The sequence below is a fragment of the Pteronotus mesoamericanus genome, unplaced genomic scaffold, assembly GCF_021234165.1.
Source record: "Pteronotus mesoamericanus isolate MK-2021 breed Mesoamerican mustached bat unplaced genomic scaffold, CSHL_Meso_final contig_90, whole genome shotgun sequence".
NCBI classification, from domain to species: Eukaryota; Metazoa; Chordata; class Mammalia; order Chiroptera; family Mormoopidae; genus Pteronotus; species Pteronotus mesoamericanus.
This window is the reverse complement of record NW_026555277.1, coordinates 29,106,483-29,391,535: the sequence shown is the minus strand read 5'-3', so window position 1 is coordinate 29,391,535 and position 285,053 is coordinate 29,106,483. Positions and strand designations below refer to the sequence as shown.

Genomic DNA, 285,053 nt, shown 5'->3' with positions numbered 1-285,053 from the left:
TTTGCTTTGTAGTGCTGCCAAATGCTGCCTCTTTTTGAAGCAGCAGGTGAGCCAAGGACAGACAAGCCTGCCCCTCAGATGTAATCAGACAGAGAAGGCTGTGCTCGAAGCAGGGAGGGGTCTGGGGACCAGACATCTGGCTCGAGTCCCATCTCATCCCCAGTGTCGTTTCCCCCATGAAAAAGCCAAACACCTCAAAATAGGGGACGAGCAGCCACTGAGCATCCCTGCCCTTACCTGCATCGCCAAGTAAACCTACCCTGAGAAGGACTACGAGACGGAGTGTGGACACTGTGAGCACAGGCACCGCAGATCGGAGGTTCGGGGGCCCTGCGATGGCTGCCATTACCGAATCCTCCGAGCGCTCTGTCCTCAGGGCTGCCTGCCACGGGCGGTGCGGCGTAGAGGCCCACCTCCGAGACGGCGCGGGCTCCGGTCCAGACCACTGCAATAGACTGAGCAGTCGTCTTTGCGCTGGTGGAGGGTCTCACCTTCAGTTTGTAGAAAAATGTAACATCTGTGGAGGGCAATAAATGTAACATCTGTGCAGGGTGTCCCTGCAGAGGCTCTGAAGAGACTGTCTGAGCTAAAGTCCCAGCTGTGCTTCTCACCAGCGCTGTGTGGTTTTCATCCAGTCACCCAACTTCTCTGTGCCTCTATTTCTCTTCCGTAAAATGATCATAATAGCACCTACTTTGTAGGGTTGTTGTGGAGGGGTAAATGCTTCCATATGGGTAAAGTGGCTGTTTCATCGTGAGTGATAGTGAAGTTGAGTCTCAAATACACTGTAATGAGTCTTTTATTTTCCTTGTTTAGTACCTGGTACTACGGAATACTTAATTCTGCTGAATCGTGTGGTTGGCAAGAAGGACTTGGAACAAGCTCCCTGTTGGTGATTTATGGAACTTGGATGGATGTCAGTTGGCCCCTTGGGCTTGGGCTCTGCATCCAAACAAATGGGCTCTGTTTTTGCCTTGTAACAATCCAGATCTTGGCGCCTCTTTGAGTTACCCTAAAAAAAAACTCCTCACACATCAGCAGACTCCACTACCAATCTCCTGGTGAGACTGAGGACGAGATGCGGGGTGTATACAGCAGTGTGTACATGTGCACGCACGGCACAGCCAACTTCGACACCTCTTTCAGGATTTCTCACCACCAAGTCCCTGCTTGGCTGTGGTTTGAGGGTTCCCTTCAGTGCCCTTTCCCCTGTCCCATCCCCCAATGTTGTTCTCTTCTCTCTGCCCCTTGGGGACTTGAAATTCCATGCTCCGACTAAGCACAGCGGCTTGGCCCCGCCCCAGCTCTGGCGTACAACCTTACCCAGTCAAAGGATCATTGCCCAATGTCTCCAGCTTGAGGCATTTGATGTTCCAAGGTGGTGCTTCCCTGAGGGGCATCTGAGTACTTACAGGGCCTGTGCCTCTACTGAGTCCTTACTGCTCCATCATTTACTCAGTCTGTGATGGTGGGCAAGTTATTCATCCTTCCTGAGTCCCAGGTTACTTGTCTGAAAAATGAAGAGAATGCTAGGAGGGGCGGGGCTGTGGGGAAGTGAGCTGGTGCCTGCAGAACCCGGAGCAGTGCCTGGTGTTCAATAGGAATGCCATCTATGCTTTTCAGATCAGTAACCGCTGGATCTCTCACAAAACAGAAATGAGATTTCTCCCAGTTGGTAACATTTTTATGAGATGTGTAGAAGGTGCCATGAGGCACAAAGGCATGAACAGTTAGGTCTGTCTAGATGGCAATGGGAACTTTTGCAAGTTAACTAAATCCTTCTTTACCTTAGTTTCCCCCATTGTAGAATGAAGATAACAATAGTACTTACTTATATGGTTGTTGGGAAAGTTAAATGAGATGACACATGTGAAAAAGGGCCTCATCCAATTAAAAAAGTTAGAAAACCATAGCTATTGTTATTAAAAACTTATGCCTTGAATTGAACTATTAGGATAGGAAAGTGTATTTGCCTCCTTTCCTAGAATCAAATTCAAATTTTCAAAGTTCAGATGAATTTAGGAAACCTCAATGCTATTTTATTGAAGGCTTTAGTCAAGACAGAAATTATTTAATTTAAGCTGATAGCTTTAGCTTTAGAAATTTTAAATCACAGGACAATTCATAAGCGTACTAACAATTCTCTCTGGATGTTCGCTTTAGGGAATCTTACCTTTTTGGGGGCTGTTAGCTTTGTAGAAATTTCCTTTCATCAGCTATACAGTGAGAATTAATTTGGGCTATGAGCTAATAGGCCAGCACTCCTGACCAGTGTTCCCTTTGATGTTGTGTAGATTGTGAGCAATTGACCATATTCCATGAGCAACTAGTTATGAAAATGGAATACGCATGAGCAGAGTTTAGTGTTGGGATCAAATAAGGCTTGTGACCAACTTAATATGATGTTATAAAGGACATGCAAAATCAATGCAGTGCTGTGGAGTGATTTGACATAAATGCAATTCACACAGATGACTGTAGTTACCTCGCCCCAAACAAGCCCTTCCAGGATTAGCTGCTACAGGAAGGGGTGGGTTCACTAGCAACAGAAAGCCTCCAGATGTCTCTCTTTGGGGATGGAGCCTAAGTGACCTGGAAACTTGTTTTAGGACCGGGACATGATGAAGCCCACCTCTTCCTGGTCCTTATAGGGGCCTGACCACAGGGCAGGTTAATTAGTCTAGACCAGGGGTTCAAAGAGCCAAATAGTAAATATTTTAGGCACTGAGGGCCATACGGTCTGTTTTGCAGCATCTCAGCTCTGCCATTGTAGGGCCAAAGCAGCCATAGACTATATGTAGACTAATTAGACTACATGTTCTAATAAAACTTTATTTCAAAAACAGGTGATGGGGCGGATTTGGCCCATGGGCTGTAACTTACAGAACCCTGGTCTAGGCTGAGGCGCTGAATGGGAAACTGGAGAAGAGGAGAACTCAAAACAACATTTTCCTGAGTCAGGCGAGCATCTGGGTTGGTGGGTGAAACAGGGGTGAGGGAAGTTGGCACAGGGGAGCTTCAAATCCCCTTTTCTCTTCCCCTCCTTTACGGGGTAGCCTAGCTTCACAAAGGCAACCAGCTGGGAAGGCGGTACAAAATGGGTAAGAGTGAAGGGACTGACTGGGATCAAGTTTAAATCCTAGTGCTTTCTGGATTTAGTTGTGTGAACTTGGGCAAGTTTTTCTACCCCTCTGAGCCCATCTGTTCCTTTGGGATGGTAGAACCTGTCTCAGAGTTGTGAGGACTAAATGAACTTTGTTATTGAAACTGTTTAGCACACGTTAAATGGTAGACGTGGTATGTTATAGACAATTTAAGGAATGTTCCAGAGTAACTTTGCCTCTGGGGGATTTTTTTTTTTTTTTTTTAACCTCTTCTACTTTAGAATGCAACTCCCAATCAGCTGGGTCTATGTTATTTGACTCGTTCCACGATGTACCCAGGAGTGGAATGGTTGAGTCACAGGTTTTACACATTCAGCTTTAGTAGATACTAAACTGCTTAGTAGACAGTAACTGGTTTTCCACAATGGTTATACCTGTATGCATTCCCATGAGTTGTGTTATGGGCGTTCAGTGATGATTCTGGTTTCTGGTGGTTTTCACTTGCATCTTGCCAAGGAGTGATGACCTTGGGCACGTCTTATATGCTTATTAGCCACTAGAATACCCTCTTCTGGGAACTCCCTGTTTAAGTACCGAAGTTTCTTATTAATTTGTAGCAGTTACAGGCATTTTCTGATAAACAGAAGTCCCTGGTTTTAATCTGGTTCTATTTATCAATCCTTGTTCTACTTTTTTAAGTTCAATGATTTAGTAAATTATGGGATGCTGTTTATGCCACACTGCACACAGCGGGTCAGTGCACACCAGTTAGATCATTGGCTAAGCTAGCTAACTTCCTTTCAATCCTGAGATTTGGTGAGTGCACAAAACCTGGCCAGTTGGTGTTCGTTTGGGTTTTCAACACATCTCAAAAGAGTGGATATGGATGTGTGGAGCTACTAGACAACTACGAATCTTTATGCGGCACTGCAGGTGAACATTTTGGAGTGCATAGCCTGCATTTAGGACAGGATTTCAGGGGCGAAATTAAGTGGTATAGTGACACAGAGGGATGAGAAACCATGCAGTATAGCCACTGAAGGGTTCTGCATGGTTGGAGTTGTGAACATGAATGAAGAGGGGGTGGGTCACAGGATAGGTTGGGAGGAAGGGAGAGAAGGGGGAAGGCAGAAAATGTTTAAATTTGCTAGCAAATATCAGAGACTCAAATGTAACAAAAGAAGGTGTTCATGGGACTTTGGCCCGATGACAACTAGTTTCCTTAACTTTCCCCCATTTTTTACTGGAAAGCCTCTTATGGGCCAAATCACGTACCAACATTTTTCTTTATAATAGAAGCACATAATACCCACCACATGTTTTTCTCCTGATGGGATATAAAATGGATTATTAACTTTTGAATAAGTACTATATGAAATAAAGGGAATAAAGAAAATTTAGAACTGGAAGCAAGCATTGTGAAGAGTATATATCCCATGTCAAGGTTATGGAATTTGTCCAGCTTATGTTCCTCCTTTTCCTTGAGGGTTCTGTGAAGGTCATATTGGAAGGCTTTTTTTATCAGATAGAAATCTTGTTTGTAAATGACTGAAAGCCCAACGTGGGAGCCTCAATGATAAAAGGAAATTTTTGACTCATAATTGAAAAATCTAGAGAGAATGTTGGCTGCAGGCTTGGCTTTTCCCAGTAGCTCGGATGATGTCACCAAGGACTGGGATTTCCTCCATCTCTTCACTCTGCCTTCATTACTGTTTACTCCATCCTTTGTCTATATGCATGGCACACCTCTGTCTCACGGCAGCTTCTCACTACCCCCTGCATGGGAACTAAATAGCTAAAGCAGTTGGGGTCCTTCCCCTCCCTGGACACAAGAATATAGGGAATTCCTTCTACTATCTCCTGCTGAAAACCCTGTATTCACAACCTCTCCCTGGCCCATATTGGGTCATATGCCTGTGCCTCACCCGGTCATGTGGCCAAGAGTCTACGGCAGGCTAACTGCATTAGAGAGTCAGGATCCAAAAGGGAACTGGGTGTGAAATTGGTCTTGCTCAAGATGTATGACTGAGAATGGGGGAGGAGTGAATTTTCCAATTAAAGGAAAGGTGCTGATGCTGGAGCGGCATCAAACGCCTGGACACCTTGGAAGTTGGAGCATCAGGGAAGCTTCCATGAACAAAGAACAGCCTTGCGGTTTAGGAGCCAAAAGGCTAACACAGTGCAGCTTCTGGAGGTAACTGCTGGAGTCAGAAAACCTGGCTGGATTGTGGCTCCAATGCTTATCAAGTTAGCCAAACTTTCTGAGTCTCAGATTCCTTCTCTCCAGTGTGGAAATAACTCCAGTCCTCTTGTTGGAGAAGCAAATGAAAGAATATTTTTAGAAAGGCTTTGGACAATATAAAAAATATGGGCATGAATGTGTATTGTTTTTACTACTAAAGACCATAGCAGGAATAAACAAATCCCAAATGCAACATCTACATTTAAAGTTTGATTTCTGAAGCTAATATTCATGCAAAGTAAAATTTTGGTTGGGCCATCAATAATAATGATCAAGATCATAGTATTAAGTATAATAAAAGTACTAACCACTAACATCTATCTAGGGCTTATTACATGCCAGGCACTGTTCTAAGCATTTTTCACATATAATTTCATTTAATCTTCAAACAACTTTATGAATTAAGCTCCATAATTATATCAATTTTATAGATGAGGAAACCAAGCTACAGAGAGGTTAAGCAACTTGCCCAACATCCCTCAGGTAGCAACAGGATATCTGAGGTTCAAATCCAGGCAGCCTGTTTCTAGAACCTGAACTCTAAACTACTACGTGATCCATAGCTAAGGGTGTCAAAATCTGCCACTTTGCAAGTCAAATGATGGAGCCAAATTTACCTCCACCCTTTTGTGCACTAATGTATCAATTAATACAAAATACATTAATGGGCTCATTGCCTGTGAAAATAAATATGTAAATAGAAGCATTTATTTATGTTGGCATTTTTTCTTGTGGTGACTTGGTTCTTCAGCTTTGATTGGTGGGTGTGTTGACAAATCCCAAGGCAAAAGCATATTTGTGGGATTACAGTTTGTAGAACAGAAAGAGTTTGGAATCAAAAGATGAGAATTAAAGACACAACCTAATTACCAGCTATAACTGTTCCATGTTTCTATTTTGTAATTTGTAAAGTAGAGATGGTGTCTACTCCAAAGTGAGTGTATGGCCAAAACCAGAGGGTACATAGGACTGCCCTTTGGGAGCTGTTGAGCACTATATAGACCTAAGACACTTATTTTCTTATTAATAATGCTCCCCAAGACCATTTATGTTATCAATTACCTGTATTTCCAAGGGATTGTGCTTTTAAATTCTCTTGGCGTCTAGCCCCCTCAGCGGCCTGATGTCTGTGTTTGGAGAGGTCTGGCCCAGCTGTCAGCGTGAAGTAATGGGGCCCCTTCCCTGCTTGGGGGTCCACCTGAAATCAGCACAAACCGATGCTGTGTGGAGGGCCTTGAGGGGTGATGGTGGCCTGTCTGAGTCCCCACATCTCCAGGTTCTCAGGCCTGACTCCTGCTCAGCACCACTGTTGGATTCACCCACAGGTATAAATATTTCACTCCTTTAAAACCACATGCTGTTCCCTGTCTTACCTGGTTTATCAGTTAGTGTTTCATAGTGGATATTTATCTGGGGGGGTTGTCTGTTTCTTTTGCTTTACTACCACCTAATGTCTATGTATTTTGTCATAGTACAAGAAGGCTTTGTCATGGTTTGGGTGAGTTTAACCCAATTCTCTGCCAGAGGTGATGAATAAGATTTGACTGTTAAGTGTAAGCCTATTGTCAAAGACAGCCATTATTAAAAATTATATAAATGTGCAATTCAGTAACAGGCTAAGAGAAACATAAATGCTCAAAGTTCATCACTTCTTAATTATTTTGCTACATCTATGCTCTTGAGAATATTTATGTCTATTTTCTCTGGTGGAAATGCTATATAAGGTGTGCTACTGTGTAACTTCATGTTCAGCGACATATGGATGGCTTGAGTATTTACACTGGAGAATTGAGAAAATACAGCCAGTCGGGGCTTTGCCTCCCAGAATCCTGGTTTAGACTTCTCTCAGCTCCAGGGGTGAGTTTTGATTTACTGAAACCAATCAGTAAGTTCCACCTAAGTCAGGAATCGGCAAACTTTTCCTGGAAAGGGCCAGGTAATAAAGGTTTTAGGCTTTGTACGTCATATTGTTTGTCACAGCTACTCATCTCTACGATGGCAGCACAAAGCCAGAGACAATGTGTAAACCAATGGGCTGTGCACCAATAAAACTTTATGAAGGCACACAGTGGGCGGGATTTGGCCCAAGAGTAATAGTTTACAAATCCCCCATCTAAGGCACTAAATTCCATTTTGTCTTTTTTTGTTTAAGCATGTTTAGCTTGGGTTTTCTAACACTTGTAACTGAAACAGCCTTAAATGATCCAAGTTCTCAGGTTGTGAACAATTGACTCTGAATTCCTTAAAGAAGAACAGATCTATTATCAAAATAAAGGGTAACCCAAATTTAGAATTCTCAGATCACACACCCAGGGGAGGGTCATTTACCAGCCCTTCCAAGACCGTTCACTGGGGGAAGGGGTCATCACTATAGGGAAAATTAACGGGACCCTGGAATCTGGATCTAGTCCATTAAGACAGGGAAGAGCTCCCAAATAAAGCATATTCAGCAGGCACACTATACAGGAAGCTCATCAAAGGCAGTTTTGTGTGTTAGATAAAAGCTCTCTTTGACAGAAGACCTGCATCCTAGTTGTATCCCTGCCACTAACATGCTGTGTTGCCCTGGGCAAGATAAGAAACTTCTCTGGGTCCTAGTTCTTCAAGTTCAAAAAGAAGGTGGTGAATGAGGGACCTTTAAGGCCCCTTAGAGTGCCCAGTTTTGAAGGTTCTTTCCGTACATAATTACCTGGCCTATTAATCTCTAAGATGTAATGCTCTATGCCCTGTGTGAGCTTCACCTTTTTGTGTAATCACTAGCTGTAGGAGCTCCCTGCTGTTCCCTAATTTCTGTGGGTTTGAATTTCCACAACTGCTATTGGCCTTACCTTGGAAAGTGGTGTGGGAATTAGAATTACGTACCCTGCAGACTGAGAAAGGCAGTTGCGTCCTGGTTCAGAGAGAGGGTTTCCAAGTTAAAATAGCAGGAGTCGATCCTTGTTTAGCCCATTTCTTACTGTACCATTGAGCATATTATTTACATTCTCGGAATCTCTGTTTCCTCATCTGTAAAATGGGGATATTTAGAGAACCCTCTCCATGGGATTGTTGTGTAGATTAATTGAGATACTGCACATGATAAGCTTAGTACAGGGCTCACACATGGTAGATAATCTGTAAAGGGTAATTGTCTATTATATTTGCTTGTAATGGTTTTATTTGACTTTTAGAAATAGTTTCCTGATAGAAAGATGCTCCTGTTTTTTACTGTCTTCATTATGGAATTTTTCAAAAGAAATTCTTTGGGTTTTGATGCTATTGGTATATTTTAGTTATTTCTCTAAAACTATTAAAGTAATACATGCCTATATTTAAAATATTTGATTTTCTAACCATTATGATAAGCCTTCAGTTAAAGTAGCAGATTTATACCAGAAAAGGCATTTATTGGCTCATTAATTGCAAAGTCATCTAAAATTTAACACAGCACTCAAAAGTGTCACCAAAGATTGTTTTCCTACTCTCTCTACACTATGCCTTCTATGGGGAACATTTCATGGTAAAACTATCCCAAGTCATGCCATAGATGGTTGCTGACAGATTCAGGGCTAATGGTTTCGCTTCCACATTCTACAGAAAGAGGAAAGGCCTTTCCCAGAGGCTCTCTCAGAGCGGCAAGAAAGTTTCTTTCTCATAAGCCTCTAACAAATGTCTTTCCAACACCAATTTAGCCAGATTAGGCCATGAACTTGTTCCTGAAAGAAACTGTGCCCACAGAGGTTGGGCATCACCGATGTGATGAACTTTCTGAGTGGCCCACAAGGTCTCAGAGAGCCATGGAAAGGCCCATGACAGGCACTCTGGGTGCAGGCTTCTGATGACATTGCCTGCATAAGTTTAAGATCATACCACTGAACTGAATAAGGGTTTCCAGAACTAATGGAAAAGCTGACAGAGGGGCCGCTACTGGAGCTGGAGCAATTGCCAGCTCTCTTTAACGTGACTTGGACATCTAGGGGCAAAGAGAAAAATGGTTGGAAATACCCTCCAGCATTTAAAGAGCCAGGATCTGAGACCCAGCTCCTCAGCTGTGTAAATTGAATGATTTCCTTACCCATCCATACCTAAGCCATTACTGACTCGAAATCCATTATGTCCTGCACATCTTGCCAATCCATCCATTTCTCGCCACCTGCCCGGCCCTCCCTTACTTCTATTCACCATCTCTTATCTAAACTGCAGGAGTCTTTCGTTGGTCTTCCTCCTTCCATCCTTGCTCTCTGTATTCAAGAGGATTAGCTTTGGCTGAGAGTTACAGAAAATCCAAAATAACGTGGCTTACATACAACTAAAAATGCAATTTCATTCCTCATAGTAAAAATCTAAATTGCCCACTGCATACATATTATAAGACTTAAAATCTTAAAGACTAAGTACTGGCAAGGGTGTAGAGCAGCTGGCACTCTCATTCACTGCTCGTGGGAGTGTAAAACACCACACTCACTTTGAGAAACTGGCTGTTTCTTCTATTGTTAAACAGACACCTACCATGTGACTCAGCCATTCCACTCTTAGGCATCTACCCAGAGAAATGAATCATGTCTACAAAAAGAGTTGTACATAAATTTCCATAGCATCTTTGGTCACAATAGCCCAAATAATGAACAACCCAAATATCCATCAACGGGTGAAAGGATTAGACAACTTGCGGTGTATCCATAAGATAGAATACTACTCATCAATAGAAAGGAAAGAAGTCTTGGTACAACAACATGGAGGAATTCCTAAATAATTATGCTGAATGAAAGAAGCCAGACAAAAAGTGTATATACTGTATGATTCCATTGATATAAAGTCCTAGAAGATTAAAACTAGTCTACAGGGACAGAAAGCAGGTCAGTGGTTGTCTCATGCTGGGAGTACATGGAGGGGTGAATTGCAAATGGGCAGGGGCATCTTTGGGGAGGACAGAAACATTCTGAATCTTCATTATGTTGGTAGTTACATGGATGTATACAACTGTCCTGACACACCAACTTGTGTACTTTAAATGAATGTTTTTTTGGGGGGGAGTGTATAGAAAACTTGTTTATAAACTATACTCCAATTAATTAAAAAGTTGAAGGATTAGTCCAGGGGTGGATCCTTTTTTTTTCATTACTCACTCATACATGGCTTCTTTCTTCTGGTCTAAGGTGGCAGCATCTGGTTTCTAGGCTGAAAGATAGAGGAAAGGACAAAGAAAAGGGTGAAGAATACAAGCAGTTTGCCTCTTAAAAGAGGATCTTAAAAGCCCCTCCCACCTGCCAATTCTGCTTGTATGCCATTGGCCATAATTAGTTACATGGACAGACCTAGATGCAAAGAAGTCTGGAAAATGCAGTCTTTGTCGCAGATGGTCAGTGTCCATAGACCAAGGGGAAAACAGATATGGAGGGACAATTAACTGACTTGAAGCTCCTCAATGGCTTTTCATTGCTCTGAGAATAAAGTCCAAACTAACTCCCTGCCATGGCCTCCCAAATCCGGCCTAATTTGGCCCCAGTTTGTGTTTATGCCTTACTCTCTTCTATTTCAGAACTGCAGCCTTTAGCGCCCCTGGCCCATCAGCAGGGGTTCGTTCGTTCTGTTTCCCTCTGCTTAGAACTCTTGCCCCCCCCTCTTTGCTTAGGTAATCACTCTTTATCCTTCAGCTGTCCGTTCATCCTGACTCTTCAGCTTAGGTCAGATCCCTTGTTTGTTTTCCGTTTTCCTTCCCCATGTAACACGTCTTACGGTTTGGAATTTTGTTTTTGTGTGATATTGTGATCACTATCTTTCTCACACAATAGACTGTGAGGTCCTCTGTGTTCCCCTTTGTATTCCAGTGTCTAACCCATTACTCAACAAGCAGAAGGAGCTAAATACACCTTAACCAGGTGAGTGAGTGAATGAATGCACATATTGTATCTAGTACTATTGATTGAAGAGAGGTGCTAAGCAGCAGTTTTGTAGTTCTACTGAGCCCCAACTGCAAAACAAGTCACTCACTACGTGTGTTAGGTGTCGGTTTTGAAAGACTCGATAGTATTTCATTTGATCATTTGCTCTGTACCTCCACCTAAATTTTTATTTCAGTTACCACTTGTACCTTGAGATAGTTTTATAAATATTATGTGCTCGGATGGCAGGGTGCAAGGGGCAGTGGTATAAAACGAGTAAAGTTTGCAGAAATAAAATTTAGTGTACAGTTCATTAACTCCTGTTTCCCTCGGGGGGAAATTTGAATTCTTTAGGACGGGAACAGGAGTGGCATGCACAAGGCTCAGAGGAGGGCGGCAGCATGCTGCCATGTGTTCATGTGGCTCCTTTCCCTTGGAGGTGAGGCTCTGTTGATCTACCTGAGGGACAGATTAATCTCAAGTTCACGGCATTTCTTTAGGAGCAGATATAGCATGGTCTGCGTAAGTGGGAGCTTTCTCAGGATAATTATGGAATATTAATAGGTTCAGAAAAACAGGCTCTCCTTAGTGCAACTCATGGTTTGCCAAAAATATACTAAGCAAAAGGGAAAATCACTTCTCATTATAAAAATTTTCTCATTCAAGGTTTCCTTGATTTATAAAGTTTTGCCACAGTTAATCCAATTGGTGGGGGTTTTCTTTGTTTGTTTTGTTTTGTTTTGTTTTGTTTTGTAATTTCAGAGTGCAAATACTCTGCCTTTAGCTTACGTACATCTCAAAACATAGCCCAAGAAATGAACAGAAGGCATGAGATAGAAGCAGAGGAGGAGGCTGGGGTTGGGGATGCGCTGAAGCGGTTTCTGGTGAGAGCGCCGGTCGGGAAACGCCTTGCTGTGGGCTCCAGAGGACCTGCCTCTGGCCCAGGGCATCCCAGATGTGGCTCATTTTGGACCACTTTGGCTGTTCTGGCGATGTTGGCCAACCAACAAACCAGGCATCATCTACTTAATAAGATGGATTCTTAAATTTACTTAGAAAGGCAAACTAACTTAGCTGTGAATGCAAATGTATAATGTCAGCTCCAGCGGGTTAGGGGTTTTTCTGTTCTGCTCTCTGTTGTATTTCCTTAGTGCCTAACATAGTGCCTCGTAAGGACTCAAAGAATGCTTGTTGTGTCAAGAAGTGTCATTGTCATCATTAGAGAAGCAAGTATTTCTCTAATATACGTTGTCAATATACAGCTGTTGAAAATGTTTTAAAATGGTCATCTGCTTCCCACATAAAAGTCCCCTTGCATGCCAACAGCCTCAGGTACCGTGCACCACACGCTTCTAGGCCACAGAGCAATTGTCTCTGCAGAAATGATCTCACTGCATCACTTACTTAGGGTCCTTCTCACTTGCTAAACAGGCATCATTTAAAATAGCCAGCCACAATTTGGATGTTGCCTGTGCCCTATCCCAACTTTGCTAACTATCCCAACTATCCCTGGGAGCTTTCCTAGGTTGGGATGCCCTTTTCCTGCAAAGTACCCCGAGACTGGGCACTGCCAACCTGCAGCTCCCCACCTGAGTCTCAGCTGTCCCCCTATAACCCCCCTTCCCTTTTGACGATCAAATCCTACTTTCAGACTTTACAAAAGAATTCGTCCCCTCCGCATTTCGCGGCTGCCTCTCTCCAAGCTCATCCCTGCTTCAGGGACAGGAGGGAGTAATCGAGCAGACGCTTCCACCTGGAGACACCGGGCTGGATCAATACCACCCACTCATGTTGTTTTTCCCAGTGTTTAATCATGTTTTTTAAAATTTGTTGCCAGCATTTACAAATTAACAGATGCCATGCAAAACCCTGGATTTTTGGCTTCTTATCGGAAACTGGAAGATTTTGGAAACATTGGGTGTGTATGTCCACAGGCTCAGGCTGCCAAGCTCAGATGGAACACGTTCTGGCTGACTTGACACAGTGCCCTCCACCCTGTTACCCAGACACCCACAGCCATATTCAGCAAAATAATAATAACAATAACAATAATAATAATAATGCAAGATGCGTATGAATATAGCTCTATATGTCAGATACCATCCTAAGTGCTTCCATTGTTTTCACTGCCACAGTTGCCTTTGGAAGAGGTACCGTTACTATCCCACATTACAGGTGAGAAAATTAAGGCCAGCAGTAATAATAGTGGAAGGGCTAGGACTCAACTCCCAGGTGTTGCGGCTTCTCAATCTCTGCTTTTAAGTCCCATCCTGCGACCTCCCAATGCAGCACTGGAATTTGTGTCCCTGCTCTAAAGGGAGAAGGCAGCAGGGAGGGAACCCAGCCCTGTCCCTTGTGCTGCCTAAAGTTGACTCATTGGAAACACAAACACACGGAGCTGATTTCCTTTACAAATGGCATGCAAGCAGGGAGAGGCTGCTTTTTCTCATTGCTCTGATCAAAGTTGAACCTGCACCAGAGGAAATCAAGGCAGTGAAAGGAACCTGGGCGAATACCTGGTGGTGATTTCAGAGCCATCTCAGAGCTGGCTGTGGTGGAGCGCAGTCTCCCTTATCTCTCTCCACTCTTTGAACAGAGAGAATGAATTCTACTGTGTCTCCTTCCAACTCTTGCTTGAAACATTAGCCCATAAACAAGGGTAACCCATCTCAATCCTGATTCTCTCCCAGGGCAGTGGGTGGGGGTGAAACATGATGCCAGGCTGAACAAGCATCTCAGCCTTCACCCTGGTGTCCAAGGTGGTCTCTCAGCCTGCCTGACCCCCTCCCGGGTGGCAGCTGGGTCCACGGGGCGGGGGATAAATGGGGTCTGCAGCACAGAGAGAGCTTTACTGGGGGGAGCTACCTGCCTGTGCCCCAGGAAGCTGAGCCCTCTTCACATGTCCCAAGGAAGAGGCAGGTGGGGGGGTGCATAGCCAGTTCAGGTGGGTGAGAGCTGTCCCAAGACCCAATGGGGAGTGATGTCTCTGGAGCTATTCACTGAGCATTTCTGTGTGCCAGGTGCTGTGGGCTGTGTCATAGGTGGTCTTAAGATTTCAGACCAGGGTGCCTAGAAGAGTGAGGAACACATGCTTACACGGGGACTCTCTGGGCCTAACTGGGACATTTGGTCACAATAAGACCACTCACAGCTCTGGAACTCCTGATTCTGAATCTGGCAATGTGACCATAAGCAAGTTCACCTGTGAGCCTGTTTTTTGCTTGTAAAAGGGGGATGCTAACAGTCCAGAGCTCTTACCTCTCAAGAATGTTGTGAGAATTGAATCAGATAACGTACTAGCTGGAAGGAGCTGAGGACCCGCTGCCCACAGGGACTAACTAAACTGGCTTTATAAGCTGAGATGCCTGGTGGGCTTTGCAAGGTGAGCGGTGGTGCTCAGCAGCTCTGGGAAATCAAGGGAATTATACAGGCTTAGGGTGGGGAAGAGAAGGAGGAGAAATGAAAAGACCGCTGGAAGAGGAAAGGAATGTTGGGGTCGTGATGGAAGGAGACAACTAATGGAAAAATTTTAAATACCTGCTGAGTGGTATGTACTGCAACTTAAGTCTACATGCCCATCTCTGCATCAGGCCTTAAGTGGAAGAGCCATTGCTCATGGAAGCCTTCTAGAGGCCTTGGAGGGCGCAACAGTCTCCAGGTGGGTGGGTGGTGAGAGCTGAGACCCCCTGGCAAAGGCTCCATAAATGTTAGTTCCTGCTCTTACACTCCAATCGTTCTAATGTAGGCCAGGCTCCCTCTATCAACACTGACCTAGAAATACAAAGCGGAAAATCAGTGGGGCACACAGGACGGAAAAAATACCCCATGAGGACTAGGGAGAATGTTACAACGCACCGTTCCTAGAGCAGCCTAGTGTTCAGCAGAACTGACTTCAGGAAATCCCAGGCCAGCCTCAGGCAGCCCTGGAACTGGCCAGGCCAACCTCAGTAGGGCAAGGATGGCCCTCCCCCCAGATGGGCTGTGCAGAATGAGAGGAATGTTAATTAATCCTGTTATCTGAGCTGAACACTTTCTGGTTTAATTTCTCTGATAAAACCAACCTGAATGGAGAGTTCTCAGAATACCAAAGGAGGCTTTCTTTGGGATTCCTGAGGTGCAATGAGACTTAGAAAGGGTGGGGAGGGGAGGGTAAACTTTCTGACCCTGGAAACTTTGGCATCAACACTGATTCTTTCTTCTCAGTATTCGGACTGCAGATCCTTTACCATCCAGTTCTCCTTGCCCCATTTAACGTGGCTACACTTCAGAAAGAAATGGGAAGTTACAAATTCATAGAAAGAAAGGAAGGTGGAAGGAAGGAAGGAAGGAAGGAAGGAAGGGAGGGAGGGAGGGAGGAAGGGAGGGAGACAAGAGAGGAAGGAAGGAGGGAAGGAAAGAAAAAAGGAAGGAAGGAAGGAAGGAGAAAGAAAGAAAAAGAAAGAAAGAAAAGGAAAGAGAAAAGAAAAGAAAAGAAAAGGAAAGAAAAGAAAAGAAAAAAGAAAGACAGACAAGAGAGAAAGGAAGAAACCCTAGTTTAAATCTGTAAGGGAGTACTTTCAGGAAGTTCAAAATTCTGAATATGGAGTTACCTAGAATTTTTGCACCAGATTTAATAATCACTTAATTGTTGTGTGCTTACATGCACCAAGTACTATCTTTATTGCTTTACAGGTACTACGTTTGTAATTTACTCTGGAACACTTCCATGTAGACTGTGATACTTAGGTACATTATTTGAAGTGACAGCATAGGGCAGCCAATCAAGTATCTGTCTGTTCTTGGGGGTGGTCAGCTGGAATCATAGCAGAGAAGTCTCACTCCAGAAGAGGCTGTTTTAAGTGTTTTGGCTACCTTAACCTCTGAGAAGCGCCACATGTTTTGCCAGTAAGCAAACTCAGTGGCAGAAATGGGTTTTCATTGGTGACATTAATAGCATGTTGATAGATGTACTGGATATTAGAAAAGGGCTCTCAGTTACTATTGGTGAGTGGTATTCAAGGTCTCTAGATTGGATGAAATGTTTTAGTATTGCTATCTCCACCCTTGTGTGAAAAATATGTAAGAATTCAAGTCTCAACTATACGTGGCCCTTCACCTAACTATTTGAAGAATTTCTTGGTTGTCTGAGCCTGGCTATAAGCATTGCACAGTCTTTCCTCTGGTCTGTTGGGGACACTTTCATGTGTTATAAACAAGACAACAGGCTCCAAACTGAACTGTCCCCAAACCATGTCACCAAACCAAAACTTCATTACAGCTTCAGCTCTCTCAGAAATAGAATCTTACATCAGTGGATCAGGAATCGCTTGATCAGCAAGAGTTAGGAAACATGCCTGATAGACCCCTGCCAGCCCCTGAAGGAAAGTGACTTGAAATAACCAACCAGCTTGTTTGCCCTGTAGAACTTCCTTGTTCCTGCACCCACCCTTCTGTCTGTAAAAGTTTTTCATTTTGTACAACTCCTCACAGCTTCTTTCTAGCTGCTAGATTGGATTCTGTTTGATCTGAGTTCATTTTTGCCCCAACAAACTCTTAAAATTTTTAATATGCCTCAGTTTGTCGTTTAACACATGCAAGGCGGTTGATCTGAGCAGTTAAACAGACAATGAGAAGGGACTTCAACTGAGCATATAGCACAGTTGTAGAAGTTATATTATTCCTGTTCATTCATAAGAATTTAGCAAATGTTGACAGTGTAGGGGAGGAAAAAAACCCTTCCATTATGTTAGGTTCAGTGTCTGGGGTATCTGAATTAAACTGATCAAAGACAAATGAATAGGAAAAAAAGGTTTATTTTGTCTGTACATAGGAGGTTTCACAAAAAAGAAACGAAAACTCCTCCAAAGTGGTTGGGCCTGAGAGCTTACATACCATTTTAACAATGGGTGACAAACTGTGGACAAGTGACAAGACAAAGGGAAATGAGATTGGGCTTCTAGTGGTGGTATATTGTGAAAAGGTAAATATATGGGGGGAACTAATGGAAGAGAAGAGTTGTTGTGCAGGCAAAAGTCTTAGCAAATTCTGTGATGCAGGCATTATTTTTACCTCCACTTGCTGCCGAGGAAATGGGTCTGGAGAGATTGTCCTCTTGTCCAGGGACAGAGTCCAAATATAAATCTAGGCCATTTGATTATAAAGCTTGTGCTTTTTTCACTACATGGAAAGAAGATTTGTGATTTTTTTTTCCTTATTTTTAAAAATATCATATGGTCATAGGAAAATTGGAAAACATGAATATATAAAATAACCTAATTCTATTACTTAGAGAAAACCATATTAAACTTTGGTGTATTGCTTCCAGACTTTTTTAAATGCATATTTTATAGTTGAGATTGTACAGTGCTTATGGTTTTGTCTTGCTTATTTAACATTATAAATATTTCTTTATATCCTTAACAGTTCTTCATTAATATCTTTTTTTTCGTTTTAAGAATTTTTTATTTTAAATTTATTGCTTTTTAGGGGGGGGGGAGAGAGAGAGAGAGAGAGAGAGACATTGATTTGTTGTCCCACTTATTGATACATTCATTTGTTGTATGTGTATGTGCCCTGATCAGGGTTTGAACCTGTAAATGTAGTGTTTTGGGACAATGCCCTATCAACTGAGCCACCTGGCCAGGGAATTCATTAACATCATTTTAAGGTGAACATAATATTCCATCCAATGGCTATGTCATACCACTTGTTGTCAGACATTTAACTTTGTCTGGATTTTTTATTACCATCAATAACAAGATGGCCAGCCCTGAAGGTAATCTCTTGTTTACATTTCTTACTCTTTCTTCAGGACAGATTCCTAGAAAGGAATTTCTGGGTTAAAAGGCAAGAACACTTAGTGGACATAATGAAACATTAAACTAGACCACAGTGTACTCTGCCTTCATAAATAACAAAGACCAACATTATTTTCTAAGACAGATTTAAAATCAAGATAAATTAAAACTGAGCATTTTGACTAAGAATGGGCTGACCAGCAGTTTATTTAGTGGTTTATTTAGTGCTACTTTTCTAACCAGTAGGGGGCAGCACAAAACAAATACCATCAGAGATCCTCCTTGGCCATGGAACTTGACATTTTTGTAGCTTTTTTTTTTTTTTTTTTTTTGGTCAAACTTCCTTTGTTAAAATTTAGTAACAACAAAGTCATCAAATTTACAGGCAAGGGCCCAAGAGGAAAATCTAGTTGATCTGAAAGATTTATGCTTTTCAGGAATGTTCTGGAAAACTGATCCAGAGGACAAAGGGCTAAAGACAAAAGGGTCTTTCCAATGTGGGCCTGCACCAGAGGCTAGGAAAGCAGGTCAGGGTGAGAGCAGCAGCAGAAAGAATGGGGCTGGTCAAGGCACTCAAAGGTGGCGTTCTGTGCCCAGCGCGGGGTATCTGAGGGCTGGGAAGTGAGTTTATCATCTCAAACAGGACAGCCAGAGGAAGGGGCCACATGACAGCCAGGCTGAGGAGGACCTTTGGAATGGCAGGCACAAGGTCACTGATGCAAGGAAGGGAAGCGTGAATGAGTCACAGAGAAACATGCTGTGTCTAAATAAACTAATGGCAAAGGGCTGGTAAGCCTCAATAAGAAACATGATTACAAAGTACCTGGAGCCAGGTCACGGACCTAGGATCTGTGTGACATGGACGGCATCTTCAGAAAGTCTGTGCATGCCCTGACTTTATGCAGAATTCACAGAAATACAGACCGTTTTCTGTGGGAAAGATCTATCGCTTTCAGGAGACTATGACCCCCACAAGATTAGGAACAAGTGATCTGTGCACATTCCTCCATCTCCAGGATCAAAAGCACTCTCTGGCCTGCCCTAAGTGGTGTGGCTCAGTGGGCTGGGCGTCACCCTGCAAACCCAAAGGTTGCTGGTTCGATCCCTGGTCAGGGCCCATGCCTGGGTTACTGGCCAGGCCCTCAGTCAAGGGCTTGTGAGAGGCAACCAAGTGATGTTTCTCTGGCACATCGGTGTGTATCTCCCTCTCTTTCTCCTCCCCTTCTCTCTCTCTAAAAATAAATTAATAAAATCTTTTTTAAAAAGCCCAACCCCTTCTGCCCTCTTTCTCTACAAGTGGGAGAGAACCCTGCCTTGCTGGAGTGGTGAACGTACCAGCCTAATGCCTGGGTGACGAGGGGCTTAGTGAGAGGAGTGGGTAGGTCAGGGGATGGAGACCGGCTGCTCCGGGACACGCTGTGTGGCACCGCAGAAGCTGGGAAGCATCCAGGTGCATCTATCAGGACAAGATTTCCACTTGGAGACATGCTCTCTTCTCTGAAAGTTTAATGCCTCCCTCAGGGGCCTGGCAGCAGCCGGGCTGGCTACAACTGCGGCTTGCGGAGGCTTCACATTTGAGCCCTGAGGATCTCTTCATTATTTCCAGTTTCACCTGAAGGAATTTTTTAAAAGGACATTTATTACAGCATTGAGAATAGCGGCAGAAACCTGAAAACAATCTGAGGATTGTTTTTTACCCACACTCCACTTCAGACAGCAACGGTGTGGTGTTTCCACACCAAGCAAGCTATTCTCCTGTTCTCTGCAGACAACAGCCGGGAGTCCTACAAATCAATGCAATTCTGACGCTAATTACCCAGAGTCAATTACCCCAAGTTAATCAGACCTTACAGGCTTCCAGGATTCAGTCCCACAAGACTACCCTGCTTCAGATACCAGTCACAAGTACCTCCTGGGTTTCTCGGTTTCCCACACTTCTGTCTGAGCTGGTTACAAATTGGAGGTTTTCACAACTGCCTCCTTAGTTTCAGTCATTTGCTATAAAGGATCACAGAACCCAAGGAAACACATCTTTACTTGCTATTGCCAGCTTATGACTAAGAAACAGCCAAATGAAGAAGTATACAGGGTCTGGAAGGATCTTGAACATAGAAAGACCCTGTCCCTGTGGAGTTTGGGGGGGGGTTGCCACCCTTCCAGAATGTGGGTATACTTACCAACCCGATGCTCTCCAAACCTCTTCACTTTGGGTTTTTGTGGAGGTTCCATGGCACAGGCATGATTGATTAAAGCATTGGCCATCGGTGACTAATTCAATTTCCAGCCCCCTCCCCCTCCCAGGAGGTCGGGGATGGGGCCGAATGTTCCAACTCCCTAATCACAGGGTTGGCCCCTTGGGCAGTCAGTCCCTGTCCTGAAGCTGCCTAGGGGCTCACCTGTGCTAGTCCGGGGCCTGAGCTGCGGGGTGGACAGATTTGGGTTTGCAGCTGGCCCGGCCAACCTTGGGGAAAGTTTCTGAACCAGTCCAAGCTCCCGTTTTTCTTCTGTAAAGGAAGACATAACAATAATAACACCTATCTCATAAGGTAATTGTGAGCACCAAGTACGTCAATACCCATTTAACACTTCCCATGATGCCTGGCACAGTAAATAGGTGCTTAGTAAATGTTAATAGTCTGACATCACGGTTATTGTTACAATGGCTGTTACTGCAATAGCTGCCAGACCACTCCTTTGGATATTCCTGAAGTTGTGTTTGATAGGCTTGCCCCCGTAACCATACAGCTTTGTGCCCTGTGGTCTTTTTTTTTTTTTTTTTTTTTTTTTTTTGACAGAATCAAGCTGATACTGGCTTGGCTGCATGGCTTTCTCTGGATTTTAGTTTTTACATCTATAAAACAGACTTCATCGCCCCTGATGACCCTGTCTAATCAGGCAGATGATACATGAAAGGCCCCAGGCTGGCACGGGGAGAGTTCCACGCGGACTCCAGCGGAAGGCGGCATGATTCGTGGAGCATGGAGCTTGGAGCTCCGCGCCTCCCCTTCCTTTGTACCCACATCCTGCTCCTCCTTCAAGCCGCTGGAGTCCTGCCTCTTTTGGCCTCTCAGATCTCTCCCCTCTCAGGACTTCTGGGCGTTTCTGTCTCTGTTGCCCACCTGGGCTGGCAATGCTATGCCCAACTGCTTTGCATCATAACTGAACCATTTCATATATACGTGTTGCAGCCATATATACGAGTTGAAATCTCAGAGAATTGGGACTATTTTCTGTATTTTCAAGTAAATAATTATGAATAAGAAATTCACTGAAAGCTAATAATAAGTGCTAAATTCAAAGAGATTGTTGTGTGTCAGGTATGGTGCTAGTGTCCTTCACATATGATTAAAATTTAATAATGTCACAACATCCTTATAAAGTTCCCAGGCATCAATGTTCCCAGTTCACTGGTGAAAAATGGGGTTCTGGAAGGTAATTAAGTAGCTCTAGTAATTAAATAATTCAGTGCCACCCAAATATATTAAAAGGCTGATTCCTTTTTAGTCTCTATGTCAAGGACAGAGCGAGTTCAGAGTAAATATGAAGTAAAATACCTTTGGCGTCCCTCTCTGAAGAATTTGAGGTTCAAAAATTTCTTATATCTGAAATCAACTAAGTTAAAATTAAAAACAAAACAAAACAAAACAAAAAACCCCAACAAACCAAATGAACTTGTACTTGGCCCTTTCTGGCATCTGTTTACCAAACAGGCAGAAAACCCACCTGGAACTGAACCAGGCCAGGGAGGGAGGGGGAAGCAGGAGACCTTGGTCGGCTTGGGTTTCCTGCCGGGAAATCCAGGGGCTGGGTGTCCCGCTTCCTTCTGTCCATTGTTCATAGGAAGGAAGGAAAGGGGCCTTCTGTTCTTTCTCCTGAACCCCGCGATGCCCACTGAAGCAAGCAAGAATATTGGTTCCTGCCCCACCCCCGAGACGCTCTCCACACCTTCTGCCTCCGTGGGGACTCCTGAAGGGCCGTGTGGGGCAGTGGCCGGGTACAGCTTCCTTTATTTCCTCTTTGATGATGAGTGGGTGCAGTTTTAGCTTATCACTGAAAAAGTCATCATTTTTGAACCTTACTCTACACAAGACATCTTGGGGAAGTCCAGATGTTATAGGCTCATTCTTTCATTTAATAACAAGGGGAAAATACAGTGAGACCTGCCCATCCCCACAGAGGGTTCAGCAAGAGAGAGACAAAACCACTTCTGGCTCTGACCTCCTGCCACCTGCTTTCTCGCCCTCGGCACCAGCCCGTCCACATTGATACTGGGAGCTACTTTCAGCTCTCTGCACCATTTAGCCCCCAGGCTAATGAGGTTATATGTAGCGCTCTCAATGTTATTTCCCATATTTTGGGAGGTAACAGAATTAATTATATCACAGAGCAAGAACACTCACTTGTAGTAAAGTAAAGTGGTTAAAAGCGCAAATTTTCTCGTCAGACTGCCCAGTTTGAAATCCCAGTGTGCCTCCTACCAGCTGTGTAGTGTTATGTAAATCACTTAACTTCTCTGTGCCTCAGTGTCCTCGTCTGTGAAATGGAAATAGTAAATAACACCAACAGATTGTTGCAGGGATTAAGTGTCCTAGGTAGAAAGTGCTTGGAACCACGCCTGGCACATGGTAAGCACTAGATAATCAGTTATTAAATAACTACCCTAGACTCTAGGATATCTCTGCCTTGGGTCTGGTCAGCTTTTATGGTGCTGGAGCCTGTGCCCGGCTTTACCTTGAAGAACAACTGCTTTTGTTTTCTTCCCGTATATGATTCCTGGCCTCTCCAAAGTATACATGGCTCAGGATGCAAAGGAAAAATGGAGAATTCTTGTTACCTAATCATGGAAAATACTTTAAGCTTCCTTTATTTCTGCTTCCTCATTCCAGTGTGAAGCAGGCAACATTTTTTACCTAAAGGCTTATCACCATGTTTTTCTAAACAAAAGATCTGTCTACTCCTCTCCACTCCCCCATCGTTGGAACAATAGACAATGCCCCTAACTGTGCTCGGAATGCAGAAGGAGCTGTGGTCAGTCCTGCTTTAATAATGCCTTTGCTTCTGTAGGGGAGGTAAAACTTTTTCTCTACCCTCTTAGGTCCCGAGACTCAGGACTGTAAACGCAGCTGACAAATGACAGGAGAATTAACAGGAGAAAAGACGAATGCATTTTATTTGATATTGATATTTTTACACATCAAGGGCTTTATAGAAAAGAAGTGCTAATCTTAAAGAAGCAGATTCGGGGGTTGACATATCATTTTTACAAAGGCAAGACATTGTGGCAAAGGGAAGGGGTGTAGGCCTCTGGGTGGTAAACTGTGAGAAAGTGGGGAATGAAGGTAAGGTAAGGGTGATTTTATTAAGGGCTTTTTATGCAGGCTCATCTCATTGTCAGCTCCCTGTCTTGGGTAATGAGAATGTTCATTTCTTCCTGGTACCAGGAGGGCATCTTGCTCATGGGAAATGTATGCCCTGCTTTTACACAGAAAGGGGAGTAGAGTGTGAGAAAAGAAGAAGCAATTCTGACTTTGGGGGAACCACCATGAAGGAGGATTCTGAAGCACCAGCTGCTCTCCTGGGAAGGTGGAGAGAGCGGGAAGGGGAGAGAAAACGTGCCTCAGGTCGCCTCTTAGAGGCTGCTGGGAATCCAGGTCAAACTCCTGGGTCTCTCAAAGGTTTAGTCCTGGAGAAAAGGAGGTGGAATTTCGTCCAATAATTCAGGTGGCGATAAAGAGGGCCTGGGTGGAGAAAGTGTGTGTGCGTGGGTGTGTGTATGGTGTGAGGTAAGAGATTGCAGAGGGGTAAAAAGAGAAAATTGCAAGAGATTTTTGTAAGTAGTCATAAAGCTTTACTTGGGATTGCATGTGAATCAGAAGGGTAAGAAGGGGAGGGAAGGAGGGAGAGGGAGAGAGAGAGAGAGAAAGAGAGAGTTCAACTTTCAAACTTTGTTAAAACCAGAGAATTGTAGACCTACAAGAGCTGCTCACCCTGCATTCCACCCAAACACACTTCTTCAACAGATGAAAAGTTGAGCCCAATCCCTTGCCTACAACAGTAACTCATGTTAGTTCCAGGTTTCAGGGTCAGAATTTAGATCTCTGGATCCCCAAAGCTGTATCCCCAATTTTTCCCTGTTCCTTCCATTCAAATAACAGAGTAGTGCTAACAGTAGAGCTTAACATCCCTGGCCTAGTTCAGCCACTAAGATATCAGTTTTAGGAAGAACATACCCTATCAGATTTCTCAATCTCAGTGCTATGACCATTTTGGCCAGATAGTTCTTTGTTGTGGGCCAGTGTCCTGTGTGTTGTAGGATGTTTAGTGGCATCCTTGCTATGAGATGTACGGTGCCATTGGCATTTCCCCCACCCCCAGTTATGAGAATTAAAGATGTTTCTAGACATTGCTAAGTGTCCCCAGTGGGGTGGAGGTGGGCGTACGAAATTACCCCTGGTTGAGAACCAATGCCTTATATCAATGTGCTTACTATGAGTTCCACCATTGCGTGGGCCAAAGGCCCATGCAGTCTTAAAGGTTGAAGGCCTTAGACCATTCATCAGCAATTAAATAATCAACATTTTATGAATAATCTTTAGAAAGGGGGGTTGTACATTCATTCGACAAACATGTATTGTTTAAGAACTATGTGCCAGGAGCTATGAAAGTCTTCAGAGAGACGGGTGGATGAGACAGCTTTCAAGGGTTTATAAAGCAAGTGATGTGACAATGAATGATCATCTGTAAGACTTAAAGAGTCTCACAGGGAATGGGAGAAGCCAGAGGAGGACTCGAGAGTTAGAAGGTGTAGATAGAAAACCAGAGAACACATTGCTGCAAAAGTCCACCTAGGATTGAGCTGCTCAGAGCACAGGCTTCAAAGTCAGATGCACCTGGGTCTGAATCTTGGCTTAGTATGATTTGGGCAAATGGTTTGCTAACCCTCCGTTTCCTTATCTGTAGAATGAAGATAATAATAATACTCAGCTCATGGCTGTTTTTGAAGATTGAGTAAGATAATGCACGTAAAGCTCTTAGCACAGAGCCTGAGACCTGGTAAACACCCAGCAGTCCTACAGAAGTTTCTCTAATCATCTCTCAGCTTATTCTGCTGTTTTATAGTTAGGAACAAAGTCATGCTCTAGGCAAAAGCACACCCACTACCACCAAAGAGAGGAGTAAGTCATGGGGTAGTTATTTTAGTTTCAGCCGACTGATTGTCATTTATCTGTGGCTTGTTGGTTATGTGTGTGCTTGGTTTTGAGGTGTCTTAGGAGTATTACTAAACCCTCTCCTATGTGCACAAAAGGAATGAGAGTTTGAACATGTTACTTATGAGAGATGTTTGCTCATAATGGAAATGAAAGTAGAGGTCATTTTTTAAAATCAGAAGTCAGTGCAGAACTTTGTGTGTGTATTTGAGGCAAAACATTAGACACTGGGGGACAATGATACATATGAAGTGATTAGAAACAAGCCTGGCACATAGTAGGCACTCAAGAAGTATCTTCCACCACTATGTTGATCACCATCATGATCATCATGCAGAACAAAGAGAGAATTCTAGGGTATGTGAAAAACATTGAGCTTATGCACTCTACAGTTACCAGCCAGAGGCAAGGAAAAGTGACGAGCAAATTGGAAAAAATCTCAAATATGTGGCTGGAGCTGAGCATCAGCCTCAGAAGCCTCTTGCAAATTTAGGAGCTGGCTGGGGATTGGAGATGCAAAGACTTAGTTTGCAGAAAGTGAAAATTGCCTTTGGAGATGCTTGTTGCAAGCTATGGGTGTTCCATGAATTTAAGGTTTGTTTTAATCTGTTCCTCATTAAAATGAATCTCTGAGACCCTTATGGAAACCATCTGGGAAGGGAGTGTCATTTGCCTCAACAGATTTCCAAATCGATCTATTTTAAGGAAATATGCCCAAGAGTGTATGACTCCATTGACTTCAGAACATAAACTAACACCTTCTATTCTGTGGATATGCAAAGGGGTTCTGCAAACTTAACTCTTCCTCGTGACCTTAGATTTACAACAATCCACGTTTGTTGACCATGTAATACGTGCCAGACAGCGTTCTTAACATATTTCATGGACTTTCTTTCAAACCCTATGAGCTGAGTACTGTTATGTTCCTATTTAATACATATGGAAGCTGAGGTACAGCTTGCTTAAGGGATCCATTTAGTCAATTGTGCAAGTAAGAGGGGAACCAAGTTGTCTGGCTCCAAAGCCCATGCTATTACAACTGAACTTACAGATGGCCTTTTAACACCTGACCTAATTTTAAGTATAAAATCTTCTGGATAATATCATCATATTGCTATCAGGGAAGTATGGTCATTGACATCAAGAAGAATTACTACCAAATCAAAGCCCTTTGATTTAGAAACAAGCGCATCATTTACCCTTAAATGGGTGGTTTCTGTAAAGCTTTGGGGTGGCTTATGGAAGTCAGGGGAGATGAAAAAAGGGGGCCTCCGTGCATACGTTACTTCCAGGAGTTTGGCAGTAACAGCGAGAAAGAAATAGAATTATAACTATTGGGTTGGCCAAAAAGTTTGTTTGTTTTTTTTCCCGTAAGATGGCTCTAGTAGCTCTTAGCTGTCTTTAACTTCACTTGAAACAATTTTGTTAGATTGTATTGTGACAGCTGTCATAGCAGCATGCATCAGCACGCATTTAAAAAAAACAAAAAAACTGGTGAATTTTTGTTTAACTATTTTAATATTAAAGATGGAAGAAAATATGCTTTGTTATTTCAAGAAAGGTAAAAATGTAATGAAATACAAAAAAAAAAAAAGATTTGCACAGTGTATGGAGAAGGTGTTGTGACTGATTGAATGTGTCAAGGGTGGCTCGTGAAGTTTTGTGCCAGAGATTTCTTGCTGGATGACACTCCACGGTCAGGTAGACCAGTTGAAGTTGAGAACAATCAAATCGAGACATTAATTGAGGACAATCAACATTATACCATATGGGAGATAGCTGGCATACTCAAAATATCTAAATCAATGAAGTTATTGGTGAAAATGAAAACTGTGTCTTCTATTTTACAGAAAAAGCTGAACAGGCTTTTTGGCCAGTCCAATCAGCCAGCCATGTGAACACTATTGCTTCTTCTCCCCAAGGTGATGAGTAGACATTGGAAGGAAGGAAAGAGGGCTGGTAGAAGGGGGGAGCATGAAGATGCTGAAAAAGAAAGATATTTCACAGGGACACCTGTGAAGAGGTTGTGCGCACGGCATTAGTGTGAGGTTTGACATCAACTGCATTTGGAAATGTTTGGGGCTTTACTTGTTCATGATCCACCAATGAATCAGTGGTTACATTTTTAGTGATCTGGACCCACATTGACCTGAAAACCCATATCTTCCCAGTGTGGATGGTTCATTATCTAATTATTAGAAGAACCAGGTGTGTCTCTCAGTGTTGCTTTATTACATAGCTCTGAGATCTTGGACGAGTAAGTCACTTTTTATCTCTGAGCCTCAATTTCTCCATTTGTAAAATGGCGGATTTAAACTGAAGATCTTGGGTCTTTTGCACTTGCAAAGTAGTAACTTCTAATATGAGTAAAAGAATGTCGTGCCATTTTAGGTGAAGGATTAATACCCGTACCGTATGGTTTTTATCTTAGAGTGGGAGAGAGGTCACTATCACTTTTCTCTGTGCTAAAGACATGATTTGACCAGCATTGTAAATGGACCTGCATTATATTTATAAATACCTGTTATGTTCACTGAAATTGTCTAATTTGTTACAAGATTCTAAAGGCATCACTCTAAAGACTATAAAAACTTACGACCTGTAGTAGCTGTGCACATATGTGAGGTTCAGGAATATCGTAAAACATGGCTGGCTTGTTGTGGGAGAATGATGTATTGTCATTTGGATACACAAGTCCACCCCTTCGTAGTGGGATTACCGATCTTCCTAAGAGCCTGGTTCTCAGGAAGAAGAACCAAACGGTATATTGTGTTGCCAACTATCAGTTATTAACAGCATCTAATAAGCAGAAATCCCCCTGGCCACCAGATTCAGCAAATGCAGAGAGTGCCTACTATGTGTCAGACACCAAACAGGAAAATGGAGATTATAGAGATCAGTTTTGCTGATCAAAGCCTGTAACCACAATAAAAACACAAAACAGGAAACCATGACAAGTATCTATCTGGTGTGCGGCCATTAGGAACACAAGGGGTGCCTCCCATCAGCTAGAGGGACATGTGTGTTTGTATGCATATGTGGTGTGTGTTTGGTGTGGACTAACAAGCTGAGTAAGGTAGGTTTTGTAGTAGGTACCCACGGAGAACACCTACACAAGTTATTCTTTTATCATATTATGGATATGCTATTGCTCAAGACCATTTACACCTGGTGTTCCAGCAGCTCCAACACACACACACACACACACACACACACACACACTCCTACTTCTATAGTGCCTTGGAGTGTACTAATGGCCCTCAGCCAGGCATTTGATTCAAGATACAGGTAGTAGCTACAGTCGCACTTCTGGAAGGGTGGAGGAGAGACCTTTGCAGTTGCCCTTGGGACCTAGCTAGTCACGCACAGGGTCCTGTGCTCAGTTTGATGCTCCGCTATGGCTGCCCTGAGAGTCTTAAGAGCTCTTGAGCAACGCACACACCATTTTCAGTTTGCACTGCACATTATGTAGATGGTCTTTGTTGCTTGGTACCCTTTCATGGGGTCCCTAAGCTCAAAGCTATTTTAATAATAATAATCATCATGCACAATAATAACACATAATATGCCTTTTCTACTTTCACTCTCACACTAGTACACAGTGGGGTCTTCCAGAGGCTACATGGCATTGGTATTGCAACAGGTTGAAGCAGAAGCAGATGTGAGAATCCAGCTGTTTTCTCTTCAGCCAGGCACTAGAGAGCTTTACAAAAATAAAAAAAGACAGTGCCACTCTTCTCACTGTATACACTTTGCTTTTGGAAAATATAGTCAGTTTTCACTCATACACAAAATAGGTTCTTTATTATTATGTTAGTTATGTTCTTTGTTATTAAATTAATTAATAAATAATTTTAAATTTTTCTCAGTTTCAGTTTTTAATTTGTTAAATATGGATAGATACAGTTCACAAAAACTGAAGGTTTTGGGGGATCATCAATAAACTTTAAGAGTACAAGGGGTACTGAGTCCAAAAAGTTTGAGAGCCACAGTTCTGTAGATATTTACTATTTCTACTCAAAGAAAAGAACTTTTAAGGAATGTGATCAAAAGATACAGTGTGTTTGTTTATACTTGGCGTATTAGTCAGGGTTCACCAGAGAAACAGAACCATTGGAATATGAATATAAATGGAGATTTATTATAGGAGTCAGCTCATGTGATTTTTGGAGGCTGAGAAGCCCACGATCTGCCCTCTGCCAGCTGGAGACCCAGGAAAGCATGTCGCGTAGTTCAGTTTGAGTCCTAAGGCCTGAGTTCCTGGAACACCCATGTCCAAGGGCAGGGAATATGCCTGTCTCAGCTCAAGCAGAGAACAAATTTGCAAATTCGCCCTTCCACTGTTTGTTCGTTGGATTGTTTTGTTCTGTTCATGGCCTCAGTGAATTGGATGATGGCACCCACACTAGGAAAGGGGGTCTTGTTACTCAGTCTACCATTCAAATGTTAATCTCCTCCAGAAACATCCTCACAGACAGAGCCAAAAATAATGTTTTATCAGCCACCTGGTCATCCTTCAGCCCAGTCAAGCTGACACATAAAATTAACCATCATACTTGTTCTTTTATGCAAATAAAGATATGTCTATTAAAAAAATGAAGCAAAGATGTAATCTTCCCCTTACCCTTGAACTTCTGCACAATTTCTCAAAGTGTCATTTAACATAGTTTCATTGTTTTCACTTGTTTTTCTCCTTCGTAGACATTTCAGAGTGGCCGATTTGGGCTTATAGCCAGCCATTGGAAATTTCCAACATGGAGTGGCTGCTCTGAGAGGCAATGAACACCTTCTCCTTCCAAGGTTTCCAGCGGAAGCTAGCTGCCCACTTTGGAAGGGGGTGCTGGAGAGGGTTCCAGCACGAGGCAGAGAGTTGGACAAAGTGACCTGAGAGGTCCCTGGCACATCTGGAATGTTAGTAAATGAAAGACTCTTTTCCCTCACCCCGTCCAAACTCGCAGGGCTGAAGTAGTCATGAATGGGTAGATATCTTAAAAGGAAAACAAGAAAGGGCGGGGGGCGGGGGGAGAGAGATGTTCTGTTAGTACCGACGCAGTAGAGTGGACACTGGAGATCCCGGTCTCGCACAGGACAACAGGGTCCCAGCTGGAGCCTGCAAAGAGAACTTTCTCAGCAAGATGTGCGCCAGGGAGAGTGGGGTGGCCAGGGCAGCGCACAGTGTTGACAGTGTGTTCCCAGTGTTGACGGGAATGGCATGCTCTTCTCATGACTGTCTCACTGAGATTGACATTTTTTAAAATCACGGATCCCTCCCTTCCCTTTTAGGGCCGCCTTTCCTCTACTTTTTTAGCACGAAAACGTTGATGTGTTTTTTCCCCCACTTGCCTTTGGAAAATCCAGCTTGTACAAGAATGCTAAGGTGTTGGCTGTTGATAGTTGAACACATTACCCTTGGGAAGAAAACAAGGAGATCCCGGAGACAGTATCTTATTGCAAGGAACAAATCTCTCATGGAGGAAATTTTGGACACTGAGTAGGCAGAATAAGACATTTGGGTGGGTGGGTAGGGGTTTCCTAACATTTCTCCAACCATGCCCATGGTTTTAAAGGGGTAATTAATTATGTCTGCTCTCTCTTCCTCTCTGCATCTGTCTATCCTTCATTTCCATGTTTCTTCCCTTCTTCTGTAAACTCTTTTAAGGAGCCTCTTGTTATACCCCAGGCATTGCCCAAGAATTGGGGATTCCAAGATCAACAACATGGCATCACTGATTTTGTTAATTTGTGAGCAGAAACAGGTGAACAGATCTCTGGAACGGACAGATGCCAATGCTGCAGGGGAAGATGTGCCAAGGCTAGGGCAGCCCGCTGGTCAGGGAGGGGAAGGACACTCCTGTCCTGGCTCCTGGAGGGGAAGTGGGTATTTATATGGCCAACAAGAGAGCAAGGAGCTCCAGGCCCAGAGAGGTTAAGTTAGGTGCCCAAGTTCACAGTGGTACGTTGGGGGACGAGAGCTGATGGTTGGTTTCATAGCCTGTACCCTTGACCTAAACATAAGCAGCTCACCTGGCATAAGGTGAGGTGGAAAAAAAGAAAGAGTGACCAGGAACCAGTCAAGACTTCACATAGCATCCCTTTAGTCATAATGGTCACCAGGAAGGGAGGCAAACTTGCAGGGACCAAAGGAAAATAAAGTCCATTTCTTTGAGGTGCTGTTAACTCATATTCACACCCCAAGTTATTTGACACATGTCCATTGAGCTCCTGCCCTGGGCCAGGACAGAGCTTTGTTCTTGGAGCTCAAGTCTCTCCGGAGTAACTGGGGGCAGATACGGGGCTATGCAGGACTCACTGTTAATGGCTCAACATCACTTCTGTAGATGCTGTGGCTGCAGCCTCTTGCTGCTTACTTAGAAGACCTTCTGCCCCTCCTACTAACACCCACCCCCAACCCCCACTGTGCACATCTTTTTTTTTCCCCTCCTTTCCTTCCTCCTGCTTCCTCTGTCTGAGGTGCGGATGAGCTGTGAACTAACCCCACAGCAGATTTCCTGCAAAGAGGGAAGGAAGGGTCCACTGGAATGAGCAAGTATCTCTGCCTGCTCAGCTCACTTGACAAAGGAATCTGGTCCCCTTTACCTGCCTGACGCTGGCAGAGAGTTTACTCTTCCAGAAACAGCAGGCCCAGGGAGAACGACCCACCCCTCCCACAAGAATGCAAACTAACAATTGGCTATTAATTTCCAGTGGGAAGAACAGGAACCCATTCAGCCAGGAAATCTAAATTGAAGAGTGATTAAGTAATTCAAGCTCCCTGGCCCCTTTAACTTCCAGGGTGGCAGATGGCTCCACATTCCTCTGAGAGACCATTTAGCCCCCAGTCTTGGGAGGGGACTTCACTTTTAAAGGAAGTGCCTCCCTGTTCTCTGAGGTGGCTAAGTAACACCGCTTGGTTTGGAATCCTGCGCTGCCACTTGCTGTGTGGCTTTGGGCAGATTGCTCAGCTTTCTGTGCCTCAGCTAAAAAACGGAAATAATAATAGAACCAGTTTCACACTGGTGTTTTGTGGTATTATAAGAACTGTATTAGTTGATATTTGTGATGTGCTTAGAATGACATACATACTTTTAAGGGTTAAACTCACAAAATAAATATATTGTCCAGCTGTGGGTGGTACTTGTTTCTGTCTTTTCCTTCTCTCAGGATGCCTGTCATTGGACAGAAGGAGTGGATTTGGTAAAAAGGCTTCAGAGCAGGAGTTTTGGGGTCAAATAGCCTCAGTTCAAATCCTGACTCCACCGCTTAATTAGAGGTTGTCAGCTAATCTCTCCGGTCCTCAGTTTCCTCATTCATAAAATGGGGCTGTGATTGTAGCTATTTCTCAGAATGGTCATGGGGAGCAAGCTACATCAGGCTCTCAGTGTAGTGCATAGAACATAGGAAGTACACACTCAGTTTTAGCTCTTATATTCAAGCATTCTGAAAAAAAAATAGTGCTGTATAAAGACGGCAATTTTGATTGCGCAAGTTATAATAATGCCAAAGCTAACGTATGGAGCAAATGTGGCCCGAGTCTCAAGCCAACTTCTAGATGTTACCACAATCTTGGCAGCTTGGCGAGGTGTGGAAGAGCTCAGCTCTTTTGCCTTTGAGTTCCGGCTCTCCTGCTTGCTAGAGGCGTGATGTTGGGCAAGTTAACATCTCCAAACCTCAATGCGTTTCCTTCCTCCCACCCTTCCTTCCTCTAATAAAGATTTATTGAGTGTCTACTCAGTGGAGGCACAGCGCCAGGCTCTGGTCTTCCCCTAAGGGGCAAGTCGGTGATGCATCCCAGGCTGTAAGAGCTCAAGGAGCCCCTGTCTGCTGGGAGCCTCGCCTGGGACCTGGGACCAGTGCTCCCTGTTCATCCTACTTTACTGTCAGACGTCCTCAGATCACATCTACAGTCAGTTTCATCATCCCTTCTCGTGGCTGGTTCTTGCGCTTTTCTCCAGCCAGGATGAGGTGCTTGGGCAGGTCAGGGGACATAGCTGTTCAAGGTTCCTCGTTTTGTTTCTGCCATGGAAAGTGAGCAGGGATTTTTTTCCCCCCCAGTAAATGTAGGATACTATCAATAGATTAGTCATCCAAGAAATTAAAAATCAGAAAGCACAGTCTACCGAGTAGACTCCATTAAGATTTCCCCTTGATCTTATTCAGTCCTGGGCCCTGTTCAAAGCAAATTTGACCAACGTACAATTCTTCTGTCTAGGACAGCATTTCCCCATTTGTCATCTGTGGAACACTAGATCCTAAACTGTTAATAGTGTTCTATAGAAAGGAATGAGATTATTGAATGTTTCTTTCCTGCAGCCCACTTCAAAGTTCTTAATATAGGAATGCATGTTATGCTATTGTATGCAGTATTTCCATAAATTATTTGACTAAGGAACCTTTCTCCAGGAAGACTCACCACATCCTGTGGTATTACCCTCCCTCAGAGACCAGTTTAAGAAATGTCCATCTAGGGGATCTAAGCCAGACTCCATTGATGAAAGCCATGCTGAGACATCCAAACTCTAGTAACATGAGTATCATATTTATAAGAAGTGAAACAGGTGTTGAGTGAGGGGCTGGTCTGTGTTCTTGTCAGACCAGAACTGCCCCAGTTAATGCTGGAGAACAAACACAGAGTTCTTTGTGAAGGGCAGCCATTGACATGCTGGCTTGGCTCCTCTTGACTGGGGGAGACACTCAGGCACTGCCAGGAACAGTTGTCCTACGGGACAGGGCATCTTTGCTCTGCCCACTTTCTACCACCACAGAATTTTTCTCACCTCCTACGTTCAGTGGGAAGTTTCCCTACAGCTGGTGGTTTGGGTGAGAATATTTATCTTCCTCCAAATAGTTCTGCAACTTCCTTTTCCTAAAGTGGGAGGTCAAGATGACTAAAAGTTGAGAAGAACTTACAATGGGAAATAAAACCTTGTAATTTGCGGTTGTTTCTACCTCTGAAGAGCTGTGTGACCTTGGGAAAGGACTAAACCATTTATTTTAGCCTCAGTTTCTTCAACTGTAAAATGGGGATAATAATAGCATGCATGCTGTGGTGTTGTCTGCGGAGTGAGATACTGCTTGCAAAGCATCTGGCATGGTGTCAGCACTTTGTACATCTGCAATTAATACTAATGTCAGCTGTAATTGTTATTATAGAGTCCACATTTATATGTGTGAGAGAGAGTGAAGAGGGGAGAGGGAGAGAGAGAGAAGGGAGGGAGGAGGGAAGAATGAGGCATATGTAATGCTTAGGGTTATAATGGAAATTCCATCTTGCAAGGGAGGATTTAGATTAAAATGGAAAATGAATAAATTTCCTACTAATGCTGACTCTTTGACCTAAAAAGATAATTTATAAATGTGATTCTAGGCAGAGTCCCAGGGACCAACATTATTGATTATACACTAATATCTTAGTTTATACATCCATGTCTGGAAAATTTAGTTAGTATGAGTCAATCCCCAAAAGCTTACTTTAGACAGGATGCATCTTGTGGGGCTATCGTGGTAACCAGGAGACGTAGTCAGTGGTTAGAGGGTTGTGTGGTGGGCATAGACTCTGAGGAAAGGGGCCCGGGTTGCCGTGAGGGATTTTTCCTCCAGCCTCTCGACCATAGCCTGGATGAACTATCTGGGCCAGAACTCTTTTGCAGCTGCAAACCATCTATCTTTTTCTTTCTCCTTTTCCTTTCTGCCACCTCCCCATTTCCTCCCTCTCCTCGCCCAACAGGGATGAATAAGCATAAACACACTCCTGCTTATTCTACTTGCCTTTGTGTACATCCAATGCAGACTATTATCTTATGTCATCATATTTATAGAATTGTGCTCCTTAGTGTTATTTTATCTGTTTTTGAAGTGGGGAGAGTGTAAATGTCACATCTTTACTTTTAGAATGATCATTTTATTTCCGTATTCTTGGACCCCTTATTGAAGTCTCCTTTATTGTCAACAGTATTTTTAAATACAAAAATACTTTTGTATATTTGTATTGCAGTAATACAATAAATATTAAAGTATTAAAAAAAAAGCTAAAACATATGTGAACCCAGCTGAAAATTGAGCACAATACTAGGCTTTACCATGAAGGAATTGGGATTCATCATCTAGGAAGACAAACATTACGGACAATAAACATAAAAAAAAAAATCTCTTATTTTTAACCTGGCACACATTACTTTTCTATTGCTACTTAAAAAAACAAATACTACCATGCGCCAAGCACTATGCCAAATATTTCACAAAATTCCCATAAACCTCATTTAGACTTTACAAAGTGTCTGAACACGAGGTTGTGCCTGCTACTGAGACTCCAATGGATCAAGAAACTGCCCACTAAGTCTGAACCAAAGTTTAAGCTCCTTCCCCACAAAGAAATATTTCTTGCCTCTTATGAGGAGGGATAACAATTCTGGTCAAGATATCTGTGCTGCAAAGGACAGCCTTACATGTCCTTACCCTGTATCCCACTATCTCAAATAATAGGAGCCTCAGGGCCAGTCACAGAAACACGGCTGAGCTGGGCTTCCTGACAGCTGGGGCCAGGAAGAGGTCTCTCCCCTCCCTTTCCCTCTTCCTGTGTGTGTCTGTGTGTGCACGTGCACACGTGTGTAAATTCCCTGTTGTGAGATGCTCACTATCTGAGGATCATCCATTCCTTCCTTCCACGAGTACTTGTTGAGTTCCTGTGTGACATGTAATGCTGACAGGTAGCTTCAGCAGGATGGAGAGCGTGAAAGCCTGAAAGAACTATTAGGGACAATGAAAACCCTTTCAAGGTGTTTGCACCACGTAAACCAGAAGGGTGGGTGTGGGGGGACGTGCTACCTGCTCCGCTCGGAGATGGGGAGGGTAAGAGGACAAGACCTGGTGCCCAGTGGAAAGTGTAGCCCCAGATTTGGCACTGGCGGTTCATCCCCAGCAACAGAAGGGAGGCAGAAAATGGCTACGGATTCTAGCAGGTGGGGGGCAGGAGGGCACCACAGTGCTAGTCTTCATGTGTTAGCTCAGGCTGCTATAACAAATACCACAGATAGGAGGCCTAAACAACAGGCATCCATTTTCTCATAGTTGTGGAGGCTGGGAAGTCCAAGATCAAGGTAGAAGCAGATTTCATTCTTTGTGAGGGCTGTCTTCATGGCTTGTAGATGTTATCTTGCTCTGTCTTCACATGACTTTTCCTCGGTAGGAGGCAGGGGGGAGGGAGAGAAGGAGAGAGATTTTGTGTTTCTTTCTCTTTTCAAAGGGACACTAATCTCATCTGAAGGCCCCATCCTCATGACCTCATTTAGTCCTAAATACCTCCCAAAGTTCCCACCTCCAAATATCATCCTATTGGGAACTAAGAGTTCAACATATGAACTGGGGAGGGAACATCAACATTATGGACATTTTTATTAGCTGTTTCTATATTCTCATGCAAAGAAGGAAGGAAGGTTCTCAGGTGAGAGTGAGGATGTGGGAAAAAATTTTGGAACAGGGGAGCCAGTGGGAGAGTGAATAGACTGGAGACATTTGTTTAATGTGAGTACAGAGCAAGCGGTTGTGTGCATTTCTCTAGCCCTGTTTATACTGATGCAGGCACTGAGTAGGTGGACAGTCGGACTGAACAACTTTGACTTAGCAAAGCAAATACAGTGAAGTGAGAAAGAGGCAAGGGAGTCCAGGATGTACGTGAGGAAGTTAACATAGTAATGGAATCTACTCTGGGTGAAGAGAGAAGTGAGGACATGAAGGGAATGAGAGGCCATAAAAAGCATATCTCAGGGAGTTGAAGAATTATAGGAGTCAGAGTCCAGGAGAGAGTGAACTGGAAAGTTAGAGAGTGGGCTAGGGTGGCAATAGTAAATAACAAAGTCAATGCTGACCACGAGAGTGAAAAGCCATGGTGAGCGTGGACGACAACGTCACTGGGGCAGAGGTCAAGGGACTGAGATGCCAGGATTTTAAATAGTATTCTTTCTATGGACATTGAAAATACCAAGAATAATGACAAGAACAGTAGCCATGAGAGTGACCATGAACCAGGTGTTAAATCTTCAGGAGAAGAGGGGGATAACTCCAGAGCCTGCAATGACCACAACAAGGAGGAGAAATGAAAAGAATTGCCTAATGTTTTGACGGGGATTTTTAGGGAGTAACTGTGGTCTTGCAGTGGCACAAGGAGCAACAAAAAACAACTCTTCCTCACAGTCAGTGATACACGAATGTTGGAGAGAAACCACCACCATCTGAGAAGAATTTGGGGGTGGTAAGCCAGGGTTCACTTAGAACAGTGATTTTCAAAGTGTGGTTGGGGAACTCCAGAGAGCCTCTGAAACCTGTCAGAGACCCACTTATCCCAAACTATTTTCATGGTGTGCTAAGATGTTATTTGCTCTTTACTCTCGTTCTCTCACAAATGTACAGTGAAATTTTCCAGAGGCTGTATGATACATGATAACACAACAGATTGAGTGCAGGAGCGGATAGGAGGATCCAGCTGTCTTCTATTAAGCCAGAAGTTAAAGAGATTTGCAGAAATGTAAAACAATACCATCCTTCCTATGACTTTGAAAAATAGTTATTTTTCATAAAATGTGTTGTGATAGCTTTAGTATAGTATTTTAAAATTAATTAATTAATTTAATGGTTAATTTCAAATCCAGTAAGTATTGGCAGATATAACCTACACAAACAAAAGTTCTTTGGGGTCCCCAACAATTTTTAAGAGTATCCTGAGACCAGAACATGTGAGAACCATTGCGTTAAGGCATAAAGTCTAACGGAACATTCAGGAAAAAACAAGGGGAAGATATAGGGTATTTGCTGATGATGGACTATGAGTTGCTGAACCCATACAACAGAAGGTTTTGGAAAATGAGGAAGGGCGAGGAAACAGATAAGAAATAGGAATGAAAAAGGCCATGTGGCGATGACAGTCTGGGTGATGAAGGGTAACCTTGAGCCTCGGCTTCTTGTGTTGCCAGGAAGCCAGGAGTACAACAAGCCAGCTCCTGCTGGGGGAGGCATGAGGCCAGGAGACTGGCCACCTTCCACAGTCACTGGGTCCCTTAGTTTCAGTTTGTAAAGGGTGGTCTGACTGGCGCTCCTCACAGGCCCATTGCCAGGATCAGTCACCTGTCACAGCCACAGGATGGTCTGCTGCCCTGTCCTGCAGAATCGGAGGTATGTGATGGTTCCTAAAGGAGAGGATACAACTTGGCCAGGCATTCCCAAATCCTGCTACAATGACAAAGGAAAGTGGAAAAAGTTTTCTTGCAAGAACTTTGAGTATTTCTTTGTAATATTTCCCATTCAGTCCTGCCTTAGGTGCGGAGATGGACTGAGTATGTGCTGACCTCACACTGTGACATAAAAACTGGGAGACATGGTTTGTCACGAACGTCTTCCATCATCTGGATGCACCCCTCTGAGAGATGAATTGGGCAATACAGTGTCAGCATCTTTGGATGTGTGTAGACAAATCCCTCCACCCCTGGAGACAGTGTGGAGCTGGATCTGCACCAATGGTTGGCTGGCCAAGGAGCTAGCCCAGAGAATTTTTAGGTCAAGTCCGCCACATTGCAGAACTCCAGGAGACACCATTCACACTGCAGTTCCAGGGACTGCTGTTCCTTGCAGTAATGCAATGCAGAAGCCCTGGTATGAGAACCTTCCCTGGGCTGGCCAATATCTTACTTCCACACTGTTTCTTTTACCATCGTTTCACTATAGTCTCAATAGGACAATTCACTTTATACACTTACCTATTTATCAACAGGCCAATATATTGCATTTAAAGATGTGTTTCAAGGTGGCACATTTGGAGAATGTATTCAAGGGAGCATTTACCTGCACCCTCACCCCCAAAACTGAGTAGGGTACATAAATCATTTTCCTTCTCTATTGGATAATTCCCACCCGCCTTCAAAACATGCCTTGCTATTTATCACCCAGTTAGAAAGAATCAATCAAACAATCACATCAACAGACTTTCTCTAGACCCTGCACCCCTCTCCAGGTATAGCCCCATTCCTCTGCTTTCCTTTACAGCAAAACTCTTGCAAGAGTTCTTAGTATTCTCTGTCTCTGTTTCCTCAACTCTCTTTCTCTCCTCAGCCCACTTTGATGGGATTTCCTCCCAGGCCACTTCACTGAAAGGACCTTTATCAAAGTCACCAATAAGCCACATTTTGCCAAAGAAAAGTTAATTCTTCTTTTGCTTGAGCTCCTGACAGCACTGGACATACTTGGCCAAGCCTTCCCCCTCCAAACACCTTCTCTCAGCCTCTATATCCTACTTTCTTGGATTTCCTGGCCTCATTAGCAATTTGCTTCTTTTTATTCCTCTCTTGGTTTCTTTTCTTTTCCTGGACTCCTCTACTCTTCCTGGCATCCCTTCTCCATCCATAGTTACCTCCAGGGCATCGCATCTACTGCCTTCGTTTTCCAGCAGAAGTAATGCCATTGAGTGTGGTTGTTAGGGTACGTGAGTGTCTTGCATGAGACGGACAGCAATTTGAACATTGCACCTAAAATGTCATATGGTGTGCTTGAGTGTGATATTGTTATATGACAGAATTACATGCTTATGATTTTGTAACAAAAGATTTTTATGTAATAAACAAGGGGCCCCTCTCTATATGCTGAGAGGTCTGAAATGTATCTCTCTGGTCCTCACTGTCATCTCATATATTCAAATGTCTATCCGACATCTCTCCTTGGCTCTCAGCCAGGCATTTCACACTTACCATAGCTAAAGCAGAGCTATTGATTCTCCTCACTCTCCACCCTGTCTTTCCCATCCCAGTCAATGGCACCCCTGCACATACCATTGCTCAAACAAATAAAAGAAGCATCACGCATGATTCCTATCTTTTCCTCACACATGCAATGCATCAGAAAGTCCCATCATTTCCAGCTCCGTAATGTTCTACAAATATAATTGCTGCAAGCCTAATCCAAGCACCGTCACCTCTTCCTTCGTTTACTGTGGCCACCTCCTTAAAAGAACTACAACCCTCACTTTTGCCCTTTTTCTAGCTCATCCACCACATATTGGCCGGAGGGGTCTTTCTAATACAGAAATCCGTCATGTTACTTCCTACCTAAAACCCTCTGGTTACTTCTCTAAAGGTTACCTGTGGCCAAACTTTTACCATGACTTACTTACGAGGTCTTATATGACCTGACCCTAATCTATTTCTTGGATATTATCTTGAGTTCCCTTCTCCACCTGTTTGCTATCTTCAGTTCTCCTGGTGGTCTTTTTTCCCCCTCACTTACCAAGCTGCTTCTTGACTCAATGCTTCTGTACTGGTCATTTATTCTGTTTGGAATGTACTTCTGTTCCAAAGGAAGGACTCTTTTCTTTTATTTAAACCTCAACTCCAAAGCTATCTTTCCTGAGAGACTACCCTGATGACTTTAAATAAAGCTCTTTTCTTCCTCTCTCCAGTCACTCTCGTATTCCACTTTGTCCTGGTCATGGCACAGAACAGTACCGCAAATGATCTCCTTTATGTGTTTGTTTCTATGTTTATTGTCTGCCTTCTTCCCATTGACGGTTGAGACTTCGTGTTTCTTGTTCACTGCGACACTCCCAGTACTTGACACTAATAAGTGACCAGTCAGTATTTGTCAACCCACTAACTGACTTAGAATTGTGGACAGGAATGATTGAAATTTGGATCATCCAGGGGAAAACTTGTGTAAGATTGCTGAAATTCTTTTCACTTTTAAGATTTGCTCATTCAAGGCATTCTCAAAATATAATCAGATCAAATTAAATACCACCTCTGTTAGAGTGGATGACAGATATTTCCCAATGTCAAAGACAAAAAAGAGAGGAAAAACCAACATACCAGAAATACCCCATTGCTATCAAGAAAAGGATGATAACTATGTTTTGTTTGTATCCTCCAAAGTTCTTCCAAAAACTAAACTTCAAGGTTCTCAGTGTTTCTCCTGTGGAAGTTAAAAAGAGAGCAAAAGGAAGGGAACTTAGCTGTCATTTGTGTAGTAAGTTTTCTTGCTGTACTAAAGGTCACTGATTTTACACCCTGCTTGTTAGATCAGATGCTGAACTGATTTCTCAAATGGTTCTGTTTTTATGGATGGTGCAATATTGTTGATGTATATTGAGTGCTTATGCAAGTTCTATATTTAGATTAGTATTTCTCATGGGTAACTGCATTAACTTATTTTATGACTGGAACTCTGAAAACCTGAAAAAGCTGTGTGTTTTAACTCTGCATGGGCCTAGGGGGGACCTGCTGTCCCCCTCAAACCTCTATACCAGGCACCAGCAAAGGCTCTTTTCAGGGCCTCCCTTTTTCCGTCTATGCAGAGGAGATAACTTATGGAAGGTATGATGTTTCCTTCACTGCTATGATTCTGTAAAACTGAAGTGATTTTCACTATTATTCATAGATGGGAGTAGTAAATCAGACCAAGAGGGAGCACAGTGTAGTTCAAGAGCATTGAGTTGGGATCAGGGATCCCAGCTCCTTTTTCCTCTGTGTGTAACTTCGGCCGAGCACCTAACCCTTTCCTGAACTCAGTCTGACAAGATTTGGGGGACAGAAATGCGCAATGGGGGATGGGGTGGGCAGGCATTGTAATGGGAACAAAGAGAAGATAGAAGAAGGGGCCCCTGGGAGAGCAGGAAGTGGAGTGCGGTGTTGACCCCAAGCAGCCCCGAGGGGGCTTTTGCTGCTTCCCCCTGTCTCCGTGCCCCGCTGTCCTCTAATGCTACCCAATGGCTTCTTTTACTTTGGTACTGTTCAAGTTACATGAGTCCAAGCACACTTTGGTTAAAAAAACCTTGTTGCCATGGAGCTGGGGAGAAAAATGGTACGAACCCACGCCGTCTGGTAGTACAATGTCTGCTTACTCATACCTCTGGCCCCTCCTGATATGTGCCAGCATCCCTTCTGGAGCTGCATCAGGGTGGGAGGAAATGGGTGAGCAGACTGGGAACAAGGGAAGCAGGGAGTAGGGAGTGACCGGCCTGGGGCAAAATGGAAACTGCATGCCCTGTCTAGAGGGGAGAGATGTGCTTCATCTCTAGCCAACTGTGGCTGTGCGAGCCGGCAGCATGACCAGTTCCAGGTTTTCCAGATATTTCAAGGCAACCTGAAAATCCATACTTTTGCATGAAGTTTTCTGATTTTGACGTGTGAGCAATTATTTTTAAAAATGTGGATACAATGGCGATCAAACTATAAATATCTAATATACATCTAGCTGGTCCTCTCAGACCTGCGAGACAATTATAGTAATAATAGCTTAATATCTGTTGAATCCCAGCAGAGATTGTAAGCACTTTCTCTGTAGGAATTCATTAAATCCTCATAACAACTCTACGCAATAGCTACTATGTTGTCCCCATTTTCACGACTGCAAACTGAAACATAGCAAAATTAAGTCACTTGGTTCTCGTCCTGCAGCTAGTAAGAGAGGGTGGTACACCAATCTTGCCCTTCTGACTCTAGGCTTTGGCCCTTCAACCCTCAGCTGCCTGGAAAACCTGGCTCAACTCCCCTTCCCGATCGCTGCCTCCTCAAGCTTTTCTTTCCCGGGCACGTGTCTAGGGCCAAGTTCCTTTCATTGTACGTGATTCCTGGGATAAGATTTAAAGTCTCCCCATCATCCTGGGGTTTGTACTGAGAAAACTTGAGCTTTCACTAATGTCACTGGACAAGCGGGGCACCCAGAGCTCCATCCGTCCCACCCCCCTCTTTGGACACACCCCGACCAGCAACCCGTACATAGGTTTTGTAAGGTCACGGTGCTCAAAAGAAACATGATTTTTTCCCCTCTGTTTTGACTTAAAAAAACACATCTTTTCTTCAGCAAATGTCACTGTGGTTTCAAAGCCTAAGTGTGATATGTAAGCGGGCAGCATTTTTAAAGTATTTCCTGCTCCACCATAGGGTGAAATTATGCAAGCCAGTGAGTCCTGAAAACAGCTGCATCAAATTCTTAACACCTGCAGAAAGAGAAGTTTTGAAAATAATTTTACATTGTTTTGAATTTCGGGATTGGTTGGTTTTCTGTTGTTTCCAACGTCGAAGGACCGCCCAATTTATGAGACCTTCACTTGAGAATTTGAGAGCTTCAGAAAGAAGTTTGCAAATCTAAGGGAGAGACTTCACCAAATTTGTATTTTCACGAATGCACTTAAAACTTCTGGAATGGGCCTGGGGGCTATTTCTTAGAAAAACAAAAGCTCCGAGCTCTAGTTCACCACGGAGCCTTCGCATCACCCCTGGGATCCTTGGTAGTGTTTCCTGTCGTGTGGGGTTGGCGGGGGGAGATACCGCCGCGGGGGGTGGGGTCCCGTCTTGTGTGCGGGGGAAACGCAGCACCGAGCTCCCTTGACCTATTGCATCCTCCCTGGCTTTTCAAGTTAAATAGTTGGATTTCCTGAAATTGTTGAACTGGGTGTCAGTGCAGGCGCCCCCTTTCCCCTTCTCCTCCTCCCTAGGGTGCGAGTTGCCGCTGGTCGGGGGGAGTGGGATGGAGGGCGGTGAGAGCCCTGGGAGAGAAACTGAAGCGACGAACCCAGGACAGGAAAAGTGGGAGGAGGAGGAGGCGGGGGTGGAGGGCGGGGGAGGAGGCCGTAAGCTGAGAGGAGGGAAACGTGTCACCATCCCGAGTCTGGGAGCTCGGCGGCCGCCGGGCTTGTTGACTCGCACTGGAGAGGTCTTGAAGCTGGACGGGACCCCGCGGAGGGCAGAGCTGGGAGAGGACGGAGGAGGGTGAGCCGGACGGAGCGCGGCGGGGAGCGCCATTCAAGTCGCTCATTTCTCTCCGGTGAGAAAACTTTCTTGGGAAGACCTGGAACTTTCCTGGGCTCGCGGAGTCTGGGGAGACGTGAGCTGCGGGTGTACATGACTTGAAGTGACTCGCTCGCGGGACCCTAAGGGGGTGACTGGGGAATCTCCGGGAGGGGCAGAGTCGTTGGCTCAGCAGTGGCACAGGATTGAGACCAAAATCGCGGGGCACTCCGCGCACCATCCGGTGGAGCGTGGGGAAACGGGACTTGGGGAAAGCGTCTCATATGGGGGCAACCGGCTAGGGGCCCCCACGAGGTTGAGTATCTTTGGGTCGGACACTGCCGACAAGCGTAGAGAACTGGACTCCAGAACCCCTGGTGGGGAGAGGGAAGACACGCCCAGAGTCCCGGGACTGATGATGGTGGGCGAGGCACCATTGTGGGCTGGGATGGGGGATGCCGCCGATCGTGGGACCCAGCCTGAGTCAAAAGATCGAAAAAGAAAGTTTGCTTGTTTGTCTTTCTCATTCTCCATTGGCTTGTGGGGCAGCCCCGAAACAGCCCATCTTTCCCTGCCATCCTCTTTTTTCCGGAGGGAGGCGTGGGAGGCGAGGGCCGGGAAGGCAGCCGCTTTGTCCCGCGCTCCGCTGGACGTGCGCCGACTGGAGGCCGGGGCACAGCGCGTGGGAGACCAGCCCGGGCAGGCGGCTCTCGGCGCCGGCGGCATCCTCTTTCACTTCATCTTTCCCGCCCGCCCTCCATTTGGCAAGGCTTTCCCCTGCGCGCCTACTGTGCGCGCATGAGCTCACTGCGCCCGGGGGCGGGGGAGGGAGGGTGGGCGCCCTGGAGCCCCTGCCCCGGCAGCTGCAGATGCTCCCATCCCAGCCCTCTCCCTTGGGGTGGCCGCTGCGGGTCAGAGCTGGTTGTGTACTTGCAAATTGTGCTTCACAAGTCGGCTCTGGGTGCCTCCCTGGCTGGCAGTAAGTAGGGTTTTCCCCTGTTCCACCCGGCCCCTGCCCTCGGTCTCATGCCGCCGCCCCTGCTGTGCCAGGAGCCCGCGTTTTGTTTGTCAGCAGTGAGGCGGCGAGTATTTATAGATGCCACTGCAATCCTGCGGTACGCAAGGTTTCAATTACTGCGATGCGCCCTATAAGACCGACGGCTCACGCGCTGCAGCTCAGCGGCGCGTCTGCTCCGAAGGCCAGAGCGGAAAAAGCTCGGGACTGCAGTGAGTCTCCACAGTTCTGGACCAGACGAGACATGCAACTTCAAGTGATCCGTGCAAAGGACCAAAGCAATCACAAACGCTACGGGTCCAGATTGTACCCATCTTCTGCCCTCCACCCCCACCAAAGGGTGCTGGCTAATCAAGCCTTGGAAGCCGCCCTTTTTTGACCTCCTTTTGGCGATCCTGACCACCTTGCGTTGCAGACTTGACATTTCATTGGCCTAAATGCTGCAAAATGCTGCTAAATGCTGGTGAATTGCTCTAGGGTAGGAGGCTCTATTGATAACACGCAGCAGCTAGTCAGGAGGGGAAATGTAGCTTGCAGAAACTAATTTAGCCACGTTTTAAATTTAGTTTGTGGTGTAAGGTTCCTTGTGCGACTGTGAACAATGAGGTGCTCCTCTGCAGAACCTGGCTGGCCTGTCTTCTCTGGTGGCCGGACTGAGCCCTAGAATATGACCCTAGGGTGTGTGCAGAGCACAGAATGTAGCAGATAAGGGAAACAATGCCTGGTTAATACACAAAGTTGTTGTAGGTTTTTCCAACGTCAACCATTGTCCTTTCAGTATTTATTGATGCTTCTAACAGCCAGAACCATTAATGGTGTCAAAAAGAAAGGCATTAGAGATAAATTAGTCCCCCTATTGTCTGTCCATCCTTCCTTCCTTCCTTCCTTCCTCACACAGTGGCTCAATTATTGGGGGAAAAAAAAATTCTCGTCCTGTCTTTAGAACCCTATTGAACTGCTGGGTGAAAATTTCATGCTGGTCATCCAGAACTAAATCATAATCTTTTTTGTTCATTGATGATTATGTGCACTATTTAAACCATTTATCAGTAGAAAATTGAATTTAATAAGGACTTTGTGGATTTCTTAATTATTTCTCTAGCCCAAGGGTTTGCGGTATGCATGTGTATACTTCCGTGAGGCCATTCCTTTTGCACTGCCCTAGTACAAGGTAAAATATACCGAAATCTTTCTTGAATTGCAAACTTTTCCCTTTTAATCTTTTTTGCAGAGCTAGGTCAATGCAGAATTGATTTGAGAAACAGAGTTTGAGCCCCTCTGGAAGTTCCCTATTGTGTTTCATCTGTCATTAAAAGTTTGTTTCCGAGAGTTGCCTCTCTGTACACAGAATGCAAATGCTTGTTAAAAGCGATGCTTGTAGAAGCTATCGTTTGTTAACAAGTTAGTGTGAGTTCATACCTCAGTTTGCTGAAATTTGGGAATCCAGTATTTTGTGCGTTTTTAATGGGAGTTGGGGTTAGGAATTTGGGGACAGAGAGAGTGTTATTCTCTTTACAAGGGAAGGTCCCACGTGGACCCCAGAGGGAGGGTGGGAGCATAGATGATGTAAAGGGATATTGAGGCATTAAAGGTGAACTTGAGTTAATTCAGGCGTTTGTGAAGGGCTGGAGATCTAAGGTTTGCTTTGAAACTTCTACGGTTAAATGAGCCAACATATATATTTTGTTGCAAATACTGTGAGCCAGGTATAACCATGGTAATGCTATTTGAGCCTTCCAACGACCTGAGTGGGTAGATATTCTATTCTCTACTTTCAGGTGTGAAAAATGGAAGCTTAGAGAGGCTCCTTACTTTCCTGACATGACATAGCCATTAACTTAAGCTCCTTGTTCTTCCCAGTACATTTTGATATCTAACTTGGAAGGCCTTCCATGAAGAACCCAGGGTCAGAGAACTCTGGAAGGTCCTAGTGGTTCATGTGGAAGTTTCTGGATTGGAAGTTGATAGCAGAGCAGCGCAGGAACTCTGAAATGAAGGGACAGGACAGGAGGTGGGTAAACAATGGAGGAACTGAAGGGACAGCCTGGATAATTCTGACAGTAGTCATTCCGTGGAAGAAGGAGAGCGGCGTTGTACGTAGTGTGATCTGGCAGGGGATGGCTGTCACGTTGCGGAGCAAGACCTGGCGACTGGCGCCGCGTGCCAGATGAGGTGCCCAGAGGCGAGGAGCCAGGGAGGAAGTACCTTGACCTCCCTTGGCATGCCTTCTGCTGTGAAGATGCCTGGTTAGAATCCTCAGGTTAGAGTCGATATGAATTAGGGAGCCCATGAGACCTGCTTTCGTTTTAATTGGACTTGACACTTTGAGGTAACCTTTGTCCAATCACTCTCTTTAAATATCCTTTTCTTATGCTTTGCCAGTTTATGGCCTTTGTAGATCAATTCTTGCATTTTATTTAGAGGAAAGGGAGAAAGAGAAAAGCAAAGGTTAGTGATTATCTAAATTGGATTAAGTTCTGTCTAGCAGGGTTTAAAGACATGCTGTTTGCTCTCTAATTACCATCAACTAGGAATTTAAATGGTCTATTAAATTTGACTTCTTTTTTTTTTTTAAACCCTCAATTGTTCCAGCTCCAACATAGTCTGGGATTTTGGAGGCTTTTTTCTATTCTTCTAGTGTGTAGAGGACACTCTCAGCCTCTCTACCACCCCCCCCCACCACCCCTTTAAAAAAATATTCCATTTCTGTAGCAGGACAATAGATATTATATATTCATTAAAAAGCAGAAGCTCCAGCCAGGTTCAGCTGCCCCTGTCAGCCTCTGGAGAGCAAACCAGTCAACCAAATTCTTTGTCAGGAGTTGAAGGACACCTATGTGAAGCTTTTTGGATAGATCATGGCTTGTTCATCTTATTTCCTATCATGTAAGGATAGGCCTGAATGAAAATCAGCCACCTTTACTTTGTGTTTGAACTTAAAAAAAAAAAAAAGTGTTCCTTATCAAAGTGGGTGGTGTGTGCGTCTTGGAACTGGGACTAGGCAGGTTGAAGCATCAAGGACCTGAACCTGAGGACAGGACCCCAAGAGAGTGCCTCACTGGCCTGACCCTGTTCTTGGCCCTGGTGTGCTTAGGAGTCAGCTATGGCCAGAAGGGTTTTGGAGAGCAATAAAGCTTGCTTAAAGATCTTCTTCTCTCTCCCTCTTTTGATCGTGGGCCTATGGGAAATCCTGGTCAACATCTACCCCTGCTACTGCCCAAGTAACCTGTCATAATTACCTGTATAGTTTATTTTGCGTAGAATCATACATTACACAAAAGCATGTATTGGCCTCTCTGGGCTTTCATTCTCTTTCCCTGCCCTCAATTTTGAGGTGTGGAGATTTCTGTCACGCACCCATTGGTGTTCTGTTTCCACTTCAGCTGCTTGCCAATTGCCAGTAACATCTTCAGTTTTTTGCTTCTCCCTTCACTGGTTCCAGAACTTTCTCCAGTTTTGTTGGTTCTTTTTGACATAGGCTGGGTTCTGTGTCTCGTGGATGGTGTCTGTGTCAGCAGTTAGGTTTCTAGTGAACACTAGGATTAAGGGACCACTTTGGTCTCCTTCAGCCGCTCAGGAACTAGACTATATGTCAGCTTAAGCTGAGCCTGGGAGAATAGCTGAGAGAGTTTGTTTTTGTCTTTTTCCCAAGGACTGGGGCACAAATCCAGCAAAGGCTGTGACATGTGTCTGTGTTATTCCGAACTAAGCTGCCTCAAACCCTGCCACAACCTGTTCCTGACCTCAGCTGCGTAAATCCTCTGTGTAAACCCTTTTACACTTGCGGGTTAATTCTAACTACTGCTTTGGAACTGGCTCGGGCTCACTCCCCAGCTGTCTCTGGGGGAGACCGTGTCGACTGCTGCCATCAGACAGGAGCAGGCTGCTCCGGCTTGCTGCCTGCTGCCGTCCACCACCGTGGGAGCTGCGTGGTCACTGCCATGTAAAACACGCTGAGGAAAAAGTGAGTGGGCAAATACCCCTCTGGGGTATTCTGAGATAATTTAATACAAAATTCTTCTTTAAAAAAATGGTTGTTCTATTACAGTCGTCCCAATTTTCTTCTGTTGCCTTCCCTTGCACCCCCCACCCCTGCTCCCACAGTCTGTCCCCACCCTCCATGGGTCATTTATACTTGTTCCTGGACCCTTCCTCTTCTTTCCCCCATTACCCCCTCCCACCTCCCTAATAAAAAAATTCTTGACCACCAGGGCATTCATTTCCTTTTAGGCTTCACAGAAGCCCCCCCCCACCAGACACCTGAAAGGTTGGTATCAATTTTGCAGAGAGGAGAGCTATGGAAAGAGTTTGGGTTGTGGCCCCAAGTGGCATCTCAGAGACGTCACAGGTCAGGGGACTGAGATCTGCCATCTGACCTGGGTGCTGCCATGGGCAGGCTCTGGGACCCTCGGCCAGTTCCTCGGTTGTTCTAGGTCTCAGCTTTCCTGTCTACAAAACAATGAGATTGTCCTTCTGTGGAAGTCCCTTTCTGTTCTGAAAGTCTGGGATGGCCAAGGGAGCGTGGCCTAGAGCAGTGCTCCAACTGCACACGAACCACCTTGGGATCGCGTTAAACCAGGAATCTGATTCAGTGGCTCTGGGTTGGGGCCTGGATGTCTAACAAGCTCCGAGGTGGCGTTAATTCTACTGATTTTCAGATCACAGTTTAGGAGCCAGGCGCTAGAGTCTAAATCAGGGTTTCTCAGCCTTGGCTGTATTGACATTTCCAGCTGGATAATATGTTGTGGGGCACCATCCTGTGCATTGTAGGGTACTTAACAGCATCCCTGGTCTCTACCCCCTAGATGCCTATAGCATCATCCGTCCCCACTCCCCACAGTTATGACAACCCACAATTCTTCCAGACATTGCCTAACATCTCCTGGGAGAAGGGAGGGAGTGGCAAAATCACCCCAGTTGAGAACGTTGGTCTAGACCAGTGTTCTCAAGCCTGGTTGTACATTAGGATCACTTAGAAGATATTTAGGAAGTGCAATAGCCTGGAGAGTTTCTCTTTGAAATTCCAGAAAAGTGGAAGTTCTAGGCTTGAGTCCCAGTGTGTCCCTCCATAGCTGGGGGCCTAGAGTTCACATGCTCGGCTCCAGAAATTCTTCACTTCTAAAGTAGGGGTAATAATGATGCCTGCTTCATCGGGCTGTTGGAACATCAAATGAGATGACTTGATCATGAACTTGGAAACTATAAAGCACTGCGCAGAGGTTCGTGGTGAGTATGATGCCACAGGCCTTTGGAGTTTTATTTTATTGGTTTAATTACTTTGCTTATTTTGCCCGGGACTGGATTCATCCTTCCTCTGGCCTGCCTCGTCGACCTGTCTCTCCCCCTCGTCCCTCCAGCCCTGTGCATGTTGCCTGCAGCCACTCTAACCCAAGGGGCTCAAGCTTTGCCCTCAGACGGGTTTTGTTTGGTGTGAACGGTGTTTTTGTTTGGTGTGAATGGTGTTTTTCGTTGGTTGCAGTCCACCTTGGCCCTCTAACCCTGGCAGTGTTCCCTGCCTCATTCCCCCCAGGCATTGAGTTTGCTGTCCCTGCCTTTGGTCCTTTTCTTATTCTTCCCTTTATTATCCATATCTGGCTCATCTTGGTGCCTAGGGGAGTAGGTGCTCACCAGATATTTGTTGAAATGTGGTATGTTCATCCCATCCTTGCCTGTCAGACAAAAAAACATATTCATTGAGCTTTACTTAGGGAAGCTTGTGTTGCCTTCCCAAAATTTCTTTCCCAGTCTCTAGTGTCCATGTTCTTTAGCAGAACAGGGCAAGAAAATGGAGAACTCATTGTGTAGGCCTTTCATTAGTTTTGCCTTGTAACCGGAGAAGGTGATTTAACCTTTCTGCCTCAATCTTGTTGCAACTGCCCATCTTCCGTTGCAGCTCTTGGTGTCCAGTTGCACTTATAACGTTACTTTTGAGTATTTCCTGCAAGACCCTGAGCCCCTGGGGTGCAGATACTCCATTCTCCTTTCCTCTGGTGTTGCACGCACTTGAGTTGAACTCATGACCTCCGTGAAATGATCAGATCTGAGAGTGCATTTGGCTTTCTGACCCCCTATTCAAGGCTCTTCTACCTGACCACATGACCTGGGGAGAAGTTTCCTTTCCCTTCATCTTCTTTTGAAAAAGCATTTCGTCCTCTTCCTGCAACTGAGAGAGTACAGCTAATTTTTAATAAGTAGCACATGTTAGTTTAGAGCATGTTTCCCCACAGTGCACCTCGTGTTGGCTGCCAGACAGTAGCTCTGGACTGCTCTGTCGCCCACCAGGGTTTTAAATATGTTACATGTCAGAAATGCAATTATTCACGTAATGGTCAGTCAAGCTCCTGCTTGCTTGTGTCTAGACTTTTTGGTTTATCCTCTGGTGTAGGCACTGCAGAATCTCCCTGGATGGTGTTTATGGGCCACACCCAAATAATTTGCACTCCAAGAAACTTGACACTTAAAGTGGGGTGTATAGATGAATAAATAAGATGTGTGGTTATTCCCCACATTTTTGCTTGACTGGTACCAAAGCAGGGGATTTTTCTGGTGATTATACAGTGGTTTGCAGGCCAGGGTGGTGATGAATGATGTGATGAAATAATTACTGCTGGAGGAGTCTAAATTGTCAGTGCTCTGAGTCCTCTGGACTTAGCAAAGGCTGTTAGAGATAAACACTTGAGCTTGCATCCTGTTTGCACCCATGTTTACTACTGCACAAATTCAGACTTCCAGGCTCTTCTCTTTGCACTTCAGTACAGTGCAGGGAAAGTTGTTTTATTCTTCCTGTTGAGCCTTTTCCATAGTTTAAACTTGACCCTTAACAGTTTCTGCTTTGTAGCAGTGAGTGTCTGTCCCTTGGCCGGCTTTTGTCTCCTAAGAGTTGCGAAGTTGGTCCTCAATCAAAACAAACACGCTGTGCTATGCAGAAGGTGCCTCCTCTCTGTCATATTTGTAGGCTCCACTGACCAGCAAACAGACCTAGGGTTCACGTTCAGTAATGCTTAGGTGGACTCAAGTTCAGTCAATTGTAAACGGGATTTTTCTGGTCTCTTGGAAATAGGAAGGCCATTCTTCCTGGTGGCATGAAAATCCACATTTCTGTCCATCATTCAAGAATATTTACTGGGCACCTTTCATGGGACCAGCACTGTGCTCACAGGAGGACACTGCAGTGAAGGAGACAGGCAAGGTCTTTAACTTTGAGGAACTTACATGCTATGAGGAATAGTCAGACTGTGACCGAGTAAACAAACACGATGACTTCAGCTTGCTTGGTAAGCACCACAGTGAAACAAAGCCTCCTTCCTGTAAGGGACAAAGTGCACTTGCTGCCTGTGCTTGCTGCCTGGACAAGGTAAGAAGCTGTTGGTGATGTGCAAGACATGAAGTCATGGGTGGTATTTAGCTCTTGCTTCTGCACGTGCAGGTATGGGTGTTGCTTAACAGAGGGGTTAGGGGCTCAGGCCCTGGAATCAAATAGGCTCTGACTCTGGGTCCCTCCTACTAGTCTTCTGACTTTGGGCAAGTTTATTCCCATCTTCAGTCTCTTCATCTGCGAAATGGGAATAACAAAACCTACCTCATCGGTGTAAAGTAGAAATGAACTGAGAAGACAAGTGCCAATAGAGCCTTGGCACTATCTTGATCATCGCAGACAAGCAGCCTCTGATGGTAGATGCTATCAATAAAACAGCCACGATAGGCAGCCATGATTTGCAAAATGGTCAAACTGCTCTTGGAAACCTTCTTCTGACTTGGTTTCCATCCATTGGGCAAGGCCTAATATGGGTAGGGGTCAGATCCAGTTTCCCAGCCTGGCTCGGTAGGTTCTGTTTGCTGTGTGGTTCTTTTAGCCATACCGCTGGCTTGTACTGTGTGAGGAGTGCATCTGAGTGTGTGTACAGCACAAAGAGGAATTGAGTACTCAGTGGTGGGGTAAGAGTGAGATAAGACAGAGAACTGGCTAGTTAAGAGGTTGGCCACTAGATGATGTGGTAGATGGGAGTGGAAATAGCAGCTGAAGGTTGTGGGCCTGTGCTCTGCTGCCTGCTCCTTCAGAGGTGCCCAGGGCTCTCAGGTAGGGAGGGGCTGAATGCATTCCTGGCGATGCTGAGAGATCATCATGGCTACCGACTCGGCCAGACTCTTTAATTAACTGATAAGTCAGAAGCTCTAGGGAAAGGAGGGGACTTGCCCAAGCCCACAGTGGCTGGTTCATGCAGGCTTACATTATACCTGGCTTAGACCCTGGCTCAAAGGCGGGACCAGGCTGGTGGCCATCGCTGTGACGGGAGAAAATAAAGGCCACAAACCTCTGTGTCAGGCTCCTCAAGCGCTAGATGGCTTGGTGAATTAGGTGCCGACACTTACAGATCAGGTGATTTTCCATCTTTAAACATCTGGATTTCTGGCTTTTCTTGGAAAATTCACACCTGGTAAAACTGGGCTCATATTCGGAGATGGTGAAAGCCAGATTGGACCGAGTCCTGGCGTGGCTGCCTCCTTGCGCCTGGGCGGGCCTTGCCCGCTCTCTCTGATGTTCCAGGCCTGGACCTTTTGGCAAGGATATGTTTCATGGTGCAGAAAGGAAAGAAAGCTCTTCCTTTTAGCTTCTTACCAGGGTTTATTTTCTGGCCTATGCGTCCTTACACAAGGCAGCCCCTTTGTAGAGTAAGTGTTGAATAAATACATTTGTGGTGAAGGAATGAATGGACTGTAATTGACTGAGTGCTGAACTTGAGATTAGAAGCCAAGTTAGAATCACAACTTCCTCCGAACAGCTGAGTGATTCTGAACAAATCCTATAACCTCTATTTTTGTCTTTGTCTTTTTAGGAGGCAGCGGAGGGGGTTCACTGTTGTTCGTTCTTACTTATTTGAATAAGTAATACATTTTCATGTTTTGCAATCCACAAGTACAAGAAGGTTTACAGAGAAAAGTCTTCCCCACTTTGTTCCCACCACCGGCTCCCTTCCCTGTGGGAAACAGGGTTAGCAATTTCTGGTTTGTCTTTTCAAAGATTTTTTTTTTTTACATATAATAAAATATGTAAGTTCTCTTTTCATCTTTTTTTTTTTTTAATGTAGATGGTAGCATAAAATGTACACTCAGGATTCTGCATTTAGCTAAAAAGCACACTTTCATTTAGAGTATCCCCGGGGGAGCACCCCAATCAATGCACAAAGTTTTCACCTCGTAGGGCTGCACAGGATTCCAGCACCTGGGACACCACAGGTTACACAGCAGGTCCTCTGTTGCTGAGCGTTTAGGTTCTTTCCAACCCACTGCTGTCAGAAAGAAGCCTGCAGTAAAATCCCTTGTTATGTAAGTCACTTGGCATTCCTGGAAGTAGAAGTGCTGGGTCAGAGGCCATAGCCTTTGTCATTTTGGTAGGTCTTGTCTAATCTCCCTTCGGAACAGCTGCCGCACCCTGCTCTCCTTCCAGCAATGTGTAAGAGGGCCCATTGCCCCATACCCTGGCCCTGTGTCACCTTTTGGAGCCTGTGAGGGTTTAGTGAAAAACACAGTGTCACATAAAAATATTACTGCTAGCTACAGTTCTCTCTTTTTGTGGGGGGGAGGGGTGGCCCTACTATGGGCCAGGCCATGAACTAGGTCATCTCATTTAATCTTAACAGTGTTGAAAGAAGTATCACATTCATTGAACACAGGAGGAAACTGATGCAGAGAGTTTGAGTCATTTGCCCAGGTCACCTACGTAATACATTGTAGAGACTGATATGATTTCAATACCAGGATATTTTTATATGGTAAAGCCCTATGTAATGTCAGGTGTTAGTGTTCTCAGGAGACGCTTGCTTATAGTTCCTGTGTCCCTCCCAGCAATAGCGCCTCTCACATGGCGGGTTCATTTGCTCATTCATCAAATATCTGTGACATTTGCTCATTCATCAAATATCTGAATTCCTGCACTGTAATAAGCCCTGAGGATGCATCTGAGAACAAGATATTCCCTGCCCTTATGAACCACGGGGAAACAATAAGAAATAGTTTTGTAGTCGTTTGTTGTGGTAGATTGTAACAGGACAACAAAGGAGGTGAGGAGGGTGGCCTATGGGGTGATGTGACTGAATCAGGCGTAGGGGTGGAGGAGGGCCTCTCTGAAGAAGGGAAGGACAGGTGATAAAAGGAATGGGTTTGAACCTGGAGAAGTGGGTGGAAAGTATTTCACGCAGAGGGCACAGCCTGTGCAAAGGTCCTGGGGTAGGCAAGAGCAGGTGGTGGTGGAGGAAATGCAGGAAGATGAGGGAGCGGGCTTGCAGTGGTGGGAGGTGAGAGCATGAGGGATTGGTTCTGACACCTCTGCAGAACCTTTGGAGGCACTGAAGCTACAGGGTGAGGTGAGTGTGGCGGGGGGTCCTGGCCTGTCGGGTTCTTGTCACAAGCCGTGTGATCTTAGAGAAGTTAAACACTTGGCACTCCATTTCCGTCTCACACGGGGAGCTGGTGGCCTTCTGCAAGCCAAGGCAAGAGGCCTCAGAAGAAACCAAACCAGCCGATGCCTTGGTCTTGAGCTTCTAGCCTCTAGAACTGTGAGCGAATTAAAGTCTGTTGTTTAAGCCTTTCACTCTGTAGTATTTGGTTATGGCAGCCCTAGAAGACTAATACAGTGGTGATGGTGGTAATAAAAATAAATAATGGGTATCATTTATCAAGTACTTACTGCACATCAGGACAATTTTAAGCCTTAGTTGAATCCTTTCATCCCACTTCATGCCAATCCTAAGTCACCTGCCCAGGTCACACAGTCAAAATGGGGACGGTAGTAGCATTCTGGAGGCTGTAAAGTTCAGATGTGGGCTTTCACACATTTTGACTGCTATGTACCTTATGAAATACGTGATTCATTTTGACTCGGTACACATGAGTACACATGTAATAAATATGCTTCCCCAAGGTGCTATCAATGCACTCTGATGTTTTCTGTGCTAACCTGTTCCATCAAAGATTTTTGGTCAAGACCCCCTGCAGTCATTATAAAACCACTGAGATAATACATGGTAAGTGCCTGTTCCACAACTGGAACTCATTAAGCGGTGCTATCATTTTCATCATTGTTGTCACTACAAAGAGAGTGCTGGCTGCAGTGGGAGAGAAGATCCGTCGCGTGAAGTGACAGTGTCTACGTCCTGACGGTGCTGAAGGATGTTGGCCCTCCGTTCTGGGTTCCTGTCCCAGGAAGAGCTCCACGCCGGGCACCCGTGGCAGGAGGTCCTAAGGGGAGCGTGTACAGGCTGCCTGCCGGGCTCCCCTGGGAACTGGCGTTTCCTCATTTTTGGGTGGTCACGGCAGCCTGTGCTCAGCTTTCTTTGACTTCTTTGTTATTTCCACGCAGAATGGCTTTTTCCTGGAAGCCTGTTTATAAGCCACCCACTTCTTTATTTTCAGTTGTGCCATTCATCTACTTCCCTTTTCAGAGTCAAGGTTGGTGCCTTAGTGGAATTCATTTGCATTTTCCACTAAGAGTTCCACCTCCTTCTGCCCGCTGGCCCCGCCTGCTGGCTGTGCCCCTCCCGGTGCCCGGCCTGGGCTGCAGGGATGTGAAAGCGACGCCTCACCTTCTTTTTCTCCGGGAAACGCTTCCAGGATCCTGAGCACGGAGCTTCTCAAAGAAACCCCTGCCAGGGGAGCCTGGGAGAGCCAGGCAGGGAGGAGGCCCCGGGACCCCGTTATAGCCACAGCACTTCAGGATCCAGGACCCAGCTTTCCAGACGATGGAAGCGAACCCTTTAAGCACCAAAAACTTAGCCTTTAAGTCATTTTAGAAGCACATTTTTCTAAACGTTAACTGTATTGGTCCTTCAGAAGAGAACCCCTACCAAAACACCGTGCTTTTGTTTTTTTTAACTCAGAGACATTAGGCAGAGAACTTTCTGTGATGAGTTTGGCGGTGATGATGGTGGTGGTGGTGGTGGTGGGAATTGTGGCTGACCTGTATCCTCCCAAAGTTTGCATGTTGGAGACCTAACCTCCAAAACCTCAGAATGTGAATGGAGTCCGAGACAGGGCCTTTAAAGAGGGGAGTAAGTAAACTAAAGTGAGGTGGTTCGGGTGGGCCCTGGCCCAATCTTCTGGTGTCCTCATGAGAAGAGGAAATTTGGACAGACAGAGAGACTCACCAGGGATGCTCCTACACAGAGGAAAGACCATGTGAGGGCACAGTGCGATGGTGGCCTCCTGCAAGCCAAGGCGAGAGGCCTCAGAAGAACCCAAACCAGCTGACACCTTGGCTTCTAGCCTCTAAAACTGTGAGCAAATTAATGTTTGCTGTTTAAGCCTTTCACTCTGTGGTATTGGGTTACGGCAGCCCTAGAAGACTAACCCAGTGGTGATGGTGGTAATAAAAATAAATAATGGGTAACATTTACTTGCATTTGTCAAGTACTTAACCACATACCAGGATGGTTTTAAATCTTGGTTGAACCCTTTCATCCCACCCACGCCAATCCGAAGCCACCTGCCCAGGTCCCACGGCGAGCCTGACTAGCACCTTGGCCTACACCTCCACTGCACCTGTGTCCAGAACTCGCGTCGTTCCAGGAGTCATGTCAGGCACTTTGCAGGCAACCTTTCTTGTCACCACCACCGCGCTCCAAGGTAACTCTTGCTATTCCCGTTTTTTCAGATGTAGAGACTGCAGTTTAGAGTGATCCCAGGCCGCACAGTGAGTGTATTCATTTCTCATGGCTGCAATAACACATTTCCACAGCTTCGGTGGCTGAAAACAGTAACAATTTATTCTCTCACAGTTCTGGATGTCAAAAGTCCAGAATCAAGGTGTCACAGGGCCATATTCCCTCCAGTGGCTCTAGAGGACAATCTTTCTTTCTTTCCTCCTTCCTTCCTTCCTCCCTTCCTTCCTTCCTTCCTTCCTTCCTTCCTTTTCCCCCACAGAATACCCATTTCTAGCTCGATGTTGGGGAATCTGTTTCTTTTCTCCTCCGGCTGTGGTGGCTGCCGGCATTCCTTGGCTTGGGGCTGCATCCTTCTAGTCCCTGCCTCCCATCTTCACATCACCTTCTCCTCTTTGTAAACCTGTATGTTTTTCCTCTTCTGTCTCCAATCTCCTTCTGCATCCTTCTTACCAGGATACAGGTGATCGTATGTCTGGACCCATATGGATCATCCAGGGCAAACTGCTACTCTCCGGATCCTTCGCGTAATCAGATCCTTTGCCATCTAAGGTGATGATGTTCAGAGGTTCTGGGGACTAAGAAGTGACTCTATCTTTGGGGCACCAGTTTTCCTGCCCACCCCAGTCAGTGAGTGGCAGGATGAGCGTTGATGCCAGGGTTTGTCTAGCGACCACTCGTGCATCTGAGCTCCAGGCCTGGCGCACTTTCTGGGCGGTGGTGGGGGCGGGGGTTAGTCACAGTGTGCAGTGGGCTAAGAATCACTGGGCCCTTTGACCCAGCAGTTCCACTTCTGGGAATGCACCCCACACAGAGAGTCATGCGGTTGCTAAGAATGGCAGATAGACTCCTCCTTTGCAGGAACAAAAAACTGGAAACTACTGAAATACCCACCTGTAGGGGACTGGTATCCCCTAAACGAAATAGTTAGAAAACCATTAAAAATAATGAAGTAGATAAATACATAGTGAGATGGGAAGATGTCCAGGATGTATTGTTAAAAGACCGAATTACCCATTTTTATTAAAATAACAAGTGTGCACATGTGTATGGTTATTAAAAATTAAATGAAATTAAAATTCAGTTCCTCAGCCAGGAAGCCGTATTTGAAGGGCTCAGTAGCCTGGCCCATATGGCTTGTGGCTGTCATATCAGACAGCACAGATGGGCAATGGTTCCGTCATCTCAGAAAATCCTGGGCAGGGCTTCCCTACATGAGTAAAAGGTCAGAGGGAGGCCCTTCGTTTTGTATGTTCTAGACTTCTGTGAAGGTTTATACTTTCTACAATAAATAAGCAGGTTTGCTGTCATCAGAAAAATAGAAGCACATGGGATTTCTAAGGTAACATTCTATTTCTAAAGTTGGCAGTAGTTATTTTATCATCATTTAAGGTCTGTGTGTGTGTGTGTATAAACTCCTTCTTAAGTATGTGTCATCATGAAAATATTTAAAAATATAAAGGGAAAAAAAAAGACTTGCTTGGCAGGGCACACATGGCAGGCCAGGCTTGAGGCTGGAAGGTGTTCAGCTGGGTCTGGTTCCCGGGCTCAAAAGCTTTCCAGCCTTGGCCACGTCACATAGCCTGTTTGAACCTCAGTTTCCTAATTTGACAGAATTCCTGCTCGACCTGCCTTATAGGGTTAGACTGAGATTGAGAAGTGAGATGATGTGTGGAAAAACTCCGAAACTGAGGAACGCGCTCCACAGCCGTGAAGCGCCAGTAAACACCGCCGTGAGCTCCCGGAGGCCTGAGGAGGCTGGGCGCCAATGCACTGTGACCTCCGCTGGGACTAGAGGCCTTGCCACTCCCCAGCAGTTTCCAGGTGTTGCTGAGGTCATCTCCATAAGCCAGGGGAAGTGTTGTTGTGTTTCCACTAATGCCCTTGCTTGGAGATTTAGAAATAACAATTTATTTTATGTATTTAACAAGTGGTGGTGTCGCCTTTGCTGTTCACCATGCACTGGCCTAAGTGCTTTTATCCTCACGCAGCCCTGACAGGTCATCACTGTCAGCGTGCCCGTTTCGTGCAGGGGGACACGGAGGCAGAAGCGCAGAGAGGTCAAGTAACTTGCCCGGGGTCACACAGCTCATAAGGAGCGGGTGTCTAACAAGGCAGTCCATGCTTTCTCCTTTTGTCTTGTCCCTCTTGCCCCCATCAAACGTGATTATAGAATCCCTATGTTAGTTCATCTATCTCAGGGGCATGAGATTGAGATTTTGATAAGCCGTCTTGCCACGGAGCGTTCCCTGACTCACCTAGTTAGTTCGATTGCGATTTTGTGGCTGAGCTTGGTAGCGTGACTAAGTGACAGTGGGCTGCAGTGTTAAGCCAGTCTGGGCACCTGTCAGTGATTTGCCACTTACCAGCTGTGTGACTTCTGGCAGGTTACTTAACTTCTCTGATTTTCCAGTGGGGTTTTGTGAGGGTTGAGTAAGCTTACCTTCCGTGACGGTGCTTGTCGTCCTGTCCGGCAGGCATCCTTTCCTTCGCCCTTACCTTAAGCAGTGCTCGTAAGCGTAAGGATACAGAGGAGTGAGTCCCCAGGCCTGTCGCCAGGAGTTTTTACAGAACGGCAGAGGGCGGGGGGGGCTGGGGATCTTCCTAAGTCAGGAGTCAGGGAACTTGAGGTCTAGCCTGTGCTGGCCCCCTTCTATCTTGGTGACCTTGGACAGGTTTCTCTGCTGCTCCAGGCTTCACCTGTAAATGGGGGCCTGGGTTGGCAGCACTCCAAGGCCCCGTTTGTCTCCTCACTTTCTGATTTGTCACAGCTAAATCAGGACAAGCCTGTGCCTGCGGGGCCCATGCGCAGTAGCAGGTAGATGGAGGGCGTCAGCTTTTCCCTTTAGGCCACTTGTATCAATGCCACCAGCAGCTTCCTCTCTGTGGTGCTCTGCAGAGGCCTGTCCGGAGTCGGAATGGGGGGCTTCGGGTTGTCTCCAGCCTGTCAGGATCTGAGGGTGGCAGATTTCAGGTGAAAAAATGAGTCAGAGGAAGCTCCTGGTTGTGTGATCCTCTGCAGCCGATGGGAGGCTGTGGGAGCTGCAATTCTCACTGCTTTTGGCTGAAAATTACCCTTATTTAAAGAGGGTCGCCTGTGTGGATGAGGCTGAACATGCACGTGGCTTGGAGCGGGAGGCCTGGGGGACACCAGCTGAGAAGTGGAGGGGCCAGGAGCCAGCCCCGTGACCCCCAGTGTGACACCGCCCCCTGGAGAGGGGGTTGTCTTGACAGGCAGCCAGAAGGTAAACACCTGGAGTGATTCATTCAGCTCGCCTTCCTCCTTCCTGTACAACAGCCACCGAGTGGGAGGCAGCTCCATCGCCTCAAGTTTAAGATTCTCGTAAAAGGAGTAATATCCTGTAATTACACAGATGAGTTGCACTTTGCAGGCCCATTTAAAGAAGGGCAGCAGAATGGATTCTCTCTCTACAGTGCGCCCTTTGCTGGGCAAGTCAAATCCCCAAACCAGGCAGTTCAAGGATTCTGAAGGAGTGTCCATGGTGTTAAGACTTCTTTGCCTCATTCATTGATTTGTATGAAGCTTTCCAAATTCCAGTGGCACTTGTGTTACCAAGACCCTCGGAAACTTGAGCTGGCATGTTATGACTTCCCCAGCATTCACTGATATGTTTTTGTCACTATTGATTCATTCTGAGAACAGACTGGAGAGACAGAAGACTGTCATAGAAAATAGTGCACAACTCTGCTTTCCTTTAAATTTCACAGGTGTAAGACAAGCCGTTCCTTCTTTGGCTCTTGATCTTACAAGTTCACTGTCACTGTGCCCATGGCCTATAGTATAGGCAGCTGCTGACCCCTCCCACGCTCTCTGGTTGGATGGCCTTAGTGCCTCTCTCACAGCCGCGTTCTGAGCAAAGCAGCATTGAATTGGCAGGTGACACCTCGGTTTCTCCTTCAAATGCTGCAGCTGGGGCTGCAAAACCTTCTCCCCCTCTCAACCTGAAGGCAGACATTTATCCTGCAGTTTTGGTTTTGAGGAAATAGCAGTTAGCTGGTGAGACAGGTGGCAGTGAGAATATTTCTGGGCTATGCTGTTAACCCTTGAGAAAAAAGCGTCTCTAACCTCCGTAGTGTTTCCTTTTGTTCTTTGACCAGCTCCAGAACTCAGTTTGGGTCATCAACTGAGACTTTGGGTTCACTAAAGAACAAGAGACCAAAATGACAGGTCCAGAGGTGCTGAGAAAGAAAGGGATTGGTCTGATAAATTGGTAGTTACAATAGTCGTGGGGGTGTAAAGTACAGCATAGGAAATACAGTCAATAATATTGTTATAACTATATGTGGTGCCAGATGGGTACTGGAAATATTGAGGGGAACACTATGTCAAGTGTATGACTGTCTAACCACCAACCTGTATACCTGAAACCAATACGAGATAAAACTGAAAGTAAAAAAAAAAAAAAAATGAAAGTGATCAGTCTGAATGGAAATACACAACACTTGAGGGTATGTCAAATGATCTCATTTCATGTCTCATCAGCCCTGGGAAGTTGATTGTGCTGACAGCTGAGGACTCGCACACTCAGTGTGCCCAAAGTCTCCCAACTTGGGAGTAGCCTCGTTGAGCCTCAAACCAAGGTTCATTTCCAAGCCATTGCCATTAACCAGGGAGCCATAAAGTCTCCCAAGAACTGCTCAGGGGACAGTATCCTTGAACCCAGCCCTGCAAGGTGAGTTAGATTTAGATAAGCAGAGAGGAAAAGGAAGGGAATTCTGGGCAAGAAGAGCAGTAGATATAATCAGAAAGCCTGGGAAAGGGAGTAAGAATGTTGACATGGAACCGTACCTGCTGGTTGTAAGCTGCACAGGGTGGGGACCACGGTCTCCAGGGCCACCATTATATCCCCAGTGCCTGAGTGAGGGCCTGCTACATAGTAGGTGCTCACTAAATATTTATCGTGTGAATGGATATGCAAAGAGACGGTTATCTTCTCTGTAGATCATGAGCCTCTCGAGGGCAGGGACTAGATCTTAGAAATATTTGGATGCCCCAGTGGTTAATAAGCAGTAAGCACTCAATAAATCAGTTCTGATGGGGTGAATGAATGAATGGCAGGTAAGGGATGGTGGCGGATGGGCCTGAGTGAAGAGGCACGGATACTTTAGGAAATACTGAGTGATGCACATGGGCTGTCTTTTAGTGCGCAACATTGTGGGGTCCGCAGAGATCCCGCCAGCATGGGAACCACGGTCAAGCACAGCTTCGAAGTCACTCTTCTGTAGGACTGACCTCAACCTGGCCCCACTGGCACTGCCTTCCTACTTGGGGTTGACCACACTGTGTAACCCAAAAGCTTGTGACTGGGTACCTGCAGGGTACGGAGGTCACTGGGGGCTCCCAGAGTTGTTTTTAGGATCGTTTGGCTGGAAAGTCCCAGCTAACTTCCTCGAAGAGGTGGTCTGCTCAGCCTAGGAGTTTTCAATAAAAGCTGCCCTCTCTTTTCAGGTTAAAATTTGTAGTTTTAAGAGAACCTGAGAGCCTGAAGGCGGCAGCCCTGGGATAAGTGCTTTCTGTGGGCATTCGGAACCTTCTGGTCCAGAGGAGAAGCCATCCCCTCACCTGGACTTATGACCCGTGGCTTCGTCCCTGGCTTGCCCATTGAGTTCCACAAGATGGGCTCCTTCCGCCGGCCCAGACCGCGCTTCATGAGCTCCCCGGTGCTCAGCGACCTGCCCCGGTTCCAAGCCACCCGGCAGGCCCTGCAGCTGAGCTCCAACTCGGCCTGGAACAGGTAAAGGAGGCAGCCAGGTGTGGAGGGAGGGCTTCAAAGGCCAGAGCAGGGCCGGGGACGGGCTTAGCTTCTGCTGCCTCTGAGATCTCAGGAAGAGAGGGTGTTTTCCCATGGAGAATGCATCCTGGAGCTTTCTGTTCTAGTGGAGGCAGAGTGGACCCCTGGGGGCTCTGGGCTAGCAGAGTCAGTTAGCCAGCCCGGGACAGCTGGGCTGGAACTTACTGATCACGCTCATTTGTCACATCCCCAACTCAGAGAGCCCAAGGGTGGGATCATATAAGTAACCTCAAGTCACCTTCTACCTCTTTGGGAAGATAAGACAGATATCTGTGAAAAGGCGAGCTGCAAAAACCAGAGATCATCACCTAATCAATGAGTCACAGGTGGCTGGGAGAGGAGATACTGGGCTTTTTTTTGTAAGGTGTCTCCCTGACCTTTGCACACCAAGCGCTGAGCAAAGGAATCGATACTCTGTCTTGTGCTTCTGAGGGCCACTGTTTTTCCAATCTATATACACTTACTCTTTGGATAAATTAAATGCATCATTATTTGAAAGCATTACGGACTTCTTCTGGATCAGAAGTTTGGATCATTTTCTCAATGAATGCACAACTCTTATGATGGGGAGGGAGAAGGGGATCTGCAATGTTTTGATGTTAACCGGATCCTTGTTCTTTAAAAAAGGCCTGGAACCCTTGGTAAAGAGAAGATTGTAATCAGCTCCTTGCTGAAATATTGGGCTGGGGTCCCAGAGGAGGTGGAGTCCAGACTTAACTGTGGCCCTTCAAGGGGTTACTTACTGCCTGCACACCGCACAGGGCTGGGAGCGGAAGGGGCGAGTGAGGCTAGCACTGCTGAGAGTCTTCTAAGGAAAGTACTGTTAAACAAAAAAAAGAAAGGCAAGGAATTATCATTTCTTATTAGCCCTGGGCTGCCCTCTGAAGACAGGGCCTCCCCGGTGAAGGAACCTAGCATGGCCGGCTGCTGCTTGTAGTAAACACTGTTTCAGATCCTTCCAGGCCCAGCGGTGCTGGCCTCGCAGTTTCCTGGGCGCGACCCTGCTGCCTGCCCTTTATTGTTGCTACTCCCCAGCGTGGCCGCCAGGGAGGCAGGTGAGGCAGGAAGACTGCCAGCCTGTGAGAATGTGGGGGGAAGGGCTGCTTTTGGGTCCTCCTGACTTCAGTCTTCCTTGTTCTCCAGGTACACTGGAAGGAAAATGATGGGTTTCAGGGATGGAAAATGTGGCTGTGTTTATGCCATGGGTTTCTGGCCCTTTCAGTCCCCTTTGGCCCTGAGCTGTGTGTTGAGAGGGCCCTGGGGAGGCAGATGGCCTAACCAGGAGTTGTTTCTCTTCCCTGCAGCGTCCAGACTGCTGTGATCAACGTCTTCAAAGGCGGAGGCTTGCAAAGCAACGAGCTCTATGCACTGAATGAAAACATCAGGTACGTGCAGCCCAGGCCAGAGGCTGTTTCCTGTGGGCCTGAGCTCGGGGTACGGCGGTGGGGGGGGGGGGCTACCCCACCAGGAGCCTCAGCTGAAGTTTTGTTTTCAGCTTGGTTCTTGTTCCTACTTCTGTTGGCTCTTATGGCTATTAAGTTCCGAGACCCTTATCCATCTAGACTTCTACTCTAGAGTGGGCCCATCCATTTTTTCATGTATGTAGTGCATGTGCGTGTGTGCGCACGCGCGTGTGAGTGGCAGGGGTAGAGGGCTCGCAGAGGGTAGCTGTCTTCTATCCTGTAAACATTGACTTTGTCCTGCTTAACCATCGGGCACCATGTTAGGCAAGATGCCTAATGGTTGGACCCAGACTGCTCGGGATTTTATTGCTGTTCTTTTTACTAAGTGACTTACCAACTTTTTGTGCCTCAGTTTCCTTTTATGTGAAACAGGGATAGAAAATGGGTCCACTTCCATAGGATTCTTGTGTAGATTAAATTGAGTTGTTATGTAAATAATCTATTAGAACAGGGTAGGAACACACTAAATACTTGGTCCTTGTAGCTTCTAACATCATCTCAGTTACCGTAATTCCTTGTTAAGTTTTGGCGATACAATCCTCAATAAGACATGGTCCTTGAGGAGGGTTTTGTTTGTTTGTTTATTAAGATTTTATTTATTTATTTTTAGAGAGAGGGTAAGGGAGGGAGAAAGAGAGGAAGAGACTGATGTGAGAGAGAAATGGATCAGTTGCCTCTTCTGTGCACCCCAGCTGGGGTCCAAACCCATGACCCAGGCATGTGCCCTGACCAGGAATTGAACTAGACAATGCCCAACTCACAGAGCCACACCAGTCAGGGCAGGTTCTTGAGGACTTATTGTGTCCCAGAATCCTCTCAGTAGAATAGTGTCAGCTTTTCATTCATTCATTCATTCATTCATTCATCCATCCATCAAATATTTGAATGTCTCTCTATTGGCCGGGCACTGGGAAGACAACAATGAGCAAAGACAGACATGGGCCTTGCTCCTCTGGAATTTATATTCAGTCAGGGAGATAATCATTGGCCAACCAATCACATTTTACAGATGTAGAAGTGCAGCTGTGACAGCCACACAGCTGAGTGAAGAAAGCACGTGTCATGATGACCTGACCCTGCCAAGGAGGCCAGGAGTGATGATGTGATGCCTGTGGGAGGAGCTGGAACATCAGTGGAATTAACTAGGTGAACAGGGCTCCAGGTGGTGGGAATTGCAGGTGCAAAAGTCCTGTGGTGGCGATGAGCAAGGAACTGAAAGAAGACCCATCTGCATAGAGCACCAGAGGTTGGCTAGTGGTGGGAACTGAGGGCAAAGAGGCAGGCGGGTCTCCTGGGGACAGGAGGTTACATAAAAGGTCTTTTAATGCCCTGGTGTTCATTCCTCCCTAGTGTGTTAAGTACAAAACATCAAGGCAAAAGGCTCAGCCCTGGAGTGGGAAGAACAATAGACAAGGCCATTATTCAGGTCCTGTTTACATTTAGTCAAGACCTGCGTTAAGGGTCAATGGGGTGTTTTAAGAGCTCTGCTTTCATTAAAACTCTTAGAGCTCAGAAGTGAACAGAGTTGTGTTAAATTTCTACCCAGGTGCTTGAATTTCACATAATATTTATACAAATGTGGACAGGGTTGATAAATACCATCCAGCCCAAAGCCCTCTTTCACGCAGGAAGAAACTGAGGCCCCACGAAGCCGAGTGACAGAGGCAAACCTGGGTCAGCCCACCCCGAGTTGTAAGAGCTCAGTTTAACTCTAAGAACTAAGATTCTGGCCTCTCCTCTCCATGAGGGTTCTTCAGCTCACAATAGCAATATAAATAAAAAACGGTGACTCAGGAAGGTACTAATTGTTCCTCACTTCAGGAGACCAACCCTGAAATTGTATTTAAAACCCTTGTTTGTGGGCAGCTAGGAAAAATACAGGCCTCGCCCGATTTCACCAGCCCTGTTAGCTCAGGGGCTGCTAACTCAGAAGCCTTCAGGTGCCAAGCAGGCCTTTGGAACGGGTGAGGCTGGGGTGCCAGGAGGTGAGAGCTCACCCCCTGCCCGAAGGGAATTACCCCAGCTGAGAGCAGGTTCACTGACATACCATCTGATTTCTCAAGAACAGGAAATTGGGATTTTTATGTGAAATTTCCTGGCTTTTAAATGTTGATAAATAATCCACGTTTCCTCAAACATTGGTTCAGGCCAAACAAAACACTTCTGTGGGATGAATTTGGACCAAGAGGCTACCTGTTTATAAGGTCAGCTGTGGCATGCATCGGGGAGGTGTGGCTAATGGGGGTGTCGCACCCCAGAGTGGAGCACTAAGGCCACATGAGGGGGGAGAAGGGAGCCAGGAAAAGCTCTAGGCACCTTTCGCTCCCGTCATCACATTTACCTCCTCACAGCCCCGCAGGGCAACCGTTGTCATCAGTGGTGTTTCCACATAATTGTGGATAAGAAAAACAAAATAGTCCCTGTCTAGGTAGCTCATTTGGTTAGAGCATCGTCCCACTATGCCATAGTTGTGGGTTCAATCCCCAGTTTGGGCACATGCAAGAATCAACCAATGAATGCATCAATAAGTAGAACAACAAATTGATGTTTCTCGTTCCCTTTCTCCCATCCTCTCTCTCTGTAAAAATCAATAAATAAAAAAAATTAAAACAAGATAACATGTCTAACATCATGTAGCCATAAAGGGAAGAATTAGGATTTGAACTCCTGTCTGATTTAGATGCATGTATTAGTTTGCTCAGGCTGCCATAAAAAATGCCATAGCCTGGATGCTTAAACAATAGACACTTCTCACTGCCTAGAAGCTGGGAAATGTGAGGTCTAAGTGCTGGAAGATTTGGTCATGGTGAGCGCTCTCTTCCTGGCTGTCATCTTGCTGTGTCCACATGGCTTCCTTTTTACGTATACCAGTGGGGAGATCAAGCTCTCTGGTGTCCCTGTTTAGAAGGGCACCAATCCCATCATGGGGCCCCACCCTCCTGACCTCATATTAATCTAATTACTTCCCAAAGGCCCATCTCCAAATACCATCCTTTTGGCAGGGGTGAGTGCAGGGCTTCAATATGTGAATTAGCAGGAAGACACAATTCAGTTTATAGCAACATATGTGTCCTTTGCACTATATTGTACTGTCAGAACAAGAGGTTTTAGGAAGAAGGGTTAAGGTGAGAGTCTTGAACTTTCTTTCTGCCATCATCTCTTTCATGAGCCTCGAGCCTATCTCTCATCATGTGATTTGATTCTTTTTTAAAAAATTATATTTGTACCGATTATGCTATTAGTTTTCCTGATTTTTCCCCCCTTTGCTTCTGTCCACCCAGCACCCTGCCACTCCCTCAGGCAGTCCCCCACCCTTATTCATGTCCATGGGTCATGCATGTAAGCTCTTTGGCTACTCCCTTTCTTATGCTGTAGTTTACATTCCCATGGCTATTCTGGAACTACCTATTTGTGCTTCTTAATCCCTTCACCTCTCACCCATTCTACCTCCCCTGCCCCCTGGCAGTCTCCTTGTCTTTAACCTTTGGCATTTTAATTATGATGTATCTTGGGGTGGGCCTCTTTGCATCCATCTTATTTGGGACTCTCTGTGTTTCTTGGACTTGCATGTCCATTTCCTTCACCAAATTAGGGAAGTTTTCTTTCATTATTTTTTCAAATAGATTTCCAATTTCTTGCTCTTTCTCTTCTCCTTCTGGCATCCTTGTGATGCGAATGTTTGACCTCTTGAAGTTATCCTACAGGCTGCTTACATTACCCCATTTTTTTTGGATTGCCCCATTTTTTTTGGATTCTCTTTTCTTCCTGCTTTGATTGGTTGTTTTTTTTGCTCCCTTTTGTTCCACATAATTGATTTGATTCTTGGCTTCATCTCCTCTACTGTTGTTTCCCTGTAAATTGTTCCTTATTTCAAGTAGTGTATCCTTCATTTCTGACTCAATATTTTTTATGTTGTTAAGGTCCTCCCTAAGTTCTCTGAGCATTCTTATAACCAGTGTTTTGAACTCTGCATCTGATAGATTGCTTATCTCCATTTCCTTTAGCTCATTCTTTTTGGAGTTTTGGTGTATTCTTTCATTTGGGCCATGTTTCTTTGTCTCCTCGTTTTGGCAGCCTCCCTGTGTTTGTTTCTACATATTAGGTAGGGCTGCTTTGACTCCATGTCTTGGTAGTATGGCCTATTGTTGTAGGTGTCCTGTAGGGTTCAGTGGCACAGTCCTCCCTATCACCCAAGTTGGATACTCAATGTACCCCCTTCATGTGGGCTGAGTATACTTTCCTCTTTTATGTAGTTGAGCCTTGATTGCTGTTGGCAGATTAATGGGAGGAGTTTACCCAGGCCAGTTAGCTGCAAGGACTGGCTGTGACCACTTACCACCACCATCTGCCATCCATGGAGGATCAGCTGTGCATGGGCAGGGTGCTGGTGCTCCTTCATGGTCTGTAGCTGTCCACTGGGTGTGTTGGCCCTGGGGTTTTCCAGATGGTGCAGACCAAGATCAGCCCCAACCTGTGTTTTGCCTGTGGCCACCCTGCCTAAGTTATAAAGCAATCTGAGATAGCTGCTACTTGTGCTGGGCTTGGAGATTTCCAGGTGAAGCCAAGCTGTGAATCTAGGCTGCTAGTTCTGGGCCTGGGGCTCACTGTTCTAGTTATTCATATGGAAAAGAAGTTTGGGTGGGCCTATAAGTTGGGTGTGGTGAAGTCTCTGGGGATCTCCAAGGTGGGTCAAACAGTGTTAGCCAGGTTGATGGAATCTTAGATACAGCACTGGTCTGCTGGCTCTGTGGGAGGAGGGCCCAGAAAAGGGACGGTGGCCTCTGCTTACTTTGATGCCAGACACCTCAGCCTCCCCGGGCACTCCACTGGTGCCCCTCATGCTGCTACCCTGGCACCTGGAGCCCAGAGGGAGTGAGTCTGAGTAGGTGAGTCCGTGTGTGGGTTCTTTGTGGCTGCTTGAAGCTCCAGAAGTTTCTTCCACCAGTTCAATCCCCACTGGGTTTTGCAGCCAGAAGTTGTGGGGACTTATCTTCCTGGCACTGGAACCCTGAGCTGGGGGGCCTGGTGTAGGGCTGGGACTCCTAACTCCCAAGATATCCCTCCTGAATTTTATCCACCACATGTGGATATGGAACCAGCCTGTTTCGTATCTCTTCCCCTCCCACCAATATGGATAGATGTTGTTTCTTTAATTCTGTAGTTGTCAGACTTCACTCAACTTGATTTCTGATGGTTCTGAGTAATAGTTCTATTTTTCAGTTGTAATTTTGAAGTGAGGTTTAGCAAAGAGATGAGCCATGTCTGCCTACATCGCCATCTTGACTGGAAGTCCCATGTGCTATGATTCTTAACACGAATCTCTGCTGCTGGGTTTTGGGGGTTGCTGAATGTTTTGAGCAATTTTCAGGCTGATGGGAAATACATATGGTTGGAGTTTGAAACTGATTGCTCAAATGTGAACTGAACCCAGAATAAGTCCAAGCTGTCAAAAACCAGATCTTCTATTACCTGTGCTCTGTACCGCCCATCCCCTGGCCCTAGGATGGTGGTTAGACTGGAACGTGAAATGTGTTCCAGGCCTATTCATGACCTGGTTGTCCAACCAAGTTGAATCAAGTGAGCTGACCTGCACATGTGTACACATCTGTAAGTGCCTACATGGAAATAAACACAGCTGCCCTTATTGCAGTAATTAAAATGCCAAGGGAGACATGTTATTCTCTAGTTACATTCAAATAGGCAGTTGGGTTTTGATTTTCCTTTTCTCTTCTTTTTCCTTTTGAAAAACCTGTTTGCAGAATAGATCCAGAAACCCCACAGGTGTTGAGGCATGGCCAGTGGGGAGGGTGTGTGCATGAGGGTGGGGGACAGAGGACGATAGGAATGTAGGGATAAAGATGTGAAAGGAGAAAAGGTAAATTATTCTCAAGCCTGTTTTTCAGTCAGTTGTGATGGTTCTCTGTGCAAGAAGATCTGTGCCAGGTTTGGTAAAATTTTTTAACATGTTAGGAGAGTAGCTTTTGGGTTCAGAGACGCTGGGAATCATTATTAGACTAGCTGTGGGACCTCGGGCAAAGCCCTTCATTTTTCTAAGTCTCTCTTTTTTTTCTTTCATATAATGGGGTAATAACAGCATTACCTCATGGTGGCTGGGTGGACTGAGATAATGCTAAAAATGTCATTAGTATAGCACTCAGTGCATAATATTATCCTGTTGTTGTGAAAATTTAGCAATAGTAAAGTGATGAATGATGTGCCACCCATGGACGCACGGGGCAATGTGATGAACTTGCCCATGTACAGTGTAAAGGTTTCTCTAGCAGTCTGGATGAGGTGAGCTTACTTTGAACTAGGCAGGTCCTAGATGGACTCCTCCAAAAATGTGCTGGACGTAACGTCTGGGTGAGGCTCAGTTCTTCCAGGGAGAGCCAGCTGTGTCTGTCTCCTTTCCGCAGAGAAAAGAACAGAGGAAATGACTCTCTCAGTTCTCCATTTTACTCAAGCCAAACAGTAATAAATTTTATTGGAGTGTTCAAGTCCAGTGTCAAAGCCTCAATCAGTCAGCTTCCCCAGGTCGCCCCAGCCAGCCCTGACCACCTCTCTAACTGTGGCGTTAGTAATATTCCCTGGAAAAGTGAATTCCTTTAAATACAAGACTGGGCAAAAGTAGATTTACAGTTGTTTGTATGGAAAATAATACAATAATTAATAAATAATAATACAAGATCAAACTCTGTGTTTCACACACTTACATTGTAAACCTGCTTTGCCCCACCTTGTATTTAGCTAATGCAAAGGATGACCAGGAAGGTAGAAGTTTTATGTAACTGGGTCCTTAAATGCAGTCATTACAAGCAGTTGGACCTTTCTTTTAAGACATGTCATCGAAAATGAACTTGAATATAAATTTTGCAGGTAGACTTTGGGGTAGCTATGAGGAGGAACTTTGGACTTAGGATGGTCAAATTCTAAAACATAGTATGAGATAAAGGATGGCCAAATTCTAAAATGTTAGGAGGTCAAGAGAAGGGTGTGGAGACCTTTGAAAAACACATTCATCAGGAATGCCACACCTCGATAGAGTGGCAAATTTTTCCCCAGAGAAAAGTCAGGGTACATGCTCTGTCAATAGGAAGACCATAAATCCAAATAGTTTCTATTGAAACTGCCTTAGAAAGCAGGGTGTACACATTGTTATATCCCTAAAGGCAAGAAAAGAATGACCTTTCAAAATAGTCTAGTGAAACAGAACAAGTGTAGACTGGTTGTCACAACCTACCATCTGCCTGCCCTGAGCTGCGATCCGCCCTGGCCTGGGCTGGTCCTGCGTGTCTTCTTGGTTTAAATTCTCCACAAGACAATTGATGTGGTTTTTAGTGTTGTTCTCCCACCCCTATCCTCATGTGGCTGCATTTTAGCCGTGGGGACAAGTCTGGGTTAGAGGTTTGGGTTTCACAAGCTCTTCCAGGAACAGGAGAGGCCAAATGCTGCGACACAGGACCACGTTCTTCCTACACATTCTTTTCAGCCAGCTATTCTACTGATTTCATGTGGTCAAGAAGAATTAAAAATGTGAGAAACCTACGATTTATGTGTATTATTTCCTATCAGAACTGGTCCAAGGAGGTTCTTCAAAGTGCTTTCACTTTTTGATTGCCTGGAGAGTGTGTGTAGGGGGTCATCCATTTTCTTATTCATGTCTTTAAAAAAATTTTTTTTATCCTTACTTGAAAACATTTTTTCATTGCCTTGAGAGGGAGAGAGAGAGAGAGAGAGAGGAATATTGACGTGAGAGAGAAACATTGGTTGCCTTCTTGTATGTGCCCTGACCAGGGATCGAACCCACAACCTGGGTATGTGACAACTGGGAATTGAACCCATGATCTTTTGGTCTACAGGATGATGCTCCAACCTACTGAACCACACTGGCCAGGGCATCTTATTCATGTGTTCAGTGAATATTTGTGGCGTGCTCTGCCAGGTACTAGGCCAGGTTCCAGGGTAGCCTTTGAGGTAGGTGGTTTTTGTCCTTGGAGGGCTTACCACAGAGCAAGAGAGGGAAACTGAGCAGGCAGTTATTGTGTGATATTTTAAGTGGGGTGATGGCTGAATCCAGAGTGCTGGGGACGGGTGGAGGACGGGCATATGATTCGATTTGGGAGAAAGGGGTGCCTCAGTTGAAATCTGAAGGATGGGCAGGTGGGAGTCTGGTGGAAGCTGTCTTGACACCACTCTCATCATGCCCTCCCACCCCCTCTTTCTCCCTGGAAGGATTTTGTTTCTCTACAGAAATAAAAATACTCAGAGATGAGGTTTTCCGGAAACCAGAGATGAGTTATCTGCAGCTGGCCTGAGGCAGGAAACTGACATTTTCCTTCTTTGTCCAACCACCCTGCTTCTGTTCTTGCTGGGAGGGAGGTGTCTCAAAGGAAACCCCAGAGGTTTTCAAGGAAAGAGGAGGTTCCAAGAATTGTGTTTGATCGTTGACAGGTCTGCGTTGAAACGTCCTCCTTCAGAGTCAGCTGGCTGCCTGAGTTCTCGAAGGGAAATCCACCTCCAATTTTTCCTTCTTAGTAAGGGAGTCTCTGGGACCCACAGGTGGGGGAAGGGCTGGGAGGAGTTGAGAAGGCGGAATAGACAGTCTGAGTGGGATTCCATGAGGTAATTAATGATAATAGCAGACATTTGTGTGGTGTTTAATAGGAGCCATGCTTTAGCTGTGATCCCTCTTTTAAAACTCTCCACATCCTTATGAGACAGGTACTACATCCCTGTCTTACAGATGGGGAAATCGAGGCACAGAGCAGTGGGCTAACTTGCCCACAACTGCACAGCTAGTTAGTAGTGAAGCTGGGATTTGAACCCGAGCCTCCTGTGTTCTTAAAAACAGTATGTAGGCTGCAAGAGGTACACAGAGCTAGCACTGTCCATATTTAGCCCTGACAATCTGGGACATTGATAGATGCATTAATAGATCATAGTTTGGGGGGGCCCTAGTTTGGACCCTAGTTTGGAAAAGTGTAAGTAAGGTCTTCTCTTATTTTGGTCCAGGAGACTCTGCATACGTGTTGACACATTTTGTCTGCTTTGGTTAAGAAATGGACTTGACTTTGAGGGGCAGGATGAATAGTTAGAAGGAAGTAGGAAATCTGAAATTTCTGGGCCTGGGCTGGGCTGATTGTCCTGCATGGTGTTTAGAAATGTAGGCATCTCCCCTAAAAATGCAGGGCTCTCAGCAAAGTTCACATCCAGCAATGCTGGACCCCAGTCGGGCCTGTTTCTGGTCAGTGGGAGCCAGAGCCTGGCTGCTGGCTGTCGAGGAGTTTGCTGCAGCCCCTACTGCCTGTGCCTGCCTGTCCCCACGGGCATGGGAAGTACCACTGGCTACACTCTGGGTGCCTTAGTTTGGGTTGGGATCTTCCAGTGTATGGTCCAGACAAGACTCTGAGCATCACTCTTCTCATCTGCAAAGCAAGGATAAATGCCTATGTAAGAGGCTGTTAGAGAACTCAAGGTGCTGTGTGCCAACAGCCTAGCATCTCATGTGCATCATAATTAGGAGCTCAGTAAGTGCTCTTTGTTAGTTTCCTCCATCTTTTCAGTGTCCCCACTGCCATCCACTGGTGTGCAGACAGCAGAGAGGTGTGGGATACTAGCATATTACCTGAGTCATGGACACCACCTTTGATGGGCCCCCTTAGAATGGACCCAAGGAAGAGAGTGGTGTTTCCATATGTTGCTGCTTGAAATATGTCCCATTACAGAAGTGAGGGGAGTCCTCTTTGGAGGGTTTAACAGTCAGGTTGGACCAGCTATGGCGTGGGGCATAGGATCACATAGGCCCCCTGCTGTTCGTGGATCAGGAGGCCCAGCAGGATCCCGCCAAGGGGTCTGGTTACTTGGGGGCAGCCCCCAATTGTCAAGTGGCACAGAAATAGTTAACAACCAATAGGCTGTCCCCACTGGTGTTGACTAAACAAGCCATGTGGCACCTGTCTCCAAGCAGCTTCATCATCCTTTGTGATTTCGCTGCCTTGGGTCCTGCCCGTGTGCAGGGAGACTGTGGCTCATACCGGGGTGATTTCTCTCCGCCATCCCTGCCGCTCCCCACTCTCCTGTGATCCTGCCATCCCGGTGCCTGCCGCCCAGCCGGACTCCAGCTCCAGCAGTGCCGCCTGGACCTTCAAGCCCACAGAAGTGGGAACTTGGGTTGACAAGCCCACGAGGGGCAAGATGGTGGGTCTGTGTAAAAACAGGAAATCCTGTCATCTGGGGTGCTGTGTCACTCGGTCAGCCGGGGAGGGACGGGGCCGGGGGAGGGGTGAGATAATACAGACCAGTGAGTAGTTCCCCATTTTTTTCTATTGTGGTCCTTTTGGCTTCTGACTGAACTTCACACCCCGCTTCCCCTTAGGGTTGGGTCCCACATCAATGTTCCTTTCCCATTTGTCTCAGGTCCCCACTTCCTTGTCCTTCAGGCTCAGTGGCTGGTGGTGGTGGTTAGCGGCAGAATTCTGTTTCCAGATGAAACCCGGCATGGAAGTCCGAGGTGTGAGACAGGTGAACTGGGAGCTGCCTACGCTGGGAGCTTGCCTCCCCGACAGTCTCCAAGTCTCCGCAGTCTTTCCCCCAAGCTCTGCCATGATCGTCTTAATTCCACCTTTTATCGGGGTCTGGCTCCTACCCTGTGCCCCGTTCATGAGTTGCACCTGAGTCCTTAGTGCCAGGTAAATTGCTAGTCTGGCAATACTTTTAAGAAGATGCTGACAAGCAGTAGACTGGAACTCTGAGAGGAACGTGGGCTTCGGGGTCAGAAGACCCGGGCAGGTCTCCGTGGCAGCCAACACTTGCCAGCCTGGCTGTGTGCCAGGCACTTCTGTCCTAGGAACTAACTGGCCTAGGATTACCGTATTTTGCTGTGTACAATGCGCACCCGTGTTTTTGGTGCCAACTTTCAGGGGAAAAGTCTTTCATTTTAATTCAGTTTATTTATATTTAGATACTTGTTTTTTGTATTATAAAGGAATCTTAGCATTTAGTTTTGAACGCATCATGGTACAAGAAATTTTATGTGACAAAGGATTACAAGACACAAGAGCAGATACAAGGTACAAGAAATTTTAAAAAGAATTAAAAACATTTATATAGATATGGAATTCATTCTACCCATGTTATAAGGCCCATCCTTATTTTTCGCTCAAAAATTTGGGCAAAAAAGTGCGCATCATACACGACAACATTCCTTTAGCCCTTGCAACAATCCTATGAAGTACGTATCTTATTGTCCCTAAATTCCAGTTGAGGGAACAGGCCCAAGGGACTCACCTGGGAAGTGAACCCGCACAGGTTATTGCTCACAGCAGCCACTAAGCGACAACAGTCAGGCTTCAGGCCCAGGCAGCTGCCTCCAGACCCTGGCACCCGATGGGGCTCCTCTCTGCTCTAGGCCTGTGGCACGCCCTCCTCAGTAACCTCCATGGGTTTGCTTCCTTGTGGACAAAAAGTGGAGATGGTGCCCTTCCCATATAGTTCTGTTTCAGGCTTAAATGAGGAAACACGTGTACCTTGTTGACAATGGTACCTGCTACTTACTGAGTGCTCAGTAAACTGTAACTGAGGAAAATTAGTCAGACCCTGTCTTAGGAGCAGTTTGGTTTTTATTTCTTATTCATTTGTCTGTCTCTCTGTCTGTCATCTATTTTTGCTCCAAGAACTCACTACTTTCCTGTTTCCCAAGAAGAACCTGAGGAAAGGGTGGAAAGAGCGGAAGGGAGGCCGCGGGATGCAAGGCCTCCGTGCCTGGAAGGAACAGGAGTCCTCGAATGGAGATTTCCATCTCTGTGCATCTAGGGAGCCACAAACCACAGGCTCTTTAATTTGTTGTTTCTCTCCTGCTTCTCTCTCCTGTCTCGTGCTCTGGAGGCTGAATGGGCTGACTAAGCGAGGAAGGCGGCAGGGCGCGTTGTCCCTTTGTGATTTTAGGTCTGTGCACCCCTAGTGCCTGGACACTTTGACTCCCAGTTTTTGGAGAAGATGGTGCCCCTGAGAGAGCGGCCCCGATGGGAAGGGATTACTGTCCGAGCTCTGTTCCATCCTCTCCCGCCAGCACCTGGCACCGTGTCTCACATGTCGTGGTTTTCAGTAGAGACTTACGATTCAGTGCATTCATGTGCAGGGTCCCTATTCTCTATATCAGTTGCTCTGTCCCTTTTTTGGAGGGAAGCTATTGCTGAGTTCCCCCTGGAGCGGGTGCATTGAGACAGCGGTGGGAAACCCCCCTTTAACTCAGTTTGGCTAAGACCAGGGTAGTTTTTCAGAAGGGCTTTTTCCTTATAAACCAAGTGCAAGCCGAATAAACACAGGGTATAGAAAGAGAAAGCGTATTTTGCTGTATGATTCAGCTGCAGTCTGTTCCTGGGTTGGCTGGGCCAGCTCTGCCCTCGCCTTACCCCTTCTCTTTCTGAGTTAAGTTCTTCCGTTACCGGCCTGAGGGGGCTTTGGGCTGGCAGGGCCCCAGGCTCTGGGGCTCACTGACGCCCTTAGGACAGCCTGCTTCCTGACATTGTGCACTTCATGGGGACTCGCTCCCATGATTGCTTAAGCCAGCCAGGTGATCTTGGTGGCAGTTATTGTTAAATTTAAAAAAAAAAATGTTTAATGATTTCGAATAGAATTGTGTTCTTAGGGTACAAAATTTTAAAGATATCATGAGCTCTATGGTGAAGAATCTCCATTTCTGGTACCCCAGAAACTCAGTTCCCATTTGCACCCCCCCACCCCAAAGATGATAACATAACAATTGTTTTTTGTCTAGTCTTCAACGCTTCTTTATGCCCATATAAGAAATATTTATGCAAAAGCAGCTGGGGATACTTGACCCTTTACACAAGGTCCATAAGAACATGGTGTGGCATCTGGAAGCTAGTGCCCCCGAACTTCAGGGAATAAAGTTGACTGTGGGGTCCTGTTGCCCTCCCTTATTTCCAGCAACAGCTCCAACCTTTTCACCCTCTTACTTGGGTAGACGGAGAGGAAGAGACAAAACCCCAGTGTATTTATACATAATTTTTAAAATGTATATGTGTTGTGTGTATGTTTAAAAATCAAGGTGCTATATACTTCCATGCCAAGGGCCTCTTGGAAAGCAAATGACATTGCTGCTACAGAACAGCAAGTGAGAGCCATTTTAACAGATGGCTGTGTTGGTAATATGTAAATAAAAATGTGTATGTGTATTTTTCTCTTCTTCTGCATCTTGCATTTTTCTTTTTACTTCATGAAACTTAGATCTTTTCATAGTATTACATAGAGCATTTCTTCATTCCCTTTTGTTTTCTCTCTGCTGCACAGAATCCCGTGGTCCGGATGAACCATCATTTTTCTGTGACCTCCTCAGTGATGCACTTTTATGTCGACTTCTGTATTTTGCCGCAGTGAAAGCTCTGTACTCATATGCAGTGACCTTGTCTAACTCGTAGCCCCCTCAGACAGAAATAAGACGGAACTTTGTAAGGGACAGAGGAGTTTGCTGATTGGCCCACCCAGCACAAGAGAGTGTTGACTTAAATGGTCAGATAAGGTCAACTCTGTTCAGATAATTCTGTATGAAGATACCTAGTGGAAAAGGTTTTGAGCTGGGGACTTGGTAAAAGGACAAATGTGTGGTCCTCTTCCCAAATCTAATTATAGTTCACTGCGTCTAAAGTATAGAAGGCAGATTCCCACACCTGTGTCTGGTCCTTTCTCAGTGAAGGATGGAGATCTCCCTTATCAGTGTGGTGGAAGCCCTCTGTGTTCTGCCACTTTATTCTTATCCATCACCATCTAGCCACCCCCCCCCCCGCCACCCCCGGCATGGCCGCTTCTAACTTCAGAGTCTTTTTTGCTCAGCCTTTGTCTGGGCAGTTGCATCAAGTTCATTCTTTAGCCTCCACGCCATCATTAGCTGATTCTTACCTCCAGCTTTTTTGTCCTGTGACATGCCGCAGAATTCCTGCCTTGGCCGTGGCCTGCCGCAGCCCTGGCTATGCCGTGAGGGGCCATGCCTTCCCCTCACGGCATCCTGTAGCCTTTTTGCCGTCCCTAAGAGGTAGGGGAGGAGCACTCTTGGATTTCTCAGTTGGGCAGCATCATGGTCCTCTTGGAACACAGCTCTGAAATGTCCCTGCACGGTCATCACGTTTGTCATCATGTCCAGCCCCAGACAACGACTGTTACACGTGGGTAGATCCCTCTTCCGCCTTGTTCCAGGAGGGTCTCCATGGTTCTTGACCTTGAAGCCTACCCTACCACTGACCTCTTTCTCTTTCCATTTTACCTGAAGTGTTCTTCATGAGCACAGTGTTTTCCCAGCGTAGGTTCCTCGGGCTTCCGTGTCATTTGGTCTCAGAATCACGTTTGTCCCTCAGCATCGTGAGTACTAAGCTCCGTCAGGGAAACTGTTCGGAATAGCCCATTAATGGGACTCTTTTTCCCTCGTTTTGATGAAGTGTCTTCACCTCGGGCTTGGAGACTTCCAAATGGCCATGAAGAGTCAGTTGGCAGGTGTTTTCCCTCAGAAACGGCCTCCTCACCTTCCTGTTTCAAAAAGCCTCCGTCAGGGGCTGCCTACTGGGTTTCTGTTTCTCATCTGAGAGACGCCTGTAGCCTAGAAAACCCTGATGACCTACCTTCTCTTGGTCCAGTGACTGATGCAGCCTTCCATCTCTGTCAGACCTGCCCTTATCTGGGGGGACCCCCTGCGTTCTATTGATGGGGAGGCCTTTCAGGGGCTTGCCATTAAATTGGATTTCAGAATGCAGTATCTGCCACAGACACATTTTCTGTTTTGGGAAGAAGAAGGTGTTTTTCTTGCTCCGCACATATTTGCAGCTGTCAAGGGATTTTTCTGGTACAGAAATTGAGATTGTGGGTGTCTTTTTCTTCTGTCTCAATCTCACTGTGTCTGTATTCTGCACAGAAAACCATCTCTCTGCAACTTCCTGTTTATCCTCCATGCGGGAATGCATTCTGAGGGGAATTAATACCCAGCAGGTGCTGTCAGAAGCGTTTTGCTCCTTAATAACCGTGGCTGGCGGGATGAGTAAATGAAATCATTTGAAGTCATGAAGGGTGTGTTCCCAGGGACCTCACTGGACCTGGGAGCCAGTTATTCTTGTTTTTAGTTCCTTCACCTGGTTTGGGTCAAACTAAAGAAAAAGCAGTAGGGAGGGTCCCATGAATTGTCACGAGGAGAAGGAGATCTGGTGCCAATATGCCTATTTTTCATTTTTGTTCTTAGCACTTAAGACTCTTTGGATTTATCTTGGGATTGTGTTTCTTAACATACTATCCACCCACACCCCTCTCCCTAGAACGGAAGCTCCTTGAGAGCCGAGACCAAATCTGTCTTGTGTGTATCTGTGCACCTGGGCTGGACCCGTCTCCAGTAGTGAAAGGGCAGCTCACTGACTGTTGCTTGGATAAATAAGCCCTGGCCCCTCTACACACACACACTGTGGTCCCTTTGTAGGACTGCCTCAGTCTCTCGGGGATGGGCAGTGAGTACCTGCAAACCATGGCACCAGGTTGAATGTCTCCAATCGATTTGGGGGGGGATGGGATAGGGATTGTGGGAAAAGATGTTGAACTTTCAGGTCTGGATTTGAATCTTAACTGTGCCACTGACTTATTGAGGGGGCTTCTCTGAGCCTGAATTTCTGTATCTGCAGAGGAGGGGTAATAATGTCCCCTGCCTCCATACACACATACTTTATACTCTTTGGTTGAAGAATGCATGAAAAGTGCATTTTTCACCATAAAGTTGGCAAATGTTGGGGCGTGCAAAATGCAAAATGGTGGTCTTTCTCTTCCTTGGTTTTCTGTTTGTTTGTGTGACACGAAGCCAGAGGCCCTGGCCTGCCGCCACCAGCTCTGCTAGTTCGGGTCTCTGGGGGCTGCCTTCGTGAGAAGGTTGTCTTTGTGAAGCAGAGAGCGGATCCCCCTGTAGGATTTTCATCACCCCAATTCTCTAAACACATGGGTAGGGCAGTATTACCAGGGCCAAGGAAAGTGCGCCTTTCTGAGGCCTGGCCTTGGTCCCTGTCATTGGACAGCACTCCATCATCGTCATCGGTCTGTGACCGGGATAGCAGGAGCTGTATCTCCAAGGGCTGGTTGACGGTGTTTCTCTTTCCCCAGGCGGCTGCTGAAGAGTGAACTTGGATCGTTCATTACAGACTATTTCCAGGTAAGCTGGCTGGGTCTGAGCACCTGTCATTATTGTGCATGTGGGAACGTGTACCTCAAGGAAAGGCCGATACTTCACACCTGGGCATTTGTTCCTCCAAACATCCAAAATTATGCATCCCGTGTTACTGTGCCCTGGGAAGCAAGTGTGGTCCCTGCTCTTACTGAGATTATAGTCTTGGGTAGTAGTTCTCAGGCTTTTTGGTCTCAGAATCCCTTTATGCTCTTAAAAATTATACTCATTTGGATTATCTCTACTCTCGTCACCATTTTAGAAATTAAACCTGAGAAGCTTTACAGTATGCCTTCATTCACTTAAACAATAGCCCTATTACATTTTAGCATGAACATTTTTATGAAAAGTCACTTTCATAATAAAAAATAGAAGAGTGGCATTGTTTTGTGTGTTTACAAATTTCTGCCCTATGCGGCTTCTTAGAAGGTAGCTGAACCCTCCTGTCTTCTTCCTGTTCAGTCTATTGTGATATTGTCTGTTGTGTTGTTTCTGGACAGCTCCACAGTACAGTCATGGAGGATGCAAGGTAAACAGGAGTCTGGCGTTATTAAGGAAATAGTTTTGACCGTGTGGGAAGGTTGGGGGATCCCCTGGGGACCCCCAGCTTTGAAAACTGCTTTTCTAGTGAAATTCCCTCCCACATCTATGTATGTATTTAATTGGGTTAATTTACATGTCCTTTAGCCAAGTTATTTCTTGTAGAGAAGCCTCTTGGTCTTTTCTGTTAAAGATAGAATTGTATCAGATGATTTAACATTTATCCTGCCTAAACACTATTGTTATGGCTCAAGTAAGTTCAAGGCTCCAGGTTCAAATAGAGGATGGTTTCTAATCCCCTGGCATAGCTGGCTTCCTACCTTGACCCAAAGGCACAAGGAGAGAGGTGTTGTGTGACACCTTCATGAAGTCAGAATGCCCACTTTTTGGCTGACAGTGATGTTGGGCAAGGTGCTTCGCCTCTCTGTGCCTCAGTTTCCTCGTCTGTAAAATGGAAATAAAAGTATGGCCTGCCTTATAGGTCATTGTATGGTTTATATGAAATAACACATGTAAAGCCCTCAGCACTTGGTTTATGAGGGGGGCAGCATATGAGAATGGTCAAGAGCATGGCTCTGAGCCAGGCTTCCTGGGTTCAACACCCACCATAGACCCTTACTAGCTGTGTGACCTGGAGCAAGTAGCTTTACCTCTCTGTGTTTTAGTTTTCTGTTCTGTAAAAACAGGGGTCATTGGACCTAACTGTATAGAGTTGTCGTGAGGACTAAATAAATTATTACTTGTAAAGCACTTAGAACGGTGAGTAGCACAAAGTAAGACAGTAATAAGTATTCACTACATTTTTGTATGTGCATCTGTTATTCTAAAGTGTTATCTACCTCTTTTAATGAGAAAGTAACAGGAAAACCCGTAACATCCTGGTTTCAGGTTGGTGGTAGTCTGTATGCAAGGAGAACGTAGTTCCAAGACAGTTTAAAGAGGTTTTAGGTTTTAAAAACAACATAGGCATACTTTTGTTTATTTTTTTCTTTTCATGATTCAGGAAACAAACTTTTATGTGTGCTTTATAAGAATAACCAATGTCAGTCATTACACACACATGCGCGCGCACACACACACACACACACACACGGTGGGAAACAGCTGCTCTAAAGGGGAACACAGCAAGACCCTCCAGAAGCCTGGAATTCAACTGGGTCAGATGTCTCAGCTGCTTGAAAGAAAGCGCCTGCCCTGGGAGAGATGGACATAAAGATTAAGGAAGAGATAATTAGTCACAAATGTGAACCATTTCAGTTGCCCTTGACTCAAAGGTCAGCGTTGTCCTCAACTCTCTTCTCTTGCTGCCTCTAATGATTGATTTTTAAATTCAGCTACAGAGAAGTGGTTTTTCAATCAGTCTTGGAGAAGCCTGCCACCCCAGCTGCCTTCCTTGTTGACATTTAAAATAGACAGGGTTTGGTGTGGTTTTGATCAGGTTTTAAATGTCAAGTCGCCTTTTGGCTCGGGGGGCAACCCTTAGGGTGGGTGGGGCTGGGCATGTGGGTGGGGCCTTGTTTATCTGAGGAGGCCCTGAGGTTCGCTGGACGGTTACTGCTGCTTTCAAACTATGCCAGACACTTAACAGCTAATAACCACAAGTCATTTTTCTATTGAGAGCTTAATCAGAGAAACTGCTTGGTGACTAGTGAGTCTCTGGGGGTGGGGGATGCGCCCTGGTTCTCAGAGTTTAGAATCTGGGGTTTTCCTTCACGTAAGGTGCTAGATGGGAGAGGAGGCTATCCTAGACACTGTTTATTCAAGTGTGGGTTTTAAGTTTCATGTGAGCACAGGGCCTTTTTTACTTTTAAATATGTTTGGTCCTCCAGCCCTTAGAAAGTACCAGGCACATAGTAGATAGTCAGTGAACCTTCTTAGGGGAAACAGAGGGGTTGTCCGCCACTGACACATGAGACATTTTAGGTGGTCCATGCAGTGGCATTAAGTAACCTTAGCCCGTGTGGTTAGAAAGTGTTTCCCTTCCTCATTTCCCTTTAGTTTTTCTGATTGTGCCAGGGAGAGCCTTGGTTTGTGCCACTGTCTCAAACGCTTCTGCAAGCCTGGTGACTTCCCTTGTTTAAGGAAGAGAGAGCAGGCCTCCCCCTTAGTGTCTTCAGCTGGGGACACTGTTTAATTAGGATTTTACAACACAATTTTGTTTGCGTTGAGCTGACCGCTGAGTTGCCCTCTACTTATGGCAAATGATGTTGCTATTGTATCCTTTTTAAACATGCACGCTCCTTAAAAGCGGGTCCATTTTTAATCCAGTATACAAAGAATAATAGTCTGGGCAACCCTGGCTATGGCCAAATTGGGAGGGTGGTTCAAGGGAAACTCAGGTTTGGAAAGCCCCATGCTCAGCTCTGCTTGAAAATGGGCGGTTTCCATAGACATGCAAAGAACTCTCCCTGTGAGCAGGAAAATCCAGGAGGGAGGGCTTACAGAGGCCAGCCTTTATGTTCAACTAGCAGATACAGTTTCAAGAAAAAAGCTAGATGGGCTCCCAGAAGTTCATTTCTCTGGCAAGGAGGTGGGAGGAAGGTCTGGGACAGGTGAGAAGCAGAGCCCAGGGGCAGGCAGGTAGCACCCCAAAGCCATGCGTGTGGTTGTTGGGGAAAGTCATGACTGGGTTGCTTGGCACGGGGCTTCTCAGTGTGGAACAGGATCAGATGGTAGCCTCCTGGCCATCTGCGTTCAGCTACGAAGTCTGCCTTCTCCTAGACCCCTAATCTGATTTCACCCACCACTTGTAAGGCCTTCTCTGCAGCTCTGCTTTTGAAGGTGAACACATTCATGTTATGGCTTTAAAGAAAGACTCACAGAAGGAATATCTTCAGTGGAGAATAATGAAAATGTTCCAAGGGGATGGGGGCGGGGGAGGGGCACATGGAAAATAGTGCTTATCTCCTGTCTGCATGCAGAGAACACAGGCCGTTCTATCTGCAACAGCAGAGATTCCTATGAGACACCGGCCGGAAGAATCTTTGCCATTTCTGGTATTGAGTTTCCTTTTTCCTCTGTCTGTTTTGAATTGTGCCCGGAAAGAAAATTGGGGGTTCTTAGAGGAACTCTATATCCTAGCGACAGCACTGAGGGATAATCATTTCCTTATAACTTTGGAAATTGGTGATGTGAAGTGCTCTGTGTAATTAGGTACCTTGGTGGTTCAGGCCATGGGGATGTGAGGGTTTGCACTTCGGTCTTTCTGCATCTGCTGACTGCATTGTGTTTGTGACAAGCTTTTCCTCAAGCCAAGAAAGTTCAGTTGCTTTTGGTTGGAGCTAGTTTTGCTTGATATAGAAACTCAATCTATAGTTAGTGGCTCTGAGCAAGGTAGCACTTAGGAAAAGGGAAAATTAGTCACCACAATTGCCAATAGGTCGTGGTAATGTTTGATATCAATATTTCCCTTTGCTACTCACATTTGCCAGAGTTCCAGAAGGCCCATTTCTCCTTAGCTCATTATTATCAGGGAAGATTCACTGGGCTCATGGCACATGGCAGAAAGCCAGAGGAGGGGACCCAGGGTTCCTGTCACCATGGCCTTTGATAGTGAAGACAGTGCAGAGATAAGGACGCGTCCACACAGGTAACACACAGTGTAGCGTTAACTGAAGATCTGAATAAATAGCAAGAGTCTAGAAACAGGCCCGGAATGAATATATTTTGTAGGGACAAAGATGGAACTTGAAGGAATCTATAGTAAGTTGGGTAGAGAGATATAGTAAGAGTGGGGAAAATTCTTTGGTGATTTTCAAGCCCACCTTAAATAGGGAGGAAGAGCTTTTTAGCTCTTCTTTGATTGATCTGGGAAGGCTCCTAAAATAAGTGGAATTTCCAAAGTGGAAAAGGAGATGATTAGGTGGATAAAGGGTAGTAAGGGACAATTCACACATACTCTGCTTTGAAGGTACAGTTGGGGCTGGTAGATAAAAGGGCTTTGAACAAGAGGAGCTGGACTCCAGGGAGAAGACAAGAAAGGTGAGAAGGTCGCTAGAGGTTGCATTTGGGATTTGGCCAGTACTTGGGAGAAAGGCATTATTGGGGGAGAATAGGGTGGTGCCAGTCAGGGTACGGCGGGGGGGGGGGCTGCCCACTGGGCAGTGGTTTCCTTTCAGCAGCTTTATTCTACTTAATCTCCTTGGCAGTTACTTTAGTTTTATGCTATTATTTCTATATTTTTATTATACCCTTCTCAAATATTATGAAGATAAATGGAAAGACGGATCTTGGAATTGATAACCATAGGGCTTCATATAAATGAGATGAAGATGAAAATCAATAGGCATGCTGAAATGGCGAATCTTTAGCCTCATTGGACTGAAGTTATTGCACATTCAATTGTTAAAGAAGGAACATGTAGGTACAAAGTGCTGAAAATACATCACCCAAAGATGAGCTTCAAATATGAGGTTAATTAGGGATTTTATAATCTCTTTAGCTTTATGGGAACAGAACGCCTTCTTATATCCTATAAGCATCTTGTTCCACATGAGTACATGTTTTCAGGAACCCATTACGTGTGAAATTGGGTGATTTTCTATGGACTAAGCAAGGATATCAGGAGCCAACGTGGGCGAGGGTGTGGGGGCGGGGCGGGAGGCAGGAATGGACCCCGGAAATAAGCTGTTCAAATAAGTGGGAACATTCAGCAATTCAGGGACCATGAGAAGTAAAGACTGAGAGTTATTGGAAGGGCTGAGAAATATTGGTTAGATGGAACAACTTTCTCCGAGACTATGTTTAAAAGCTACAAAGAGGACAAAAATAATGATATTAGTAACAATGGCTAACGCCTTTGAGATTTATGTGCCCAGCATTGTTCTCAGCTGGTGGTTCTCAAAGTGAGGCCCCTGGACCAGCATCTTCAGCATCACCTGGGAAAGCATTGGAAAAGCAAATTCTCAGGTGCCACCTTAGACTGACTGACTCAGAAACTGTGGGGGTGGGGCCCAGAAGTCTGTTTTAGCAAGTCCATGATGATTCTGATGCACACTCAAGTCTGAGAACTGCTCCAGGTTTCTCTCCTGTGCTAAGTTATTTATTTCTCCTTACAGTTGATGGGGAAGATTTTGTTACTAGTTTGCAACTGAACCTCAGAGAAGGAAGATTATCCAAGATCATACAATTAGTAAAACATAGAGCAAAGATCAAACCCAGGCCACCTGGCTTCAGATGAAAAGAATTTGGATTATACTTCATTAAAACGCCCTTAAGACATCCCCTAAAAACTCCAGAGAAGAGAAATTTCCGTGTTTTTTGGGGAGTGGGGGGGGGGGGAGCGGTCCCGCAAAACAGACATGGACTGTTTTCCTACTTCCTTGTAAAATAACTTTTTAAAAAGCTCATGTTCACCTTTTAATAACCACTGACAAGATGCTGAGTGAATTATTAGCATTAGTACTAAGTTGTTAATCTTCTTCATTCTCCATCTGGGGATTTCTCTCTGGTCTCATCACACCCACACACACAGCAGAACTGATTTACTAGGGACTCTCTGTGCCTGGGGGTGAGTTGTGTTTATAAGACTTTTTGTGTCTTACCTAGGAAGGCATGAGAGTTCACAGGAAATGTAGGCATCGTTAGAGATGATGGCTGTGCTTTCAAAGTCACCCCGGGGGAAAAAAATGGAGGCGGCCCGCGATTTCCATCACTGGTCAACAACAGGAACTTTTGTAGTCATTGATGTTCCCGGAAACAAATGCCTAGCGTGGAATCGTTGGTTAATACAAGTTCTCGGTTGGCACCGTGGCACCCTGTCAGCCCCCTCTGGGGTAGGAAAGAACATCTTATGTGGGAATCAAATCTACCCGGGAGCCAGGTATTCACCTTGTTAGACATCACCTGTGGATGGTGGCGATGAACGCCCTGGAGAGGGGGAAGCTGAGAAGCTGATAGCGGCAGAGGTGACCCAGCTAGATGGGCGCTTTGTGGTAGAACCTAGTCACATGGCTGGAGATTGTCAAGCCAACCGCCTCCAGGATCTGTGACCCTGAAATGGATCTCTGCTACTTTCCCTTGTGGGCAAGGGCCTCAGAAACTTCTCTCATGGACGGGGCAAGAGAGTGTCATGGCTAAAAGCACCAGCCCCTCTGCCAGGTACTGTATTTTGCTGTGTATAATGCACACCCATGTTTTTGTGCGCATTATACATGGGATTATTATACCCATGGTATGTAATCATTATACACTGCAAAATATGGTCTGGATTTCAATCATTCCAGTGCTTACTAGAAACCTTATTGGCTATGTGACTGCAGGCAAGTGACTTAACCTCTCTGAGCCTCGGTTTTCTTAGTAGTAATCTAGTTGTAATCCTGCTACTTACTTTAAAGGTTGCTGTAGTTACTGGATGAGATGACCTATGCAAAGTGCTTGCTACGCAGTGAGTAGTCAACCAATGATGGCTATTCGTACCTCAGTATTTTTTATATTGTCATTGCTAAAGTAAATCAGAAATACATATTGGGGGAAAAAGCATAGGCTTTGCATCCAGGCCAACCAGGGTGCAAATTCTGGTCTTGCGTGTGCTAGTTGCTTCCTTGGGCCTCAGTTTCTTCATCTGTTAAAAGGGAATAGGATTGTGGCAAAGGTAAATGAAACATGCATGAATAGGGTATACTACAGTGGCTGGCAAAGAGTAAAAACCAGTAAATAACTCTTATCATTCTACCTGTTATCATTATCATCATCACCGCTAAAGCATTAGACGTGTTGGAGGGCTGGCAGCCTTAGAATTCATAGAATTTCTACTGTATGTAAAGTTCTTTCTTCTGGGAAGATGAGGGTAGCATCAGTCTCCCTGCCCCTTAGTGTTGTTGGTTCCCTGTTTTCTTGAGTCCCTGTGGCTGATTTGCGGAGCTGTCTGTGTGACCAGAGGCGCCCTGTTGACAAGCGCCCGCACTGCAGCCACCTGCCCTCTTCGCTGCCCTCCCCTGCGTCCTCCTGTCCACCCTCTGTGATTATCCAGGGTGGGCTGGGTCATTCCCAACCACTGAAGACTGGATGGTTTTGAGCGCCTTTCCCCAGACCTCTTTGGTTTGTGCATTCTTCCTAGCGGAACTTCATTTTTTCATTGGCAGCCCATTTTTCGATGCCTTAGATATGTCAGCTGTTTTTCATTTCCGGGCCTGTCTGCCACTTCATTAAAGTCTTGTGTATCCCATGTCCAAGTTCATTTATGGGGCGGAGGGATGCATCAAGTAACAACGGGCCCAGTTCCAGGTCCCAAATCATTTCCTAGGTGGCTGCTACTTAATGTGCCCATGCTTTGGCTTGAAGCCTTCAGGCTGGAGAAGTGTGGGTTTGGTGCCGTCAGGCAGGGAACAGGACAAGAGGAAAGAGCTGGTTCTTCCTGAGCCCCATCACTGCTGCCCCACAGCAAACACTGCCCGGCGCCTTCCAGAGTCAGGGGCTGGGAATACTGTGAAGTGAGATCTGGGGAGAACCGATGCGTAAAAAGACAAACAATGCAAGATAGAGGTCTGAGTCAGGGCTGCTTTTCTTTTCTTTTTTTTTTTTTTTTTTTTTTAGGTCTCAGCCTCCTTAAGCCCTCCAGATGTCCCTTGGCCTGTCATTAGGTGAAGTGGCCAGCAGACAGGCTTCGTAACTTGTAGGGCCCAGTGCGAAATGAAAATGTGGCTGCTTCCCATAGGCCTGTGAAGAGGTGACCCCCCCCCCCAAGAGACTGTCTCCTCTGCACCCTGGGTCCATAGATCAGGGGGGGGTCAAGAGCCCCCTGCTGAGTCACCAGCACATGCGCCAGGGAGCTCCCTGTCTTGGTCAGGGAGGACAGCACCAACCCCGACTCTACACCCACCAGTATCTGGGCCCCCGCCACATGACCCTGTCACTACCTCATGGGTAGGATGACTCCTGCTGGGCCAGACTCTAGGAGGTGGGGAGCAGGCACCTAAAAATCCCTACTGGGGAGGTCTTAGGAGGGATGTCCACGAGTGAGCTGAGGCCCTAGGCCCCCTGTGCATGCTCCATTGCCCCATCAGACTTCACTTTCAAAACATAAAGTCAAAGGTAAAAATATTAAGAAGTGCAGATGGCAACTGCAGAACATTAAACCCCAAGCGTGGGGCCCTTAGGAATTTGGGACCCATGGGGGCATGGGCCTGGTGACTGCAGATTCCCAGGAGAGATTATCGGCTCAGTTTGAGACCAGGCGGGGTAGAGGGCAGGAACCAGGCCAATCTGCTAAGAGGGAGCATGCACAATGGGGCAGGGCTCCACTGGGTAGGCGGCAGGGCTGTGGGCTAATCTGACCCAAAAGATCTTCTCTAATAGCACGTGCTCCATCTATAAAAGATGGAGGGCCTACTTCTAGTCTACTTCTAGTCTCAGTTTATTCAACTGTGAAATAAACAAACTCTACACAATTCCAGGAGTCTAAGCATGTTCAAGGTGCTTTTGAAAGGTGCTTTAGCTCCCTGGGAAATGGGCCCACTCAAATATCATCAAAATCATGTGTGGCCCTTGGATTTGACCACAGCACTGCAGAGAGAGAAGAAAGACTTAGATGATCTTTAAGGTTCTTTGAACCCCAAGTTTTTGTTACTCTTATTTTGGTCTAAGCTATAGAATTTCCATGCTGTGTATCATGAGAATTTTTAAAGGGATCTTTTCTTTTCTGCTCTCTATGGTACACAAATACTTTCTTTTCCTTAGAAAAACCTTTTTTCCCCAAATGTCTTCCTGAAGGGGGAAAAACTGGAAAAAAAGGAGGGAGAACATAGGCCGTTATAAAAAATTTATTCCTCAAGGTACAATGTGGTTTTTATCAAATGAAGTACATGTCAACAGATTTAAGGACCCTCTGTCACTAAGTCTTGATTTTGATAGTCTAAATGTGGTGCTGTGGTGTTTTCTTGCTTTCTGACCCAGAAGCTGCTGGAATTCATTTGCTTGGCTGCAAGGTAGAGACACGGTTACAGTTTTATCTTAATTACCTTTCCTTTCCGTAATTCTTTTTGTAAATCACTTTGATTTAGGGTTTCATCTGCAATCTCAAAACTAACTGGTGACCAGTTTTTTAAATTAGGCTGTATATTGTGAACTTTAGTAGAACCTGTGAAATTTTATTTATGTATCTTAGTCACAAAGGTGATAGTGCCTTTGATAAAACATTTTGATATTTTTTTATGTAGGTCTATTTATTATACTCTCTTTACTTTCCTTTTGTGGAGATAGTTGGGCTGAGAGAGTGACTATTATCATCACTACCCACCACTGATTACTAAGGACATAAAACCCCGTGTGTGTGTGTGTGTGTGTGTGTGTGTGTGTGTCTGTCTGTCTGTAATGATTAATTCTCGCCTGGTATGATACCATTTTATAAATGAGGACTTAAGACTTAGGGAAATTAAAGCCAAGATCACACAGTTAGAATGTGGCAGAGCTGGGACTCGAACTCCTGTGTGATACACAGCTCTTTCCACTCTGCCATTCATGCCCTCACTGAAACGGGGCTTCAGGATTTTATAAAGCAGAATATTAAGAAATGCATTAAGTTTTGCTGTAGGATACACATCATCTTGGGCACCTCTTCCCACCCCAAAAGGAGAGGCACCAGCCCACTGTTGCTGTCTGAGCTTCCGTGACTTGCAGAGAGGATGTTCTCTCTCTTACAAGACCAAATGGAGCCTTTTGAGGGAAGGAAGGGGTCTGGGTGGGAAGCCATGCTGGAAGGCAGCAAAGGGGAGTGGAAAGAACACAGCTTCTGAAGCCAGGAAGACCAGCTCTGTCTCCTGTGGGTAAGTCTTTACTGCAAGCACCAGGAAAGTGAGGGTAATGGCACCAACCTGACAGGATTATTGGCAGGGATGGAAATAAATGAGACGAAGGATATGAACCCTCTGATATACACAGAATGTTAAGTATTGTTAGTTGCAATTGCAAAAGGATTAACTCTTACTGCCTTTCCACAACTTTCCCATGTACATACCCATTGACAGATACATACTCTGCTGCTTAAGATTTGCATGCAGCCTCTTTCATGCCTGCATGAGGGACCCTGAATTTATCTTTTGAAAAATCTATTGTTTCTGCATAATTTCCCATTGCCTCAATGTTCTTTTTTTCTGAGTTTAGATTAAGGAGTTGAAGGACATTGGGTGTCCATGTCCATCCATAGAATTCAGCCAAGCTTGCGGCCTGCCGTTGTTGGGGGGACGGGGATGGAGGTGGGGTTTGGCTCTCATCTCACTCTTTTGCTATGGGATGTCTCACTGTCTTCTCCTGAAGCCTTGGCCTTCCACGTGGGGACAAAAAGCTTCTGAAACTTGGAGGTGCAATGAGCTCACAAGCACCCAGAACGCTGTGCCCTCGCCCCCTGGAAGTGGAATAAGTTTGTCACGCTGCAAAGTAGCTCAACTCTTGTGTTCTTTGTTCTCTTTTGGCAGAACCAGCTTCTTGCAAAAGGACTGTTGTTTGTGGAGGAGAAGATTAAGCTGTGCGAAGGCAAGTACAAGGCTGCCCTCATAGAGCGGGGTCCCCGTGACTCAGCCTTTGATGTTTGGACAGCTGGAGCGCTTCTGTTCAAAAGCGGCAGGCTCCGAGTGAGTGATGCGCCCCGGCCGTTGCGTCTCCAGCTAGGCGGCAGCATTTCCATTTGAGTCAGCCACTCAGGGCAACGCAAAGCTAGAGCAGTGTTTTGAAAAACAAAGTGGCCTTGGGGTGATCTCTTTGGAGACCTCGTTTAAGGGGGGTTTTCTCAGGATCTGTACCTGTCATGCTGTTTTCTCTCTTCTGATCCAGGCTATTTCCTATCAGCCTCTGTCATATTTCTTGTCATCATATGTGACCGGAGGCCTATCCATTTGGGAAACATCAGGTTAAGCAGACACCCACTTAAGGGGTATGATTTGATAGGCAAAGGAAAACTTTCTGGCTTTAAAAGGTTTTTAGAGCCCATCTGAAAGGACAGGATGGAATTGGAAGAGGAGTCCAGAGGCAAGAATCAGTCAACCCCCTGACATCACCAGGGACCACTGTCAGCTCCCACGTGTTTGGGTCCTGATCTTGCTGCCACCTATGTCTTGGGTGACTTCTGGCAAGTTTACAATTTCTCTGAGCCTTGGTTTTTATTATCTTTAAAATGATAAAATAGGGGTAGAGATTATAGGGAGGATAAAGCTCATGACTAGTGTAGCACCTTACCCAGCACATAGTGGATACACAAGCTGGTTCCTCCTTCTTCTTTTTTTTTTTATTTCCTACTCCAGTCTAGAGACCTCTCTCTGTAGGACAAACTTCTAGATCCAGACATATCAGGCATTAGACCATCTCCCATTTTCCCTTATTCTCTGACAAAGAGAGTGGCGTCTAGTGAAGTGTCTGCTAGAAAGACAAAGTGAGAAGAAGAATGAGGAGCTGACACTGGACAATACAGTGTCTGGCACATAGTAAGTGCTCACCAAACCTTTGGAAGAAGAGAGGTTAGGAATTCGCCTCTATGTGAGAGTTGACTGAACCTGTAGCCTGGTTTCCTTTGGATCTCTCTACGCTGAGACTCTTCACCCTTGTAAATGCCTGCTAACCTAAGGCGTTATTCATAAGCAACTTGCTTTGACGAGAATTTAGTGGGCCTTTTGCATTTCAGTGGCAGTCTAGTTCACATGTGTAGAAGGTGACCGCCCAGGAAAGAGGGAAAAGAAGCATGGGCTCTGGCCACATTCTTTGTCTGTAAGTCATTTGGGGAGTTATTACATGCTCTGTAAATATGGAAAAATACCAGCTCTATGAAAAAGATACTGAGCAAAACCAGAGATCTGAGGGCCCTGCAAAAGTTACCTGTCTCTCATCCCAGGGACACTCAGCAGATACATTCAGAGCGAAACCTCAGAAATGGCACTAGATGGGCGAACAGAGGTCTGTGCCTCTGCGCCAGAGTGGCCAAGAGCACTGGGCCTGGGTGTGCTCTCTGGGGCCCCCGGTCCTAGGGTCCGGTGTCAGGGTCCTTTCTGCACAGCAAAGGGGCATGAGGGGAACCTTGAAGGGCTTTTCATACTCTCAGCCAAAAGAGGTCTACTTTATTTTATGTGTTCCAACTCCTGGGAAGGTTTCGTTTGGATAACAAGATTCCCTTGGTATAAAATATCGTTGGGAAATGACGGATAGGATCCATCCTATCGCTGAGTCAACTTCACTGGTTGCTTGCACCTGGCCTTACAGCCGCAGAAAGGGCAGAGGCAGCTCCTACCCATGTGTTGCTCGTTTGTGGGATATGTCACATGACTCTCAGTCCTCGGTTTCAGAGCTTTGTTGATCTTGACTTTAAAGAAGTTTCTTGTACCTCTTCTCCATACCTCTGGCGATCTAAACCCCCATGGTCCATTAGAGGAGAGGTTTCCAAAGAGAAAACCTTCTGTCCAAACTCTTCCCCTATGCAGAGAGCTAAGCTCTTGACTTGTGGGCTGTTTGTGCAGGTGACCCCACTTCCTTTCTTTAACTCTTTCTTCCCCGGGGCTACCCTGTTTTGTTAGTCTGTGTCTGTCTGATGTTCTTTTCTGAACATGTTCCAAAACCTCCATTACTCTCTGAAGTTTGCAGCCAGCAATTTGACCCAGGTTCCAGGACAGGTGCCTGCCTGCTGCTGGGTCGAAGGATGACCTTCTGTGCCAGGGAGCTTTCCATCTTAGGCTGAAAGGGAGTAAATAGGCACCAGCACTGGCCTGCAGGGTTCTTCTTTTCTTCCCTCAGGTCAGGTTGGCCTGTGCTTTTTGTCTTTGTGATGGAAGGCTTAGGATAAGAGCTGTCAATAAAGGAGCCGGAATAGCCTTTTCTCCTTTGAGGTCCAATGATCCAGGAGTTGGGGTCCACCTGGATTTAAGGATGAGCTAACATTTCAGATGGTCCTTTTGACTTCCCTGACTCCTCCCTGCAGAGAACTAGCACAGCCTACATTTGAAAAAAGGATGCTGACTGATCGATTCAAACATTTATTGATTATCTACTCTATACCAGGTACTTTCCTAGGTGCTGGGGGGACACAGTGGTGAACAAAACCACCATAGGCGGACAGGCCCTTCTGGAGCTCACAACCTGGTAATAGAGACAGATGTTAATGAAATCATCACCAAATACAAAACTGAAACCAGGACAAGTGCTAAGAGCACCATCCCATCCATGCTAAAGAGATTTGACCACTTTCGTGTGGAAGGGATGTTGGAGCTGAAACTACAAAGATAAATAAATATAAGCTAGGCAAGGAGGTGGGAAAGAACATTCTGGGCCAAGGGACGAGCACATGCAGAAGGAACATGGTGAGTGGGAGGAGCTGAAATAAAATCTACTTGTGAGGGCCCAAAGGCTGAGGGGATATAGGAGAGGATGAAGACACAGAAGGAAACAGACCCTCCTGGCCATGTTGCTCACATTATGGAAGTTTTCTTTAAGCAAAGGAGAGTGTTGGAGCTAACTATTACGTCCTGTTCTGTCCTGTCCCATATTCAGGTTAAATGCTAACCTCCTTCCACTCACCAGCTCCGGCCGGCATCTGCCAAAAAACCCGTATACAGTTAATACTTGCCATTCATTCAGTCATTCATTTGTTTGTTTGTTTGTTTGTTCATTCTTTCAAAGATTTCTAGAAATTGGTTTATTGGTGTGTCTGGCACCATGCTAAGCACTAGAAACATAATGGTGAACAGGACAAAGCCCAGGCACTCACTCCCGTTCTAGTAGAGACAGAAAAGTAAAATATGCAATTCCAACAAAGTGTAATTAGCGCTTTGCGAGGCAAAGTAGAGGGTGTTAGGAGTCTGCTTTTCTCCGGAATACATTTCACTCTGACCTTTCCAAATCTGCGTGTCTCTGGCCCTGCTGGCTACTAGTCATGCCCTTGCTCTTCTCTCCCGGCCACTGCTTTTATTGTCCATTAAATTAATAGACGGAAGATACTAAAATGAATCTTTCTGTATCACTTCAGCGGAACTGGCAGTGTTTTGCCAAGCGCGGCTCTCAGCGTCTAATCGTGGCTGACCCAGTTTCTCTGCCTCAGATGAGCAAGGACAGCGCCCAATCAGCTCTGTTATCTAGGTCATTAAATAGCAGCCAGTGTGCAGCCCCCTCTCTGCCAGCACCTGCCTCTCCTGCAGTTGCAGAGTTCCCTACACAGCCTTCCGGTGGCAGTGGCTGACCCATGTACATCAAGCCTGGGCATGGCTGCCGGCCACGGCGCAGGCTTCCTGATCCTAGGGGTGGGGGAAGGCACCGCATCAGGGTGTGGGCCCCGTCTCTTACAGGTGACCACTTCAGAAATGCCACCCTTCCGGCTACTGCAAAGCAGTGGGTGGAGGTGACAGTTTCCAGGCCCTCTTTTCACCTCCCTCAATTGACAACTCAAATGCAGAATAAAAAGTCTATGTCTTAGTGATTACAACAACAACAACAAAAGCAATATAAAACTGTGTGCATGGTCTGCCCAGATCACATTGGTCAAGAGCATGGGTTCTGGAATCCCAGCTCTGCCTTCTTGCTGTGTGACTTAGAGCCAGACACTTGGCCTCTCTGAGCCTGTACATGGGGTAATAGAGTCTTTTCGTGAGATGTCATAAATAGTTTAGCACAGTGACTGATGATGTTGTAGCCGTTTGCATGATAATAATTATTATATGATTTTCAAAATTCAGCTCCCTTTTCTGGTTTGGGGATAGAAGGCATATTTGCATATTTTCAATCGAGTTCTTCCATCCGACCCCAGGTTTGCTGTAGTCACACCTTAAGATCAAATGTAGGTAATGAGCCTTTTCCCCTCTCCCCCTGCTCCATTTGACATGGAACTGTCTTCTTGCCTCTCCTACAAGTAATGACAAGTTCTTTTCTTTCTTTTTCCCCTCCCATCTTCTCGTCCTTGTGTAGGTGAAAATCGCATTGAGGTTCTGGCTGAAGTCTGGGACCACTTCTTCACTGAGACTCTCCCCACCCTGCAGGCAATATTTTATCCAGTTCAGGTCAGTCTCTCTGGAATGGCCTCGGCTTGGTCTTTGCCACCTGGAGCCTCCTGGTGGATGGGGGAGAGCCAGGAGGTCGGGGCCTGAGTTGGCTAAGGACTTGGGAAGTCTTTGCAGGGCACCCTGGTTCTATACTTAGCATCTAACCTCAAGTAAAGAGGTGGCCCTGCAGAAGTAGCAATTTGTAAGCTCTTGACACCCTCTTGGTTTGGAGCATGTCTGTGTATTCTTACAGTGATTTGCTTCTTCTGAGTTTTCAGAAGTAGAAAAGGTGGGGAACAGAGGCTTCTCCTTTTCTGTCCCTTTTTCCCCCCTTTCTCTGAAGCACGATGTTAAGCAAGTTTCCTGTTGCTCCGAGATTGTGGGAAAGGAATGATGTCCCTTGCCCTCCCCAAGGGGTTCCTGAAGACGTAGCAGAAAGAACACTACAGTCGGAATCTGGCTGGGTATGGGCAGACGCTTTTCCCTTCTCTGAACGTAGCTCCACTTCATGTCCTGCAAAGTGAGGAATTTAGACTAAGAGATGAGAGGTGTCTCTTTCATGTTCTTAGTCTATGACCTCCGCTCATCCTACCATTTGTCCCTCCTACCCTCCTACAGGACGGGTCGGTGCCAGGTCAGAGTGGCCATCCCCTAAGGCAGGCCGCGTAAGAGACCCTCCTCTCCAAAACATCAGTCTGCGTCATACACCTGTGCTGCCAGGGGCTCACTGTCCACTCCTGCCCGGGGGATTAGGGCTTCTTGTCTAACCTGGTTTTGCGGAAGTGCGGGCATGGGTGCAGCAAAAACACAGCCGGTAGCAGTGGCAGGAACTACCTCATGCCCGAGGTAATGACCCACGTGCTTTGTTTGCACCGAATGCTGTTTTAAAGGAATTTGAGATTCTTTGAACTATTTCTCAAATATTTAAACATCGGGGGGTTATGCCTGTGGAGTCCATTTCCCATTCTGGGCCTGCCCCTCACAATTGTGGTCGAAACCTCCAGCCTGCAGCCACTGCTGCCTTCCCCTCATCCTCAGCCTGTCCTGTGCCCCCGTGAGAGGGTGGATGGCATTTAAGTGGACAGGGCAGCCCCCCGGGCCCACCAGCTTCTCCCTTCCCTGCAGTAGGCACTCCTCGGCCAGCAGCAGGTCTAAGAAGACAGTCCTAGGAGGGAGGGTTGACAGATTTAGCAAATGAAAATACAGGATGCTGAGTTAAATTTGGATTTCAGATAAACATGAATAATGCAATGTTTGAGACATATACTAAAAAAACTATTCAAATTTAACCAGTCATCTTGTGTTTTATTTAGCAACCCCGCAGAAGGGAGTTTGTAGTCCTGGGTCTCTGTTAGGACCATTTGGGCGTGGAATTTCTAGATGTGGGTGCCCAGGTGGGTTTAGGATGAGGGGTATGGGCTCTGGGTGGGCATGATCCCGGGACAGTCATGGGAGGGCCAGTGGCCCTCTAAGGCTCTTCTCCGGGCAGAAGCCCAGTTCTGCAGGTCAGAGCCTGGTACTGCCCTGCTTCTCTGGAAAAATGGTAAGATCTGGCAACAGTTGATTTAGCCCCTGACCGTCTCCCCCCCAGTCTCCCTAGTGATGCTGCTGCTGGTTCAGACACCCAGCTTTCAGAACCTCAGGCTTAGGGCTTCTCACTACTAAGACATCTACAAGTCCAGCCAGATTCTTTTCACAACTCCCTCATCGGACAAGTATAGTTTTGAGTGCCTACTGTGTGCAAGGCTGTGGAACTTGGCCTGTGTTTTCCTACTCTGTAAAGTGAAAGGGCTCCCGGAGGTAAAGTGAGGACATAGATACCTATGAGACAAGTAGTCGGTGCCAAGTGCTGGGACACAGTGCACAAAATAGAAACTGTAGGATCTTGGAAAAGATAAGGAGGGCGTGGACTGCTGCCAACGGCAGCAGTCAGGGAAGGCGGTCTGGAAGCAGAGGCTGAACAGAGCCTGTAATGCGTGGGTGGTGCTGTGTGTGTCTCTTGGGACTGCAGGGCAGGGGGATGCAGAGATGGCCCCACCACTGTTGCCCATGTTTCTGTAAAACCTAAGGTGTTACAGCAAATGCAGAACTTTCTTAAGCCTTGGGAGTCTTGATGGATGGGAACCTATGTCCTATTTGGTAGAGTATGTTCGAATGATATTTTTGTCTCTACCAAAAGCAATCGATTTTGGGTGTGCTCTGTGTATATGTGTGCAAAGGAGAGCCTTGGAAATAGGTCCTTTCTCCCCTTTCTGTTTGGGCAGACTTCGGGAGCTCTAAAATCAAACAGTTTAACTTTGCGATCTAGCTCTTCAAGGGGTAAATTACTGGCACTCTGGGCTTTGGAATTTTTCACCTGTGAAGTAGGTTTTATAATAATACTTCTCTCAAAGGGTGATCGTGGGCATTAAATGTACTATTTACATTAAGACTATTTAGAATCGTGCCAAGCCCATGGTCAGAGCTCAGTAAGTGTGAGTCCTTAGGATTATTAGCTATTATTTTCTTTCTCCGCGCCCACCCCACCTGGTTGAACAAGTCCCTTTCTCCTACTTTCTCAGTTACTTTTCTTCTTGAGTTACTTGCATGTATGGAAGTGTCTGATAGGTCCCCATTTGCCTCCTTTGCTAGGCATATGATTTGGTGCTCAAACATTTAACAGATGAAGCAGAGGAAGCCGCCTTGGATGTGCAGAGGAGGTGGTGGTCTTTTCTCTTGTTTTTTCCCATCATCTTCTCTTCTCCTTTCTGACCACTCATGGTACCCGTGACAGGCATGGCTCCCCTTCTGTGTGTTGTCTTTGGGTTACTGAGGCAGGTTGAGCCAGCGCTTTCATTCTGAAGCATGGGGGCCAGTCTCCGACTCTTTGGCAGCCCCCTTGGGCCTTGCAGACACCTTGTCCTCTCCCACCCTGGATGCTCTGTACCCCATGTGGTTGGTAGCAGGTCCCGTGAGCTCTCACCTCCTGACACTGTCTCTTCTCACCTCCAGGGCCAGGAGCTAACCATCCGCCAGATCTCCCTGCTGGGCTTCCGTGACCTGGTCCTGCTCAAGGTGAAGCTGGGTGACCTGCTGCTGCTGGCTCAGGCCCAGCTGCCCTCGTCCATCGTCCAGATGTTGCTCATCCTGCAGGTGAGGTCCCTGTGAAGATGTGACCCCTAGGCTGAAAGAAGAAAAGAAGGGATAAGGGGGGTGGGACCAAGTGACCAGAGCACTGTAGCTTAGGGCAGTGACCTTTAGTCGCTTATGTTCCTTCGTCACTGAGCATCTTTGTCACTGAGCATCTTTAAGGTCCCTGGCACTGTGCTGGGATCCCAGTGGGGAATGAGAAGCACATTCCTGTCACTCAGACAGTGGACACCGTCTTTCCTCTCCTCTTTCAGGGAATCACAAGTTACAAATAACAACAAAAACGCACTGCAGCCTAGCTCAAGCCAGACCAGGACTCCCTGGAAGGTTCCTGGGGCAGATGGGCTTCCTAAAGGGCTGCGGCCAGAGGGAGACCACGTCAGGCCACAAAGCCACCATCTTCCACTTACTGGTTTCTACTTCTGTCTGGCCCACCTTGTTCTCTCCGACACTGCCCCCTGGCCTTGCCTGGTCTCTCTTGGACTCGGCCTTTTTCTCTGCGCATTGCATTCCGTGCTTCGGTTCACACCTGATCCAACGTGACATCTCATAGCTCATGTGTTCCCACCAAGAGACAACCCCACGTGGTTGTCTAGCATCTCTTCATCCCAATTCTAAATCAACCATAGGAAGCTGAGCTAACACCTATTGCTTCCTGCCAGGTATGGGCCAAAGACTTTAGTAAGTGTGTTGCTCTCTGAATCAAATAATCCAAATGACCACATGGTGAGGTGGGCACTATTGTTGTTCCCATTTTATAGGTGAGGAAAGTGAAACTCAGGGAGTTTATGTGCTTGCCTGAGGTCCCTCGGCAAGGTGGTAGGACTCAGAACTATGTACACTCAGGGGAGATACTTTGATTGCTCCACCTTGAGCTACAGGACTTCCCTCTGCCCAGCCAACTGTGACCTTGAGTGGGACCAAGGAGTACGCACATGGCTTCAGCGATCTCAGTCCTACGGATGGGGGTGCATACTTCTCAAGAAACAGGGCTTGTGGGTTAGGGACACCCCCAAAAGGAGGCTACTAACCATCCTTCGCCTCTGCGCCCATTTCAGACCCTGCAGTATCAGCTCTGAGCCCGTCCATAGGGAAGAAGGTTCCATCCTTGGTCAGGCAGCCAGTGACCCCAGGCTGTCCTTTCAGCAGGGGTGGGACATCAGGCTTGGGGCGCTGATATCTCCCTTCCGCTTTGGCCATTCTCTTCCTGTTCCCTAGTTGGACCATCCTTCTGGGCATTCTCCCGCTTTCCTGAAGTCAGGGCGGAGGAAGAGTTGCCTCATAGGATGAGAGTGGGCGTAATTGGCCGGAGTGCCAGGGCCAGGATTGTTACGGCAGGGAAGGAGAAGGAACGGGGTGGGAAAGCGTGTGTGCGGCTCGTGTCCAAGAAGCAGAAAGCAGAGCTTGGGTCCCAAATAAGGACCCTAGAAAATGAGCTCTTTGCGATTTGGCTAGTAAGATTAGGAAAGTTGGGTTTCCACCCTCTCATTTCCATGTATAATATTCTAGGGATGAGAAGTGATTCCTTTTTTGTTGTTTGTTTTTTTGGGGGGGCGGGGTGGGGAGGAGAATTGAAGGACGGGCTCTCACCTGTGAACAGTAGGCCAGGAGGGCCTTAATGCATTCCAACATTCCAGGCCCAACAGCCCCCGACCATACAAGAAAGCTGTCCTCATCCCCCCATGGAGTCCCTAAAAATGGTCAGGCTGTCTTCCCCGGAGAATCTCCCTTCATCCACCCTGGCCTCCACCCCACTTTGTTCCCCACGGAGCAGCTTCAACTCAGCAGCAGTCCACAGTGATTTTAAGAAAATAGCCCAAGTCTGTACCCTGGCCTCTGGCCCCTCCCCAGCCTCCCTTGGAACCTGACTTGGAACCTGACCAGTGTGACCTGGCTGTTCAGCTCTCTGGCCACACTGGCCTTCGTGGCCTGTCCCTGTTGTGCAGGGGCCTTTGTGCTCCTGTTCCCTCCCCATGGAACGCTGTGGGTCACAACAGCGGCCCACCAGACCCCTCTGGCCAAGGCGGGTCTGTATGTCTTCTCCTTCCTCTTCTGCCTTCAGCACATAGTAGGTGTTGATTAAACATTTGTTCAGTGAATGAGGGCACCAGGTAGTAAGAGCTGGTGTAGGGCTGAACCCAGGTCTCGTGGTGGTGACTGTCATGCAGGAACTCCAACCTTGGCAGGGGAGGTATATTTGGAGAAGCTCCGGTTGTTACAAATTTCTGGGAAGTCAGGCATGAAAACAGCCCCTGTTTTCCCATTTCACGGGTGAGGTAGGGGTTCAGAGAAGTGGCTAAGTAGCCCAAGGTCACATCTTAATTTATAAGAGATGAATTTGTCACTCATTCCTCAGCTCTTGCTTTTCCTACCTCTCCACCCAGGCTGTCTGGGTTACCGCTGCCTCCCCCGCCCCCTGCAGTCTCCCAGGTCTTTGGAAATGCCCACCAGTGTGTTAGGTGGTCCCTTTTTTGATAGGGAGCGTTTGGCACCGTTTTGCTGAGGCCCTCCTGGCACTAGTTCTCCTGGCCCATGCCCTTCCTCACTCTGGGACCTACAGAACCTGGGGCTGGGAGTGTGACGAGGACACACGCAGGTCTTTCTCCAGTCAAGGTCCATCTTCTTGAGCAGAAAGGACAGCAGCATCTGGATCTGAACGGAACTTGCAGGCTGCGCTGCCCTGGGACCACTCCTGCTGCAGGAAATTTGGGCCCCAGCAGTTAGAACGGCTCCCTTCTCTCCGCAGCCCACCACCCTCCACAGCACCTTGAGGTCTGGGCCGATTTTCCCTGCTTGACTCTTACAGGGCAAAGCGCCATTTCTCAGGCCTTGCTCTCTCCCTTTTCCAGGGCGCTTCCAAAATGTCCCTGATCAAGCCCCACCCCCCCCTTTCCAGCATACAAAAGGGGCTCAAACTTTTCTGCTGTGTACAGTGTGTTCCCATCCTCAGGCTGTCCCAGGAAGAGGCTGAGCTGGAGGCTTTGGCCAGTGTGGAGGTCTGGTGCCCCCTGGCAGGGGCAGACAGGTCCTGAGGTCGCCCTAGGACAGTGCCTTCAGAGGGGTCCCAGCCAGCCAGGCAGGGTGAGCAACATGCACAGTCGCCCAGGTCCCCACGCGCAGCAGGGCCCCGTGCTTGGTGTAATGCTCTCCCACTGCCATCTTGAAATTCTTAATTTTTGAACAAGGGACCCTGCATTTTCATTTTGCACTGGGCATTGCAAGTACGTAGCCAGTCCAGCAGCCAGGCTGAGGGTCAAGGGCCACGTGCAGGCCCCATGTCAGCAGCTACCCTGGGAGATAACCATCCACCTCCAAGTCTCGTGTTTGTGACCCATTTTATGCCCATCTCTTGCCGCTTCTCCTTTCTCTGTCATCGCTCCCTATTTAGTGCTGATGAATTGTAGGAGGCGAGGGCTGGGGGAGGGTGGGGGAGAAGTCAGATGAGAATTAGCATGGAGGAAAAACTGGGAAAAAAGTTTAATTGGCTCTGAAACCCCCTCCAGGTGGTTTCAGGGCCGAAACGGCTCAGCTTTGGAAGCCTGCGGTGCGTCCCGAGGCGCACAAATCTCTCCCTTCTCCAGCCTGGAGGAGTCTCTTCCGTTTGGGCAGAAGTATGTGTTCCTTCCTCAGAGAAGCACCTCCTTTGCTTTTGCCCTTTGTTTTCTGCTGCCAGCGTTTCAATGCTTCAGCTCAGGCTGAGCGGAACTGGAGCCGGGGTGCAGGGAAAGCCCTCGTGCCTTCTCCCCCTCGCCACCTTCAAGCACCAGGCAGCCTTCGTTGAAGCACCGTGGGTCTGAGGGCCACTCACATTTTGTCTGCATTTCCTCCCTTCCAACCCCTTCCCAGACCTGCCCTCCAGGCCTCGAAGTCTTGTGCACCACAGCCCCCTGCTCAGCCTCCTTAGTGTCTCTTGAAGCCGCCCCCTCCCACCCACCACCACAGCCATCCTGGAGCCAATACGGGGCCAAATCAGCTTGTTTCTTTGGGAACATCCACCTCACCTGGTGATCCCCAACCTGCAGGATTGGCCCCTCCGGCTTTAGTGCCTGGCCGTCTTACCCTGCAATCCCCGAAAAGCTCAGTGCAAGGGAGGATTCTTACTTTAAAGGCAGGGTGATTTAAAATCCATTCCACTTTGAGAATTTGACAGGACAGCTCATTGGGCTGGGGACAGCCCCCCCCGGGTCTTTGTCCCTGCCCCCCTGCAGGCCCTCCACACAAGAGCATGGCCTGGAGTCCTTTCCAGTGATCAATTGAGTCCCCTGGAGTCCGCTGGTTTTTTAAGAAAACCATGGTTACTTCCTGGCTCCTTGCCGGATTTCACTGTTGCGGTCATTGTTTTCGTTGGTGTTCGCTCTGGCTTTGGCTCTGAGGGCTCTGGTCATGCTGGGCTTTTGAACTGACTTCATCTTGGTGCTAAACATTCATCTTGTTCCACAATGACTCTCCCTTTCTTCTACTGTTCTGGACTTTTCCATATTCTGTCCCCCTTTCTTTTCTAGCCTGTTAACAAGTGTCAGTAAGATGTGCCTGGAGCGAGACAGCCTGGGTTCCGGTCCCGGGTTTTTGCCAGTTACCAGCTGTGTTTTCCTGGGCAACTTGCTTAAACCCTCGGTCTGAATTTCCTCGTCTGTAGAACAGAGATGAGGAGAGTGTCATGTCACCGCCCTCGGGTTGTTGGGAGGCCTCTGTGCTGAGTGTGAAGCAGCCATTGTGACAGCAAGGCTGGGATACGACGGTTGGGACCATGCCCCAACCCTAGAGCTGGGGTGGGGACAGTCCCAACCCTACTGCATTGGGGAGACCTGTGGGAGAGGCACCATGGCACCCCCCAGACACAGTTCTGATCACGGTGACCCATGACTAGTGACTTGGGCACAGCGCCTCGGATTCCTGCGCTCTAGCCATGAGGATGCTGCCTGCTGGTATCGCTGCCTTGAACGTAGTAGGAGGGCCAGCTGGCTGTGGCGACTTTGACTGACCTCTGCCTCTCTTGGATGTTTGTTTCCAGAGTGTTCATGAGCCCACAGGTCCAAGCGAGGGTTATTTGCAGCTGGAGGAGCTGGTGAAGCAAGTGGTTTCTCCTTTCCTGGGCATCAGTGAGGACCGCGGCGCCTCAGGCCCCATGTACACGTTGGGTAAGGAGTGCGGCTCTCGAGCTGCCAGAAGGCTTGATGATAACACTACCAGCCCATTTTACTGGGCCCCAATTATGTGCCAAGACTTTTGCTTTTGATGCAGGCCCGTGCAAATGTGTGCATGTTGATCCCTCATGTTTTTCGGCTGCTCTGTGCCTCGCACCCTTCTCCCCGCTCTGTGATTCTTCCCCAGGGACTCATACTGTGCTTCTGTGGTGGCGCTTGTCTGATCCGCATCTTTGATGAGTGGCTTTGATCTTGTGCTTGTGCCTGCCACGTTAATTTTTCCTGTATCTGATACCAGAAACTGCATTATTGCACCACTCCCCATTTGAGTGAAAAAACCGCCCGTGGTGGTTTGCCTTTGAAAACAGCTGGAAATGGGAAGCCAAGTCTTGCACACATGGCCAGATGAGATGGAGCTGCTGCTCCCCACTCCGTTTCCGGAGGCACAGCCGGGGTCTTCACACCAAGGAAAGGGGCTCCTGGATTTGGAAACCAGTCCTGCTGGGCACTGTCTTGGGGTCTGGAAAGGTAGCGTTATTGAGTATCAGTCTTGGTACTAGGCACCCTGGAGAAGCTAGAGATGAGTCAGATTGTTTTTTATCTCAGCGAAACCTCAGTCTAGATGGGGTAATAGCTCTATAATAAGGCTTATCATAAAAGTCGTTTCTCAGTCACCCTCTGAAACAAAAGCTCCCCAATGTTGGAACCTTTTGTTGGCTGTTCTATCTCCAGTAACTGGTATGATGCCTGGTATACAGTAGGCACTCAAAAATGTATGCAAGAGGGATGGCATCTGTACCCTGAGGCCAGGGTGACCAGCACCCTCAGAGGGGTACAGAGATAGAAAGAGATGCCCCAAATTTAGAACCTTTGGCCCCCTCTTCCTTGCTTGAATGGAAGTGGAGCTGAGCCTCAAAGCAGTAAAGAAAGGAGCAGCCTTGGCGAGGTGCCGCCCCTTCCCGGGCCTCTCTGCTGCGGAGAAAGGCAGGGCCGGCTGCTGTCTTCACGGCCCCTTTGTGTTTCTCTGGAGACAACAGCTTAACCACAGCCACCGCAAATCGGAGGGTGCTGGCCCCAGCCTGCTGCCTGCCAGTTCCCCCCGCCAGCTCCCTCCCGCCCTTCCTTCTTCCCTCCCTCATTCCACGCAGGAGCTAGAACCAGCCTGCGTCGAAATGACAGCCTGAATAGAAACCTGCCCTCCTCGCCATGGCTGGGCGCCATGCCCTCCCCAGAGCCCAGCTTCCTGCTTGGGCTCCGCCCGCTGGTCACCTTGCTGAGGCTCCCTGAATGGGGCAGGAGGACGCAGGAAGATGTCAGGACGCCAGCAGGGGGGGCCATGGCAGGGACTCTGTCCGTCCGTCGTCGCTAGGCCTAGAGCCAGGAACAGGGGTAGATGCAGAAGTTTGTTCAGGGAGGGCTCATGCTAACAGGGGTACCTTCAGTTTTCCAGCTAAACTAATAATACATACTTTTGTCCAATTATGAAGCAAAGGCTTGAGGTTGCATTCTTATACCAAGGCCAATCCTTGCCTTCTAGGGTGTTCTCAGTAGGAGTGGAGAGGGAAGGAAATGTCTCTCTTTGGATTACTTTTCTTTTTTTATTAATTCAGCAAATGTGTACTAAGAGCCTGTTCCAGGCACCTTGTGAGGTGCTGCAGGTATGTCCGTGAACAAAACTGACCGACCCCTGCCCTCTGCGAGCGAGCGCGGTCCAGTGGGGAAAGTCACAAACAATAGATGATGGCTCATCAGGGTACAAGTGCTCTGAGTGGGGAAGTGCAGCGACCGGGGGCCCCATGGCAGGGGAACTTTACCTGGACGGGCAATCAGGGAAGGCTCCCCAAGGGAAGTGATATCTCTGATGGGACCTATAGGATGAATATGAGTTAGCAGAGTAAACGGGAAAGGCAGACTGTCCCCGAAGCAAAGGGAAGGATCTTCAGGAGGGCTCTGGGGTGGGGGTAGCGGTTGCAGCGTTTGAGGAACTGAAAGAGCTTCAGAGCTGCAAAGTGGCGGTGGCAAGGGAAGTCCTGGGCACTGTGCCAGGTGGGCTGGACACCGTGCCACTGAGCAGGCACCGTTGCTCCTATTTCACAGGTGAGGGTTGGGATCGCTTGGCTATTGGAGCCAGGCTTCCAAACCCCCCAAGCTGTCTGCATTCTCCCACGAGCTCCTACCCCCACGTCCTCACCCCTGTCAACTCCTGGGAGGTGATTGTGACTTTACTGAGGGGCTTTCTGGGGACAAGGTTGGCCTTCCCTCTCCTCCCCAGCCCAAGAGGTACCTGAGACCAGACATCTCCCCTCAAACCTGTGGGTATTAAAACCCTGAAACGGCCACGATGGTGCCCTCCCTTACTGACGACGCCCCTTTCCCCTGAGAGACCTCTCCGGCCTCAGTCTTTCCCTCTGTAAAATGAAGACGGTGACGTTGATCCTGCCCAGGAGAGAGCCATGTTGCGATGACCTGCTGATGTCCAGGCTGAGGAGATGCGCTGGACATGAGAAAGCCCAGGAGGGCTTTGCCATGGTCTGCTGGGGCCTGACTGGGGCTGGGAGCGGTCAAGGGCAGCTGGATGGTCATCTGAAAAGCCACCACTTACAAACGCCTGTCCTGTTCCAGGCGCTTGAGCCAGGGCTTGGCGTGTGTTCCTTTCATCCCGGCACCACCTGCAGGGGGCGGGTGCTGTGGGTACCTCCATCGCGGGGTCGTGAAGGCACATCCCCAGGGTCACACAGCGGGGTAGGTGACCAGAGCTGGAGAAGCGGTTTTTCTAAGATGCTCCTTACATGTTTGATCCCGGGATTCGTGGGAAGACTCACTCTCTGCCAGCCAGGCCTGTAGGCTTGAGGAATAAGCCTCATTCCCTGAATCTGCAAGGCCTGCTTCAGAGAGACAAGAGGGATCTCAGGCCTTGTGGAGTGAGTGAGCATTTGTGCGCGCGAGTCTCCCCTCCAAAGCTGTCATTTTTCTAGGGCAGCGGGGGGAGGGGGGCAATAATGAAATCTTAAATAGGCCGATTTGTCAGAACCCAGGCCCCCATCCTACCTTTCTACAGAAGTTCCCATATTTTCCAAGCCGCTGCCCCAGCTGCTGAGAGGGCCCTCCGATCAAACGCCGCGTGCTCCATTTCTCCCGCACAAAAGCCCGGGCCTCCCACACACCTCCCTGCATTGTCTCCGCGGGGGCGGGCCCTGTGTCTGCGGATACTGTAACTTCTCTTCCTGACAAGCAGGCATTCACGGGCTTTCAGGTGCAGGGGCCTGGAGAGGGACACCCACAAAGGACTTGGTGTTCGGGGTCACAATGCCCGCATTATGGCTGCCACTCCGGTGGGGCCTGGCCGGTGAGCCATGGACATCAAAGGCCTGGGAACTGAGTCCCCAACAAAGGGCCGGAGGACCGCCTCACCCAGGCTTTCTTCTCTCAGAGGGTGTGAAGGGGGCTGCCATCGCTGGCTCCGTGCAGGGGGGTGAATGCCAGAGCTGTGCGGCAGTGGGGAGCCCCGTACATGAGGAGGGAAAAAAGGCTCCCCTCACCCTGCTCCATGTGAAAGGCAGGGGGAGGCCTCGGGGGCAGTTGGCAGCCCCTTTCCCTGCTCCAAGGGCACCCTGGCAAGGGAGGGACCCCTTTTTTAGGCCCCAGGGGATACTGACAGTTTCTTCTGTCCCTTAATGGCAGGTTTCCTTCTCTGAGTGGCAAGACCCGGCCTCCCCTGGGGTGAAGAAGTGGGGAGAAAGCAAACAGCAGCAGCGGGGGGAGCTGTCCGTCAGCTCCAGGCATCCGTTTTAGGGCCTCCCGCAGGCGCCCAGCAGGGGGCCGACCCCACTGGGGACGCAGCTGACGCACTTGTCTGAGGGTTGCGTGTAGGGTCTGGTGGGAGTTCAGCGAGGAAACCCTGTCTTCCCCAGGGACTCACACAGCTCAGCGACCCCTGTGGTCTGGGTTCTGCCCACACCGGGTGTTGGGAACCCAAACATTTCGCCCAGAAAGCAGAAGGAAGGGCTGCAGGCCTCTCCGGTGAGTCATCGCGGGAAGGGAAGGCGGGAGCAGCAGTAAGGAGAGAGGTGGGGCCGGCTGCAGCGGGACCCGGGCCTCGGACACTGCAAGGGCTGCACTTCAGCTGTGTGTCTGGAGTAAGTTCCTTAACGTCTCTGAGCTGCCAGGGGCTGAGTGCAGAGGAGAGAGGAGCTGCCCTGTCTCAGGGCAGGACCCAGGCAGAGCGGCTGCCTTCCATATCATGGGCCCCAGCTAGAGGTGCCCCGCCCCTGGGGAACCATTCCAGATGAGTCGTTGTGTGTGCCTCCCCCGCCCTCTCCTGGCCACGGCCATGCTGTGTAGCCATGGCCTGCTTGTCTGTCGGTCTCCCCTTTAGACTGTGAGCTCATTGAAGGCAGGGCGCACATGGTTCTGCTTGTCACGCAGGCCTCAGCATAGACCTCTCCTCTCAGTGAGGGAGTGGACAGCCCGTCTGGGTTCAGCCTGTCAGTCACCCTCCAAAGGAGCAGGCCCATCTGAAATGACCCCTCTGCCTGACTTCTCTGAACCCCCAGAGTGCTCTTGTTGGTACCTCTGCCTGGACATTTGCCGTGTTGACCTGTTTGAATAGTTTTTTGTACGTGGGCCTCCTAAGCGTCACAGGCAGGGGTTCTGTGATGGGATGAACAGTCCTGTCTTCATCACTGACTGTGACTGTAAAGTTATGTAGCTTCTCAACGTCAGGTTCCTTTTCTGCAAAACGGCCTCAAGGAGATTATGTGGGTGAAGCACATCCTTTTTGGATACAGTACCTGGCACAGAATAGATGCTCCGTTAATGAATGCTTCTAAGACAGCTCCCTACAACACACACACACACACACACACACACACACGCACCCAACACCCGAGCACTGGGCTCAAGCCCCTTTGGCAGGCCTCGTATCACATTCATGTGTCTCTTTCTCCTGCAGTGAGCACGGCATTTTGCACGTTGTAGCTCAAGAAGTGTTTGTTGCCGGGATGGGGGGAGGGCAGGAGTCACGGGGACCCCCTCCTCTAGGTTGTCCACCCTCACTCTGGCTCCAGCTCTCAGCAGCAGCCCCGATGGCCTCTCGTCAGTTTGCTGCCATTCAAACCCTCCAAGGACTTTGGGCTGCTGGACTAAAATGCCAGAGAGGTGGGCAACGTCCAGGCACCCATCTGAGACACCTTTCCTGGCTCACTCCGCCAGGCTGAGGTCCGTGGATACCTTCAGATGAATTCCCGTTTCTCCCGAGATGCTGCATGTGTCTGCCAGGCGCCTCTGTCCCGCATGCCCTCACCTTACCTGTGCCTGGGGCCCCGCCTCTGCTCCAGCTCTTTCCCCTTCCTGGATGTGCATGTAGGACATGCCCAGCGAGCAGTCTCACCCTGTCTCCAGCCAGGCTGGCTGTAGAGTTGGGGCCACAACACCGGTTTGGCAATTGCCAATCTTAAGTGCTTGCATTGAACAGCAGCAGAGACAAATGAATTGTTTTCAAGGGCATTTTTAAAGGATGGTTCTTTAATGGGGTCTCTGCTTCTTTGAACTCTTCCAGTGCTTCTGTTTTATAGGTATCGATTTTGCGATCATAAAAGTAATACATGGTTATTGTAAAAATGTGGGAACGCTATAGAAATGTGTGGCTTCGGAGACAAGCTCTGCCACAGTCTGGCATAGATTCTTCTGCCTTGGTTGCTCCCTGGCGTTTTGTCGCCTCTTCTTTCTTTCCCATTGATTAAGAGGTTTTGACCCCCTTGCTATTTCCTCCTCAATTACAGCCTTCTCTGGCTTTTCTCTTGCAGCCAGGCGCCACTCCCGGGTCCGGCCCAAGGTCACCGTCCTGAACTACGCCTCCCCGATGACCGCCATCAGCCGGCCACTGAATGAGATGGTTCTGACCCCTCTGACGGAGCAGGAAGGGGAGGCCTACCTGGAGAAGTGCGGCAGCGTCCGGCGGCACACGGTGGCCAATGCCCACTCGGACATCCAGCTGCTGGCCATGGCCTCCATGATGCACCCTGGCTTAGGCGAGGAGCCTGGCGCTGAGGACAAGTGCCTGCTTCTGCCGCCCAGCTTCTCCCCGCCCCACCGCCAGTGCTCCAGCGAGCCCAGCATCACCGACGGCCCCGACCAGCGGGAGGAGGTGGCCGGGGGCAGCCCGGAGGACTCGGAGGTGAACAGTGCTTCCCTCAGCTGAGTGCCCGCCTCCGGGGCTTCCCGACTCCTGCCCGGCAACCGGGATGAGGACGGCTCCATGCTGTGAATCGCCGAGGGGCTCCTCCTTTGGACAATTGCTGCCGTCTGTCTTTTTGGGGACAGGCCCGGTCTAAGTGTCCGAGGGGGAGCCCCTGTTGTAAACCTCTCCGTTTTGGTGACTGTGACCACTTCTTCGCAGCCACATAGACCCAACTGTCTAATGTTCACTTGCTGGCTTCCAACCTTGCCTACCTGACTCGGATCCTCATCTCTGGGCTTCCCTCCCTCAGACATTGGACTGTCCGATGGTCCCAACGACATATCCCGGTGACCTTGGCGTTGCCGTGGCAGGAGGTTATCTGAGCTGCACACCAAGCCAGTGAGGATGTGTTGGCTTTCAGAGTTCCCCTGTAGGTCTGGTGAGGCAGAGGCTTGTGGGTAAAAAGATACCTTTTCTCCCCTGTGTTTGTTTGTGGGGAGTGAAAGTAGACAGCAGCCCTTACCAACCAGGGTTCTGGGAAAGTGCCTTCCTTGTTTTTGTTTCAGAATTATGGGGAAAGAGCTGCCCCTCTGCTGGTGAGGGTCCATCCTCACCTGCATCCAGGCACAGGAGGGCCAGATGGCCGGGGAAACCGGCTTTGATTAAGCCTCTACGTTTCCCCTTCAGGCTTCCCCCAACTCAATGAACTAACCTCCCAGGTGGAGTAGCTGATGCCTTCCTCCCTCTCTTCCTTTAGGAACTGACTGTTTCCTGTTGTAGATGAAGGGCCGGCTGATAACCGACCAACTAGTGTGTTCCTGGATTTGACTTGAATTTTTAAAATGTACATCATTTCAAAAACAATTGTTTGCAAATATTTGCACGTAGGATCTTTCACTGCTCCTTTCTGACGGGGTGTGTCTTCAAGCTAAGAAATAAGCAAGCCCTCCAGGAAAGGAGACTAGGCGTGGTTCAGGGGTGAAAGTGATCCATGATGGGTAGGGTTCAGAGGCCACAGAGATCTGGAAGTGGCTGGATTTGAATCCAGAATGACCTGTGTTTGTGAGTGTCGTGGCTTATGGGAGAAGCTGCACTGAGGTAGGGAGACAGCCTCCCTTGTGAACACAGGGTTGTAGCCAGTGGAATGTCTCAATGCTTTACAGTGGGGGGAGAGGGGGGTGGATGTCCATGGGGCCTTTTGGAGAGATGTTCATTCCCTGTGATTAAAGAAGTACCCAGGTGTGCCTGGAATTTCTAACGTGAGGTCTCAAAATGCTACTGAGGCAGCAGACTTTGGCACTGTGCTGTCTCCTTACTCCGTTCCCTCTAGGTTTGGGCTTTTTCTCCATCTCAGATCTCTGTTCTTTGTATTCACCTGTTGGCCCCACTCACAACAGGTCCAGAAGAAAGGAGAAGACTCCCCTGGACCCTTCAGGCACCTCCTAGGTATCCTGTTAGGCTTGGAAGCTTTGTGGATAAGATCCCAGAGACAGGAGTCAGCTTGGCTTCCACCGTGGTGGGAGGTGGCTGCAAGGGGACAAGGACAGTTTCAGTGGCTCATCAAAGACTCGACAGCATTTCCCTTCTGGGTGAAGATCTGAAATGCGGCCAGAGTTGTGCTTTTTGATGGCTTGTAATTTGGAAATTGTGTTTAACAAGTTGTTTCATGTTCATCCTTCTACAAGAATGATGGAAGGGAAATGTCCAAAGGAGAGCTGAGAATTTCAAACAAAAAAATAATCTTGGGGTATGTGTTGGGTAAAGTCCACAGATTGACTAACATGCATTAGTAGGCGGAACATCAGTAAGCAACAACCTGACAATTTATTTAACTGATGGCTTCTGTCCTTTGGTACACTAAACTCTTGGGACTGGTATTTATCGATCCAGGCAAAGTCATTAATCATGCTTGGGTTTGTGTTTTTTAGTTTACAATGTTAGCAATACACATGTTTTTAAACGCCTTTTCTGTATAGTAAATGACCCGGATGGGGATAGCAGTCATTCAGTGGAATATGTGAGCTCATAGCCTGAGAAGGCACATGTCAGTCCAGACCCAGCGAACTTAATTTTGCCAATGACTGTTAGGCAGTTTACAACTTCACCTTGATGTACACACCTGAGGTTTGTACAGTAAATATTTCAGACTGTGCATATGCGAATTTTGTTCGTGTTTATGGGCATTTCAGCTCTCAGAGCTGGAGCAAGAGTGACAGCTGCTGTGTTTTTAACCACTGCTTCTCCCCTTTATGAGATGAAGATTCATTTTCGTTAAGCTAGGATGTTCCTGTGGCTGAGGTTTAATGACAGGAAGCGATCACAACTCTAAACTCTGAGTGAGCTCACAAACCAAAACCCTTTCATGTTGTCTGTTTCCAAAACGGATTCAATAAACATTGTTTTGTACACGTTACCTACCCTGTTCCCATGGGCTGTGCCCTGAAGGAATTTGCAAGCGCAGCAGTCCGCCATGCGTCCTGTCCTCACACTCCCTGTCCCCACTTCTCCTGAGCCCCTGTCCCTTCTTCTGTTGCCTCCCCTCCCCTCCAGGGTTAGCCAGCAGCCTCGCCCCAGCTAGCTTCCCTGGGTTTTGTTTGCCATCCTTGTTTGGATTGGCAAGTCATTTCCTGGAGAAACGGCCTGTCTGCGGAGCTTGGAAAACACCGAGCAAAGTCTGAGAAGGCAAAACCTCTTCTCAAACCAGCTCGGCCTCTTCCCGGAGTGTCTGAGCAAGAGGGGCTTACCGTGTTTGCTCACGGACTGTCTCGTGTTCCCCTCAAGTTCTGTTTGGCAGAAAGAATGTATAATGTTTCACACTTGGTGTAAGTTTTCCCAGGGTGGCTGGAGCAGCTAAGCCTGAAACCTCTGGAGGTTTAGTACAAGCATCTAAAGAGCTGTGACGTGAGCTTATTGGAGGTCCTGGAGGATGTGAACGGGAGTGTGTACGTTTCTCTTGAGTCTTCAGAGGCTGTAACTGCAGCAAGTAGCCGCTGAGCATTCTGCTTCGGTAGATTTCACGTCACTGGAGCACCCCGTCTTCCCTCCTCCTTCCGCTCGTCTACCCATCAGGGATTTGCGGGGCTGCCCCTATGTGTAGGCATTTTTCTTGGGCTGGGGATGAAGGGATGGACATAACCAAGGGGCCTGGTTTTTTGAAGCTCACCATCTAACGAGGAGAGGCTCATCATCAACTCAACCCAGGAATTTCAAGTAATGGACGGTACCGGATAAAATAAAACCACAAAACTCAGTGACTCACGGGTGACCTCAGGTGAGGTGACCAGGGAAGGTCTTTCTGACATTGATAAGGAGCCAGCCTTAGAGTCTGCTTTCATTTTCTATTACTCCCATAACAACTTCGTAGCTTACAACAACACATTTATTATCTCACGGTGCTGTAGGCTGCAAGTCTGCCCTGGGTCTCACTGGGCTGCGATCAGGATGCAGGCAGGGCTGTGTTCCTTTCTGGAGGCTCTAAGGGAGACTGCACTCCGTCCTTTACCGCCGTGCTCCTTGGCTGCTGGTCCTCTTCCTCCATCTCCAAAGCTGGCAACGGCGGGTTGAGTCCCTCTTGTACCCAGCATGCCAACCTACATCCTGCCTCCCTCTTCCACTTTTAAGGAACCATGTGGTTCCGTTGGGACTATCTGGATAACTCAGGATGACCTCCCTCTCAAGATTTCTGAGGGCCCTGCCTCTGCTGCCCCCTCTGCTGACGTTGCTCCTAGTAGGAGAAAGACCAGCCATGCGGTGTGCTGGGGACCCAGGGAGGATGAGGCTGCATCAGGTAGGGGAGTGGGGAGGCTGGTCTCGGTGTCCAGGACAGACTGGCTGGCCTGGCTCAGAGGCCTTGGAGCCTGGTCTCCACCCACCAGGGCCTGAACGCCCGCAATGACCATGATTCTGGAGTCCCTTGCTCACGTCTCTCACTCCGCATGTCACATGCCTGTCAGGCCCTCGTCACCCCATTTGGAGCTCTGTGACTTCGTACCAATTTGTCTGCAGACTTCATCTCTCCCTATGGACATCCCCAACTGGTTTTTTTCTAAAATGCAACCCCTACTTGAAACCTCTCCTTGGCTTCTGATAAAATCTTCACACCTGAACTTGACTTCAAGATTCTTCCCAAGCTGACGCCCACCGGCCTTACTAGCCTCCTTTGCTACTCTGATTGTTCACTGTCCTGGAAAGCTGCCTTCCACCTTCACACCCTCCCTCCTTGCGTCTGCTGCTCCCTCCCTTCTCTGGGTCCAAAGAGCCACTTCTATCTTTATGCAGTCTCAAGCCCTGTCCCAGGGAGGCAAGCATGCCCGGGGCCTAGCAAAACAACGTTTAAAGTCGTGTGTTGAATCAGTTCGTGGGAAAGTGATCATTCTGATCTTCATCCCTTCCCTCCCAAGTATTTACAGAGAGGACCTTCACCCTCTTCCCTTTCTCTTCAGGCAGGGACCTTCCCGATGCTGCTCTCTGAGCACATTCCCGCTGAGGCTGTGTGGCCAGGTGACCTGTGAGCACGGGCTGGGGCCAGGTCTGAGCCCTTCCTGCTCCAGCCAGTGGCTGCCGTGTCCCTGCAGAGAGCCATCCTGGGATCCACTGAGCTGCTGCTTTGCTCAGGAGCCTGTCCCCTTTGTATCTAAGGCAAGAAATTCCTTTGGGGCCTGGAACATGTTCCTGAGGGAGAGAGCCAGAGCCCCTGTTGTTTGCAGCAAGGCCATCTCTTTGAAGAAAGCCTCCTGCCAATGAGTAAGAGGAAGCCCTGGCCAGCTTTTAGCTCAGTTGGTTAGAGTGTTGCCCAGATATGCCAAGTTTGCGGGTTTGATCCTTGCCAGAGGGGTCAGGGCATGTACCAGGAACAACCAATGAGTGCCTAAATAAGAGGAACAACAAGGTGATACCCCTGCTCTTTCTCTCTGTCAATACATTTTAAAAGATTTTTTTAAAAAACCATCTTTAGATGCTTGCAGCAGGCCAGTGCGACCCTAGCCCCCCCTTCACTCAGGGTCCAGCACAAAGGAGACTCACACACCACTGCTACCGTGTGCCGAGCACTATGGGGACGGTCCTCACAGCAGTCATGCAAGGCAGGTATCACCCCCATGAGGCATGGGTCCTTGAGGCGATGGAGCTGGGACTCAACCCCAGGTTCTTCCACCCGCGTCCGGCGGTCATCCTCTCTATTCCGTGAGGTATCCTGGCTTGATGTAGAGTGAGGACACAGAGCAGATTAGACCAGGGCTCTAAGGTGCGCTGGTGTAGGAGAGGAGCCAAGCTGCCTCTCTTGTTTTTCTCCAGACACTTCTAGAAAACCACATGGGCAGGGAGTGGGGTGGGAGGACTCCGTGTCTTAGACGGCAGACGTCTTATGTGGAAAAGGTGTCAGTGTTTTTTTCCCTTTAAAATCAGTAACTTGAAATTTGGCTCTAAAACAGAATATTTTAATATGTTAAATAATCACTTAACAAATAATACAATTAATAATCCTATCTTTAGAATTACTATTTAAGATACAAATTAAAAAAAAACTTTTTTAAGTTCAGCTTACAAATTTATTATTTCAGAAGTCTAGCTGATTTTAGCAATAATATTGGTGGAGGCTTCGACTAGTGCCTGGTCCTATTTACAAGCTTAGCTTAGCACTTCAAAACACTTTTAAATGCATTGACAAAGTGAATATACTGATTTATTTTTTAAGTATTTCAGTTTTTCTGACAGCATGCAAAATCTTTCCAAATCCTAAATTCTTACAGGAAGTAATGCATTAAACTTACATACAAATAAGGAAAACTTTAAACATTCTAATACTCTACTTAAACTTAGATGTCACCATAAACAAAACCACAAGTCTAAATTAATTACTTAGCTATACATTTGAAGGTGGAGTTCTACAACTTTCACTCTAACAGGACTTATTGTCTTAAATATCACGTGTATCTAAAACATCAACTATGCACAGATTCCTAGCTCATTTAAAAATATCAGTTCTATAGTTTTGTTTCTCTTAAGTCTTTCTACACTTAAGCCTCATCTCTGGTGTGCTGGTGGTTAAGCTTTTTCCATATTTTCGGATGCTAGGCTCAGATGCTGCACACCACATTTCCGCTTTGTTAGCTGGTCCCTGTTAGCTCTGCCAGTGGGGGGCGTGCTAGAGGGAAGCTGGTGGAGTGAGAAGAGACCCATCTCTCAGCATCGCCTGGCTGGGAAAATTGGGTCCAGCAGCAACAGGTAGTTCTGTTTGCAGTTTTTCACAGTCCCAGAAGCAGCCTCAACATCTCCCCTCGGAGAGAGAGCAGCGGCTGGCCTGGCCCCTCAGAAGCCTGAATGCCAGCTCTCGGCCAGTCCTCCAGCCCTTCGAACGTCAGTCACCCCCTCAACTCTCCCTTTTGTTTCCCCACCTCTAAGGTTGGCAGTTGCTCCCTGCGGTTACCACTTCCAGGACTCCACTGTGTCCACTCTTTGCCATCTCATTTGTCCAAAATCTGACCTGTAATTGTTGGTATTAAATGCTCTCTGTTAAAATGATGGATGAGGCTTTTGATCCCTGAATTGACCCTGACTGATAAACAGGGGTTGACAATGAGAGTGAAAAGGGCACACTCCTAAACACGGCAATAACCATCCCTGTTAACTGAGGTTACTCATGACCAAGTAATTTCCTTTGGATGTGAGACCCAGAGCTGCTGATAATTCAGAGTGGTTATTCTTACCCCCACTCATCTAAGGAAACTAATATTTCAAGTAATTTTGGTAATTCATGAGATTACTGGTGAAGTGAACTCGGTTTTTGTCCCCAACAGCACCTGGATGATATTTATGATGGCCTAGTCAATGATTTCATAACCTAAAAAAGTGCTCTTGCTGGTAGTTGTCTGACATGGGTGTCTACTTCTTCACTCCACCCTCAGAAGCATGCCTTTCTCACCAAGTCACTCATTACATTGGTTCTTAATTGCCTTGGCCTTTTGTCCTACGTTTAACGAACTTTGAGAAGAATCCCAAGTAATGTAAATACCTTGAATCTTAATAGCCTCCTGAATTCTTTCATAGTCTCAGGACCATGTAATTTTAAAGAAATACCTAAACTTCTGTTTTATATCAGTGAAACATCTCAGAGAGTTTTGTCTGGGATCCATCTTATGAGATCATTCCATTCTCTGTAGACTGATCTAGGATCAAGTCTATTGCCTGTCAACAGAAACTTTTGCTGCCCATTCTAAGGTAGTTTGAAGACAGGCTCAATAAATGGAAATAGCATAAGGCTTCTGGTTCTGGCCGTAGAGGAATGGTTTGTCTCAGATTAATCTTCCTGCCAAAATACTTATAAAAGCTGGACAAAATACGTAAAGCAACTGTTTGAAGGAATTGGAGAGCGCCCAGTGCAGGCGGGATCTGAGAGGCTATGATCCCTAAGAGAAGGGAAATGTATTTGGCAATCATCACATTCATCCTGGCTTTTCCTGAGGGCATTTTGCCAAGTTACTGGTGGGGGTGGTTGGTGGGAAGAATGGTGATCGCAGAAGCAGCAGTCTTGTTGGGCTCAGATCAGAATTTAAGCCTGCCAGGGTAGCTGGGACCTGAAGGCAGAGTGATGGAGAGGACTTAATGAGAAAGCTACTCTTCAAGTTGTTGGCTGACTCCTAAACTGAGCATGCAGTGAGAACGTGAGGAAACCCAGCAGGAAACAGCAGCTGGGAAGCTAAAGAGGTGAACAGATTTCAGCAGTTGAGGAGGCAGAGTTCAAGTCCTACTGAGCCAGAGGGGTTTTGGTCTACATCCTGGGCTTTTGGTTAAGACCCCAGAAAGGCCACACTGTAGGAGTCAAAGTCACGCTCAAGAGAAAGATGGTAGACTAAAACACAACTATATCTGTGATTACATTCAATGTAAATGGACTGAACATTACAATGAAAAGACAAAGATGGTAGATTAAAAAATAATAATATGTTTGTAAAAGACACTTTAAATGTTGGGACACAGACATTGAAAATAAAAAAGATGGGAAAAGATATATACCATGTGAATGCTAGCAAAATAAATTTGGCATTGTTAATTTAGAGTCATGCAAATTTCATAATGATAAAGCTTGTTTCACATGAAAGATTTATACGACAATACATACATGATCATCTATTGGTCATCAATTATATGCCAAACACCACCCTAAGTGTCACATTCATTGTGCTGTGTGACCCTCTGATCAACTTTATGAAGTAAATGTTATTATCCCCCAGTAGATGAGGGAATTGAAGCTCTGAGAGACTGAGCCATTCACCTAAGGTCACCCCACAAGAAAATAATAGACGAGATGCAAACCTGGTTCTGTCTGACCTCTGCGCTGCTTTCTCAGCACCACAGCCCGGGTTGGAGAGGACCCCTGAGGGCACAGGGGAGCACACGCTGTGGGGACTCCAAGAACTCCAGCTGGGAAACCCTTCAAGAACTAGACGGTCTGTCTGACTCCCTTACGCGGGCACGTGCGTCACACGCACGCACGCACACCCCTGTAAATGCTCTGCTCTTCCATACCAGCGATCCCCAGAGGCAGAGAGATCTTCCAGTTCATGGACTATTGAAGCTTGATTTCTTTGAATTTCTTAGTCCAGGTTCTCGAGAATCTGATCTGATTCCAGAATTATGCGTCTGTCCCTGATTCAGTCAATCGGCCAAACTCCCCAGAGAAACCAGGGGATGCGATTTCTAATTTAATTTTTCTCCTCTGTCCTTCTGTTGGCACTGTGGTCACTCAGACCCTTTTCCACGTCCAATGACTGGGTGGCCTTTGAAAAGTTATTGGACCTCTTTTTCCTTCTTCTGCAAAATATAGTTAAGTATACCTATTTTGCAGAGAAAAAAAGATATACATACATACACACACTTACATACATGTGTATGCATTTGCATACATACAGGTTAATTTAGGATGTTTCTGGGTAGCACAATCACGAGTGTTGATAGCAACATTATGTGTAATAGCCCCCAAATGGAAACAACCTGAACACCTGTCAATGGATGAATGGGGAGACAAAACGAGGTATGTTCACACAACGAAGTTCTATTTGGCAATAAAAAAGGAACAGCTTATGGTATGTACTCCATCATGCACAGGCTTCAGAACGTTATGCTGAGTGAAGGAAGCCAGACACAGGAGACTGCGTGTAGAATCCCATTCATATGAAGTGTCCAGCAAAGGCAAATTTATCAAGACAGAAGACAGATGAGTGGTTGCTTGGTGGGGCGGGGAGTGGGGTGTAAGAATAGAGAATATCTGTAAAGGGGCATCAGGATTCTTATTGCTGGGATGGGAATGTTGTAAAACTGATGTATGATTTAGTAACTTGTAAAGTTACTAAAAGTCTTTGAACCATATGCCTAAATTCACATTTTTTTTTTTTACTGTGGTACAAAACACATAAAATTAGTCATTTTAATCACTTTCAGGTGTATAGTTCAGCAGCATTAAGCACATCGCATTCACACACCTGCGCACCCGTCGCCAACACCCATCCCAGCTGAAGCTCTGTCCCCGCTGGACAACCCCCATGTCCCCTCGCCCAGCCCCTGGCAATTGCCATTCTATTGTCTATTTCTGTAGTTTTGACTATTCTACATACCTCATGTAACTGAAATCATACAATATTTGTCCTTTTGTGCCTGGCTTATTTTGCTTAGAATTAGATCTTCAAAGTTCATCTATGTTATAGCATGTGTCAAAATTTTCTTTTTTTCTTCCTTTTTCTAAAATTTTATTTTTAAATCATATTTATTCTATTACAGTTGTCTCAGTTTTCCCCGCTTTACCCTCCTCCACCCATCCCACCCCCACCCCCTGCTCCCACAGTCAATTCCCACTCTGCTGTCCATGTCCATGGGTCATTCATACATGTTCTTTGTTTAGTCCCTTCTCCTTCTTTCCACCATTGTCCTCCTTCCTCATCCCCTCTGGTCACTTTCAGTCTGCTCCAAGTTTCCTTGCCTGTGGTGTATTTTGTTCATTAGTTTATTTTGTTGAATAGATTCCGTTTATAGATGAGATCATATGGTATTTGTCTTTCACTGACTAGCTTATTTCACTTAGCATACTATTCTCCAGTTCCATCCATGATGTCGCAAAAGGTAGGAGTTCCTTCTTTCTCTTTTCTTAAATGCAGATTGATTTTATTTATTTATTTTTTAAATGTCAAGATCCATGATAAAGTATTAAAAAATTTAAATCCATTATAAAGTGTCAGCAATTAAGACCAGATGACACCAGCACAGAAATAACCAAGTAGATCAATGAAATAAAATGTGCATTCTAGAAACAAACATATATATCTGTCAAACAATGTAATATATGATCAAATTGGTATTTCAAATCAATGGGGGAAAATAAGGCTTATTCAACAAATAAGGTGCATGGACCACTATTACTTGAAATAAAACAAATATAGAGCCCTATTTCACACATTATATAAAAAATATTCAGGTGAGTTAAAAATCAATATGTAAAATCTAAGGAATTTTAGGAGAAAATTCAAAATAATATTTTTCTTACCCTGAAGTAACATATTCAAATCCAGAAGCTATAAAGTAAAATATTGAAAATATGCTATATTAAATGTTTAAGACTATATAGTAATATACATATAAAAAAAGTTAAAGGAAAAGTAATAGAATAGGAAAGTATTTGCAACACATCCAAAAAAGGGTTAACAGTTTTTTTTGAGGGGGGGCAAAAATTCTATAACATTTAATGAAAAAATGGATAAAGAATACCAAAAAGTCATTTAAAGCTTTTAAAAAATAATAGGAATAGGCAAGAAATACACAAAAGCAACTAATAAAGTAACAGTTAAAATAACACATCATTGTCACAATCAGATTAATAAGTAGTAAAACTATTGGTAATATCAAGTATTGGCGACTGTGAAAGGAACTGGGTATTTATAGACTCTTTTTCTTCATCTTCTTAAAGCAGTCCCTTTAGCATATCTTGCAATGCTGGTTTGGTGGAGGTGTATTCTTTTAGCCTTCTTTGGTCAGGGAAACCCCTTATTTCGCCTTCCATTTGAACTGAGAGCCTTGCTGGGTAGAGCAGTCTTGGTTGCAGGCCTTTACTTTTCATGACTTGGAATATTTCTTGCCATTCCCTTCTGGCTTGCAGTGTTTCTGTGAGAAGTCAGCTACTAGTTGTACTGGAGATCCCTAATATGTTACTTCCTCTTTCTCCCTTGCTGCCTTTAGGATTCTCTGTTTGTCTTTGATATTTGCCATTTTAATGATGATGTGTCTTGGAGTGGGCCTCACTGGGTTCCTCTTGAATGGGACCCTCTGTGCTTCCTGGACTTGGGTGACTTTTTCTCTCCTCCAATGAGGGAAGTTTTCCATCATTACTTTTTCAGACAGGTTCTCTATCCTTTGTTCCTCGTCTTCTCCTTCCGGTATCCCTATTATACAGATATTATTATGTTTCAGGTTGTCCTGCATTTCCCTAAATGCCTCTTCATTCTTTTTGAGTCTTTTCATTTTCTTGCTCTTTCTGAGAGCTTTTTTCTACCTTATCCTCCAGCTCACTGATTCGATCCTCTGCTTCATCTAGCCTGCTTTTGATTCCTTCTACTGTGTTCTTCAATTCAGAAATGGTATTCTTCATTTCCTCTTGTCTCTTATTGATAGTTTCTATGTCCTTTTTTAAGCTGATATAGTTTGCAGTAAGTTCCTCATAGTTTCCTTGTAGTTTTTTGTAATTCTCTCTGAGCTCACTGAGCTCATCGAGCTTCCTTAGAACCATTGTTTGGAATTCAATATCTAATAGTTTATTTGCCTATATTCCATTTAGTTCTCTTTCTGGGGATTCCTCCTTTCTCTTCAGCTGGGGGGTGTTTCTTTTTCTTCCCATTATTTGCAGGACTCTTCTTTTTTGCTTCTGCTTCTTAAATTGATCTGTCTTGATTTCCTGACTTTGTGGTATGAATGTCTATGGTAGGAGACTGCTGTTTTTTCTTTGTGGATCTGCCTCTGATGATGTCAGATGTTGACCCTGTCTGACCCTAGGCAGTCTGTTCGGGACTTTCAGGAATCTACTGTCTGTGGCTGTCTCCTTTAGTTGTTAATCTAGTCACTCTGCACTCAGCAGGCTGGCTTAGAGGCACCACAGGGTGGGGCAGCATCCCTCCTAGGGGCGGGGTTATTGGGTCCTCTGACGCAGCTCCCTCTCAGGGGAGTGGTCTCTGCCTGAGCAAGATGGCTGCTGCTGCATGGGGAACAAGTCAGCACCAGGACCCCACTGGCCACTCTCTCTGTTCTCCCCCTAAAGCTTCCATCCCAGTCTCTCCTCTGGCGTCTCCAGCCCACTCTGTCCCTGCCTTTGCCGGAAACCAGGGTAAGTGGCTGCAAATAAAAATTTATACGTTGGCCCCTAAAGGGCTACTTGTGTCTCCAGCCACCTGTCTCTGGCAGAAAGCAACCCTGCCACTTTTCGCAGCTGGCTGTTTTCTGTGTACTTTTTGAGCTCTGGTGCTGCAGGCTGGAGAGCCCCACTTTTGGTTTAGACCCCACTCTTCTCAGGGGGATCCAACTGCCATTTCCATATTCATTTGGTGCTGTTGCCCGTGGGCATCCCAGCGGCCTTCCTGAGTCTCTACCGCACTCCTTACCAGTTAGGTTGTGCTAAAGCTGATTCTTCTGTCTGTCCGAGATTATAAGGCTCCTCTCCGGCTATTGTTCAGTTGTTTGTTCCAGGTGGTTTCTCCACAATTTAGTTGTAATTGCAGGTTGGTCCTTGGAGGAGGTCAGTGTGACTTTCACTCATTCCTCCACCATCTTGATTCTGTCCTAAAATTTCCTCTTTTTTAAGGCTGAATAATATTCCACTCTAGTTATCTATCACCTTTTGTTCATCCATTTATCCACTGATGGATAGTTGTGTTGTTTCCACTTTTTGGCTGTCATGAATAATATTGCTATGAATATGGGTGTACAAATATCTTGATATTGGTGGATTTTATCATGTAAAACATATCTCAAAGTTATTTAAAAATTACTTTTCAAGATGTAAAGAGCTAATAAATGATAGATGCTGTTATCAATAGCTTAAAGTTGGTAAATTTGATCAACAAAGTGAGCTTTTAAAAATTAAGTTATTTAGTAAAAAAGACATGTTCATGGTTTTAAAAAAGGAAAAACACATAAAAGCATAAAGAGGAAGGAAGTATCTGTAATCTCACCTAGAAATAACACTGAAAGATGACTGTACAAAAATTGCTGAACTTTAATTTTATTTTAAATTAGTAGAAGAAATTGAAATGAAATGAAGTTGCTGAACTTAGGTTTTTTATTCACAGCTGTGCTATTTATTCCTAAAATACCTCTCTAAAAACAAAATGAGATATGAAAAAATATTGAGGTTGGTTTTTCTATTTAAATATAAATTTCTTGATGATAAAGTTTAATTTCCCCATGTGGACAATTGTTTCATCAAAATCAGAGGATATTTCTGATGTTTAAACAATGAAAGTGCCTGAATTTTTAGATTAAAAACAAAAGAACAAAGCTGAAAATCTTAGCAAATGTTTAGATAAACTTCAAAGAGAAATTATCAGGGAATGACTAGTTTGTGAGCCAAATATCTACGGAGATGATAGATTACTTATTTAAAAAGCAGGAAGAAGTGATTGTAGCTAGTGTCAAAAATAAATCCAAGGAGGCTACACATGAATTCTGAATTTCAGTCAGTTTTCTCCTCCCTCTGAATTAATTGGTTCTTGGTTTTGAATATATCTGCTCCAGCCTGAATGTTCTAAGTCAGAGGTGTAAACACATTCCATGCTCAGCTTTCACTCACTGCAAAAAAGAATTATTTAAAACTTGGAAATAAGGCAAAAAGTTAGGCTGCATGTTGAAGGATTACTTAATTTCCCAGGAGAATGTATCTGTGTTTGATTTTGCTTTCTATTATTTGGTAATAGCTCACATACTGTGAGGTTACATGTTAATTTGTATTTTTCTGTCTGGTAGGAAAGATAACCCCAAAGGTTATAATTTTATTAGCCTGCAGGACATCAACCAGTTTCTTCTGTAACCTAGCAATCTTATTCTAATGTTCTTTCTTGTTTTGAAAATGCTTTTCCTGGTGGACTACGTAAACTCTTTTTCCTTACATGCTCTTGGAATCAGCTTTACCGTCTAATGGTTCCATTTATAAATTAATGAGCTGAATAAAACTCATGCCTGTTCTCTCTTTGAACGAGAGCCATGACTTTACCATTTTAACAATGAGCCTTAGTTGACAGACTTCAGATGGTACTTTCTCATCCCTTCTGTGACTGTGTGTTGTTACCTGCTGTTGGGTGACTTCTAACTCTTGGTGACTCTGCATAACATCCACAGTGTCCTGTCCTCCACAGCCCTGCTTGGCTCCCGTAGACTCATGCCCACGGCTTCTGTAATGGAGTCCGTTCCTTTCCTAGCTGGTCTTCCTCTTTTCCTGCTGCCTTCTCTTTTCCCAGCATTATTGTCTTTTCCAAAGAACCCTGCCGTCTCATGAAGTGCCTGAATGAAGTAGTACAGCTTCAGTCCTGTGATTACTTACACTCTTTTGCAGAAGAGTCACCTGGGATGCCCATTTAGGATTCAGATCCCCCAGCCTACCCCTCAGGGAGTCCAACTCCAGGTGTTTGGCCTGAGGCCTAATGATGCTCATTTCAATAGGCAGCCCAGGACATCCTGAGGCTGCGTCTTCAGACCAGACACCTTGGGAAAGCCTTGCAGTGAACTGCCTGGTTGTTATCGTCCTGGTGGACTTGGTTCTTACTGCTCGGCCTGGTCAGAGGTGAAGGGGGTTAAATGTTGATGCCTTGGTATGGACTACAGCCCAACAGTCCATTTTCCTAAACTTCAGTTTGGCGATGGCAGTTGATCTCATATGCTCACCCACTGACTGGCTGAGTGAGAACAGGGATAGGATAGAGGGGACGCTCAGGACTCTGTGTATCTATGGATTGAAATTGCTGATATTCAATTATTTCTGATGCTACAAAAATGACTATTGTGTATGGGTTGACCTAATAATTTCCTGGGTGTTTCCAATTTGAAGTTAATTTGGCAACCAGCTTGTGACTGACAATTGGGGCATGGAATTTCCAGTATCTGGGGAAAGTGTCTTAAGGCTTTCATCAGGCTTAAAGGAAAAAAAAAAAAAAGGAAGGAAGAAGAAGAAGAAAGAAGAAGAAGAAGAAGAAGAAGAAGAAGAAGAAGAAGAAGAAGAAGAAGAAGAAGAAGAAGAAAAGAAGGAGAAGGAAGAAGGAAGAAGAAGAAGCAGCTCTTCCTCAAAATGCACAAAGTACAACTTTTTGCATACAAGCTCAGGAAGGTTTATGGATTCAAACAACTGAGAACTCCACGTTAACCCTGGTTTACACACTTTTTTCTGAGGGCTGCATCTGTTAGGGATGGATAGAGCTTTGCTGCCCCCTGCTGCCACATGGTTCTCAAACTGGGTTGGCCCTCTTCATACCTGCCTTGCAGTTCCAAGTTTTGCCGGAGCTGGAACTGGCTGTCCTCTCACACCCACTGACAGAGTGGTCCCCTTCTAGGCAGCAATGGGCACCACAGACGCATTGTTTTATAACTCCCATGTAATATTGAACTACTGTTAGTACAGGGTGGAGGGATGTTGTGCTTTGACGGAATGCTCTGCCTAGTCTCGTCTAGAGCACACCCTGCAGGGTTATCAAATTCTGGTGCTAAGGAAGTTACTTCATATCTCTGTCCTGTAGATAACTGAGAGCAAAACAAAATAACTCTTGTTTCTACACATCTTGACTTCTCTTCCCTACTGAGAAAGAAGCTAGGTCTTGCCTCCTTTTGGACTTCATTTAAATATTCCTGGTCGGTGATATGTTCTTTGGGTTCTTTTTGAATGGGTTATAACATCTGCCTGGTTCCTTCAGGAAGAGTTAATAAAATCTTTTTTTAAATGTATTTAAGTTTGATAGAATGTTTTTTTTTAAATGCATTTATTTCAGACAGGAAGGGAGGGAGAAAGAGGGAGAAACGACAATGTGTGAGAGACACATCGGTTGCCTCTTACACGCTCTCAGCTGGGGACATGGCCCGCAACCCAGGCACGTGCCCTGACTGGGAACTGAACTGGTGAACTCAGTCCTCAGGCTGGTGCTCAGGCCACTGAGCCACATCAGCCGGGGCAGAGTTAATAAAATCTTTAACACCTGCTCATTTGATATCTGTATAAGAGCCATAATTTGACTCTTTTTTGGCAAAATTTTCCTTTAATAAAGGCCAGGACCATATTAGAGATCTCTGATTGTCATCTGAGTATGAACTAGCTAGTCCTTTCCTTGAAAGCTCACAATCCAGTCAAGGAGACACTCAAGGTTGCCAGTAACTCTGAGCTTTAAAGAGATCCACCCTTCTTCTCCCCACCCCACCCTTTATTCAAACAGGGAGCGCACCACCCTGTCATCGCCTCAGGGGAGGTGCCTTGGCAAAAAATAAAACAGAGCAAAACAAAAAGCCAAAGGAGTTAGTAAATCTTTCTAAATTTTGTGTTCCTGAGGCTGGAAGAATTGAGAGGAGCAGTGAAGGGGGTGAAGATCCACCTGCTGGAGAAACAGAGGAAAGGGGCTCTCCCCTCAGCCAAACACTGATGTTATTACCTCCGGAGAGGCAGGAGCCACAGGACCAGAAAACATCAGAATGCATCAGATGCGTGGGAAAAGCAGGTGTTTCATACACTTTTTGTTTCCCTTGAACCAGCGTACATTTCCTTTCTTTCTTTTCTTTTTCTTTCTTTTCTTTTTCTCTTTCTTTTTCTTTCTTTCTCTCTCTTTCCGTCCTTCCTTCCTTCATTCTTTCCTTCCTTCTTTCCTTCCTTCCTTCCTCTTTCTTTTCTCTTTCCTTTCTCTCTTTCCCTCCCTCCCTCCCTCCTTCCCTCCCTCCCTCTCTCTTTCTTTCTTTCTATCATCTATCTAATTTACTGTAGGTAGTGGGTAAAAAAAAAACCTTGCAAAACACTGACCCTAAAGACATTTTTAAAAAGCTGAATTCAGCTCTGTTAGCCTAGTTGTATTCAGAAAACCTGCTTTCTTTCATTCTTGTCTGTAACGGTGGCTCCAAAGGACTATCAGATTAGGTTGGAAATACATTTCACTTTCAGGCTCCTAACTATTCTAAAGGGAACAGTTACCTTCTTTAAGGACTTCTGGTGGGGCTTTGTCTACTTTATGCAGACACCTGAAATTACGTGGCCAGCTGGGGAAAGGAAAATTAAGACAAATTAAGACAGAGGCCAGACCTCCTCAGGTGGACAGCACTTCCCCACCCCCGCGGTCTCGTTGTCTTTCCGTCTTTCTCCCTCTTCCCCTCTGCCAATCAGGATACAGCAGGATGGGAAGGATCATTTTTTCAGGACTTTAGGGTCTACTTGTTAGTGTGGTTTTATTATTAAGCTTTCAGAAGCATAAATTCTGTGAAGATCAGACTCCCTGACTTACATTTATATTAACATGTGCAAATCCCTACCCAGACAGACCAAGCCAAAAATTTGTGATTATGCATCATCTCCTGACAAGGCTGCAATTGTTACTTTATAAAGTAATCCTGCCCCTGCTGGTCCCTGTACAAAGGTTAATTTAAAAAATGTGACAGGAAAAAAAAATGTGTCAGCTGTGTAACAGACATTCACAAGCATGAATCAGAAGTGTCAAGAAGCTACCCTAAATTAGAGGTGGAATGTTTTTAAAAATTTATGGCTTATGTGATTAATACTAGTATTTAACTTTGGGAACTTTCATTTTAAAGTTAAGGTGGAGTTTTGTAAAGTAACAGTTACACGTCTTAACAGCGCTTCCACCCCATTTTGGGAAGTAGACCTTATTTGAGGAGACAGGGTTGATGCGAAGAAAGCTTACACATGATTTTGACTCCCCTCAGGAGAGGCGGACATCCCTTAAAAGCTCATCCAGGGAGTTGGCTGAGGAGAGGTAGCCACGCCTGGAACCAGGGAGAACTGAGGTTTTTATTTATTAGGCAGAGGTAAGTTCATGCTGTTATTTGCCTGGTTTCACACTTTCTATTTACCTGTTTAGGTATCCTCCCTCTTTGGGTCCAATTTTGTTTTGCAAAATGCATTTTCAGTGGTCCCAGGGCAGAAACCACAGCTCAGACCACAGAGTTTACTATTTCTTGAAGGAGCTAGATATTAATTTCATTTATTTCCAAGGAAGAGTGCCTGGAATCATCCTTTTCTCCCACTACAGAGTTAGAGTCTCCAAAACAGAACAAAGGTAAAGCAAAAATCAAATGCGTCGTTATTTTATTTTAAAAAACCTGGAAAACCACTTATATTTTAATATATACATATTTCATTTTGATTCAGAGTATTTTTGGGGTAAAGATACGAGTGCAATACACAGGCTGAATTAACAATAAACAGGAGGAGTCAGGCATGTCAGTCGGGCATTTGTTTTCTTTTCATTAATATTCAATAAAGTGCCATTCAAGGAACACTGTTATGGTTATATCCTTGCAACCGCTACTCAGAGGTGATCTGAAGTAAAAATGCCACTGTGCCTCTGAGATGCATGTGATTCTGCATTCATGACCTGGGTCTAGAAAGGGCAGGGCGTGTATTAAACAGAGTGTGGAGACCCTGCTTTTATCCCTGGGTCAACCCTGCAACTTCAGGGCCCGATGGAGACCATCAGAGGCTAAGCCACGGGCAGGCGGGACCAGGGCTTGTTTTCTGTGGGGATGCTGTGGGCAGCCTGAGGAGCGGGTGCTGCAGTACATCTGCGTAATTCCTTTAAGCTCCCCTCCTCTCCTATACAATCTGCTCTGAAACCGAACACTGATTTTCAGTCTGTGTGTGTATACTGTTCCCCTCCTGCCAAATTTGCATTCACTCCCTCTCACAACACATTAATTTCAGAGTCCGGATAGATTAGGAAAACCACTCACAAATTCTGTGGCGATAATTAAGTTCTAAGCAACAGCAGGGTTTTTTTTTTGTTGTTGTTGTTTTTTTTTTTGATAAAACTCTTTCACCATATGCTTCAATTTTTTAAAAATCAGATTTCATACCATAGCTTGTCACAGTTATAAAATTGTAAGAGGCTGCCTGGATTCCTTAAGTGTCTTTCTTACTAGATCCACACATTAGTGTTACCCATTACTTGACTTGAATCTAAACTTCAAATTTTAGTCCCTACTTTACAGGTAAATGGACACAAAGACAAAAAAGAACTGATTTGCCTGTGTTCAGTCAGGAGCAAAATCTAAATCTTAGCTCCTAATTTAATGGTTTATATGCTAAATTACATTGCCTTTGCAGTCCTCTGGGAACAATCCTGGAACCTTGTATAAGCAAAATGGAGAACAAATACATTCTCACCAGAGAAATTGGATAGTTTATCAAGCATGAAAAAAACATTAGACTATTGTGCACAATTGATCATGACTTTCAGATAAATCCATTATAAAAAACATCCTTTCAGGCAAAATAAGACAAAAATTCAGCATAACAGATTTACAGGTTTAAAACTAGCTTGATGTGTGGACTACAATTGTACTTATACACATTTATCACAGGTTTCCCCAAAGAGCGTAAGGCAGCTCCATTAAAACTGTTTAATCCCTTTAGCCATGAGCTTTTTATTTAAAAGAAATACCAAGCTGCAAGTAGATGCGGTAAAAGTAACATCTGTTAGGTGATGAGACAAATGTAACAAAACGTTATTTGTAGATGCTAGGTGATGGACCTTCACTGCACAGTTCTTTCAACATTTTTGTACATTTGAAAAATTTCATAGTAAAGGGCTAGGGGAAAAAAGCAAAAATGGTAACATCTATGCCTTAGGATCTAAAACTTACATGATACACTATCAGGAACTGGTCAGCTTTAACCAGTATTTTCACCAAATGTTCGCCATTAAATATTTGAGTGTGCACTGCATGCCAGGCACTGCGCTAAGTACAGGGTTTCAGCAGTGAACAGCGTCTCTGGCCCTCGGTGTTTCATTCATCATTTATCCCCGCATTCTCCTGAGGCCTGCCGTAGAAAACCGTTCTTAGGGACTTCTAGGACCACTGGTGGCACTTACTTCGTGGAATACATGGCTCCATGTGCCCTTCTTTCCACGGGCACTTAAGCTTCTACCAAAAGTCTACCTGGAAGAATCTTGGGATAAATGCAAGTGGTCAGCACAGGCAAGAACGCTGTAAGGAGAGGTCCTTCTTTTCCGAGGTGATGGCTCGGAAGAGGCACCTCAGCTGTGCGTCGGTGATGTCCTGGGAGCCAAACTGCCCCTGCACGCAGAGCTGCAAGTCTGAGAGCAGAGAACACCTTCTGTCCTGCGCGTCCTCAAGGCCCGGCCACTGAGGGAGCCCTCTGGGAGGGGGAGAGCACCCGTCTCCTCATTCCGCGTTTTCCCCCTCTAGAGCTACTGTTCAGTATTTTATAATTTTATAACAACACCCAGATTTTCAGGGAGCAAAAAGCTTTAAAACATTAAAGGCCTAGGTGACATTTAGCAAAAACAACTAGGCATCTCCTTGCAAGCATTTGTGGTCCACTAACCACAAAAGCTGTAATTCAGTGTTACAATCTGCAGACACCCATCTCATTTAATTTCATCAGATCATCTCTCCGGATACCGGGAATTTGGAAGTGCCAAGTCCGTTCTATAGATGCAAGAACAGCAACTGTGAAAGTAACTACAACTCATGATGTGAACCCGAGGATGTTAAAAAAAAAATGTATTTCAAAAGAAATATACAAATGACTATTTTCCCTTTTTCATTTCCTGAAGGCATTGCACTGCTTAGGAAGCAGGCATCACAAAAACACCCAATGATATTTTATAGAAAACAATGAGTAGAGTTTCAGGCAAGGCAAGAAAAGAGCAGCAGTAACTGTATAAAGGAAAAGTGCTTCAAAGTCTTAAGTTAGGAAAATCTCAAATAGTCAAAAATGTTCTGGTCATCAGGGATTGGCGGGTTCTCTGGATAAAGGAACAGTGAGCAACTGCTCCCCCCTGAGAATGTACCCTAATTGAGTGCGTAATTCACAAATACGCTTAGTTTATCTAAGGCCTACTGGCATACACAGGTAACAGAGGACAATTTTATAATTTTATACCTACCACAAAACTAATTGCTAGAGATCATCCAGCATCTCCACATGAGTCCATCATTAAGGGAAAATCTCACCTTTCATTGTATTTCAGTTTTTTTTCTCTTCTATTTTACTTCTTTCTCTTCTTATTCCCCAAAATAAAAATTGCATTGTATTATAGCAGTGATTTTTCAACCTTTTCCATCTCATGGCACACATAAGCTAATTACTAAAGTTCTGCGGCACACCAAAAACTGTATTTTTTAATGCTGATCTGACCAAAAAAATAGATGTAATTTCAATTCGTTCACCCTGGACGGCTATTGTGCTGGCTCTTGTCATTTTTTATTTGACAATCTCAGGGAAAAGAGGTCAGTGCCCTTGACTAAATAGTCAGGTGTCACATGTTTTAAAAATTCTGTGGCACAACGTTGAAAATCGCTGTATTATAGGAGCCAGTAACTCATTGCTGCAACAGCCAGAGCCTAGTAGAAAGCTACAAATTGACATCCTGACTTGTTTTCTAACAGAAAAATGTGTGCCCTGAGGCACGTTTCATCACCATTGGGTCGGAAGTGTCTGGGAAATGAGGAAACAATTTATTTTCAATTTAGCCATGTCCGAGAATGATGTCAAACGATAAATATGTTAAAAGGTTGATAAAGTATAAATACATGGCCCAAATACTTGTAGGGCAACTGAGTGAAACTAGCGTATTTCAGAGGGTGGGGCAGATTTGAAAAACAGACCAGCTTTCCAGGAAAGACTTGATTCTGAGTGGAAGTCTTAACAAATGTTTCTATTTGGAATGACAGTCCAGCCATTACTTTTATCCTATATTCACAATGCATGACTGGTATGAAATAAGTGGCTGGTTTATGACAAAGTGCCAAATGTTGAGGGTTAAAAAAATTGCTTATTAAGATGAGACCCAGACGGCACACACGAAATTGAAGTAAAGTATTATGTCAGCAAAAAATAAGCTAAAGCAATTTTCTACTGGCAAAATCCTTTTGGAAGTGTCGTCCACAGGCAGCTAGTTAGAACTTAAATTTCTTGAAACGGAATTGTATGGTTGGAGTAGACCTTGGAAACGTCTAATCTAACTCCTTATTTTACAAATAGGAAACCTGGAGCTAGACAAAAAACTGTTTATTTGGATTAAGATTCCTGAGTAGGGAAAAAAACAAAACAAGACAAAAAAACCCAAGCAGGAAATGACTCCTCAGTATCTAATACACAGCCATGCTTTTAATTAGAAATTTAACCAGACCAGGAAGCTTTTAAATATCATTTCCTTTTTTGATGGGGTTGAATGTTTTGTGGCAACACTTAATTTTTTTCTCTGATAAAAGTACACTTTTTAAAAATAGGAAATGTATCACATACAAGAACAAAGAAAAGTCATCAAAAATAGTAGATGTCCTTCCGGCTTTCTTCTAGGTAACAAAAATAGCTACCGCTCACTTTGTAAATGGAGCTGGCTCAACGGCTCCTTCTTCACTGACACGCAACCATGGGAGCCGCAGCAGAGCTGGCTCGACGATTCTCAGGAGCTGGCTGGGAAGCATGGCAGCCAAGGGACAGAAACTGCCGGCTAGTCCGTCGGGTGGTAGTAGGAGACTGCACGACCTTTTCACTTCAAACAGAAACCCACCGGAGCAGGAACCTAAGCGTGGGCTGAGGAGTGAGGGGAGAGAGATAAGTAAAGGGAAAGGTCAAAGTGACCTTTCCAGGCTGGGTCTGCCTGGAACTGAAACCAGTCTTTTCCACAAAGTCTCTTGGCTTCCTCTTAAAATTAAGGCTGATTTTTCCTTTCTAAAAAAGTTTTATTAATTATATTTATCAGGGTGACATGAGTTACTAGTTACATCGTTTCCGAGCGCGTATTTCTGTGATACGCGATCTGTGGATTGCACTGTGTGCCCCCTCCCGCAGTCAAACTGGCTTCCGTCATTATGTAATTGAGCCCTTAACTCCCCGCTCAGTCCCCCGTTTCCTCTGGTATCCGCCATGCCGCTGTCTGTGTCTGTGAGTTTCAAGTTTTATGTCCCATATGTGAGTGAAATCACATGGTATTTAGCTTTTTCCAAGGCTGACCTTTGACATTGGTCAGGGGGCTATGATCTGGCTTCCCTGGAGACACAGTACCATCTCTCATGACCACACAACTTTACACAACCTTGTATTAACAGCATAGTGTATGGGTCATCTTAGGTTATTTTTTTTAAAAAAATGTTTATTACCCACTACATAATACACTGCATGCTACATACCACGGTACATAGCACACTACATAACCTTCTAGCAGGGGTAGATGAGCATTTTTCACCAATCAGAAAAATGCTTCCTTAATCATTGTTTTCTAAACCCTTTGACGTATAGTAACAATTAACTCGAGACAAGCCAATCTCTTTCCATCCCTCTTTCCATCTAAGTCCATTGCTGTGAACAGGCAACCTTTTTACCCTTGGCCCTCAGTGAACCTGCAGATGTGCCCAGTGGCAACTCGGGGGATGAGTAAGTACGTGCCCATGATGGTGATCCCTGGCAGAGCCTCGAACCACACCGCGGCAAGGTTACCGAAGCCCTTAGATTCTTGATAAGAGCCCATGCTAGTGGGGGCCACCCTGAGAACTAGATTTCGCCTAGGTAATATTTAATACCTACAGGCCTTTAACAAATATACAATGGCACAGAAATCATCTCTCCCTATTAGGAACATTTAGTCACTTCAGTAAATTCCACATGATCTCCCTCAGGCATGAGCTGTTGAACCAGAGCAACTGTTCAAGCTAAGTCCTGATATAACCGCTATGACTTGCAATCCTAGTCTGGGACTGCTCAGGTATCATCAAGGATCTCCTAGGGTATTACAAAATTTTGCTTTTAGAAAATCAATTTTGCTCCACTTAACTAAATGAAATCAGAGGGTGTTCCAAAGAGCTGACAATTTCTGGCTCAAATAGCTTTTGTTATCACCCATGAGAAGTCATATTAAGAGAACTAGTTTTGAGCCCTTTTTACTTTTTATGTTGGTAATTATATACGTGCATCTCCTTGTCCTACAAGTATTAGGCATCAGGGAACATAACCTGGGCTGTGGAATACACTCTGCACTGAATAGACAAAAAGGAATTTATACAATAGGGTAACACTGAGCAGCTGGTACCCACATGATTGCCTATAGTCCTAAAGGTTGAAGATGCTTCTTAGCCTCAAAGAAATAGTAAGCAAGGTAGAATGAAACACTGCCACAAGAATTGTTCAACAGACAGCATGTGCACACTGAATAAGGTTATATTTAAACTAGTCCCTGAGTACCCTTAGTAACACCCTGGGGTGGGGAAGTGGGGGAGGGACACAGGGTGAATGAGAACTTAAGCTTTCCGAGGATTAAGGTTCAAATCCTCTGAAATCTACTGGAGGTCAAATGAGAACTCAACTTTATAGTGGTTAACTCTTCTTGCTGGCCACCAGCACAAGGCCGTAGTGATTCTCAACTTTAATATATTACACATATATTATAAAAATAAGCTAAAGTTTTAAGGAACATTCATTATTATTAAAAGGTTTGAGCTCTATTACTCCAATCCTGGGCTTCTGGCAGTAGAACATTCTGTAGCAAAAGCCCACGAAGGCAAAACAAAGAGGTATACTAATTGACAAATAGCTGCTGCAGTATGCCACAGGCACTTCGGTTGTAACAATCTTGAAAAAGCATGGAACATGTAGATTGTCAAGGAAAAACTGCTGTAGGTATTTATGACAGAAAAAAAGGGCAAGTGACAAGTGACCTGTCTTACCACATTCCCTGCTGGGTATTCCATCTTTCTCACTGTTTTTTTGCTTACATATTATTATTAAGCACAGAGCAAGGAAAGGCACTGCTTTCTCCAGACAGGTTTTAGAAAAAAATAAAAGACAAACGAGGGGATGCTATACCCCCGCATCAGTACTCCGTGGCTGAAAGCCCTCCCTTCGAAGACTGCCCATGTCAAAACGAGTGGTGACCTCACAGCGTACTAATAAAGTGTCATCCTTAATGAATGTTCTTTGTCTTAGGGCTTCCAGATGCATAAAAGTCACATAGCCAAATCCTTTTGGGTTCCGTGGGATTGTGGGTCTCTGGAAGGCAAGCAGCTCTGGTTTGGCATCCATTATCTCCTCATGATTCTGCCTTACAGCTGCCTCAGACTGATCAAGAATTGTAAGACGTATAGTACCCTGGAAGGGCCAAGGGAGGTGGCTGTCGTACTCTCCTTGCATTGTGTGGACAAAGAGGGATATATAGTTTGCACAGCGCTGAGCAGTCGGTAACTGAAGGTGCAGGCGCATGCAGAGTTTGTACCCAGGTTTGCCGGTGTAGAATCCAGGGCTATGAATGACAACAGGTTTCTCCTCTTCTTGAGATTTCAAGTGCATCCCAAAGTTACCAATCTTCCAGATGTAAATCCCATTGCACTGCTGTGCTTCTATTTCAGCAACTTTGTCTTCAAGGGTTCGAATAGTTCGTTTGAGATCACCTACGTACATGCTCTGAGTTTCCATTTTTGCAGTCAGCTCCCGGATTTGATGGTCTTGTCTTACGAGACGACTCTCTAATTGTTGAATGGTTTCTTGGAAATTCTGCACCTCTGCATGACAACCAGAGGAGATCCGGGGCAGAGAGGAAGAATCATATGGCAGCATGTCACGTTGAGGCCTGGGAGCCACAGCAAGGTTTAAGCTTTGAACAGCCTGGGCCAACATTCTCATGTGTGACTGAGTATTCTCTTGTAGGTGGCGTGCCAAATGAATCCTCTGCATCTAAAAATCAAGCACAAGCTTTAGGCTGTGAACGGATACTGTGCGGACGAGGAAAGAGACCTAGCCCGGCCAAATAAAAGGTTTTTAAGTAGAGTCGCCATTTCCCTCAATCCCTACAACCTTCTTTGTCTCCATCAGATTCTTGACCCAAACAGATGATCTTGCCTCGTAATTTGCTGAAAAACTGAGGCTATCTGTTGAGTTAGATAAAGCTCCCTCCCACCTACAAACGTAGCAGGATCCACACCCATTCTTCTCTGCTGACTCAGAGATGACTCTCTTCTTGTTCAAGATTAATGCTTCACCTGGGCTCTTCAATGGCACCCACCCTTTTAACACCTCAGCGGTGCTGCTCAGTTATCCCTTTTCTTCTTTATCTTCAAACATTCTCTCCCCTAACACTTTCCCTCAGAATATAATTATCTTTCCTGTCTTCATACTCTTCTCAGGTCTTCAAGAACACTGTAATTATTATATGAAAAAATATTCTTGGCATAACAATTTTTATTGTAAGAAGTCATATATATTATGAAAACAGAAAATATAGATGATCAAAAAGAAAATAAGTTACCTATTATCTCACTTAACTATTGTTAACATTTTGATACATTTCCTTCAAGTCTTTTTCCTTGTGTATACAAATACAGAATTTGCCCACAAAATGAAACCATACTATATAAAACTTGCTCCTTCTATTTTTTAAAATTATTAAATGCATGTTTATTGTAAAAGAGTCAGGTAAAAAACATAATGGAAAAGCAAAAGTGTAGTTGTACTCTCCAGAAAGAACGACTTTTCATAAATAATGATCGATCTCAGACATTTGACACAACTGATCACTAGTCATGAAGCTAATTTTGGAGACTACAACAATGCCCTCTCCTTGCCTGGTTCATCAAATTCTAAGACTGTTCGCCGTAACGCATTTTCTGGTTGATGTGTCTTTTCTTGCACACACTCATTCCATATGATCTGAATCCTATACCTTCCATTCAGCATTAGCTACCTCCCCAAATCAGTATTCTGAGTTCTAAGAACACTATATACAATGCATATCAGCCCCCTCCATTCCCACTGGTATTCTTCACTGCACTATGTAACTGAATTTTCTTTCTCTATATTCAAGAATTAAAAGAAAAACAAACATCTTACCTTTTCATGGCAACCAAAAGTACTGAATGTGCATGGAATTGGGGCTGTAGGACAGTCCAGATCAAAATGATTAGGCATCTGAAAACCAAAACAAAGGTTGAAAAATGCTTTTCTCTTCATATCATGTTCTAGTTTGATGACATCACACTGGAAATAAAGCTTTAGATTTCGCTTACACAAAATCATGTATTATCTATGACAGCGTCACAATAGCAGAGTCGAATAGCTGCAACAGAGACCAGGTAGCCCAAAAAGATTAAAAAAAAATTACTTCCAAAAGTCAGAAAGGAAGGAAATATCAACATTTCATATCATCCCCCAAACCACTCAAAATTTATTTCAAGAATATAAATTTGTTCCTATTGCTGGAAACTGGAACCCTCTAGGGACATTTTAAAGAAAAAGCACCTTCTGATGTCAACCTCAACTGCAAAGTTACCCAGGACTCTCACTGTGGTCCACACCATTTAATAGGGAGTGGTCAATTAAAGCTACGGACTACACCCAGTACTGCCCTCATGATCGCCTTTCATAAATCTCCTTAGCTTTTGTTAACCTGGGCGTGTTTTGGCTATAATGGGGAGGTACAGATGTTAGAAGGCATTTCAATCACATTAATAAAAGTTCTAAAGAAATGTCTCAGCTTTTGATTGGGGGACTCTAAAACAGTCTTTAAGGTAAGATCCATTATGGAGAATCATATTCTTTGAAACTCATACCAAATTCCTTTTAGAAATTTAGATTAACTATAGTCATAGATATTTGAAGGAGAAATGACATTAGAGACCATTTAACCCAATCCTTCAGTTCTGCATAATTGAGAACAGTGGTCAGCATGATTTTTTGTAAAGGGTCAGAGAGTAAATATTTTCATGGTCTCTGTCCCAAGTGCTCAACTCTGCCACTGTGGTGGAAAGCCAGCCATATTTGACATACAGACACAAAGGCATGGCTGTGTTCCAACAGAACTTATTTATAATAACAGGCAGTGAGCCACATTTAGTTGGCAGGCTGGTTTGCTGATCCTTTATCTAGAATGTCAACTTTCTTGCCAGAGATCAAGCGGGCAAGTCATTGGCACAACCAGGATCAAAACCTAGATTTTTCTGACCCTTAACCTAGGATTTGTTCCTACCTTAAGTTTTATTTTTGTTGGGTTTTAGATGCACTGCGCAGTTTCCTTTAAATATTACAACAGAGCAAAAAGAAAAACTAGGGAGGTGAGAGTTCATAAGCAAAAAAAAGTTTAACACCTTCGAATTAAGGCTTTGTTGGAAAAAAACAAAAAACAAAACAACTAAAGGACTCTTAAGACCAATGGAAAAGTTTAGTCGAGTGCCAGGTTGCATATCTCTAGTTAGTAATCAATTATAATCTCTGGGTTTGCAGATTTCATGGGTGTATAAATAGTGACTAATATTCAGGTTTTGTGGGTAAATCCCCCAAATGTCAGAAGACAGAAATCAAATAGTCTTCCTATCTCTATTAATAACATGAGCGTACGGCTTTCTACCACACTTGCTGCTGCTGCTGCTGCTGCTGCTGCTGCTGCTGCTGCTGCTGCGGCCGCCCGCCAGGGGCCCCCGGGACGCTGGAACAAGGGCTGCGGGTCCTGGCGGCTCAGCGCCTCTCAGTGTGTCTCAGGGCCCTGGGGCAGACGAGGTGCTGCTGCTGAGCCGACTTTCCCTGTCCTTTCAGCTGGGCTCTGGGTACCTGAGATCCTTATTTCACCTTGTGTAAATATGTATTTCTTAAGGTGTTTTCTTTCCTTTAAATGGGGATTTTGATTATTTGTATCTTAAAATTACCTGGTTTGGTCCAGAAATTTTTATAGATGTACATAAACATGGTATTAAGTTAATGACTTTAAGTACTTAGGGCAAGTACTTTGATTTTTCTGAAAGTACTTATTACATTAATTTATTTGATACTGTTTCACATAGTTCTAACATTTCTTCAACCTGTATTCATTTTGCCTTACTGATTTCATTAAAAACCTCACTTCTTTACTCTATTGATGGAAATACTACTTGATGAAAGGGAATTATCATACCTGTTCTCTGATGAGTATGGTATTGCAGTATTCACAGATGACATTTGCCAAAGGACAGCTCTGGTCATGGACCTGAATTTTATTAGAGAAATAAAAGAAAAGCATGAGAAGATCTGAAAAAGTAAAAACAACCTATTTTTATAAAAGTAAGTTTTTCACTATAAACAAATTAAGGACATCAGTGTGTATTAAAAAAACAACTGAGAATAATATAGGAAAGATATTTCCTCTCCCTTTGCCAGTATAGTAATGAGATACATGTTGCATTTCAGCTCTTTAAAAGAATGGAGCAATATGTAAAAGAACTTTTTAAATCTCTTCTTTCAACCCGAGACACAGCGTTTGTGACTAGTTTGGACATCATTTACCAAAACCGTAATTCTCCAAAGGCATTCTTCCAAAAATTTCCAGCAGCATAATGATGACTTAAATAAAATTCTTATCAGGAAGGTTAAAGGACATGAGCAGTATTAGGACAGGAGGCTTTGGTGCCCAGGTTCTCACAGGCCTGGGAGGGTAAACCTTGTCTTCTAAAATACAATGAATTTAAGAAATAATTAACCCTTCAGGTTAAGTCCATTTACTTCAGTTTAGAAAGACATCAATTTGTTCTAATTATGCCTCAGACTTCTCCTCATTTATAACAACTTAGTTCACTTTTTTGAATATTTCATCAGCTTAATGAGTATCATAGGCTTGATTTCATAAGAAAGTAGGAAAAATTACCAAAATAAGCTTATAAGAAATAAAATTTAAGGAAGTATCTTCATAGCTATGAAAGAATATAAATTATATATGGGTTGTTTGTGTAAAGAGGACACAGGATAGGTATCCAGGACTAGGCTCTCGGGGCTAACTTTGCCATTACACATTAATATAGAATTACTTACATAATATGTAAAATTACTTAACTTCTTTACATCTCAGTTTCTGAATGAAAAAAACTGCTCTATCATCATGATACTGTCCAGTGCTATGAGGTTTCTTTTTAAAGGTAAACGTTTTATTTGAAGTGTAACATATTTACAGAAAAATGAATTTATTATATGTATAAAGGTCAGCGAATTATCACCAAAAAAACACATGCTGTGGGATTTATTTTCCACAAAAGTTTTAACAACCCAGTCTCTTTTTCAAAGAGTAAAGCATAAGTTTTATACACTAATCAATCTACTTGTTTGTCTCTAATCTAAGACTCGTCATTAAAATATCACACAGGAAAGTACACCAGCACACATCTTTCCTGGAAGGTTTTGTTATTTGCAGATCTACTACAGTGGTAAGTAGTATAAACAATGTTTTCTAAGAAAGATAGACAAATATAAATCCTACACTTACTTACTAAAATAGTTTAGTGAACTTTGTTTCTTAAAAATAAATCTTCCCACAACTGATAATATAAGACTCAGAGTTGGGATAATATCCTCATCTACTGCAAAGCCCCTCAAATGTATATTAAAAAATAATTTAAGGCCTTGGCTGGGTAGCTAAGTTGGTTAGAGCGTTACCCTGATACACCAAGATTGTGGATTCAATCCCCAGTCAGGGAACATACATCAACCAATGAATGCATAAGTAAGTGGAAAAACAAATCGATGTCTCTCCCTCTTTCTCCCTCTCTTCGTCCCCTCCCCTTCTTCTCTAAAATCAATAAAAACAAAATTTAAGAAGTAGTGGAATTAACAAATCCAAGTTAGTACATGCCTCTTTATCTTCAAATGCCATAGACATAGCACAGTTTATACAAGAAACCTGTCTCCTTGGACACTCCTTGAGGATGTGAATATTAAGATGGCACTTTTGGAAGGGACGCTGGCATTGGGGACAATTCACAAGAGCAAACTCACAATGTGCTTGATGATCCTATAATAAGGAAAAAGGAATCGATTAGTACCTGCCAATCCGTAAGGAATCTCTTAAATATAACTTCTTCTGAGTATACACTGTTCCCTCTCGAAATAGCCACTCTTTCACAAGGAGCCAAGTAAAGCAGGCAATTTGTAAATGTTTTAAACAATATTTAATTTCTCATAAAATCACCAGGCTAAAAACAAATTCATTTAATTTAAAAGGAAATTCTTTTACCCAATTGCTTTACTTAATATTGAATTTTAGAAGTACTCCATTTACTTCATAATAAAACGCACAATTTAGAAAAGAAGAAAAAAATACAATGAGGGTACTAAGATGATGGCTACACAATACTTGTTGCTTATTTCAAAATGAGAGAAATGAAGTTATGGAATTAAAATGTGACACCTATATTTAAAATGCTCTTCAGTTGTATAGCAAATAATGTTTCCTCCTAAAACTTGAAGAATACTGATTTCTTTACAATCATTTGGCAAAACCAGAGTAGCTGAAATAAGCAGCATACAGTTTCTACTTATTACGCAATTATTATATGTTAAGCATTGGTAATACATAGATGGACACAGCGCAGTCTCTGTTCTCTAGAAACTGCCTCATCTATACGCTAATGACTAGAAAATAACTTTAGTACCTCAAGATGTCTCAGTTCCATCTTGTGCAAACAACCTTTATTTGGGCACTTCACCATCAGAGAAAGAATCTCTCGTTTTGCAAAATTGTCAGGAAACAGTTGAGTTTCCAGGAGTATTTCATTATCAACTGGACATTTGTGACCTGCATCCCTAAGAGAAGCAAGTAAGATACACATATTTAGTAGACTTAAACAAACATTAACATTAAAACATTCAAACAACTTTAAATCACTGCATATAAATTCTCCATTTATTATTTCCTATGGAAAATAACAACAGATTATATTGCATAATATTATGAGGGGCTGTCCTTTTATGGACAGTTCATGAATTGTCCTTTTATAGAATGAATACAACTAGCACCATATTGGTTACCTATCAAGAACAATGGGATTTTAGATTGTGAGATAGATTTCAACCAAAAAATGAGAAAAATTAACTGAATAAAGTCATATTTTGATTGTCATAAAATGAAGTAAAAGTTAAGGACAGGGATTTTGCAGTCTGGCAGGCCTCTGTCCTATCAGCAGCTATACAACATGCTAGTGAGATAAACTAAATATGCTGCGTGTGATACCAACACCATGTCTGCAGTGTCCTCCTCAGTCATAAGGAAAAGTTAAAACAACGAGCAGTACCTTACAAGCCCACATTTTAAGGTTTCCTCTGAATAGTCATTATAGGAACACCCTGGCTCATGAATAACAAAACTTCTTTATTTTTATGTCTAGGGTACAATTTAGTAGAGAGTTAAAAAGACCTCAATTCCCTGCTTTCCCAGTCGTTTGGTGGTTTTTTCCATCTTATGAGTAAAACCATCCTCAGGAGTTTGGATGTCTGTTTATTTCCCCTTAACTTTTTTGAAAGTCTCAATCTTCACTCTCATACCGTGGCAGGTCAGGTAGGCTACAGAAGTATTGATCAATCACTCAAATATCGGTTGAGCACCTTCTGTGTGGAAGGCAACAGTGGTGGGTGCTGTGGTGGGTAAAAAGGTGCTGAAAATGGGGTCTGCTGTCAAATGCCTTAGAACCAATAAAAGTGCGACACAGCCAATCTCTAATGGGGCTTTTCTCAGACTGTGGTGATTAGTACTCTATCACATATTTTATGAGAGGCATAGAAAACTATGTAACAAATTTACTGAAATATATACCCAAAACCTAAGTGATATATGTCTAAGAGAAAATAAAAGAAACTTATAAAGTAAACTGGAAACCATTACCCAGAGCTAATGGAATTAGATTAATATGTATTTTGATTTCATGAATGACTATTTGGGTGAGAAATTTCTTCCTTTATGAACATTAGAGTCAAAATAGTGGTTCTTTCTAGCTGAGAGGGAGCTAGGAAAAAAAAAGCCTCATACTTCCTTTTGTGGGTTTTACTTCCTTTTCAGACCACTGTCCATTACTTTCATGAATACCTTGCTATTAAAAAATGGCTAAAGATTAGCTACATTCCTGGGCATGATGACACTTCGTAAAATACTGTACATCTCTCTACAAAAAAATCAACAATCCATAATATGGTATGTACAACCTACTAAGACTGAATCATAAAGAAAGAGAAAATCTGAACATACTGATTACTAGTAAGGAGACTAAATCAGAAATCAAAAACCTTCCAACATAAAAATGTGCAAGGGCAGATGGCTTCCCTGGTGAATTCCACCAAACATGTAAGGAAGAAATAATACCTATCCTTCATAAACTCTTTCAAAAAATGGAAGAGGGAGGAACACTTCAAAACTCATTTTATGATGCTAGCAAAACCAGATGAGGACACAAGAAGAAAAGCCAATTTCAAAGCTGAAAGAGAAAATTTACAAGATAGTGAGTAGCTAGCTTAACCTACTTACAAATGACTTCATCAATCAAGCAACTAGATGCTTAATTTTTGAAGAACATAAAATCCTCCCACTTCTCCCAACGTTTTTTGTTCTGCACAAAACTCTTTAGTCACATAAAATAGTCCCATCTAATACTTTTGAATTATAGTAAAATGTCTTTATTTTTTGGGAGATAAACTTGAATCACTCATGGAAATCCTACATACCTTCATTCAGTTAAAAGCAATCATGATCTACTGAGCACCTGCTGTGTGTCAGGCACTATTCCCTGCACATAGGAAATTCCCAGAAATAAAATCAATCTCAGCCCCTCAAGGAACTTATTTTCCAACTAGGTAAGAGAGATTGGGGGGTGGCAGCAGACAGAGGGGAGGCATGCTCTGGAATAAGGAGGGCAGCCAGAACTCCTATGAGTGGTGAGATCTGAGCTACAATGGAGGGAGGGGAAGGCATTAGCTGGGCAGCTACCTGAAGTCAGGATGTGCCAAACAGAGAAAACAACTAAAGCCAACTCCCCAAGGCAGGAGCCTGCTTGACATGTTGAAGGAACAGCAAAGAGTGAATCGGTGGAAGGAAGAAGAGCACAGCAGAGGGGAGGTCAGCAAACGGATTATGGACTATCAGGTAGGGCCTAACAGGCACTTCGGTTTTTTCCTCTAGATGACCTGCTGCAATGCTCTGAGCAGAGATGACACCACCTGACTTATTTAACCAGGTCCACTCTGGCTGTTACATGGAGAATATTTTGGAAGAGGGCAAGGGGAGAAGCAGGGAGGCCTGTGACAGGGCTGATGGCGATTCAGAACAGGGCAGTGGCAGTGAAGGTGGCGAGAAGGGACTGAATTTTGGATATATTATAAAGATAGGGCCATTGATTAATACTTTAAAAATACTGGTTATTTTACAGTTTTCCATGGATATCAGATAACAGACTTTAATGTGGTTAAAATCATAACTAATCAATTAAGTCAGCATCCTTAGTATGGTTGAGGAGATCATATTCAACTATCATTTACAGTAGATTTATATTATTTTCTTAAAGCATAGAGAACTTATTTACTTATTATATACGTATCTGAGGGCCAGAGAAGGGCAAGAGATAGAAATTGCCTTTCATACCACAGCAGAAACTAGGGTAAGAATATGGATGTCTCAAGTTTCTGTCCAGTGTTCTTTTTCCCTGAGCAGCTTTTTACATACAGAACTACCCATTTGGGTTTTCCCGTGTTCTGTATAATACTCTTCTCTGTGTTTGGTTCTGTTATAGGACACAGTTCACAGTTCTGTCTTCTGTCACGTACCTTATTGATTTGATGATGCAGGCTTTGCAGAACCTGTGGCCACATGGTGTTTGCACTGCTTCCCGTAATGCCATCAGGCAGATGGGGCATTCGTACTTGCTTTCCAGGGGTGGGTCGAACTCCACGTCGTAGCCTTGGATCTCTTCCATAAAAGAGCTGGAGAGAGTCCCTGTGCTGGTAGTTCCACTCCCGCTGTCATCTTTGGCTGCGGCACTGCAGGAGCTGGCCATGGCGGCGCAGCAGTCACTTTCAGACTGGCTGGACACACAGCTGTCTTCACAGTTTAACAGACTCATAGTAACGAGATTATCAACTGCTCTGCAGAAAGAGCAAGGAAAAAAAATGCCTTAACATATGTACACGCGCGTGCGTACGCACAGACACACACACACCATAGCTTATCCATGCAGGTCACCTTTTAGTTACTATACATAAGTGCATTAATATTATTTAGGGAAAACTGTCAAAGTTTTCTGAGCTTTACTTCATGACTACTATTTTATAATAAATAAAGGAATTCAAGATCTAGTAGGTAGGTAGAATAAAAAGTTAAAAGAAGAAATTAGCTCAATTTTAATACTTATCTGTATCACAATTATCTGTTTAAATGTGTTTCCTGTGACTGAAGTCAAGAATTTAATTTCCATAACCTCAGTACTCAGTACAAGATTTTTCACATAATAGATGTTCATTAAGCTTCTGCTGAAGAACTTAGTTATGCTGCTGAAGTTCCTTCTAATATTTTGAGCTTAAGAACAATATACAAGGGGTTGGGTGATCACATGCAACTATTAGGTGTGTGATTTGGGGCAACTTAACCTTTTGGATCTTGGTTTCTTTTTCTAGACCTAAAATCCATGAGTAGTTCCAAGTGTTCAGAGATTTCTATTATGTAGAAAGAATAAAACTGAAAAAGTCTATCTGTGTGTCCTTCTGCGTTCAGTCATGTCAAATGACCATATTTCATTATCTGACAGGAAAAACAAGAGAGATTTTGTTTGCCTGTGGAAAACTACTGCTTTCATGGGTAGGTGGGATGCCTTCAATTCTAAATCATATTACATTTTTGAGAAACTAATGTCTAAAAGCAATTCATAGCCTATATAATCAGGTCTATGTAGCAGATAATTAGAACTATGGAAAATTCCTAACACGTGCCAGATATAAATAGTTCTTGAAACAGAATGTAAGCTCCCAGTCAAAACGGTAGACCATCATCCTCCTAGTGGGTTAGGAGAGCAATCCTCTTCTCTTTTTTTTTAAAATCTCTACAGATACCTATTTTTTTTCCTTATCAAGAAGATTCTGAGTCCCATCCGATGAGCACCGAAAATGGATGAAGCCTGTTCTGGCTGCAGAGGCAATATAGCGAATGAGAGAATTACTGAAAGGTGTTACTATGTGAAAGCACTTAAAACTGTGCCTGGTAGCACGCATTACCGTTAAGTGTAACTCTATACAGTAATCTTATAATTCTATTGTTCCTTCCCCCTTATCAAAATGGAAACTACAGAACTTAAGAAAGGTGAAGTGACTTGCTGAGGACTACCCACATAATGAGTAACAGCTGGAATCCGAACCCAAGTCGACTTGACCCCATGCCTGTGCCCCTTGTACTATACCACGTTTGTCTCTTTGTGTTTTGACAAACTTGTCTATAAAGCTGCATTTAAAATTTCTTTCTCTTTATTTATACTACACTGGACCAGGGACTTTCAACCTTTTTCATCTCATGACACATGCACACTAATTACTAAAATTCTGTGGCACAACAAAAAAGGTTATAATATTTGCCAAGTTAACAAAAAAGAAAAAAAAGGTATAATTTTGATTTATTTACACCAATGGCTGTTGTTCCGTTGGCTGTTGTCATATTTCTTTTTTTTTTTTTTTTAAATTTGGCAATCTAAGGGAAAAGAGCTCAGTGCCCCTGACTACATGGTCAGCTATTGCATGTTTGTTTGTGTTTTTATATCCTCACCCAAGGATATGTTTATTGATTTTAGAGAGATGAAGAGGGAGACAGGGAAAGAAGGAGAGAGACAGACAGACACATTGATATGAGAAACATCAATATGAGAGAGAAACACAGATGGGTTGCCTTCCATATGTACCCTGACCAGGGACTGAATTCCCAACCTAGGTGTGTGCCTGACCAGGAACTGAACCTACTACAACCTTCTGGTGTATGGGATGACACTCCAGCCACTGAGTTACCTGGCCAGGGTGCATCTTTTAAAAATTCCTGTGACACGCTGGTTGAAAATCATTGCACTAGACTAATGTGCTGACCACAGCTTCTTACTAAACATGACCCATCCAGCGTTATTATACTGGTTGACAGGATTTCAAAGATTCAGTAGAAAAAAAACTCACACTTTGTTTTACTTTTAATACACAACTTTTGAAAAGTTAAAAATAGCTCCCAAAGCCATTATAGCTAATGTGAATTCCTCAGGAAGACTTGGTACAGGCTGAGAGGAAGGGAAGGATGGCAAGATAGTGGCAAACACAACTAGCATTCTACCTGTGCTCCAGGATGGCACAGGAGGCTCCCGCCATACCTTCCAAACCTAAGGACATATGACACTGTTATGCTATGCTAGGGTTTATGTCTTTTGATATTTTTCTTCCCTTATACATTTTTGTGTCCAATTACTTCCTTAGGTAAATCTCGTAGAAGCAGAATTATTAGGTGAAAGGGATGTAACTTTCCCAGGTTTTTGACAGATAATGCTCTTTATCCAATATGTATCAAAGGCTTTTTAATTCCTACTCCCAAAAGCAGAGTGAGCTTGAGAGAAACCATTTTATATATCCTTGACAATTCTAGGTATATTTATCTTTTGGATCTTTAGCCATTATTATTTTTTTTTAAATAATCACTTTGAGAAATTGGTATTTGTTATCTAGTTGTACAGAATGTATCAAAGTACTAGTCAAAAGACAAAAGCAAGTTCCTGAGCTAAGTCTACTTTTTCTGGCCAACTGTCCAGTTACAATTCAGTTTACTGGATTGTCTATATACTGCCCTCTTGCAGTCTCATTCCAAAGAGTTGAAGGTCGTTAGATTGAGAGACCTTTTATAGCAAATGTGTTACTAAGAAAACCTGTCTAATCAGTCACCATTCCTTAAAAAGAAGTCCACTGTAGGAATGCAGTGTAGAATATGAAAGCAAGTGCTCTTAAAAATCTAGAGGTCTTCAATTTTTCACATTACTTCCCTTCCTCCCTCCCTTCCTGTTTAGATACAGGGAAGGGAGGAAGAAAGAAAGGAGAGAAACATTGATGTGAGAGAGAAACATCGATCAGTTGCCTCCTGTACATGCCCCTACCAGAAACTGAACCCGCAACCCAGGCATGTGCCCTGACTGGGAATTGAACCAGTGACCTTTCACTTTGTGGGACGACATACAACCAACGAAGCCACACTGGTCAGGACTATGAGGATTCTTTTTAACTTCATATGGTGCCACAGGTATCTGCTTCATGAAAGGCTACACAAGCCACTTTTGGCTTTACGTAACCTCTGAAAGATGACACGGGTGGAGCCATATTACTATAGTCAGAGAAGTCATTGCAGAGGAACTGTCCTGTGAGGCTTATGTGTCTTATTCTTCCAAACTGGACCGACCAGCAGCATCCCAAGAAGTCCGTAAGAAGCAGCATACCCTGTTTAAGAACTGATGAAAATAGACTTTGCAGATGACCAAGTCACTAACCAATCAATGAAGTACAAGTCTAGTCTTACCTCATCTAGCACCAGCGACCTCTTCTGTAATATAACTTGCCTCACTTTCCTCCTTTTTTCCTCAATCTCCGTGCTTCTCTCCTGTAGTGGGGGGCCCTTTTGGGATTCTGCTCCCCATAGGGCAATCCTAGTGAATCCCAAATAAATGCGTACTGCCTCCCATTTTGGCTTTTATTTTTTAGGTTAAAAAAGCTAAAATAAATAAGAATTAAAATATATTCTACCTATAAAATAAAGATTTTTCATAGCCGCTTTTCTCCTCTTAATATTCAGAATTTATGTTGTTTCTACAGAAATTAATAGAAGGGACAGAATGAAGTTTAAATCATTCCTTACCTTGCAGGTTAAGAGCTTCATCCTTATTATTATTATTATTATTTTTTCTTTTGCAGTTGTGAATCTAGTAGAGTAAGCACTGCCTTAATTAAATATTGTGGGATGTAACCATTGCCAACTTAATTAGACTGCAAAAAGAATAAGTATTGAAAACAACCTTGTCATAAAGCATGGCTTAAATCCACCTATTTGTATCTGGGAATATACAGGATCCAGCAGAAGTAACGTCTGCTTCAGTGCAGTTGGTAGGGTAATAATATGGGTGTAATAATGCATAGTTTTAATTTGAACATTTCGCCTAAAATGTCACATGGTGCGCTTAAATGTGATGTTGTTACAGAATTACACACATATAATTTTGTAATAAAAGTTTTTGTAATAAAAAAGGGGCATTATTTGTGCTGAACACTATATTAAAATGCAGACAATATTCTCTTAAATGTCTTGGGTGAGGGTGAGTAAAGTGATGCACAAAAATTTGTTTCCCTAAGATCCACAGGTGCTAATGAGAGAAATGTCAAAGCTAAGGAAATGAACAAGTTATATCTTGAATTGGTCAATTTAAGCCAATGGAAAGTCATTCACAACTAAACATATAACTCATAAAGTAAAACGATATAAAACGAACAGTTTATGTATCATACAAATGTACACTTGAAACCTATATAACCTTATTAGCCAATGTCACTCCAATAAATTTAATTTATTTTTTAAAGAACAGGAAATTACCGTTATAGTGCTGCTACCTTTAGAAATGGGAACTATTTACTAACTCCATAAAATCTATTTTTAAAAGGCAGAGAGAGACCTGCAAATACAATACTGCAAAAAATAGTCAATTGTTATGCCTTAACTTTGAATACAGATTCAAGGGGCAGTCCCCTTTCTCGGTACTATTTGTCCCCCCCAGGAGGCAAAAATTTGAATAATTTTTTCAAAATCCAAGTGGACAACAATTTATCAGTGTCACAGTTGCAACTTTCCCACAAAAAAAAGACCCCAAATTACAATCCTGAAATACTGTAAAGAATACAGCATGTGCAGGATGAAACTCATTATCACGTGGGCAAGAAGTGCCTGAAACACATTCCTTCCTTGAGTTACAGAGGCCCCGCTGTCCTGGCCCAAAACCCAGGCTCAAAGTCAGAAAAGCCCCTTTTACCTTCCTTAATAATCCCCAGGGGATGGATAAAACGCCAACACTTAGAATTTAACAAGTTTTCCTGAACCTGTGTAGCTAGATATCTAATAATTTGCTCCCCCGAGAAGTAAAAGCAGCACGCAAACACTCTACATTCAAACTGCTAATACAATACTTTAGGTGCTTTCTGTTCATTCATGACAGTCCCACCTCTCAGTTCGAGTTCCTCTAAAGCCAAATACTAGGAACAGCTTTATCAACCCTGCGTCTGAACAATCGCTAGAACGACGAGAGCAGGGGCGGGGGAGGAAAGATTCGTGTGATCTGAACTTACTTTTTTTAAATTTGCTGCCTGGGACCTCTAACGATTTCAACGAGGAACCCAAAAATAGCTTTCCCATGACAGTGACAGAGGGAGCCGGTGAGAACCTAAAGGGATTTTTTTTTTTTTTTTTAAACTGGTATCAGCTCCGAAGGACGGGAAAATCCAGGAGGCAATTTCCTTTTCTGGGAAGGGGAATATGCAGATTGACAAAGTGGGCGCGGGATGCCCACCAGGGAATGGCGTGAGAGGGGAAGGAGGTCCCCGCGGGCTTGGGGCACAGAGGGGAGGGGAGAAGAGGCGGCGTTCCCAACCTCTGGGAGCCGAAGAGACAGGGGCGACATCCCCAACCCGAGGGAAACGAGAGGATAGGGGGCGGCGTCCCTAACCTCCGAGAGGCGAAGGGAAAGGGGGCGACGTCCCCAATCCTAGGGAAACAAGAAGCGGGGCGGCGTCCCCAACCTCCGGGAAGCGAAGGGCCAGGGGAAGACGTCCCCAACCCGACAAAAACGAGAGGAGAGGGGGCTGCTTCCCCAAACTCTGGGAAGCGAAGAGACAGGGGGAGAGGTCCCTAACCTGAAGGAAACGAAAGGAGAGGGGGCGGCGTCCGCAATCTGGGTAGAGAGGCCGCGGCCGCCCCGGAGGAGACGTCAGAAGCAGACTTACCGCTCTCGTCCTCTGGGCCGCCGATTCCACCCAACCACACGACTCCGCTCAGCCAAGGAATCAGGAGAGGACAGGCACCGCGCTCCGAGCCGAGGCGGCCCGGATGCCCACCTCCCGGCCCGAAGGCCGCCGCTACCGCGTCCCCGGGCCGCCCGGAGCCCGAACCCCAGCCGCGGACGCCCTACTTCCGCCTTCTCTGCTAGCCCAGGGGAGCCAGGGCGGGGAAAGGGGCAGGGTGGAGACAGGGCGACGGAGCTGGGTCTGCGCCCCCTGGCGGCGGTCCTCCACAGGTGCGCGGGCTGCGGCGCAGGCGCGGGGCAAGCTCGGCTAAAGAGAGCACTCCGGCTGGGTTTCTCTCGCAAAGAACTCTGACGTTGAGACCTGTCCTGGAGGAACTGTGAGCGACCTGGTGAGCAGCTGCAACAACAGCAGTAGTCGAAACTGTTTTTATAGCTTCCTGTATCCAATCAGGAGAAACCCCACCTGGTCTAGATCACTTGAACTGCGGGAATTCTTATATTCCTCCAGGACTCCGCCTTCCCTGCCCAGAAAGTTTCCATGGTAGGTAGAACCCACTATTATCACCTGGTCCTTCGCCTTCAGCCAGTCCAAGCGAGTCTGACCCATATATTAAACATTTTCCCCACCTCCGACTGCTGACATCTACACCACCCGTTTTTTTCTATCAGTGTCACGAGAAAACTATTTTGAATTTTCCCTGTTTAACTGGATGCAAACAGTGTTCATGTGTACATACTCTGAAACCACAGTGCTTCACTTAAATCTAGTTTTTCCCCCTTTTATAAATTGTGACTTCAGATAATTTACTTAATGTGATTTTCTTCCATTTTTTTCTATCTCATCTTACAATGGGGATAATAATAGAACCTACTTCACTGGGTTCTTGGAAAGGTGAGATTAACTGCAACTGTAAAGGTAAAGTAAATACATTATTTAAAACTATCAAGGACAGCAGTTTTCAACCGGTGTGCTGCAAGAATTTTTAAAACATGCAATACCTGACTATTTAGTCAGGGGCACTGACCTCTTTTCCCTTAGATGGTCAAATAAAAAAAATGACAACAGCCAACACAACAGTAGCCATCCAGTGTGAATGAATCAAAATTATACTTATTTTTTTTGTCAGATTGGCAAAAATAGAACATTTTTTGGTGTGCCACCGAATTTTGGTAATCAGTGTAAGTATGCCATGACAGGAAAAAGGTTGAAAATAATTGATCTAGGATACAGTGTGTTCTCATTAAGTGATAACAATACTGTATTTCCTGCTTTCTGGCTGCCAATATTCATAAGAAGTGCTTATGTTCTCAAGGTGTAACTTGTCACTGGTTCTCAGACTTCTTTTGCCCTCCCACTCTTTTTTAAAAACATATTTTGAGCCCCGGCCAACGTGGCTCAGTGGTTGGAGTGTCGTCCCATAACCGGAAGGTTGCAGGCAATTCCCAGTCAGGGCACATGCTTAGGTTGCAGGTTCATCCCTGGTGCTGGCGTGGGTGCGTGTGACCTTTGGTCCTGACGCATCCCATTCTGGCCTCGGTGCAGATCCTTGGCCTGGGTGGCTATGGAAGCAACCAGTCAATGCTTCCCTTGTTTGGATGTTTCTCTTTCTTCCTTCCTCTCTCCTGTCTTCTCTCTCTAAAAAAGCAAATAAACATGTCCCCAGGTGAGGATAAAAATAGAATAAAAATAAAAGCATACTTTGAAATATTTCAGACATAAAAAGAATTATATACACACATCTGTGTGCTCACCATCCAGCTCCAGAAATAAAACATTGCTAGAAGAATTATCAGCCCCTGTGTACTTGTATTCCTCCCCAGCCCCGCTACTTGCCTTATAAAAACAAATCACTTATGGGATGACAGAGAGATCATTATATGAAATTGAAGATAGAGAAAAGAAAGAGCATGGGAGTTAGACTTCACTCCTTTTATTAGCATAAACTCCGGAGCAAGCTTTGTAACCCTCACAAGCTTCAGCTTCCTAAACCATAAACGCGCGGATAATATTTACCTTCCAGGCTACTGTCAGGATCAACTCATAAAAATGTATGTGAGAGAACCTCACACCGGGTTTTCAAAAACATTAGGTGTTCTGTGTCCTTAAGGGGCCTCCCTCTGCTCCCTCCAATTCTAATATTCTTCTCTATTTCATATATGGTGGTTGGGGGCAGGGGTGGTTTAGTGCTCATCCAGGCCTTAGGCACAACAGGAAACTTTCACTTCCCTGCCTCCTTGCAGTCAAGTGGTGTCACATGACTAGTCACATGACCCACAGTCTAGGAGGGAAAAGGATACCTGTCTTTCAAGGCCAAAATGTTTGATATTCATTGCAAGACTTTCTTCCCCATGCGGGAACCAAGGAGACCATGGGGCAGCTATAAGAGGGTGCATCACTAAATTGCTGTGTGGAGGACAGTTGCCTTGGAAAGTCAGTTCACTTGCATTGGACTTGACATGAGCCAGAAACAAATGTCTGTTCTTTTAAGATATTGAGATGTCAGAGTTGCCTTTTCTGCGGTATAACCCAGCCTATCCTATGCACAGTTTCTCCTTGAGGTCTTTCCTAACAGTTTGTTTCCCTATGGAACTAGGAATCAGAAAACCAAAGTTTTACTCCTGGCTCTGCTTCTTTCCTAAATCGGGAGTTGGTCAGGTGTTTTCATCTATCAAGTTGGAATAAAATATACCCTATCTTGTTTCCAGAGCTGTGATAAGATCAAATGAGATCATATATGTGAGAATGATTTTCAAACTAGGAAGCCCTATAGAGATGAAGGGAACTGAATGTTTCAATTAGTGGAGTTACCGGATATGTACAGCTGCCCAGGTTCTCTGAAGTGCTGCTAGTTTGAAATATTTTGCTCAGGTCTCCTTATCTAAACAAACCAAAGTGTACAAAAATATTATTACAATGTCATTCCTGGATTGCTTTTTTTCACATTCTATGTGAAGAATGAAATAAGACACACCTTGTAGACTGTTGCAGGTGAGGATGGGCAGGTGAGAGGTTCTTTTCCCAAACACTCAACAGTAAGATAGGTAAATTATAAATAAAAGTTAAATTATAAAATTAAAACATAATTCATTAGTTCAAAACATTTCTTGAACAACCATTATGTGTATGTGGCAGACGTATTTATGCTCTGTGTGATCCCCTTCCACAGTGAATAGGGTGTAACCGATAAGAGATGAAAATGACAGAATGGGACTGCCTAGGCTGGTTTCACTCCAGGGTTTCAAAGGAACCAAGTCAAGAATTCACAGCTGCTAAGGGAGAATTTCTTGGACAATAAGAAGAGCTCTAGTAAGAAATATTCTAGGTGACTGCATCTTATTTTATTCAGAAAACAAATTCAAAACAAACCAGTTTTCTATTATTCCTTCCATCCACTTCTTTCTCTGTCCCCTCCCTCCCACTCCTCTCCCTCCCACTCCCCTCCCCTTTCCTCCCTCCCTCCCTCTCTCCCTTCCCTGCTCCCTTCCTCTTTCTTTTCTCTTTCTTTCTCTTTCTTTCTTTCTTTCTTTCTTTCTTTCTTTCTTTCTTTCTTTCTTTCTTTCTTTCTTTTTTTCTTTCTTCTTTTTCCTTCTCTTTCATCTTAACATCCATCCATTTGTCACATACTCATATATGGTCTTTATGTTACAGTTAACACAAGTGAGATGGTTTTCATGATGCATGTTATTGGATTGATTATCATTGAAAACTGATGGAAAGTGAATCTGATTGATTGGATTGGTTTGTCAATGAGGACTGGCTTTACTAATTAGGTTATATGTTAGCTCTATATGTGCAACTCCAAAGTTTTGTCAAAAAATATGTAAAGCATATGTAAAATATACAATATGGTAGAATTAGATTCTTTGCAACTATTTGAATTTAAAAACAATTTAGATGCCAACCTAAAAATATGCAATGGAATATATCATCTTATAAGGATACCTTAAAGTCAGAATCTTTCTCGCACCAGAAACTGAGAGAGCAAGACAATAAATATAATAACCTTTGATAAAATTACAGACAAGAAAGACTCAGTTAATCAGAAGAGGAATTAGAGATGATGGGGCCTAGGACAAGAGAGACCCAGTGTGGGAGTTCCCATGTGCATGCTGTTCGGGGGAGGAAGTGCCCTGCATCAAAATGTCCCCTTAGTTGCCCAGGTCCAAAGGCAGGAGTCTTGGACACGCCCTCATGTCATTAATCTTTGGGTTGTAATAGCAGTTACCTATTGAATGAGTTCATGCTCTCTGACCGTGGCTAAAGGAAGCCTAAAAAGCACACGAGTGGTCGTCACTCAATAGAGGATTCCGGCCTTGGCGTAGATTTCAAGCACAATAAGTTGTAGGGTAACCCTCACCCTCTCTCCCTCCTTCTTCTCACCCCACTCCACCAAAATAAGGGAATGACCTCAGAGAGCAGAGGAGGGAGGAGCTGATGACCACTGACGTGGCAGGGGCAAAGAGGGAAAGTGCGTGAGGGGTGTAGACATGTTGGTGTGTCCGGGAACGGTGTTGGGGAGGTGTTAGACAGTAATAACAAGCTTTGATGGTGTGCCCTTGGCCCAGTCTGCTGTCCAGGCTGAGAGCAGGCTGAGCCGCCAGGAGCCAGAAGCTGAGTTTTGGGACTTGCCTTGGAATCTACAGAAGTTCCCAGTGTTGTCCATGGCGATGAGTTTTCTTTGGTAAAGCCTGTCTACCAACAAGGGGTAAAATTACTTGCCCTTCCTTCATCTTCTTCCCAAATCCCAATCAAGAACCCATGCTTTTTGTGGCACACTCATTTTTCCTGCTCCTGGGGAAAGGAGGGTATTTTTTCCGTCTTCCTTTGGAAAAATGGGAAGGGTGGGCACACTTCCACTGCCCTGGGGCCAGTTTTGTCATAGCTTCATCACTGCTCATCAGGCAAAGTTCAGGCTATAAATTGACCCAATTGACTGCTTTCCTTGAAGGAAAGAATGTACCAGCTTGGGATGTAAGTATCCAATCTATTTGTGAGTTATATTTTTAATATAAACGAATTGCTTTTTTCTGATTTGTATCCTCGTGTCCTGTCCATTTTCAAAGGCAGTGAGTGAGTGTATAGGCGCACTGGGTGGGTAGTATCAGGTTTTAAATAATACCTTTGGACTTCTCTTGGCCTATTGTCTTCTGGACACTTTTAAAACAATTACTATTAAGAAAAATCATCCAATACTTGAAATATAGCAGGAGGAAGGCTACATATCCTTCAGGGGCATTGTTTAACATGTTCACTGAATAATTACTTAATTATCTATGTCTGAGAAATCACCTGTTTGACCTCACTATTTACTACTTGATTAGAGACCAGACACATTGACTTAGAGATTTGTGTCCAGTAAAAAATTAAACCCCACAGATGAATGCAATAGAAAATATTAACCAGTCTCATATCTTTTCAAGTATATTTTTGATTATGTTATTACAGTTGTTCCAATTTTCCCCCCTTTGCCCTCCTTGGCCCAATAATCCCCCCACTTGGTTCATGTCCATGGGTCATGCATATAAGTTCTTTGGCTTCTCCATTTCATATACTATTTTTAACATCCCCCTGTCTATTTTGTACCTACCAATTTATCTTCTTAATCCCTGCATCTTTTCCCCTATTCTCCTCCTTCCCCCTCCCTGCTAATAACTCTTCAAATGACCCCCCCATACCTATGATTCTGTTTCTGTTCTGGTTGTTTGCTTAGTATATTTATTTATTTATTTATTAGATTCAGTTCATAGTTGTGAATTTGTTGCCTTTTTAATGTTCATGGGTTTTTTTTTTTAAAAATCATGTTTATTCTATTACAGTTGTCTCAATTTTTCCCCTTTTATCCCCCTCCATCCATCCCACCCCTCCCCCCGGCTCCCACAGTCAATTCCCACTCTGTTATCCATGTCCATGGGTCATTCATGTATGTTCTTTGTTTGGGTTCTTCTCCTTCTTTCCACCATTGTTCACCTTCCCCATCCCCTCTGGTCGCTTTCAGTCTGCTCCATGTTTCCATGTCTGTGGTGTATTTTGTTCTTCAGTTTATTTTGTTGAATAGATTCCACTTATAGGTGAGATCTTATGGTATTTATCTTTCACCAACTGGGTTATTTAACTTGGCATACTATCCTCCAGTTCCATCCATGTTGTCGCAAAAGGTAGGAGTTCCTTCTTTCTTAAAAGCAGATTTTATTTATTTATTTATTTTTTAATGTCAAAATCTATGATAAAATATTAAAAAATTTAAATTCATTATAAAGTCTCAGCAATTAAAATAACATGACATCAGTACAGAAATAATCAAGTAGATCAACAAAATAAAATGGGCATTCTAGAAACCGACATATATATTTAACATGTAATATATGATTAATATGATATTTCAAATCAATGGGGGAAAATATGGCTTATACAACAAATAAGGTGCATAGACCACAATTACTTGAAATACAACAAATATAGAGCCCTATTTCACACATTATACAAAAAATATTCAGGTGAGTTAAAAATCAATATGTAAAATCTGAGGAGTTTTAGGACAAAATACAAAATATGTTTTTCTTACCCTGAAGTAACATATTCAAACCCAGGAGCTATAAAGTAAACTATTGACAATATGACTATATTAAATATTTAAGACTAGACAGTAATATACATATAAAAAAAGTTAAAGGACAAGTAACAGAAAGGAAAGTATTTTCAACACATCTAAAAATGGCTTAATTGTTTTTTTAGGGAAAAAGTTCTACAAACATTTAATCAAAAGATGGATAAAGAATACCAAAAAGTCATTTAAAGCTTTTTTAAAATAATAGAACTAGGTAAGAAATATACAAAAGCAGGTTTAGTTTCAATAACTAAAAAAGTAACAAAATATACATCATTGTCACAATCAGATTAAGAAGTATTAAAACTATTGGTGATATCAAGTATTGGTGACTGTGAAAGGAACAGGGTGTTTATAGACTTTTTTTCTTCATCTTCTTAAAGCAGTCCCTTTCGCATATCTTGCAATGCTGGTTTTGTGGAGGTGTATTCTTTTAGCCTTCTTTGGTCAGGGAAACCCCTTATTTCGCCTTCCATTTGAATTGAGAGCCTTGCTGGGTAGAGCAGTCTTGGTTGCAGGCCTTTACTTTTCATGATTTGGAATATTTCTTGCCATTTCTTTCTGGCTTGTAGTGTTTCTGTTGAGAAGTCAGTTGGTAGCCGTATCGGGGCTCCCTTATATGTTACTACCTCTTTCTCCCTTGTTGCTTTTAGGACTCTCTGTTTGTCTTTGATATTTGCCATTTTAATGATGATGTATCTTGGAGTGGGCCTCACTGGGTTCCTCCTGAATGGGACCCTCTGTGCTTCCTGGACTTGTGTGACTTTTTCTCTCCTCCAATGAGGGAAGTTTTCCATCATTATTTTTTCAAACAGGTTCTCTATTCCTTACTCATCCTCTTCTCCTGCTGGTATCCCTATTATATGGATATAGTTATGTTTCATGTTGTCCTGCATTTCCCTGAATGCCTCTTCATTCTTTTTGAGTCTTTTTTCATTTTCTTGCTCTTTCTGGGAGCTATTTTCTACTTTATCCTCCAGCTTGCTGATTTGTTCCTCTGCTTCATCTAGCCTGCTTTTGATTCCTTCTACTGTGTTCTTCAATTCAGAAATGGTATTCTTCATTTCCTCTTGTCTCTTATTGATCGTTTCTATGTCCTTTTTCATGGCGATATAGTTTGCAGTAAGTTCCTCATAGTTTCTCTGTAGTTTTTGTAATTCTCTCTGGGCTTGCTGAGCTCATTGAGCTTCCTTAGAGCCGCTGTTTTGAACTCAGTATCTGATAATTTACTTGCCTCTATTTTATATAGTTTTCTTTCTGGGGATTCCTCCTTTCCCTTCAACTGGGGGGTGTTTCTTTTTCTTCCCATTATTTGCAGGACTCTTCTTTTTGGCTTTTGCTTCTTAAATTGATCTGTCTTGATTTCCTGACTTTGTGGTGTGAATCTATGGTTGGAGACTGCTGTTTTTTCTTTGTGGATCTGCCTCTGATGTTGTCAGATGTTAGACAGGGTGAACACCTGAGGCAGTCTGTTTGAGACTTCCAGGAATCTACTGTCTGTGTCTGTCTCCTTCAGCTGTGAATCTAGTCACTCTGCACTCAGCAGGCCAGATTAGACACCATAGGGTGGGGCTGAGTTTTGGGGGAGGAGTCAGCACCAGGATTCCTCCAGCTACTCTCTCTGTTCTCTTCCCAAAGCCTCCATGTCCAGTCTCTCTTCCAGTGTCTCTAGACCACTCTGTGTCCCCTTTAGCAAGGGATCTACTATCTGTGGCTGCCACTCTGTGCTCAGCAGTCAGGCTTTAGCAATACCGGGCCAGGGCCAAGTCCCTCCTGGGCACGGGGTTATTGGGTCCTCTCACGCTGTTGCCTCTCAGGGGAGTGGTCTGCTGAGCAAAATGGCTGCTGCCACATGGGGGATGATTCAGCACCGGGATCCTGTTGGCTGCTCTCTCATTTCTCCCAAAGCTTCCTTCCCCAGTCTCTGCTCAGGTGTCTCTAGCCCACTCTGTCCCTGCCTTTGCTGGAGCCCAAGGTGAGTGGCTGCAAATAAAAATTTATGTGCTGGTCCTTTAAACAGCTCTTAGCGCCTACAACCACCTTTCTCTGGCAGAGAGCAACCCTGCCACTTTTCGCAGCTGGCTGTTTTCTGTTTATTTTCTGGGCCTTGATGCTGTAGGCTGGAAATCCCCACTTATGGGTTAGACTTCGCTCTTCTCAGGGGGATCCAACTGGCCATTTCAATATCCTTCTGGTGCTGCCGTCCATGGACGCCCCGCCTGCCTTCTTGAGTCTCTACCGCACTCCTTACCAGTTAGGTTGTGCTAAAGCTAATTCTTCTGTCCGTCCGAGGTTATAAGGCTGCTCTCTTGCTATTGTTCAGTTGTTTGTTCCAGGTGATTTCTCCACAATTTAATTGTAATTCCAGATTGGTCCTGGGGGGAGATCAATGTGACTTCTACTCATTCCTCCGCCGTCTTGATTCTCCGTTATCTCTCTCTCTTTAATCCTGTGGTGTGGATACTTCTTCGTTTTCTCAGACTGTAACGGTTGGAGTGGCCCACATCTCAGCAGTACTGGTTCCTCCTAATGTTCATAGTTTTGATCTTCTTCTCTTTCTTAAATAAGTCCCTTCAACATTTCATGTAACAATGGCTTGGTGATGACGAACTTCTTTAGCTTTACTTTGTCTAGGAAGCACTTTATCTGCCCTTCAATTCTAAATGGTAGCTTTGCTGGAGAGAGTAATTTAGGTTGTAGGACCTTGTTTATCATCACTTTGAATACTTCTTGCCAGGCCCTTCTTGCCTGCAAAGTTTCATTTGAGAAATAAGCTGATAGTCTTATGGGAGCTCCTTCACAGGTTACTCTCTGCCTTTCTCTTGCTGCTTTTAAGATTCTCTCTTTATCTTTAACCTTTGGCATTTTAATTATGATGTTTCTTGGTGTGGTCCTCTTTGGGGCCAATTTATCTGGGGCTCTCTGTGCTTCCTAGGCTTGTATGTCTATTTCCTTCACCAAATTAGGGAAGTTTTCTTTTGTTATTTTTTCAAATAAGTTTTCAATTTCTTGTTCTTCCTTTTCTTCTGGCATCTCTATGATTCGGATGGTGGCACATTTGGAGATGTCCCAGAGTCTTCCTATACTATCCTAATTTTTTTTCGAGTTCTTGTTTCTTCTTTCCGTTCTGGTTGAGCGTTTATTTCTTCCTTATGTTCAAAATCTTTGATTTGAATCCTGGCTTCCTTCCCTTCACTGTTGGTTCCTTGTAGATTTAAAAAAAAATTCACTTAGTGTGACCTTCGTTTCTTCCTTTGTGTTGTGTCATACTCAATGAATTCTGTGAGCATTCTGATCACCAGTGTTTTGAACTCTGTCTCTGATAGGTTGGCTATTTCCATTTTGTTTAGTTCTTTTTCTGGGGTTTTGTTTTATTCTTTCATTTGGGCCATATTTCTTTGTCTTCGCAATTTGGCAGCCTGCCTGTGTTTGTTTTTGTGTATTAGGTAGAGCTACTTTGACTCCCTGTAAAAGGCACTTGTAAATTACGTGGGGCAGAGCCTGAGGTAGTCACCAGGGTGGGGCAACTGGCTTCACTGCTTTGTGTCTCTGTGTTGAGGGAGGCCTTGGAGAGGGGACTGTGCCGCTACCGAACTCCTGGGTGTTTGCTGGGCACTTGCCCCTTTTCCAGTCACTTCACCTACTCCCCTTATGCAACTGGCACCTTTCCAGCTGTTGCCCTGGTGTTGAATACCAGAGTGGGTGGGTTTGTGTATGTTTTAAGACCATGCAGGCCCTTTAAGTGGAATTTCCTGAAAATCCAGCAGTTTCTTTTTCCGCCTCAACCCCCACTGGTTTTGTAGCAAGAAGTTATAGGGATTTATCTTCCAGCGCTGAAACCCTGAACTGTGCGGTCTGGCCTGGGGCTGGGATTGCTTGCTCCCAAGGTATCTCTCATGATTTTTATCCACCACACGTGACAGTGGGACAGCCCATGCCCATTCTGCCACCACCACCTCCTCTATGTGGCACATCGCATCTCCTTGCCTCTCTGCCCCGTCTCTGTGTCTCAGCCCCTCTTACCCGTCTGGGTGAATGTGGCTTCTTTAAATCATTGATTGTCAGACTTCCATACACTTCAATTTTCAGGCAGTTCTGAGTGTTATTTGTTTTGAGATTTAGTTGTAATTCCTTTTGTGGTTGCACAAGAAGGTGAAGCATGTCTACCTATTCCTCCATCTTGACTGGAAGTCTGGGGTTTCCCAGTTTTATATCTTTTCAGCAGGTAAATTAATTTCAGCATATCGTTACTAGCTATATAAAATTTCTGTTTTTCCAAGACTACTTTGATCCAGTTTGATCATCTTGCTGGTTCATTATCTAATGGATAGAATAAAATCTTAGACACGTGTTCATTCTGTATTTGCATAGCAGTCTTATGTTTAATTTTTCAAAAATTATTTTGACGCTACAACATTTCTGCTTGACTCTGCTTCTTTCCAGTGGTTGAATATTGACTATGCTGCTTAGTCAGATTTTTGCATGTTTGATGTTTGACCCCTTGAGTGGAACAATGGGACTTCTTGAATAAGACATCAAGGTCCTTGTTAACAAATACCTTACTCATTGCACTGTAGCATGAAACCAAAAATGTAATATTTTAAAATTTTCAGCTTATCCCTATTCTGGAACAATTAGAGGCTAATAGTTTAGGAAGGTTCTGCGCTCAGAAGCCTGATTTGTGTGTGTTCCTGCTTGCTGCTGAGCGTGGAGGCTCCCACAGCAGCAGCGGACAGAGGAGCATTGGAGGCAGGGGGCAGGACCCGAGGAACAGTGTCCTGAACTGTGGTTTGAGTGTGCTGGGTGAGGGGAACAGGAGCTAGTGCATATTTCCAGTGCTCCTGATTAGAATTTACAATACGATTTCTCCAAAAAGCAATTAAATAAATAATCTTAGTTTCCTTGAGTTGCCCACGATGGAGTTGGACTAACATTCTGATGCAACAGTATTATTTTCAGTAATTGTGTCTTTTCATTACAGTATGAGTCAAATAGTCTTTTGTGGGGTGGACTGGGAAACTAGTCCCAATTTATAATAGTGTTTTTATAAGAAATATGTATTTTGTTTGAAACAACTAAGTAAAAATGCTTTGGGGGAGAATACACAATCCTTTTATAGATTGGGAACAGCCAGTGATGAGACAATAAGGTTTATTATAATGACAAATTAAGTACATTAAAAACTGCTTTACTATAAAAGGGAATGGAAAGGGTGTGTGTGTGTGTGTGTGTGTGTGTGTGTGTGTGTGTGTGTGTGAATGCTATTATACCTTTGGGTTTTTTTTTTTGTTTTATTACATAAAGTAGGTCACTTTCTAAGTTCCTGCGAAGGCTTTGCCCACATTTGTATTTTCATATGGTGCTGTTAATAACTTGTGATTGTTAAAAACAAAAATAATTTTCAATTTCAGTATTTCATCCGCAAAGTATCATACTTGCATCACAATTACTGCCAGAACAGAACAATTTTCTAAGTAGAACACTGCTTTCATGAATAATGTGAGACTGACCATTTCCTTATAACAAAGTAATTTTCATATTCTGAATGATAGTTTGTATGCTACTTCTTTCCTGAAGGAGATTCTGTAGAGGATACAACATATAGTAATGTTAAATTAATATGATCTTTGAAGATTTGACATGGGCACATTGGAACATTTCCAAAATGTTTTTTTGAGGATGATGGTGGTAGTATTTGCCCTCTAAGGAATTAATTAAAGGTCATTTACATTCTCTTGTTTTCTGTACCAGTAAACTGGGTATATAGAGTCAATGCTAGAAATCTATGTACAAGAGATGATTTTAGTCATGACCAGAGGGGCATGCTTTCTGGTAGGAAATCCCTCCAAACTAAATTGGGAAGAGCCAACCATCATATTCCAGAGAGGAAAGAAAGTATTAGAAATTGGAACACAAATGGAAACTGGCATGATTCATCAGCTATAGTTCCATTGCTCTTAAAATAGGTTATAATTCATTTTTTAGTCAAGCATTTCCTATGTAATTGAAATGCCTCAAAATAATATTTAAAAATATACAATTTTCTATTTATGTGGGCATGCCTATAATAAATTAAGCATTCCTCCAAGGTTATTTCTACTCTATTTGCTTTTATCGTGTGTCAATGAACTTTCGTGCATGAAATCTTTCCCCCATTTTAAATTACTACTTTAAGATGTGTTCCTTCAATGGAAATTGGTAGGTCAAAGGCTATAGATATTTATGACTTGTGTTACAAATGACTTCCCAGAAAGACTGTCATTTTGTGTTCCGTATGGTTCTTGATGTGTCTCTAACTCATTTTCTCTAGAATTCTATGATTATTACTTTAAAAAAACAAATAAACACACACCAATAATTTAAAAAAAAATTCAAGGTCACACACAACATAATATAGTCCTGTTACAGACGGGAAAAATAAAAGATAAAAGTTTTCCCTTTATATTGTTGAATCTCACTTGGTTCCACTTTCCTGAAGTAACCACTAAGACGGAAAAAAAATACAGCCAACTTAAAATTTAAAACCAAGACCTTGCTATTTATGTGACTACACTTGAGAAGGAAGAAAGTGTTTACCTACTAGGGCTTAGGAGCCACTGCAGCACAATCCACGCATTCATCAATGTCATAGCACAATGACGTAGGTACAGTCTAAAACCACCTGGCATTCCAGTGGGGAAGATAGAGCCCAGGACATTCAGTCAGGAGGGGAAGGTGGACTTTGGAGCCATAGGTTGGCGACCTTGAAAAAGGCTGTTTAAACGTACTGGTAATACGCACCTTTGAAGAGGGTTAGAGTATCTGGTCAGTAAAACATTTAAGATTTATAAGAAGTTGATAGCATTTATCTATGAGAGTGGAAAAGGAGCTCTTGTGCTTATCTAGATAAGTCAGACATTAACCATTCTGATTAGAGGACAAGGTTTGTAACTACGGATGCTGTTTGCCTCATCACCACTCTTTGAGTGTCTTGCCTATTTGCTTGTCTTTCAGAAGTGTTCCATCTTCGCCATCCCTCCTTCCCTCTCTCTCTCTCTAAATTACCTGAAAGTTTTTTAAAAAAATTTCTAAATTACTCAAGCGTTAGGTGTAAATGTGGTTAAGCATTTCCCTTAACTTCAAAATACTAAGAAGAAATGCAGTTATGTAGTTTCCAAAATAACTACACCACTATTAGCACACTCAAAATTTAACTTACCCAATAAATTTTTAAATTACATTTATTAGGGTGACATTGGTTAATAAGATTATACGAATATCAAGTGTATAATATTATACTACATCATCTGTATACTGCACTGTGTGCTCCTCACCCAGTTTTGTCTCCTTCTGTCGCCATATATTTAACCCCCTTTGCCCTTTAATATGCCCACTCCCTTCTCTTCTGGTAACCACCATACTGTTGTCTGTGTCAATGATTATTTTTTTGTTTTTTTAAACAATTTTCTGCTTTCTGTTTACATACGGTTCTTGTCCTTTTCCATATGATTTAGTTTGCTCAGCCTGATTGTCTCAAGAAGCATCCATGTTGTTGCAAATGGCGGCATTTCATTTGTTTTTATGGTGGAATAGTTTCCCATCGTATAGATGTACAATCTAATCATGGACTGAAGGACACTTGTGTTGTTTCCATGTCTTCGCTACCATGAAAGATGCTGCAATGAACATAGGGGTTATGGAATAAATATTAGCCAAAATACAGCCACATTTAAATCCCTCCAATATTACCCCAAATACTCCTTTAGAGCTGTGACTCTGGTTTGGTTTTCCATGCAGGATTCAGTTCAGATTTGCAATTGCATTTTCTTGTCATTAATAATTTTTAAAATTAAACTTTAATTTTGAGATATTTATAGATTCACATGCAATTGTAAGGTATAGTACAGAGAAATCCCATTTATCCAGTGTCCACCAATGGTAATATCTTGAAAAACTGTAACACAATATCACGATGTCTTGACCTTGATCCATTAAAGACATCGAATATTTCCGTCACCACAAGGGCCCCTCATGTTGCCCTTTTATATCCACACCCTCCCTCTTGCCTGTACCTTCCTTGAACCCTGGAAACCATGAATCTGTTCTCCATTTCTATAATTTTATGATTTCAAGAATGTTACATGAATGGACGCATATAGCATGTTAACTTTGGGATTGGAATTGGCTATAACCATTCCTGTAGAGGTTTCATGTAAACATAGGTTTTCATTTCTCTGGGTCACATGTCCAGGGGTGTTGTCACTGAGTCTTATGGTGTTTGCATTTTAGCTTTTCAAGAAACTGCCAGAGTGGTTGTACCATTATGCATTCTCACTGGCAATATATGTGTGATTCAGGTTTATATTAGCCATTCTGATGAATGTGTAGTGATATCTCACTGTGGTTTTAATTTATGTTTCCCTAATGGTTAGTGATGTGCAACATATTTTTATGTTCTTATTTGCCATCTGTACATTCTCTTTGGCAAAAATGTCTCTTTGTGCCTTTTGCCTATTTTGTAATCGGATTGCTAGTCTTTTTACTGTGATCTGTTCTGAGACTAGGATAGCTTCCTTCCTTTTTTCTTCCTTCCCTTCCTTCTTTCCTTTCCTCCCCTTTCTCCTCCTCCCGCACCCCATCTCTCCCTCCTCCTCCTTTTTTTTTTTTTAAAACCTTTGAATGTCCAATTAATCTAGCACCACTTGTTTAGAAGGCTGTCTTTCCTTCACTGAATTGTTTTCGCATTTTTGAAAAAAATCCATCTAGTCAAAGCCCATAGGTATGGAGGGATGACTGTCTCACATTTTGTTTACTTATTCATTCATTAATGGACATTAGGGTTGTTTGTACTCTTTGACTATTGTGTTATCTCTCCGTTTCTGTGGGACAGGAACCCAGGCAAGGCTTAGCTGGTCCTCTGCTCAGAGTTTCACTGGGCTGCAATTTTATCAGAGGTTTCACTGGGAAAAAGTCTGCTTCTATCTCCTTACAGGTTTTTGGCAGAATTCATATCTTTGACATAATATGACCGAGATGTTTGGTTTTTGCTGTTCATTACTTGGGGGTCTACTCTCAGTAATGTGAGGCTGCCCGACTTTCCCAGTTAGGTGGCGCTCTCCATAGGTCCTCTGTGGAAGGTTATCACTTCAAACTAGCAAAGAAGGAAAGTCTCTTTCTTGGCTACTAAGACAGGGGCTTCTATGATGTAGAATAGCCAAAGGCATAAGTGTTATCTTGCCATATACCCTTGCTTAGAGTAAGTCACAGATTTTATCTGAATTCAAGGGAAGGAGATTTGTACATAAATATTTGTATGCACTTCTCCATATATGTAATATACTTAATAGTTTGTTTTTAAAAATAAATAAATTGAAAAAAAAAATACCCACAGTGAGATACCACCTCACACCAGTCAGAATGGCCATTATTAATAAATCAACAGGCAAGAAGTGCTGGTGAGGATGCAGAGAAGAGGGAACCCTAGTGCACTGTTGGTGGGAATGCAGACTGTTGGTGGGGGTGCAGCCCCTGTGGAAAACAGTATGGAGTTTCCTCAAAAAACTAAAAATGGAACTGCCTTTTGACCCAGCGATTCCACTGCTGGGATTATACCCTAAGAATGCTGAAACCCCAATTCAGAAGGACCTATGCACCCCTATGTTCGTAGCAACATTATTTACAATAGCCAAGTGCTGGAAACAGCCTGAGTACCCATCAGTAAATGAGGTGATCAAAAAACTGTGGTACATGTACACAACGGAATACTACACAGCAGAAAGAAAGAAGGAACGCCTCCCTTTTGTGACAGCATAAATTGAACTGGAAAATATTATGCTAAATGAAATAAGCCAGGCCATGAAAGACAAATACCATACGATCTCATTTCTAAGAGGGATCTAATGAACAAGACAAACGAGCAAAACAGAACCAGAGGCATGGAACAGACTGACAGCAACCAGAGGGGAGTGGGGAGGGGACAAAGGGTGGAAAGAAGGAGAAGGAACTAGTCGAGGAACATGCATGAATGGACAACAGGGCGGGGATTGACGGTGGGAGCGGGGGTGGGCTGGGCGGAGGAGAGCAAAGGGGGAAACATTGGGACAACTGTAATAGAACAATAATAAAATATTTAATTAAAAGATGAAAGGAAAAATAGCATAGATAGGTAAAAAGATGGAGATAATCTATTTATCTATCATTTATCTATTGCAAATTAAAAACAAACCAATGCAGGGTAGCAATGGTTATCCTAACAACAGTGAAAATCAAAGAAGCATTGAGTAGCATATCAGGTTTGTTTTTTTTTATCTTAGTCTCAAGTTTTGTTTTTCAGAGGAAGTTTTTTTTTCCAGGAATGAGTAATTTCAAGATTTTTTAAATTATTCTTTAAACTCTAAAATTTTGATAGTCTCTGCCTTGGAAGAGCTCTCTGTTCATTGTCTTTATCCAAATGTGGTGATGAGCTCTCCTAAAGCTAACACTTTGTTAAGCATTGGACAACTGACTTTGATTATGTATTGAGTAATGCTTTTATTCCATTTGACTTGACTGGATTCAATTGTTTGGGGAGATGCCACCAATCTTTGGGTTTCATTCCACCATCTCATTTATTCTATAGTATCTATCCCTATCTTTTTTCTCTCATTATTTTGATATCTTCATTCGTTGTGTATGTGATCCTAAAGTGTTTCTCCAATTTGTCTTCTGTATCACCAAGTTGCACATTTGTCTTTTTATAGCATCCAATGTATTTATTTTGTGCCTTCTCCTTGGTGTTAGTTTCATCACACCTTTTTTTTTTTTTTTTTTTGGCTTATCTTCTTACCAAGGCTCCTTCTTGTTCAGTAGATCCAATTCTTTATAGGAATAAAAGTAAATGAATATTTTACATTTTTATTCTGTTTCAGAAAAAGCTTTTTGCATCGAAATAGTTGGTAATTAAAAAAAGGTTTTTCTTGGTGCTATAGAATTTCTTCATAGCTATCATACTGATTTTGTGCTATTATTCATCCTAGAAAGAGGAGAATTTTATGTAGAGTTGGTAGAAAGGACCTTTCAATCAGAACCTTTAGACCTTTCCTTCCAGGGGCTACCTGCAGTTTCTGCTTGAGTTTTAAACTAGACCTACTATGTACAGGAAATACAATGTTATCTTTTTTTCCAACTGTAAAACTCATCAATGCAAATGCACAGAGACTCACATTGAAATTGTTCTTACTTTTTTCAATGGGTTCTTATTTGACAGAATAAGAAGACAGGTACGGATAGGCTACTGGCTTACTGTATATTTGCCAGGCTCCTTTTAGTTTTATGACATTGTTTTTTCATATGGTAAAACAAATACATGGTCATTGAACTGGGACTAAATCTTACAAGCATCTGAAGCTGCAGTTGCAAAGAGGCAAAGGGAGTTTGAACCAGAGGCATTTTGAAGGGCTCTTTAACCTTTTCTTTTGCCTTATTTTGTGGTTAGTGCAGTGCTACCTGCCTGAAATGAATTTATGTTTTTAAAAAAATTATTGATTTGAGGGATGGAAGAAGGGAGGGAAGGAGGGAGAGAGAGAAAGAGAGATTGATTGCTTTGCTTTTCCACTTACCTATGTATTTATTGATTGCTTCCTGTATGTGCCCAGACCAGAGATCAAACCTATAACCCTGGTGTATTGAGATGACACTTTGACCAACTGAGCTACTTAGCCAGGGCCTGAAATGAATTTTCATTCTTTTCTTTGTCGTTGGTTTCCCAGATACTGCCATAGCTACTTGTCTGAGGCAAATTCTCCATTCTGCTCCATGCCCCAAACCTTCCTGCTCTGGGCGACCCTGTTCAATATGGCAGCCTTGCTCCCCATCTCTAGGTTGGAAGGCATCTCTGGAGCCAACCTGTGGGTCAAAAAGAAGGCCTCAGTTCAGTCCCTTTCCTTGTCTCCCTCTCCTTCCCTTCTTTCTCTCTCTTCCCCCTTTACCCCCCTGTCCTTCCACCCTTTCCAAGGTTATTTTCTCTGCAAAAATTGAAGTGTAGATTGGGACCCTGTTATGGTCTGAATTGTGTCCCCTACAGTTCATAAGTTGAAGCACTAACCTCCAATGTGACTGTTTTTAGAGACAGGGCCTTAGAGAGGTTATTGGGTTAAATGGGATCATATAAATGGTCCCTAATCCAATAGGACTAGGGGTCCTTATAAGAAGAGGAAGAGACAGTAGGGATATGAAAGTGCAAAGGAAGGACCGTGTGAGGACACAGCAAGGAGGTAGTTATTGCAAACCAAGGAGAGAAGCTCCAGGAGAAACCAAGCCTGCCAACACCTTGATCTTAAACTTGCAATGTCCAAAACTCAAAAATAAATTTCTAATTATTTATATTCCCAGTTTGTGATATTTCTTTATGATAGCTTTAGCATACCAATATACATCCTGTCTACCCATCATTCTGCTAATCTATAAAGACTAGGGATCTTGGTATATGTCTAATTTTTATCACTAATGTCTTATACTGCTGAAATATTCTCTCATTTTGTAGGTTTTATAGGCATTTTAAAGGCCAATGGGAAAAAAGGGTCTGCTAGCTTTCCCCTAATCTCCTCTGAAACTTCACATTTCTTATGGCTTCTAGCATGCAATTTAGCAGTTATGTTCTATCTTGTTCCATTCATTAAAAGCAACAGCTTTAATGTCATCTGCCCAATTAACCTGTAGCTTGCAAGCAGTAGGTTATGTTCTGTAATCCCTGTCTAACACAATGCATATGCTTTAAAATGCCAGAGGGTTGGTTGATTGATTTAAAACCTCAAATTGGATCCATGGCACAGGGATCTTCTCCATCCTTTCTGTTTCCTAGGTTTAGATGGTGAATCAGATTCCTGAGGAGCGAGGGTAGGGAGGCTGGGCCATCTCCCAATAAGTGGGAATATTTTGGAGCCCCAGTCTGGTTTCCGCATCAAGCGATACGCTGGTCTGTTGTTTTCCTCTGGGACCCAGAGGCAGATGTAGACAAACAGCAGGTGAGGAGGAAGAGCTGTAAACAAAAGGAGCTATATTAAGAAAGTGCATCTGCGGTGTCTCAATCCTGCCACCTACTGGGCATGTTCCTGAATTGACTTTCTGCAGTCAGCTGATCAGTGACAGGTGCGGAATGATTTGTAATACACACAAATGGCAGCGCTTTAGAATTGGAAAGTTTCTTAGACATCACACCCTTTGATGTTTTACCGAGTCTCAGTGTAGCACATGAAGCATTCTAGGTAGTACACAAGAGGATTTTGGGTAGAGACATATTAACATTGAGTACACTTAACACAATTGCTTTCCTAATTTTCTTTCAATTGTTTGATTTGGGGAAGGAGAAACTATTTGTTTGGTGTTGGTAGACCGTGATGCACACTAACCTTCCCTCCTCCATAGTGTCTCTGCTACTATAATTTGATAATATGAAAACCATTTATTTGCTTTTAAAAAAATTTTAGGATTTTAAAATTGTTATTCTGTTCTTAAGTAACCAAAGTGACTTCCTTTAAGAAAAACATTAAATAAATAATAGTACAGGTGGTATTTGGATAAAGCAAAAATTGTGAGGGTGATACAGGTGAAATAATGGAATACTGGCATCTCCTCTTTCTCCCCTTTTGCTTTTACAAATAAAGAAACTGAGGTGCCTTTTGAAATGTTCCACTGAGAGTTGGAATAACTGGCATATTTGGCTACAGGCATCTGTTATGACCAGGATATCCAAGAGGAAGGAGAAGTTGATTCTTCCTTTCCATCTCTCCCCAGAATCACTATGCATAAGTTGAAAAGGAATATCGTTTTTAATTAAAATTTATTAGAAACTTAGTCATTGTTCTCATTGTATAGAAAATTAAGCATGCAGTAACTATAGATAAAATCCCCTGTTTAAAAGCATCCCTTTCTCAACCCTCCAAAAATTATTGTGACATTTTTGGAGCCCCCCCCCCCCCGAGTTTGGGAGCATGAGGCGATTGCCCCGTTTGGCTTTCGTAAAGATATTTATTGCCCTTAGTCATGTCAGGCCATTTTGTTTACTCTTGGCCTGAGAAGGCTTGTTCCTCAAACGTGAATGCTAGCCCTGAGGAATGTAGATCACCGTCACCCTCCATTGGTGGTGGAACTCATTCTTAGATTGCGTACAGCTCAATACCAGCGAGGAAAGGGATGCCTTTCTGCAATTGGGGTTTGAAAATGGAACAGAGGTCCTGAAATTCGAAAGGCTGTCTAGGAGAGTCCTGAACCCTGGACATTACTTTTCCGTTCCCCCAACTCCCTCACGAAGACGCGGTCCTCACGTCTTCACTTGTTTGAGGGAACGAGGAGAAGGCACGTAGCACGTATTTTCTGGGGCCACGTAGCAGTAACCAAATAGCGAGAGCGGAGGTCGGCGTTGGGCCCGGACGGTGGTGGAAGGCTGGAGACAATTAGGTGCGGGGCCCTGAGCAAAGGGCTTTGACGGCCCCAGCGCTCGGTGTGTGTTTCTTAGTCTATAGGGATTATGGGGGGTTTCCTAAGATGGAGGAAAGGTGGAGGGGTCGAGAGGGAAGATAGAAATTGGGATAAGGGGACGAGCGGGGAGAACCAAACTTAGGATTCCTTCCAAACTAGTTCACGAATTCAGTCAAATTTTGAGACTTCGGATAGCTCAATGATAGAGACCAGTGGTTTTCAGCGGGCGTGCCATGTCAGGCACGCCAGGGCGCCACAAGAATTTTTAAAACATGCAATACCTGACAATTTCGTCCGCGGCACTGACTTCTTTTCCTTTAGATTGTCAAATTAAAAAAAAAAAAAATGACACCAACCAACACAACGATAGCTGTCTGGTGTGAATCAAAATTATACCCTTTTTTTTTCTCCTTGGTCAGGTCGGCAAAAAAAAAAAATACATTTTTTGGTGTGCTGCAGAATTTTAGTCGTTAGTTTATGGGCGCCAGGCGATGGAAAAGGTTGAAAACGGCTGATGTAGAACTTCCTGCCCACACGATGGCACTAGCTGTTCAGGAAACAGCGCCGCTCACAGCAGAAAGCCCGCTGCGGCACTTCGGAGTTTGTAGGGAATGAGCTGCAGCTGACGTTTAGAGCAATTAATAACGCATTAGAAAATTTACTAACAGGGATAATCAACGTTGAGTTAATTAGGAAGCAATTTGAAGACTGTGGAAGTCGGGTAGAAACGACTGTGTGGGGATCCTGGTTCTCCACCACCCGTGCGGTGGCAGGTTTGCATATCACTGAAGAAGCTAATCTAGCAATGACCTGTTCAGGTTCTGCTTCGTTGCCACCTCGAGTTTTCTTTCCAGGCTAAGAGAAGCAAGACGGCTTGGGGGAGAAGGAGGCTCCCTTTCCTGTGTAGTGGAAAGAATCTTGTCCTGGGACCAGGGAGGCTGGGTTTGTTATGTTATTTCTGTCCCTAATTCCCTCCTGTGACATTGAACAGGGGACTTTGCCCTTCCGGGAGACAGTTTCTTACCTATAAAATGCATCCATCGGGTCAGATAACCCCTCAGTTCCCTTCTGGCTCTAGCATTGAATTTGATGTTAGAAGACGAGAGTTTTGCTAGCTGGGGATACAGATACATGCTTACATTTGTAATCACAATGTCAGTAAACAGCATCTGCTGGATTATGATAAGAGCACAAAATGCAGTGTTCACACACTCAGACCACAGCTGCAGGAGTAGATTTTGATTGATATCAGCAACCGGAGCTCTTGGCTGTCTGGGAAGAAATTGAATTTGAAAAGGTCTCTTTAAAATGGCCTGCAGGGAGCCAAGGGAAATAAGGGTAGGCAACCTGCTTAGGAGGGATTGGAGCTCCGATGGAGAGGGGTGCAGGGAGGGATAGCGGGGTGTACAGTCCAGTGGGAGCCGGCCTGTTGGCACTTGGAGGATTAACCACAGCTAATCGCTCCGCGGGAGGGCTGCGCTCAGGGCTGGAACCTGGCATTGGGTTGTCCAAACTCTGGTTTGCCCTTTTCATTCTTTCCCACGTGCTAAATGGGCCAAGGTCTGTCAGCAGGGTTTTATTTTTAATTTGCTTGCCACAACGTGGAATTTCAGGCAGCTCTGACTTTGCCGTTTTATGATGGAAATCTGTTTGCTCCAGGTGGAATTTGTTATATGGAAAGGATTTGAAACAAGAAGAGTGGGTGGGATTTTCGTGGCCAGCGGGGGTCCCGTCTCAAGCAGAGGACAAGTGATGGCAGCAGGGTTTCAGCGCGGATGGGGGAGAGCCCCCGGGTGTAACGGGGAAGAACAAGAAAATACTGGAAATCATGCCTTTGAAGAATCTGACGTAAACAAATCCAGACTTTTATGAAACAAAACAATGAGAAGAGTGTATCGTCACATGCATCCGATACTTTCTGTCTTGTTTTAAATACATCATGAACACTTATTTCCTTGTCAATATTGTGCTATTTAATATTTACAAAAGTACATGTCTGATAACAATTTAAAATATGAAAATCTATGGTGAGTACTGTAAAAAAGAGAAAGATCTTCCATTACCTGATCTGACCCTCACGCCCCATTCCCCATGGCCTGAATAATGTTCTGTGATGAGTCTCTTTGAACAATCTAATTTCCCCAAGAAAAATTGAAAAAGATTCCATTTGTGAATTTTTTGAGCACAGAACATTTTCCAATTCTGGTTTGGAACAAAAGGATGACTAACCTCCCTGTTTGCTTTGGACTCTCAGGACTAAATCCAGGAAAGTCCTGGACAAATTGGGACGGTTGGTCACGCTGGTTCCACTTAACTTCTACATCCGTGTATGAACTAAGCCTGATCCTTGGAAGCCGGTTCTGGCTACTTTTTTCTAGTTCTTTAAGATATCACTGTTTCCCTGCTTCCTTCAAGGTTAAGCAAGAACACCTGGCTCCTTCTTTTCCTGTGAGTTAAGTGGAGATGGGGTGTTTTGGAGCATAAGAGGATGGACAGGAAGGATATCTGTCATGATAGCCACCTTGTGATCCTCTCTACTTGACTGCACTGCACAATATAAAAGGACATCAAGGCACATCCCAAAGGCCCTGCTTCCTGCTGATTTGAACACGTGCACTGTCTTCAGCAAAGAGTCTGTTCCCACCTGCCTAGCCCCACAATGTCATGTGAACCACAGGTGAAAGTTTCACCCCCTTGGGCATAAAAACACCAAAGCCCCTAGAAGCCACAGGCCAGTTCCCTGCTCTATTATTGCAATGGCATCCGCTCTGTCTTGAGCTTGCTGAGCAGAAGCTGTGTCCCCAGGACTGTTGTGTGGTTGGACAGGCCCAAGCACAGAATAGTAGGGATATAAGAGGAGTATCTAATAAAGGCAGCAAAGCATGAAGGAATCCTTGCATCTGCCTCTTTGACTGTTTGTGCTGAGAACAAAGTGAGAGCAAAGTAATCCCTCACATATTAGCTGAACACAAGGTACTTAACGGGATAAAGCTGGTCTGAGAATTATAAGGGGTTCTTATAATACAGACTGTGCTAGGTATACTGGTGTTCATTATTGAGTCATGCTCACACTGTTGCTCAAGTGGCCTTCGTATTCTCCTTGTACAATACAGTGCAGTGGTGAAGAACACAGGCCTTGGAAGCCCACCCCAGCTTCCCTATGTAGTGGCAATGTCACCGCTGTCAAGTTCTTCATTGCTCGAAGCTGCTGCTCTTTCTCTCTGGAGAAAAGAATGTCAGATGTGCAGGATTGTTGTAATAAATGGTATGTAAAGCTCTCAGAAGCCTCACTTTTTGCTCTCAATACGTAGGAGCTAATATTATCAATACTAGGTTGTAAATGAGGGAATTGAGGCATCAAAGTCTGTTGACTGCAAAACTCTAGTATGTTTAGAGTTAGTGTTGTGGCAAGGAGCCCAGCCTCCCCTGAGAATTGACCAGGTAGGAGAATTCAGGGGTGCTTTGGCTACCACTTCAAAATAATACAAAATTATTGTATAGTTGTATTTGATGGGTATCTATTGTACTAAAGGTAGGCACTGTTCCAAGTACTTCCTTATAACTCTCATTGTATAACCTCATTGACTCTCTGAAGTATATACTATTAGTATTTCCATCTCACAGAGAAGGAAACTGAGACACAGAGCTATAGAACCTTGACAGAAGGAGAACTTATATTGGCAAGATCATTTCCAAACAAACAGGGGACTGAGCTGGCAGCTTTGGCAATGCTCCAACACACACACCCATGCTCAGTTCTAGACTCAGGTCCCCCAACAAAGCTTCCTGAAGAGCCAGGTGCCAGCTGGAGCTGGGGGCTTCTGGGCTGTGATTGGCTGCCATCATCTGTGGTTAGCCCTCCGCGGAGGGGGAGGCTGGGAAGGACTGTGGAAGCCGATAAATAATGCAGCCACCTGCTCTGAGGGACAAGAGAGCAAAGAGGGAGAGGAGAACACGCTTTGCTTTCTTGTTGGTGTCCAATAATATCAACCGAATTACAGACATCCCAACACTTTGCCCAGGCAGCCTGCTGAGCAAGGTAACCCTCGGGCTTTCCCTGCCTTGAGCTATGCATTTATTTACATTTTTATGTTTCTAAACAGAAATACTTGGGCTTTTTTCCTTGCATGGGATGAAGGGAGGGAGTGAGGGAAGCTGACATCAATTTGATTTTGTTCTCTAATTATGAAAATAGGAAAGGAGCAAGAGGCCAAGTTTACAAAGACACTGAAGGTTCATAACAAAGGTACAAAATACCTGAGTTCCTATAAGTGACTGCTGTAGGCGGAGGAAGGGTTTAAGGCGTGCTCCTTGAATGAATGAGTAAACAAATCAGCGGAAGGAAAGACGTGAGATCTCGGGGAAGGAATACTGTGCTGGTCCAGGCAAAAGAAAAATTATGAGGGGCAAACAGATTCCAGGGTGGGAGGGAATGTGTGCTTTCCCAGCTGTTGTCAGGTACTGACAGGAATTTCTCGGACTAAGTAGGAGACCAGTATTTTCCAATGTGTGACCCGTGGACCACTCATAGCCGGATCACTGGAATGTTTGTTAAAAAATGCAATTTCTGGTCTCCATCTCAGATAAACGGAATCAGAATCTCGGGGAGCTGATAATTTGCATCAATATTATTTTTTTAAAACACAAGCTCCCTAATGATTCTGATACAGCATGATTTTGAGAATTGCCACTGTAGAAATCCTGCTTTGATTTCATGGCTTTGAACCAGGGTTCCTGGCAAGGGGCTGTGACAATGAACTTTTCTTTCTGAAGTGGTTCAAGCAATAAGTTGCCTGGAGGAAAGGCAAGACCCTTGGGGATATTTTGTGGCTGCCTGGGACCTAGAAAAAGCTTTTGATGCTGCTAACTTTTGGATGACGGTGTTGGGCAAATATTAGACAGCAGTGTTTGTGGGGCGAATGAATGCATGAGTGCAACAGGTGTGCTGATGAGGGAGTCGCACCTGGGCATACAGTAGTTACTTAGAAATTGTGTATAGACCAACTTGAATGTGTTAAGAGGGGAGACTGAGGGCCAAGTGCTAGGATGTATATGTGCGCAGGGTGCGGAGCTGGACTAGGGTCGGGGATGATGCTGTTGCTGTGGTCCAACCTCCAGACGTAAATAATGATAGCACTCCCCACCAATGACAGCTTCTGCCTCATCCAAACTTCCCAGACTGGTTTGTACAGATGACTCTGTGCCTGGTGGAGGGTACCACTGTAGCTGTGGTGGCAGGTGGTGGCACTGTTGAGATGGCAGCGTCCAATGGGAACAGCGCTGAGCCAGCAACAGCCACTCTGCTTTGTAGATTCGGAGGTTGGTCTACTGTGCAGGAATTTTTTTTAAAGAGAGGAGATCAAGCATTTGCAGGATTCCTGAGTGTGGAAAAAAAAAAATGACTGTAAGATGGCTCTTTTCTAACTTCATATTGTTTACAGGTTCATGTCTTAGACCCGTCTCTACATGCTTACCAGAAAAGAAAGATAAGCTAAGGATGGTGGCCAGATTTGAGATGCAGATTTGAGGTCTTAAACTTTTCTGGAGGCAAATGCAGAAAGAAATATGGAAAAGTGACTATGGATATACATATAAATATAGTCTTTAAAACATTTTCCCCTAAACTGAATTGATGACATTTTAAAAAATAATGTTTATTGTGAAAAATTTGAAGGATACAAGAGTGAATAAGATAGAAAATAAAGAGACCTTCTTACCAGTGCTCATTTTATTTTCTGGAGAGTAAATATGGTTAAGATTTTAGTGCATATCCTTCCAGAATCTCCGTACCTTCAGATACACACAAATATGAACAAACATGCACAAAAGGAGCCCTACTATATTGCTATTGTTCTATTTCTGTTTTTTCATGTAGGTATCTTATTGTATTATTATTGATGTGTATAGAAATTGCACATACACATCAATGCATATAGAAAATTTAAGTTTTGGTATTGTTTTGCGTTCTATACTGGACCATAGTTTAATAATGCCCTATTGGTGATTATTTATGCTGTTTCCTATTTTTAAAGTAACAATTTTTAAAACAAATCTGTCTCTCTGTCTCTATATAAGTGGGGATAGCTTATGGAATGTTTTTTCCTACAAGAACAACTTGTGGGACAGTTTCTACAGAAAAGTTCCTGAAAGCAGATTTATTGCACCAAAGATAAAATATATTTCCGCTTTTTAAAGACATTGCTAAGTTGTCCACTAAAGATATTACACCAATGTGCACTGTATGAAGATATCTTCATCTCCTCATGCCATCAGCAGAGCTGAGTAATAGCAATATTTTTATCTTTTGGTATTTACATAGATAAAAAATATCTCATTAGCTATAGCTTGTAAAAGTTCTATCTTCTAAAAGTAATACATGGTAATTTTAGGAAAAGTAAAGATCATAGGTAAGGATAAAGTCTTTAAAACATCTATAACTTCCACCGATAACTACTATTAGCATTTTGGTGACTATTCCTCTAATAACAAGAATAACAGTGCCTCACCCCCCACTTCGTGCTTCTAGTTTGAATAAACTTTTAGGAGTTGAATTGGAAAACAATCTAATAAATACAGTTGATCTGTATGTCAATCATTAATAATCGCTTGGTGGTGGCACTCTCTCCATGGGAATAGTTAAATAAATGCATTTTGGTAGATTCCGATATAACATTATGGAGTGGGAGTCAGCAGAGGAGTGGGAAGGGTGGGAAGATAGTTCTAGGGGTCTTTCCCTAGCCTGGTGCTTGACTAACTCATTATTGTTAGTTCCAGACAGGATTATTATTATTATCTCAGAATCCCAGACAAGTACATCCAAAGAAGACTGGAAAGGGAAAGGCTAAAGGAATGAAAAGGCACCTGGGGATGAGTTCAAGCCAATAAGATAGGGGAGACTTAGAAGCCCTCACCCCTGACACAGGGCAGGATTTAGAAACATAACTGAACCATAAGCGACCCTGAGGTGTTTGTTGAGCTGAAACACCCTGGAGGCCAGTGAGACCTTTTAAAAAGTTTGGAATTTGTTTCATTTTCACATGGTTCTGCATATAGAACAATTTAACAGGATTTTCCCTTTAACCAAGTTTTGGAAATTGGCTTTTGACTTTTATGAAAAACAGCAATTTCTGAAGCATAATGCATGCAAGATGGAAAGGACTTCAGCAGTGTAAAGGGAGGCTCTGAAAAGAAACGTGCTGTCTCCCGCAGTTAAGATTAGCCCTTTCACACCCTGCCCCACCCATCTGTGGCCCGAGGGTGTTCGCCTGAGGATTAGTCGCCGTGACCACAGGATCATTTAAGAAAAAATCACCACTTTGGTTAGCTAATTAATTGATGGGGAAAAGTGTTGCTTGATAGAATTGGTGATTCAAGAGTGTTAATCCAGGCTAATTTGGGAGAGAAAGAGGGTAGGTTGAAAATACAATTGCTGTTTTCCCGGTTATATGTACTAAAGAATTTTGAGAGTATTGGGCTAATTGGTTCTAGAAAGGACCCAAATGGCATTTTCAGACGTTTTTCTGCAATATTTTTTGATGTCTGCACCACGCCCCAGATTTTTAGGTTTTCCTGGCATACATAATAGCATTTTTTTTTTTTTTACCAGAAGGTAAATATTACTCCCACCTCTTGTCGCAAACTCTAGAGCCAATGACCACTGCTCAGTAACGAATTTCAGGATGGCAGCCTGACACCTCAAAGTTGCTTATGCTTATATCTGAAACAACTTGAATTTTTCATCTTGTAAGTCCTTTGGAATCTTTGTATGTGCACATTATGGCTTAATGCAGGTTAAAGAGTAATGTGTTTTTTGTTTCTAATGTAGGCACAGCCTTATAATTTGTAGCAGTGCTCACTAATTAAAATTGTAAGCAAAATTACTACCCACGATTCTTATTATTAGCTTGCATTCATAAACCTCAAAATTCACTTTATCCTTCAAGTAGTGAGCAATTAGTTTCTTTGGGTTAGTAGCTTTATCATCCCTTTATGACCTGTTTGGAAGAAATAAACAGCCTGCCTCTCGGAAGACGGCTTTAAAAAGCTGGAAATATATTGTTAAGCTAGTGCAATGAGGCTAATACAATGTGAAAAATGTGACTTTTCTTTGATTTTAGTAGCTAGTTTTTCCTTGCAGGTACTCAGCGAATCACTGTTGAGCACCTGTGTACTAGGAATCTTGGGGAGATAGAGATGAATTACTCCAAGATTCTGTTCTCAAAGACGTTAAGGTTTTGGTGGAGAGGAAATACGATTTCACGCATGTGTATGAAACAAAGCAAAGTACCTGGCAATGCATGTACTTTGATACATGGTATAGAGGCCACAGGCAGTGTCAACAGAGGGAACTATTGCCCTCTCTGCTGTACGATCAGCACCTAACACAGTCTATTAAAATAGGAGGTTTAGTAAGTAACTTTCTGGATGAATTAATGAGTAAATATTTGAATGTATGAATCTGTATTCCTTCCAAGATGCATTGGTGAGATATTGTACTTTTTTCCTAATCTGACTTGTTTTCATTGTTTCCAGGCAATTCAGCCAGCATGGCTGTCTCTTTGCCACCCACCCTGGGACTCAGTTCCACTCCAGATGAAATCCAGTATCCACATATTAAATTTTCAGAATGGAAATTTAAGCTGTTCCGGGTGAGATCCTTGGAAAAGGCACCTGAAGAAGCTCAAACGGAAAAGAAAGATTCCTCTGAGGGGAAACTCTCTCTAGAGCAATCTCCCGTAGTCCCGGACAAGGCTGGGGCTGAGAAACCAGCTTTAACACAACCAGCGTTAAAGCCTCACCCTAAGTTTTTGAAGAAATCCCACGATGATGATGGGAAGGCAAGAGAAAAAGCAATCCACCAAGCCAACCTTCGGCATCTCTGCCGCATCTGCGGGAATTCTTTTAAAAATGTTGAGCGCAATAGGAGATATCCAGTCCATGGGCCCGTGGATGGTAAAACCCAAGTCCTTTTACGAAAGAAGGAAAAGAGAGTCACTTCCTGGCCAGACCTCATTGCCAAGGTTTTCCGGATCGATGTGAAGGCAGATGTTGACTCAATCCACCCCACTGAGTTCTGCCATAACTGCTGGAGCATCATGCACAGGAAGTTCAGCAGCGCCCCAAGCGAGGTCTACTTCCCACGGAATGCAACCATGGAGTGGCACCCCCACACACCGTCCTGTGACATCTGCCACACTGCCCGTCGGGGACTCAAGAGGAAGATTCATCAGCCAAATGTGCAGCTCAGCAAAAAACTCAAAATGGTGCTTGACCGAGCAAGGCAAGCACGTCAGCGCAAGAAGAGAGCTCAGGCAAGGATCAGTAGCAAGGAAATGATGAAGCAGATTGCCACCTGCAATAAGATTCATCTTAGTACCAAGCTCCTTGCAGTGGACTTCCCGGCACACTTTGTGAAATCCATCTCCTGCCAGATCTGTGAACACATCCTGGCTGACCCCGTGGAGACCACCTGTAAGCATGTGTTTTGCAGGATCTGCATTCTCAGATGCCTCAAAGTCATGGGCAGCTATTGTCCCTCTTGCCGATATCCCTGCTTCCCTACTGACCTGGAGAGTCCAGTGAAGTCCTTTCTGAGCATCTTGAACTCCCTGATGGTGAAATGTCCAGCAAAAGAGTGCAATGAGGAGGTCAGCTTGGAAAAATATAATCACCATGTCTCAAGCCACAAGAACTCAAAAGAGACTTTCGTGCACATCAACAAAGGAGGCCGGCCCCGCCAGCATCTCCTCTCACTGACCCGGAGGGCTCAGAAACACCGTCTGCGGGAGCTCAAGCTGCAAGTGAAGGCCTTTGCTGACAAAGAGGAAGGTGGAGATGTCAAGTCTGTGTGCCTGACCTTGTTCTTGCTGGCGCTCAGGGCGAGAAATGAACACAGACAAGCTGATGAGCTGGAGGCCATCATGCAGGGACGTGGCTCTGGCCTGCAGCCAGCTGTGTGCTTGGCCATCCGCGTCAACACCTTCCTCAGCTGTAGTCAGTACCACAAGATGTACAGGACTGTCAAAGCCATCACGGGGAGGCAGATTTTTCAGCCTTTGCATGCCCTTCGGAGTGCTGAGAAGATCCTTCTGCCGGGCTACCACCCGTTCGAGTGGCAGCCACCTCTGAAGAACGTGTCTTCCAGCACTGATGTGGGCATTATTGATGGGCTGTCTGGACTGACCTCCTCTGTGGACGATTACCCGGTAGACACCATTGCGAAGCGGTTTCGCTATGATGCAGCATTGGTGTCTGCTTTGATGGACATGGAGGAAGACATCTTGGGAGGCATGAGAGCCCAAGACCTTGATGACTACCTGAACGGCCCGTTCACCGTAGTGGTGAAGGAGTCTTGTGACGGGATGGGAGATGTGAGTGAGAAGCACGGGAGCGGGCCAGCAGTTCCTGAAAAGGCGGTTCGGTTCTCATTCACAATCATGAAAATTACTATAGCCCATGGCTCCCAGAATGTGAAGGTATTTGAGGAAGCCAAACCTAACTCTGAACTGTGTTGCAAGCCCTTGTGCCTTATGCTGGCCGATGAGTCCGACCACGAGACCCTCACAGCCATCCTAAGCCCTCTCATTGCAGAGAGAGAGGCCATGAAGAACAGTGAATTGATGCTTGAGATGGGAGGCATCCTCCGGACTTTCAAGTTCATCTTCAGGGGCACGGGATATGATGAGAAACTTGTCCGTGAAGTGGAAGGCCTCGAGGCTTCTGGTTCTGTCTACATCTGCACGCTTTGTGATGCCACCCGCCTGGAAGCCTCTCAAAACCTTGTCTTGCACTCCATAACCAGAAGCCATGCGGAGAACCTGGAGCGCTATGAGGTCTGGCGTTCCAACCCATTCCATGAGTCTGTGGAAGAGCTCCGGGATCGGGTGAAAGGGGTCTCGGCCAAGCCCTTCATTGAGACAGTCCCTTCCATCGATGCACTCCACTGTGACATTGGCAATGCAGCTGAGTTCTACAAGATTTTCCAGCTAGAGATAGGGGAGGTGTATAAGAATCCCAGTGCCTCCAAAGAGGAAAGGAAAAGATGGCAGGCTACCTTGGACAAGCATCTCCGAAAGAAGATGAACCTGAAACCAATCATGAGGATGAATGGCAACTTTGCCAGGAAGCTCATGACCAAAGAGACTGTTGAAGCCGTTTGTGAATTAATTCCCTCCGAGGAGAGGCATGAAGCCCTGAGGGAGCTGATGGACCTTTATTTGAAGATGAAACCTGTATGGCGCTCATCATGCCCTGCTAAAGAGTGCCCAGAATCCCTCTGCCAGTATAGTTTCAACTCACAGCGGTTTGCTGAGCTCCTCTCTACCAAGTTCAAATATAGGTATGAGGGCAAAATCACCAATTATTTTCACAAAACCCTGGCACACGTCCCTGAAATTATTGAGAGGGATGGCTCCATTGGGGCTTGGGCAAGTGAGGGAAATGAGTCAGGCAACAAACTGTTCAGGCGCTTCCGGAAAATGAATGCCCGGCAGTCGAAGTGCTACGAAATGGAAGATGTCTTGAAGCATCACTGGCTGTATACTTCCAAATACCTTCAGAAGTTTATGAACGCTCATAATGCATTAAAAAACTCTGGGTTTGCCATAAACTCCCAGGGATGTTTAGAGGAGGACCCATTAGGCCTAGAGGACTCTCTGGAAACTCAAGATTCAATGGACTTCTAAGTAGGGCAGGTGCTTATGAGTTGGTTTTGCAAATGAGTTTTCCTTTGGGTTGCACTGAGGCCTCCTCCTAGCACCCTTCACTTTTGTGTGCAGGGCTTCACCAACCAAGTGGTGGTAGGTGGGAGAGGCTGTAGATGCCGAAACCAGGAATGGATAACTGATGAGCTGATTGCTTGCGCCATTTAGGGAGTTCAGAGAAGCAACAGGAGAAATCAGTTATTTGAAAAGCTCAGTAACTCAGAAGAGGAGTAACTGCAGGGGACCAGAGATGAACAAAGATGTGTGTGTTTGAGAATGAGTGACGTGAAAATCAAAGCCAAGGTCGTCAAAGAAGGATGACCAGAGAGGCCAGGGAAGGGATTTGTCTTGTGGTTTTCATTCCCTCCCCTCAATTTATTATACTTTTTATTGAGATACAAGTGTTTTCTATATCGATTTTGTAGAATTCTTTGTTATAATTTTCACATATGTTGGCCAACTTTACAAGATACAAAGGGCTTTCCGTATATCTCTAATAATAATAATATCTCACATTTGTATGGCACAATGACCCTTACAGTGTTTTCAATGTGGTTTCGCAATTGGTAAATTTATTCAGAAATACCATACATCCAAAAAACTTTTGGAAAATTAGACCTTTTCTAGGTTTAAATGATGTTACTGCTGTAACCTTAAAAGTTGAGGAGGCCACCTACTGCCATGAAGCTAGAAGAATACAACTGTTAATTACAGTTAGTTGCTAAACCTTCTAGTAATACATGTTGACTTAGCTCTCAGGAGCCAGGTGTGATTTTTATTTTTACCTTTTAATTTCAATTAATTTAGTCTCCAAATATTTTGTTCTATAATCTCAAAGACACAGAGGCTTTTAAAATCTGGATTTGCTCACTGTATTAAAACAGATTTAATGTCTTGTTGAAAATTTCTGCCAGATTTTCTCCACACGATACCTGGGTCAATGTTACTAAATCCAGGTGTCTTGGAGTATTTCCCTCTGCAATGTGTTATTATTTTATTATGATCAATTGACTTTCAGTGTACTGAAGTTTTTGTAGCAGGATACCTTTTCACTTTTCCCACTTGCTAAGTTTAACTAAGTCTGCTCATAATACAGCGGAAGAGTTAACATTTGTAGAGTGTTTTTATTTTTTGGCACTTGGGGATATTTTCACATTCATTTTTGCCTCATTTTTCTGTGAGGTAGATGTAGGCATTGCTATTATCCCTGTTTGATGGAGGGTTAAATGATTTGTCCAAAGTCACAGGGATAATAAGTATTGATCTGGAATTTGAATGCAGGCTTTTTGTGTCCAAATTCCATGTTATTTCTACTCCTACAATTAACCCCCCCCTTTTTTTTTTTTTTAAACATAAGGCAGGATCATATTTGTTTAGGATCCACAATTAATCCCTACAGTTCATAATCCTGGGATTATGTTTCTTGTGGGCAGGAATGGGTGAGTTTTTAAGTTATTGGTGTGCTTTAGGACTTTTGATAGAGGAAAGTAATGCTAAAGCTCCCAAAAGCCCCCAAACCTCTGGCAGCTCCACTTATTTGGAAACTATTGTCTGCATCCTTAGAAATTTGGGAATTGCCAATTGCTGGCCATTTAGAGCAGGCATGGGATTTTTATATGCTAGTGTGTCAAAGTGATATGATAGTGTTAATTAGTTTTTTCTTCCTTTGATTTTTATTGACCATAATTGCCACACTTCATACATAGTATACCGAACAGCTTTGTAATTTAGTCGTCAAACATACATCAGTGACATTTTCCTAAATGATGTGCATTTCGTGTTTTTATGGGGATTAAACCCAGTATTTTCCATTTAATAAATACAGCAGTTTTTTCTTTTTATATATAGAATATATATAAATGACAAAGACATGTAGTTTAGTCATCAAAAACATAGGCATATTTCAATTTTATTTTTTCTTGTAGTTTTGCATTTTGTTCGTGAATGGGCTTCAGAACCACCCTTTTTCTTCTTTCCATTTAGCCCTTACAGCGTGTCTCTGCACTAATAAACAGCTGAATTCATGTCATCATCCTACTCCCTGAAGCATGCTGGCACTGGTTTGTAGATTTTTTTCCGTTTCCACTCTGTTACTTAATTGGTGGCACTGTAAATACTTCCCAGTATTAAATTCCCCTTTTCTAGCTTTGTAGGAACTATTTGGAATGCATGTGACTAACAGCATGATTTATAGTACAGCCATCCCAATAATTCCTCCATTGGATCACATTTTGATAAACCCCAGGAACATTTGGCCACAGGAATTTCAAAATGTAGAAATGTTGCCTGTGGTTGTTTCTGCCCCCATTGTTGAGATTGCAATATCCCCGACCCTGGTTTTATATTAAAGTTTGATTTTTGACAATGCCCATTGCAAATGCAGTCACCTACTCCAGGGAAATTCACTGCAACAAATGGAGCATTTTTTTGAAGTATAGACGGGAACGTCACAAGAGCAATGCATTTTCCCCCCCGTGAAACCTGATTCTACAAGTTTTCCTTCCAACCCACCAAGGGGCACTACAGGGACCAGTGATAATGGCTGATGAAAATTGATGAATAGCCAGTGTGAGGTCAAAAAGCACTTTGGGGTTCATAGACCTGCATGGAGAAGTAAGAGGAGGAGGAAAGGATATCTTTGCCTTACAGGTGAACTGGCATTTTGCCCCAATTTGTTTTCACAAAATATAGATTTAGTTAAAGTTTTTTGGGTTTTTTTTTTTCAGTTGTTGAGAGCGTAGGTCTGGCATTCCATCAAACAGAATTCCTATTCCATACAGCTAGGAATTAGGATTTGTAAGTACCAGTGGTGTTGGGAGGGACAAATCATCATTGGGGTGCAAGTGAGTTTTGATTGCAGATTTGTACATATCTTCAGTTACTGTATGAGAGAGGGCCTATTCTTTCAATGTTAAGCAATTTTAAATGAGTAGCTATTTTGTCCCTATCTTTTTTCCCTTTAAGTACAGTAATATACCTTAGAGATCATTTCTGGTGAGATTTTTTTTTGTGGTATTGTACTTTATTTTCTTACAAAGAATGATAAAGTTTGTTTAATGGCTACCAAGAATCCTGTTTTTGTTTGTTTTGTTTTGGGGAAAGTTCAGGTACTGGGCTGAAATGGATTTATTTGATGTGCGAACCTGGTATATTTCCATGTCAAATGTTTTCAAATTCAATAAAACATGTTATTAATACTTATGTTTATATTTTAATATTTCCACCCATTAATATTATGGTTACTGTTAACAACTTTGTGTTTAAGCATTTGAAATAAAAGTTTAAAATTTGGAATAGTGGGTATTGTGATTTATATTCACATAATAATGTTGAGTTCAACATTTAAAAAATGAAGTAACACCTTTTTTCTTGAGGGAAACACAAAATAAATTTGTTGATCTTTAGAAAAAAGGGCAATAGAAGAGTGATAATGAGTATAATCTATCTTAATGTAGAATGAGATAATTTGTTCTCGATACTTGAGATAAATAGTAAATCTTTGAAAGTGTAGGATTTGCAAATCAGTGAGCTTTAACTCCTTTGAGAATCTGATAAAAATTTGGATCTGTTCCCCAGAAAATTCACATATTCATATACTCAAAGTTTTGGCCAGAGGGGCTGACTTGTCCAGGACTATGCAGATAATAGCAGAACTGAGCTGGAACCCAGGCTCTTCTGTTCAGTGCGTGTCCTAATGATAATGATAATAATAGTAATAGTGACAACAACAACAACAACAGCAATGGCTACCACTTAGCAAACAGCGTGGCAAGCACTCTGCATACGGTTTTCTCCTTGGACCCTTTTGGAGTTGGTACCACCGTGGTCTTCATGTTACACAAGGGGTCACTGAGGCTTACCTCAGCCAGAACATGGCAAAGTCACATCTTCACAATTTTCCCTCTGGTTCCATCCACCTTCCCTTAGCCCTTCTCAGTCATCTCTCCATCATCCACAGATTTTCAAGCATCTTAGTGCCACTTTTGCTGAGATTTCCTAGCTCCCTTCCACTCAGGACTGAGATTCTGCCTGGCTGCCTCTGTGCAACCACACAGGTTTAAAACACTGACATATGTTTGTGTTTATAGGTAAATAGCCTGTGCTCCAAGGCCCCAAGTACCCTTCCCTATTCTGGCAGCCCTGCCTCATCCTCCAGAAACCCATAAGCCAGGAAGTAACAGGTTAAATCTCAGCATAATATGGGCCTTAGTGGTCCAGCATCAGGCTGGCATCTTCCTTGATTTTTTTTTTACTAGTATTATCATAACTTTGTTTCATTTTCTCCAACTTTCTTTGAGGTATAGTTGACAAACAAAATTAAATGTATTTAAAGGGTCCAACACGATAATTTGCTACACATACGCGTTGTGAAATATTTACCACAATCAAGTTAATTAACACATCCGTCACCTCACATAGTTATTTTGTGTGTAGATCTTAAAAGATCTACTGTCTTAACAAATTTCACGTGTACAATTTAGTATTAGTAATTATAGTCACCATACTGTATACAAGTTCCTCAGAACTAAAACTCCTGACTGAAAGTTTGTATTCTTTGACCAAGTAGTTGATTATTACCTTTGCATTTAAGAATGAAGTTATCTCCTTACCCTTGAAGGCCCAGCTAAGTTCTATATCACTTCCAATACTTTTTCTAACTACTTCAGCCTATATTTTAAACAAATATTTATAGAACACCTTCTATGAGCAGACAATGGATGCTTGGCACAGGAGATACAGGACCGAGCAGCACAGATGATTCCTGCTCACAGAGTTAGGGGGAGGTGACATCAATCTGTAATCAGCCCAATGCGTGACTACACCCTCCAGCAGCCATCAGGTAGGAAAAGTACTGCGTGCAACTGAAACACAATGTTTTCTTTATTTCTGCACATTTTTTAAAAAGTTATATTTTATGGATTATCCTATTACAAGTGTCCTGATTTTTCCCCTTTCGCCTCCCCTCCACCCAGCACTCCCCACACTCTCAGGCATTCCCCCAACATTGTTCATGCCCATGGGTCATGTGTATAAGTTCTTTGGCTACCCCATTTCCTACACTGTATTTTACATCCCCATGGCTATTCTGTAACTATGTATTTGTACTGTTTGTACTTAATCCCTTTACCTCTTCACCCATCCCCCACACCCTCACCCACCTGGCAACCATCAAAACACTCCATATCCATCATACTGTCTCTGTTCTTGTTTCTTTAGTTTGGTTTTTAGATTCAATTGTTGATAGATATGTATTTTTGCCATTTTATTGTTCATAGTTTTGATTTTCTTTTTTTTCTCAAATAAGTTCCTTTAACATTTCATATAATAATGGTTTGGCGATGATAAACTCCTTTAGTTTTTTCTTGTCTGGGAAGCTTTTCATCTACTATTTGATTCTAAATGATAGCTTTGCTGGGTAGAGCAATCTTGGCTGTAGGTTTCTGCTTTTCATGACTTTGAATATTTCTTGCCAATCCCTTCTAGCCTGCAAAGTTTCTTTTGAGAAATCAGCTGACAGTTTAATGGGAACGCCCTTGTGGGTAACTAACTGCTTTTCTCTTGCTGCTTTTAAGATTCTCTCTTTATCTTTAACCCTTGGCATTTTAATTATGTTGTGTCTTGGAGTGGGCCTCTTTGCATCCATCTTGTTTGTGCTCTCTGTGCTTTCTGGACTTGCATGTCTATTTCCTTCACCAAATCAGGGAAAGTTTTCTTTCATTTTTTTCAAATAGAGTTCCAATTTCTTGCTCTTTCTCTTATCCTTCTGGCACTCCTATGATGTGAATGTTGGACCTCTTAAAGTTGTCCCAGAGGCTGCTTATACTATCCTCATTTTTTTTTAATTTAAACTGGGGAATCAAAGAAAACATCTAGGAAGGAGGAACTGTTAGATCGAGACTGGTAGAATGAGTGGATTGAGGACAGGTGAAGGGTGATAGAGTGGAGAAGACTTGGCCTGTGGGCAGATGCTGAGGCAGGACATTTAGGAACCCAAGAAAATTTCCTCTGGCTGGAGTCCACTAAGAGAAGGTGAGGGAGGGGCTGCAAGAGTGTGGAGAATCAGGCAGAGGCCTCATCATGCAGGACCAGCTGAATTTGGGTCAAGGAAATTTCAAACCCTCCCAAGTGCAAATGAAAACCATTGAAGAGTTTGAGGCAGGTAACTGATGCAGTTAACACCCAACCAGGCATGGGGCACAACTGGAATGCTTTCGGAAAGTATTAAGTGTGTGCAGATTTGTCCCAGCCTGAGAAAGGTTAGGCATACACATTTAAATGATGGAGTAGCAATTTCAAACATTTTTGACATCAGTTATACATGTCCTACTGCATGTGTCCCACTCCCTCCGATGACTGTGTCCAACCAGGAGGAAGTGAAGAGAGGTTCTGCAGGAGCCTCAGCTTGGTGAAGTCAACATGTCTTCCCCTGACTTTTTCCTTTCTGTCTCATGGAAACTTCCTTTCCCCCCTGGCTTTTACATAATCTTTCCTACCACTCCTGATGGTGATGATGCATTTCTGCCTTCTCAAAATACATACTGACTTACTTGGTGGCCAAGATCTATGCATTTTTTTATACTGAGGTCTGAACAAGGTCTAAGTAAATAACTCATGCTCCCGTAGCCATCTTTCCATTCTTGGCTTCAAGAAGGTCATTGAGAGTTCTTTATTACCCCAGAGCAACCAATTCTCCAATACTAATGGGATGTTTTGCAGTTAAATTCCTTTCTGACATAGATTATCTGAAGTTGGCCCAGGCCCCGCAGGTATAGGGCTCAGTTCCATAAGGCTGCCCCTACTTCAGTTACCAGCTGCAAATGGCATGTACAGGCTACCTACATTTCTGCCTGGTTAAATACAAATTTGGGGGGTTTCCATACTGCCCCCCCCCCCCCGATTTGATAATTCACTGGACTAACTCACAGAACTCAGGAAACCACTTTAGTTACATCAACTGGCTCATTATAAATGGTACCGATGAACAGCCAGATGAAGAGGTACATAGGGTGAGGTCTGGAAGGGTCCTCAGTGCAGAAGCTTCTGGCCCCATGAAGGTGAGGTGTGCCACCCTGAAATAACTGTTTCGGGTTGGTTTAATGGGGGGTTTGTTAAATAAGCATGGCATTAAATTATTGGCCATTGGTGATTGAACTCGGTTGGAAGCCCTTTCTCACCCAGAGTTTGGGGTTTGGGGGTAAAGCTGAAAGATCCAAGTTTCTAATCTAGGCCTTATCTTCCTAGTGACCTGCCCCCATCCTGAAGCCAGCGAGGGGTCTGTTGAGTGTCACCACATTAGGACAAAAGATACTCATTTCACCCTAATCACTCAGGAAATTCCAATTCCAAGTATTTTAGGAGCTTTATGCCAGGAGCCAGGGACCAAGACAAAATATCTTTCTGCCATACCACATTCATACTTTTTCATGGCTTAAAATGGATCATTTAGCCATTTTTTACCTATATACACAAACCCCTCTTCTTTTGAGTTCTCACTATACATTTTGTATGAAACTTCAAAGAGTGTTTTCTGCATTTTACAATTATCTTGGCCATAGCTCTTCAGCAAATGTCAATATAACAAAGGAAACTTAGAGATAATTTTAGCCCCATTTCTTAATTTTACCAATATATCCAGGTTTAAAAAAGTAAACTGCTACTGCACGGATACCCAATTTTAAATTTGTCACCATTTGCTTCAAGTGTATATTACTTTATTGTCTATAACTTTCCGTATAGCTCCCTTGCCTCAATCTACAGTGAGACTATAATTTCCCTAAGGATGGGGTTCAGCTTTCATGTTTTGTTTTTCAGGTCCCATAATACTTTGGTAGATCTTGGATTTTCAATAAATGCTCACTGACGGATACCCCAAAGAGACCATTCAAGGGATCTTTATCCTTAAGCTATAAATAGTAATCAGTTTTTTGAAAAGAGTGTTATTGATAACTTTTTCCTCCTATTCTTAACAATTTAAATAAATATCCATTTACTAGATTGATATCTGGAGACAGAATGAGGTATCAGATATAAGCTCTCTTAGATATAAGAGAGCTTCCTGACAGAATTAGGTTTGGGAAAAACTGGTGTCATCTATGCTAAATTCCAAGTCAAAACACAATATTCTATGCTACAGAGGAATTTGGTGGCATATAAATAATTTGGAATTCTTGTCGCTATGAATTAGAATGGCTGCCTTTTCTATCTAAATTTACCATGATATCTATTTTACACTCTTTTCATTAGAAAAGAGAATAAATTTAACCCAAGACCTCACCTCATCTTCTGTGTAGTACACTGTAATTTTTGTTTCCAAGTTCTGTGGGATGAGATATTTTGATTGGTAAAGATATTTAGAACACAAGGGATGCACTTCCATATCCCATCCTTCATGTATTAAACAATCAGAAGGATAGTAAGACAACAACTACAGAAGCGAGTACATTTCAGTCCATATACAGTGAACTTATTTCAGTTTCATAAACATTGATCATGCAATAACTAAAATGTACCAGAAACAGTGTTTGTCATTAAGAGTGCTACTGTATTAATCACTTCTCACTATATAGGTATATCAAATTATTACATTGCACATCCATGGGTTTGGGGAATAGGGCACATCCCAGGAGCAGCAGGATGTATCCAAGAGTGGTACAGAAACACATTAAGTCCTATATGGTCTGGCAGAGAGAGCTGAGGCCACCCTGGGAGAGGAAGGGGCAGAATAATCTCTTCATTATCATGTGAGCCCACTCAGGACCTGAAAGCAGGAGCGGGGTGTGGGGAGAGATCGACCTAAAGATGCCTTGTGGTTAAGGCTGCTGTGAAACTCAGAGTCATCTTCAAAGCTGGTAACCTCAGGCCAGGTGGGAATACGGAAGCTATAGCAGAAGCCAGTGAGGAGGGATGATAACTCTGAAGACTAGTGCTTCACCCCCACTCACTTCTGCTCCTGACAGCTCAGCAGTATATTTCTCCCTGGAACTGGGCTGAGAAGTTAGGTGAAAAGGGAGAGCCTAAATTTATTGAAATTAAAATTTTGTTGCATAGTAAAACAGATGCCTAACGTAATGTGAGTTGAACGATAGAAAAAATACAATATTGTTTTTTGTACTTCTGAGAATAGAAGCAGAGATTTGTAAGCACTATAGCTGTCAGCAGTGCTTACACTACTGAGCTATGGGGCTCTGAGAAGCTTCCTAGGGGAGCAGCTGTTCGGACTGGGATGTAAAGACAGGATAGGAGTGGGCCAGGTGGGCTAGGGCATCACAGGAGGTAAGAAGTGTGAGAGGGAAAATGCGCCCTGCAGAGGGAGTCGGTTGTTCTCAAACCCTGAGTAATGGAATAACTACGGCCGCTCACTAGAAATGCTACCAGTCCCGTATTTTTGGAGGTTGAGCCCACAGTATGAAGGGACCAGTGAGAGAGAGGTGAACAGGAGGAGACAGCTCAAAATGATATGAATGAGGTTGTATGTGATTTTATTTCACTGCTGAAAAACTGGGAGCCCTGGACCCTGCTTATCTCTGCAGGCGTATGCTGCTCCACACTCTCCTTGTTCACTATGCTTTGATCAGACTGGTCTCCTTATGACACGCTTTTGGTCCTCAAACATGACACGCTTCATCTCACCCCAGGACTTTTAAACCCAACTGTTTATTTTTAATTATGTTTTCCGTTTTCCTAACATACTACACTCATACTTGTAGATGAGTGTAGTCCCTTAAAATAGTCACCTTGGGAAGCCATGCACTTTTTATTGATATTATTCTTATGTAAACAGTTTGGGACTCACCTTAGAACTTATTTATGAGCCAAATTAGAAAACCCATGTTGTTAGCTTGTACTCTGACTTCCTTTTTACCTGAAGCAGTAATACAGTACTGAGAATTACACCCTACTAGGCTTTGGATGGCGTTTGTTTGTTTCCAGACTCCAACTCCATCTCTAATGAAGGAACAGGAACCATGGTTCAATATCTTCAAAGGAATGAACCATAGGCTCTGCAGGTGATTGAAATGGGAGCCTAGAAATATTTTTGGCCAAAGCAGTATATAATTTGGAAGAAATGAGTACTCTTCTAATGTTCATTTAAATATTTGTGTATGCTTATTAGAGAAGAAGACTTATTATCTTAAAGTTGTACCTGATGAACTCATTGGTGAGGCGACATGAAAAGACCTACTTTTACTCAAATATATGGTCAAAACAAAGTACTTGCTCTTGAAACACATACTCCCCCAACCCCATGCACGCTCACATACATGCCAATAGTAGCTATGCTGGTAAGATCTTAGTTTAATTGTGAAACCCATGAGTTAAGAATTAAATCACTTGTATTATCATCTTGATCTTGCTGACTACAAAACAAGTATGGTAAGAGTGATTCTTTAGTCGCTCAGTCATTATAGACAAATCAAGATAGGAGAATGTCCATCTCTAGAGGGAATAACTCTTTGGAATTCTGTGAAGGATATTTAAGCTCTAACTTAAGCCAGTTTCTAATAACAGATACAAAAGAAATTAAAGTGGCCCTGAGAAAATTAAATAGCATACTTTTGCGCTTAATTGGGTAACTGTAAATGTTAATAATTGGAGTAAATCAATATGAACAGAAGGAATTTTAATATTTTATTAATTTCATGTAGGTGACAGAAACAAAAAAATTTGAAACAATGATAAAGCAAATTGTTCAAAACGAACATTCATCAAATATCATTTCTGAAACAAAGTGAACATGATTTAATTTATTCAAGTTAATGTCAGTATCTAAGACATGGAACTGATAGCAAAAGAGCTTGCATTCTAGGGTTTTATCTTTTGTATTGCTCATGTTTTTCTAAATTTTGCTATAGTACCTTACACATTGTGGACTCTCAATGAAGACTGATGAATAAGAGGCTATGGCCTAGGCCCTCAGGCTACGATCAAATGTTTTTCCTGAAAAATACTTCAGGAGGAAAGATATTTGTTTCTAAGTGTATCTAATTATCAGTTGATGTCTCAAAGCCTCAAAAAGCAATAGTCCTTTTAACTCCCATTCTCGAAAGTATTTAGTTTAACCTTAGCAAGCTCACGAATTTTATAATTTTCACTGGCAGCAAACCCTACGTATTAACTAGACATATACAGAAATTTATTTTTCCCCATTTGAAATCTTCTACCTGTTAACCCTAGGAAGTTTTTTAAACTTTTATTATTTGGGAAAATTAAGCCATACTATTCTTGTTTTTTTTTTTTTTTTTTTCATTTGTTTGTTTTGGCACATGCTCTCTCACTCATCTTTTTTCAAAGTACTAAGTATCAGTTTTCATTAAACCTCTCCAAGGATCGGTTCAAGTGACTGGCCTTGGTTCATCATTTGTGCACCATATGATGGGGGAGAAGAAAGTACATGCCATTAACTTGATAAAAATGTAATAAATTTGATGCAGATTCCTTTTTTATTTATTCATGTAATTGGGGTCCATCTATCTATGTATCTACCTATTACTACTGCTTCTGTATTTATGAACACTTGAATGAAAAAAAATTAGATAAAAAATTTTCATTTAAGACATCTTTGAGTAAAATATTTTCACGTAGTTAGCATAGTATTATAAACACTTTTTTCCTGGCACTAAATTCATCTAAAAGAAAACACAAGCATTTTCAAGAAATGAAAATAGGAATATGATTTTATCATTGTTATGATTCTTTAAGATAGGTTTAAAAATTTGATGCACTCGAATCTGGAAAGCTTCTGTGAAACTAATCAAACAACCTTCTAAGAAAGGATTTCTTGGCGGGAGTGAGTATTTTCCCAGAACCTTTTTTGTGGAGGGATTTCAGTGGAGGCTTTTTTACGGGCAGAACGCGTTTTGGGGTTTGCAATGCTCTTGCTATCTTCACATGCTCATTGCAGTAATACTTGCTGCTTCCTTCTGACAGTTGGATGAGTGTGCGTTCTGCCAGATCCATGCACTGGGCATGGACCCAATGCCCATCTCCATGAGAGCAATAGATCATGGCAGGTTTGTTTAGCTCAGTTGAATAAAATGGTACCCACGTGTTGATATCCACATCACAAGTAGAGCAGCAAGTGATCCAGTAGCCAGTTACAGACTCATCTTCCTCATCATCTTCATTATAGGTGTCAAATTCATCATCACCGTCAAAACTATTTGCTTCTGCACTGAAGCAAAATTCTTCTGAGTCTTCAAAGGGAGTGGAGTCCCCTGGGTCATCTGTTGATGTCTGACTATTTGTGAATGTTTTCTGATCTTCATTCACATCATCTTCAGCACATTTCAGCATGTAGAAATAGAACGTTTCTGAAACAGTCTGTTTATTGTCTCCTGGTATGCCAAGGAAAACACTTCCATTTCCCATGTTGCTTCCAAACCATATCTTGCTGTGCTTAATATCTGGGGTCCAGTCTGGGGTCTCCATCTCACGAATTTCTATCTTGTTGCCCTCAAGGGAGATGATGTTGCAGACCATTCTTTTTTGATTTTCAAGCTGATAGCCACCCACAATAACAAATTCATCACTGTTTGTTTGAGTCAGGATTGCACTAGAGACAGAGATTCCTCCTGGCAAAACTGTGCAATTCACAGCTGGGCTACCCAGGGGGAGATCAACCCTTATTCTGTACAGGTTGGCAGGGCGGATGTTATTGGCAAGTGAATGCCCTCCTAAAATATAAATGGTATCATTTCTGGCAATGGAGACGTGAAAAGATAGCCCATCCTGGAGTTCTGGAAGAATGTATGATGTAGAGCACCCAAATTCAAGATCCACCAAGAAAATGTGGGGCAAGCAGTCAGCTACACTATTCCATTTTTCTGTGGTTCTTTGGGCAGAAGGTATGTATGATCGTCCTCCGAAGACAACACCCATGCTCTTCCCTCGACTATATACCATGTCAATGGAATGACCATATCTGGCTTCAGGAACGTCTCCTACCAAGTCTTTCTCAGTACAGCGAAAAGTAACTTTTTTGTTGTTCTTGCAGACAACAGACATGACATAAATCTTATCTGAAAGCTCATTGTTTGGTGTTTTCCCCCCATGGATAATGTATTGTTGCTTTTCAGACTCTAAGCTGCCTTTGAATGTGCAGGTGGCTGGGTAGCGAAGAGGAGGAAGGTAGCAGGAATCCTTAGAGAAAACTGCGGGCTTCAGTTTGAGGTGGTTATGCTTTACATCAAAATGGAAGACTCCAGTGGGGCAGGACCTCTTGGGCCAGCCTTTTTGGCCAAAGAAAAAAATTTGCCCATCAAAATTCATCAATGAGAAGCCTGGTTGAATTAGGCCTATGTTATTACTGACTGTAATCATCTGTAGTGACATATTTTTTGATCGTGGATAGATCTTTTATCTGAAAGAATTACCAAAAAAAATTAACTTACTAAATCTTTGTATAAATCATTGTGTTTAGATTTCCTCACACGTAGAAAACATGTTAAAAGCAGTTCTCCCACAAGCTTGTAGAAGGAGTGAATTAGCAAAATCCAGGCAGTTAGGTAAGCAAAGAGCCACAGAACCCTCCAGTCTAATCCAATGCAAGCAGCTGGGACATATTTTAGCCTTGGACAGTCCTCCTTTAGATTTCTGGGAATTGTAGTCCCTTTTTCCTTAAAGACTCACCACCTAACGTCAGAAAGAACTACATTTCCCAGGAATCAGCTCTCTATGGGCTGTGTGGCTACGATTGTTTTCATTGCTCCAGGAGAGGAGACTCCTAGGATGTTACTCTGAATAAGGACGTCAAAAGTGCGAAGTGACTAGATGGGAGCCAAGGCGGAAAACTAGGGAATGGGAGGTGAGAGTGGTTTTGCAGACCCAGCATCCAGGTTACGGGAAGTCTGTAGCACTGGGAGGGGCTTCAGGCAGCCCTCTGTCCAGGTGTTCCCGGGGACTCTTAGACTGGCGTCTTAGTACGACGCACAGCTCCTTCTGGCCTACGTGGGGTTGCCAGGAAACCGGAGCCTGAAGGACGCCCGGCCGAGGTGTCTCTGCAGACTCCTGCCCCGATCCTCTGGAGCTCCGCACAGAATGGCACCCCTGAGCATCTCTAGGTTGCCGGGGTGGGGAGTTCTGGGGCGGAGGGGCACCGAGATTAGAAAAGCCGTGACTGTTTTGCAGAACGGAAAGACGAGTCTCGGAATACCTGGACTGCAGGGGAGAAATGACCTGATAGTGATTTTTACCAGTCCTATGTTTAGTAATGAAAATACAGGAGACTTTCGAGTGCCGCGTCAGAGGCCCTTTTGTTTTCTAAAGTGCTCTCGCTCTGGTTTTTACGGTTCTTTTACTAAAGCAGAGACGATTCCTAAACTATCCCACTTTCTCCTCCTCCTCCCTCTCACTTCTTTCCACTCTTGCTCCCTAATTTAGGAAAATAGTGGCTGTTATTTCAGACCTCTCTTCACAGCTCAAGAAATTGGGAGTAACTCTTTGGCAACTCTGTAGTAAGCAGGCACTAAGCACAAAGAGGTGCCAGAATTTTTCAGGAGTCACTATTTACATTATAATATTTTTAAAAAGGTATTTACTAGATGAAGTAAGCTTAATAAAATTTTATTTTTATAATTATCACCTACCTTAGAGAGTCACGAGGAGCCTTAATGAGAAACACCCTCCCTGTGTGCAGAGTGAAGTCCTAGACACCAAAGGATAAAGGAAACAAAAGAGCACATATTTATTGACTTTTAAGAGTAAATTGTTAATGTACTTCACAAAACAGTGGCGAAGAGTATGGACTCTGGGAGCTGACTGGCTATGTTGAAATCCTGGCTCTGTCACTTACTAAGTACATGAACTTGGGCAAGTCATTTAACCTCTCTCGGCCTCAGCTTCCCTAGCTGTAGAATGAGATAATAATTTTACCTATTTCATAGGTTGATATGTTAGGATGAGTAAATTAGTACATGTAAAGGACTTAGAACAGGGCTTTGTACAAGGTAAGTGATAGTTATTGTGATTATGCTAAACTTATCAAAAGTAAAGTTTTAGTACACAATTACCTGCTGATCATGGCAGATGACATTTATAGTTGTTGGAGGTGATTATGGGGCTTTAAGATCTGGGAATCTGGTCAGTAGATACAGACTGAAAATATTTTTTTAGACTACTGAGAATTGGATAGGCATCTACTATGGAGGTGCTGGTGGTGAGTGCAATTTAGGTAACAGGAAATTTTTCATTCTTCTTGTTCCCGTTTCTGTAACCCCTCATTGAACATGGAAACTCTGAAGTTGGACTGTCTGAGTCCAAATCTGAGCTTTAAAACTTAGATGCTCTATTACCATCTTGGACAAGTTATTTTCTCTCTGTTTTTTCTTATCTGTAAAAATGAGGATAATATTAATAACTACCCATTGGGTTGTTCTGAAGAATATATGGGATAATAGAATCCCTGTGTATGTAAATCTCATAGCACAATGCCTGGCACATAATAAATATTCAATAAATGTTAATACTATAATTCATTTTTATCCCCCCTGCAAAGATTCCTGGGACCATTTAGGGTCCAAGGTCAGTCTAATGAGATGTTGGTGGGGCTTTTTGCCTTGAAGCACTTCTGTAGACAGATGTAATTAATTGCTAAATATTCTTTTCTACTTATTAGTTTTAGTTGGCAGAGTCCTCCAGGTGTGATATTTTAATACTCATCTCGTGGGTTATTAAACCACCTGAGAAATGAATGGTGAATGAGATGGATTATTAGTGAGGTTCTGAAAGCAAGCCTGCCCCTTCCTCAGACCATCCAGGTTTGTAGGTTTGGCAGCGTGCTCTGCTTTTGAAATAAAGTGGGCAAGTGTTTGTGTTTTCTTTATCTGTGGCTTATCCGAGTGTACATAAGAAAAGGCATCTGTGCAACTAAGAAAATGTGTTCCATAGGAACTGAGAGGAAATATTGTTGACTCTCACTTCAGTAAATGCAAACCATGAGGGATGACACCCAACATGCTGTGTGATGATAGTCAGAGAGTTGCCCGCCTTTGGGTCGAAGGACTGCCAAAGCCAAAGCCTGTTTGTTTTAAACGCTTACAGAGACTGTTGTTGGGATATATAGCAACCCATCCAGGGGCACGTATACCAAGAATACTTGCTTTTTTTAAAATGTTTATTGGATTTATTGGGGTGACAGTGGTTAACAAAATTATGCAGGTTTCAGGTGCACAATTCCATGGAACTCTTGCTTTTAAACAGCAAGCTTAAAAAAATATTTTTATTGTAGCTTGTTGGCTTCCTGTTAAGGTTGTTATGGGGATATTGGCTTCTCATAAGTGAAAATGTGATTATTGTAGATCAAACAGAAACTTTTTCATGGGCAAGACATAAGGAGTGCTACCCATTTTTTGTAGCTTAGTTTAGATTTCTAAAGATTTCTGGCCTGTTCTCCCATTGATGCCCTGCTATTGGCACATCTTATAATTTCAGGGACCTGAAAACAGTGCTAAAATTTATTACTGTTAAGATGAATTTTCTCCTCTTGTAACACAGGTCAAATATTTGTGCACTTAATTTTTAGATTACCCATATGGATCCATGACTAGATGACTTATGTATTTAAAGAATAAACAGGAATACTGAAAGTGTTTTTACATTATTTTGCACTATTTATTTAGTTTTTGAAATTTGGTTTATTAACTTAAATATGTTTTCACTAGAGTAGACTATTGTGTATTTTCCATGTTTTCATATGATTATATTAGCCCCATCTTTTTTGTAAGAGTTTTTAAAAGGTTATTCTAGAATTAAAATAATATACGTTCTTTAAATAGGCTGGATAAAAAGAGGCAGATTTTGAAAAAGAAGACACTTCTTCAACTGAAGGAAGTTTCAAAGTCAACACATTAAAGATTCTTTTCAAAAGACAGAAATATAGGCTCAATAAATTTATACATTTTCTCCAACCCCATACTAACATTTCTCAGCAGGGAGATTTTCATTTATGCACTGTGAAGCTAGGGCATAGTTGAGAATCAAAAGAGGATTAATAGTGTGAAGTCTGGGTTTGTAGTTTCCTGTGTCTGAACTGACTCTTTTTCCTTTCAAAGGAAAGTACTGTACTCTGAAGCATGAAAACCTCCTGATCAGTGTTGCCTATGTTTTCCCCATTGCTCCAAAATAGCAGGTAACCTCAGGTAATCGCAGTCATTTAGTGCATGAATTAACCATATCTTGCACGGATAATCAGGTTTGAGGAATACATTATTTGATTTTTTTTTTCCTGGCACTAAAATAAGAATTAGGTCTTTCTTCTGACACTTAGGCCAGAGAAACATCCTTGCAGCAGCTCGAAACCAGAAAGCCCCAGTGTTTCCAAATTCTACATCATCCCTTCCCCAGCTGGACATCCAGTCCACCTGTTAATTAACATACTGCTGAATGGGTCTTTCCCTTCAACTTGACTAACGTAGGCACCCATCTTTTAGCTTTGGTAGAAATGAAGGTGTTGGACCTACCTGAAAGCCAGAAGGGCTGCTCACCCTCTCTGAATCTTTGCCGCTGAACCAGGTATTAAATGTCAGCAGCCCTTGGGGAACATTCACTGACTGCCCACTCTGACCGTGGCAAGCAGAAGGCTGATGGGAAGGAGAGAGTGTGCGTGCCTACAGATGTTCAAGTGAACACAGATCTAACGGGAGTAACTGACTGTGACCTTTTTTTTTTTTTTCCCTTTAGATGTTTGAGGGAGATATTCACTAGGGTGTACCCTCAAGATTTAACTATTTCCTTACTGGCAAACAATGGAAATACCATCTACTATTTATCTGTAAAGACAGAAGAAAAAATCATGTTGAAACCTTATTTGTAGTTTTATTAATATAGTTTTATTTTAGGAAAACAGAAGGAAATCAATATAATTGCAATGATTTAAAGAAGTACTATTAGGAATCAAATGGGAAATTATTTTTCCTAAAGCAGAGACCACTAATACCATAGTCAGTCATTTGACTTTGAATTGTTCCCCTGTGGTCTCACTTTCTGTAATGTAAGCTCAGAAGGAGTTGTAACTATTGGGGGTCTATCACTAACTTTATAATCAGGGAGCTGCCGTGTCATATTGTAACACGGGATGATTAAGACAGTGGGCTTTGGAGTCGAGCTGACCTGGTTTTCTCTGCTCGCGTGGCCGTTTTCCAGGTGGATTCAACTTAATCCCTAAACCTCTTTCCCCATCTCTGAAATAAGGCAAATAGAAATATATACCTCAAAGGATTGTTGCAAGTGACTAAATGCGACACTGTCTTTAGAATGCCCAGCCAAGGAAGATATTCCACAGTGGTGTTAATAACAACAACTATGTTGGTAGCCTTTCCCACTCCCACCCCAAAGTTTCACAATCAAAGGACGAGAAAACCAAAGGCGGTAAGTGTTGACTTAATTTTTGAATAGGCTGTATTTTTTAGAGCAACCCTAGGTTCACAGCAAAATTGAGCAGCAGTTACAGAGATTGCTCATATCCCTCCTGCACACCTCACGCACAGTCTCCCCTACCGTCAGCGTCCCCCCCAGAGGTACCTGTGTTACAACAGATGAACCTACACTGACACAGCGTTGTCACCCAGAGTCCATGGCTTCTGTCAGGGTTTGCTCTTGGTGTTGAATAGTCTCTAGGTTTGGGCAAATGTAAAATGACGTTTATCTATAATTACAATACCCTATAGAATAGGTTCCCAACCCTAAACATATTCTGTACTCTGCCTATTCATTGCTTTCTCTCTTCTCCCTACCTCGTTTTACTGGTCTTTTCCTGAATGTTATATGCAGGCATATCTTAGAGGTATTGTGGTTTCAGTTCCAGATCACTGTAATAAAGTGAGTTTCACAGTAAAGCGAGTTGTGATCATTTTGCTGGTGGAGGTTCTTGCCTTCAATTTGCAAAAAAACCCCAAACAAACCAAAACACAAAACACACATTTGTGAAGCACAATAAAGTGAAATGCGATAAAAGGAGATATGCCTGTGGTTGGAATCCCTCAGTATGCAGCCTTCTTAGAATGGCTCCTTTCACTTAGAAATATGCATTTAAGGTTACTCTATATCTTTTCCTGGCTTGAAAGCTCATTTCTTTTTAGTGCAAAATAATACTCCATTGTCTGGATGGACCGCAGTTTATTTATCCACTTTCCTACTGAAGGAGAGCGTGGTTTGGGCATTTATGAATAAAGCTGCTATAAACATCCATGTGCAGGTTTTTGTGTAGGCATAAATTTTTAGCTCCTTTGGGTAAATACCAAGGAGTATGATGGATGGATCATGGTGAGTGTATGTTTCATTTTGGATGAAAATGCCAAATTGTTTTCTTGAGCGGCTCTGTGATTTTGTATTCCCACCAACCATTCATGCGAGTTCCTGTTGCTGTACTTCCCTGCTAATATTTGGTGTTGTTAGTGTTCTGGATTTTGGCCATTCATAGTGTTATCTCATTGTTTTTTGGTTTTTTTTTTAAAGATTTTATTTATTTAATTTTAGAGGGAGGGAAAGGGAGGGAGAAAGAGAGGGAGAGAAATATCATTGTGAGAGAGAAACATTGATCAGTAACCTCTTGTATACTCCCCTACTGGGAACTGAACCCACAACCCAGGGCTGTGCTCTGACTGGGAGATGAACCGTTGACTTTTCATCTTGAGAAATGATACCCGATCCACTGACCCACACTGGTCAGGACTAATTGTTTCTGATTGTTTTCATTTGCCTTTCCTTGGTGGTATCTGATGTAAAAATCTTCTAATGTGCTTATCTGTCATCTGTTTATCTTCCTTGTTGAGGTGTCTGTTACAGTCTTTAGCCCATTTTTAAAAATTGGGTTGTTTTCTTATTTTGAATTTTAAGAGTTCTTCGTGTATTTGGATAAGAATCCTTTATCAGATGTGTCTCTTGCAAATATTTTTTCTTAGTCTGCGGCTTCTCTTCTCATTCTCTTCACAGTGCCTTTCATAGAGCAGAAGTTTTTAACTTTAATGAAGCCCATCTTATCCATCATTTCTTTCATGGATCATGTCTTTAGTGCTGTATCTAAAAAGTTGTCACTCTACCCAAGGACATCAAGGTTTTCTTCCATGTTATCTCCTTGGAGCTTTATGGTTTGCGTTTTACGTTTGGCTCTGTGGTCCATTTTGATTTGATTTCATTCTTGTGAAAGGCGTAAGGTCTGTGTTTAGATTAATTTTTTTTGCACGTGGATGTCCAGTTCCAGACTCATTTGTTCAAAAGACTATCTATGTTACATTGTATATTGCTTTTGCTTCTTTGTCAAAGATCAGTTAACTATATTTGTGTTGCTCTATTTCTGGGTCCTCTATTCTGTTCCATTGATCCCTTTGTCTATTCTCTCACCAAAACCACAGTCTTGATTACTGTTGCTGACGTAATTTAAAAACAATTTATTAAAAACAGTTACATCAAGAAAAATATATACCACCCATTAAGCCTATCACCTAACCGTAGACTCTTTCGTTTCTTTGTGCTATATTCTAGTGTTTATTCAAATATATACACGTTTTTGCCTATTGATAATGAGACTGTATTTAAATTTTGTTTTAGTTTTTTAATAGAACACCATTTCATATACACTGTGAAATATGCTTTATTTTTGCTTTTATAATTTTAATAAATTTCATTAAGTAAATGTAACCTAATTTATCTGACCATCCACTATTGTTGGTCATTTAATCAGTTCCCATGTGGCTTAGCTGAGAGGATGCAGCGACCAGCCGCAGACAGATGGGGAGCTGAGTCTCAGCCTGCTGCTCACGAGCTGAGTGACCTTTTTGAAGTTGTTTCCTTATCTCTAAAACAGAGACAGTACCTGCCTTATTATGAGAATTAATGGATATACAGACTGTACTCAGCTAATCTTGTCTAGATATACTGACGCTATAAACGCATTTGTATAAGTGACTCCTTGCATTTTTAAAAAAAATTTTAGGATATATTTTCAGGGTTGATTTAAAAAAATTGATGAGTAACTCAATTGTTTGGCTGATTCTCATGTGAAATGTTGGTTCATTCTTTAAGAAAGCATCCTCATCTTTTCTAATTACTTACAGGATGATTGTTTCTTTGTCTGCAAAAGAACATTAGATTATTTCCCTAACCTTTATATGGTGTGACAGAATGATAAGGCCACTTGAAATTCCAGCAGCAATGATGGCTCTCATAAAGTTGACATACTGGATATCACCACAGTAAATATAAGATAAGAAACACAGCGTAGAAACCGTGGGTGGGTGGTATAGGCAAGTGTTTTGGCTTTGTATTTTACTAACATCAAAAAACAGGCAGTTTGTTGCTGAACATGTTGGTTGTCTTCTGAAGAAGTTGGAATTAGCAACCCATTTGGACATGTGTGTGCTCCCTGGTGGGTTCAGGGGAGGCTGGGGAGGGCACTTCTGTGGACTTATGACAATGCTCATTGAGAAGTCCAGGGCACCGCTCAAGTGCTTCCATCTCCATTTTATAAGTGGAGAAATGACTTAAGTTACTTTTCATTGCTCAATCAGTTCATGAGTGTTTGAAATAAGATTGGGGCAACTTTTCATAGCATTTGGGTAAGCTGACTTTCAAGAAAATAATATGAATAGTATAGGAAAGGGAGATTTGGCTGGTTGAGTGAATCCCACAATACAGAAACCACAACTGAAACTGACAGAGAAGAGAAAAGAGGAAGGAAAAGGAAATGTATAGACAGGAACAATCTACAGTTAGTATGATGGATTGTCAAGAGAAGAACATGACAAATGACTTGTCATTTTTTATTTAAAGCAATTAATTAAACATGGCCACCTAACCAGAATCCCTGCTTTTTTTCCCTCTGTTCTCTTCCCTCTGATTTAAGGTGCAGGCTTTGCTCTAAAGTTAAATGGGGAAAAAATTCAGAGGTGTTTTACAATGTTATAATAATAAAAAAAAATCACTTAAAATTTTTACTTATAGTGGAGGGAATTTGTGTTTTTGATTTCTACCTTTGATATAGAAACCAGGTTGGTAAAAAAAAATTGTGTGTGTGTGTGTTGTGTACATTGAAGCAAAATTGCAAATAAAAATGCTGAGAGTAATTGGAAAGTGGGAAATCACTGTAATACCTCTTAAAACCCATTTATAATTTCACATTCTTAAGAATTTAGAATTAAAAATAGTTGGGAAATACATCTTTAAAATCTCATTTAAGAGAATGTCAAATGTAAAGGTTGATTTTATTTGTAAGAGACGGCATTTTGAAACACTTAGACATGAATTCCTGCAAGCTGAGTTGATTTAGTTGGGTTGGTCTACACCTGCTTCTAACTAACTGCAGGTTTTTCTTTAAAACAGGCTTTCTGGTATTGAAGAGCCGTGCACTGTGCAGGAGGTGGACAGGCTCAGCCAGCGGGAGAGAAGGAGAGAAGGGGAGAACTTTAGTTAAGAGTGGATGCCTTTGTGTTACAGTGGTTATGCAGTGCATATAAAATAAACATTAATGGGACGTTGCATCCCTTGTGAAGGTGTGATTGTAATGAGTTAATAAATCTTTTATGACTGAAATATTATTGCATGATTATAGAGCTAGATAGTTGACTCAGAAACTACTGGCTTATGGATTCTGAGCTTTGTCAGGGGCTTTGAAAGAGCGTTCACTGAAATGCTCACTATTAATTGTACATAACTCATTGATGTAGTTGATCACATTTCTGAAAGTAGGAGATCAGTTTTGAATATGGTTGATACATGTGTATTGTAATGTCAAATGATGTAGGAGTTCTGTTAGGGGTTAAAGATAGGGTATTTATTTGTGATTACCCACAACTCTAAATTTTTCAAAAAAGCAAATAGAAGAAACAAAAATGGTGGTGAAAAAGCATTCTTCCTGATTTCAAAAACAATGGATTTTCTGAAGTTTATCTTATGGGTATATCCTTCAGATTCCATGTCCACAGGTGATCAGTTTTTTAAAAAACAGCAGGAGTGAGCAGGGAGAGGAAGGTTGTTTGCATGCTCAACATTTTGCATTTTTCTTTGTTTAACGGAATGAATAACTGTGTAATTGAAAACAGTCTAATACTTAGTTGACCCGCCTCAGTGAGTCAATGCAGATATTTCTGGATTGACTTAAACAGCTTGGGGGAAGAGTATATTTTGGGGAAATAAAATTGATTTTATACAATCTGCTGATGAACAGCAAGGCTTAATGAGTGATAGCCTCAAGAAACCTCATTACAGTAGTTTGGATGAATGAGCAGGAAAGGGTAGCAAATTTTTCAAGAGGAAAGTTTCTGCTTAAACATGTAATTTTATAGATTAGTATTATTCCCACCCCCTAGAGCTTTCTGCAGGGGGAAAGCAATCAACACGCCTGAGTTCTAACATTCTGGGTAAAACTTTTAGTGATAATTTGTTCTTCTCCTAAATCTCTTTTGCCTTAATTGGCTTACCCTTCTGCTGTGCCTCCCCCTTCTTTTTTAAACTCTTAATTTTGAAATAATGATAGATTCACTGGATAGATTCACATGATGTTGCAAAAAAATGTACAGACAGATTGCATGTGCCCTTGGTCCAGCCTTTTGCAATGTTAACATCTTGTATAATTGTAGTATTAAAACTTGGGAAATCGATATTGGCAGAATCCACAGAGCATATTAAGATCTCACCTGTTATATATACGCTCATTTGTATATGTGAGCAGTTCGGCTACACCACATGTGTAGCCTTGCATAACCACCACCGTAATCAAGATGCCCAGCTGTAACACCACTGCGAGATTCCGCTACACGTTACCCGTCTATATTCACATCCATCCCCTCCCCTCACTTATAACGCTAGCAGCCACTAATCTGTTCTCCATCTCTGTCATTGTCAATTTATGAATGGTACATAAATGGAAGCATGCAGTATGTATATAGCCTTTTGAGACTAGTGTTTTTTCACTCCACATAATTTCTTTGAGTTTATTCAAGGTATTGAATAAATCAATAGTTTGTTCCTATTTATTGCTCAGTAATATTCCATGGTAGGGATGTACCATAGTTTATCTATTCACCCATTAAAGGACATTTGGAAAGTTTCTTCTTTTTGACTATTATGAATATAGCTACTATGAATACTTGTATACAAGTTCTTGCATGAGAATAATTATTTCTGTGGGATAAATGAAGAGAGTGCACTTGTTAGTTTATATGGTAAGTCAATTTTTAGTTTTGCAAGTAGTTTCTTGTTTTTCGGAGTGGCTGAATCATTTTGCATGCCACCAGTAATGTATGAGTTACCAGTTTTTTGCCTCCTCACCAGCATTTGGTGTTATCACAATTTTTCATTTTAGCCATTTCTGGTAAGTCTTTAATTGTGGTTTTAATTTGCATTTCTCTAATGGCTAATGATACTGAATATCTTTTCATGACATTATTTGCCATTTAAATATCCTCTTTGGTGAAATCTTTTGTCCTTTTTAAATTGGATATTTCCTTAATGTTGAGTTTTGAGAGTTCTTTATATATTCTATATGCCACTGCTTAATGACTATGTGATTTATATATATTTACTTCTAGTGTGTAATTTTTCTTTTCATCTTAAAAGGATCTTTCACAGAGCAAAGTTTTTAATTTTGCTGAGGTTTGATTGATCAGTTTTTCCTCTTATGGATCACGCTTTTGGCATCAAGTCTGAGAACTTTAGGCCTACTCCCATGTCCTAAAGATTTCCTGTATATTTTTCCTGTTCTTTTTATAAAATCCACCATTTTACCTTGACTTTTTTTCTTCTTCTTGTTCCTATTATATCCTTTATTTGGAATGCTTTCATTCCACTCCATATTGCTAATCATGAAATAGGTCATCATAGTCATTCCTGTTACAAAAATGATGTTCTATATTGAATATGAAGACTATAACCTTCCTTAGGAAAGGAAAGTAGATCTGTTTCTGTTAAGGCAGACTTCGTGATATCCATGTTCATGGTAAGCAGGTAGCGAGCCCACATTTTTTATTACCTGCAGTTTTTAGAATGGGTGTCTTCTCTTTTCCTTACAATGAGATTTTGTCAAAAAAAAAAAAAAAAAGAGTAAAGCTAAGACATGCCTACCACTGAGACCTCTGCAGGGATGATGCCACAGCTGCTCTTTCTGAAAGCTCTGCAGTCAGCTCTAATCCCAAGCCCGCCCTCCCTCCCTCCCTCCAAATGCTCCCTTTACTGTGCACCGCAGCGTGTACCTCGGAGAAGTGGTGTAGCAGTAGAGATGTTTATGCCATCAACAGTTTTGGTGATAATTAAGAATTCCATGGCTTTTAAGTGTTAGAATAGTTTGTTGGGAGAAGCTTATGACTTGAAGTGCAGTGTATTCTTTGATGTTAGAATTGTGTGTGTGTGTGTGTGTTTAATCTCATCCTTATAAAAAAATGATAAAGGAGCTGAAGTGCTTTTCTATTTTGTAAGATTCGTATTTATGTCTTCCTCTTTATTCCTTGTATCTTTTCCTTTGTTTTCTTGTTTGTATTGGTAAGTATCTGAAACAACAACATAGCTGGGGTGCAGAATGCAGTGGGAGGCATAGGTACCCCCATCCAGGGCGAGATTACTGCTTTTGCTTAGTTTCCTGCTGACTTCTTAGATGCCTTACAATATGTAATCATGGGCATGTCATTACTATGTGTGATATGAAGGTCACACAATATTCCTCATCAACAGAGTCATTAGATGACAAAAATCCCACCTCAGTTTTCCCAGATTCATTATTTCTGTGATTGGACTAGGTGACCTTTAGGTTTCTCTCAGCTCTGAGAATCTGTGGCAATTTCTGTCACACGTCTCTCTCTCTCTTCTTAAAGTGATCTAAAAGACATAGAAAAATTAGAGGATGCAAAATAGGTGTAGTTAAGTCAAGGAAGAAGAAATCAGTTCACACCATGTCTCTTCTATCATATAAATAAATCAGTACACTTACATTGCCACTTGGTCTTTTTGAGATTTTCCCATTTTCCAAACTATAAGAAGAGACCCATCCTGTGAAGTACCATGGCTGATGGTTTTGTTTCCTGAGGCAAGGAGAATTATTTTGCTAATATCCCACTTACCTTTTAGCACAGCAGATTTTTGTTGAGCAGAGTTACGAAAATTTGAGAAAGTGGGTTTTGATAACCCCCCATGACTCCTTAAAAATGTGCTATTTATTATTTTTAAGTGTCAGTGGTGCACTTCCCAGTTTATTTTTTAAACCTTTCTGTGGGCATACAAGTCTCTGCCGTCAGAAGGCAGGTTTTGCCTATTGAGAGAAGACTAGCTCGGGGCGTCTCCTCTCTTAAGGCTAACACTCCTGTCTGTGGAAGCTGCCTTTTGTTTAGGAATGTCGCATTAAGCAGGGATCTGACGATAAATATCAAAGGTGCGCTAAAACAATAGTGATAATTCATGATGTGATCCTTTCTGAGAGCACACAGCACTAAGTGGCTTCGGTGGCTGTAAAAAAGGGGACTCCAGGAAGGTAATGTGATTCCCTTGGTATCTCTCAGTGACTCAAAGAGAAGAGAACCCCGCTCCTAACCAAGCCTGTGGTTTTCGTGTGATGTTTAGTTGTCCAAGCACAGCAATGCATCCTCCCTGGGTTTCCTACTGCAGGCTCTGATTGTGAAAATGCTTCTTATGATGTACCAGTAGATATTTATACACATTTACTTATCATCATAATATGTTCTGGGTCTTTCATGTGGAGCTTTATGCCTAAAAACATAAAAACCAAACCAAAACAAAGAATCTTATTATCCAAGCAAGTGTCTCTCTCTCTCTCTCTCTTTTCCTTTCTTTTAGATAAAAACACAAACACATATGAATAGTAACTGAAAAAACATTGCTTCCTTTTAGAAAACCGCTAGGATTTGCATAAACCACTTGGCTGTCTGGTAAATGATTATCTGCTCTGTCAGACCCTGGGGACTTTTAGCATTAGGTTATTTGTATTTTTATAGATAGGGAGAGTTCTAAATTTGAAGGTGGGTGTTTGTTAAATGCTTCAGATAATGACAGTCTGTGAAACTGGATTTTCCAAAAGTCTTAAAAAAGTCAACGAAAACATAACCTCATCTGTATTGTGATAATCACCTGAATAAAATGAAAGGTCTTGAAGGATTCTGAATTTGTGCTGTGCACAGTCTGTTAATTATTTGCCTTCAGTAAATCTGACATGTGTCAAGGCTAAATACTCAAAATACTCCGATTTGAGAATCGGAAAAGAAGTTTAAAAGAATTTCTATTATCACTCTTAAAGGAAACATTTACAGCAATACAAAACACAAGCGACTGCTTCTGTGTGGTATTTGCTAACTGAAGTAGGTTACCCAAGATGGTCCGAGGAAGAGATTAATCTAAGACAGTGTCAGAATTCTGTTGGGGTCCAATTCTGGAAAATCAGGTTGACATTGGCATTCTTGGAATTAAGTACATGTCTTACAGATAGTGAAAGATCAGCCACCTTTGACTTTATTTATCATTATTTTTTTCTAGCAGCTTCAAGCATCACTGACTTAACTTTGGATTGCTGAAGGTTGGCAGTGTTTCAAGCAAATTTGCATAAACCTTAACTCATGCTTTTCCCTATATCTAATTCATAGGTACAAATAGTTTGAGACAGTCTCTTTCATTGTGAGTAGGTACAGAGCTACACATTTTACTTTCACCTGGTCTTTTACGACACCATGTTTCCCCTAGGGGTGTAATGCATGAGGGATTATCTTGATTTGTCGGAGGTAACGGCAGTGCCTTCAAAGTCCAAGGAGCGACAGTCAAAACAGGTCTTTGTGTGGGCGAAAGATAGAATACTGAGACTGCTACACGGTCACCACCAAAACCATCATGGCTGCCATTTCCTGAGGTGCCGTGTATACTCATATAATCCTCGTAACGATCCTGCCAGGCACATAGGGCTTCACAATCCCTTATTTTAAAACCCTTGGGGTCAGATGTATTTCAGAATTCAGAATTTCTTGGAGTTCAGAAAGGTAATCAGGGCAAATGCCACATATTACACAAAATCTGCAGTGGGGACTGGGCAAGCATCGCAAAAGCAAGCTAATTAGTATTTATGGAGGGAAATACGTGAATAGTTACTCTGAGTGAAATAAATAAAAGCCGTAAGTACTTTCATGTTAATTCAGATTGGGTCTTGCCACTGCATGAGGCTGGGTATCATCTTATATGGAAACATTTCTTTTTTCCTGAGCTTTTTGGTAAATACCAAATAAATACAATTAATAACAGATAACATGTTTTTACTCTTACTTTAGAAACATATAAGAATCTGGATGCTTTCTCTGTCTGCCCCACAGTACTGGGGAACCCTTCCTTTTTCCTGTCCCCCGCGAATTACACTAGCTACTTAGGCAGTAATTGGTCCCCTTCTTTCTGTCGATAGGCACTTTTTTCAAAGCTATGTAAGACTGACATTTTGTACACAATGAATGGAATTTAACAAGGTGAAATGTCATGACTAAAAACAAAGTTCAGACTGTGCAAGGACTGAGGCATGGCGCCCTAGCCGACAGGCATTTAGTTAGCTGTGCGGTAAGTGCGGCGACACCGTGAAGGGGCCGCCGGCAGTGCGAGGGCGACCTTCGGGTCTGCAGCCGGAGCGCAGTGTTTACAATGTGAGCGTTCGTCACCTCTCCCTGCATTCGTCTGGAGTCTTGGTCTCATTTCTGGGTGGCCTATATTAAAGGAATGTAGGCAGTGTGAAACCTTGTCCAGGCAGATTGATCAGGAGGGTGACAGGACTCGAAGCCATGTCATGTAAGGCAGAGGTAAAGGAACTGGGCAAGTTTGAGTGTTTTGCCAGTTTCTAGCAATATGGGACTATAGCACCTACTCAAATGAGGACAGATGCTCCTTGATTTATGATAGGGTTACATCCAGATAAACCCATCCTAAGTTGAAAGTATTGTAAGTTTAAAATGCATTTAATATTATCAGAGGTGTCCAATCTGTGGCCCGCGGGCCCCACGCAGCCCAGGATGGCTGTGAATGCAGCTCAACACAAAATTGTAAGTTTACTTAAAACATTATGAGTCTTTTTGTGATTATGTGTCATGGCGTATTTAATGTGTGGCCCAAGACAACCCTTCTTCTTCCAGTGTGGCTCAGAGACACCCAAAGTTTGGGCACCCCTGCATGTCAGTTGTTTACTGTCATAATGGAGTGTCTCACCGGGAGCTGCAGTCGCTTGTCACTGGCCAGCATCACGAGAGATACTGCATATTGTTAGCCCAGGAAAAGACCAAAATTCAAAATCTGAAGTACGGTTGCTTTCACACTATCGGTAAAGTCGAAAAATCCCAAGTCAAACCATCATAAGTCAGAGACTGTGTGTAATTTTAGCTTGATATTGATTGACTGGCAGCTCTGTGCCCTTCCCTGAGCTGTTAAACATTTGGGACACAAAGATAAAAATATATGAATTAAGAAGATGGAAATGAGGAAACTGAAGCAAAAATAAAATTGCAATAGCACTTCAGAAGCCAAGATAGGAATAAACTCTGGTCTCTTGAACTAGAGCTTATTCCTGGAGTAACTATCCTGAGCTCTCCTTTTGGGGCCTCTCCCTAGCTCATGTTTTTCTTTGTTTCACAGATAAAGCGGCCTCGTGAATAGGAATGCCTGCCCAAGTATCAGAATTGGAGATCATGGATGAAGATCAAATAATTGAAGAAGTCTTGGATAAGTTTGTTAATTGTCATGAGCAAACATATGACGAATTTCTGAGCACTTTTACTCATCTTTCAAAAGGTAAAATGGAAAAGTAAACTTTCTACAGTGGTAGAGATAAAGAATTTTATTATAATGTAATGTTTTTCTGCCTTTTCAGAAAGACTATTTAATGAGCATTCATTCATTCTATTGCTTTGATCAGGGTATTCTAATCAGGGCATTCACAACTGATACATGTAAATACCAACATTTTAATGCAGACAAAAATTGTATTACAGAGTCAGAACTATTATATTTGAAAACTAAAAAGGGCCTGAGAAATCAGTCAGTATAAGCCCTTCATTTATCTTTGAAGAGACAGGTACAAACAGTGGAGGTTTTTGAAAACAAATTTGAGACTTTTAGAAATAGAGCATATGCTATAGGCTATAGAGTTGCACTGCACACATTTGTATCTGGGCATCACTTCTTTCTGGTTCTGTGACCTGGGGGGAGGGGGTGCTTCTTGAGGGGAGGAGGCCTAGTAATAGAACTTCAGAGGTTGGTGAAGGTGAGTTGAGATAACCTGTGTGAAACAGCACAGTGGCTAACATATAAGTACTTAGTGAAAACGAGGTGGTGGCGGCATGGACACTTAGTGAAATGCAGGGTGGAAACGGCCTTTTACACCAGAAGTGATCAACTGAAGCCTCAAGGCTAAACCCACGTTGTGCGTTTCATTATGTTTTGTTTGCTACCTACAGTATTGTTTCCATTTTTTTAAAAAAATTGAGCCAACATTAAAAATTTGGGAAACTGTACATAAAAATCTCGATCTGTGTTTTTTCTGATGAGGTAGAAGACCCGTTACCTGCCACTTCCCTGAAGGCAGTGTCAGCTAGAGCTTGGGAGCCTCTTGCCCTGTGAGCGCCCTAGTTTGTCATGCTTTTTGGCACATACGCAGCCTAAAAGTGTGTGTATGCATTGTCTGCTTCATTCCCTTAAGTGCTTCCTGCAGGCATTTGAGTTTGTGATCTACATTGTAAATTCACTTCAGGTCACCGTTGGCTTGGTCTTGATCTCAGCCTTGGTCCTTTCTGGGTCACTGATCCACATTTGTGAGACTATTGGTTCTCCACTTAGCTGCACATTGGACTCATCAGAGGAACTTTTAGAGCACATGGATACCAAGGGTCATGCTGAATCTTAGCTGGGGCTAGAAATCAATAGTCTGTAAAAGCTCCTCTGTGATTCTAACGTGTGCCCAAGATTGAGGACTGGGTGTTTTGTAATCTTTGAGGTCCTGACACTCTCAAGATATTAGACTTCATGATTTTAAGTCATGATTCACATGTCCTTAAATAATTTAAAAGAAGGATAGTTATAATGAATAAAAGGAAAAGTGATTCTAATGTGTTTGTTTTTTGTGCAAAATAGGTGGAATATCCATATCTGTTTTGTTTATGCTTAAAAACTTGGACTCTGGTTTTGCTTATACATCAGGGAAATGGAGAATTTAGGAAATCTCCAATTAACTTTAGGGCTATGAATGATGTATTTTGACATGACCTGTGGATCAAATTAATCATGATAATGGCCAAGACACCTTAGTCTATGGATTTGGGTTTGGGAAGATGTTTGAGACTAATTGTTTAATTGCGTATTTACTCAAACGTGCCAGCCAGTATGCAGTGGCTGGTGCTGGGCGTGTGTGTGGAAATGAGGGTAGAACCAGCAGAATTTATGCATTTTGTAATGCCAATGGCATTTTGATAATTCATATTATTTTGTGCATTATTTGTAAAGCTGAGTTTATTTTTGTGCTATGGAGAGGAAGAACTTGCAAGGACTTGGATATTTTAAGGAGAATATAATAGTTTTTGGGATAAGGGAGTCTGTTTTCTTTTGAGATTTCTGTATGATCATTGCATACTGAAACAAACTGTTACATGAGTGTGGTAACTTCATTTTGAATTTAGTTTTGGGCCCCAAATTGAGCTGAAATAAATGATGACGCGAATCACATAAACTGCATCTCCAAGCTCACGAGTGTTTTTTCCCCCCTTTCAAAATATCCTTAGGTGCCAGTTCACATTATAAACTAATGAACTGGAAAAAAAATTCCCCTTAGAGTACAAAGAGCTGTGAGTGCAAAAATGTGTCTTAAGTCAGTAAGTGTCTTTTATCCCCCGAAACATTTAAACATCTTTTGAAAAACCAAACAGGATGTAGGGACGGGCATGAGAGTTTAGTGATAGCAGAACTGATCAAAGTGAATATAGTTCGTTCTTTTTTAAGGAAAACATGAAAGCTTTTTCTTCAAAGTTTTCTCCTTCTTTCCAGCCTTTCATTTGTCTTAGCATGTTTGCGCATTTTGCTATGTAGCAGAATCTCTGTTAAGTTAGCGTGGTCATCACCATGCATGCTTATGCACATTGCTTTAGTAAGTTTCGTTTCTCAAGTCCATTCCCATTTCCACTGATTGACTGTTCTATTTAATTTTATAGTAGTTATACGCCAGAGTGCTTGTGAGATTCATTTTCTTCCTACAGTGTTAAAAGGGTCAGTAATCCTATTAAAAATATTTCCCTGGAAAAGATTAAACTATAGCTTTATTGAAATATAGTCACATTACTGCTTCAGACTCTTGGAAAACAGTTGGAAACTTTTAATATTATAGCATAATTCTCACTACAATATATTTATGTTGATCATATTTTACAGTTTTTTTCCTTAGAGTTCTGGTTTTTAAAACCATGGTACATACTTGATAATAAATACTGTGTTTTATCAAAATATTTAAAGAGACATAGTAATTATATTAATTATTAATTTTGTCTGTCCTATTGCTATCATTTTTTTTAGGTTATAGAAATCCAGATGTGAAAATTTATATTTGATTTTCTGTTAATGACTTCATGTATGTATGTATGTATGTATGTAATTCATTCATTCATTCATCCATCCTCTGAGTATCTCCTTATGATCTAGGTATTATATTAGGTGCTGAGGATCCAAAAATAAATAATATAAGTGTTTTCAAGCACACATAGTCCAGTAAGTTTCGTTTCTCAAGTCCATTCCCATTTCCACTAAGTCCAGTAAGAGAGGAATAAACAAACAATGGAGAGAAGCATGGAATTCTGTGAAAGCTCATAGGAAAGCCATTCAGCCTCCAATTGAAGGAAAAACAGTAAAGTCTACCCGCTGCAGAGGATGCCAGGGGAGCTTGGGATAACCACTGAACCAAAACTTACCTTGGGTCCTAAAACATTAAACAGAGTGCAGGAATGTTTGATAGATAAGATGAATTAGAAAGGTGTTAAAATGTTTCCATTGGTGATGGTCCTTTTGAATCATGGTTCCATTCATTTTAGTACAGATATAATTATATATATTTATAATTTTAATAATAGGTTTAAATAGTACATTTTCAAAATGGAGATGTAGCCTTGCTTTAGTAGTAAGGTTTAGATATTTCTAAACCGCTGAAAAAATAGACAGGTTTTTCAAATCTCCTTGCACACTGAAATCACCACACAGTCTGATTTGGGAACCATTTGAGTGGTAGTTACTGCTTATATTGCCATCATGCAGGAGTTACTGAAATTATTTATGTAAGAAGCCAGTGACTTAGAAGTTGACATTTAATCTTTTTAACTCCATTTGTCACAAAAACTAACCTTGGGGAAATTTAGTTGTTACATCTAATTCTGAATCTCTCTCTCACACACACACACACACACACACATGCACACACACACACACACACTCCCATCATTGTTCTGATTTTGTGCTTCAGGTTAAATGACTAATTTCCACTAAAGTTGCCCATTTTACCAACTATTCAGCTTAAAATAGTTTGGAAATTGCCATGAATCTACTATGATTTTACAATTAACTCTTAAATAAGTCTTTGTTTTTCATTCTCCCATTTCACTTTTAAAATACTTAGCATCCAGTTTCCCCAGTGATTCTACCAGCTTCCATATTACTACTTAAAGCAGTTATATTCACCTACTTTAACCTATTTTCTTATGTCTAGATCAAAGATTTTGTTTCTGATTTTGATGTGTAGTTTTGTTTCTAGTTTTCTTTATGCTATTCTCATTTTAGTTCCAATACTTTGTGCTTTTAGCACTTTATTATTCTTTCCACATGTATTTGAAAAAATTCCTGTCAGCTCAACCTCTCTTAACACTCATTAATATTTGCACTAAATTCTGCCGTAAGTAGAACATTGTATATCTGAATATTTGGGACACATGCCTGCAGTTTTATTCACTGGTGGTGGTCAGATCTTTGTTTCAAATAAAATCTTTGAAATTCTTAGTTTCAAAACCTCTAAATAGGTTTCGATTTTTCTTAGATTTTAATAACCTTATGAAATCAAAAGAGAGTTGAACCTATACTTTTGATTTTACCCACATTTAGTTTTTTAAGGAGCTATGTATGCCGGTGGCCTGCCACCATTACAGATTCCGGGATGTCCAGTTATCATATGATTTGCCATTGTTAGGCCTGCACCGTTCACCGTAGAAGCCACGAGCCACATGCGGCTACTGAGCATTTGAAAGTGGCTTGTGCTATCCCAGAACTGGGTTTTAAATTTTATTTAATTTTAATTAATTTAAATTTAAATTAAAAAAAAAAAAACTCCTGATACTTAATTCAGTTATCAGAAAACTTTTAAATGTGTTTGGGACAACTAATAAATCAATTTTTTAAAATGTAAGTTTTATGAAATATAAATACAGATCAGGTATTTCTGATGAAAATTTGGCATTTGAATTGAGATATAAGTACAAAATGTGTACAGGATTTTGAAGACAGTATAAAAATAGGATGTAAAATTTCTCAATAATACTTTTTGACTACATTTGAAATTACAATATTATTTTGGAAAATTAACTGAAATTATGTTATTAAAGTTAACTTCATTTTTTTAACATTGTAAAATATGGTTGGTTTAAAATTTTAAATTGCACATGTGGCTTCCTTACATTACCATTCTACTGGACAGCACTGCTATAGGCCAGTAGTTTTCAAACTTGGCTGACATTCGGAAACACTTCTCTAATAGAAAACTTGTAGTTTGCTATTTCTAAACTGCTGAAAAAATAGGCAGGTTTTTCAAATCTCCTTGCATGCTGAAATCACCACACAATCTGATTTGGGAAAGTGCAGCTATCCAGACACTATGTGGGGCTTATTAAGTGAGAAACTCTATTGCTAGGGATCTAGGAATTTTTATATTCACAAGTCTCTTTAGGGAATTATGATGCATCACTAGTTTTTTTTTAAAAAATATTTTATTTATTTTTAGACAGAAGGGAAGGGAGGGAGAAAGAGAGGGAGAGAAACATCAATGTGTAGTTGTCTCTCATGTGCCCCCCACCAGGGACCTGGTTCACAACCCAGACATGTGCCCTGACTGGGAATTGAACCAGTGAACATTTGGTTTGCAGGCCAGTGCTCAATCCACTGAGCCACACCAGCCAGAGCTGATGCAGCACTAGTTTTGAACACATTGGTTTAGCCTACAAATTCTAACGCAATCCCTTAGCAGCAGGAGTACCTATACTCCTTTAAGGCACCAGCTTTGAAGAGACAGTTCAGTGCTCTTTATTTTAGATTCATTCATTGGTATATTCACTAAGCATTTGTCTTCAGTAACTTATTTAATTGCCACATTGAATCAAACGAACAGCTATTATTCAAATCTATTCCTTTTTATAGTTCAGAGAAATGAAAAGCATTGTATAGATTAGCAATTTGCCTGGGGTTCGGTCAAGCATTCAAACTTCAGACTTCTGGCTCTCCTCTCTACTACTGTACCCTTCCCACAGAAACCTCTGGGATTATGAGATTGTAAGAAATGTAGTCTAATGTTATTATAGAGAAGCAGCTAACATTTATTAAGTACTTGGTAGTATGCTTTGTACTTTAGCTGGATCACCTCAGTGAATCCTTATAATAACCTAGTGAATTTTTTTACATTTTAATTTTTATTATTTTTTATTATTCCCAATTTACAGATGAGGAAACCAAGAGTTAAGGCTAAGTAACTTGCTGTTATGGACCATATAGGCCCCTCAAAATTTATTTATTGAAGCCTTAATCTGCAATGTGACTGTATTTGGAATTAGGGTCTTTAAAGAGCTAATTAAGATTAAAAGATGTCACAAGGGTGGTGTCTAATCCCACTTGACTGGTGTCCTTATAAGAGGAGAGAGACGCACCAGGGAAGTCCACGCAGAGAGAAAAGGCCCTGCAAAGACAGAGCAAGAAAGCAGCCAAGGGGTGGGGGTGGGGTGGGCTCAGGAGAAACCAAAACCTGCCAATATCCTGAATCAGACTTTCAGCCTCCAGAATTGTTAGGCAATACACTTCTGTTGTGTAAGCCACCAGGCTGTGGTATTCGCCCAAGGTGAAGTAACTGGTTCGTGGTGGCATTGGATTATTGGCCTAGTCGGTATGGCTCCAAAGCCCATGCTATGACCCACTTTTCTGCCTCACTTAAAGCACTGGGCACTTCTCAGCGCCTAGGAGTCACTGGCATGCAGATAATCGGAGTCGTAGGCATGATGTGCTACCTCAGAAAAGTTAGTCTGTTTTTCTCGTGCAGGTTTCATAAGGTCTGGTCGCCTGTGGGCTTTGTTCACCATTATTACTCTGGTGCCTACGGCAGTGCTTGGTAATAGAGAATAAGTAGATGCTTAATAAATATTTGTTGAATAAATGAAATAAAAGGAAAATAAAAGAATTCAGAATGACAAAAAGACAGACAGGAGGGCCTCAGACTGCGCCCTAAAGAACACGCACACTTAATGGACAGGCACAGGAAGAGGAGCCTGCAAGGGGGCTGTGTCAGGATGCTCCGAGTTTGGATTTGATATACTAGCTAACTGGGAGCCCTGGTAGAATTCACACACACACACCCACACACACACACACACACACGCATGATTTGAAAAGGTAGAAGGCTGAGCAGAAGTCCATAGGTGCAGATATGGACCAGGGTAGTGGAGGAGGAAATGGAAAGCAAACGGGGCCATTGAGGTGCTGCACTTGGTAACAGGTGACTGACAGAGCACTGGGGAGAGGAAGGAGCCCAAGGCCCGTCGCAAGTGTTTTGCCTGGGAGATGCTGAGGTCCACAGAAGCCCAGGGACTTGGTCAAAGTCATGCAGTTTTCATTAAAGAGTTTTTTATTTTTATTTTTTCTTCATTGTGTGTATGTTCTGTCAAGAGCTTAGAGTCTTGGGTTGGGATTTGGGTTACACGTCTGGACTGCTAAATTTTGAGTTGTCAGTTCAGCCAAAGGAATATCACTACCTGTACTTGACAACTTCGAAAAAATGTAATTAAAAATGAAACCGGTGACAGCACATGAAACAACATGTTTCCAAAGCCGACCTATCATTTTGGTCCCTAAAGCTGTTTTGAATTTGAACATTAGAAATGCCTCTTTAAGCTTCCATAGGGATACAAAGTGTCTTTTCCCAATCTGAAGAATGAATTTAAAATCTGCTCTAGAAAACACCACAGAGAAAATTATAGAAAGCAGCTGGCCCTCTTACCAATTTCAGAGCAGGAAAAGAATTTCAGTAGAGCATAAAAAACGGCTTTCTCTTATAAAAGAAAACATGACAACAAAATATACTCCTTGCTGGGTGGCCTTTTGCAGTTGTTTTCCGTAGAGCAGTAGAGAGAGGCCAGTGGGCTCAGCGTTGTTTTGATACCCTTGCAACTGGCTGGTTGTCTGCCAGAGGAAGTTGGAAACCGACTGACCAGCTTTACACTTCCAGGTGGCACTTAAGCCACATTTTTTTTTGCGCTGTTATCAGTCATTTAATTCCCTACAGAATATTGAGTGGTGTTTTTAGTTCACAGTCCATTTACAATGTCTTCCTGTTTCCTTTTTTTCGTTAGCCACATTAAAAAAAAAAAAGGCAACTCTGGAAGTACTCTTGCAAATGTGTGTTGAACAGTGAAGTGCGCAATTGAAAATAACACAGCAAATAGCAATAAACATATTTTAACTTAAGACATAAGCTATTGGGATGTTCACCTCAGGAGAAATCTGTAGAAGGCATCATACGAGGACTTGCCGATAAAAGCAACCAGGCAATTAAAAAACTCACCTAATTAATCTAGCATCCCAAGGGAGAGAATAAGGAAGTGGTGTTATTTTAAAGCTTTTTATTGATGGTTTCTTTCTTTCTTTTTTGGTGTTGCTGCAAAGGATAAAAGGAAAAGAAAAAAAGCTTATGGTTTTATGCTGATCATAAATTCAGTAGCTATCTGTATGTGACTCCTGAGTCACAACATAGCATCAAATATCACAGAGAACACTGAAGGAGAAAAATAGTATTGAATGAAGCGAACTAATTTATAGCACAGACCTATGGAAGAAACAGCATCAGCAGCATTAACCTGTTCTTTCTCTTTGGGAGAACATCTGCAAACTGTAATTAAGCAATTTTCATTTGTTTCTCTATTTCTTTTGTCATCACTAAATCACTGCACTTAGGGAACAAATTGACAAATGGTGAAACACAGAAAAATGCTGGTTCAGTTGCAGAAGGAAATTTCCTCCCTCAAATTATGATGGATTTTGAGCTGATGGAACCATTTTGTTTCAGATATATTAGCATAAATCTTCAGCTGCAGTTGTTGCAATTCATTTTTATTCTACCCATGAATATTTGGTCTGTAGATACTCATTTGTTTTCTGTGTCTGCTGTAGTTAGGTGTAATTGGATAAGGAAATAAAATGTATTTAAGTATTTACAACAATTTGAATTATAATCATTAAATTTATTTTGGGCACTGTTTTAAGTGTGTAGTATTTTGTTACAATAAATAGCTTTCTAGTAGTATTTTCAGTGAAGTAAGAGATTATGAGTTTTTAAGTTTGATTTATGTACAAGTAAAAGGATCATTTTCTTTAATTCTCTGTATCTATTAAACATATATTTTATACAGCATATTTTATGCACACATATAAAGAGGTGAACTTTCTTAGACAAATGGAGTTTCGAACTTTTATAAAACACAACCAGAGAAGTTTATAGTAGCCAAAAAAACTTTTAAGATGGTCACAATCAGTGTTTAAGTAGCTGATTTAACAATATTCAGTACATGCCCATTTGTTTTTTATGCATTTCTCTTTAACTATAACATTATTTTTACTCATGTTGTTAAAGATATTGTTATACTTCATGGAAAGATTAAATTACTCAACTTGAAATGGAGGTGATTGTAAGTCTTCATCCTCTGATTCAGTTGAATGGACATGCGTTCACATCTGGGCGGTTTGAGCAAAATGTTCTTTCAGCCATAAAACAATAATATTTTCTTTGAAATGGTCAGCTAAACCCAGAGGATGCAAACAGGAAACTGTATCTTCACCAAAACTCATATCTGTCTTGTATGAAAATCAATCCATCTTGTGTGAGATTTTTAGTGTTTTTTTTCCTCTACTTGGATTCGTTCCAGATGAGATAGATTCATGTTGCAGCCTATTGCTTGGTGAGCACAGGGAGGAATCATCACACCGTTTTCATGTGTTTTCTGGATTTTATAGTGTATGAATTGCTGATTAGAAAAAAGGGCTTGTGAATCAAGTACCGTATTTTCTTTTTTTCCTCCTTTTCCATAACTTACATTTTGCATGACTTGTAGCCAGTCATCTAATTCCTGGGTATTGCATTTAGTCTGTAATTACAGTGTGAATCCAGTTTTTCTGGCTTAGCTGAGATCATTTCAGTATTAACTGTGTTGCTGCTGTATTTTAGGGATTGAGCTAGAATCTGGGAAAACAAGATGTAGGAGACAGGGTCCCCACTCTGATATGTCGTTCTCATTTGTTTCTGTGTGCTATGTGTTCCAAATGCTCTAGACTTTGTGAAGGTACAATAGCAACACAAATGCTTGTAGGCTGTATGGTTAGAGGTGGATTGGTAAGGCAGTTCTGAAGCTACTCCGTATAGTGTTGATAAAATGATATCTAGAATGTTACTTTTGGTGTTTTCATTGCCTGAGTTTTAGATTGAATAAACACTATTTATGAGTTAATAAAAGAGCAACAAGACGGATAAGAACAGTAAGTTTTTAGACTGTTTCTTCTTCTTTCTCTTTTTCCTCCCCAAGGGATGTTCTAGGGTGCCCTGAAAACAATGAGGGAATGTGAAAGACACGTGGCATTCAAGTCTGCCCTTGCATTGCCCCAGTGCCGTATGCCAGTGTATGAGTCCTGGATTATTCCACTTTTGTGCAAAAATGGTTATTCCCCCTCATAAAGTTTGAAAACTCCTAAGAAGCATTTAGTTGTAAAGAAGCCAGAAAAAAATTTCCTTCCTCTAACTTTCTTCAACCTTTGTGTGTACAAGAGATTGTCTTAAGTAGATGCACCTTTGTGCAGACAGGCAGAAGGGCACGGCTTTGGGGTGAAGGGACATTTTTTCATGGATGGGATATAGTTTTATGAAGAGTTTATTATATTGCCCTTATATTTCTTATGTGTTGTGGGCAGTGCCAGTGTACAGTACCTTTCCAGCTTAGGGTTCAGAGGACTTTCTGTTAATTCTTTGAGACTGCAGGCTGGCCACTCACTCTCTCTGCATCTGTAAATCAGGCGTGACCCTGCCTGCTCAGGATGTCCCACGTGGCGGAGGGGAGGATCAGATGAAATATCTATGAAAGGACTTGGTGAGTGTTAAAGATTTACACAAGTGTCAAGTTTTATGATTAGGGGGACTACTTATGATTTAAGAGTAGGACATCAAGGTTAAATATTAAAGAAATCTTGAATCTACAATATAAAAAATGCACAGTACTGTCTACAGCGTTAGTTGTCCACACCATATTTCCTGAAGTAGTTAAAACCAACCACATTTTGTAGAGAGTCTATGTGTGGTGTGTATCATATAGTGTAAGACTGTACGGTTTAGGGAACAATCCTACCCTGGCCCCCGGTGGATGGACTAAACAGTATGTCGACACACGACCTTCAGGCAAGGGTATTTTCTATTCTTTGACGAAGATAAGGCAACAGATACTTCTTTTTTATTCTCAATTTTTAGATTCTACTCCATGGATTCTTTACGTGGGACTCCTGCCTTACGTATATGTAAAGATCACCTGGGAGATGCTTATTAAAATGCAGTCTCCTGGGGAGCAAGCTGTAAATTCTAATTTCGAAGTTCTGGCGTGCAGCTCAGGAGCCTTGTCCTTCAGGCCAGCTTTGAGAAACATACCCAAAACGAAATCAAGGAAGGGTATGGGGAGATGTAGGAATTCCTCACAATTCTGTGCTTTTGTGTCTATTGCATATTTCTAGGAAGAAGGACCATAGCTTTTGTGAAATTCTTTACACTCTCCACCCAAAGGGTAACAACAATTATTTCACTATAATTTTTCATTTCATGTCATCATTTGATTTTATTTAAACAGCACTTTGACAGTGAAAAAGTATGATGGGTTACAGGAATAACTTTACTGTGATTTTGCTGACTTCTGATACAGAGGCTAGAATATGATAGCTCACAGAATTTTAGGGTGGGCTTTGGTCCAGCATACATTCTTTCCCAAGCCAGGGGGATTACTGCACCTGTGCCTATAGCCCAAAGTTACTCCCTCACAGGGAAACCTCCTGGTACTTCTATTGTTGCTGGAGGACTTTTTTTTTTTTTTTTTTGTGAGCATTTGGCCATTAGCAAGCATATAGGCAAGTGTCTTGGGAGACCACCTTGGCTATGGGGGCATCTTATTGATGTAGTTCTAGGAAATGCCCCCGCAATAATTTTGTTGCTTTTGGTACCTTTTCTCCTGTGTATTTCACATATGAAGTTACTTACTAAGTTAAAAAAATTTATTCAACTGTAAAATTTTATGATTAGGGTAACTATGATTTAAAAGGAGGACATCAAAGTTCAGTATTAAAGGAATCTTGACTCTAAAATATGAAAAATGTGAATGTAAAAATATTACGTGTATATGTGTATATATACATATATATATATATATATTTTTTTTTTTCAGTATTTCCAGGAAAGACTTTTTAAGAAAGAAGAGATGCATGTAGGTATTCTCCCTGGATTGAGGATTAGAAGGAAGTCCTTTTTCACTTCTACAAATAAATTTTTTTTGGTCATGGTAAGAAAATTAGAAACTACAGGGAGGCACCAACATGCATATACAAACACAGAGCAAAACAAAAAACATGCTCTTTCTATAGCAATAGAATTTTTAGCTCCTCTGTGGCCACTTGAATAAAGGTTCCATTTCCCAGTCTCCCGTGAAGTTAGCTATAGCCATTTGACTAAGTTTTTGCCAGTAAGAAGGAAGGGGACCAATGTATGTAACTTCTGGTGCATACCCGTAAGAAACATGTCCTGGACTTCTAAAAACATTTCTTTTTCCCCTGGCTGGGAAGAGGCAATCAGGGGAGCAACTCCTTAGACCCAGGAATGGAGGCCCTGCGCTGAGGACAGCAGAGCGCCTCGCCAGCCTTGGTCCCTGATCTGTCCTGAAGCAGAGCCTGCCCCCTGTCCTCAACTGTTACAGGACAGAGAAAACAATTCTTGTCTCAGCCGCCCTATATTGGTGCCTCCTCAATAGAATGGCTTAAACCATGCCTTCCTTAGTACCGGAGGGGAAGAGAGGTGCACACTTCCCTCTGCTTCTGCATCCTCTGGCCTGGAGGAAGGGCGTGGTGGTGCGTCCTGTGGAGAAGGGTGGTGCCCTTTTGGGAGGAGAGCTAGAAGGAGCCTGGGCTCCTGGATGGCCGTGGAGCAGCACGGCCACAGAGCCCTGAGTTGCTACCTACCACTGTGTTGTTGCACGAGGGAGAAATAAACTTCCATCTTATTTCAGCTATTGTTACTTTGGGTGTCTGTTTCATGTAGGTAAACATATACCCAATTAATTAATGAGTAATACCATAATTTTGGGTTTCAGAGGTAAGCTGTTGATATATTTATTCATCCTTTTCTGTTGATTACTTTGCATGTGTATATAATTACCAGTTAAGAACATGGGGCATAGTGATAATCAGGATTTGAATCTGAGCTCTGCTACTTCCCATCTAGGTGGTCTCAGGAAAGTTATTAAAGTTGCTGAGCTGCATGCCCTGACTGGTGTGGCTCAGTTGGTTGGGTGTCGTCCCACAAAGAAAAAGGTCACCGGTTCAACTCCTGGTCAGGGCACATGCTTGGCTCGTGGGTTTGGTTCCTGGTCAGGGTGTATGCCAGAGAATCAGTGTTTCTCCCTCACATCGATATTTGTCTCCCTCTCTTTCTCCCTCCCTTCCTGTCGCTCTAAAATAAAATAAAATAAAATAAAACTATTTAAAAAAATAAAAAAATAAAATCTCTTAGCTTCAGATGTTATCATCTATAAGATGGCTATAATAACCTCTACCTCATGGACTTGTTATTGGGATTAAATAATTATTTACATACACATATATATACATATACATACTTACATATAATATATTTACAGTATCTGAATTACATTACGGGTTAAGCTAAAGTTTTAATATATACTCAGCAAATTTATTATAATTATTTTATAAAAGTGAGAATATACTATACATACTCTTTTTGTTACTTGCTTTTACATACATTATATTGTGGATGTCTTCCCATGTCAATATATATGGCTATTTAACAATATTTTTAATGACTGCATTATATTTGTGTGGATGTACCATAAGTTACTTAGCCATCCTCTTTTTGTTGGACACTTTATTATTTCAAATTTTTAGCTACTATAAATGATGCTACATCACATATCCTCACTTATTCAATAAATGTTGAATATTTAATATTTGTTAATATTTATTTTTTAAATATTCTTATTTTAAATATTTATTGTTAACCTACTATGTGCCAACTACTATTTATGTAAGTGAAGAGAAGATACAAAAAACATTATTGCTTTCAGGGAGTTTGCATCCTAGATGGGGGAGACAGACAGCAAGCAGTAAGCATGATAAATTAAAAAAACCTCTGTTAGACAGTAGTGATTGTTCTGAGAAAGAAAAAATGTATGGACATGGAAATGCTGGTTGAAAGATATGCAAAACATTATGCTTTTGTGGTTGTAGAAATTTTAAGGGAATAGATTATGTTTCTTATAGACAGAGGTCATGTCTCATTATCTTCTTAACTCTTCTTCTGGTCTTCTGGGGCTGGCATGGAGTTAGGTGCACCCTGAGCTCGCTAGCTGAAGGGTTGAGCCTCAATCTACATCCCAGTCTTAACTGTTATGCGTCCTTTGGAGTAGAGAATGAACATTTTCCCTTTCAGGAACTCTGTGCTCCTAAGCTTACATTTCAGTGTGAAGAGATAGACAATGAAAAATTAGGAAGGGCAATTTCAGTTGATTTCAGATAAATTTGAAGAGGACCATGTAAAAGAAAGCGGTCAAATTTGAAAACTGTGACCATACTGAGGAGATAAGATGATCAGAGAGTTGTAGCTTCAGTTAAAGTCTACATTTCTCCTGTTGCCTGGCTGTGGAAGGAAGTTGGAACCGTGGTTGTCCTTTGTTTTGATTTCATCGTGTTGTGGCACCATGTGGAACTGGATTAGTGATGGTGGTCCTTGGATCAAACTCAATGTTAAAATCAAGGGGTTACAAAATGTGGAAACAATCCAAATGTCCATTAACTAGTGAATGGAAAAACAAAATGTGGTCTATTCATATAATGGAATAATTGTTGACGACAAAAAAAAGGGAAGTACTAAGACATGCTACCACATGGATGGACCTCAAACATGTTATGCTAAGTAAAGAGGTCATGTACAAAAGACCACACATCGTATGATTCCATTTATATGGAATGTCTAGAAAAGGCAAATTTGTAGCTATAAAAGGTGGATTAGCAGTTTTGCCTGCGATTGGAGATAGGAATGGGGAGTGACAGCATATGAGTCCCAGGGACCTTTTGGGGGTGATGGAAATAATTTAAAAACTTAATTGTGGTTGATGGTGGCACAGCTTGGTATATAGTACAAATCCTAGACTTGTATGCTTACAGTGAGTGAATTTTGTAAATTACACCTCAGTGAGGCTGTGGCGCCGCGGAGGCACTATTCACGGACACGTAGGGCCTTCCCTTGAGTTCTTCGCTGGATGAGCACATGGCCTCATGACTCTGGATTTGGCTCAGGATTGAGGAGGGTCCTGTTTGTTGTAAATATTTCCTATCAAGAAAATAAATTATTTGTGCACAGACTTGAAGGTATTAAGTAGATAAAAGACTGTGATACAAAAAGAAATGAACTTCTTGGATGCAGCAAGGTCTCACCTTACGTAGGCAGTGTCATCAGCCCCTGTTATTCTGTGAGGGGTCCTGGGGACGAAGGGGAGCTGTGCTGAAATTTTCTGCCCCTGCTCCCACTCTGGGTCATCTCCCTTCTGGGGCCTTGACTGAATCAGTGGAGAGGGAGCTTATCTCATGGGGGGATATGTGTGGCCTCTTTGCCCCAACCCATTGGACAGCTTGCAAACACGCTGTATTATGTACTTCCACCATCCCAGAGATTGTTAAGGAAAGGAAATGGTACCTAATGCATGCCGAATTAAACTAAAAGAACAGGACGCACTGCAGTGGAAAGAAAAGGTTACTACTCTGAGGCACCTAGAAGGAGGGAACATAAGCACTTGGCAATAATGTCTTCATTTCTGTTTCAGAAATGCAAAAAGGATTCACTTTCTGTGAGCTCTTTTTATCTTAAAACCACTACTGAGGCTCCCTTCACTCCTCACCCTGACGGCTACGATAGCTCCGCACTTTCTCCCACTAGTATCTCAGCGACTCTGCTCCGTTCCGTCCACAGCTTTGTGACTCCCAAGGGCCTGCGTAAAGCCCAGAGTTTTCGTCAGGCCCTTCAAATGTCAGCCCCGCCATGTGTCACTAAATGGAACTCCCGTCTTCCTGGCATACTTGGTGCTTCCCCCTCAGGCTTGGTGCTTCCCCACCTCTGCGGCTTTGCTCTTGTAATTTTCCTCTCGTGGGAGAACTCCTCACTGCCTTCATCTGTTGAGCTGGAGCTGCGTTCCAGAACCCAGCTCAGATGCCCCATTTCTGTGGGAAGCCTTTTGGGACTTCCCAAACCGATTGTGATTTTTACACCACGATTCTCTAACTTTGAAGCTTTTTTACATCACCTGCCATAGCTGTATTCTGTTTTGGTGGTTTGCATGCCTGGCTTGACTTTTTAGTTTGTAATTTCTGTAAGGGTGGAACTGAGTCTTACCCATCTTTGTCACCCTGCACATAGTTGATGCCCAGGATACAACTCTTGGATAGAACTACTCTTGGTGGAGTTGCGTAACTCAACAACCACTCAGATTTTCTTCCTGAATATAAACTTTCAGCAACTTTACACTCTTCACATTTCTCTCTCTGTAAGTGCCTAACCCTGGACATTTAAAAATTTCAACTTATTGCCATTGTGTCCCTCATCTCGGGCCTTTGATGCATGTTTTTCTGGGCCAGGGTTTCGCATTTGTGTCTCGGCAGCTTGAGAGCAATGCCTGTGAATAATGAGTCAATTATCCCCCAGCCTCAGGGAAAGCACAATTATTCCTGACAGGCCAGGCTGAGGTAACCCTCTCCTCCCTGTGCCCTCTCAGCGAAGAACATAAAACAGTTGGAATTCAGAGCCCCAAGAAGGGAATTCAGACAAAGCATTTGTCTGCTCAATTTAGCTTCTTTGGATTTATTCCGATTTATGATTGATTGTTTTTTAAATTGCTTATTTAATCCTAACGACTATCGCTCTAGGGGAGGCCAGATACCAAGTAGTATGTGATCAAGAAGCAGCTGAGCGAAGTAGTTTGGATGGACAAATCAAGAGCAGGTATTATTGTCCAGTGAAGCAGTGCTCTAGGCTAGGAGTATAATGTGGAAATGACCCTGTGACTTTCAAAGTACCCAACCTTGTTAGAAGCGTGATTGCTTATCCCCTGTTCTCTTTGCAGAAGGCTTTTTGCAACTGCCCAGTGTTGCGCAGAATTTCCCCCCATGAATTTTTTGTTCCTTCTGGCAACATAGTCAATATCTCTTTGCGACTGAGAACATGCTCTTGATTTATATTACTATTGACCATGGCGCAGGAGAACAGAGCCTCTGAGGTCTCTGACAGGATTTGGTTGTGAATTCTGATGACGGTGCTGTCGATCTGTGAAAACTCTCCAGCGAGTGTGGCGATGCTTCTCAGCATGTGGAACTAGTTTGGCTTTTTTATAGGTGAATTTGAATTTTTAAGAAGTTTCTTTCAAAATAGACTTTTCCAAAAGCGATCACTTTCATCTGGAGGCAATATTATCAATATATGATTGATATCTAATTTGTCCAGGCATCAGTAGTTTCTACCTTTTCAAGGAACGGAACCTTTCCCTTTGGCCTGAAATTAGACATTGAAGGTGTAGCTGGTGGCCTTGTGAGGGAGATCTGTTGGAAGCTTGTCTGCTTGGTATAAAAAAACTTGAAATTCCATTACTTCAGAATAATGAAACCTTTAAAAAACCTTTAGGAAAAAAGTGTTTGTTTTATCTGTATTGAAGTTTTGTCTCAGAAATGCCAAAAGAAATGCTCTTTCAGGTCTCAATAACCTACTTGTTCTGTGAAATATTGCTGTTAGGTTTTTAAAATGTATTATGTTTGACATTTATTTCAAAGCAAGAAACATTAGGGACAAGATGAAAGAGTAGAAGAGGACTGATGAAAAGCAGAAACAGACGAGATGAACACTTGGGTGGCACATTTGGATTGTCTCCAGGACACCAGGCTGACTCTTGGAAGCAGCAGCTGGCTCTCTAATCAGGCTTTAGGCCCCTTTGGATTCATTTTGACATTATCATATTGAAAAAGAAATTCCTTCCTATCTCATTCTGCCAACAGATTTATTATTTGTTGTTTTTTAAATGAAAATGATAAAAGCCTTATGAGAAACACTTCTGGGTCTTTGGAGTGATATGGTATGTGTTCATGTGAGGTTTAGGAAAGAGACTTAAACTTTAGGTTTAATCAGAGAGAGAACAATTTTTTTTCCTTCATCTTCTGGTTGTTGACCTAAGAAAGTCCAAACCTGTAAAGAATTTTTTAAAGAATTTATTTGAGCGAAACTGGTGACAACTGCCGCAAAGCAAGATCCCAAATGCTTAGGATAATAGGAACATAACAGTTTGCAATATCTTTGATGCATTTGGAATTGAGGGAACTTACAGAAGATTACATGAAGGTGGGAGAAAGCAAGGCAGGGAATGGATCACAGGACAGTTAAGATTACGTGCTCTCCCGAGGGTGACTGTGCCTTCGAGGGCTATTACTTCTGGTGTTTCAAAGGTGCGTTAACCGAGGTGTGTGAGAACAATGGACAGGACTGGCATAAATGCCTTTCAACTAACGAAGTTATAGGCCTAGGTGTGATCTGTCCAGGTAGGAATTTACACTTACCTATAGTGCCCCCTTTTTTAAAATGAAAGCTTTATATTTCCACAAGGAAGAAATTATAAAAGTGTGAACAAGAAATTTTATTAGATCTGAGTCTCCACCAATAGTTTGACATCAGCATCAGAAGCAGGGACTTCGTTATAGTTTGCTCTTTCATGTGAAGGAGTTTCATCGGGTTAGCTGTCAAATAACCTGGTTATCTTCTTGAAAATGGTAGAGGAGTATGTTGTGTGGTATGAAAACAACTAGAACTTGTCCTTATGGAAAGTCTGTTTGCGTGCTTTTCAAGTAAAGTCAATAGACTATTAAAATAGTTTTGTGCTGGGTGCATAGTATTTTCTTAGTAAATACTAGCTTTAGGTTCTTCAAGACTTGAAGGATAAGTAAGGAGAACTGTAACAATTACACCTCTCATTAGAAAAGTGCACTGAAGAAGAGGAGGTGGCCACAGGAAGTCTTGCTTCTGACTTTGATGAAGTTTGAGGGACCCTTTGATTTCTCAGGTAACTTCTCCTGTTTCCAAGCATTTTCAGGCCTGTCTTGCTCTACGCTGCTGCCACTGCTTATCTTTGCCCCAGGAATGATTCAGGACATCTTCGAGGCTGCAAAACGGGAAGAAGTCAGGGAGGATGAGTCCTAAGACTATTTCTTCCTCACTTATCTGATCTGTCATAGTGCTGGTTACTGCAGCAGTGGTTTTGTTACAGAACAGCCAGTGCTGTTACGGAACAGCCTAACGGGGTTCTACTGCCTGCCACCTATAGGCAATACTCTGGAACCACAAGTTTGGTCGAAAAGGAAAGGAGTTGTTTATTTAAAGGTCATATAGTTTTGGAATAATGGCCAGTTTCTGCCTCAGAGCCCCATTCCCTTTAAAACACCCGGAGACAAATAACCCTGCCACCCTCTGCCTGGTCAGACCAGTTCCAGGAAGCGCCTGGAATCCCTTTTCCCACTTTAAAGTACCATCCTTTGGGAAACGCAAGTAGCTGTATCATGCTCATCCAGTCTGCTTGGCAGGCTCCCAGCCACAGTTGGCTCCCGGGGACTCTCACTGGTCTGTGTGCGCCTGGCCGAGCAGGGCCGTGCAGCCCAGCGCAGCCCAGCCAGCCCTGCCACTGCGTTCTGTGCGGGAGGGGGCCTGGGGATGCTCCACGACCACGTGGCCTCCAGGGCCCATGGGCCCCTGAGCTCCGGCCTCCTGCAGCCCTAGCGAGGGGAGGGGAAAGAGTGTTTTTCCTACATTCTGATTGAAAAGGCCCGGCCTAGAAACCCATGCACGACAGAGCGTCCAGCGTTTCCACCAATGCGTGCTCCTGTCCACCATGATCGTCAGCCTCCCAAGTTGTGGTTGCCCCTCTTCTGGCTGCCATTTTGTGGAATAGGGCAGAGGTTTCCCAGCCGGACACAGGGCACAAGCGCCCCGACCCACGTGGGCCACCTGGCCCCCACCGCCCACTCACGTTCCGTGCAGCCTGTGTCGCTAGCTGCTCAGCTGCTGGGGCAAGGCTCGCTGGTTCTTGCAGCCCCACTGGCTTTGTTTATAGTTGCCCCGGGGCCTGGAAGCCTATCAAGCCCCAGCAGCTCCAGTTTGAATCCTGGGCTGCCAAGGGCAGTGCCTACAACCCCCTCCCTTCTGGGTGGGGGAAGGTGTTGGCTCTCGGGGTTTCTCCCCGACTCCTAGCGATCTGACCAGACCCCTCGCTCATTACATTCCGAGCAACCTTCCATTACCTTACTCACTCAGCACCCCTGCAGCCAAAGCTAGTGCGTCACATTGAGTGTCTAAGGATTTGTTTAGGGGTCGCCTGTCCCAGTAGTAGCTGATTAGGGGTCATGGGTGCTGGTGCAGGAGGCACTACAGAGAGCTGGCCTGAGCTTGTGTTGTTTCCAAATGTAACCCTTTTAAAGAGAAAGTGATGAATTCCATAGCTGTGTTTTCTCTCTCTGGCTTATTGAGTTAATAATTACAGACTGGGTTATTTTACCTCTGCTCCCCAGTAGTAGTTCTGTGTTTCTGTGCTTTAGACATCTTTACAAGTTTTAATTCTACCAGTGATGGATATTCAGAAGGAACCAGGGGATTTGGACTGGGATTGCACTGGACCACGGTCATGAGAACAACAGGAATCTCACGGGTTTTGATGCCATGAAACCAGCAGCTCCAGAGCAAACATGACTGGATGCGGTGTCTGTTTTCTAATTTTGTGTAACTTATCATTTCAGAGGATAATGTGACCAAAAGAGAAGCATTCGGGACCAATTCTTCAGAAAGCATACATACTTCAGTTCAATATTCTCATGAAAATGAACCAAATAATCACTGCTTTAGCAATAAAGCCATTTTTCTTCGTACTTCATCACAGTGTTCAGAAGAGGAGCAGGTAATACAATAGCACACTTTCAGAAATGGTCTGAGAAAAGAACATTCTTTCTGAATTAAAAAAAAAAAAAGTGACCTAAGAGACATTGGACAGCTATTGAATCAATAACTCAGACTCCAAATTCTAGATGGAGTGCTTTATTGGGATACTTTATTGAAAATCATTATTACATTTCGTGATTTCAACAGCCAATGTTTATGATGGTAACTTGGTTTTCCCCAATTTTTGTTAAAAACCTCTTAAGAATCTGCCATTTACAAATTCTTCTTGAAATTATTTATACATTTTAACTTTTCCTCTATTTAGAGTAAAAAAATTCCTTTTTAAATTCTCTGTGTAAAATGGGAGGGTTTTTTTTTTTTTTTTTTTTTAAACCTGTTCTGGATTCATCTCTTTTGAGCTTAAAGTAGAAGCTAGTTCTCTTGTTCTTTTTTTCCAGGATTTGGTCAATAAATATTATATGCTCTCTCCCTGATTCTCAAGACTTAGTAGACTATAGTCATAGTCTCTTTAAGCCATGGTTTTTAACTATCAAGGAGTTGAAGTGAAAATTATTCTACTTATTATTTTTTAAAACAAACAACATTTTATTTAGGCTGAAGTAAATTATAAAAAATTGATTTTCTTCATTCAAAATAGCAGTATTTTCTGTATTTTTCCTAGGTAAACCACAAAACACATTTTTTTGTATGTTTTCCAGGTTTTGCTTACAAATCAAGATAAGGCAGTAGATACAGTCATGGAAAATGTTCCGGTTTTTAAGCCATTTGAGTTTCTGGTTTCTACTTCGTCGTGTCTTTCTTGTGATAAAGTGGACAGAATTATATTTAGGATTGTGGTTTTATACAAGGGAACCAAAATTTCTGCACGAGAAATGTATTTATAGATAGGAGAGGCTATATATGGAGATGATTATGTGACAATCCCCTAGTGAAATCACTGTCTACTGGCAATCTTTAGCAATTGGTAATTATATGATCTACTGAGCCTTTGACCACCATGTCGGAGGCAAAGAATTGTTCAATTGCATTGTCTTCTAACAATTTGAAAGTTGTACTGGCACCTTTTCCACTGTATGAGCCCCACCTCAGATTTGTCCTTCAAAGGTTCATTGCGATGGATGGGAGGTGGGGTAATGAGGTGGGGCATTTCTATTTCACTCATGGAAGAACTGAGGTTAAATAATCTACGTAGTTACACTGTGGGTTAATCTAGGGGACAGAAGTACAAGTCAGGCCTCTGGAAACCTATCCCTTAACCCTGGCTATGATTTAGTTAATCTGGTTCCTCATGTGTAGCTAATTAACAGAAACTGGAAGGAGAGTTTTATTGTCTGCGGCTAAAGAAGAAGAGTGGCTACAAGATCAGCTCCTTTTTATTTTTATTTTTTTCAATTTTCCATTTTCCCATCAATATGCCCTCACTCTGTTTTTCAGATAGTGCTGGATGAAGGCCAGAGCGTTGGCAGCTCCTTCCAAGGGGATCTGAATTGGGCTGGAAAGGTGAAGGTAAGGCCTGATTTAATTTTTTTCCATGGCAGAAATCCTATAAAAACAAAAAAACCCACAGGCCTCATTTGCTGTCCCATACAAGTTGGAGAATTCAGCATGTTTTGTCCTTATACTGTTTTGTTTTTGTTTTTAAATTGGTGTTTGAGTATGTTAAACTATCCATGGTTGGCTGGGTTCCAGATCTTTTTTCCTCAAAGCTTAATAAATGGAAGAGGTGCTCTGACAGAGACACTCGGTAAACATGAATCTAGTCCCCCTTAGCAAATACCATTAAGAGAAATGACAATATAACAGAGCCCCACATTCTAGTAGTGAAACTGGCATATGGAAGGTACATTTTTGCTGTCACCTGGATGCCAGGCAATACCTGCAGTTATATACTGAAAAGCACTGGAAGCCACCATTTTTAATTCTTATGTAAGAGCTATATGGTCTGGCCAATAGAGCTGAAAGAAGAAAGACCCAGGCTGTCTTTTGAATTCCAATGATGAGATCTAAATGTGCAATTTTAAGGTATTTAGTTATGCACACATTTTAGGTCATAAGCATAAAAGGCATTTTGACATTATGCCTTTACTAGGTCTCCTTGGAGCCAGTGATGAAATCATTTTCTTATTTACACTCTTTGATATTCACCTGAGATGAATTAATTCCTATCTGAAATGTTACCATTTTGTTAATCTAAAATGTCTCATTGTCAGCTTGTAGTGGAAAGCAGTATTCCATGTGGAATAGTTTTTCATTGAAATGTTGCTCTTGTGTGTGTAAAGGTCATTTGCTCTGCTTTTTACCTTTAAAGTAATTTTCAGTTTTATTTGTTCAAAAGAGAGAACACTTGATTTTTTTGCCCTGCTCACCTCCCTTGTGATTTACTTGGGTCAGGATGATTTTGTTTTGAATGAACCTTACTCTCTGCTTTATTTTTTAAAAAAGATTTTATTTATTTATTTTTAGAGTGAGGGGAAAGGAGGGAGAAATAGAGGGAGAGAAACATCAGTTGGTTGCCTCTCTTACGTGACCCGACTGGGGACTGAACTTGCAACCCAGGCATGTGCTCTGACTGGGAATGGAATTGAACCGGCGACTCCTTGCTTTGCAGGGCTATACCCAACACATTGAGCCACACCAGTTAGGGCTTTCTTGCTTTCTTTAGTGTTTTTTCTTCCTGGCTCTTTAAAGTGAAAGCATGCTGTTATGATAATAGCCAGACCCGCCATCACTATTTACTTGAGAAACAAAAATAATAAAACAACAGCAGCAACAGTAACAACAAGTAGAGACACTATTTTGGACTGTCTTGGTGGTTTTATGTATTCTGGGATAGAATGTGGAACAAAGTCCCTTTCAAAAACTCCCCAGATAGTTTTTTTTTTCCTTTTCAGTAAAAAGATCTTACTATGGTGCCTACAAAATCCAGGCCAACTTTCAAATTTACTGTTTCTTTCAGGTGTCTCTGGGAAAGCAATGTGAACACAAAGACCTTCACAGCTAGGACTCAAAAGTTAATGAGAAAATTGGATTCAGTTGCTCACTTGAGTGTTGTAGAAGTGGATTCATTGATTCTTAATTGCATTTTTTAGATCTAATATGCATAACAGTAATATTAATCCTTTTCTAGGTAGATAATTTCCTAGCAATAGAAGATTTGGATATGGATGAAGAGATTAAGCCTCAGATGAGCAAGGGTATGCCTTCTATGCCTTCTGTTTCCTTTCTATTCTGCTTGACCTCTTTCTAGAAGCTACAAATAAGACGTTAGGTAGCTTTACAATTTTTTTTTCTTGGCAATCCTACCTCCATCTTCCCCGATACAGAGAAAGCTGGAGTTCTGCAATTTCTTTTTTAATAGAAAGATTTCAGCTGAAAGGTCAAAGACTGTTGAATGTTGTAAAGTCTTGTGTCTTGATAAAATAAAGATGTCCCTCCCTCTCCTGTGCTGATTTATCATATGCTTGATATTTGCATAATTATTTCAAGCAAATTCATTTACGTTAAACCCAATTTCTTAGAAGCATGATGTAAATTGAGATTATTTTGGAATGATGCATAAAACATCAATTGATCATAAAAATCATAACAATGTCAGCATTGATCATAAACAAAATAAAACCCAAATCTTTGCTTTTATACATATTTTTTAAATATGTAAACCAAACACTTAAGACTAAAGGTATATTGTAAATGTGTCTTCTGGGGTATTTTCTCACTTGGCCTGGGCTGGGAGAGGCTTAATGCTAGTTCCTTGATGTTTATGTAAATGAGGCCTTTTTCCTTTGCTGGTTAACATTTCTGTGCAAGCATAGGTATCTTTTTGCTCAAAGAACCTTTGAAATATGTTCAAAATTAGAGTTATTTGCTTTGAAAACTCTCATTCCTAATTTAATATGCAAGAATATTTCAAAGTCAACGTTGAATGTTAGGGAAGGGGCAGTTTCCATGGGGGTTTGGCGGTTGGCATTAAGTGTTGCTTACAGTGTTTAGGTAGTCACAAACATAAATTATGGTCATTACTGTTGTCTGGGGGGGCTTATTTATAATCAGGCAGGAGTTAGAGGGACTGTTTGTTTGGGGATGATGACTCTCTGTAATTTAGTTGTTTGAACCCCTGCTCTTGGCTTCTCTGGTTGCCTGAATTGAGGGCCTCCGGTAATTGGAAGCAACTAACATTTATATTCTGCTTCCAAATACTGCACTACTCTGTTGAAGGGTTTGTTTTTCAAGCACTCTATTAACCAGCAGAGTTTGGAGATTTTCTCCCTTACTTGGTTCAAGTGAGATCAGAGATCCAAAGGAACCACATAGTCCCAGGAGAGGTTCTCTTAACTTTAATACCGTAGGTTGCTCTGAATTTCTGTATAAGAGCAGCTTAGGGGCTCTGACTGGACTAGAAGGGATAGTTTAGGACTTACCAAGAGCCAAGTTCGTAAAGCAAGCACACCGTTTCTGGGTTTTGGGGGATGTGGACACTGGAGCTTGTTAAAAATGAACATTCCTGGGTCCTGTGCCCAAGGCAGAGTCTAGTTCAGAAGCTCTTTGGCGGGGTACCTGGTGACCTGTGTTTTGAGTCACTGTCCCAGGGGATTCTGGCAGAGTTCATCTGTGGATGACACTTGGAAACGACTCATTCTAGTTTGTACGTAGTACATTTGCAGAATAAAATTAATTTTATAGGAGGGCACAAAAATACACAAGTTGGGCATTTTTTTCCAATGATTTTAATTTCTTGCTTCCTGCCAGTGATGAGATCTATATACTGACATAAATCTACTTAGCCAACGAATGTGATTTTAGTTATAGCCGTCTCTTAAGTTAACCCTTTTACCTTTTCCCATTATTTTTCATTAAACATATTTTCAAGTCGTTTTTTAAAAATCAGATCTATTTCTTTAGTTTAAAGTGTGCATAAAAACATCTCACTAGTGTGATTTTTTTTTTTTTTTTTGAGAAATCAGATAACAGGCAATCTTGCATTTGTGTACAACAGGCTACTGAAGCCTGAACCAAGTCTCTGGATGTGAATGAGCTAGTGAAGGCCTTCCCATAAGTAAACTAATGTGAAAAGCCTAGGCTGAAAAGCAACTCTGGTTTCATTGATCTATTCCAAATACCAAAAAGACCACGAGGGCTTTACAATTTTTATAGTGTACAATCTGGGTCATTTAAAAGGAAAAAGAAAAATAGTTTGTGCCAAGGTGAATTTTAGTTTGGGCCTAATTTGTATTACACTTCAGGAATGTGAGCAGAAGGCAAATATTTATGTCAGATGGGAAATGTGACATTTTAAATAGACAAGTCACTTGCATAATTTTGGCAGCTGAGAGGTTTACTGATTAGATTCTGTTGTTACTGTTTAAGCAACAGATTTGCCTAAGGAAATGAGCTGCACATTGTTTTTCTACCACTGACCTCATTTGCTCACCTTATTTGCTTTCAAAAATATTCTTCAAAACTCAGGCACATGACTCTTTCCCCATATCTGGCTTATCATTTTGGCAGCTCAGGTAGACACAGTTTCTCAGAGGATCTAACTCAGGGCAGTTGCCACAAAGTTTGGGGCCCTGTGTTTATCTCACATCAAGTGAACCGCTTTTTCTTCCTTTGAATTTGAAATAAGGTAATTAACCATCAGGATAGTTGGCATCATACCCCGGCTTTCATCCCGCAATATTATTATTTGGAATAGGTGTTAGTGATGCTGAGGCCGTTAGAGTGGGAAGAGTCCTCTGGCCCCCTTTGTTTATTTCTCCCCTCAGCTGGCCCAGCCTGTTCTCTGGCAGAGTGCAAACTGGCAGAAGAGACTTTTTGAGGTCTAGTTCTCAACATTATGAGGGGGGACCTAAAAATCTGAGAATTTATTTATAAAAATTTGTGTATTTATTCTTACATGTCTAAACTTTAGTCACCTTACCGTACTCTCCATTTAATGCAATACAGCTATTGAGATATTGTTTCCACTGTCCAAAACAGTTTTTTAACATGTCTATTTTGATGCCTTTTAGTGCTTCTGCCATTTTTTTGTCTCACCTCTTCCACATTGGCAAAATATTTCCCTTTGAGGACATTTTTGATCCAAGGAAACAAAAAACAAGTTGCTTGGGGGGAGATTGGGTGAATAGGGAGGGTGGGGCACGGGGGTCCTGCTGTTTTTGCTCAAAAGCTGCTGAACACTCCGCGTGGTGTGGGCAGGTGCACTCGTAAATCACCCATCATGAAATGGGCAAATGCATAGAAATAGTCTTCAAAAATAGTTCACTGAAGCCAAATGCAGCTTCTCACAACAACGCCAGCTGGTGCACCGATACAGACGGGTTCCTAGAACACTCACCTAGCGGGGGAAGCCTGTACCACAAGAGGCCCGCCCTCCAGAAGATAACTCCAAATTCTTTGGGTCCCCCCTCGTATACTGTCTTACACAGCTCGCTTAGCCAATGGGTGTATTTATTCTGTGGTTGATTGTGTTGGACAAGAATAAGCAACTAATTCCTGCTCAAAGTTTGGCAGTCTTATTTGATTTTCACTCTGGCATTCCCACTTCTCAAAAAGGCATCAGTCATCTCTTCTTATTTTTAAAAAATTCTTTTCTTATCTGTGACTTGAAGCATCTTTATGCAGCTTATCAATGACCTGGGACTCTCACTCAACAGATATTTAGCACCTGTGATTGGTGCCTGGTATATAATGAAGACTAAAACAGGCCTGGTTCTTGTTCTCACGAAATTCGTAGTTTTCTGGAAGAACCCAACATTGACCAGATAATCACAAATACCTTACACGTTGTTCTAGACCTCATGAGAACATACATAGGGAAGGGGAACTTAAATTTTTTAGCAGGGTCGGAGAAAACACTGTGAGAGCTTGAGACTGAAAGGATAAGTAACCTTTAAATGAGGGAGTGAGATGCGGCTGCGGGAGGGAAGGAGAGCGCAGGAACAGCATAAGGAACGGCATGTATAAAGGGCCGGAGCCAGGAGACGGCATGTTTCAGCCAACTTAGAAGTTTAGACACTTCATTTATTTACACTTAGTGTTATTAAAATCGTTCTTTCATTGCCTTGAAGATCACTAAAACCACTGGGAGGGAAAAGTCCTTGCTTCCAAATGTTCCTCTGTGCCCGTTCCTCCAATCTGTCTATGTGAAAACGTCGTCCATTCGGGCCTCGCTCGAAAGCCGTGTCAACCGCAGGGCGAACGTGCTGCCCAGGCCCCATGATTTTGTAAGGAAGCTTTTACTTTATTCCTGAGAAGAGAACAGAATTGGGAACATAATTCTGCCCTTTCACAATTCCTATGCCTGTTTTTTCCCCAAGGGAAAAGGAAGTCTTTGTCTCATTGGAGGAGTGGAAAAGGAAAGTACGTGTATATGGATCAGCCCTTCCGTCTCTTCTTTTGGGTCTGTGCTGTTTGGAAGGGAGATGCTCTCTCTTCTGTGTCTGTGCCACTTTTCCTATAACAGACATGCTTTAGATGGGGCCTGCTGTAGGCACTACTTTTTAATTTTCAAGACCAATTAGAATCACTTGAGGAGCTTTAAAAAAAATACCGCTACCTGGAGATTCTTTTCCAGTGGTTTGGGTTGCGCCTTGCGTATCGCCCATTTTTAAAGCTCCCTGGATGATTTTCATGTGCAGTTGAGGCTGAGAACCATCTCTAGTCAGGAGTCTGGAGGTAGTGCTCTTGAGCCGCTGCTCTAAGAGCTCTGCAGATGTGAAGTAGTTCTCCTTGGACTTGACTGCATATATGTTAGCCATGCAGAATTTCTCTGGGGTGGGATAGCTCAACGTCTAGGCTTGGGGGGAAGAACTTGACAAATAAGAAGCCCAGTTGTGACTGCAGGAAAAGATCCATTTTTAAGTTTAGCACCAACTGTTATAAAGTTCGTATTTTGGTTCCCATCTTTCTGATTCCTGTATTTATTTCTTTTCTATTTCTATAGTTGGAGGGAGGGGGATATGACTTACTGTTGTTGTCAAGCGCCAACCTTATCCATGAAATAAGACTTCCTTTATCTTCCCCACCTTCTCCTTGGATAGGGGTTACCTTTCTTCTTCTGCACTTCCACTTCTATTTATTCAGATTTATTTATTTTTCTCAAAGTGGGTTTAAGTTAATGTGTCTCTTGAAAACTGCCTATCATTTCTACACATGCACCTATACACATACACACACATATGTTTTCTAAACCTTTGTCTTTTAATTGGAGTGTTTGGTCCATTTACATTTAATGTAGTTGCTGATATATTTGGCTTTAAATCTACTCTCTCACTACTTTGTTTTCTGCTTATCTTGCCGGTTTATATGTTCTTTTCTTCTTACCTATTTTGTGTTATTATTTCATATCCCCATATTTCTGCTGGGTAGAGAATTCTAGGTTTATAAGTTTTTTCTTTTAGCATTTTAAAGTTGTTATTCTTTTTTTCTGGTCTTCATTATAGAAAACTGTTGAAGAACCACATGTCAGTCTGATTGTTGTACCTTTGAAGACAATGTGGTTTTTTTCTTTCATTTGGCTGCTATTGTGATTTTTTTGTCTTTGTATTTTTAGTAATTTCACTATGCCTTGGTATTGTTTTATTTGTATTGCTTCCTTTTTAATATTGTATTTAGATTGTGATTATAGCTTTTGATTTGCCGTTTATTGACTAAATACAGAAAGATAAGTGGAATGAACACATAGTTTATAAACATTGAAAATTCTTATATGTAGTTGAGAAAGACGAGATTGAAATGTTTTCAGTCAGTCTTGCTTTTTAACACCAAGATTTATTTTTTGAGCTTTGCCTTGACTGTACAACGTACATCAGCCAAAATAGGGGTATTTAGTTAAGAGGAAGACAAGGCCTTTGGTAGTTCCAGAAACAACAGTTAAGATAAGATTAAGTTTCTTAAAGCGTTTCAGTTTTAGAAAGTTTTACAGAGACTTCAGAAATTCCATTTCCCACCATTAATGAATACGATCATTTCACCTCCTGAGAGAATAGGCATATATAAATAACCCAGCCGTGATGATAAAATGACTGAAAGATACAGCAGCTTTCTTCATAACTGTCTTACCAGACTATTCTCATCCATATTGGTTTTACTCTTTTTATGAATCTGTCCTCTTTAGAGTTAAGGCTGTTTAATTTTGTTTTGGTTATTCTCTGATTGATTTTTTTGTGTGAAAATCTTATCCCTGTAACAAATTTTAGTTTTTAAGGTAAGGTAGACTCTTGATACTTGCTTTTCAGTTTAAAAGTTGAGATGCAGGAAATTCATTTCCTGTCTCCAAGTTATTTGTTGAGAATATACTCTGTATAAGATGCTGTGTTAGGCACCAACAGTATACTTTGGGCATTTTGCTTTTACACTGAAGAAACAAATGGCAAGAAAAATGTGGAGGATTCTGAGTCTGAAGGGATTGTACCCATGACAATAGAATTTATATGAAAGAAAACATTCCTTGCAAATATTAGAGAGGTGAAGAGGCTTAGCCAAGGAACTGCAGGGTTGTCCTCCTTGGTGCATAATATTGTCAATCAGATTTTAAATAGCTCTGAAGGCAGAATTGATTTTTATCTTACACTTGAACTGATGTTTGCCCTGGCAATCAATGGGTCTGGTAGGTGTTGGCTTTTACATTAAAATGCCTGAACCTTTCTCTTCTTGTTTTTGCTGTTGGCAGGCCCCAAACGAGGCTCATACCGGTGCTGGGCGGTTACACCAAGTTTGACTTTGAATTCATAAATAGATACATTAGAAAGCCAGTCTTTCCACCAATCTTACTGAGTTTAAAAATATTTCTTCTCTGGGTATAATATGTTTAAGTGCACTTAACACTCACTAACTAACCGTGCTAATGTGCTATTGTAGTGACATTTCTTGGCCCTGAGTTTGGATGTATAATCTGTTGGATTTAAACAATATCTGTAATGAAAATGCTTATTTAAAAGAAATTGGTGATGTGACATCATGGGCTTTGCAGACAGACTGCCCGGCTCTGCTACTTTCCAGCGGTGGCACCTAGGATGAGGTTACTCTCAGTGCTTAGAGCTCATTGCCTGTAAGATGGGAAATAAGGGAGCTGTTGGAGTAGCTGAGTTAATAATGCAGATAATACGTAAGCTCATGAGAGTTGACTATTATTATTGCTTTTATTTCTGCTAGTTTATTAGGTGATATTTTATATGGTTTCGATAATTAATCATAGTGAAACTGCCTTCTTCACCATCCCCCCGCGACCGTGCTCAGTTTCCAGGCTGTCCGTGTTCTCTCTTGCTGGAGTCTTACGAATTTTGTATTTTGTAATTTTTTTTTTTTTTTTTTTTTTTTTTGTGAAGGTGATATCACAGTGGTGAGAGATGCATTTCAAATAAGTTTCAGTTTTTGAATATCAAATTGTGTTTGGTCTTCTTCCTATATATGCTGCCACTGCCACTGGCAGCAGCCAAGGCATGCCTCTTGCTAAGTAATCACTTCCACTGAGGACATAGCATCTCCATGAGGATCATCACTGAGTAGCACGCAGCATTGTCCTGAGCCAGCTGCAAGTTTCTGGCTAGCTCCCGCAGCCCTTCTAGTCCTGTGAACACTTAGACTGCGGGGGAAACCTGTTGTGCTTCCATTTGTTTTTTGTTCTTAAAGAAAGCTGTGGAAGAGCACCGATTGTCTGTGGTACTTCCATGTTCTGTCACATGTGCAAAAATAAGGGAGCACATCCCCTTATAATGGGCTGATCAGAGAACCAAGATTGGTCACTGACCTCTTGCAATTGTGCCAAACAAGCCGGAAGCTCGCTTTTGTTGTTTGCAGGTGTCGAAAATTAGACCGTGCATTCTGAATATGACAGAGTAGCTCATTTTTCTGCTGAACGTTAAAGTTCTTTCCTTCAGGCATCATTGTTTTTTAATTTTTTTTTTTGAAATATTGCCATATCATTATGGGATGAAATCAACACTCCATTTCCTTTCTCTTCACCCCTCAGGAAAATGAGGCAAAAATAGCCTCTCCTTACTTTATTTTCCTATACAGGTAGAAATTGGGTTGAGAGGCGAGAGGCATGAACAAGTTACTCCCAAGGAATATTTCTCCCAGACCTTTTGGATAGAATGTAACCTTGCAACGGCTAGATAAAAATAAGTGCTCTAAGGACTTCTGCTTTCCAGAAAGGGGAATCCCTTGAGTCAAGTTCCCAAAGGAGGACAGGCATTGTGAAATGGACTTACTCTACTTCAGCATATTTGCTTTATTCTTTTGACCATGATAGGCTTTAAGATCACTTAGTTTAAATATGAACTCAGTGAAAGAATCAAGGGAAATATTTTGTATCCAACAGGCTGGCTGCTGCTGCCCGGAGAAGTGGAGCAGGACGTGAGCGCCCGTGTCCCTTCTTACAGCCCCTCCGCGGCCCGGCCCCTGACCCTGGGAGGGAAGCCAAGGCCCACGGTGAAAGCAGTGGACAAACAAAGGGATGAGGTACTCCCCGGAGAATTCAGCCAGTCTCAGAGTCGCCTGGCTGGTGTAACTTGTCCTTTTACAGAAATGCTACCAGACCTGTGCGCTGTTGTATTTTTCTCAGATTTGGGAAAATTTAGAATTCAAGTTGCTTAAGTGGGTCCCTCTCACTGCCATCTGTCTGTAATGCATATCTTTCTTTTTAAACACAGAGCACAATTATATTTTTACATGGAAACTGTGTTTGTTTCATGCTGTATGCCACGCTACGTGCCAGTACTACCTGGGGACAGAGCATCAGAAAGGACAGGCGGGTTTCTTATTTCTTTTAGTCTGAACTAGCCTTTTCCCTCTGTATTATTGTTTCTAAGGTTCTATAAACATCTGGTAGTAGTTAAGGGAAAGCCGGGCTGCTACGGTAATTCAGTGGCTGGAGGAGACAGAGGTCTGTCTATTTCCTGCAACAGCCTATGGAGAGTCTTTAAAGTTAGCCAGTGGCTCTGTGCCCAGGGGTCGTCATGGCTCCTTCTCTGGAATTCCACTACGCCTAGGACATCGTCCTCAGGTGCATGTCGCAGGTCTGAGTGCTGTCCTACCTGGAGGGGCGGGGAGTGAGAGCATAGGGAAGCTTAGGACCCAGGGCTCTTGTCCTGGTCGCATTCCATTGGCAGCCACTCTGTTGCATGTTCCTGCCCCACCACACGGGAGGCTGGGAAGTGTCAGCAGCCTTTGGCTTCACCAGCAGGGTGGCATGGAACCTCTGCCATGTGTTTTTTCTCCCAAATGCACAAGTTGGAAGTCGTCTTTTGCCGTCATTTCCAGCTCTTCCACGTGTACTTGACACATGTGCTCCAGCTGAGGCTGCTGGTGGAGCTGGGTGTGACCTTTACACCCTGTTTACTCTGAGGGGTTCCTGCAGGCACACAGGTCGTTAGGGGCTCTTTATTATTGCTTCCTAACAAAGCCCTTAGGATGTTTCTTGATTATTGAATTATTCAGGTACTACTATTGTCACTTGTTATGGAAGTAGTTGTTCAGTCAAAAGCAGTCCACACATTTCAATTTTAAATTGCCCCTTTAACATAATACTTTGCTCAGTGATCTCACAAACATATGTCTAGGATCCTTGTAGAGAGAGGTGAACATCGATGAGAGGGAAACCCTGATCGACTGACTCCCATGTGTGCCTTGACCGGGGACAGAACTGGCAGCCTTTTGGTGCACAGGATGATGCTCCATACACTGAGCCACACTGGCCAAAATAGTTAATCTATTTTGATGAAAAGAATTTGCATTAGGGCGATGAAAAATTCTGAGTTCCCCCTCCTCACACCCAACCCATAGAAGAAGTCATAGAAGAAACTTTTGTAGTATTTCAATGGGGGTTCTCCTATGTTTCCAAATCATATTGGGACTTTTAAAATTTTTCACCTATATAGACAGTGTATTTACCATATTGCTTTGTAAGAGACTAAGCTATGCTGCTTATGCTGCCTATGGCTAAATGCTGCTCTTATTGATTTGAGCATTAGTTCTGTTTTCTTTAATTTGCCTCTGTGGTACTATGAATGAAAATGATTCCTCTTGTAGCAGTCTCTCTTAGAAAAAGTCACATGAGCAATTATAAGGAAACTAGCTGTTTTCTACTAGTGTACAAATTCTATTCTCTGAGAGGCTACAAACAGATTTCAATTAGATTTGAAATTAGACATCTGAAATCCACATATTTCTCTTAGCTCCTTAGGCAAAAATAACAAGTTAATAACTTAATTCACAGTTGTCTTCTGTTTAATCGTGGGGGATTTGGCGTTCCATTGCACAAATTCTTCCCTTTGAAATAAATCAGAATTTCAGTTTGTAATCTAAAAACCCTGGAGTCTTTTAGCTCAGGACCCTAAAATGAACCTAACTTGAGAGAAGGGAGGTCCCCAAGTGTGCCATAATAGCCAGCAGCTGAAATACAGAAGTAGAATCGCTACATTACTATATTTTAAAGTCTGTTTTTCTAAGGTCACTGTGGTGTCTTCTGAGTTGCAGTGCATATCTAATTTCATTTGAATGACACATGTGCGCCTTTTCTTGGAAGTTTCTAAACTCACTCATGCATGTTTTCATAAGCTGACTTAATTGAAATGCAAAAGGTCAGAACTAGTGCTGAGTGCAGTGCTGTGCATATAGTAGACATGCAATGAATAGTGAAGGAACAAATTAATAAACAAAAGGCCTCACCACCTATGGGGAGCTTTCTAGGCTAATCAAATGGTTAGGGTAGGGTCAATTCTTTCTTCTCTATTGGTTCATTCTGCTCAACTTGTAAACATGTTAAAGTCTCTCTGGTCATTAACAAAACAACAGCAACCTTCCCTTTACTTTAGGCCCTTCTTCGGCTACTTTCTAATCTTTTCCCTCTCTTTTCATCGACACTTAGGAAACGATTAGACTCGACTCTACTAGTCTGCTGCTTTTTCCCCTGATTCCCATTCAATATACTGAAAAACGTCCTTGACTACAATCACTGGTGGTCTCACTTCACTGCGCTCCTCAGCCTCTGTGTGTTTCTCTGGTTGCTCCTCCCCTGCTGCACCCCCTCCATGGGGGTTATTCCTCAGGGATGCCTGCCGAGCCTCTAGCTCTTCCCACTGACTCTGGGATCCGTTTTCATCAACAGGATGGCCTCTTATGCTTAGGGCTCCAAGTCTGTCTCTCTAGCTTCAGGCTTTTGCCAGAGCTTCAGGCTTGTGTATCTGATTGCCTGTTGGCATTTCTATCTGGATTCTCTTAGGAACCTACAGATCTTACCTTTCCATGCCCAAATCAGTCATCAAGTGCTACCAATTTTACTTTGTTATGTTTTCAAATATCTTTTTAAAAAATATTTTTAAACTATTTTATTGTTGTTTAATTACAGTTGTCCCCATTTTTCTGCCATTGTTCTCCTCTGCCCTGGTCTACTCTCTGCCCCTGCCCCCCAACCCCCCCATTCTCATTACCTCTGGCCTAAACTTCAGCAGGCTCCTGACTAGTATCCTGTCTCCAAATCTAACCCCCGTTTAATCTTCAAAGTGACCTGTCTAGGTGTGGTCTTCAAGAGGGTAGGGCATCTTTCTGTTTTGTACAGGCCGATGTCTCTAGCACCTATCTCATTGTAGGTGTTCAGTTAAAATTTGAATAAAGAAATTCATCTGCAATGTGTAGGTGACTAAGTATCTACCCTACTTTCAAAGTATCTTCCAGTGACTTTCATCATCTCTAGGACAAGCACCATATAAGATCTGTCACAACCCAGCACCATCTTCTTTCCTTTCTGCCACCCTCTACCTTACACGTGATACTCTGGAAACACTGAAACTACTTACAGATCCACACACGTGAAGTGCAGTATCTTATTTCTTTTGGCCTGCTCATGAGAACTCCCCTTGTCCACAAAGCTCTTCTTCCCTGAACCTGGTTAGTTAATGTCGCATTTAAGATTCTGCTTAGATATCACCTCTTCCCACAAACAATATGACTTCATCTAGTGAGAGTGGCTAGTAAACACCTAGGCAAATTTTAGATGAGTCAGGGTGGATTTCAAAGCCCTAGGGCAGTGGGCACACATGAGTATGGGAAGCCTGAAACTTGGTGGGCATGTGGGTGTCAGACCTTTAACCAGGTATAAATGGGCAGCAAGAACTGCATTGGACTGACTGCACTGGTAAAGCTAGGACTTCTTCTATCCCCGATAGGGTCCCTTAGAATCGGCTCAGGTGGGGCCAGGCCTGCGAGCCTCAGTGCTTATCGCTGAGTAGAGTTGGACACTGCTAGGATGCTTTTGATCAGCAGCTGAACGTATGGTGTCCTTGACTGTGTGTTTCTTCATTTGAGCTGCTCTCAGCAGTACTACCCCATTGTTACTTTGTGGTGATTTGCTTCCTGTGTACAGCTGCTCTTTTATATAGACAGTCATGGTAGTATGTGGAGCCTTCAGTCCCTTTTAAATTATGTGCTATGGGATTTGTTTACCTTATTTAGAAAAGGTCCTTTCTCCCAAACGGCAATGACTTGGCTCAGTGAAAACTTCAAGATTGATTTTTGCTGGTGTTTTTGTGAGAAGATGAAGCTTTATCTGAAGCAGATTAGTTTGAATTCAGATCTTGCTTCTCCTCCTAACTAACTGTGTAGTTTTGGGCAAGTGACTTAGCCTTTTGGCAGGTCATAAGATGGGTTGTTTGGAGACTACTGCTAATGCCCACACAGTTCCTAGTACTGGGGCTGGCCCTTGGTGGAAGCTCATTCCATGACAGCCCCTTTCATTACCATTGTCAAGAAAGCACACACTTTCTATTGTAATAAAGAGGACATAAACCAGTCTCTGAAATTTTCTCTCTTGCTGGTTTTACTAAGAACGGATGACAGATATACTAAGAAAGGCTGGGTGTTTGGTACTAACACTGTACACCTACCTATGAGAATCAACTTGCTGAACTGACAGGAGATATCTGCTTTTCATGGTTGTATTGTATTTTTTTCACCTTTAATAACAGCACAGTTTTTGAGCTATATGCTTCATTTTCAAGAACATTGCAAAAGCCACTCAGTGGGATCATTTTCCAGGCAAGAATATTTAAAGCTGATTACAACTTCAGGGCATATTTTTCATTCTTGCACAAACTGTAGTTTTCAATTATTTCAACATCACCATTCATATTACAGAACTACGCAGAGGTCCTGGATGGTTTCATTGTATTACACACCATTTGCTTTTGGAGAGGCTTTTTAAGGAGTGATGCAATGAGATTTAAGGCATTCTCTTTTTGTTTATTGGAAAAATATGCTTTTTAAAATCTGTGTTCTTTTAGAAAGTCTTTAAAACACAGATTATGAATAAACAGGTACAAAATTATTATATCTCTTTGCAGTTACTCTGACTTATAGATAAATTCTGTAATATTCCAAATATTTTTGGTAGGACAAAGGGATCCTAGACTTTTTAAGGTGATATTATGTGTTTTAATTCCTACTGTTATTGGCCCAGGAATTATAGGTATTATCTGAAAGAATAAGTATGTTAAGTGTAGAGTATTTTTAACTTTGAAAGTTGTTTTATTGATATATCTTTTATAGTAAATTGTAAAAATATATTCAAGGTTGATCAAAATCTTAACATATTTTTTCACACTCTAACTTAGTTTTTCCATAGTCCTCTGCCCCTAACACTGCAAGTGGCAAGAATCTTTCTGTTTCTTGCCATGGGCAGAATTAGTTAATGATATTCATTTAGAGTCAGGATGGTACAAATGGGGCGTATTAAGGGGCTTAAATTAGGTCAAATTGAATAATTGATTTTATTCCTTTACTTAAAAAGGGCGTAATCAGCTGAGAGAGCTAAAGTCTAAAAAAAGCTTAATTAAATATGAATAGGGAATTTATGTTTTCAACTTCATCTGCCTTTACAATGGATGGTAAATGATTTCCCTCCTTTGTTACCTCTTGTAGATACTCGGGGATGAAGTTCAGCCCTTCCGACTTGATGATGAGTTTGATTATGACTCCGTGATGCTAACGCCCAAGTTCACGCCTGCTGAGATAGATGCCATCAAAGAACTGTCCAAGCAAAAGCCAGAGAAAACCAACACAGACTTGGAGGAAGCCCATGACTGATTCACCAAGACAGCTTCCTGTTTTTCATTTTGTTCTTATTCAAGCAACAATAGAATAAAAGATAGACCTCCTGTAATCCCCTTTGTGGAAATCCATGTGCGCATTGATTTATCAGAGTTATTTTTCTGTCGGGAGATGCTCCTAACAAGGCCACCGAGAGTGCTACCCTCACAGGGCTCCGCTCTGTCATGTTGACACTGCAGCCCGTGGTTGGTAGGGGCTGATGGCAGTGGCAAACAGGGACAGAAAGGGTCCGTTTGGAGGAGAGCACTGCAACTAGGTAATGCGGGGTGTTGAAACGAAGGTTGGAAACACCGCCCACCTTTTTGGGGGAGAAGGACAGTTGCATGTGCACAACACGTTTTAGCACATAGAGAAGAACCGATGGCGTGGGGAGGTCGCTGGCCCCAGCCGTCCAGACATGTTGAGACGAACCAGAATGCTGAGAGGCTGGGCTTCTAGGATTGACTGGGAAAGGTTTCGCTGACAAGGAAGGCCTCTGTGAATTGATTATACGTCGTATATTAAATACTTGTACTTTGTTATTACCATTGTGATGATAGTTACGAAGTGCAAATAAGGATCTCTATGTGCAAAAGCTTAAAATACAATTTGAAAAGGGAAGACATAGGGGAAACAGCTAGAGAATGTAAAAACATATTGTGAAGCGCTAATTGTATAGAGCTCCCACAAATGCATTGAGGAAGACAATAGATGGAGGAAGGCACAGGTGAAGAGGAAAGAGTGCATATGCAGTAATTTTTATTATTGAAGGAATCAGTAACATATCAAATATACTTAGTTTTAATGAGTTTTTGTACAATCCTGTGCTTGTGTGTGTGTGTATGTATGTATTTATAAAAATGGCCATTTAGATTCCTTACAAAAAAATGCTCTTGATTTAACATTATGATAGAATCCGAGTTGTTTCTACATCTATTTTTCTTTATCTATTCAAGAAACTTTCATAAAACAGCCTTTAATTGCCAAGACAATGGGGAGGATAGAAGTGAATTAGACATGGTCTGATTCTGTGGGGAAGACAGATGTATATGCACAAGTAATTAGAGCAGATGTACGCTGTCCAATAGAATAGTCACTAGCTGCATGGGCTACCGAGCACTTGAAATGTAGCGTGTGAGAGGAACTGATTTTTAAATGTTAATTTTATTTTAATTTAAAATAAAAAGTTGATATTTGATGCAGTTATTATAAAACCTTCAGGTGCATTTGGAATACTTGGGTTTGTGCATCTATACTGTTTCAGCTGTAAATTTTATGACATCTACATACAAATCAATTATTTTTGATGACAACTTAGTGTCTAAATTTAAAATATGCTACAAATGTGAAATAGACATTGGATTTCAAAGGCTTAGTATGAAAGACTATAGACTGCCTTGATATATTTTTGCATTAAATACATGTTGAAATGATAATATTTTGGATATGCCTGGTTAAATAAAATATTAAAATTCACCAATTTCTTTTTACCTTTTAAATGAGGCTCCTGGAACATTTACAATTCTGCATGTGGCTTGTGTATTTTTCCTTGCAGCTCTGTAGTAGAGAGTAAACTGTTGTGAGAGTCACATGTACTGGGAGCTCCCGGGGCAAAGCAAGTCGGAGTGATCATGCCGTGGAGAGCTGGGGAGTCTTCACAGAGGAGGTGGCATTTGAGCTTGGTCAGGAAGAAATCAGGAATTTTTGATTTCTAATAGTTTTGCAAATTATTAGAATAGCTTGTCCGGGGAGATGATAGGAGCCCACATTAAAGCAGTGTGGGTGGAAGTGGAAGGGCATGGATCTGCTTAGAGATTTGGACATAGAACTATCAAGGGTTGTTGATTGACACAATGTGGGAATGGGAGCAGCTGGGAGGTCGAGAAGATTTAAGCATGCAATCTGTATAACACGCTGACTTGCGACAACCATGTTGTGACATAATTGTTCACGGGACCAGAGACTCTAACTCAATATATACACAGCATTTCGGTATTTTAAATAAAGAAAAGTCTTCACCATTTTAAAGACATCAAGTTTTATGGACTTAGTTTTGTAATCAAAGAAAGAAAGCTGTCTTTCTAAGTGTTTAAAAAGAATGATATTTTAGTGTCACATCTCATTAACTAGGCTGGGTAGGTGGCAAGAGAATGTTACTATAGAGCATCCTATCTGTAGAGTTGGTGCACTGTTTTGGTTTGGTGTTTTGGTTTTATTCCTTTTGGCAATTTTTGATTCCTGCATTATTTGGGGCATTTGTGCATTACAATAAAAGTGACACTGGAAAATGGGTTCCTTAAAGCCTTTCAGTGAAATAGTTTTGTCTCAGGTGTACTGTTACTCTTGCCCTAACTAGCAGCTACTCCTCCATGACTTTCAGCTTTGTGGATCCCTTGAATCGATGTAAATGGCTTGTTTTACATTGGCTGGCAAACCCTAACCAAGTGCCTCTGGCAGAAGCCTGTGCTTGCATTGATGGATGATGCTCACATGGATTAGTAAGGTTAACACGGAGTAGAAGATAAGGAGATGCACCTGTATGTATACACCAAAATGGGAGGGAAGCACATGTAAAATTTTAAAGTATCTTGAAATAATGTGGCATGTGCAACGCAGACTAGCTTGAATGAAGATTCCAAGCCTGTCACGCCAGTCCTAGCTCGTTCCATGTGGTGGCACGCTGAGCTATCTTAGACACATAAAAAAACACCTTGTATTGAATTTCCTTTATTCCTTCATCAAGAATTCCCACCCCCGCATGAACAAGACAGAACTATATCCTCATTTTTTTTGAAAAAAGGGATTTTCTCATGTGTAGGTGACTGTACAGTGAAATTGAAATATGAAAAACACAAAGAATTTCATTCACTTGTGTCTTGGACGTTAACAGTAAATGCATACAGTGGCATAGGGAATGATATGAAAGTGGCAGTCTCATTGAGAGTTTTCTAGAAAAATATTTCTCAATATGAGGAAGAAAAATCCATCCCTGACCATGGCTTGCCCAGCTCTTAAATAATATGGCTACCACTTACCTCTCCAATCTTACCATATCTTCTTCCTCATTTTGTGTTATGTTCTGACCAGTTTGTATTTGTTTTTGTTTTTCAAATACTCCACTTTGTTTCAACCGCAGAACCTTGACTCTTACTCTCCTTTGTGCCTGGTCTTTGTTGGTCTTCGATGGCTGGATCCTTTTCATTTGTTCAGGTCTCAGGTGAAAAATATCTCCCCAGAGTCTCCCTTTGACAACTATCTAATCCTTTTTTAACAAACCTTCTCCCTAGTCACTGTGCATTCCATTGCCCTACCTTGTCTTGTTCATTATCTGACTCTCGTTGGAATGTAAGTGGCAAGAGGGCATGCACTGAGCTTGTCTCTTTGTTGCGTGTCTGGCTCCCAGTAAAGTGCCTGGGATGAAGTGAGTGTTCAATAAATAGTTACCGAATGAATCGAACCAAAAGTATAAGCTTATTAGTTTGAAGAATCAGGGATTCCAGTTCATCCCTTCAGTTTGGCTGAACATATATTGTGCACTTTTTATATTACTCAGGGCATTTTATTTAAGTTCTTACTCCTTCAACTCGTGATAATCCGAGGGCCAGTGGAAATTTGGGAGCCTAGACTGATTGGACAGAACTGTTCCCTGTTTAACATGTTCTTTCTTTCCCTCATAATACCGCCACAGGAAATTGAAAGAATCTTGATTCACATGGGAACTTTATCCACTTCTCAATTGCTCTTTTGAAACCTTGCCTTGACTTCTTACATTAAAAATCCTTCTCCAGGAGTAAGTCATGCGGCACAATACTGATACTGACATCGCTAACATTCTGCGTTAAAAGGTCTGGACTGATGACTAATGGAAAACTGCAAAGTGAGAAGAAAACAAGGCCTGAAGAGTGAGGTAGTGGGGAAAAGTCTGTGTTGGTAGCTCTCTGTAAAGCAGAATACTTGATCCATTAATTAAAAAAATGGTAATACTCGTGTCATCAAACTTTAGAGGTGGGTTTAAAGCCTCATTCCCCTGTGTTCTTTATGTTTTTATTTATTCTGAGAGCATTGTTAGCTACAGGAGGGTTTTAAACAGGAGGGACATGATCTGACTGACAGCTGAGGGGAGGGTGGTGGAAAGGGGGCGGTGCTGTATTGTATTGGGGGAGGTCACACTGGACAGAGGGGTGGGCAGGGCTGGAATGTGAAGGGCCTTTTTATTGTTTTCTCTCGTTACCCCTAGTATTCTGAAAATGTATGACCTGTGTTGGTGTACGTCTATTTTTGCCCTTTGTGCTGGGCACTCAGTAGCCATTTAGTCTGCAAACCTGTGTCTTTCAATTTCAGGAAATTGTCTTAAATGATTTTTTACGTGATTTTGTTCCTTCCTAAGATGTTGAACTTCTTAGATTGCTACTCTAGTGTTTTTGTACGCTCTTCTCTCTCATGTTTTCTCTTTTTGCTCTCTTCTCTGAATTTTTTTTGCAACTTTATCTTCCACGTTTTTATTGCAATGTATTTTTTTAAAATTTTAGTTTATTTTTAAAACCACAAAACAGTAAAGCCATTTTCATGAAAAAGAAAAAAAGGCAAACACCAGAAAAACACACCCTTCTCTGCCAGAGTTGCGTCAGGGCCAGACTGAAGGTGAAGATAGTGTATTTTCCTTGAAAATGCAGAGCACAGTGCCTCTTGATGGTAATAAGCACTTGTGTTTACTGTGTTGAATGAATGGGCAAAGGAAGTGGAATGAGATGTCAAGAGATTTGTGCACATTCTGTCATGTTGTAGAAAGCCTCCGATGTGACCGTGTGATAGTTAGGTGAGTTCTAGGACCGCTGACTGAGAGAGGGAAGAGATAGACTAGGGGGCCAGGTCTCTGGCTCTGTGGCCTCAAAAGCAGATCCTTCTTTTCCTGATGTTCCTGTTGCTGTTCATGACACCCCATTGGTTGGCAGAGTCTCTTATATTTACTTCTGCACTGTCTTTTGATTCCAATATCTTCTGTGTATTCCCCTTTCCATTCTTCAAGCCTTTGTTTTTACTCATTTCCTCTTGGGAGACTTCTTACTTCCCAGTTAGTCCCTAGACGCCTCTATTCTTTCGATTCTACCCTGTTTCACACATTAATTTCATATTAATCTTCGTTTCAAAACTGCCACTAGCTGCTCACTGTCTGTTGAATCTTTCAAAACTTCTCAATTTAGCATTCAAGGCTCCATTCCCATGGACCCCCACATGTGGCTCCTGAATGTTGCCTTTCACCTTCATGCTTTTCTTCTTATTGTTCCTTCTTTCTGGATCATCACCCTTCATTTCTGTCCAGTCAATGTCTGCTCATGCTTTATGATATAGCACTAGGGTCACCTCCTTCATGAATCCTTTCTGATTCTCTCAACCAGCTGTAATTTCACCCTCCCCGGAACCTCGCTATCATTTGTAACACTGTTGGTCGTCACCACATTCTGCCATGGATCACAGCTGTTAGCGTATGTGTTTTCCCATCCAGCCCTGAGGGCAAGCACCAAGTCTCATTCATTCTGACAACTTTAGTTAAGCACTGTCTCTTGCGCATTGTGGTTCTCATCACTGGCTTCATTTACTTATGAAATCCAGGTGGAGTGCTGCAAAAATAATGACATTCACATTTTTGTATTCAACTAGTATTTATCTGGTGTCTGGTTTCTTTGTTACAGTTTATTACAGAAACAAATAATGCTATGATTTATTAGCCCATTTGAATTTATGGTAAAGAAAGTAATGCAAAATGTCTTCACAAGTTGCACCAGAATGATTTATTTAGTTAACAATCAGAAAAAATGTAATTCTGTCCAGTACAAAAGTGGGAGGTAAAAAGACCCAGCAATATAATTCTAATGGAAGGAAATTTTGCAGGGAGAAATATTGAAATACATTTAGTACCAAAAATAATGGCACGTCAGCAATAAAACTTATGCCACATGACATATAATTATAATACTTTTCATGGTTGTGAAAAATGGACAGTCTTTCTCAAGACAAACATCAAACACTTTCTAGAGAGGTGTGTGTGCTGTTGGTTCCACGTCAGATGGCAGTAGGTTATCTCCATTTTGTGCTCTTAGAATATTGACATCCATGTTAAGATACACAAGTATATCCAATAACTCTACAAACTGTATTAACATTGGTTATGTTCTCAGAAGAACTGAGCATCAATTTTAGTTTAGATTGAAAAGTAATCTCAAAGGACAAGCTATGTACAAGTGGCAGCGATGGCGTTTGAAGTAATTAGGGTGTTTAACAACCAGGGGGATAAAAACTACTAATTATTCTCATTCTCATCTTTTTTTCCCCTTGAATGTATTTGAATTATATACAGATTGGGACTTAAAAAAACGTGGTATCAGATATCTTTGTAAAAATGATTTTCTAAATCCTTTGGGTTTAATTGCATTGGTGTCTCAGGCTTGTAGAGGACTCTGCAGGCTGCTTCCTGCAGAGACTTTAGTTTCTAAAGAATAGTTTATACCTTTCTTTCAATGTTTTGGTTATAGTGTCATTCTGTTATTGATGCACTGACTAATGTTTTTTGGTGGGTCTGTATATTTTATATGTATATACGAGTATATTTATATTATTTTTCAGTGACTTCAACTTATTTTCAAATTGAGTAAGTTTCATAGGTTAGTCAGTCTGTATCACTTTTTTGTTTCGTTGAAAGTGAGGTTGCTAACATTTCTCAGGGGTAAAAAGGTGCAACATTTGTCTTTGTTCAGCTCTCTTCTCTTTTATTGTTCCGGCCTGTGGGCTTTGCCTATAGCGTCTGTGTCTGTCTCCCCCAGTCCACGAGAGATGCATGCTGGTTGTTGTTTTGTGTTTAAACAGCTGAACACCTGGCTGCTCATATGCAGGTGCACAGAAACTTGGAGAATGGATTTTAATTTAAGGCAGAAGAATATATGCATGTTGTTGCAGATGAGGGCTTGGGTGTTGGACTTGAGATTCTTCTGTGTTCAAAGAACAATAAGGACATGTTTCTTACATGGGACATGTGTGTCCCTTACCTGTCAAAGACTGTGTAAAGTGTTAGTCATAGTATTTCTGGAAATTTCTTTTTTACTTACATAACATCTTCTGTGTTTGTCAGTAGGAATGAGTCCATTTAATTAGTCTTATTTAATTAGTGTTCTCAATTTGCAAAGATCACAGAGTTTTACATAGTTAGTACCCAAAGCAATCACTTCTCATTGCGCTGAAATTAAGCTCTCATATGCTTATATCAATCAATAAATAACCAATCCAATGCTATCACAATAGTTCAGAATGAGAAATGGAAATGAGACAATACATTTTGGGAACAGTGCGCTTACATGTTCATTTTCCCAAAATCTGACGGTCATGATATCTTAATAACTGACCAAAATAGAAAGTATGAAGAACATATCAATTCAGTGTCAGGTGTTCAGCATCATATTAGGTGAAATGGAAGAGATGGAAACAATATACAACATCACAGAGAGGCAAATTTGACACAAGAAAGAGAAGTCAATGCACTCTCCCAGGGAACCCAGTGGTGATTTTGTAATGCACTAGCTACACTCATTGCTTCAAATAGAGTATCGACCTTTAATAGCTAAGAAGAGAAGTCAATAAACTTTCTTTATACTTTCTAGAAGTTGAGCTCAGTGTTCCTTTGGGGAGAGATGGCTCCTCTTGATGAAGTAGCATAATAGGAAATACCTGTATATGTATGCATTTCCTTGCTTATCCTGCTCCCCTGTTAGACACTTTGCTACACCACAGATGGCACATGTTCATCTTGTGGCGATGAAGGGTTGACATCAAAGGCAAAGAAACCCTTGAAATCTGTCCCTCTCAGCCCACAAGAGCAGCTTCTCTCTCGCACAGCGATGCAAGCCAGTGATAACAGGGGCATTCCCACCACTGCGCTCTCTGTTGTGGGCAGCTGACAGTTAACGCAGGTGGGCGTAAGGTGCTGCCCTTCTTTTGAAGGTTATCTGTTTAGGGGGGTGCCGCTGCTCTGGGATCCGTGCCTTGCTTCGGTCCACGAAGCTGCTCCTGAGAGGTAAGCAGGTGGCAAATACCTGTCCAGAAAATCAGAAGTGGCTGTCCAAAGACCCGCCTAACATTCCAAAGCTGTCAGGCAAGGTGGTGAGTCTTTGCAAAGGGTGGCTGTTTGAGGGGGTTGCCCAGATTTTTTTCCAGAGGTCAAATTAGATTGCGGAGCAGCTGGCTCATCTTCTTCCCCGCATAAGTTAGATGGATGGAGGCCGAGTCTGTTCAACTTGGGTTGTGCACAGCTGAAGTGCCTAAGAGGAAAAGCAAGTGTTAACTGGGTCTGCCATTCACTAAGCAAACATCATTTTGTTTAAATTACACTGTGTTATTTTATTTTGACCCATGACCAAATGGAACTCGTTGTAATACATTTTCACTTACAAGATAGTTGGCTCATTAATAAAACCCTAGGAAGGAGACAAGGGTAAATAATGAAACTCCTACACATTAACACCATAATGTACTACAATATTTTTTCCTTCTTTTCATCAAAACCCTCCATGTAATTAAATCCCAAGTCAGTCAGCAAACAAATTCCTCAGCTGCTTTTATTGCCCCATTGTTTGAACCGAATTAGTTATTTTTCATATTGCTAAGTAGCAGCTAAGCTCAAACTTCTGCACAATGCTGAAAGGTTTCCTATAGACAATACATAGTCATCGAGTGCTTATGGTGTGCAAGGCAACCAGCACCTTGGAGTTCCGGCAATGAACAAGGCAGATCACAAGTTACTGGTAAATACTTTGATGCACATCAGTCTGGATGAAGTAAAAGGGAACTTTTAGGTGGTAAGGGTGAAACTTATGAAGGACATTGCAGGTAAGCTGAGACTGGATGGCAAAATGGAGCCCGGCTTGCAATGACCTGGAAAAAGAGAGTTCCTGGTGAACCAAGAGCTGGGTTAAAGACCCAAGGTAGGAATGAGCTTGGTGACCAGAAGAACATACTGAAAGCAATCAGGTGGAGGGATGGAGAGGCTGTATGACATTGTCGGCCATGGTGGGGACTTGGATTCTAATTGCAGTGCTACAGGAAGCCAGTGGGTTGCTTTTTCTAAGCCTTCAATGTGCTTTACATTGTAAGAGATCAACTCTGCTGGGTGGGGTTGAGTTGGGTCAAGAGAAGAAGCAGGGAGACCAGCTAAGGCTGGTGGTAGGGGATGTTGGCTTGGCTTGATGTCAACAGTGATGGTGGGGACACGTGGGTGGATTCAGGACCTTTCATGTAGGTAAAATTGATGAGACTTAGGGAGGGCTTAGCTATGGGAAAGGTTCAGGGATGAAAGGAGTAAAGGTTGAATCCTAGGCGTTTTGCTTTCCAGCCTTTTCTTCCAGTCTCCACAGGTTAAAGCCAGGATAAAGAAAAAGATGTGTTGAAAGGGGGTGGGGATTTGTCAGGAACTTCTCAACATAACACTCTATGATATTATGGGAGGTTTGATTCTCAAATATCATTGTCTCTCAGATATGATACTTCTCAAGCCACGTGCTGTTTTCCTTCTTTTCAAGTAAAGAACCTATGGGTAATTTAATAATCTATCACTTTGCAACAGCCCAGCCTCATTCTCATTCATCTCAGCATCTGAAGGAGGTTTTAGGCCAATCATCTAAACATGATTGGCGCCCACAGCACTTAGGGGCGGAAGTAAACATTGCCTGGTAAGTACCTGGAATTGACTTGGAAAGGGGTTTGGGACCGTACCACTCAGTGTGGGTGGCATGGCTATGTGGTTCTGTGAACTGTTTATTATGAGCTATTTGTTACAGGCTCATGCCAAGGTACATATGGAAGTAAAGAGTAAACATTTAGTAGCTTTTGCAGCAATTTCAAATTGCTGTGACATCCAAGAAGCCTTTCCTTTTCCCAGTAATTGACTTGTATTATATTTTAATAAATAATTGGAAGTTAAACAAACACCGAAACTAGTTTTTCATCCCCAAGAGTTTGAGAAGCACTAGTTGAGCACGAGATGCGACGCCCGTTGCCTTACCAAGAGGGAAAAGTGGTGACATACGTGACAGGTGCAATGCACCGGGGGACGGTTGTTCTTGCTCTGTTCTCCTCTGGTTTCTTCTAGTCACAAGTGGGTCATGAGGAGTCCAGGACTCTCCTGATGTGTGTAACCTCCGTGGGTACCTCGAAAGAGTAAACAAAAAGCTATTGGAGAGATGAGGTAAAAATTTACATTATGTGGCAACATGAAACTGAGCTCGAATAGACAATTGCAAATCTATGTGTAGAGAGGACTGATCTTACCTATGTCTCCTTTCAAGGAATGTTCTATAAGCTTCTCCCAATGGGTGATTTGAAATTGGTTTGGCCACTCGGGAAAGCCATGCAGTTTGGAGTGGGAAGACACTTCTGATACTGCTTAGTTCCATTCCTTCCTTTTACAGAGGAGGAAACTGATATCCCAAGGACCTCCTTTGAGAAGAAAAAGTCCCGAAGGATCCAGAAGCCAAGGAGAGAGGGCACTTGCTGATCATTTCCACCACAAACTGAGCCAGCGTGGTGGGTGGTTTTTCACAAGGCTCATTTTTCAGCGTTGTGATTTCTATTAACTTTCTTCACAAATCCACATCTCTGTGAAATCGGAGCTTGCGAATCCATTTTTCGCCTCTTGTTTTGACATAGACCCAAGTTCTGTTTTGCTGTAAATTTGGACTGGAAAAATACAATGGTGTGCTCTCGCAGCTCCGTTGGCACATCTGTCATTGGAATTATGTGCCAAGAAAACTTCACGAGGCGCCTTTCATGAGGAAACCAAGCAACAGATATGACTCATCTGCACCCTCTTGACTCACTTCCCATAAGATTTTACAAACATTTAATTGTTTCACTGAGGGTCTTCAGGGCTTAATGGTTAGATGAGTTTTGGGGTCCAGAAAGAGCAGGGATTGAGTTCAGCATACATTAGCTGGGTGATTGTGTAAATAATGTACCCTCTGTGGGCTTAATTTACTCTTTTTAAAAAGGGGATAATATTCCTTCACAGTGGTGTGAGGGTTAGAAGGGCTGATATGGGGAAGCACTTAGCATGGTGCCTGGCACAAAATATCGGGCTGGCCAAAAAGTTCATTTTGTTTTTTCCATAAAATAAAAGACGCATTTTTCATTGTCACTAATAACTTTGTTGATTTTGATATTTTGAGTATGTTGGCTATCTCCTGTGTGGTATAACATTGATTGTTTTCAATGAATGTCTCAATTTGATTGCTATCAACTTCAACTGGTCTGCCTGGCCGTTGAGCGTTGTCCAGCAAGAACTCTCCAGCATAAAGCTTCACAAACCACTTTTGACATGTTTTATCAGTCACAGAACCTTTTCTGTACACCGCACAAATCTTTTTCTTTTTGGATTTCAGTTGTGTTTTTACCTTTCTTGAAATAATAAAGTAAACTATGCCAAAAATGTTGCGTATTTTCTTCCATCTTCAGTATTAAAATGGCTACACAAAAATTTGCCAATTTCGGTTTTTTTAAAAAAATGCACACTGATGTGACAACTGTCACAATACAATCTAACAAAATTGTTTCGAATGAAGTTAAAGACAACTAAGCACTACTAGAGCCATTTTATGGGAAAAAACCCAAACTTTTTGGCCAACCCATAATTACTCATTTGGTGGTTGTTGTTGCAGGCAGACACTATATCTGGTGAAGGGAGATGCTCTATAAATATAAATGTCTATGGTCAAATGTTGAAGATATCCTCTTTTGGAACTTCAAATTGTGCTTTACAATGTTGAAGGCTCTGAGAAACCCTGTAGTAAAGAAAAATCTTTGTGCTTAACCTCGTATGGAGCATTTCCCAAACCTCTCTGTCTCTTTTTCTTTTCTTTCCGCTCCTCCCTTTCTTTTCCTCCTTCCTCCCTTCAGCCTTCCCTCCTCTCTGTTCCTTCATTTTCTTTTACCTCCCTTCTTCCTTCTTTCCCTTTCCTCTCTCATTTCCTCCCTTCCACTTCCCTCTGCTCCCTTCCCCCGTCCTTTCTTTCCCTCCCCTTCTCTTCCCGTTTCCCAGAACACTCCTGAGATTTTGCCTGCTTTGATGAAGGAACAGGAAGGCCTACTTTGAATGTCTGAATAATCCAGCGTGGACTCATCTAGTGAAATCTCTATGGTTCTCCATCATATTTAAATGAAAAAAAAAATTTGCCTAGGGAGTAACGTCTAGTCTTGTACTTTGTCAATATTTCTGAAAGATAACTTTCTCTTTTGTGGAGTAGTGTGAATCTGATTGAATTTTCTGGAGCAAAGTTTCTCAAACTTTAATGTGATGCAAATTCTCTAGGGAACTTGTTAAAATACAGCTGTTGATCTAACAGGTCTGGGGTGGAGTCAGGTTATTCTAACAAGCTCCTTGGTGATGCCCCTTAAAAAAGCAGACCCGCAGGTCTCACCTTAGGTGTACTAAGTGAAAATATGCACTTCAGTAAGATTCATAGGTGACTTGATCCACATTTTGGGCTGGATAATTCTCCACATGGGAGCTGCCCTGTACCTTGCAGCTTAGCAGCATCTTTGGCTTTTACTCACTAGATGTCAATAGCTCCCCACACCCAACTGTGACAAGCAAAAAATTCTCAAGAAGTTGACAAGTGTGCTGGGGGTGGGGCAAAGTTGATGCCAGTTAAGAATCATGGTCTTGATCCATCAAACTGTCTCATATTTCTGTTCCTGGGCCATTCAGAGAATAAGATACCCAAATGATCATCTCATTTAAAGTTGAATTGCCCACCTGTGGTTCCCAAACCTGCTGCACATCAAAATCACGCAGGGGATATTTGCAAATTCTGACTCACTGGGATTGGGGAGCTGCTTAGAAACCTATTTTATTTTATTTTATTTTATTTTATTTTATTTTAGTTAAGTTTATTTTATTTGATCTTATTTTAAATAAAGGCAGTAATTTATGTGACACTTAACCTGTGTCAGGCACTGTTCCAGGAGCTTTGCCTGCATTAGCTTCTTTAATCTTTATAAACCCCTCTGGGGTAGGAACAGATGTTATCTCCATTTTACAAATGAGGACATCCAGCCGCAGAGTAACTACTCAAGGTTACAGAGTCAGTATTGAAAACCAATGGGGGCGGGGCGGGAGGTGTCCATCTACAGGGTCAGCACCTGGGAAGTATCCCAAGAGCTGGTGGCCATGAGGGCAGCTGGTGGGGGAACTGTACATACAGCCCAACTCTCTCACCCTCTGGATAGTTCTCCTTTTGAGAACTTGAAAGCTTGGGCCACTGGCATTTTCCTTATGCCCAAATTTCCTGTATTCTTCATTTCATGTAGGCATAGCTTTTTATTGAGGGCATTTGGGCTATTTCTCTCAGAAATCGGATTGAACCCAGGGGCCCCTTCTGGCTCTCTGTTACCCAACATTCACTCCTTAACCTGCCTGGCTGCTGTCAGACAAAAGCTTGTGTCTGGAGTTTTCAAATGAAATGGGGGAAATGGAAAGAATATGTACTTCCTAGTGACACGTTATGAATGAAGAAACAGCAATTTTAAAAGATCTAGGGGTTCAAGTGATTAACGTTAGTGTTATTGACACAGTCTATTATAGATCATTTTAATCTCACCTCGTTTTGTGTGGAGGGTTGGTATTAAAGCTGTGATTAACTATAGTGGTGAGAGCTGAATTGTGGGCCACATGAAAACAAGATGAAATTTTAAAAGGGCCTTAATGTAAAGTTCTTCGCATAGGTCCAACATCCAGGGATACAAGTTTCTAGGAATAATTCCTGGAGATATTTCTAGAAATCAAGCTGTTTAAAAAATTAGAGCTATCATAAGTTAGCATTTACTATATTTTAGACATTATTATAAGCTCTTTAAGTAAATTAACTTATTTCTTTTATGTCTCTCCAACAACCCTACCAGTAGGGACTATTAGTACTAGCATGTTACAGATAAGAAAATGGAGGCACAGAGAGGTTGTTTAAGTTGCCCAAAGTCACACAGCTGACAACTAGCAGAGCGGAGTTTCTAACCCAGGTGCTCTGGCTCCAGAGTCTGGGCTCTGGACCACTCTCACTGACTATTGGTTGGGAGCATATCAACTCACTGTTGTGATGATATTGGTAGCTCTGTGCTGACCAGAGCTTGTCATTTTCTATGTCCTTCATTAAAGGAAAAAAAAAATTGGATCAAAGGATGGTTAATAAGTGCCTTATGTTTGATTGGCAAGACCTTTCAGTACATGGGCTCTGTGGAGGTGTGGTGAAGTATGTGATAAAAAGGATCCTTCATCATGAAGATATTGGGTAAATGTGGGTGGTAAGTGCTGAGGGTGCCATGATGTTGCCCTTCTGTCTTATGCCCATATCGGAACGGGGTTGATTGGAGTGACTCAAGAGTCAATTTCAGGGCCTGGAAATTCTATCATAAAGATTTGGGACCAAGGAACCTCTTTGAACCCCCATTTGCCATGGAGGCAACTCTGCCTATTGTCTAAATAAGGCTCTTAGTCGGCCTTCTCAGCAGAGGGTACCAATCCTCTTTATGGAAGTGCATATTGCAGGTGAAAACCCCCAGAAAACTGGAGATGAACGAACATGGCCGGCAGTTTTTTCTCCTCACTGCTCTCTCATTCTAGGAGCTGCTAGTGACCCCATCCTTCCCTGGACCAAAATACATAGCTCCAAGCTTTATTGAAAGAAAGAGCGATCGTGTTTCTCTCATTCCTTTTGACCTCTTCTGAGCACTCAGAAGTAATCCTGGCCAAGGGTTCCAGACCTTTCCAACGCAGCAGCAGCTGCAGGCCCATGAATTCACCAGGTGCCCCGTTGTGCCCCACAGCCTGGGAGCGGTTTTTTGGTAGAAAGTGTGATCTCTTTTGAAGAAATATTTCAAAACTCCGCTGAGTTGAGTTATTTTGGAAAGCCCTGCCTTTTAGAATCCTCATTTAAAACATAAAAAAGATATGAAAATCAATTAGCTTTACACGTGAAAAAATTCCTCATATAGTTAATCTAACTTGACATAATTTCTTGATTATGTTTGGGAGTAAATTGCCTTGAATTATACCTTGGATGGAAAGGAATGTCTTTTAATTAATTTGAAACACGCTGTAGTGATGCTGATTTGTACCATAGGGTGATAAATTGTGTTGAAAGCAGTAAGTCTCTCTGATAGGAATGAACTGTACTGAGTTCTGATTTTATTTTTAGCTGAGTGCTGGACTCAGGGCTCTGCTTTTTAAAGGGGCAAATTGAAGAATCTGTGCCTTATTTGGAAGTCAGACTTTTGACTGATAATTTCTGAGAGCACTTTGCCAACCTCTCCTACGTTCTCTCTTTAAAAAACAAAACAAATTACCAAGGTCATAAACCGAGACACACTGGCAGCTACAAAGCTTAGAACCCAGGTACGTTGGGATGACAGAGCTGGGTAGAAAAATTACATAATAATACCTAATGGCTACTCTTTATTGAGAGTATCATCTCATTTAATTTTTACTCACTTTTAGTTGAGGAAACTTTGCAGAGAGGTTAAATAACCTTACTTTGTTTGTCATTTTTGGCTAATGGTTAAGCCTGGATTTAAAGCCAGGTCTGCTTGATTCCAGATCTATGCTCTTAATTGTTCAGGCCTTAGGATCATAGGAATTGGGGGCTTTTTGTGTAATTAGTGGTAGACACTAAATTGCTAAAATTAGTCACAATTAAAGTGGTATAAATAACAAAATATACCTTCTAGGTTCTATCAGGGGTGTCTAACCTGTGGCCCATGGACCCATGTGGCTCGGGATGGCTATGAATGCGGCCCAATATAAAATTGTAAATTTACTTAAAACATTATGAGATTTTTTTTTTTTTTGATTATGTGTTGCGATATATTTAATGTGTGGCCCAAGACAACTCCTCTTCCTCCAGCGTGTCCCAGAGATGCCAAAAGGCTGGGCACCACTGCATGATGTTTAGTCTGAAAGTGAGTTTTAACGTAGGAATTTCGATACAAAATAGCCTCTTATTTCTTTTGCTCATAGTTAACTTAGAATGACCCTATTTGAATTTAGGGTTGAGAAGAAATTTAATGCACTGAAAAGTATTATTGAACTTTGTTATGAGGCCATTATTCATTGTATGGCATTTTTCAAAGGTAAGTAAAAGCATAGGAAATATTTGTTTCTATGACTTAAAATATGTTGTGTACCGCCCACCCCCCAAAAAATTAACATGTCCAATGAGCAAATCTGAACATTTTGCTTGATAGAAATAACACAGATAATGTGGAGGAGCTAGCGCAGCGTCTTTACATCAATGTCAAAGAGACTCATTTCTTTACTTTTCACATTCTCACTACTTGGAAACCACAGGAAAAGTCCTGCATGTGTGCATGTGGTCTTAACAGAAAGCCATAGATTCAAAAGAAGAAGCCTTAGTTTCATTTGAAATAAGCTTTCTAGGTGGCAGGACAGTGTGGTGATACTAGGTATGTGATTAAGTGCCCGGGACACTGAGATAGCGGAGTGCTATCTTTCTTGATGACTACATTTCAGAGAGATGGCTGCCTGGTCCTTGAGGAAACCTTTCGGGATTATAGAATTGGCAAGAGCCTTATGTTAAATTAAATTTTTTTTTTTTTTTACTGTCTTTTGGGATACAATGAAAAGATGTTGGAACATCTTCCAGAACCTGTAATTGATTAATATATGAGTTACATAATCTGCAGATGAAGATGTAAAGGCCTACAATAGTTAATTAACTGTGTTAAAGATTATCCAGAATATTCCAGAATTATCTCTCCTTCCTGATTTTTAATTCATATGTATATATTTTTTAAATTCAAGACAACTAAAAAGCATTCAGGTAGATTTAATTCTTAGATGAATTCCATGGTATAATACCACGAATGTAATAATTATTTAATACAGAAAGCTTGGAGCATACAAAAACCACTCTGGAAAAACAAAACACCCAAGCCAGAAATCATCTCCACAAGGTGGAAGAGAAAGAAAATAGTTTTATTATTGAATAGTCATTAAACCAGAGTGAGGCCTGTATCATAGGCAATCCACTAAGATTATGGAGACAGAAAGAAATCTCACTTTCCTGTGGCCAAGCAGTACAACCCATTACATACATGTTTCCAAGGTAACCAATAACTTCCTCCTCAAGGGAGCGGGCTTGACAGAACCATTCACCACACAGTTCTTCCCAAATTCGCTGGGTAATGGGGATGACATTCTATGTTTGCTTAATTGCCTTTATCCAAAGGAAGAGTCAATTTCTCCTGTCTTTATGACAGGGGGTAGGTTTTTGAGTAGAATCCAGGAAGTTATGCTCCTATCTGCCCAGGACACTGAGATATCGGAGTCCTATCTTTCTTGATGACTACATTTCAGAGAGATGGCTGCCTGGTCCTTGAGGAAACCTTTCGGGATTATAGAATTGGCAAGAGCCTTACGTTTAATTAATTTTTTTTTTTTTTTTTTACCTTCTATGGCTGAAAGCCTTTTTTAAAGAAAATCTTGATTTGCTAGCAAAACACCCAAAAACCAAAAACCAAACAAACAAACAAAAACGGTCTTGGGGTATGGAGTCTCACCCACCAGCAGCATGGTAGGTGGAAGTGACAAGCCCACCCATCGTCCCAGAGTTTTGTGAGCGTCTTTATACTTGAGGTAGCAGGGGGACGGGGTGAGCGAGGGCACGGGGTGAAAGACGGAAGTCCTGGAAGAGTTTACATTAGCACAGATGAAGGGGACGGGCTCGTTCTCGGGTAGGTGCGGCGTCTAAGGAAGAAGTGTTTGCTCGCTTGACACGCTGTGGGCAAGCCCGGAACATTCATGTGTGAATGAGAAGCAGAGATTCCTGGGGTCCAAAAGGGCCTGGCTATTCGCTCCCTAGGATGATTGTGGACATAGGCACCTGGAAGTGAATCTGAAGTTCCAGCATCCACCAAGGCGTGGGAGCAGTCTGCTGTCAGAGCTGGCCCGCAGCTATTAATAGGTCTTTCTCTTACTTGCTCACTGCTGTAATTTTAATTTAGAACATCTCACAATTTTTTTCTTGTCACTAAGCTTTTAAAAAGATTTACATACATTTCAAAGAGACAGAGAAAGAGCTTATAAGTGACTAGTTTTTGAAAGTAAATGTTCAAAGAAAAAAGGGAGTAGTAGGAGTTTTCTTTTTATTTTTTTCACCGTAGGGAAGAATTATACTTTTCCCCTCATTTCTAAATCTGTATTTGCCTTTGCATCAACAGCATCGACATCACCTAGGAACTTTAGAGATTTAAATGCCCATGCCCCAGCCCAGACCTATGGAAGAGGATCCCTGGGGACGGGGCCCAGTGGTCAGTTTCCCGGGCGATGTCGATGGTCCCTAAAGCGGAAGACTCTTTGCACAGGACCGCGACCGTTGACAGGCAGGCCCTGTGAAGAAGCTGGGGGAGGAGGAGCATTGGGTTTCACTTGAATTAATCGTTATTTGCAGCCTGTGTTACAGAGCCAATCAGCTGCTCTGCCAGCATGTTACCCTCAATTAATTGGCAAGAAATTAAGGTATCCGACGTAACCATATTAGATAAATCTTTAGTCAAAATTGTCAAATCTGAACGACTTGCATAATAGAGGGGAACAAAAACAAAAGCCATGAGATATACAGGGACTGGCAAAAGTAGGTTTACAGTTGCGAGTCCCACAGGACCATGGGGACATTCTTTTGAGTTAATAGAGTTATTGTAATAACCATAACTTGCAGGTCTTTTTCCATACGAACAACTGTGAACCTACTTTTTTCCACCTCCGTATAGAAAAAAAGTCCGCCAACATTTATGTTTACTTGTCTCTAGACTGCATTCTCTAGTTTAACATACGAAGAGTTGCCTGATTTTCTGGCAAGTCACAAAATACCCAAAGTTAGGAAAACCACAGAAGAGGCAAAGGAAATGAGACAATTGTACAATTTTTTCACATGCACCTTTTCTTAAGTTCACCTGGCTCTTTACTGGGACCAAATCTATTCTTTTTCAGTGTTTCTAAATTTTGCATGCAAATTGGAATCACCTGAAGAAATATTTAAAGCCAAAATAGCAGGGGAGGCTCTGAGAACCATCGGTGAGGTGGGAACAGGGTGCTTTTGGGCACGAGTTCATGGGAGCAGCCTGGGCAGGGGCCCCGTCCCAGCAGGACCCCAGCCAGCCACGGACCGCAGGGCTCCCGAGACCTCGTTGCAGTCCTAGGCACGGGGGCTGAGGTGGGTTACCTGGAGCAGTTTGGAACTTTCACATTTAAGGAGCCTGCCCTGAAAATACAGCTTTTATATCTCAAGTTTGACTCATTCCTGAAAAGCAGGCCTAATAAATTGGTTCTTGTGGCCACTGAGACACATGACGCCGCCATCCTCCCTCTGGAGCTCCTATTGCTCCTGTGGCCTGGCTGTCCCCGGGTGTCCTGAGGCCAAGGCCCTGCTGTGCCTGTAGGATGTGCTGCAGTCTAGCCTGTGGGACCCGGATGTTGCAGTTGAAGTCCCACAACGAACCTGGAATAGAGAACCTAGAATAGAAAAGCAAGTATGAGCAGCTCCAGGTGAAATGCCTAGTGATGGGAAAATGATGGACAAGTCCCACCTCCTAATACTATTACATTGTAGGGTAGGATTTCAGCTTATACATTTTGAGGGGGCTACAAACATCCAGTCCATAAGAGGACTCATTTGCTGAGAAGGTCATTGAGCAGGCGATTAAAGGAAACCAAAAGAATCCGTGATGCGCTGATTTCAGATGTGGAAAACCCCATGTGGACGTCACCAGTGGTGACCTTCTCTTCCTCCTGTTGTCTCTCTGTCCGTGTGACCCTGTCTGTAAGCAAGGCTCCTGTACTTTCTGCCCTCGTTTTTTTTTTTTTTTTGGTAGAAATGTAAGTGACCTTCAAAAACACTATATAAAATTAAGTATAAGATGTTTTGACTTCTGAATGTTACACCTTTTCATGCTCTATTTGGCTTTAAATTAAATGTTGATGCTAATCTTAAAAATACACACATACAAAGCAAGAAGACGCACACGTGATCCACAGTAACTACTGGCAATACTTAGTTCTGTCCTTTTAAGTCTTTTATGAAAGTTTACTTAAAAAAGATCAATATCTACCATCCTTCTCATAAGAGGTCTTACTGAAGTTAAAGCAAACAGGTAAAAATTACTTGATTTGTTTTTCGGCAGACTATATTTCACATATAAGAAGACTGCACAGGAACAAGACATTTTGCATAATATTTAATTAGTGGCTGTTTGCTTGGTAAAGCCTTATGTGACCCGTGAAATAATCAAAATAATTATGGGCACAAGTTGCATATGCAAAATTGAGACCTGGTGAGTGTCCTCACCCACTAGGCTTATCCCCCAGGGAACTGCTGGTTCCTGACAATAGGGGTGTCAAGTGTGCAGGTTGCTTGCTTTCTCTCTGCTTCTGTGTCTTTTTTTTTTTTTTTACATGCAGCAGAGAGATTAAAAAACATACAGACCCTTACAGTAGAGGAGGGGGCAACCCCAGGGCTGGGAGAGTGCCTTTTGAACTGCCTACTAGAACATTTATTGCCTTACCATTCAGGTGTGCAAGTCAGGTCTTACCTGTCATCCCTATTCCTTGTCATTAGGTAGAAGGTTCCTTGGGGTGTGACCATGTCTTTTGTCTCTTCTGCTCTTCCTGCAGTACGTTCTCTAGCGCTGAGTGTGCAGCAGGCACGCAGCGAGGGTCTGGAGGGTGCAGCGGAGCAGCGGCGGTAGTACAGTGGGTGATGCTTTGAATTATGTTTGTTCTGCATTTCTCTACATACCTCTTAGGATGGTTAAAAGAGGGATGCAAAGAGAAAGGGTTAAATTCCCAGTTTTGATATTTAAAGTAGTATTTTTTGAGTCTTCAGTGAGATAGATCTTTTCAAGAGAGGAAAAAAAAATCCCCAACTCCTTTTGTTGCCCCCTGACCCGCACCTTGCCCCGCATATCAAGGGGAGGCCTCTGTGAATTAAAGCCTAAAGATTTTCCAGTTATAGAGGCTCTTCCCTCTGTATAGGACAGGTAGGGTGAAAGACTTGACATCCAGAGGAGGATAATTTGTAGACGAAATGGAAAAGCCACAATATCCACCATCCACCTTTTCTGGCACTGGGTTGGGAGGTGGGGATTGAGAGAGGAGAGAGAGAGAAGGAAAGTGAGGAAGGGGTGAGACTCGGATTTTGATCTTTCTTCCAGGCCTGAGCCCTGCAGCTGTGGGGGGCGGGGAGAGAAAGAGAGATGCCAGAAGCAGCAGGTTTGGGATTCTGGGTATAGTTTGTTTCACAGAGGGCCTTTGCAGCCACCTGTGGGCAGCTTCTTCAAAGGACACTGGTCAGTACAATCTGGTTAGGCTGTGAGGGGCCTAGCATTTCTGATCCTGCCTTAATTCTCAAGTGACTAGAAGGGTTCTAGAGGTGCCTTGTAGCCCCAGGGCTGACCATGGAATTTCGTAGAGCCTGACTGAGGATCTTGGCAGAAAGGGGTTGCTGCCATGAGCAGAAGAGCCAGTGTTGCTGAGGACAGCAGGGCGGGGGCCCCTGGCCCGGCCTCAGGGGTACGTCCATGAGTATCAGCAAGAATTGAGCTACGCCAGCCACTGATTTTGGAGGCACCAGCGGAATGCCCGGGCACGAGCTCAGGTCTCAGCAGTCCTCCATGGGTCTGTGCAGCCTGGACCCTCCACAACAGATGCCAACTGGCCTCCAGGGACCCCAGCCATCTCCCCTCTGCCCTTGTGCGGTCACGTGAGCCGCATTCTTCCTCAATGGTGCCATCCTTAGGAGGAGCACGAGAAGAGGGATTGGCCTCTGAAACACGCAGCATTTATCCAAATGATCCAAGCCAAGATGCGATACCGAGAAAGACTAAATTACTAGGCTGGACAAACATTTCATTTTTTTTTCTTCTGATATCGACTGGGTGAAGGCCTGTGAGGGAAACCAGATCAATTACAGAGGAATAAAAGGCTGTTTGTTCTTTTGTACATCTGAGTATAGTGTAAGTGAATATCGATCTGGCTACAGAGTATGTCTTATGTTTCTTAAAATTCATTAGGAACGAACATTTCCCAGCATCCTCTGTACTCTCCAAAGGGAGACCCGTGCTTGTAAAGGCATCCGCAGGAGGCAGTGCGTCCCAAAGTGGAGGGAATGCGGGAGAAGAGAAAAGCTTCCTGGTTGCTTCAGGTGAGCAGAGGGGAGCACGGGAGACTACCGTGTTGGTTTGGTGAAAGCCGCTAGTAAGCAGATTCGAGCAATCAAAGGAATGTGCTTACTCTCTTAGAAAAATCCCCTTCTCTGTCTTCACATGGCTGTCGCATGAGTGGACATTCAATGCCAACTCGTCTGCAGGGGTGAGGGGAAAGCCATTTTGAATTTACCTTGTTAGACTGGAAAACATCAAAGCGCCCATAATGTGGGAGTGAAGGAGATTCTCCATCCCCCATGCAAATAATGAGCTTTTCCAGATACTAATAGTGTGTGTTTAGCTTTGAAAGTAACATTTAAGAAAGCACAAAGTTTTGAGAATTAGAAATAGCACAAATATGAAGGACCTAGCCGGACCCTGGCATATAGAGGGGTCATGAATAATATGGAACAACTGTAAAAATATGGGGTCACCAGATTTTTCCTGGGAGGAAGTTCAATCCAGCCTTCAGCCTTTAAGTAACACCAAGGCCAAGGCAAAGTTGTGTGAGGAGAGCTACGAAGTGACTCTTGTCATCAGAAGTATGCTGGGTGGGTGGGGGGCTACCATTTATTACTCTGTGCTAAGAACTTCGCATCTTTTCATGCTCAAATAATGAGCTTTTCCAGCTATACATTGAGCCCTCTTACCACTCCCATGAAGTAGAGATTCATGTATTGAGTCTATTGATAAGAAAACCGAGGCTCCCAGTGTTCTGCCCAGGTCCCCAGCTGATGGGTGGGAAGGTGTGAATTCGCACCTAGAGCTGATTTCAGACCCATGCTCCCATGCTACCTGCACTGCCTCCTCTTGGGACAGCTGAGGAAATCTCCCAGGGGGATCCAACAGTTGCACTTTGGAGAACACATCTCATTTATAACCTTATTAAATATCTGCTTTCCCTCCAGCATGGGGGAGCAACAAGAGAGCTGCGATGATGTCTGTTTTGTTTATTATCTTTTTGATAACACACGACACACACATGCCACACAGTACACACCTGTGTTTTTTACTGGCCGATTGTAAGCAACCATATGATGTTGGAGACCTGAAGGTACACCGAGGCAAGTGTTGGCGAGTTTTCTTTGCAGATAAATAAGCTTACTGATATGCCTTTGATTCCTTTAGAAAAGAAATTATATTTTTTCCTAAAGTTACAGATGGTTTGTAGGATTCTTTGATATTTATACTAACTAAAAACCCCTACATGATTCATAAAAGGGTAAGACATGCCAAAGAATAGGCAGGCCAACTGATGGAATAATCACTGTTAAGAGTTTTGTGAATTTACCACATTTTCCCCTTATTTTTCTTTTTCCCTTCTTACAGACTAGGATAAAGCTTGGTTTCTAATGGTTGGAGGTGGGCTTTGTGAAACTTGCAGGGTCAGGAGGGGAAATGGGACCTCCGATTCGAGCTTGGAGGCACCCTTAGATGGCCAGCAGCTGAGATGCAGGAATGGCATGGAGATTGATTAGGCTGCAGTCACATGCTGGCTATGAACAAGAAAGGAGCAGGATGGGAAGAGGGCAGACTATATTGAATGAGAGGTGAAAATGGAGTTTCTAAGGGTAACCTGATTACCCAGTTGCTACTGCGCTATCCGACTAATGCCTCACATCCATCTGGAGACAGGCCTCCTCTCTCCTCTGCAGCTGACTTGTAAGCTAAAACACAAAGGTTAAGCATGTAGGGGAGGCCTGGGAAGCAGTGCATCTATTTTAATGGGGCGGCTATTATCTCTGCCTCAACCATTTTCATCCGGGAACCACATGGTGGCAATGTTGCATCATTCCTTGTGAAAAACGTAACCCGCAGACTGACTCCAGGTAAATGCACTTCCTAAGCAAGAAGCGGGGAGATGCAGGACGGTGCTGGTTTAACCAGTGAACATTATACTTGTATTTGGTACCAACGATTGTGTTTTCCATGATAAAATGTAGCATATTCTAGGAAAAGTAATACATTTTCATTCCTTGTTAGTGCGCTAGTGTAATTCAAGCAAATAAAAACTGTGGACAGTGTCTGAAATTTGTCTTGTAGAGTTGGTTTTCTCCAAGATCAGACTAATTCATTTTAATTCATTTTGTTCCACTCAGCCAACACCTGCATGAGAAGAACACTTAGTGTCATGAAACAAACCACCACCGACAGATAAGGAGCCTGTGAAAGGCCCACAGGCCAACACCTTGTTGCCTAGCTCAGCTCGGACGTGACACTTGTGCCGTGATGGGTTCTCCTGGGGGAAACTATTTTTAATGTAAGCATCTCCATAAAGAATTCTGTTCAAAGTCATGAAATTCTAAGCAAATGATGTTGTTGGGGATCTTTTTCCTCTTCGTTAGGAAACAATCTCTGAGAATATATTGGGGGCCGAGTTGTTTCAGCAGATTCTTGAGTCCGCTGATTGCCAGCTGTGTTTGGGGAAAAGAGACTCATATGAAATTGCAGGGCGATCAAGGCCCCTGGGTTTGGAGCCTTGAGAAGTAGGATGGGCTTAGGTTAACTGCTGAACTCCTTGAGCTGGATGACAGCTAGTTGAGGGGTGGTGAGGGTAGAGGGTGGAGGGATTGAGCAAAAAGGATGAAGGACTCATGGATGTGGACAACGTTGTGGTGACTGTGGGAGGGAGGATGGTATAAGGGGACTAAAGTGTAATGGGAAACATACAATAAAGATGAAATAAAATACAGAAAAAATAACAAAAATACTGAACTCCTTTCAATGATTTTGAAGGTGAGGTTATAGGTATTAGAACTGTTCTCTCTGGAAAAGACTCAGGTGTAAGTAAATGAGTTGCTTTGATGAAGAGGGTTGAGGGAAAGCAGGCCACTAGGTCAGTGGTCCTCAGATCACTTGGAGGGCTGTTTAAACAGTGCTGCCCCTCCCCCCCCGAGCTTCTGATTCAGCAGGTCTGGAGCAGGGCCTGAGAGCTTGCATTTCTAACAAGTTCCCAGGTGTAGCGAATGCCGTGGGTCCAAGGACCACACTTGGAGAACCTCTACTCAAGATCTTTTTTTCCTCCAAGAATGGGCTACTCAGTGATTTTCACTTCAGTGCTTTGCATAGGATGGTGAGAAACAATGACTTAATGGAATGAGTAGCTTGCTTTAGGATCTAAGGATGTGAGTTTAAGTCCTAGGAGCTGCATGAATGAAGGCAGTGACGTAACCTCACTTTGTTGTCTGTAAAATAGGTTTTTTATTCAAGTATCAAGATTTGAATCCTGGATGTGCTCGTTACTCTGGGGCCTTGTGCAAATTACTTAGCAACTCTGAGTCTTATTCCTCATGGGTTAAAATTAGAGTTCTGCCTTCCAGAGTGGTTTTGGAAGTAAAACATTTCATGTTAAGGATTTGCTGCTTTTCTCCTTTTATTTTTTCCTTCCTTGGCTCAGTTATGTACCTGAAAGCACTTTATGAAATATAAAACATCACAAACAGTTAATATTCTACAGAGAAATTGCTTTAGGAGAAGCCTTCCTGGGTCACTTAGATAGTGTATTTCCATTGACCAGACTAATTAGTTCAGATACATTGGCTACATTTCATTCCATAATATCCCATTTCTTTGATTGAAATCACTGGACAAACCCAAAGTTTGCATAATGTAGCTCAGGTTGCAGGGGAAGCACTGAGATGACTCCTGGAATCTTCTCCAGACTGGGTTGGGCCATGCTGCTTCCTTTTCTCTCCTCCCATTTTTAAAGATCTGAATAAAGATTCAAGAACTGGATGATGAAATGCAGCTTGGCTTAGAGAACGGGGTCAGCTGGGTGAGGAGGCCTTTCTAGGTCCCTTCCTGGGTCCCGGGAGAGGCTGGTGCCCAGGCAGAATGTACTGGCTGGTTTTCATATTACAGCTGCATCTACTTGATGTCAGTATGACTTGTTATAAGGTGAAAAAATAATTGGTCTTATCAATGTTGATTTGAAGGTGTTAAAGACCTAATTCTGTTTCTGTCTATAGCTAGTTGTATAATCTTGAGTTGGTCCTTTCTCTTTGCTGAGCCTCAGTTTTCGCATCTACGAAAGAGGGGTTTGCTTAAGGTTGGAATTCATGGACCCTGAACTCCAAATGTTGTGATTGTGAATTTTAGTGGAGAGGAGGCTCTTCTTCTTCTTCTTCTTCTTCTTCTTCTTCTTCTTCTTCTTCTTCTTCTTCTTCTTCTCCTCCTCCTCCTCCTCCTCCTCCTCCTCCTCCTCCTCCTCCTCCTCCTCCTCCTTCTTCTTCTTCTTCATCTTCTTTTTTAAGATCAGTTTCTTAAAGGGCTCTGTGGTACTCAACGTTTAACTTTAGGTGTCATTGAAATCCATACTCAAGTCTGGTCTTGCATCTCTGCCTGTGCTGCCAAATAATCATTTTGACCAAGTTTTCATTATACAACTGAGAGATCGACTAGCTCTGTTGGTATGGTGTCCAACATGCTTTTGAGTCATACCATTGAAGAAAATCAACCTTTTAAGCAACAGCGAAAGAATGGAAAGAGCAATGGCAAAGGAAAGGCTACAGTCACAGAAAGCCTTCTTGGTGAAATGCAACAGCACCTTTGTGAATGCACCGCTGTCTATGGGCTACAGAAGCTGGGCTTTATTAGTATACTTAGAATTGATGCAATTTAAAGCAATGCATACTCACTAAATCAATTCACATGAGACTTGATGGATAAACTAGAATGTCAATGGGAGTGTTTACCACCAGGGAGACCTCCTGCCTCTGCCTGGGTGGTACTGAGCTGCATCATTAATCTGTAGGCAGATTAATGCCTACAGATTAATCTGAGTAAGGATTTAAGCAAATGAGAGCAGATAGTTTTGGGGAGTTTTTCTTTTGGGTCAAGGTAAGGCCCCAATGTGCCAACATTATTGTGTTTCAGAAGAGAACCTGGTAGACTTTTTGCTTCCTCCTATTTAGGGTTGATTTGTTTGGTTTTCCTATAGGTAGGCATGCTTAATTCCAAGTTGTTCGGAGGCATGCTTCCCTTTGCTCCCATGTCCTGCCTAAAAAGCCCATTATTTTTGTTATTGAAAATATTCTTAAGAATCACTGTGTACAAACACAGTTAAACTGATGAGACATAGGGCATGCTTTTCTATTCACAACACCCTTTAGATTGTCTAACCTCATATAATACAATGATACATACCATTATTCTTGAGTTTCTATTAGCTATTTCAATGAAACAGAGGCTTTTGCTCAGATGCACTTGTTATCAGTTGTTTTCACTATTAGAGCCTGTGGCTGTAAGAACTCTCCCTCCTAGTTGCTGGCATCCTATTTCCCAAGAGAGAAGGCTGCTCACGCCTTTACTAACTTGTCAGATGAGCATATCTCTTACCAGTTTGGGGATGATCGTATTTACCCTCTGTATCCCATATAAGCATATTGAAATCATCAGGACACTCCTGCAGAGACTTGCTCACCTGAGCAGGCATTTTGTAAATTAAATCAGTAGTTGTGAAAGGATTATAAATATTCTGCCTTCCAGGGAGAGATGCAGCACACATAGTAAATGTACTTCTTAGCCAGCAAGCCCAATGTAGAAAAGCATGCCTTTATACAGAATAGTCAAGACACTCTCACTTTCAAGATGGGCTCACCAATTTTCTCCTGGAATATATTATAATTTGATCTATCAAAAATTATTTCCACAGAGCTTGTCAGGAATATATATGGAGGCACACTGAGTTGGAATTCGTGCTGCTTCATTCCTGGGATGGTAGCGAAACAAAATCAGAGGTAGAAAACATCAGTAACCCAATTCTGGAGAATAGGATGTGAGCTATAATCAGACACCTCCACCTCTTATTTTCACACAATTGTCCATGATTTCATTCATGTCAAGCAGGTATTAAACACACGAAGCAGGTAAGGCTTGCTTGGACCCTCTCATTCCTCTTTTGCCTTATTTCCTCCCCTTGTTGATGGACTGGCCCAACTACCCAGGTCATGGCCTCCAGGTACCCTCTCTGAATTCTCTGTAAACACCAGTGCCCAAGGAAGATGGTTAAATTCATTTAGTTTTATCAAAGGCATAAATGATTGACCATGGTTTGATACGTAATTTAGCCTATATAGCACTTGCATTTTAACAAGAAAAAAAAATCCCAAAGGAATACAGTCTGAGTTTGGGAGGGTGGTGGTGGAGGTCAGAAATGCACTTCTTGGGTCCTGCGAGAACATGTCCCATTAAATCAGACATTGTGTCATATATCTAAGCCTGATTTCTCTGTGCTTGTTTCTAACTGTGCAATTGATATAAATAACATAAAGGTTACTGCCACTCCTTTGAGATCAAGCATGCATTAATCCGTGGGGTTGTTTTATAGTAATTAGGTGATAAAACCTCTCTGAGGTTGGTGTGTGTTTTGAAGACTTTTGTAGTTGATTAACAGGGGAGTGAAGCTGAAGAGTTTAATCAACCACTGAAGTTGTTGGGTTCACGTTTATAGCAGCATCATATTTGCTGTTCTGTATTAAAGGAAGAAAGGAGGGAGGGAAAAAGGAAGTGGAAGGGAAGGGAAAGGAGAAAGTAAGGAAGACTCTTCACTGACATTTAGCAATGTGCTTTTTCAGTTTCATTGCAGATCGGAGAAGATGAGTCCTTATTTTTCTCAGTCCCACTGCCAGGCGACGCAGCACACTGACTTCACGCAAAAGCCCCTGCTCAGCGGGGGAGTGAGTGATGCTGATGAGAAGGCCGAAAGCAGAATTCCCATTAAGGGTAGAGCCAGTTGGCTTTGTACCTAATCAGACCCTGCTGAATGCTCTCACTCAGCCCTGCTGTAATCATTGGTTGCCCAGTAATAAGGATGAAAGAATATGGATGCATCCATATAATCCATTCCAATGCTGGAAAGCGTATCCAAGGTTCGGTCTGTTGATAGGATTGTAGTGCTATCATTTTTGTGTGTGAGGAATAGCGCCTTCCTCTTCCTTCCCTCATTCACTCATTCATCAAATATTTATTATAGCTCAGACTCTTTTCTGGGCTTGGGGATGAGGGACGTACTGGAATTGATGAAACATGATTCCTGACCTCAAAGAGCTTACGGTACAGTGGGAGAGAAAACTCCATACTGTTTTCCACAGTGACTGTGCCAATTTGTGTTCCCACCAATAGTATTCCAGGTTCCCTTTCCCCCACATCCTTTGCCAATACCTGTTACCTCTCTTTGTCTCTCTTTTTTATCCTAACGGATGTGAAGTAATATCTCATTGTGGTTTTGACTTGCATTTTTCTGATGATTAGTGATGTTGAACACATATTTGTATATCTGTTGAGCATTTTTGCATCTTTTTTGCTCATTTTTAATTGGACTATTTGTTTTCTGGCTGTTGAGTCACAAGAATATTTTCATATGTTAATCATTCCTCAATAAGGTGAATTTTTAAAAAAATGGGAGAGAGTCAAGAACACTGATTGTTAGAGTACTTTGTCATATACATTGTATTAAGTGAGTTCTGGGTGGGAGAAGTTTGCTTGGTTGCTCAGAGGGTGCATTAAAAGATGGCAGGAGAGCTGAGTGCCCTGGAAGAGAGACGATCTTGGTTAAATAAAGGATGTATATTAAGTGTCCTAGATTGTTTTCCCATCTCTAAATTCCAACAACATTTTGATTTGGAGTGATGCAACTTAGCATTGAATTACAACTTGTGCTGGAGTGAACAGCGGGAGTGCAAAGATGAGTAAGGAGGGGCTCTTGTTCTCAAGGAGGTAACAATCTCTTGGGAGACACAGATAAGTAAACAAATAAGCAGAACTGCCAGTGTGGCCTGCTATCACCCAGCTATGTATACAAAGGCGCAGGGCTGTGTTCGGGACATTACATGAAGGGTCTGGTGTAGAGGAACGACATGCTTAGATTTGGGTTTTAGGAAGATCACGGCAGGGTGGACGATAGAGTGGAGTGGAACCAGCCTGGAACTGGAAAGCCAGTGAGGAGGCAAATGCTCAACTGAAAATGCAGCTGAGTTTGAGCTACAAGGTGGACTCTGTGGCATTGTGGGAAGGAACTGTGCCTTCTGAGTTCTGGAAGTCTTGCTAAATCCTAGATTTACCTCCGGCAACCGTCCCGTGATTTAACCTCTGCTTTCCTTTTGGTCACTTAGGAGTCCTCAGAAACTCTGTTTTCTTCTCACTGCTGTTGTAACCAGAGCATTGGCAATAAGGGCTGGACATTGGCCCTGCTGTGCGAATACAGATAGGAATGGGCTGAGGGATGGGTGGGAGACAGCAGCTAGAGAGTGAGTGAGTTGTGGGTGGGTGCTGATGGAGGAAGTTTCCATGAGGCTCCCAGGATATTGGCTGCTGGGAAGGATGCAATAAGAAGAGACAGGAGAGCAGAATGCTCTGAATGGGGAACCTGGAGGAGAGTCCCTACATTTTATCATGGACCAATGCTTGGTGGCCCTTCAGGCCAGATTTTATATTAGCACAGTAGCAATAATGATAGCAATATATTATATAGCTCTAAGCACTTTAGGTATATTAGCTTATTTAATGATCATAACAACTTTATGAAGAAAGTGAAGCTCAGAGAGGTTAATAACTTGTCTAAGGTAGAGCTAATAAGTAGTAGAGCTGGGCTTTGAACCTAGGCAGGCTGGCTCCAGGATCTGTGTGCTTATCACTGAGCTATCTCCCAAAGTATTGGTAAGAAAGGATGAGTTTATAAAACCCTGGATTATGTCTGTTTCTTTATCCCAGAAATTTAATGTGAGTCATTATAATTTTACACTAATTGTACAATTAATGGTCCAGAAAGTATCCAGCCATGTAATATGAAAAATAGAGACATTTATTGAAGAAGATAAAATATACAAGAAGATTTGTGTATAAGACAATCATGCCTCAGTCCCCTTCAAAGTAGGCTCCTCAGGACCTCACACAGTTCTCCCAATTGCCCTCAGCTTCCCCCTCATTTCTCCTGAATGTCATCAATGGTCTGAAATCTTTCTTTTCAAAGGTGATTTTAGTTTTTGGAAAAACCAGAAACCACAGAGTGCCCTATATCAGTTGTATGGGGGCTGAGTCACCGGGGTGATCTGATGTTTTGCCAAAAAAACTCTGCACAAGATGTGATGCATGAGTGGGTGTGTTGTCATGAGGAAGCTGCCAATCACCAGCTGCTTATAGCTGTGGACTTCTGAATAACCTGAACAGTTTCCATGGAGGAATGTTGAAGCATAATGCAAAATTTGATGCAGATTCATTGCTGTACTTGTTCAGTCATTTTGCAATTGATGGCTACACAGTACGCATGCTCACTCTATAGTGTCTACTGTCCCCACTGACTAGTACATTGACGTTGTCATTGTTCATGCACACGCATTCCAGTCCACTCTCCTTGGCTGCCACGTTACATCAATGTTGTGCACACTGTTCTCATTATTTTAACAATGGCTGGACTTCTTCCGCACGGACCTTATATGTTTAGTTTAAAATAGAGAAAGAGAAGGAAGGACACTGTTCTTGTGTCTGGAATTCCAGGTGATACTAAGTGAATGAGGAGCGCAATTGCCAGGAGCCAGAGGGTTTTGGGATGCCTAACGTGCTGGCTAAAACTTTGGGGGCTGAACTAACTGCACCAGAGGGATTGTTGTCTTGTTAGATCTGAAGGTGTTGTTATTGACCCTGTGTCGTTCCTCATCAGCCTGCTCCTGGAAATAGTGGGCATCTGAAGCCAAGATGACCAAGGAAAAGATTAGAAGCAACCGAGACCTAACCAAGGCACGGACCTGGAAGATTAAAAGGTGAGTCTTATTTGAAATTGCATCTCCTGGGGCCACTTCAATGCCTGAGCTTTCAGACAGAATTGCAGGCACACACACTTTTCTTTATTTTTAAAAGGTAAGACATTGATTGTTTTGGAGACAAGAAACTTACCTTAGCCGTGAACTAATGCTCCAGTCGAATGTAGGGGTCAGAGTCTCCAAGGCTTCCTAACCCCTGGGTGATATTTTATAGCAATTACCTGTACAACAAGTTGCTATAGTTACCTATTGTCTATGCTCCAAGGGAAGAAATATCTAGGTAGGCTAGTTAGCAGAAGAGAAACAGGTGCTGGGGCATAGTAAAAAAAAAAAAAAAAAAAAAAAAAGAAAAAAGAGTGGGACATATGGGAAAATATTTTCATCCACATAGCAACAAGTTTGAGAGCATCAATCACATTCACAGGCCAGGGAACATTCCTCTACCTGCACTTCCCCTTTTTATGGACATCACCCCAGTTCACGGGGGCATCCCAGGCTGTGGAAGTTGATATAGGTGATCACATCACCATGGCCATAACTTACAGGACCACAGTGGCCCAAGCTGGAACAGCCAGATTCTCTCCCTTGGAAAATGGTACTGCCCTAAGCGTTTTCTCTTTCTTTGGATGATGGTGATGATTGCTGTTATTATTAGCTCTCACTGGCACGAATGAGTTCCTGTTGCTGG

The 285,053-nt window shown here is 43.0% G+C and overlaps 5 protein-coding genes across 6 annotated transcripts; 3 read left to right on the top strand and 2 right to left on the bottom strand.

The window, feature by feature from the left end:
* Window positions 1-43,876: 43,876 nt before the first annotated feature.
* PRR5L (proline rich 5 like) lies at window positions 43,877-111,644 on the top strand. The gene is made up of 9 exons (XM_054585895.1): window positions 43,877-43,986; window positions 63,088-63,373; window positions 64,735-64,815; window positions 81,034-81,082; window positions 92,044-92,101; window positions 96,503-96,594; window positions 99,568-99,708; window positions 104,717-104,843; window positions 110,654-111,644. The coding sequence occupies exons 2-9, from the start codon at window positions 63,210-63,212 to the stop codon at window positions 111,046-111,048; spliced, it is 1,107 nt and encodes a 368-aa protein (XP_054441870.1). The 5' UTR covers window positions 43,877-43,986; window positions 63,088-63,209; the 3' UTR covers window positions 111,049-111,644.
* An 18,432-nt stretch (window positions 111,645-130,076) lies between these two features.
* TRAF6 (TNF receptor associated factor 6) lies at window positions 130,077-152,229 on the bottom strand. Of its 2 annotated transcripts, none has more exons than XM_054585893.1 (7): window positions 152,024-152,229; window positions 145,808-146,125; window positions 142,654-142,804; window positions 141,855-142,013; window positions 140,151-140,222; window positions 138,098-138,175; window positions 130,077-136,945 (listed from the first exon to the last, which is right to left on the bottom strand). In XM_054585893.1, exons 2-7 carry the CDS (start codon window positions 146,101-146,103, stop codon window positions 136,076-136,078), a joined length of 1,626 nt encoding a protein of 541 aa, XP_054441868.1. In that variant the 5' UTR covers window positions 146,104-146,125; window positions 152,024-152,229; the 3' UTR covers window positions 130,077-136,075. The 2 variants fall into 2 exon arrangements, with proteins under 2 accessions (XP_054441868.1, XP_054441869.1); XM_054585894.1 differs by having other exon boundaries at window positions 145,808-146,120.
* Window positions 152,230-152,330: 101 nt separating this feature from the next.
* Window positions 152,331-184,765, top strand: RAG1 (recombination activating 1). Its single transcript, XM_054586223.1, has 2 exons — window positions 152,331-152,432; window positions 181,614-184,765. The coding sequence occupies exon 2, from the start codon at window positions 181,628-181,630 to the stop codon at window positions 184,763-184,765; it is 3,138 nt and encodes a 1,045-aa protein (XP_054442198.1). The 5' UTR covers window positions 152,331-152,432; window positions 181,614-181,627.
* An 11,766-nt stretch (window positions 184,766-196,531) lies between these two features.
* Window positions 196,532-198,115, bottom strand: RAG2 (recombination activating 2). The gene has a single exon (XM_054586222.1). It carries the CDS (start codon window positions 198,113-198,115, stop codon window positions 196,532-196,534), a length of 1,584 nt encoding a protein of 527 aa, XP_054442197.1.
* Window positions 198,116-198,470: 355 nt separating this feature from the next.
* Window positions 198,471-254,244, top strand: IFTAP (intraflagellar transport associated protein). The gene is made up of 7 exons (XM_054585892.1): window positions 198,471-198,587; window positions 214,364-214,519; window positions 235,124-235,281; window positions 236,718-236,789; window positions 238,411-238,477; window positions 246,604-246,743; window positions 252,198-254,244. The coding sequence occupies exons 2-7, from the start codon at window positions 214,387-214,389 to the stop codon at window positions 252,360-252,362; spliced, it is 735 nt and encodes a 244-aa protein (XP_054441867.1). The 5' UTR covers window positions 198,471-198,587; window positions 214,364-214,386; the 3' UTR covers window positions 252,363-254,244.
* The last annotated feature ends 30,809 nt before the right edge of the window (window positions 254,245-285,053 follow it).

What these genes read in the sequence shown, in the direction of transcription:
- IFTAP (XM_054585892.1), top strand. Translation starts at nt 214,387, where the DNA reads ATGCCTGCCCAAGTATCAGAATTGGAGATCATGGATGAAGATCAAATA. An exon ending in TTTTACTCATCTTTCAAAAG is followed by an intron (nt 214,520 to 235,123) that starts GTAAAATGGAAA and finishes TTATCATTTCAG; the next exon opens with AGGATAATGTGACCAAAAGA. An exon ending in TGGACAAACAAAGGGATGAG is followed by an intron (nt 246,744 to 252,197) that starts GTACTCCCCGGA and finishes TACCTCTTGTAG; the next exon opens with ATACTCGGGGATGAAGTTCA.
- RAG2 (XM_054586222.1), bottom strand. Translation starts at nt 198,115, where the DNA reads ATGTCACTACAGATGATTACAGTCAGTAATAACATAGGCCTAATTCAA.
- PRR5L (XM_054585895.1), top strand. Translation starts at nt 63,210, where the DNA reads ATGACCCGTGGCTTCGTCCCTGGCTTGCCCATTGAGTTCCACAAGATG. An exon ending in CAATATTTTATCCAGTTCAG is followed by an intron (nt 96,595 to 99,567) that starts GTCAGTCTCTCT and finishes TCTCACCTCCAG; the next exon opens with GGCCAGGAGCTAACCATCCG. An exon ending in AGATGTTGCTCATCCTGCAG is followed by an intron (nt 99,709 to 104,716) that starts GTGAGGTCCCTG and finishes GTTTGTTTCCAG; the next exon opens with AGTGTTCATGAGCCCACAGG.
- TRAF6 (XM_054585893.1), bottom strand. Translation starts at nt 146,103, where the DNA reads ATGAGTCTGTTAAACTGTGAAGACAGCTGTGTGTCCAGCCAGTCTGAA. An exon ending in TGGAACTGAGACATCTTGAG is followed by an intron (nt 142,014 to 142,653) that starts GTACTAAAGTTA and finishes TCCTTATTATAG; the next exon opens with GATCATCAAGCACATTGTGA. An exon ending in CCATACTCATCAGAGAACAG is followed by an intron (nt 138,176 to 140,150) that starts GTATGATAATTC and finishes TTTGGTTTTCAG; the next exon opens with ATGCCTAATCATTTTGATCT.
- RAG1 (XM_054586223.1), top strand. Translation starts at nt 181,628, where the DNA reads ATGGCTGTCTCTTTGCCACCCACCCTGGGACTCAGTTCCACTCCAGAT.